Source organism: Carya illinoinensis, chromosome 1, assembly GCF_018687715.1.
Source record: "Carya illinoinensis cultivar Pawnee chromosome 1, C.illinoinensisPawnee_v1, whole genome shotgun sequence".
NCBI lineage: Eukaryota > Viridiplantae > Streptophyta > Magnoliopsida > Fagales > Juglandaceae > Carya > Carya illinoinensis.
This window is the reverse complement of record NC_056752.1, coordinates 53263550-53548521: the sequence shown is the minus strand read 5'-3', so window position 1 is coordinate 53548521 and position 284972 is coordinate 53263550. Positions and strand designations below refer to the sequence as shown.

The 284972-nt window shown below is 35.4% G+C and overlaps 29 protein-coding genes, 3 long non-coding RNA genes and 3 pseudogenes across 47 annotated transcripts in view; 16 read left to right on the top strand and 19 right to left on the bottom strand.

The window, feature by feature from the left end:
* LOC122286556 overlaps nt 1-5154 on the bottom strand; it is a 9011-nt gene extending 3857 nt beyond the window's left edge. The window contains exons 1-8 of one of the 2 annotated variants that reach the window (XM_043095426.1): nt 4563-5154; nt 4240-4406; nt 4041-4144; nt 2395-2475; nt 1899-2002; nt 1699-1785; nt 1097-1299; nt 108-309 (exon numbers count right to left, since the gene is read on the bottom strand). In XM_043095426.1, the coding sequence (XP_042951360.1) occupies nt 108-309; nt 1097-1299; nt 1699-1785; nt 1899-2002; nt 2395-2475; nt 4041-4144; nt 4240-4406; nt 4563-4841 (1227 nt within the window). In that variant the 5' untranslated portion in view covers nt 4842-5154. The remainder of the gene's footprint in view (nt 1-107; nt 310-1096; nt 1300-1698; nt 1786-1898; nt 2003-2394; nt 2476-4040; nt 4145-4239; nt 4407-4562) is intronic. The other variant, XM_043095427.1, reaches the window with a different exon arrangement.
* Nucleotides 5155-5433: 279 nt separating this feature from the next.
* LOC122286625 (peptidyl-prolyl cis-trans isomerase CYP18-1) lies at nt 5434-8342 on the bottom strand. The gene is made up of 5 exons (XM_043095430.1): nt 8133-8342; nt 7957-8031; nt 6957-7118; nt 5999-6157; nt 5434-5790 (listed from the first exon to the last, which is right to left on the bottom strand). The coding sequence occupies exons 1-5, from the start codon at nt 8133-8135 to the stop codon at nt 5707-5709; spliced, it is 483 nt and encodes a 160-aa protein (XP_042951364.1). The 5' UTR covers nt 8136-8342; the 3' UTR covers nt 5434-5706.
* Nucleotides 8343-8490: 148 nt separating this feature from the next.
* Nucleotides 8491-13679, bottom strand: LOC122286582 (ankyrin repeat and zinc finger domain-containing protein 1). 2 transcript variants are annotated; one of them, XM_043095429.1, is made up of 8 exons: nt 13205-13306; nt 13073-13110; nt 12305-12762; nt 11796-11910; nt 11004-11678; nt 10333-10410; nt 9328-9441; nt 8491-8953 (listed from the first exon to the last, which is right to left on the bottom strand). In XM_043095429.1, the coding sequence occupies exons 2-8, from the start codon at nt 13100-13102 to the stop codon at nt 8681-8683; spliced, it is 1743 nt and encodes a 580-aa protein (XP_042951363.1). In that variant the 5' UTR covers nt 13103-13110; nt 13205-13306; the 3' UTR covers nt 8491-8680. The 2 variants fall into 2 exon arrangements, with proteins under 2 accessions (XP_042951363.1, XP_042951362.1); XM_043095428.1 differs by lacking the exon at nt 13073-13110 and having other exon boundaries at nt 13205-13679.
* Nucleotides 13680-15511: 1832 nt separating this feature from the next.
* Nucleotides 15512-18024, top strand: LOC122301122 (annotated as a pseudogene).
* Nucleotides 18025-18455: 431 nt separating this feature from the next.
* LOC122286609 lies at nt 18456-20658 on the bottom strand (annotated as a pseudogene).
* A 2279-nt stretch (nt 20659-22937) lies between these two features.
* On the top strand, nt 22938-25071 carry LOC122286530 (2-methylene-furan-3-one reductase-like). 2 transcript variants are annotated; one of them, XM_043095424.1, is made up of 3 exons: nt 22938-23555; nt 23934-24420; nt 24670-25071. In XM_043095424.1, the coding sequence occupies exons 1-3, from the start codon at nt 23382-23384 to the stop codon at nt 24987-24989; spliced, it is 981 nt and encodes a 326-aa protein (XP_042951358.1). In that variant the 5' UTR covers nt 22938-23381; the 3' UTR covers nt 24990-25071. The 2 variants fall into 2 exon arrangements, with proteins under 2 accessions (XP_042951358.1, XP_042951359.1); XM_043095425.1 differs by having other exon boundaries at nt 23415-23555; nt 23923-24420.
* Nucleotides 25072-29359: 4288 nt separating this feature from the next.
* Nucleotides 29360-34522, bottom strand: LOC122286514. The gene is made up of 5 exons (XM_043095423.1): nt 34319-34522; nt 34167-34198; nt 32297-32511; nt 29783-29912; nt 29360-29686 (listed from the first exon to the last, which is right to left on the bottom strand). Exons 1-5 carry the CDS (start codon nt 34497-34499, stop codon nt 29552-29554), a joined length of 693 nt encoding a protein of 230 aa, XP_042951357.1. The 5' UTR covers nt 34500-34522; the 3' UTR covers nt 29360-29551.
* Nucleotides 34523-43376: 8854 nt separating this feature from the next.
* On the top strand, nt 43377-45221 carry LOC122286498 (cytochrome P450 76T24-like). The gene is made up of 2 exons (XM_043095422.1): nt 43377-44381; nt 44553-45221. The coding sequence occupies exons 1-2, from the start codon at nt 43470-43472 to the stop codon at nt 45162-45164; spliced, it is 1524 nt and encodes a 507-aa protein (XP_042951356.1). The 5' UTR covers nt 43377-43469; the 3' UTR covers nt 45165-45221.
* A 1735-nt stretch (nt 45222-46956) lies between these two features.
* On the bottom strand, nt 46957-48608 carry LOC122303543. 3 transcript variants are annotated; one of them, XR_006240761.1, is made up of 3 exons: nt 48557-48608; nt 48412-48450; nt 46957-48327 (listed from the first exon to the last, which is right to left on the bottom strand). It is a non-coding gene; the product is annotated as an uncharacterized LOC122303543 (long non-coding RNA). The 3 variants fall into 3 exon arrangements; XR_006240762.1 differs by lacking the exon at nt 48557-48608 and having other exon boundaries at nt 46957-47425; nt 47609-48327; nt 48412-48550; XR_006240758.1 differs by lacking the exon at nt 48557-48608 and having other exon boundaries at nt 48412-48550.
* Nucleotides 48609-59450: 10842 nt separating this feature from the next.
* Nucleotides 59451-61245, top strand: LOC122286482 (cytochrome P450 76T24-like). The gene is made up of 2 exons (XM_043095421.1): nt 59451-60388; nt 60557-61245. Exons 1-2 carry the CDS (start codon nt 59480-59482, stop codon nt 61166-61168), a joined length of 1521 nt encoding a protein of 506 aa, XP_042951355.1. The 5' UTR covers nt 59451-59479; the 3' UTR covers nt 61169-61245.
* Nucleotides 61246-79449: 18204 nt separating this feature from the next.
* Nucleotides 79450-81362, top strand: LOC122286466 (cytochrome P450 76T24-like). The gene is made up of 2 exons (XM_043095420.1): nt 79450-80375; nt 80554-81362. The coding sequence occupies exons 1-2, from the start codon at nt 79470-79472 to the stop codon at nt 81163-81165; spliced, it is 1518 nt and encodes a 505-aa protein (XP_042951354.1). The 5' UTR covers nt 79450-79469; the 3' UTR covers nt 81166-81362.
* A 3006-nt stretch (nt 81363-84368) lies between these two features.
* Nucleotides 84369-101360, top strand: LOC122286450 (calcium-dependent lipid-binding protein-like). Its single transcript, XM_043095419.1, has 12 exons — nt 84369-84706; nt 84811-84919; nt 85492-85593; nt 89508-89558; nt 90520-90640; nt 92196-92317; nt 92445-92543; nt 93103-93183; nt 93289-93374; nt 93719-93944; nt 100239-100403; nt 100655-101360. Exons 2-12 carry the CDS (start codon nt 84815-84817, stop codon nt 101036-101038), a joined length of 1542 nt encoding a protein of 513 aa, XP_042951353.1. The 5' UTR covers nt 84369-84706; nt 84811-84814; the 3' UTR covers nt 101039-101360.
* Nucleotides 101361-105222: 3862 nt separating this feature from the next.
* LOC122286434 (receptor-like serine/threonine-protein kinase At2g45590) lies at nt 105223-108633 on the top strand. Its single transcript, XM_043095418.1, has 2 exons — nt 105223-107383; nt 107556-108633. The coding sequence occupies exons 1-2, from the start codon at nt 105384-105386 to the stop codon at nt 107608-107610; spliced, it is 2055 nt and encodes a 684-aa protein (XP_042951352.1). The 5' UTR covers nt 105223-105383; the 3' UTR covers nt 107611-108633.
* Nucleotides 108634-111126: 2493 nt separating this feature from the next.
* LOC122301115 (germin-like protein 9-3) lies at nt 111127-115926 on the bottom strand. The gene is made up of 4 exons (XM_043112219.1): nt 115486-115926; nt 112984-113166; nt 111400-111464; nt 111127-111193 (listed from the first exon to the last, which is right to left on the bottom strand). Exons 1-4 carry the CDS (start codon nt 115924-115926, stop codon nt 111127-111129), a joined length of 756 nt encoding a protein of 251 aa, XP_042968153.1.
* A 5176-nt stretch (nt 115927-121102) lies between these two features.
* Nucleotides 121103-122374, top strand: LOC122286402 (probable carboxylesterase 8). The gene has a single exon (XM_043095416.1). The coding sequence runs from the start codon at nt 121289-121291 to the stop codon at nt 122279-122281; it is 993 nt and encodes a 330-aa protein (XP_042951350.1). The 5' UTR covers nt 121103-121288; the 3' UTR covers nt 122282-122374.
* A 139-nt stretch (nt 122375-122513) lies between these two features.
* LOC122286418 (probable carboxylesterase 9) lies at nt 122514-123767 on the bottom strand. The gene has a single exon (XM_043095417.1). The coding sequence runs from the start codon at nt 123551-123553 to the stop codon at nt 122588-122590; it is 966 nt and encodes a 321-aa protein (XP_042951351.1). The 5' UTR covers nt 123554-123767; the 3' UTR covers nt 122514-122587.
* Nucleotides 123768-129440: 5673 nt separating this feature from the next.
* LOC122301108 (protein FAR1-RELATED SEQUENCE 5-like) lies at nt 129441-130916 on the bottom strand. Its single transcript, XM_043112207.1, has one exon. It carries the CDS (start codon nt 130914-130916, stop codon nt 129441-129443), a length of 1476 nt encoding a protein of 491 aa, XP_042968141.1.
* On the bottom strand, nt 130913-131626 carry LOC122301102 (protein FAR1-RELATED SEQUENCE 5-like). Its single transcript, XM_043112194.1, has one exon. The coding sequence runs from the start codon at nt 131624-131626 to the stop codon at nt 130913-130915; it is 714 nt and encodes a 237-aa protein (XP_042968128.1).
* Nucleotides 131627-133324: 1698 nt separating this feature from the next.
* LOC122286376 (UTP:RNA uridylyltransferase 1) lies at nt 133325-143689 on the top strand. 2 transcript variants are annotated; one of them, XM_043095415.1, is made up of 6 exons: nt 133325-134733; nt 135082-135450; nt 138805-139028; nt 139261-139324; nt 139747-139943; nt 143279-143689. In XM_043095415.1, exons 1-6 carry the CDS (start codon nt 133447-133449, stop codon nt 143328-143330), a joined length of 2193 nt encoding a protein of 730 aa, XP_042951349.1. In that variant the 5' UTR covers nt 133325-133446; the 3' UTR covers nt 143331-143689. The 2 variants fall into 2 exon arrangements, with proteins under 2 accessions (XP_042951349.1, XP_042951348.1); XM_043095414.1 differs by lacking the exon at nt 143279-143689 and adding an exon at nt 140509-140873 and having other exon boundaries at nt 133328-134733.
* A 1456-nt stretch (nt 143690-145145) lies between these two features.
* LOC122301093 (protein FAR1-RELATED SEQUENCE 5-like) lies at nt 145146-147962 on the bottom strand. The gene is made up of 6 exons (XM_043112183.1): nt 147858-147962; nt 147703-147774; nt 147490-147601; nt 145760-147406; nt 145313-145469; nt 145146-145209 (listed from the first exon to the last, which is right to left on the bottom strand). Exons 1-6 carry the CDS (start codon nt 147960-147962, stop codon nt 145146-145148), a joined length of 2157 nt encoding a protein of 718 aa, XP_042968117.1.
* A 2839-nt stretch (nt 147963-150801) lies between these two features.
* Nucleotides 150802-152712, top strand: LOC122286360 (glyoxylate/hydroxypyruvate reductase HPR3-like). The gene is made up of 2 exons (XM_043095413.1): nt 150802-151453; nt 152038-152712. The coding sequence occupies exons 1-2, from the start codon at nt 151013-151015 to the stop codon at nt 152563-152565; spliced, it is 969 nt and encodes a 322-aa protein (XP_042951347.1). The 5' UTR covers nt 150802-151012; the 3' UTR covers nt 152566-152712.
* A 578-nt stretch (nt 152713-153290) lies between these two features.
* Nucleotides 153291-155229, top strand: LOC122286344 (glyoxylate/hydroxypyruvate reductase HPR3-like). The gene is made up of 3 exons (XM_043095412.1): nt 153291-153824; nt 154095-154638; nt 154977-155229. Exons 1-2 carry the CDS (start codon nt 153351-153353, stop codon nt 154617-154619), a joined length of 999 nt encoding a protein of 332 aa, XP_042951346.1. The 5' UTR covers nt 153291-153350; the 3' UTR covers nt 154620-154638; nt 154977-155229.
* A 5415-nt stretch (nt 155230-160644) lies between these two features.
* LOC122303537 lies at nt 160645-161904 on the bottom strand. The gene is made up of 2 exons (XR_006240756.1): nt 161725-161904; nt 160645-161640 (listed from the first exon to the last, which is right to left on the bottom strand). It is a non-coding gene; the product is annotated as an uncharacterized LOC122303537 (long non-coding RNA).
* A 3204-nt stretch (nt 161905-165108) lies between these two features.
* LOC122303531 (gibberellin 20 oxidase 1-D-like) lies at nt 165109-167216 on the bottom strand. Its single transcript, XM_043115353.1, has 3 exons — nt 166431-167216; nt 165896-166217; nt 165109-165691 (listed from the first exon to the last, which is right to left on the bottom strand). Exons 1-3 carry the CDS (start codon nt 166961-166963, stop codon nt 165380-165382), a joined length of 1167 nt encoding a protein of 388 aa, XP_042971287.1. The 5' UTR covers nt 166964-167216; the 3' UTR covers nt 165109-165379.
* A 5220-nt stretch (nt 167217-172436) lies between these two features.
* Nucleotides 172437-182674, bottom strand: LOC122286242 (polygalacturonate 4-alpha-galacturonosyltransferase-like). 5 transcript variants are annotated; one of them, XM_043095405.1, is made up of 12 exons: nt 178252-178392; nt 177878-178068; nt 177636-177788; nt 176376-176410; nt 176228-176287; nt 175981-176109; nt 175764-175827; nt 175571-175617; nt 175031-175365; nt 174564-174921; nt 173290-173877; nt 172437-173033 (listed from the first exon to the last, which is right to left on the bottom strand). In XM_043095405.1, the coding sequence occupies exons 3-12, from the start codon at nt 177775-177777 to the stop codon at nt 172758-172760; spliced, it is 2034 nt and encodes a 677-aa protein (XP_042951339.1). In that variant the 5' UTR covers nt 177778-177788; nt 177878-178068; nt 178252-178392; the 3' UTR covers nt 172437-172757. The 5 variants fall into 5 exon arrangements, with proteins under 5 accessions (XP_042951339.1, XP_042951337.1, XP_042951338.1 ...); XM_043095403.1 differs by lacking the exon at nt 178252-178392 and having other exon boundaries at nt 177878-178213; XM_043095404.1 differs by lacking the exon at nt 178252-178392 and having other exon boundaries at nt 177726-177788; nt 177878-178213.
* A 2573-nt stretch (nt 182675-185247) lies between these two features.
* LOC122286298 (histone deacetylase complex subunit SAP18-like) lies at nt 185248-189460 on the bottom strand. Of its 4 annotated transcripts, none has more exons than XM_043095411.1 (7): nt 189229-189460; nt 189025-189057; nt 188414-188524; nt 187038-187133; nt 186150-186221; nt 185994-186072; nt 185248-185466 (listed from the first exon to the last, which is right to left on the bottom strand). In XM_043095411.1, exons 1-6 carry the CDS (start codon nt 189448-189450, stop codon nt 186040-186042), a joined length of 567 nt encoding a protein of 188 aa, XP_042951345.1. In that variant the 5' UTR covers nt 189451-189460; the 3' UTR covers nt 185248-185466; nt 185994-186039. The 4 variants fall into 4 exon arrangements, with proteins under 4 accessions (XP_042951345.1, XP_042951344.1, XP_042951342.1 ...); XM_043095410.1 differs by having other exon boundaries at nt 185248-185437; XM_043095408.1 differs by lacking the exon at nt 185248-185466 and adding an exon at nt 185500-185724.
* Nucleotides 189461-195035: 5575 nt separating this feature from the next.
* LOC122286226 (agamous-like MADS-box protein MADS3) lies at nt 195036-200955 on the top strand. The gene is made up of 8 exons (XM_043095402.1): nt 195036-195565; nt 198189-198267; nt 198433-198494; nt 198684-198783; nt 199161-199202; nt 199797-199838; nt 200151-200308; nt 200614-200955. Exons 1-8 carry the CDS (start codon nt 195384-195386, stop codon nt 200729-200731), a joined length of 783 nt encoding a protein of 260 aa, XP_042951336.1. The 5' UTR covers nt 195036-195383; the 3' UTR covers nt 200732-200955.
* A 5143-nt stretch (nt 200956-206098) lies between these two features.
* LOC122286210 lies at nt 206099-210166 on the top strand. Of its 2 annotated transcripts, XR_006233555.1 has the most exons (4): nt 206099-207025; nt 207230-207469; nt 208734-209635; nt 209814-210166. It is a non-coding gene; the product is annotated as an uncharacterized LOC122286210 (long non-coding RNA). The 2 variants fall into 2 exon arrangements; XR_006233549.1 differs by having other exon boundaries at nt 207230-209635.
* An 880-nt stretch (nt 210167-211046) lies between these two features.
* On the bottom strand, nt 211047-223017 carry LOC122286184 (MADS-box protein SOC1-like). Of its 2 annotated transcripts, XM_043095401.1 has the most exons (8): nt 222803-223015; nt 221999-222188; nt 213060-213141; nt 212314-212375; nt 212090-212189; nt 211956-211997; nt 211683-211724; nt 211047-211466 (listed from the first exon to the last, which is right to left on the bottom strand). In XM_043095401.1, the coding sequence occupies exons 2-8, from the start codon at nt 222178-222180 to the stop codon at nt 211317-211319; spliced, it is 660 nt and encodes a 219-aa protein (XP_042951335.1). In that variant the 5' UTR covers nt 222181-222188; nt 222803-223015; the 3' UTR covers nt 211047-211316. The 2 variants fall into 2 exon arrangements, with proteins under 2 accessions (XP_042951335.1, XP_042951334.1); XM_043095400.1 differs by having other exon boundaries at nt 221999-223017.
* An 11300-nt stretch (nt 223018-234317) lies between these two features.
* On the bottom strand, nt 234318-234959 carry LOC122301084. The gene has a single exon (XM_043112172.1). It carries the CDS (start codon nt 234957-234959, stop codon nt 234318-234320), a length of 642 nt encoding a protein of 213 aa, XP_042968106.1.
* A 3832-nt stretch (nt 234960-238791) lies between these two features.
* LOC122286168 (lysophospholipid acyltransferase LPEAT2) lies at nt 238792-248718 on the bottom strand. Its single transcript, XM_043095398.1, is given in 15 exon segments — nt 238792-239061; nt 239063-239191; nt 239385-239432; nt 239539-239649; nt 239980-240030; nt 241069-241135; nt 241648-241718; nt 243706-243750; nt 244377-244472; nt 245996-246064; nt 246179-246242; nt 246334-246497; nt 247239-247298; nt 247438-247618; nt 247929-248718. Coding segments are annotated over 15 exon segments (1680 nt in total). The 5' UTR covers nt 248408-248718; the 3' UTR covers nt 238792-239016.
* A 3397-nt stretch (nt 248719-252115) lies between these two features.
* LOC122303523 (subtilisin-like protease SBT4.14) lies at nt 252116-257242 on the top strand. Its single transcript, XM_043115342.1, has 11 exons — nt 252116-252294; nt 252409-252503; nt 252698-252795; nt 253292-253435; nt 253708-253813; nt 254151-254661; nt 255030-255127; nt 255224-255448; nt 255725-255836; nt 255959-256172; nt 256507-257242. Exons 1-11 carry the CDS (start codon nt 252190-252192, stop codon nt 257079-257081), a joined length of 2283 nt encoding a protein of 760 aa, XP_042971276.1. The 5' UTR covers nt 252116-252189; the 3' UTR covers nt 257082-257242.
* A 3140-nt stretch (nt 257243-260382) lies between these two features.
* LOC122303514 lies at nt 260383-261503 on the top strand (annotated as a pseudogene).
* Nucleotides 261504-263674: 2171 nt separating this feature from the next.
* On the top strand, nt 263675-272894 carry LOC122286152 (phospholipase D beta 1-like). Its single transcript, XM_043095397.1, has 10 exons — nt 263675-265923; nt 266351-266467; nt 267073-267267; nt 267936-268184; nt 268328-268396; nt 268831-268978; nt 269872-270020; nt 270880-271056; nt 271278-271475; nt 272378-272894. Exons 1-10 carry the CDS (start codon nt 264268-264270, stop codon nt 272669-272671), a joined length of 3252 nt encoding a protein of 1083 aa, XP_042951331.1. The 5' UTR covers nt 263675-264267; the 3' UTR covers nt 272672-272894.
* Nucleotides 272895-275109: 2215 nt separating this feature from the next.
* Nucleotides 275110-277056, bottom strand: LOC122286136 (transcription factor TCP9-like). Its single transcript, XM_043095396.1, has one exon. It carries the CDS (start codon nt 276721-276723, stop codon nt 275686-275688), a length of 1038 nt encoding a protein of 345 aa, XP_042951330.1. The 5' UTR covers nt 276724-277056; the 3' UTR covers nt 275110-275685.
* Nucleotides 277057-284972: the final 7916 nt, after the last annotated feature.

Genomic DNA, 284972 nt, shown 5'->3' with positions numbered 1-284972 from the left:
ATATATTTTAGAATATAAACATGGATATAATTAAGCCATTCATTTAAAACAAAAACTACATATATCAAATCCCTTTCTTTTCACTTAGTAAAAAAAGGCTGTCAGACCTTGAGCTTATTAATCATTTCTTGCAGCTCTCTTTCTCGTCTTAAGGATGCATCAGACACTCGTTTGAATTCCTCCTGTGCCTCTGACTGTGCTCTCTGCACTGCTGTTTTTAAATCTGCAGCTGCCTTTTCTCGTTCTTCTCTTCTCTGGTCTCGCTCTTCAAACAATTGTGCCTCCAGTTCAGTTATAGATGCCTTCTGACTACAAGCAAGAAATCAGGCTATCAATACATTTTTTCTTAAAGATTCCCAAACAATTTACTTTCAACTGAAGAGATCAACAAACGATGCCCCAAAACGTCAAGACATGCTCAAGTAACTCAATAAAAAAGGCCCCAATGTCATATTAGATGCTGAAGTCAATACATTATTTCAACTAAAAACACGCCTCACAGTGGCTATTATAAGTTATTCCATAAGTAATTTTTAATAAGCCACTGCCTCCTATTCTAGTGCATCACATGAGGGACAACCTTATAGCTTATGCGGAAACACAATAAAGGGTAATGTGCACTTGAACAAGATCTCTGGCTGTTAGCTTGGTGCACTACATCTAGGAGGCTTGGGGGTGGCCACGGGTTGGTTAGATTGATGTATTAGGAGCAGGCTTTTTGGGTAGGCTGCTTTTGCTGGGAAAATTACATTTATTTATTTTTAAGTAAATAAAATATATTAATCAAAGAATAGGCAAAACCTGATACATTGTTTTAATAGTTGTCCTAACTAAGTAGGAGCAATAGATACAAGAAAATCATGAAAATCTACGCCATTAAAGTCCACCGCAATGGCCCAAGTACAAAGAGTTCTAATAAAGTAAGCTTTCAATTCCTTCATCGATCTCTCTTTGTCCTCCACCGCAATGGGAAAATTACATTTATGATGTTAACGTGGGAACATATATATTGTTGTGACTATAGTTACTCTAAGAAACTCACTATTTAGGGACAAAGCTCATTTCAGTCAATAAGTTACCATAAAATGTTTCTTACCTCTTCACTATTGCATTTGCTTCTGTGCATGACTGTATAGAAGCATTGAGCCTTCTGTTAAGGTCTTCCATAGCATGTTTCTGCTCAGCTGATATCCTACCGACTGACTCCAGCTCTCTCTGTTTGACCTCCAACGTATGGTGCAATCCATTTAGTTGATCAAGGTATGATCTTGCAACTGATTCTTTGATTTCTTTCATTTCCTACAGAACCAAATATAGCATAATTGTTGTTTAAAAGAAGTTCCCATAAGCTATTTTAGAGGCGATTCATTAATATGAAAAAAAAAAAAAAGGCTAAAAGTTTCTACTGTTTCAACTAGGATGAAGATAGCAAACATAACATTGCCATGCCCTCTTATAAGAAAAAGGAATGAGGAAAATTACTTTTCTTTAGCCCAAAAAAAAAAAACTTCACCTTTTTCTCATAAATTAATTTTGATTATTGAATGAAGAATTATTCAATAAAAAGTCGCATCATATGAATTATGCTTCAAAACAATATGCATCCTTTTTGGCGGAAGAAATCCATATGAGCACAACCGGAATCTTATATGCATGAGAGAGGAAGAAAGAGCGAGAAAATTTATCAGCATCACTTACATTTTCATGACGCTGAACCCATGCATGATTTTCATCACGTAATGTATTGATTGTAAGGACCTGATTTTCCAATCGCTTCCTCAGTTCCTGAAAATTTGCACATTACACATACGTAATTTATGAAACAGAGACTTTCTAGCCAACTTAATAAGAAGATTCATTTACATAATCATTCGTTAATATAACCCAAATAAAGATACCGTGTTTGACCGTTGAAGGCTGCGAAAATCATCAAGAGAAATAGGACCCTCAGGAGCACCAATGCCAATACCCTTTAGTCTCTTGTTTTCAGAAACAAATTCCTCTGTGTTACCCCCCCCCCCCCCCCCCCCCCCCCCCACAACCCAAAAAAAAACACCAAAAAAAAAAAAAGAAAAAGAAAAAAAGAAAAAAGACACAGGATACAGCATCAGCATATCAAAATCTCCAAACTGTTTAGGTTTCAAGCCATCAAAGTAAAGTACAAACAGCATCTGTACGAGCATCTTCACAAAAAATCTTATATAATTCAATGAACAAAAATATGGTAGCTCAAAAGTACAACTTTTCCATCCACAGTAATATCCACCCATCCAATCTACTGATCCTGATTCTGGAATTCAGACATGCAGATAAACTGATGCTAATGGAGCATTTACAATAGCAATGCCACAGACCATCTGGTACTTAATTCTACAAAAGCTCAAAAGAATATACCTGATTTTCTTTTTGCAGCTGCACCATCAGCCAAGGGCATGGACACAAGAACTTCTCGATATACAAATGCAAATGCAAGTTCTGTAATTAAGGGCAAAAGAGAAAAGGGTCAAAAGCACTCTATTTTTGAAACATGATGCTTGAAAACAACAAGAATATAAGCTGAGAGCCATAAAAATACCTCAATAAGTTTAACTAAGTGACATACACAATTAGAGATTGCACACTACAAATACCACCATCAACTTTAAAAAGAAATGAAAGTTTTTTTTTAATGTTTTGAGGTCGGTGATGGGTCCAAAATCAAATTTTGGCATAATGTATGGTGTGGTGATAAAACACTGAATGAAGCTTATCCAGAATTCTATGGCATAGCAAGAATGAAAGAAGCCTCAATTGCAGACCTCTTAACTTTTTCTAATGGTACTTCCCAATGGAACATTACATTCTTTAGAGACACACAAGATTGGGAAGTTATCGCTTTCTCAAAGTTCTATGATCTAGTGCACTCTACCCGTATAATGAGGGGAGCAAAAGACAAGATCTTTTGGCACCTTTCTAAGAAAGGGAAGTTCATAGTTCGCTTCTACCATCATGCCATGATCAAACATAATACAAATTCATTCCCAAGGAAGAGTATTTGAAAGACAAAAGCACCCCCGAAGGGAATTGTTTTTTTATGGGCGGCTCATTAGGGAAGATCCTCACAAAAAACAATTGACAAAAGTGCCGCATCATAGTTATGGATTGTTGTATGTGCAAAAAGAGTGGAGAATCCGTAGATCATCTATTAATTCATTGTGAGATTGCTATGACGCTAAGGAATGACTTCTTTGCTTGGGTGGGATTAGCTTGCATGATACCGAAAAGGGTAATGAACCTCCTAGCTTTTTGGCGAGGCGTCTTGGGTAACCGTATTGCAAAAGTGTGGAAGATGGTCCCAATTTGTCTATGGTGGTGTATTTGGAGGGAGAGGAGTGCAAAAAGCTTTGAAAATCGAGAGAGGCCAATGGATGCGCTTAGGAGTTTATTTTTCAATCTTTACTCCATTGGTCGATTGTAATTAATTTTAATGGAATGTCTTCTCATAACTTCCTTGTATCGCTAAACTCGCATGCATAGGCGACGCTCTTGTATATGTCCCATATACTTGGGCCTTTGTCTATTTTATGCTCAATAATTTTTTTTAATCAATCAAAAAATGTTTATACACTCCTCTAACGACACCACCCAACCAGTTTTCACTTGAGTTTTTATTTTTTATTTTTATTTTTTTATTTTTTATTTTTTATTTTTTTACTATTTTTCTGTTTAAGGTTGGTGTGGACAATCTTGGACATGCGGCATGCAGCTCGTAAGACGTGGCATGCTTTCGGTTAGCCTTTTGGATGAAATATGGATGGAGAGACCATGTTGTTAATGCATGCAAACCAGAAGATAGAATATTACTTTGTTGATTTTGAAAATCTAAGGATGTGTTTGATAACCAAGTTTTGACCCAAGGTTCTTAACCTTATTTTATCCCTTCTATATAAATGCTTCTCGTCCAAAATTAAAATAGAAGAGACATTAGTCTCCATTACTCAATGAATCGAATTCAATAATTTAGATGAAGAGCTTTGTGGGATCGAAGTACTGAATATTACCATGCTCGGGAGGAGCGGCAAATGAAATAATATTTCCATGACGGAGTTTGACTTCGGCACTATTCTTCCTCAACTTGTCCCAGTTGAGATATGTTCCATTCGTACTGCGAAACACTTAATACAATCAGACATACAGTAAAATATAAAATAAGAGCGGGAAAAAGAAAAAGGAAAGAGCGCTAAACGAACAATACAGAACCTCGTATCTTTTAAGAAGACTGTATATTCCGAATCATCAGCACCTAGCCTCCTCCTATATATCTTGCAATGATATGCACTAACCGCGATTGATTCAATCTGGAAGCGTGTATCCTCGACTAACCGACCGATGCAATGTTCATCCGCAGTCAGAAGCATATTTATGCTCTGTGAATACAATAATTTCTTCGATTTAAACACCAAAAAAAAAACATCAAATATAGTGCATACGAAGTTGGACCAGTGCCCAAACAATGTAGGTAACAAAATCTATTTCTTGGCAACGAAAAATGAATTGGAATACAATGGGTTAGGGTTCATAACCTGATGGCGTTTGCGAGCATTGGTGGAGATAGCGGTGAGGACGGCCCATACGTCGGGATCAGAATTCTGGAGAGGCTGGGAAGCGATCTTGGATGCGACAGAGAGAATGTGGTCCTTGGCGCTCGGCGACCCGTTAGTGGTGGTGGTGGCGGAGGTTTTCGTAGGAGGAGGAAGAGGAGGTTGAGAAGAGCCGGTACCTGGGACTATGGAAGCAGGGCTTTGGGGGGGCTTCGGAGTTGTAGAGGTATTCTCTGGGTTCTCATCGATTACAGCAGCCATAGTAGCGAGAAATTTTGGCGGGGAGTTTGAAACCCTAATTAACTGTTTTTCTCTTTCGCGCTAGGGAAGTGAAATAGTGGAGACCGGAGTACGGACTGGGAGTGCGCTTTTACTTTCTTAGTTGGCCCGGAAACTGGGCTTCCCTCCGGTTGGATCGGGTACAATTAGCAAATGTAGCTTGAAGCCCGTCTTTGGGTCAAGTAAATTAGTCGCGTACTCAATACAATCATACGGGATATACAAGAATATATATGTATGTATATATTAATTACTATTTATTTATTTATTTTTAATTATTTTATAATTTTATTTCGAAGTTGTTTGAATGAGATTTTTTCAATTAATTATTTTGATAAGTTCAGCATAGAAGAAATAATGGATTATATGACTCGGCAAAATAAAATCCGATTTAAAAAATTATATATATTATGAATAGAAAAAGAAAAAACTCAATTTCTTAAATTCTTTATATGAATTCTTTATACGAATTTCTTAAATTCTTTATATGAATTCTTTATACGAATTTCTTAAATTCTTTATATGAATATTATATATATTATGCCGAGACGACCAAAAATAAAATTATTCCGACTGGGTTTCAAGGATGCTGACAAACCCTTCTATAAAAATATGAACACATATTCAAAGCAACTATTAACGTTTGGCTAATAGCATGAAATCTAATCTCTCTATCATTCTGTTAGCTCAAGTCCATTGCTGCAACTGATCAGAAATGTGCTCTAATCTTCAGAAAAAACTAAATCACAAGCATAACAATGGTTTAAGGAGATCAATTCTAAAACTGATATATCACGCTGAGGACACCCCCGTTATGCAGCATAGCCAGAAATGCTTCAAGCTAAGACTAACCAGCAAGTGGGTTAGCATGCATTGTGACGCGATTGAGTCTGATCTCCGCAAGTGGTCGATCTCCAGGACCTGTTTGAGTCTGCACAAACCCAAATTCAGCTCGGTGATGTCTTATTTTTATTTTCTTTATTGGGGAGCTCAAGATGAGCAATTTTTCTACTCCAGAACAGAATTTCTAAGAAGAGAGGCCCCGCAGGGCGGGGAAGACAGACAAGTGCTAAAATTAGTAGTTTACTTCCAACCAAATAGCAAAAGAGCATTACTTGCAGCATGGCAAGATACTTTACCTTTTCCATTAGATCAAGGACTTCAAATCCATGAATCACTTTACCAAACGAAGTGTACAGTCCATTAAGATGAGGCTGCTTTGCATAAGTTATGAAGAACTGGCTTCCATTAGTATTGGGGCCACTATTTGCCATTGAGAGAATACCCCTTGCATTGTGCTAGAAAATAGAAAAGAGGAGGGGGAGGAGGAGGAGGAGGAGGGGGGTTTTGGCATTGTTAGGGTAAAGATCAGAATGAAATCCCGCCAAAACCAATATACTCCATTAAGCATCCTACCTAATAAAGTACCAATCACGGGAGAGGATAAGAGCATGTTTGTGGGCATCCACACTCAGAGTAGAAGTACACACAAGAACATAAATAGTAGATATTAGAAAGGTCAAGTTTATCTGAGTTAACATCCTGTTAAGCAGCATTTACCTTGCAGCTGGAAAAAGAAGTAAAAGGGATGCAAGATGAGCATTCCAAAAACAAGTAGGTATAATTCATGGCCACTAAGAGCAACCCCATGGCAAACTAAATGAACCTTAAGCTATGGTTTCTCGTGAACAAGACAACTAGAGGTTAGGACTCGGCTTGCAAGCCTTATATATAAGAGCATGCACATTTCTGAGTGCGCAATTGAAGCCAATCTCCCTTCCTATTAGCAAGGCATAAAAAGGGAACTGCTTTTTCTTGGATTAGTGGGCAGTGGCTACTGGTATAGAATTTGGTGACCAGGGTCCAACATTTGCAGTTCAAGATTCACAGAATATGTTGCTGTTACGTTACATAAATAAGTCAAGAGTCAGATAACTTGAAGTTCCCAGTCCAACCTGGGGAAAAAGAGGTTATGGCACTCGCAAGTCAGTAGAAGAGGAGACCAACCAAAATTTACAAATTAAATTAAAGATATTACAGCAGGCAAATGGAAAAGTCTAGTGGCCTAAGTATGGCTCATGCATTAGACTACTTTACCTTGAGAGATTCTCTTATTTCGTCGCTGAACTTCTTTCCCCATATACTGGTTCCCCCCTTGCCTGTACCCGTCGGGTCTCCGCCTTGAATCATAAAACCTTTAATATTTCGGTGAAATATGGTCCCATCATAATACCCGCTTGCACATAGAGCCAAAAAGTTCTGTGTTGAAATAAATAACAACTGTTAGCAAAAACATCAAAGGGTTTGAGACATCAATGCAGCAACGCAGACCATGGGAATTCCCATTAAACGGAACTCTAACTTGCCAATCTAAGTAGAAGGTAGCGCAAATAATGAAAAACAAATACATTGCAAGACAATGCACTCAGTGCTGCTCAGAAGTTTGAAAGTGCTCAAATTCTTCTTCTTTTGTTCTTTAGCCAGGAACTAGGAACCAAAATAACAGTTATTCTAGGAGCATCTTCTTGACTCTTTCTACCCATGGCGATATCTGGTAGATATATACCATCATGCTCGGCTGGACACACCACACAACGTTTTTTTTGTTTTTTTTATTCTTTTTAAATTAATTAAGTTATTCTTCTCATCACCTATACATTACATATTTAATAAAAGAAAAAAAATTAAAAAATTATATATAATGTGATGTGTGTAGAATTGATTAGTAGAATATTTTTTTTAATTATTCGCCCAAATTTTGCTTTGCTGAGCAGTCTGTCGATTCTAAACTGGACCTTGAGACTTCAAATCATTCTTAGAAGCCGGGGAGGATGCTTTTACAGACAGCAAAAGACATGTACATAGATATTCCTATCGTCGTAGAATTAGCATTTAAATAAAATTAAGCTAAAAGTAGCTTCATTAATTTTTTTTTTTTTAGGCAAAAGTTACTTTTTTTTTTTTCTTTTGATAGATAGGCAAAAGTTACTTTGTTTCTGAGTTTGATGGCAGAAACCCTGTCCAAACAAAAGATTATGGGAAAATCCCGGGGAAACAAACAGAGCACGGAACTACATGTAAAATTCGGGGCACTGACCTCGGTAGCCTTGGGAACCTCGTCGCAGAAGATCTCGCACTTGATATCCCCGAGATTCGTGTGCAGCGTGACTGACTGCAAAACCCAAAACAAACAAAAACATCGCAAACGCGTGAAATCATGGTTTGATTCGGGAACTGTAGGTGTTCGATCAAAGTATGCGACGAAAGACTAACCATTATGCTAGCGAGTTGCAAGCTTTGTTTTTACGGCGTCTAAACCCTTAAGAGCACCACAGCTTTGACAAGTTTATGCAATAACTGGTTGTACTCTCTATTCTCAACGAGCGAGAGTCGTGTGCACACAGTGCCAAGTCTCTAAACGACGTCGTGAGTTTGTTTACCGGGAATAACCAGTCTGATTAGAAGTAAAAAAAACTCCACCATATTATTTCCCTCAGTCATCCCATACAACACTCCTCAAATTATATTCTTGTGTTATCACGCATTTACTTACCAACAATTACCACGTGCCTGCTAGTTATTGTTCTCTTACATTAAACAGTAAATAGACTTCAACACTAACAAGTAACAATTACATGAAACTTTTCTTGTTTTCTTCCCTCAAACGTATGAATTTTACTTGTATCTCCAATTACTTTACCAAAATTAATGAGACAAGATGACAATTCAGTATAAGAAAAATAAAAACTCTAATAGAGTGTAAGTCGTCTAAAAATTACACAGTAAAATCATAAAAAATAGGACTATAAGGGGCTTTACGATTATCCATCCTCAAGGATCTCCCTGTGTACGTGCATGCAGGAGGTGCTGCAGTACTTGTAATTATATCTGTGAAAAGGAACTTTGCCGGCCAGCGAAGTATTACAACAGGAGCAGTTGATGTCACCGGCTAACCCACTTCCGGGTTGTGAAGTGATTGCTACTGTTGGGGAACTATTGCCTGGTTTATCAAGGGCTGCAGCCGCAGCCAGTCTCCCCTCAGCAGCAGCTGCTCTCTTTTCCCTCTCAGCAGCCATTGCCCTTTTCAGCTCCTCCTAAGTCAGTTACAAAAAGAAATTAGAAAAAAAAAAAAAAAAAAAAAAAAAAAAAAGACACAGTTCAATTTGTTGGAAGAACAAAGGGAAATAAAGTTATGTGATAATTGTCGTACCCCAACACAACTTCAACACAATTACGTTTAAAAAAACAAAACAAATTCAGTACTTTTAAACGGTTGATTCATGATTGTGAGATGATGTTATTGAATTAAAGTGAAAAAAAAATTAATGATAGTTTATAGTTGCCTATGAGTAGTAATTCTATTATTACCCTATAAAATGTGCAAAAGCTATTTTCAAACCAATACAATTCTAATTTATATTAAGTTCATGTTAAACAATAACAATAACATCGTTTTTATTATACTGACCTCTTTAGAGATCTGTGAACCACCGCTAGGTTGGGATCCCTTTAGAACAGAAGTTGAAGTAGCTCCTCGATTTTCTACAACTTTTAAAGCAATTTGGCTCAGGGCAGGCTGAGACTGCAAATTCACATCAGGTTAGAATTGAAATTGAATTGTGTGAAAAAAGTCGAACAAAAAAACAGAGAGAAGGAACCTTACAATTTACATGTGAGCGATGGCACACTTTAATAGTTGATTAATAAAAATTTACTTCACAAAAGGTTCCTCATAACTCCACAACTGATTACTTCTTACTTATCAAAATAATAATAATAATAATAATAATAATTCCACAATTGGCATCCATCCCCTTTCCAACTTAACACTAAGGACTAACAGATAGAACAATGATCGGAAACATTTAATTTAAGGTTACTCTGATAATTTAAAATGAGCAGTGCGCCGCTCATTGTTACCACTAGTACATTTTAAACTTTTTATTTTTTATTTTTCTTTTCACATTTTTTAATATATTTAAAAATTAAAAAAATACACTAATACACTTAAAATCACTTTCTTAATCATTAAGTAAAAATAAAAAATTAAACAATGAACTATAATGACGAGCAGTACACTTCGGGCAGCAAAGTAGTGTTTCTCATTTAAAATTGAAGGCTCGGAGGGTCATCCACCCACGCCTCAAGGTCGAAGCTCAATGCACTTACAAAATATCTGAGGTCTTACCAAAGAAGGCAACTGAGATGCTTATTCTACAATTATATGCTCTGATAATAAATTCTACATATTAATGTGACTCAAACCCTAAAATTTAGTCACTGGAAGGTTAATCCTCACTGATGCTCCCTTCTATTGGCCAAAAACAAACAAAATCACATCACTTCAAATTCTATCCTAAACATATCCATGGTAAACCTAAATTTAATTCCGGAAGGCATAAATGTTAATGGAGAAGAAATACCCCATTACCATCTTTTATAAAATATGAAAGAAAAATTGAGCACTAAGCACCTGAGCCTTCTTTTCTTTTGCCTTCCGTAATTTCTTCAATTCTTTTGCTCTGGCTTTCCTCTTTGCATCTTTTTCTGCCTGAAGAACCAAAAAAGAAGGAAAACAACCATTTTATCTTGCTCATCATAAGAATTTAATCATCAAACAATTAGATCAAGAATGCAATGGAAAACCCATCACTGTTGATAAGATAGGTTGCTTGACAAAACCATTGAAAATGTGAATAACCATGCTAGCAAGTTAACTTGTTAGCCCATGACCCGATTGCTTGAACACCAGGAACTCAATTTTTTTAATGATATTTTGACATCGCTCCTAGCTAATGTGACTTTTCATGATGTATTTTGATCTATCACAAGCAAAGATAAGATAGCTAAGTTGCCAAGTACAATAAGGGACACAATGACCAAGATTCCCAATCTCGTATTCTTTTCCTGTGTTTATATACAGATTTCTCAAACCTTGGTTAGAGAGTGTGAGGCCTTTCCTCATTGAATTATACTTTTCTTCCATATATTAAATACATAATGGTTATGTAAAAGAGACACAGCACCCCAGCCAAAGAAAAAATAACCAAGGTAATGATGTACAGAATTGAGTCATTTAACTCTCATTTTACGCACTGCACAAACATATCATATTTCTTTAATCAGACACTGACATATACCTACCTGCTTAGCAGTTTGAGATTCCTCCATCTCTTTAGTCAATGCACTAGGCACTTTGGCTGCCTGCCAATCCCACTTTTCAAGGTTTGAGGCCATGAACCTTCTAAAACTGTTTCTCACTTCCTTTTCATTTGCCACCATATATGGTGTCCGTCCTCTTTCATCCTTGCAGCAAGGATCAAGACCCTGCTCCAGGAGTTCCAGAACTTTTTGAGCATTGCCAGACTGTGCTGCTTCATGCAATGGAGTTGATCTACCCATAAGTTCAATCTCACTCTCACTTGATACAGAGAGTTCGTCAGATTTTTTGAAACTTGAACAAGCATCCACATTATCCCTATGACCTGACTCGTCACCCATGTCTTCTTTGCTGAAGCCCAGGATGCCAACATTTATTGTACTCATTCTTGAACATAAGTCCTCTTCAATGCTTAGTGGAATCTCCTTCTCATCTATTTCATACGCAACTTGAGTCAACTGGTTATAAATACGCTTGGCTTCCTTCAAAGTTGGCCTCCTAACAGTCAATGGAACATTTCGAACAACACCGTGCCGATTGCTAAAATAAGGTTTTTCCCCATTAAAGAGCAATTGATGGTTGTTTGACGGAGCATAAACGAAAATGCAAGTGGAAGCATCAAAATAAGGCTTCCAAGCAGCAAGGAGTTCCTGAACATCCTGGAAATAAACGAGACAAGAATTCATAAACCTTCGAAGAGATCCAAAAGAAATGACATAAAATCAATATAGATACAAATATGCATTCAAGCATGCATGTGACTGAGTTTTAATTACCTTCTTCAAAGCAAGTTCATTATATCGTCGAAGTGAAGCCCCAGCAGAATGCACAGTCTTGCCACCAGCATCTTTTGATGACTGTTTTTTTCCAGCCTTGGCCCTCACAACATATCTACACGACAAAGAATAGAGTTCAAGCATACTCAGAGAAATCTCAACTATGTCCCGATCATATATCTTTGTGAGAGAGAGAGAGAGAGAGAGGGAGCTTTCACTATGCCTGGGATTCCATTCTATCCAATTAGACAAAAAATGTTGAACGATAGCAAACAACTATCCCATTTTGTTACTTGGAGGGGTGATTTTTGGTAAGCTACAGCATTCATTCAAGAAGCATACGAGCCTGAGTTTAGGGCTTGTCTCAAGCTGCCACTCAGACACATCCCATTGAGTGTAGAGCAAGAACATGCTCCATACATGGTCTGATCTCAAATATTTTTTTAACATGACACAGATAGATAATCACAACTTTCAGTGGGGAAAAACTAAGAAAAAGATGCACTAACCGGTGGAATGTTTTATGAGCAACAACTAAGCTACCATCGAAGACACAGCCAGCAAAGTGCCCACCACTAGCAAGCAACACAATTCTCAAACGGGTATTATCCCTAGGCTCACGAATCAAACTTTTCACTCTCTCGATCACATCGTTCTCTTCCAAGCATGGCGCAGACGCACCATTGTCTACTGCAATATCATTCCCAATAGAAATGTTTTCAGATTCATTGATAAGTAAACTCTTCCAAAATGAAATCTGCTCTCCCGTATTAAGACGGATATATAAATGTTGCTTAGAGTTGCCAGTTGTCCCCCGATGTAAATCACGGTTGGGGCCAAATTCCTTTTCGGCTTCATCTTCCGAACCCGATATGCTTGATATATCAAAGTCTTTGAAAGAATCAGAAGTGAACTCATCAAAATCTTCCTCCCTCACAATATTTTTTCCAGCAATGTGTAGCTTGACCTATTGTCACATATAAACAAGCATATGCATAAGAGCATTCCAAAAAACTGTCTTCGAATTTTGGAAAGGCCTGTAAGGAAATAGGTTTTCCAAAAACTTAGCTGAATTTCAATTTTATTGTCATTTCGGGTGCGACGTAGTTAAAAAAAAAGGGTTTGGAAGAGTACCAAAAAAATATGCAAAAGAAATAGCATTCCCAACAAAAGAATACACAACTTTCCAGAAAACACCAAGAATACATGTCTCAAAACAAAATGGAACTTTTTGAAAACTTGAGATTGCACAACACAACAAACAATCCACAAGAAACCTGACTCGAACGATTAGTGAGAACCTCCATAAAGCTCTCTGTTACCACAAAACAAAATTCTCGCAATTCAATCACAGTGAAAAAAACCGCGATTATTGACAAGGGGTGTGAAATCCAAGGAAATTGGTTTACATTGAATCGATGAATATCGGACTTAAAATGCGAGCGCTGGTCCTGGAGGGAGTCGAACTCGCCCTTGCAGGTGTTGCAGGTCCATCTAGGCGTTGCTAAGACGACGTTTTTGGGGGCATTAGCGCCGTCTTGAGGAAAGTCTAGGGTTTCGGGGGCAGAGCTGTTAGGGTTATCGAGGTGCTCGCAGATCGGAGTTAGAGAGGAGTGAGGGGAGGAGAGAAGATGACAGGAGTCGAAGAAGTCGGGCGGGAGGTCGAAGATGGAACGGTGTCGTTTTTCTTGCTGAGGGTCGGTCCTGTTGGTTTCTCTGGTGTTGTTGATTTTGGTTGTCAAAGTAGGAGGAGGGCCTGTCGCCATGGTCGTGGATTTTTGGGTTCCCTGTCACGAATGGCGGCCCTTCACTAGAGTCGGATGATTGCACTTGAAAGGCGGCGATTCGACTTCCCAAAACGACGGCGGCTCGCTTTAGAAGTTTAGAATCTTTAGATATCGTTTGGATAACACCTGTGGCATTTTGGGTCACTGCTCTCATGCAAACAAGCTGTTTGGGCCAGCTGCTGACAATATAATTTTAATTTGGGCCAGCCCGTAAATATTTCAGATCAGAGCAATGATATACATAAATTCGGAAAAATTTATAATTATTTATTAATATGTATATTAATTTAATGTAATTAGTTAAAAAGTAAATTTTATTAAAAATAATATTAATTTAAATTTTAAATATAAAAAAATCATTATTAATATTTAGATTAATATACAATTTTATTTATATATAATAAAACTCTATAAATTCAGGATATGTAAGTTAAGTATAGGCTATTTAAAAAAAAAAATTATGATTGATTACTGTGAATATTTTTTTAAAATATTTTCTTCAAAAAAAATTTATAAAATTAAATTTATAAGATGGATTGACTGATATTATTTTATATAATATTTTAAATTATAAAATTATTTTTATTATAAAATATATATAATATATCACATTAAATTCGTGAGGTATGCGGTATTAAATTCCAATACAAAGCTCACAGTTAGGATGGGTCTCGAAGAATTTTTCGAATTCCAGGAGAATCTTGGTCCAGCCCATCTCTGTAATCTTGTCCTATACCCTCCACCCCATAAACCAAAAATAGTATACAATTTTTTTTTTTTTTCTAATCTAAAAATAGTATACAATTGTCTGTGAAAACAAACAAGAAAATAAATATGAGGACACAGACACTCCGATGCCTCTGACAAGGCCCACCTGTCACTGATCACGCACACATGGGGCCTACGAATCCACTCTGACTGGGGCCCACGAAACTGAAAAGCCTGACGATGTGTCCTCCTTCGTCTCAACCTTTTGCCAGACAACAAGCACCCTAACAAGGCGCGTGGACCCTTAATGCAAGACAAGGCTCAGGTGATGATTCAAACACCCGCTCCGCTCCACCCACTCAGTGGTGAGTGTATCTTACACCTGTTTCATCAGGCTGAGCATTAGCGTTCTCCCGTAAATTTACGTTCTTCTTGCTTTTGGATAACGATAAACTTATTACTGTTTTATTATTACTTTACTACGTATTTATTTTTTATTTTAATTTTATTAATAATCACTTTTTTAATTATTAAATAAATAAAATATTTAAAGAAATGATAAAGGAGTGTAGAACAGTGATAAGGCTATATTATTATTTTTTTAACCGAGCTGCATAGAAAAGATAAACGAGGCTGACATTGTCAGAGTTTCTGCCACACTGACACCCACTTTAATCTCGCGTTCTCTCTCACACAATCTTAGACCGGTCGTGAGAGAGAGATGACTGAGGGGATGAGGATTGTGTTTTGGGTTAGTTTTTTAAGCTTTAATGTTCATTGAATTGAATTTGCGCTTTTAAAAATGAGCACTTCGATGTCAATCCAAGTGTTAATAATCGTCGCTGCGTTCTCAGTTCTTTCAGGTTTTGCTTTTTGGCTCTTGAATTCACCTTTTATGTCATCGTCTCTACCTCTCTCTCCCCAACTGCACAATTTGGATTTGCTTTCTTCTTTATGCCCATGTGAAAATGGAAGCTCTACCGTCTCAAAGCCGAAGCGTACTTTCTTTCCATTCTGGTTATCTCTCTAGCCCTCCCTCTCCATCTCTATTTCTTTCTGTGCGTCTATTTTTATTTTTGTTTCTTCCATTTGTTATTTCTGGATAATTTGAACGAGGTACAATTGCTCTGTTTATTATATATGTGGTGAAGGGAAAGGAGGAGGAGGTGGTGGTGGACCCCAGAGGATGATTGACGAGGAGGAATTGACGATGGATGCTGAACAGGAAAGGAGGGGTCGAGGGGTCGAGGGGTCAAGGAAGCACAACCAACGTGGATCAAGCTGGGCCTGGGGATTGGTTCTGACTCCGCTGCTGCAAAAAGCCCCGTGACTGAATACGGAAAGCCTGTTGCTGTGGTGTTGACACCAGCTCAGTTGCATGAGCTTCAAGGACAGACCTTAATCTACAAGTACTTAGAGGCCGGTCTTCCTGTTCCTCTTCACCTTCTCGTTCCCATTTGGAAGAGTGTCGCTTGCATTTTTGGGCCTGCTATTTATAAGCTATACCCTAGCTGTAAGTCTTTACCTTTCTTCATTCCAAATGTTTCTTAGCGTATTTTGCCCATTAAATAAAAGATTGTCTTAGCTTATTGCGTGTGAATTTAATTGCATTTTTTCCGGCATTTTAATGAAGATAAATTTCTTCTATTGAAACTTTAAATCGTGTATGGTTTGTTTGTAAAATAAATAAATAAAAGCTCTTATTCCACTTTGTTTCGGTATTTCTAAGTGAATTACTACTGCAGTTTTGTAAATGCATGCGCGTGTGTGAAATTGGGTTTGCGATTACATTGTTCATATCAACCGTGCTTCTTTTTGTGGATTTTTATGGGTTTTAAACTCCTTTTTTTTAAATGATGTCAGTCTCGTGGCTAATCCTGAAACCCGAGTTGGGTTTTAGTGAAATCATATGATCGCTCTTTGTTTCTTTGAACTTATATAGAAAGAGGCATTAATTTTTTGACATAATGTATTTTCGTCAGTTGAAATTGGTCCATGTTATCCTTGATAGAAATTTTTAGATGTGTTTCTATTAATTGGATGAGTTTGATCTAGAAAATGCCGGTTGTAGATTATGATGTGGTTTTTTGTCTCTTTTGGTTGATTGTGTTCAGTTATAGGTTATTTATTTTAGTCCTCAAGGGTTTGACTATAAGACCATATGGATCCTGAGCCAGGAAGGTGTAGAAGAACTGATGGGAAGAAATTGAGGTACAGTAAGCATGTGGTGCCGGATCAGAAATACTGTGAGCGGCACATGCACAGAGGCTGTCAACGTTCAAGAAAGCCTGTGGAAGCTTTTGAAATCTCATCTCCTTCAAATTCAATACCACCTGACAAGTTAGGGGAGTTAAATTCGAACCGCCAATTCAGCCACTGTAGGACTTCAACACATGACCCCTTCCAGCCATAGTTTTTCCTCCCACCAGTAGCAATATTAGAAGCAAGAAATATGTCAGTTCCGATACTATCACCACCAGAACCCCCATACCTGCCATTGCAGCAACCATAACCACCATATTCGCCACTGCAGCCACGAGGGCCACCACTCTACCCACCTTCACTGCCAATTCCATCAAAAGTATCAACCATGCTTCTGAAAGAAAAGATGTAAGTGGCAACCCTCTCATTTACAGTCTTTCCATGAAAAGCAATGGGAACAAGGTTGTATCACCGGGATTGGGCTTCTCACCAAAGAATGTTCTTCAAGGTGATGTTTGTGAAATTTGAGCCCTTTTCTCCTCTGAAAATAATTATATGTAATGGTATTGCGGAGACCCTATCAAGAATTTTATTTTATTTTCCCCCATAAAGAGATGTTTTCGTGACATTATTTGGTGGCATAAAATCTAACTCATCAGCTGCTGTAAGCAACATAGGGCTAAGTTTAGATCAAATCAATTTTGATAAAATATTTAGTTCATAAGTAGAGTATATGTCCAATGTTATTGGAACTTTGTCGCTTGATTTGAATAAATGTTGTTTGCTTTTGAAGTTAAACTAGGATTAGATGCTATTCTTTTTCATAGAAAGTAAAGTATTGAAGCAGGATGTGATGAAATTCATTGCTTTTAGCCTTTTATGACAATTTTGTTTATTCAATCCCATCATGCCCCATTGAGATTTTTAGGCTGATCACAGTTTTAGTACGGAGAAATGAGGTACATTTGCTTGTTTATTGTTATTTCAGATCAAGGTTGCAATAGTTCATGCTTTTGAATCAGAAAGGCCATAGAACTTGAGCTAGAGAGGTGCAGAAGAACAGATGGGAAGAAGTGGCGGTGCAACTGGGACATTGTTCTTGATCGAAAGTATTGTGTGCAGCACATGCGTAGAGGTGCCAAAAAGCGTGTTTCGGTGACCAAAAAATATATGTTCCCACAGCTTCTTCCAGTGTTGCAATTCATAGAGCTTCACCATCTCTTTTCTATAAATGTACCCAACGAGGCAGGTCTTTCTTCTCTGAACACAGATCTTTTCAACTCAATCCAAGCTAGCTCTCAAGTCGTGCAAATTGATGAAAAAAGTACTACCAGCAGTAGCATTGACACTACCATGACGGACACCAGCATCACTGCCAATGAATATGGTTACATTTCCTCTTAAGGTGTTGTTTAGAAGACCAACCATGTAATATTTGAAGTTCTTTTGTACCATTCCAGCGGTTGATACACCAGTTTTAAGGTGTTGTCGAACTATTTGGTTAAATGGATTCGTTTCTTGTAGTTTTGATTTTTCGGATCTCTCACCCACAAAGCTCTTGATTCGGTTGTACCAATACACTCCTGAAAAGATAGAAAAATATGGGGATTTTCTTCAACAAAATGGCACAACCTAGACTTGATATAATTGTAACCCATCGGAGAAATACTACCTCTAATACTTCCACCAGATCCAAAGAGAAATTTGGGTAGAAACCATTGTTTGTAACATCACGAGAACATTGTGATTTGAGGTGTACTAAAATTAGTTGCAATTATAATCCAACTGTGCAACAACCAAAGGTGTTTGCTAACCTTTAGAAGTTGTGTAACGATCAATGTACTCTGGCATGATTAACTCGTGATTTACATTTGAAATGATAATTAAATGGTTCCACCAACACATGCAGGAAGTTGATTCAAACATCCAATTATCTAAACAATAGTTGTTACCTACACTGAACTAGAAAAAGAACATACTCTCATATACAAATGCCATGATACACGTGACTCGAGCTTTGTTTTGTAAATCAATGCTTCATAGTCATTGAGTATAGCATAGTGTGAAGGCAGATTGGAGATTACAATGATGAACTTTGGAAGTTGCTTCATTTGGCTACAAATTATGCCATTAGAAGCAGAATTCGACCGTACGAGTTTCTCAAAGCCATGGGGAATCAGATCAAAAGTTTAAACTCTAGTTACTGCAAATTCTCGTGGTATCTGCTTTCTTGACTATCCAAAGATGCTCCATGATCTTCTGAAGAGAGAGCCTTTTTGAGAAGTCCTTCACCAGAAGCTGCACATATTTTCGGATAACATATTCGGGAAGGCAACTAAATCTAATCACTGACACCATTCCTTTATAGTTTACATCCAGATATCAACATAAAATAGTAATGGACAAGCTTACCCGAAGAATGAGATCCTTGGCTTCTTCAGTAACGTGAGGAGTGGAAGGGGAAGCTCAAGTCAACCTTCATTATCCTGGTATAACCGAATACAATTATTTACCTACCATATAACACAGTTCATGATACAATTTTCATTCATACTCAACAAGGTAAAACAATAACCTCTACCTTACCTTCTAAAGGTATCGCTCTGACTTTCAGCCTCAAATGGAGGGACAACATAAAGGAACTCATAACAAAGGATGCCCAAAGTCCAGTTATCAACGGCATGGTCATGAGCTTTGTTCTCCACCATTTCTGGTGCTAAATAATCCAAAGTTCCACACATGGTGTGTCTCTTGCTTCTCGACTGTACAGACCATCCAAAATCTACAATTTTCAATTGTCCCTACGCATATATCTAAACTATGTTAAAAGAAAAAGTATACTTTCTGAGTTATAATAATTAATGGTGATGCAGGCATAGCAAAAATATGTCCATTCTTTTTCAACTGTCCATTCACAAGTTTGTATCACATAATCATTATATTAAATTAAGAAGTGCAAAATCTACCTCCGATTTACTTTTCTAAAAAAAGAAGTCCTTAGATATTTATCAACAACCGAACGCAAATTTAAGGAGGTTTAGCATACCTCGTGATCAAGCAACAGATTTTCTAGCTTGATGTCCCTATGAATCACATGCTTCTGATGACAATACGCCAACGCTTGCGTGAGGCTCAAAATGTACTAAAATTCACAGGGGACATACATCAGGATTTCTCCCAGACTGCGTAACACACAAAATGTTTGTGTACTAAATTCCACGAGGTAAAAAAATAATTAGAAGACGAAAAACCCATATAAATAAAGACGGAGTCACAGAAACATAAAAGAATACTAGTTTCTGCGCTCATGCTTAGAAATCATACTTCATATCGTTGAAGTAACTACAGTAACACCAGATTACAATTCCTTTTTCTTGCAGATAGTAGTAGATGCCGATAAGATTTCGGGTGTGTGTTTGTGAGAGAGAGAGAGAGAGAGAGAGAGAGAGAGAGAGAGAGAGAGAGAGAGAGAGAGAGAGAGAGAGAGAGAGATGCTTACGGTGGTGGCTTGGTTCTCACAAAGATGGCCGCTTTTCCTAATCTTCCCAAAAAGCTCGCCACCATGAGCATATTCGAGTATCAAGAAAATGCGTTCAGCATCGTGGAACTACCCATAGAGTCGCAGTATATTCGGGTGCCGAAGGCTGATTTGAATCTCCATCTCTCTCCTCAGCTGGTGTTGAATTCTGTACTTTTCGATTTGCTCCTTGAATATCACCTTCAAAGCCACTATATACTTTCTCTTTGACATTAAAAAGAAACAAATCAAACCAAATCTTAGAAGACAACCGTAAATCACAAAATTGAAAATAAAAACCGAAAACCTCGGCTTCTCTAGCGAGATAAACTCGGTCGAATTTTCCTTTCCCAAGGGGTGAAATCACATTGTTTATTTGGATTTGCTTCTCCCGCATGGATGTTGTGAGAATTCATTAGGTTTCACGAATGAGATCCAAATGCTAGTGAGAAATGGAAACTTTGGATGCGCGAGTTTTGAGAGGGAACGTTTTGGATTCGAAAGCTTCTTCCATAAAATAACAGACTTTTTCCACAAAAAGAAAAGAACAGACTTTCACACGAATTTGGATCTTGGCCCAAATGCAACGTGCTGGGCCATTTTGGATTTTTAAAGCTCCTTCCAGAAAAAAAAAAACACAGGCTTTGACACGAATTTGGATCCCTCATTCTTCCCCGAGCCCAAAATTCTTATTTGTTCCGTCTGGCCAAAAAAACGTATCTATGCTCCTCTAATTATCTTCCGAAATGGATATAAACCAACTCCATACATATGAGCAGAAAGAGAAATACTTTTTACAGTCGGAAAATGCAGTCGACATACAGTCGTGGAGAAAAAAGTGAATTAATACGGGATCTACATGAAAAAAAAAAATTATTTTTATAACTTTTTTTTATTCATGTAGGTCCTCCTGAATATAAAATAATTTTTTTATAATTTTTTTTTATTCATTCCGTACAACCGACTGCACGCCGACTGCATTTCCCGACTGTATCTAGCAAAGCCCGAGAAGAAATACGGCGTCCAATCGGGACGTTCCCAATATACCGAAATTATTTAAGAGGCGGTTTAAATCCCTTTGCCTGTGTTTGTGGCGTGCCTTTTATACTTCCAGCGAATTTTCATTGTGTAGTGGTGGGCCGGGCCATGATCCTGCCTTAGCTTTAAGCCCGTTGGGCCTAACTGGAATATATTTCCACAATTTATTAATTTAATTATTATTTTTATGGAAGAGATTTTAAATGAAGTGGATGTATCACGGTGATGACGACTACTCTTACCTGCTATCTCTAGTAAAGACATTAAGATTTTTAATTTTAATCATATTATATACCCGTTATATCATTTGTAATGGTCTTGACGTTATATCACGCAACCTGTTCGACCAAAATCAAGGTGCCCAAAAATAATTATTCATTGTGCAGATAAGCAGCCATTATTAACATCTCACATAGGGCTGCAACCCGCACTGAAAATATCGGGTTTGTGCCCGACCCGACCCGAATTCCACGATTCAAGGCGCCAACCCGATCCAAACCAACCCGTCAAAACATAATCGGGTCGAACCCGTATGACCCGACTTGGTCTTTATTTATTATTTCAAAAAAAAAAAAATGAAAATATTGCTCTTCTTCTTCATCGACAGACCTTGTTTGTACCCATTTTCTATAGATGAAAATTCCGAATCCAACCAAGAAAAGCAAGTTGCATCATAGATTAAGCTTATACATTTTTAGATCATTCGGCCAATAAGTTATGTTATTTCTTTAAAACCCTCATCAACCAAACACAGAGGTGACTACTGCACAAATCAGGACAACCAAGAAAAAATGTATCCAGTGACGAGTTATCGACTTCAGATTTATTGAAAGCAAAAAATACCCCAACAAATTAATCCCCAAACAACAAGATTTATGAGAAATCCCCCAACAACAAGATCTATAACAAATGAAAACCCAGAAAACAAGCAAAATCACTAGACACCATCGGGCTTGATCATGATGGAAGTCTGCTCCATATTTTTCTCCATCGAAGGCTTTTGGGTTGCAGCTCTAGAAATGGAGCTGGTTTTTCCATATGATTTTTTTTTACCTGGTTTTATTTTTTCTCTGAAGGGGATGATCACCAGTTAAGGCTAGAGGTAGCGGTTGCGATGGCAGCAGAAGATGCAGAAGAGGAGCACCTGAGAAATCCAATTCTGGAGCATGTGGCAGCAGAAGCAGTAGAAGATGTGAAGCGAAAGAGGTGTCTGAAAGGCTGCGAGCTCACCTTCAAAGCCTCCATTAAAGCCGTCCCCTAATGCTTCCTCTTTCTTTTCCCCTTACAGAGTTTATCCCCTACTCGTTCTACTATTTCTCTACCCTCACAGGTTTTAAATGGATTCAGTATTTTCAAGATGCAGAATGACATCGCCGCCCGCATGGTACTTGGAGGTTAGGGTTTGAGAGAAATGACAAGGAAGAAGAATTTATACTCAGTCGGTTTAACACTAAAAGTTAAACCCGTTGTTTTTATCGGATCGGTGACCCGATCATTAGTGACCCATCAAATTCCGGGTCGGGTCAGGTCAGGACACTCGGATCATACGGATTCTCGGATCACCTGCATGTGGTTGATAGATATCTGTTGCAAAGAGTGGCTATGGGATGGATTGGTGGTCAATTTCCAATTAATGATTCTCTTTCATATTGCACGAACTCGCAAATTATATTGAAGAGATTGGATCTTATTATATCGGATGAGGTTGACCATCCTTCATGATTGAGGATGCAAGATCTTATCTATCTATAAGATGTTTGAGTATTAAACGCTTCAGATAGGTTATCAACATCAAGAAATGTATATTTCATTCTACCTATGGCCACAAATGGACTGACTACTGACTAGCACATTCACAGTGCTTGCTGGTTACAATCTTTCTTCATTCTTCCCATACCCGTACACGAACAACGCTATAGCCGCCGCTCTTCATGGAAACCAGAAAATTTACTTTGGTCCCGCGTTGGAATCATTCCAAAGTAGAGAGGATAAACCGCTTCAGAGAGGGTATAAACATCTACAACTGTATTTTTCAGGAAGCTGGATCTTCCATCAAACTTGTACTGCCAATAGAACCTGTGGCAACAATTGGACTTTACGTGCACCATGTTAACAATTGGATTTTTCATCTCATCTCACTTTTTCAAATCCGAAAACAATTAAATTATCTCATCTCATCTCACTATCAAATTAAAGCACCATGTTAACAGTCATATACGATAAGAGATATATTCATCATCTCCAATGGCATCCACTCATTTAAACACATCAACCACTGTCCCCAAACCAGTATAACCTGGAGAGGGCAAGATAACTCTGTGTGGCAATTACGATATGCAGAAAGCTTGGTTTTACGAGGAGTATGGTCCCAAAGAAGTCCTCAAGCTGGGAGACTTCCCTATTCCTACTCCCCTGCATAACCAACTACAAGTCCAAGTTCGAGCTGCTGCTCTGAATCCTATTGATTTCAAAAGACGGCAGCGACCCATCTTTCCTTCAGACTTCCCTGTGAGTAGGAATCAAAGTGTTAGACAACTCTGTATTTGTACATAGTAGGCCTCCCCGAGGTTCTTAAACATATTATTCTCTTAGCTATTCATGTTCTGGTTTTTCCAAGTTTCTGGTTTGGAATGCTTTACACTGACTTCACAAATATGTATATTATGTTGATAACTTTGTGATAGGGAAACTGTTGAAAAGCTGTTAGAAAAGACAAAGATAAACAACAATAGAAAATTTATTCAAAAAGGAAAAAAATGCAAATTAATGCAGGCTGAAAAAATCACGTACTTGTGGTTTGCAAATAATCTCTTACTATAGAACAATATATTTCAAAACCGATCTTCCACGTAATAGTCATTAAGATATACGTTAGTGTTGGTGCAGGTGGTACCTGGCTGTGACATGGCTGGCGTAGTGATAGGAAAAGGTGGAGGCGTTACGAAATTTGATGTAGGCGATGAGGTTTATGGCAACATCCAAGATTTCAATGCAGGAGAAAAACTGAAGCAGCTTGGAACTCTGGCAGAGTTCATAGTCGTGGAAGAGAGCTTGATCGCAACAAAACCAAATAATCTTTCATTTGAGGAAGCTGCAAGCTTGCCTTTAGCAGTTCAGACTGCAATAGAAGGATTCAAAACTGCAGGTTTTAAAGAGGGGCAAACCGTTTTTATTGTTGGTGGAGCAGGAGGTGTTGGAACTTTGGTCGTTCAACTAGCCAAGCACTTGTATGGTGCTTCTCATGTTGTTGCTACCACTAGTACCCCAAAGGTGGAATTCGTCGAAAAATTGGGTGCTGATAGAGTTGTTGACTACAGAAAGACTAGATATGAAGACGTTGATGAAAAATATGATTTTCTCTATGATACAATTGGTAAGTTTCTCTATGGTTTTTTATATTTTCCTTGGAATTTCCAACCGAGAGTAGTGCTTTGCGGTAAATCTCTCTTTTATATCAGCACCTGGATATGCTGAATGGATTGGGGAATTTGTTGTTCTAATGGTTGTGCTCTGCTTGTTTGTTGGAAAGAAGGTAGAATTAACTTAAAGCATGCTTATCGGTGAGATAGTCACCATTCAACAGGTTTTGGTTTTCATATATCTTAAAACCTTTTATCTTCAGGCGATTGCAATAATTCTTTTGTGGTAGCTAAGGATGATGCCCCAATTGTTGACATAACATGGCCTCCATCTCATCCAAGAGCTATATATTCAAGCTTGACAGTGTGCGGTGATAACTTGGAGAAGCTTAGGCCATATTTGGAGAGTGGAAAGCTTAAGGCTGTGATCGATCCAACTGGCCCATATACTTTTGGAGATGTAATTCAAGCTTTTGGGTATCTAGAAACAGGAAGAGCAAGAGGAAAAGTTATCATCTCTCCCTTCCCTTCACGTCATCTTCCTTCTTCTGTTCCATCCGCCCAAGACCAATGTAACATCTGAAATGGCTCCTCAGAAATTGTCTGTTTACCGAGTTGTGGTGCAGAACTACACATATGCCAACTGATATCTCTGAATTCTATTTTGCATTGGACTCCTTATGTTTTCAATTTTCAAATTATCAATTAGTTCCTTTCGTCTATAAACTTGTTATTATCAAGAGATCTAACTATAAATTTCTCAAGTGGGGTTTACGCGACATAAAGGGCCAATCTAAGCATGACATGTGGCCATTTTAACATATTAGCATGATCTGTTGACCCAACCACTTGGGGTCATAATGGGGCTATGTTACCTGTCGATGGAGAGGAGAAAAATTAGCCGTATCGACTCTAGCAGTTCTCTGATGGTTCACAGTAGGTTCTCGATCCCCCTAGCATTGATGGTTGGCTAAGAGAGTAAAGAGAGTGTGTTGTAGAGAAGAGAGAGAGGATGAGAGAAACTGAAGTGAATTAGAGAAGAAGAAGATCCCCCTAAAGAAGACGATGTAATTTGGAAATCACGACACAGTTTGGTTCAGTGTTATTCTACTTAATTTGTTTTTAATACAAACAGCGTTATTTCAGTTGTGTTTTACACAACTACAGGCATAAAACAACGTCATTTCACTTAAACTTAAGTGGAACGATGTTGTTAATTTAAGTGGAACGGCTTCATTTTGAGTATAGTATATATAAAAAATATATATATTTTCTTCAATTGGCCGGTTTAGCAGTTTGAACCAAGTTCAAATCGAAACCGAACTAGCCGATATCGATTTTCTTTATTTGTTGTCGCATGCCGAATGGTTCTCCACCGGTTTTGGCTAGTTCCTGATTCCGGCAACCGGTCTCTATTGACGTAGGTCGGTCTAGCCGGTTCCTGTACAACCCTACCTATATGTATTTTCACATGAGAGAATAGCCCATCTTCTTCTCGGTTCATTTTCATGTACCTATCTATTCATAAATTTTTCTATTAGTATTTTTAATCCATCATTTCCATCGGCTAGATTTTGGCCAAATGTATTGCACTCTAGGAACCGATTGCCTGCACACACCCCACCAAGCAACCCCCCAACCGCCGATCTATAAGGACGAAGCAAAATTGCGACAAAAATCTAGACACGTGATCCTCACTTGTAGCCACACACTGCCATGCCAAAATGCATCCAACAGCTATACGTGTTGTACTAGTAGTCTCGCCAACTCAAGATCTTTTTAGATCTAATCCACCCCATCTCACAATAATCGGCACGTGGTTTCAACACAATGTCATAGGCAAGCGTGAAGAAATTCGATCAACTGTAGTCGAGGCCATTCGATGCTGGTCTTCTTACTATATTTCTGCTTTTCTTAACAAATGATCTTGAGGCAGGAAATACGAGTCTCTTTAGAAAGCATTCTCAGGATAACAAACTGCAGTACATCATCAAAATCCACCGCCTCCAATAGTAGTATCATAGTTTGCATAACTATATAAACTATAAAATATTAAAAAATATATATTTAAGATAGCATCCTTTTTATAGGGTCTGGGTGAGAATAAAGCTTTTGATTCTAAAATTAGATTTTTTTTTTTTTTCATTTTTGTACTATGATTGTTGTGATAATGTATTTGTTAGAGAACTCTATCTTATCTCCATGTATCTCGTTTTTCTTACGTTAATGATATATATATATATATATATGCTTGTTTAAGGGGAAAAAAATGGATTGGTTACATTTTAATACGAAGATCTCAACGACCAAGTGTGGTGTAATCTAAAAAAAAGTGGGGGTTTGATTATGACAATATGATCACACCAATTAGGATTAAGATACAGGTGGGCATTGGACAACTATCAAAATTGAAGGACAGATGAGATGGTGAACAAATTTCCAAGGAAGAGAGTGATTAAAGTCACGAGGAAATGACGACGCATCCGACAAAATTGGCACACAAATTGCTTGGATTGGTCTGTTTCTTGAAATTGATTGATGACATAACCAAACGAAATATAAAATCAGATCTCAACATTTTAGGCTACTTCGCTTTCCATTCAAAACAAGTGATGAGAAAGAGAACTGTTGGCGGAGGCCTTGAATGGTGTGTTGTGTGTAACGATGATCAGGATTTTTAATCTGTAAAGTGTCCAAGTCTTTTTGGGTTAAGTGAAAAATAAGAGAAAATATTGGTAGCAGTTACTATTTATCATTGTACACCACACATTCTATAAAAAACATCTATATATCTTATGAAAAGTATCCATACACCCTATAAAAACCTATAAGTGTGTAGTGTGCAGCATGAATAGTGGCTGATGCATAGAATTACTCGAAAAATAATAATGCGACTTTTTTTGCTGCAAGAAAGCTTCGAACATGCACCAAAGAGCCCTCTCTGCCCTAATGCTCATCGCCATCAGTACTTACCTAGCTTGAGAAAACACAAAAGAATACCTAAATGTTGACGTAGGTCAGTCCAGCCGGTTCCTGTCCAACCCTACCTATATGTATTTTCACATGAGAGAATAGCTCATCTTCTTCTTGGTTCATTTTCTTGTACATGTCTATTCATAAATTTTTCAATTAGTATTTTTAATCCTTCATTTCCATAAGCTAGATTTTGGCCAAATGTATTCCACTCTAGCGACAACACACTACACCAAGCAACCCCCCAACCGCCGATCTATAAGGACAAAGCGAAACTGCGACAAAAATCTAGACACGTGATCCTCACTCGCAGCCACACACTGCCATGCCAAAATGCATCCAACAGCTATACGTGTTGTACCAATAGTCTCGCCACCTCAAGATCTTTTAAGATCTGACCCACCCCATCTCACAATAATCGGCGCGTGGTTTCAACAAAATGTCATAGGCAAGCGTGAAGAAACTCGATCAACTGTAGTCGAGGCCATTCGATGCCGGTCTTCTTACTATATTTCTGCTTTTCCTAACAAATGATCTTGAAGTAGAAAATACGAGTCTCTTTAGAAAATATTATCAGGATAACAAATTGCAGTACATCATTAAAATCCACCGCCTCCAAAGTGGTATTATAGTTCGCATAACTATGTAAATTATAAAATATTATAAAAAAAAAAACTATTTAAGATAGTGTCCTCTTTATAGGGTCTAGGTGAGGATAAAGCTTTCGATTCTAAAATTAGATTTTTTTTTGGTTTTTCATTTTTGTATTGTGATTGTTGTAATAATGTGTTTGTTAGAGAACTCTTATCTTATCTTCATGTATCTCGATTTTCTTACGTTAATGATATATATATATATATATATATATATGCTTGTTTAAGGGAAAAAAATGGATTGGTTACAATTTAATACGAAAGATCTCGATTATGACAAAATGATCGCACCAATTAGGATTAAGGTTGTGTTTGGCTACAAGAAATTTTTATTTTAAATATAAAATTTTCATCTCATCATTACAATTTTTTTAAATTCTCATATAAAATATAATAAATAATTTAATTTTTTCTTAATTTTTTTAAATTCTAATATAATAATATTAAAATATAATATTTTAATATTTAATTTTAAAATTTAAAATCATCATCTAAAATTTATTAGTAGCCAAACAAAAAGAAACAGATGGGCATTGGACAACTATCAAAATTGAAGGACAGATGAGATGGTAAACAAATTTTCAAGGAAGAGAGTAATTAAAGTCATGATGAAATGACATAGAGTAATTAAAGTCATGATGAAATGACGACGCATCTGACAAACTTGACACACAAATTGCTTGGATTGGTCTGTTTCTTGAAATTGATTGATGACATAACCAAACGAAATATAAAATCAGATCTCAACATTTTAGGCTGCTTCGCTTCCCATTCAAAACGAGTGATGAGAAGAGAACCGTTGGCGGAGGCCTTGAATGGTGTGGTGTGTGTAACGACGATCAGGATTTTTAATCTGTAAAGTGTCCAAGTCTTTTTGAGTAAGTGGAAAATAATAATGCGACTTTTTTGGCTACAAGAAAGCTCCGAACATGCACCGAAGAGCCCTCTCTGCCCTAATGCTCACCGTCATCAGTACTTACACAGCTTGAGAAAACACAAAAGAATACCTAAAACTAATCCTCTAACCACCCTCTCAGTCTCTGATTCGCAACAAAAGCCGATGCCAGAAGTTTTGGCTTGGCTGTCTTTATATGGGGCCAATAGCCGTTACTTTAAACTCAACTATCCAGGCATTTTAGCTTTTTCCAGCAAGGGTTTCAGGATATTCCTCAATTTAATATTTCAATTTGAGTCTTGGATTACGGCTGAATGCAGTAGAACTTGTGCCTTCGGTTTGCATGGACAATGGATGCCGCCCTTGATAAAGAAAACCTACCAGCAAATGGCTGGAATCATGGCGTAGAGACCAAAAAACTCTTTTCTCAAGTGAAAAACATTTCTGAACTCTTATAATACAAGAGACAATGATCCATCAAGCCTTCTTTATACACTCATATTACAGAATTTGGAAGAGAGCAAGCCCTCTTGTCCTCAATAATACACGCAAACAGGTAGATGAGATTCCCTCTTGCAAAAATAAAAGCTATGTTCAATATTTTAAAAAATCGTCTGAAATTTACTAAAATGCTGTTGAAGTAGTTGCAGAAGGAAGTTGAATCCCTGGCCTTGAAGCCCATCCCTTGCGATTCCTATATTTCTCAATAGCCTGCAACCGAATCCTCTCTTGCGAAGCACCTTGGACATTCTTGAATGCCTTCACAATAATAGCAGTAATATAAAAAGAATTAAAATTTCTTGTCCACGGAAGATCATCAATCTGTAATGAAACATTTAAAATTAATAGTGATACCTTAGGAAGCCCAACCAACTTAGGTGGAGCTTCAACTACTTCTCCAAATTTGATCTCTTCATGTCCAGGAAAGTCTCGATCCACTCCAGTCTTTGCTTTTTTTTGTTTATTTTTCTTCACTTCCAAGTACCTGGGTAAATTTTAGATCTAATCACATATCTGCTGAGTAAACAGAGCACACCCGAGCTTCATGCAAAAGGTAATAAAACCATGGGATGCCCCATCTGTTTGCTTTTGCAACAATCACACCACATTACTCACTGCAGAAATATCATTGGCATTACATGGATTTTTTATATTCCCGAAATATATTCTTCAAACACTAAAAAAATTTCCAATGATTATTTATTTTCTTAAATTGTTGGCAACGAAAGTATGTCCAAGTTAAATACAAATTACCAGGAGGCTGGCGGGGTGGAAGAGGTTGTACTTGTCAAAAGGTGGTACGATTACTTTGATAAAGAGTACACTTTCTAATCTACCTACTTATTTCTTATCTCTGTTCCCAATACCAGCAAGTGTAGCGGTTCGCATTGAGAAGCTCCAAAGGGATTTCTTATGGGGGGGTTTGGGAGAGGAGTTCAAGTTCCACTTGGTTAAGTGGGAACATGTGTGCCGCCCTATATCTGGGGGACGCTTGGGGATTAGAAACCTAAAGAAATTTAATCGTGCGCTATTAGGTAAATGGCTGTGGAGATTCGCCCAGGAACACGACTCTCTATGGAAATAGGTGGTGGTGAAGAAGTATGGTGGTTTATGGGGGGAGTGGTGTACTAGAGAAGTAAGGGGAGCTTACGGAGTGGGGTTATGGAAACACATCAGAAGAGGATGGGGGGTTTTCAATCGTCATGTAAAGCTTTGTGTGGGTACGGGTTCAAGGATCAAATTTTGGAGAGATGTTTGGTGTGCCAGTAGGGCTTTAAAGGACTTGTATCCTTCTCTGTTCCAGTTGGCTAGAGATAAGGACGTTTCAGTGGAAGAAGTTATGGAGTTAGAGGGGGGCCAGTTTCTTTCGAACATTAATTTTAATAGGGCTGCACAAGATTGGGAATTAAGTACGTTTGCAGAATTCTACAGCCTCATATATTCCATAAGGCCAAATAGCCAGCAAGAGGATGTTTTGTGGTGGTCACTATCAGGCAAAGGTAACTTTTTAGTAAGATCTTTCTATAAGGCACTCACCCATGTGCCCCCTTCTACGTGTCCCTGGAGAAAAATCTGGAAAAATAAGGTTCCATCTAAGGTATCTTTCTTTGTTTGGACTGCATCCCAGGGGAAGATTCTCACCACAGATAATTTGAGGAAAAGGAGGATTATCATCGCAGACTGGTGTTGTATGTGCAGAAGTGGGGGAGAGTCAGTAGACCACCTCCTGTTACACTGTGATATGGTAAGGGCCCTCTGGAACGAGGTATTCTTGAGACTAGATATAGCTTGGGTGATGCCCAAAACTGTGGAGATGGCGCTGGCCAGCTGGTCTAACATAAGGGGTAGTAAACCAATTAAAGCTATTTGGAAGATGATCCCTCTATGCATCATGTGGGTTGTATGGCAGGAGCGAAATGAGAGGACCTTTGAGGACCAGGCAAGATCAGTGGAGGAGCTTAAACTATTATTTTTTAGAACCCTTTGTAACTGGGCCATTGCTGTGGATTTTAATGGTATGGCCATGCATGATTTTCTTATCTCTAACGTGCCTACCTAGTTAGGGTGTTAGTATTGTAGTTCTGGCTTTGCCATTGATCAATATATTTGTTTATTTATCACAAAAAAAAAAAATACAAATTACCAACACAAGTATTGTCAAAACTGGATCAGGAAAGTCTACAACAAGAATACCGAACTTGACCCACACATGCTAAAAAACAATTAAAGTAGAATCCTATATCATTGGCTGGAGACATGGGGTAGGCAGTTTTGTACAGACACCAGTGTTTAAACTCAGATTCCGTATGCTTGTGAAGCTCCAGATTGTTTGAGTCCCACAATGTGTGAATTATGATAAAGTAGCATGAGTAACTCGGCCCACATTGGTTCTTTACCAGATGGAATTCGTATTTACAATGATTCTAACTTGACCGGTCATTTCCTTGTACAAGTGCAGATGCTGCTAGCACTTTCCTTGTCTCTGTACAATATCACACACCCAAAAAACAAACTTCACAAGACTAAAAACTTGAAAACTGCCTTGGAGTACGCAAACATGCACACCCAAATAGTAAACAAGGAATTCAATGATAGAAACTGTACAGTTTTTGCTGATCACTGAACTCCAAATTAGATATGTCAATTGCACAATTATTACCAAGCATAAACACAGGGAATCCAGGGAACAAATGCATACCATGACTATCACTATTTTTCTTATTTTCAGTATATGTTCAAGTCAAATAATAAAATCATTCAGGATTGATGAAGATAATATGAAACATGTCAGTACCAATTATAGCCATGAGGTTTCTTACATGCCAACGACAAGTTGCTTAAAAACATAAAGTACAGTGAAATGCTTACTTTTTCTTGCGCTCCCGTCTTTTCACACGAGCATCTGAGTTCTCTAAGGTTGTTTCAAATCTAAGGTCATTAACCTTGTTCCTCTTTCTTTTTTTCTTTCTCTTCTCATTTGAGGTGTCATCACCACTGTCTGGATGTTGAGGTGTCCTCAAATGCTCATCATCACCTCCATCTGTGATCCCACTTGAGTCTAATACACCCTTTGCATGGGTTGTCTAAAAAAATACAAGATATATAAGATCTCATACACAAGTTAAGACTTATCATTAGACTGAAGGAGAAGGAATCAATTAATTTTGCAAAAATTGCTGTAATGCGATAAAAATGCATATATCAATACCCTAGTCTCCCCCCCCCCCCCCCCCCCCCCCAAAAAAAAAAGAGTAAGATTTCAAACGTGACTAAGATCCAAACAGTTGTTGGCCACTCCTAGTTTCAGCATCCAATAAAAATTGAAAACAACCGAAAATCCAAAGTAGGTTTTTTAAGCCACGATCAACTGGTACTTTTCTGTTAAGTTTCCAGCTATAAAATTCGTGTCAATAAAAGTTCTTGCTTACATATTAAAAAAGAGTTTCCAGCCATACAAGTAGTCAGCCATCGAAAACTCACTTCTCGTAGTGAGTTGCAAAATTCTAGTCAAAGCACTATAGCCGTTTCTCAAGGCTCGGAAGAGTGCCTAAATAGAACTAGGGAAGTTAGGGCTCGATAGTTAGCCATCATCAAACACAAGTATGATGGGTAACTTTTTTCTTTTTTGATTGGCACCAGGTATCCGGAAATAGAATCCCAACTAATCCCAGGGGTGCATAGGCCCCAGGTAAGGAGTTTCCCACAAGTGCACCTCAGGTAATTCAAAGGAAAAATCTCCAAGTTCAATGGCTCCTATAGATTATTTGCACCCAATGGGATTTGAACCTTAAATTTGGGGGAACATACCCCCAAGTCCGAAGCTTTAACCACTTGAGCCAATCTGCAAGGGTTAAGTATTATGGGTAACTAGATCTAACATAATAACTGGGCGAGGAAGGCATTGAAAGGATACCCTACAGGTGGGTTGCTCCTGGCTGATATATGGTCCCTGTGAACAAGGCACTGTGGTGAAGGTGACAAATTTGCTGGCGGAAACGTTTTTTACCTCGGTGATTAGTCGAGAACCAGAGCCTTATCTAGGGCATTGAAAGTTCTCGGATACCTCATCATAAAAAATAAAAATAAAAAACATAATAACTAGTAAGTAGTATGTTTGCATTCTAGAAGTACCATCCTCGTTTATTTTAAAAAATAAGATAAAATGAAAGTTTAAAATTGAATAAAATATTATTAGAATATTTTTTTTTAATATTATTTTTGTTATGGGATTTGAAAAAGTTGAATTGTTTATTTTATTTTTTGTGAAAATTTGAAAAAGTTGTAATAATCAGATAAGATGAGTTGAGAAGTTTTGTAAAATCAAATGAGGGTACACTGTATAAATGCCATTAAAAACATGAAATCATGATTAACCAACAAAACAAAGAACCTAAGGTCACCAAAATCAATGCAAACAAAACCCAACGAATGCTTAAGGAAGCGCTGGTTAGTTTCATCCTGAATAATCCGATCATCATTTGAGAAATAACCGGACTTTCAAAGTTGTCGACATGTTTTCGTGAAACTCTCAAAATTCATGAATAGCCACATTTGTGTTGGGAACAGAAACAGGCGCGTTCAAATATCAACCAACTGGCGGCAGTAAAATCAACAATCCAAAAAACATAAATCATAGATGGATTCCAACACTGCTAGTCTGTATCTTTCTTAGTAACGAATTATTATCAGGCAGAGAAGGGATCCTAATGACGAAATAAGAATAGAAGAAGAAACATACTTTACTCGCATCACCATCCTTCGCAGCAGACCCTGAAACAAACACAAAACCATTTGAGATTCAACAACCTTGTCATAAGCATGTGCATATAAGATACATATACACAGAGAGAGAGAGAGAGAGAGAGAGAGAGAGAGAGAGAGAGAGAGAACCTTGGGGTTTAGGGGAGTGAGAGGAAGTGAAGGATATGAGTTTACGGAGCTTGGAGGGGAGAGCATCGACTTGGGTAGGATTTGGCGGGGGAGGGAGGCGGCTGTAGCCTCCGTGCGCTGCTCTGTAGTTTTTCTCTCTTCTTCTCCTTCCTTTCCCTCCCATCCTCAGCACGACTCCCATCTCCACTCCTGCCGACTGCTACCTAAACCCTACCGTGTCGTGGATTTAATGTATACCGTAGGATTAATCCGACGGTTCGATTACTTTTACGTGCGAATAGTAATGAAGTAGTTATTAAATAGTAGTGACATAATATAATTATAAATTATAATATTTATATTAAAAAAATGACGCAATTAATCTTATTATTAGAGTATATAAAAATATATAAAAATGACTGTATATAAAGTTTTTAATAATATTTTATTAAATTTTAAAAAATATTAAAAAGAAATTAAATAAAAATATTATAAAATTAAAAAAACATTATTAGAATATAACTTTTTAATATCATTTTTGTTTTGTAATTTGAAATTTTGATTTTTTTTTTTTTGTGTTTTATTTGAAATTTTGAAAAAATTATAATGATTTGGTAATAATATGATGAAAAAATTGAAACTTTAAAATTGAAAACAATTTTTGTTTGTAGTGTTTGGATATTAATATGAGATGAGATAGGATGAGAGTCTCTTACTATCAAAAACAGGCCCTATTATCACTCGGGTATTATAATTTTTGTTTTTTACTTAATGTTTAAAGAAATGACTATTAATAAAATTGTAATTTTTTTCTTAATCATGAAAAATGTTAAAAAAAAATCTCAAATACACTACCCCCTAGCATTATCCATATAATAAAATGTCAAATCGTATTAACCGATTATATTCGTGTCGTATCAAAATATGTATATTATATTATATGAGTCAATTCGAACATGACTCATTTATATAACGGGTTTACAAAACACGACCCGTTAGTGAATACTCTCAAATAGACCTGATCCTACCCATTTTAACATGTTTATGTAAATGGGTTGAACAAACCCACTATTAATCCTTTTAACCTGATTAAGTTTATCACAATTTTATATAAATGTTAAAATCACAATATTTATTTAAAAAAATATAAAACTAACTACAAGTCTAAAATTACAATCCAAACAATAAAAATATCCAAATTAAAATTTCAACAGATTTACTTTTAGGTATAAAGGTATAATTGTAATTTGTTTTAACTTTCTTAACGGGTCAAAACGGGTTGACCTGTTATCAACTTGTTAAACAATTGTGTCTTAACGAGTCAATCCGTTTTGACCCGAACTCGTTAAGACTAAATTTAAACCTGTTACTATTGTGTCATATTCATGTTGAGGGAATTAGATCCACTCCTACCCATTGACATCACAAGGAAGGTATGTGTTGGGTCAAGCTGGTTCCAACTCTTACACTTCCGCATGTACTTCTATGCATCCTGGTGGAAGCGTGGCCAGTAGTATTCTACCTTCATCACTTTGCCTACCAGCACCTTCTCTCCTAAGTGGTCACCACATATTCCCTCTTGTAATTCTGCCAGCACCTATTAAGCTTCTTTGAATGAGATGCACCTCAGGAAGGGTGTGGAGTACCCCTTTCGATATAAGACATCGTCGACTATAGTGTAACGCACTTCTCTTTTCAAGATCTTCCTGGCTTCCCACCTATCATTGGGTACTTCATTGGCCTATGTATTTAATAATATCCAATACCCGCTCCAAGGCTCTCGGTTTGACTTCTACTACCTTAATCCTCATGGTAGGTATCTCGATGATCATGATCACTGTTCGCTTAGGGATGGGATAATTTTTTTGCCCAAACATTGCTCTCGCTAACTTGTTTGCTTTTTTTTTTTATTGGCCCTTGGAAGTACTTGAAGTGGGTGTTCTTGGCCTCTATCAGTGTTAAATATTTTTTTTAACTTTTCACTCTTTGCCCCAAATTCCCTTGTACTTGGCATACCACTACCTGGGAGTCAGCTTATACTTCTACTTCCTCAACACCTAAAGACTTGATGATCGTTAGGCCAAAGAATAATGTCTCGTATTCTACCTTGTTATTCGTAGTTTTGAACGTCAGCTTAATGGTGTAATTATGTTCTTCACCTTTATCCATAACAATATGCACCCTAACTCTCCCTTCGGCCCGGCAAGATGTGCCGTCAACCAAGACTTGTCAGAGCTTCATGGGAGGTGCATGTTCGACCTCCTTAGGGTTGTTGATGAATTTTGTTGCAAAATCCACCAACACTTATCCTTTGACCGAAGTCCGTGGTGCATACTTGATGTTGAATTCTCTCAACTCCATGGCCTAGTTTGTGAGGCAGCCTAAGTCATTTACTTTTTGTGGGATCTTCTTCAAGGAGTCTCGATGAGGACTTTTACTGGGTGAGCTTGAAAATACGGGCGGAGCTTCTGAGTAGTTACCACCAAGTCGAAGGCGAGCTACTCTATGCGCGGATATTTGGCCTCTTCTCCTCAATAGGCTCGGCTAGTGTAGTGCATGAATTTATGGATCCCACCTCTGTCTCTTACCAAGGCTGAGGAGGCCGTTTGTGAGGAGACCGATAAATACAAGACCATAACTTCTCCACATCTGGGCTGGCTGAGCAATGGAGGGCTGGTGAGGTACTTCTTGAGGGCATTGAACGCTTGATCGCACTTGTCATCCCATGTTTGAGCCTTTTACAGCACTTTGAAGAATGTGAGGCACTTGTCGGTGGATCTCGATACAAAATGGTTAAGGGCTACTACTCAACCTGCAAATTTTTGTACTTTGTTTATACTTCGAAGGAAGGGCATGTGGAGTATAGCTTCCACCTTCTCTAGCTTGGTCTATGATGAATGACATCTTCTCCTCATCGCTCAGGTTCATGCAAATTTGGTTGTAACTAGAGTAGGTGTCCATGAAGCTCAGCATATGATGACTTGCCTTGGAGCTAACAATCAGGTTGATACGCGAAAGTGGAAAGCTATCCTTCGGGCAAGCCTTATTCAGGTTGGTGAAGTCTACACACATACTTTATTTGACATTTTGCATTTTCATCAACACCACGTTAGACAGCCAATCCAGGTAATGGGCCTCTCATATAAATCCCACTGCAAGTAATTGGTTGACTACTGCAGCGATGAAGATGTTATTCTCGGTGCTGAAGCTTCAGTGTTTTAGTCCTAATCCCTTAGCCTCAAGGTCCACACTCAGGTGGTGTTGCATGACCTCTAGGTCTATTCCGAGCATGTCCTCGTGACTCAAGGTGAAGACATCCAAGTGCTCCATGAAGAGCTATTACATGACGCCCCTCATTTCGAGAGTCACCCCACTGTCGACCCTAACGGTGGCTTCAGGGCTGGTCGGGTCCAGAAGGACCAACTCTAGTGGATTGTTTGACTCCACCTTCCTAAGTGCTTGCTTGTCCTGGATCTCGCTATCTGCCAAGATGCACTCAGGCGGAGGTGGGAAGACATTCTGCACATTCTTCCTTTCTTTCGCTGTATCACCCCCCTCCAGCATTTCCAGAGCTTTCGCCTTCGTTGTTGCTTGGCTCTTTGTCATTTTTCAGCTCATTTGTAGTCCCTTTGAGAGCCTCATTCTCCTTCCTTACTAGATGTTCCATCGCCACGAGACTTGATTCCATATGTTTATTAACGCTGCTTCTTCTTGTCCTCGAGTTGTCTGAAAACAGGTTGTCTTAGGCATATGAAGGACACGTGAAGTCTATAGAGATTCCACAAACGGCGTCACTATCAATGTAATGTTTTGTATGTCTTTTGGCTATACTCCAATGACTTGGGTTTTTGGGCTTGGACCTACATACTCAGAGAAAAACAGAGAGGGTCGAGGGCCTTAGTGGAGGTCAGGGAATTTTTTATGCTTAAGTTTGTATCACTTTTGTATTTCATGCTAGATAGTAAAGGAATCAAAAAGAGTTCTTCATACATGGAGATTGGCTTTTATACTAGATGTTTGGGGGTGGGCCACCAATACCCTGTGTCAGGAGGATATGTACCCTTAATAGTTCATTTAGTCGGATTCTTTTAATGCGACATGACTTCTAGGGTGGCGCAATTAACATTGCACGGCTTCATGTCCCCTATCTCCTGTTGGTGCACTCCATCAGACTTCCCTTCACTTGTTGTCAGAATATCAATAGCTCCTTGCATATAGCCTGCCAGTCTACACAGGATCTCTGGGGTCAGGCATCGTAAGGGGAAGTTGGGGTGATGTGTCCTCCCCTTTCTTGCATTTTGAGACTTTTCACACGATTACAACCATAAATTGATCCTAACTTTGTGGCCGGGGACCCTTAATGGGCTGATGAGCTATCTGGCCAGCCTGAATTTCCTATATTTGGATATGTCTTCTAGACTTTCAACCCAAAGGGCAAAATCCCCTTATGCATATAAATATGTTGAACAACATTTAAATAAATTATATATATCCCATATTTATTCTCTGCTTGAAGCACTTGAAGTTCGAATATAACAACTCGAGCGGATATACTTTATCGCAATCTACCAGGTTGAAGGACCATCCTCCTTTTCATTCACACGTAAATAAACAAACATATATCATATATATATATATATATATATATATACACACCATCAAAATGGAAGTATGAGCTCGAAACCCCCTCCTCAAATATATAAAAAAAAATATTAGTATTTATAACTTGATAATAACCTATAGGAAATTATGCGTTTTCTGAGGATGCATCTATACAAAAGTTATCGATTTTGTTTATTTATATAATGATTAAAGAAGTATTTATAACATATTTAAATATTTTTAAAAAATAAAAAATATTAATGTAGTAAAACTATTTTCTTAAACATTAAGTAATTTAAAAAAATACATAAATAATTAAAATAAAAAGATAAAATCAGACTACATACTAACATTTTTAACATGAACAATACTACATAAAGTCGTAGAATTACAAATGCAGCACAATCGTTTTGAAAAAAAGTGAGGTCTACGATTAAAAAGTTAGTTTTTTTTTTTACGTAGGTCCTATATTAATTTATTTTTTTTAAAATGATTACACGCCGCTTATACAATCACGATTGTAAATATCATTTCTCTTTTCCCTTTTATCACCACCGATTCACAACGACAATACTGATGGAACACCGGTAACTTTCGGATGTATTAAAACGTGCTCGGTACTGGCCCGGTGGAGGCTGACGTGACATGGGCTGTTACTAACAAGTAGCACCACACCTTTCTTGCTATAAGTAACACCACACATTTCTCATCCTGCATTCAGAACAAGGAATGGCTCTCCTCAGAACAGAATATAAATGTCCTCAGAAAAAGTAGTATAAATAATTGGATCTGTACACACTCTGCTACTATCATACATTCCACAACTTTACGTACGATTAGTCGTTATTATAATAAGGATCCAACGACATCCTCCGATGGATGTAGCCGAAAACACACCGAATAGGCTAGGTTTTTTTTTTTTTTTTTTAAATAAAAAAATCATTCGAGACACACTTTAGACCTAAAGCATTTCTCTTATAATAACCATCACACATTTATTATTTTTGAAAATCACAATTTGTTTAGTTCCTTAAAATTAAATTATTTTATCTTATTTTATTTTATCTTATATAATTATTATAATTTTTTTTATTTTTTATATAAAATATAATTAAATTTTTAATTTTTTCTGATTTTAAAATAAAATTAATATTATAATAATAATTTGTTCAATTTTCAATCAAATATCTTATCTCATTTTATATTAACTAACTAAACAAGGACTCAAAAATAGAAATAGTATTACATTTGATCATTACTATTGTTTTAGCCCTTTATTCATGTACCTTAATAATAAGAGTAATATTACATGCATCCGTAAAATTCACTAATAAATGTTGCCTACAAGGGCAAATAGCCATTTTCTTTTTTCTTTTTAGTTTTTTATACATTTTTATGCCCTTTATTATAATTATTGCTGTCAATCATGATGGTAATATAATGGTTTCCGCATGCAGTAAGTAATGTATTTTAACATCAACTTGCGAGTGGTAATTATTTTACTTTTCATTTATCTCTCAAGACTTTAAGTGGTTGAATCTTTAAGAAAAATTTTATTCATAAGCTTCATACATCACACACTTTTTTATTATTTTTTAATTTTTTTTCTCTTACCAAATGTGTAGTATATAGATGATTAATAAAAAAATTCAATTATTTTAAGAAACTAAATAAAATTTAAAAAATAAAAAAATAAAAAATTGTGTAGTGTGTGGTGTAAGGGCTTATGAATAGGAAAACTCAAATCTTTAAGGCTGAAAAACTTTAGAATAAACTAGAATGCCTCTTTAAATTGGGGATTTCTTCTCTTAATTCAAGATATATTAAGTTCTTATTGTTATTCATATTTAAATTTTGAACAGATATATAAAGTATAATTAAAGTAATGGATTTCAAACTTTCTATATGAATGCTTTGAAAAAAGAAAAAAAAGAGAGAGTTTCATTGGGAAATTAGTATGGAGTTTGAACGATGAGATATATACAGTACTAGTACTGCACTGGCAGCCAGTTCATAAACACATTAATGCCACATATATAGCATAGAATATATGCCATTATGTTATTTTTTATGAAAGATTTATATTGTCATTAGTGTAGAGGGAGGGAGGGAGGGAGGGAGGGGGGTGTAAAACCACCAAACTGGGGTACCAAATTGACCAAGCAAGCACATACGGCGGCGACCCCTATATTCGTTAAAGAAAAATGATAGTATGCTGTTGAATTTTTCCACACATTTGATAGCTCATATATTTATTTATTTTTTATTTAATGATTAAAGAAAAGAATTTGTGTATTTGTTTATTTTATTTTTATTTTTTTTAAATATTTAAATATGTTAAAAGTATATAAAAAAATGAAAAAAATAAAAAAAAAATTAAGTTTGTGCTATGGTACACGCCCAATAATCATTACTGAGTGATAGCCTAACATTACTTAGTTAAAAAGAAATAAAATTTGTAGCTCATAATCGCAGTAGCTTGACTGTTTGTAATTTTGTAAAGAACCTTATTATTAGGGTTGGACTGGAGAAAGAATTATTAAAAGGTATGAAACGCGCTGATGATCGACATGATGAGTAAATTGATGCATTAATGTTCTTGCATTGCTGGCATGCCTTGGATCTTTTGCAAACTCTCATGCCTTTTGTCAAAGAAAATAAGAAATGCATGTATATGGTGAAAAAGGTTGTATGCGTGCGTGTGGGAGAGATCATTTTCTTGTCAACCTCTCCCACCTTGCTCCAATAATTTTTTTTGCTACTTCAAGTGGTAAGTATTTAACTAGCTAGCTAAGTGGGGCTTCCGATTATTGAGTCAGGTGTGGATCCGCTTACAAACACCACACGTTTTTTGCCTTTCGGAATTCAGAAACAGTAAATAATAAATATCATGCATCATGCTTATAATTACTCTCTAACATGTGTCCTTCGCCATATATGTTGAGATCATATATAATTGATGGATATCATTCTATTGTGTAAGGTTAATTTCAAGATTTATGGCTTGTAAACAATAAGCCCTTCTCTTTTTTGGCTAAAATCTGTTTATAAGTATATTTATTAACGCTATAAATATATCTACATATATATATATATATATATATCAGTTAACGCTATAAATATTAACGTTCATAAGAATTTTTTTAGGTACGTTTAGGGTCTAGACATGTTACCTAATTAAGTACAATACATCTCGCATGTTTGAGTCAATATAATTCGTACATGTACATAACATTGATACCAATCAACAAATACATGGAGGAAAACATCAAATCACAGCAAGACACATTTATTTTATTTCAAGTAATTAGAAGAAATAGACAGGTAGTGAATGACATCTTCGATTGAATATATATATATATATAAATAAAATTTATTTATGATATAATTAAATTACTAAGTACAGAGCTTCTCAGTTCTATATCAAACCATCGTTTTATCTGTCATGTCATTCAATTAGTGCGCATCGGTGCATGGAGACGCTTATAGAGTTTTGTTTTTGAGTTTTGTTATAGAATTTTGCTACATACAAGTACAATCGTGCATTAATCTGTATATCAATACTGATTTATTCATATTTAAAATTTAAATTAACACTATTTTTAATAAAATTTAACTTTTAACTAATCGCCTATTAATTTATTTATTAATATTGATTTATAATAGAGTTTTGTTTTTGAATTTTGTTATATATAAATATAATCTCCTATTAATTTATTTATATTTAAAATTTAAATTAATATTATTTTTAATAAAATTTAACTTTTAACTAATCACGTCATATTAAAATACATATTAATGCATCCTTACCATTATATTTTTCCTTTGTTTCCAGCGTTCTCCCGTTGCTCTTTCGTGGTCCCAACTTGGGCCATGAAGCATGGTCACGGGTCCCATCACTCCCAATTTGGAGGGACAACCATACACGTTTTAGATCCTACGATCATCTTTGTCGTCAGAAACAAGCGTCTCTTTCTGCAGTACTGCAACTCATGTAAACTGTGATCCAGCTCTTTATTATACGAGTAGTGCTACATCTCCGCGCACGAGAATCTACCGAGAATGTATTCTTTTTGATTTATTTTCATTCATTTATTTGGTATTCTTAAATAATTTTTTTTAAAAAAAAATTCACAATATTATTAAAAAAATATTTTCTTAATCACTAAATAAAAAAATATAAAAAAAATAAAAAACCACATTCGGGAGAAATGCTGGGCACTTCTCTTATTATATTTATAAGCATATAGTGCGTAGATCTTAGCCCCTAAGGTACCAAAATTTTTAAATCTCTCGAATCAGTGATGAATCTCGTGTGTGCGTGTATATATTCACACCTAGGGATCTTTACGATGTTTCTTGTTTTTATGCAGCATTTAGACTTATCAATAATTCCAAAAAATTAGGTCCTAGCATCCACCATCTTTTCGGTGCGGCAATCAGGTCCGCTTACTAACACCACACGTTTTTTTGCCCTTCGGAATTCAGAAACAGGAATGGTTCTCCTCAGAAAGCTACTATAAAATGGTGTTTCGCTTCTTCATGCAGCTTAAAACGAATTCCTTACCTAATGGATTACATAGCATTGCTGCTGTTAATTACCTTTGTGTCCGCATCCATTCATGTGCTGGCCTCCGGTCTTGGGGGCCGAAAGAAGAAGTCTGGCAATACCCCTTCATTTCCCCCTGGCCCCAAGGCTTTTCCCATTGTTGGCAACATCAGCTTGGAGCTGCGCAACAAACCCCACCAAACTCTCGCCAAGCTCTCCAAACAACATGGACCCTTAATGACTCTCAAGCTCGGCAGCACAACCACCATAGTCATTTCCTCTCCAGACACAGCCAAAGAAGCACTGCAAAAACACGACCAAGCCTTCTCCAGCCGAACTATCCCGGATGCGGCCCGAGCATTTGACCACCACAAATTCTCAATGGCGTGGCTGCCCGCATCGAGTACTGGTTGGAGGAGTCTCAGGAAAGTTGCAGCCATGGAAATGTTTGTTCCACAACGGCTGGATGCCACCGAAGCCATTCGACATAAAAAGGTTCAAGAGCTAATTGCCCATATTGGAGCAAGTTGCAACAGTGGTGAGGCGATAGATATTGGTAGAGTTGCCTTCACAACAGTCTTTAATGTCATTTCAAACACGTTATTCTCCGCTGACCTGGCCCAGTATAGTTCGAATACATCCCAGGAGTTCCAGGCTCTTATAATGGGTACCATGGAAGAAGATGGGAGGCCTAATATTGCAGACTATTTCCCAGCACTTCGTTTATTTGATCCGCAAGGTACACGCCGGAGGATGACAGCTTATACTGCAAAATTGTTTGAAATTTTGGATGGTATTATCAATGAACGCTTGCAATTAAGAGCAACGTCAAAGGCTTCTAAGGCTGGCAGCGATGTACTTGACTCCCTCCTTAGTCTCGTTGAAGACGATAATTCAAAATTGAGCTACAACGATATGAAACATTTGCTTCTGGTGATTCATTATCTTTTTTTATCTTATCTTCCTAATGCAAAATCATCTTAGCGTTAGTTAACTTAATCTTCGGCAGGGCAGAGAATTATGAATGCAGTATTGCTTTCTCTGAATAGCAGTAAACCTAGAAAAAGGTAGCTCTAAACTTAGCTCTCACATACTTCCTATCAGGATTTATATAGCGCAGGGAGCGACACAAAATCAAGCGCGGTGGAATGGGCAATGGCTGAGTTGCTACACAATCCCCCCAAAATGGCAAAAGTCCGAGAAGAGCTTGAAGAAGTCATTGGCAAGGATGGGTTTGTTCAAGAATCCGACATATCAAAATTACCTTATCTACTCGCGACAGTGAAGGAAACCTTTCGGTTGCATCCACCAGCGCCTTTACTACTCCCCCACAAAGCCGAGGCTGACGTAGAAATATGTGGCTTTACGGTGCCAAAGAATGCACAAATACTAGTCAACGTGTGGGGAATGGGACGAGATCCGAGCATATGGCCAAACCCAGACCAGTTTTCGCCTGAAAGGTTTCTAGATAATGACATTGACTATAAAGGCACGAATTTCGAGCTCATTCCCTTCGGAGCTGGAAGAAGAATATGCCCTGGATTGCCTTTGGCCAATCGGATGGTACCCCTCATGTTGGCCTCTCTTCTTCACCACTTTAATTGGAAGCTTGAAAATGAGATGAAGCCAGAAGATATGGACATGAGGGAGACAACGTTCGGAATTACCTTACATATTGCCCAGCCCCTTCGGGCTATTCCCATTAAATCAGTGTAATTTTCGGTTAATGTTTGTGTTGTTAGCCTAATAACAACGTTCGTATGTGTGTGATCAGTTGGAGCCTTTTTTCTCTGTAAGTTTTTTTTTTTTTTTCGTGTGTTTTTTATATTTATTTTGGGATGTTTGTTTGGATTGCCCAACCTCTCCTCTCCTCTTGTAGTACTACCTTCAGTTTTAATGATATATATATATATATACTAGTAAAGCAGCACGTGTGTCCAGTCGATATTTTTCTTAAGTGTAACAATTTAAAAATTTTTCAATTTAGCTATAAATAGACAGAATTTTATCTATATTTTAACAATTATTATTTTATTAATTGCTATATAATAAGTGGTGAGGTGCGTGAAGTGATGTCACTCTTGTCTGGTTCAATCTTATCCTTGATATAATTGTAGTGACAGCCAGTTGGCAACCCAACCTTATCGTATTTCCATTTTTTATTGTCCATGACCATCATCATCAGCCAGCAAATCACATTTTCTCTTTTTATTATCTTGACCTTGCACAAGGCCCCTAGGCAATCCCAAATCCCTGATTTACTTTATCTCTGTGTGAGTGAATAACCATACTTACTACAAATATAGATTTGGTAAAATTAAAAAAAGGAAGGTTGAATAAATTGGTTGATTGATGTGGCAAGTAGCAGCGAGACTGGATTTGGACTGTTTTGATTACTCATTCGTCACCATATAAAAACCTCCATCAAACTCGTTGCTATGAGACAGTGATACATGAATTATCTGTACAAACACATGGGTCCCGTTATTTGGGGCCTCCATAAATTAGTTTGTCATTTTGTAGGGCCAAAAAGGAGACAAGATGGAAATTGTCAACACCTAATAAAGCGTATTGAATTTATGTTTAGTTAAAGTCTTTGAACTTGATTATTGAAAATTTAGAATAGAGATATATATCAGTCAGATCAACTTGAACATGTCGTTTAATTAGTTTAGACATTAAAAATAGAGATGAATTTTTTTGTCAACATTTTTGTACAAACTATCACAAATCAATTACGGCTAAGAGAGATCTAGAGCATTGGTGGGATTAGTTGAGAATCGGTGAGAATGGATTGTAAAAAAATATTTCCCAACTTTGAGATGGAAACATCGATATTACAAAAAGTTTGATTAAATAGGCTTCAGTTGGATAGATCTTATTAAGTAATCATTTTATTAATAATAATAATGGAGTAGGATAGCAAAATGCAAAAAAGGAAAGAAGATGGAAATTGACAACACTTAATAAACCGTATTGAATTTATGTTTAGTTGAAGTCTTTGAACTTGATTATTGAAAATTTAGAATAGAGATATATATGTATAGAAAATTGGAAAATCAAGCAATAACTTCAAAATCATGTGTCTCATACCAACGCAAAGCAAATGTTAATGCTCGTAGGGATAAATGCTCTTAGAGTTACAATGGCCGTTAGCTTTATGGTCAATGATTATAGTGAAAAGCAAGTTCATCTACTTTCTTTGAAAGAAATATGGAAAAGGTTAATATGATGTGGACTGGACATGATATTTATGTAAGTGGAGTAGGATAAGTAATTAATTAAGATCAATATTCATATTCTTTATTTTATTATATGATCTCTCAACATATGCTGACTTTAGTAACATAAAGTATTCTTTATTTAATAAAATCAGTCTTTCCTGTGCATTGCACATGTTGAAGACTAATAAGTACATCTTATGGTTGAGACCCCATGCCTCTAAATTTAATCCACTGCCCTGCCCCATTCACATCAGTAGCAGTTTTTTCAGCCAAAACAAGTGCAATTCCAATAATCACTCGGAATTCATGTTAAATCATCATAAGCAAATTGAATTCCATATTTATGTACTATTATTTTCCACAAAAAATAAAAAATTAATCTTGGAAGAGTAACACTTTGCCCTCGTGGTCTAGTTGTGAAATGATCAAGCACATGTTGCAGTGATTGCCATAGATTCAACCATGGGACTTGTGGTAGTAATTTCATCGGTACTGATAGACTTTCTGTCCACTTTGACAAGAAAATCATTGAAGCACTGGTCCAAGGTTATGAAAGTTTCATCAGGGTAGAGAATGCTCCATGCTTTCATTCTGATCACAGCTCTACTTCTGTCACGTGCTCAACAACCAAAAAGGACAGAGATGCTGGTTCACATGCTCAACTACCAATTCACTGGAAATTCTCCTCCAAAATACCTTTACAGCAACACCCATCCACTCTCTCAACCACAATGTCAACTTGCATGCGTGGGCCTACAAAATAAAATAAAAAAAATATGATAGTGACGTAATTGAAATAAATTCTTATCACAAAACGTGTGCTTGTGCTTATCTCATCGGACAGGATGTGTTATAGCACCAAGCACCAAAGCCACCTCTGTGGACAAGGACAAAACAGTTAGTGAAGAGTGGGGTCATCTCCATGACTTTCCTCACTTTTATTTTATTTTATGTTTTTTTTTCTTTAGTTCCCAATCGTCTTCAAGAAGCCGCTGGATTTGCTGGTCTTTCACGCTGGAAACAGCATGGATGAGATGGAGGGTATCAGCGAGCCGTCGTGACCCACTCGTACGATACGTAGAGAGGGGATGCTTTGCCTGGGCTCAGAAGATAAAAACGGAGATTCCCTTCCAGTCGGCGACGATCTGGTGCATCGTGGTTACATCGTGCAAGTACATGGTCTCATAAAGGGCAAGAACCACCCTTTGATTACTGAAATCGGTTTCCTCCAGTTCGTCGAGTCCCTGTCAAGCATCAGAAAAGATTATGCAGGAAATTTAGGAGATAATAAAGAAATTAAAATCACAGAGAGTGGAGGAATCGATTTTGGTGGAGCTACTTCTCAATTCTCTCGTTAGAAACCATAGAGAGAAATTCAAATCGGAGTACATGGTCTCGTAGAGGGCGAGAACCACCATTTGATTACTGAAATCGGTTTCCTCCAGTTCGTCGAGTCCCTACCAAGCATCAGAAAAGATTATGCAGGAAATTTAGGAGATAATAAAGAAATTAAAATTACAGAGAGTGGAGGAATCGATTTTGGTGGAGCTGCTTCTCAGTTCTCTCGTTAGAAACCATCGATTTCAGCACTTCATTGCCTATTGTTTGCAGAGGGAGTGGATCTTGAGGCTTTGGCAAAGAGCTGGGTTCGTGAGCTTCAGAGAGAGAGAGAGAGAGAGGTTCAGCAAGAAAAAAGTAGAAAGAAAAAAGTAAGCAAAAAGACATGGAGTTGAAATTACCACGATCTTCAAGCCAATCGGAATGATATTTTCCTTCTTCTGCAAACAAAAATCACAGATCATCAAATTCATAAACAAAATAATAAATAAATTCAAAAACGGAGAGAGAGAGAATAGAGGATGGGTCTGAGTTTAGAGAGAGAACTTGGGAGGAATACGAAAATGAGAATGAAAGATTTGTGTGGTCTGAAATTCTTTTGAATGACACAATCCCACTAAAGACCAAAATAGAAATAAAAGCAAACTGTCCGTAATTTTGGAATAAAGTTAAGGGTAAAATTGGAAATAAAAATATTAGACGAAAACACTGTAGCTCAAGCTATTGACACTTATTAATATTAAGATATATATATATATATATATTTATTTATTTGTGTGTAAAGGAACAAAGTATACAACTATATATGATCTTTATTTTATAAATATAATTGTTATAATTAAGAGATTTCATAAATATAAATTTATAAATCAGTCTGATTTTATGTGATATGTTAAAATTACTTTATCATAAAAGTAACTTTACAATATAACATATCACATTTAATCACGAGAATTTATAAATTTACTTTTATAAAATTAAATTTGGTTAAAATATTTGTCTTTTACAAAATAAATGTTTGATATCTTTGTCCAACCCTTTTGTGAATAATTTTGAACAACTAAAAATAGAGCAATGGGTGAAGATTCAAATGAAAAGATGTTGCATATAAGGCCGGACTCGTTTGGATATCTCATAATACATGTGAATGATAGTTTTATTAGGTTTTAGAAAATTGAATAAAAATATCATAAAATTAAAAAGCTATTTGAATATAAATTTTAAATATAATTTTTGTTTTAATTTTTATAAAATTGTATTATTTTTTATGTTTTGTTTAGAAATTTAAAAAATTATAATGATTAAACAATGATTTGATAAAAAAATTAAAAAATATTTTTTATTTAAATAATATTTGAAAATAAAATATTTAAAAACGTAGATTCCCATCAAATTACAATCATTTGGAAAAGATAAAGTTGAACTGGCAACTTCCTGCAAATTGGCTTTCCTAAGATTTCGATAAGAAATTAATCTCACCTCAAATGCTAACTATTATTTTCAAATTAAACATTTTAGAATTTTTTTTTTTCTAAGCTTTATAGTTACTTATGTCTTGGCATGTGTTGAACTTCAAATCTTAAACATTATTATATAAATGATAAATCAATCAAAGTTAATAAAAAAAGCCTCACACAGGACAAAACAAGACAAAAGAAGTGCAAAAATATATCAGTTTTTTTTTTTTTTTATGATGTAATGATGTTTTATTTGTAACTTTATTATTTAATAATGATGAGAGGATAATAAAAAATAGATTTTTACTATAAATATCCTCAGAAGGTACCATAAATAATTAGATTTGTACACACTCTACTGCTATTATATATTCCACAACTTTACGTGCGATTACTCGTTATTATGATAAGGGTCCTGCTACATCCTTCGATGGATGTAGCCGATAAAACATCGAATAGCTGGATTTATTTTTTAATAAAAATTTTTTAAAATATTTTTAAAAAATAAAAAAATTTACAATATTATTAAAAAATACATACTTGATCATTAAATTAAAAAAATATATATTCCATACACACTTTTGAACCCAAAGCATTTCCCTTATAATAACCATCACATATTTATTATTTTTGAAAATCAGAATTTGTTTAGTTCCTTAAAATTAAATTATTTTATCTTATTTTATTTTATCTCATATAATTATTATAATTATTGTCCAGATGACTAACACAAGAAGGGGTGAATTGAGTTGTATTTAAAAAATAATAATTATAAATCAAATATATAATATAAAATATAAACAAAATAAGAATCAGCAATAAATATAAAGAGTAAGGATAAGAGAGAAGCAAACTCAGTATGTTAACGAGGTTCGGCCCCACTGCCTACGTCCTTACCTCAAGCTACCCATTGAGAATTTTTAAATTCACTATTCAACCTCCTTCAAATAGAAATAGAAACCTATTACACATTTTTAACAACACATCTACAAAGGATCTATGTAAAATACCATTTACACTTGCAATTACCTTATATGTGGTGATTCAACTATTTCCTGTGTAGAATCCTTTCTACACACACAAGGGTTATACACATCATTTTACTGATACAAGAGCTAATACTGGGTAGGTTATCAGAAAACACTCATCAATGAGTGAAATAAAAACAATACAGCGCAAATTATATTTCTCATAAAATGAATAAGGATTAAGGCTCAATACTTAGAAAAGAGAGAATGAAAGTTTTAAATGAATGTTGTATGCTCTTGGTGACAATTGTGATTATGAAGCTCTGAAATGATCTATTTATAAGCATGTGAGATTTTATATTTAAATTTAAAAAGATTCACATGTCAAAGATAAAATCATTCATTTTTTCAAAAAATTCAAATAAAAGGTTCTTCTTTTTCAATTGTCAAAGACAACATCATTTATTTTTCAAAAACTTCAAACCTAATATTTTATTTTTGGCATATGACAAAATGAGCACACTTTACTTTTCAAAAAATTTAAATCTAATCTTTTTACTTTTTACATATAACAAAAGAAACACACTTTACTTTTCAAAATTTTCAAATAAAAATATCTACCTTTTGCATAAGTCAAAAAAGTATCAATCACTTTTGAAAATATTCAAATAAAATATGCACATGTGAAAGATGACAATCAATCATTTTTAATATTTTCAAAGTTCAAACATTTAATCATGTAATGCACATCTAAAATATGACAATCAATCATCTTTTCAAAATTTTTAAATTTAATTTTCAAAAATATTCATGCGCATGTGAAAAATATATTTTAATGCTTTATGATAAAATATTAATTTTGAACCTTAATCCTAATTTCAAATTTTTAAGAGATTTACAACATTACTCTATGACTTTAATGTGAACTTGTTCCCTTCTTATTCATACTTGGTTCCTTGATGTGCTTGATTCTATTGTGTGGATAACTTGAACTTGAAACTCTTTTATTCTTTGAATTTATTTGTTATCATCAAAATATATGTGTAGATTTATAATTATACGAAACTTGAAACCTTAAGTTTAACAATAATTTTTATATAAAATATAATAAATATTTTAATTTTAAAATAAAATTAATATTATAATAATAATTTATTCAACTTTTAATAAAATATATTATTTTATATCATTTTAACTAACTAAATAATGACTCAGAAATAGCAATAGTACTACTACTTTTGATCATTATTAGTGTTTTGGCTCTTTTTCATGTACCTAAATAACAAGAGTAATGCTATATATACTGGTAAAATTCACTGATAAATGTTGCCCACAAGGGAAAATAGCCTTTTTTTTATCTTTTTCTTTTTTATACATTTTATGCCCTTTAATATTAAAAAAATTACAACAATATTAAAAAAACTTAAGAATTAAATAAAAAATATATATATATATATATAAAAAAATCATCGGTGGACTAAGCATTTCTCTAATATTAAACTCCTTCCCTTTCCCAATTTTACATATATTTGAGTTAATGGACTACTTGGCACTGATTTTTTTATAATTACTTAGCATTATTGCTGTCAATCATGATGGTAATATAATGGTTTCCGCATGCAGTAAGTAATGTATATTAACATCAACTTGCGAGTAGTAATTATTTTACTTTTCATTTCATCTCTCAAGACTCGAGAGATTGGATCTTTAATGTTGAAAAACTTTAGAGTAAACTAGAATGCCTCTTAAAATTGGAGATTTCTTCTCTTAATCCAAGAGATCAAATTAATGTTTATTATTATAAATATGCTAATAATGACTACTTGTACCGGTTTTTAATTAATATCGATGTACGTTTTTAACTTGAACGCGACCTATAATTACCATATTTAATATATAATATTGTACCTCAACAGTGGCAGATGTATGTGAACTTTATCTTGAACCTTTAGACGTTACAATTACAGATATATTGAGTTATTTTATTTTATTTTATTTCTAAGCAAGATACTTTCATTACAAAATCAAAACAAAGTCCAGAAATACTAAAAGTTCAAAAAAATTTACACAAAAGAAGGGAGATCATTTCCACTATGAAAACTTAATAGACATAGAGGAATTGAAAACAAGGCTATGCTTCCGTAGAGAAGATTGGAAGCTGCTCATTGCGCAATGCCATGCGCATATCAGTTTTGAGACCGATGAATTTTCACCATTTTCCAGTCTTCAAATCTGCTCAGGAGGTGCTTGATGTCTCTGATGATTGATTGCATTTTTCAGTCTGAAGATGGCTTTAAATTATTTGTCAATTGCACTACTTGCTTTGAGTCTCCTTGAATGTAAATCTTTCTCAAACCTCTGTTGTGAGCTTCTTAAATAGCTAGCAGGGCTGCTGTAACTTCTCCTATATTAGGATTGGTGTTATGCAGAAAATTTGTGTTGACAAAGATTGGGGCTCCAGTTCTAGTTTGGCAGATTGCTGTTGTGACACTACCATGGCTTCTAACTGCGACATCAAAAGATAATAGGTGGAAGCTATTGGGAAGGCGTCCATGAAGTGATAGTTCCTCTTCAAGATGGTGTTTCGAAATCCAAGCTTGACTATGATCCTTGTAAGCACGATAAACTTTTAAAACATATTGATCAATGGTTGGGTTTAGAGAATTGTGAATGACCTAATTTCTAGTGAACCAAAGGATGTCCATGTCAAGGATAGCAAAGAGCTGAAAATCACGAACTTCATTTTTAGGAAAGGCTAATTCTGTTTTTGGATTTAGGATGATTTGGATCCAATTTGTGATTGAGAGGGGTGTAATCTGGTCAATGCTTATGGGCCACTTTGAATGTCTCCAAAGGATCCTAGAAAAGGGGCAAGTAAGAAAAAGATGAGTGAGGCTTTCCTATTCAGAATTACACAGAGGGCAGAGAAGCTGCTCATCTTCAAGAGGAATGATTCTTTTAAGCAGAGATCTAGTTGGCAAGATATTGTGGTGAATTTTCCAAAGAATAAGTTTTAACCTATCTTACACTTTAAACTTCCAGAGTTTTTTCCAAATCTTGACAAAATGTGAATTAAGATCATTATGTTGAGTGTTAATCAAGGCTGCATACGATGATTTGACCGAGAACTTTCTTGAAGAGTGGTGAACCCATTTAATTTTGTCCTCCATGGTTGAGTAGTTGTACAGAGAAAGAGGAATTTTCTAAATTTCATTCACTGTTTCTGCTAAGAAAAGAGCTTGGAGAAGAATGGTGTTCCATCTTCTTAGCTCCTCTAAAATTAATTCTGAAACTCTAAGGGTGTGATCCATGTGAGGGATGATTGGGTTTGGTTGGGGTAGAAAATTCTGCAGAGACGGGATCCAAGGGTCAAGGCAAGCTCTAACAGTTGTGCCATTGTTAATCTGAAAGCAAATGCTTGATTTAATGAAATCTCTTTGCTTTAAGAGGCCTTTCCAAAACCAAGAGTTTGATGGTTTGGGGTTCACTTCAAAGAAAGTGGCATTTCTCAGATATTTGCTTGTCAAAAAATTTTCCCAGATACCACTAATGTTGTTAATGAGGTTCCAAGCGAATTTAGAGATTAGAGTCAAATATAGAGATCAGAGTTCTATTAAAGAGAGAACTACATTTAAGGCCAAGACCACCTAAAGATTTGGGCTAACAAATGAATTTCCAAGACTTGGGCGTGAAAGTTTTTTTGTTGTCGACTCCCTACCAAAATCTTCGAAAGGATGCATCCATATTTTTGGTGATAGCTTTTGAAACCCAAATAGTTGACGTGAAATAGGATGGAATGGTGCTGGCGACAATTTTAATGAGGGTAGTTCTACCGGCTTGGGACAGAACCTTTGATTTCCAACCTTGTAGCCTGTTCTGAATTTTTTTTTTTTAATATTTTCGAAAAATATTTCTTTTGAGGCTTGGATGAAAAGGGGAAGACCAAGGTAACGTAGCTTTGGGGGAGAAGATTTGAGAATGATGATTTCTCTGATATCCCTTATAATTCTATTGTGGGTGTTGTAGGTGAAATGGATGGAGGATTTCTCAAAATTAATTTTTTGACTAGACCAAGAAGAATAAGTTTCAAAACAAATTGCAAATGCTTGGCCAGTTTTTTCAGTAGCAGAACCAAAGAGAATGAGGTCATCAGCGAAGAGGAGGTGGGAGAGAGCAGGGCCCCTTCTTGAGATACTGATTCCTTTCAAGTTTTGCTTGATTTCCTCTCTGAGGATTAATCTCGAGAGAACCCCACTACCTAGAATAAACAGGAAAGGAGATAAGGGATCTCCTTGTTTAAGGCCTCTTTCAGGATGGAACAGGCTTGTGGGGGAGCCATTGACTATGATAGAATAAGAGACATTAAAGATACACTCTTTTATCCAACTGATCCAAGTTTGACTAAAGCCAAGGGAATTAAAGATAGAGAGTATAAAGGACCATTCCATATAGTCAAAGACTTTTTCCATGTCAATCTTAACAGCCATATTTTCCATTTTGCCTTTCTTTTTTTTCAACTGGTGGAAGATTTCTTGAGCAAGAATGGTATTTTCTTAAATGAGCCTACCTGGGACAAAAGTCGTTTGGTAAGGAGAAATAAGCTGGGGAGAATGGTCTTTAGCCTATTTGCCAAAAATTTTACAACGATTTTGTAACAAACATTTGAAAGGCTGATTGGTTGAAAATGGTGAACTGTTGTCGGATTGTCCATTTTGGGAACAAGAGAAATGCTTGAGTGGTTCATTTCTTTTAGAATTTTTCCATGAGTGAAAAAGCTCTTAATGGCATCTTGTAAATCGTTTTATATGATGGACCAATAGTACTTATAAAAGAGGCCTATAAAGCCGTCAGGACCAGGAGCCTTTGTGGAAGGGATTTGCTTGATTGTGGTTAGAATTTCATCTTCAATTGAAATTTTGCAAAGAAACTCATTTTCAGTTTCAATGATTTTTTTGGAAAAAAACATTTCAAAATCTTCAGGGATGTCCGGATTCGTGGAATTGTAAATTCCATGGAAGTGTCTTTGGAACTTTTCCTTGATTTCAAAGGGGTTTGAGGTCCATTGTCTATTTTTAGTTTTGAGAAAGTTGATGTTATTTTTCCTTCGCCTTATGGTCGTGAAATTGTGGAAATATTTGGTGTTGAGATCAATGGTTGTTAAACAAGTATTTCTCGATTTTTGGTGCCAAAGGGATTCCTCTCGTCTGAGAAGCTCATTGAGATTCTCTTTGATGTTTTCTTCCAAAATGATAGAATCAGGGGTTTGCAGAGCATTTTGAAGATCATTGAGTTCGAAGGTGAGATTCTTGATGGTAGTTTGAATGTGACCAAAGGAATTGTGGTTCCAATTTTTCAAGGCATGTTTTGTGACTTTGAGTTTTCTAGTAAGGATGTAGGCAGGGGTACCAACCACATGGGCAAGCCAAGCTGTCTGAACCACTTCAAAACTGGAATGATCCCTAATCCAGAAGTCTTCGAATTTGAAAGACTTTTTTCCTTGATGGCAATTTGATGTGTCCAAAAGGATTGGCGAGTGATTTGAGGAAATCCTAGGGAGAGTTTTTACATTGGCATAAGGGAAGAGATTATTCCATTGAAGATTTGTGACTCCATGGTCTAATCTTTCACTAATATTGTTTTGGCCTTGTTTGTTGTTTGTGCAAGTGTAAGTGGGTCCCTTGTGTCCTAAGTCAACTAAGCCTTAGTGTTCCATGTAAAGAGCCAGATCAGCAGGAGAAGATGAGGTTGCAAAAGGCCTACCACTAGTTTTTTCAAATTGTTTCCACTAGTTTTTTCAAATTGTTTAAGAATTGAATTGAAGTCTCCAATAGAAAGCAGAGGCCCAGGATAATTTTCAGAGAGCTCTTTTAAAATGTTCCAGAAGGTTTGTGTTTTTTCTGTGCTGGGCAGTAAACTAAAGTGAGCAACCAGGGAGTATGAGCAGGATCCGAATAAACTAACATAGCTATTACATTGCTGGAAATAAAGATAGTTTCTACATCAACACTATTATGCCACATAAATAAAAGCCCACCCCATTTCCCAGTCGGGGGGTTATAAACAAAAAGGGAAAATCTTAGTCTATTTACAGCAGCAGCGATATTTACATCATGCAAAATAGTTTCAGAAAGAAAGATAGCATATGGATTATGAGTCCTGATGTTGGCCTTTAGATTTCTAATTGCACGGGATCGACCAATACCCTGACAATTCCAAGTGAGGGTCTTTATGGTTGATCTAAGGTCAGTTTAGACCCTGCCACTTCAGTCGTTGGATTTAAAGGGAATATATTCATGACTGGAGAGTTGTAGAGATTACCCTACTGGTGCTCGTCTTCTAGCTTGTAAGGTGAAAATCCATGCTTCTTTGGGGCCCTTCTGGATATCCACCTTTGTGAGCTTATTGTGTTGCCTGATTGGAACAAGGAGGCAGTAGTGTTGTCGCCCAGTTGCTGATTTCCAGTGTTGATAAAAGATGGGCTATTGCTTTATATTTCATCTTCACTGACTGTTGGTTTGGGACTGCTGTGTTTAGGGGGAGATAAATATGCTCTGTTGCCCGATGGAGTTTCCTTCCTCTTCCTTGGTATTTTTTCCTTGTTGGAATGAATTTTGGTTGATGCTTGGTCAGAAGGGGATTATGTGTTTGGTGGTTGGGTCGCTTGTGCTTGGTTAATTTTATTGACTTCACTTGGCCATTGCTATTTGGATTGTGGGGTTGATGGATCAAAGTGGGTGGATTGGTCTATTGGTGTGGGCTGAGTTTGAGTTGAGAATGGGATTGGATCCATTTGGTGTTGGTTGAGGGTGAGGCAGGCTCGGCCCGAAGGGCTGACCATCAAAGATAATTTTGGGCTTTGGGCATTGATTGCGTGCGGGTTGAAAGCATTTTGAGGCTGAGCAATGAGTTTTTGAAAAATCGATGGTTCCCGATTTATGCTTGGACTTTGTAGGAAAGTGTTTTGATTTAGAAAGTCAATGAGATTGAATAAAGGCTGAGTTGCCTTTTATGTGTGTGCAGGTGAGTTGTCTGTATATGAAGATTCTATGTATGGAGCAGTTTGGGCCACGTGGTTGGAGAAATTTATGGATTCCTCTGGGAAAGGCAAATTGAGGTGACTAGCCTGTAAAGTGACAGATAGGCCAGTAGTTGTGGGAAACAGAGACTGCACGTGACTTTCACTGCAATCTTTAAATTCATTTGAATGTGCTGTCTGCTGGTCTAGGATGACGCCACGTGTTGAAGAGGTTTTGCATGGGTTTGCTAGATTGCTGAACTGTTGGTTCAGAGGTATGAGAAGAACAGTGCCAAACTCAAAAAATTCGCTACTATTGTCTTGAAAAGCATTTTCTGATGCAGCTTTGTGTTTCTTGTTGCTTCCCCACTTATTTCCAACGTTTGCTTGCCTTTTCCTTTTAGTGCAGGTTGATGTTGGGATTGCTTGATGATTAGTTGGTTGTTGATCGAAATGCTGATGTTGCTCATGGGTTCTTTGATTCTGAAAGATGGAAGTGGCACAGTGGGAGTTTGGAGTTCCATAAAGGGAAGCTTCATGCACTGGCTCATTAGCCCTGAGAGGTCTCTTTTGATTTTGCCCTTCTGCCCGTAGACCCGTCCCAAACTAAAGTTCTAAGTTCTTATTGTTATTCATATTAATATTTTGAACAGATATATAAAGTATAATTAAAGTAATGGATTGCAAACTTTTTATATGAATCATTTGAAAAAAGAAGAGAGAGAGAGAGAGAGAGAGAGAGAGAGAGAGAGAGAGAGAGTTTCATTGAGAAATTAGTATAGAGTTTGAACGATGAGATATATACAGTACTAGTAGTGCACTGGCCAGTTCATAAACACATTAATGCCACATATATAGCATAGAATATATGCCATTATGTTATTCTTTATGAATGATTTAAATTGTCATTAGTTTTGTTGTTTTTGGAGGGGGGGCGGGGGAACTGGGGTACCATATTGACCAAGGAAGCACATAGGGCGGCGCCCCCTATATTTGTTTAAGAAAAATGTTAGTATGCTGTTGAATTTATCCACACACTTTGATCGCTTGTATATTTATTTATTTTTTAATTTTTTTTGTTTAATGAATAAAGAAATGAATTTTAGTGTATTTCTGTATTTTTTTATTTTTTTAAAAATATTTAAATATGTTAAAAGTATATAAAAAATTGAAAAAAATAAAAAAAATAAGTTTGTACTAAGGTAAACGTCCAATAATCATTGTTGGGTAATAAATAAAATTTATTTATGATCCAAGATCATTACTACACCTGCATATGTCCATATTCCTCGCTCGTCTCAGGTTACTGAGCTTCCCCCGACCCCGAGAATCTACCGAGAAGGTAAATTATTATTATTTTTCTGATTTATTTTCATTCAACTTGATCAAATTCATATTTAAATTTAATTAATATCAACACTTCTTTACATTTATCTATTTTATCTAAATTCAATTTCTATATTAGATCAACCATTTATTTTCTATATAATAATAAAATATTATTAAATTAATATTTTTTTAAAAATTATTTTTGTCACATTTTATAATGTTATCAATTTAATATTATTAATAATTATATTATAATTAAATTAATATAAAAAAACATATTTTCAAAAGTCATTAATCATTTGTAATGAAAGTGTATAATATTTTAATTGTTAAAATAAAAATATAGAATATTTTAATATTTTAATTAGTGAAATGAAAGTGTATAAATAAAAAAGTAATATTTTAATATTTTAATCAATCACTCTAACAAAAATCTAAAATATGGACAAATGAGGATGCTGTTAGACCTATCAATAATTCCAAAAAATAATGTCCTGGCATCGACCATCTTTTCGGTGTGCCAATTGTGGAGGCTGACGCTACGTGGGGCTTCCGATTATTGAGTTGGGTGTGGGACCGCTTACCAACACCACACATTTTTTACCCTTCGGAATTCAGAAACAGGAATGGTTCTCCTCAGAAAGCTACTATAAAATGGTGTTTCGCTCATTCATGCAGCTTAGAACGAATTCCTTACCTAATGGACTACATAGCATTGCTACTGTTAATTACCTTTGTATCCGCATCCATTCATGTGCTGGCCTCCGGTCTTGGGGGCCGGAAGAAGAAGTCTGGCAATCCCACTTCATTTCCCCCTGGCCCCAAGGCTTTTCCCATTGTTGGCAACATCAGCTTGGAGCTGCGCAACAAACCCCACCAAACTCTCGCCAAGCTCTCCAAAAAATATGGACCCTTAATGACTCTCAAGCTCGGCAGCACAACCACCATAGTCATTTCCTCTCCAGACACAGCCAAAGAAGCACTGCAAAAACACGACCAAACCTTCTCCAGCCGAACTATCCCGGATGCGGCCCGAGCATTTGACCACCACAAATTCTCAATGGCGTGGCTGCCCACATCGACTGGTTGGAGGAGTCTCAGGAAAGTTGCAGCCATGGAAATGTTTGTTCCACAACGGCTGGATGCCACCGAAGCCATTCGACATAAAAAGGTTCAAGAGCTAATTGCCCATATTGGAGCAAGCTGTAACAGTGGTGAGGTCATAGATATTGGTGGAGTTGCCTTCACAACAGTCTTTAATGTCATTTCAAACACGTTATTCTCGGCTGACCTGGCCCAGTATAGTTCGAATACATCCCAGGAGTTCCAGGCTCTTATAATGGGTACCATGGAAGAAGGTGGGAGGCCTAATATTGCAGACTATTTCCCAGCACTTCGTTTGTTTGATCCGCAAGGTACACGCCGGAGGATGACAGCTTATATTGCAAAATTGTTTGAGATTTTGGATGGTATTATCAATGAACGCCTGCAATTAAGAGCAACGTCAAAGGCTTCTAAGGCTGGCAGCGATGTGCTTGACTCCCTCCTTAGTCTCGTTGAAGACGATAATTCAAAATTGAGCTACGACGACATCAAACATTTGCTTCTGGTGATTTATTATCTTTTTTTTTTATCTCATCTTCCTAATGCAAAATCATCTTAGCGTTAATTAACTTAATCTTCGGCAGGGCAGAGAATTATGAATGCAGTATTGCTTTCTGTGAATAGAATAGAAAAAGGGTAGCTCTAAACTTAGCTCTCACATACTTCCTATCAGGATTTATATAGTGCAGGGAGCGACACAAAATCAAGCGCGGTGGAATGGGCAATGGCAGAGTTGCTACACAATCCCCCCAAAATGGCAAAAGTCCGAGAAGAGCTTGAAGAAGTCATTGGCAAGGATGGGCTTGTTCAAGAATCCGACATTTCAAAATTACCTTATCTACTCGCGACAGTGAAAGAAACCTTTCGGTTGCATCCACCAGCGCCTTTACTACTCCCCCACAAAGCCGAGGCTGACGTAGAAATATGTGGCTTTACGGTGCCAAAGAATGCACAAATACTAGTCAACGTGTGGGGAATGGGGCGAGATCCGAGCATATGGCCAAACCCAGACCAGTTTTCGCCTGAAAGGTTTCTAGATAATGACATTGACTATAAAGGCAGGAATTTCGAGCTCATTCCCTTCGGAGCTGGAAGAAGAATATGCCCTGGATTGCCTTTGGCCAATCGGATGGTACCCTTCATGTTGGCCTCTCTTCTTCACCAATTTAATTGGAAGCTTGAAAATGAGATGAAGCCAGAAGATATGGACATGAGGGAGACAACGTTCGGAATTACCTTACGTATTGCCCAGCCCCTTCGGGCTATTCCCAATAAATCAGTGTAATTTTCGGTTAGTGTTTGTGTTGTTAGCCTAATAACAACGTTCGTATGTGTGTGAGTTGGAGCCTTTTTTCTCTGTTAGTTCCATTTTTTTTTTCCGTGTGTTTTTTATATTTGGTTTGGCATGTTTGTTTGGGTTCCCCAACCTCTCCTCTCCTCTTGTATTACTACCTCACTTTAATGATATATATATATATATATATATATATATATATGTATGTATATATATTTATATATATATATATATATATTTATTTGTGTGTAAAGGAACAAAGTATACAACTATATATGATCTTTATTTTATAAATATAATTGTTATAACTATAGAGAGATTTTATATACATAAATTTACAAATCAGTGTGATTTTATGTGATATGTTAAAATTACTTTATCATAAAAATAACTTTACAATATAATATATCACATTTAATCACGAGAATTTATGAATTTACTTTTATAAAATTTTATTAAAACATTTGTCTTTTACAAAATAAATGTTTGATATCTTTATCCAACCCTTTATGGGTAATTTTGAACAATTAGAAATAGAGCAACGGGTGAAGGTTCAAATTATAGGATGTTGCGTATACGGCCGGACTCGTTTGGATATCTCATAATACATGTGAATGATAGTTTTATTAAGTTTTGGAAAATGAGATAAAAAAAAAAAAATTAAATAAGAATATCATAAAATTAAAAAGCTGTTTGAATATAAATTTTAAATATAATTTTTGTTTTAATTTTTAAAAAATTGTATTATTTTTTATGTTTTGTTTAGAAATTTTAAAAAAAAAATTATAATGATTAAATAATGATTTGATAAAAAAATTAAAAATTAAAAATTAAAAAATATTTTATATTTAAATAATATTTGAAAATAAAATATTTAAAAACGTAGATTCCCATCAAATTACAATCATCGGAAAAGATACAGTTGAACTGGCAACTTCCTGCAAATTGGCTTTTTCCTAAGATTTCGATAAGAAATTAATCTCACCTAAAATGCTAACTATTATTTTCAAATTAAACATTTTAGATTTTTTTTTTCTAAGCTTTATAGTTACTTATGTCTTGGGATGTGTTGAACTTCAAATCTTAAACATTATTATATAAATGATAAATCAATCAAAGTTAATCAAAAAAGCCTCACACAGGACAAAACAAGACAAAAGAAACGCAAAAATATATCGATTCTTTTTTTTTAATGATGTAATGATGTTTTATTGTAAATTTATTATTTGATAATAATGAGAGGATAATAAAAAATAATAAAAAATAGATTTTTATTATAAATATCCTTAGAAAGTACTATAAATAATTGGATCTGTACACACTCTATTGCTATTATACATTCCACAACTTTATGTGCGATTACTCGTTATTATAATAGAACAATGCTATATACAGTCGTGGAATTACAAACGTCGCGCAATTGATTTAAAAAAGAGTGGGCTCTACGATTAAAAAGTTAGTTTTTTTTTTCATGTGGATCCCATATTAATTTATTTTTTTCAAAACGAGTGCACGCCGCTTACACAACCACAACTGCAAATATCATTTTTCATTATAATAAGAGTCCTGCTACATCCTTCAATGGATGTAGCCGATAAAACAATGAATAGCTGTTTTTTTAATAATATTTTTTTAAATATTTTTAAAAAATAAAAAAATTACAATATTATTAAAAAATACATACTTAATCATTAAATTAAAAAATATATATATTCCATGCACACTTTTGAACCCAAAGCATTTCCCTTGTAATAACCATCACACATTTATTATTTTTGAAAATCAGAATTTGTTTAGTTCCTTAAAATTAAATTATTTTATCTTATTTTATTTTATCTCATATAATTATTATAATTATTGCTCAGATGACTAATATAAGAGGGGGTAAATTGAGTTGTATTTAAAAATAATAATTATAAATCAAATATACAATATAAAATATAAACAAAATAAGAATCAGTAATAAATATAAAGAGAAAGGATAAGAGAGAAGCAAACTCAGTATGTTAATGAGGTTCAGCCTCATTGCCTACGTCTTTACCTCAAGCTACCCATTGAGAATTTTTAAATTCACTATTCAACCTCCTTCAAGTAGAAATAGAAACCTATTACACATTTTTAACAAAACCTCTACAAATGATCAATGTAGAACACCATTTACACTTGCAATTACCTTATATGTGGTGATTCAACTGTTTCCTATATAAAATATTTTCTACACACACAAGGGTTATACAAACTATTTTACTGATACAAGAGCTGATAGTGGGTAGGTTATCAGAAAACACTCATCAATGAGTGAAATAAGAACAATACAGCGCAAATTATATTTCTCACAAAATGAACAAGGATTAATGCTCAATACTTAGAAAATAGAGAATGAAAGTTTTGAATGAATGTTGTATGCTCTTGGTGACAATTGTGAATGTGAAGCTCTCAAATGATCTATTTATAAGCATATGAGACTTCATATTCAAATTTAAAAAGATTTAAATGTCAAAAATAAAACCATTCACTTTTTCAAAAAATTCAAATAAAAGATTCTTTTTTTTCAATTGTCAAAGACAACATCATTCATTTTTCAAAAAACTTCAAACCTAATATTTTATTTTTGGCATATGACAAAAGGAGCACATTTTACTTTTCAAAAAATTCAAATCTAATCTTTTTACTTTTTACATATAACAAAAGAAACACACTTTACTTTTCAAAATTTTCAAATAAAAATATCTACCTTTTGCATAAGTCAAAAAAAGTATCAATTACTTTTGAAAATATTCAAATACAACATGCATATGTAAAAGATGAAAATCAATCATTTTTAATATTTTCAAAATTCAAACATTTAATCATGTAATGCACATGTAAAATATGACAATCAATCATCTTTTCAAAATTTTTAAATTTAATTTTCAAAAATATTCATTCACATATGAAAAATATATTATAATGTTTTATGATAAAATATTAATTTTGAACCTTAATCCTAATTTTGAATTTTTAAGAGATTTACAACATTACTCTATGACTTTAATGTAAATTTGTTCCCTTCTTACTCATGCTTGGTTCCTTGATGTGCTTGATTCTATTGTGTGGAGAACTTGAACTTAAGACTCCTTTATTTTTTGAATTTATTTGTTATCATCAAAATTTATGTATAGATTTATAATTATACGAAACTTGAAATTTTAGATTTAACAATAATTTTTATATAAAATATAATAAATATTTTAATTTTAAAATAAAATTAATATTATAATAATAATTTATTCAACTTTTAATAAAATATATTATTTTATATCATTTTAACTAACTAAACAATGACTCAGAAATAGCAATAGTACTACTACTTTTGATCATTACTAGTGTTTTGGCTCTTTTTCATGTACCTTAATAAGAAGAGTAATGCTATATATACAGATAAAATTCACTGATAAATGTTGCCCACAAGGGAAAATAGCCTTTTTTTTTTTTATCTTTTTCTTTTTTATACATTTTATGCCCTTTAATATTAAAAAAATTACAACATTATTAAAAAAAACTTAAGAATTAAATAAAAAATATATATAAAAAAATCATCGGTGGACTAAGCATTTCTCTAATAATAAACTCCTTCCCTTTCCCAATTTTACATTTATTTGAGTTAATGGACTACTTGCAACTGATTTTTTTATAATTACTTAGCATTATTGCTGTCAATCATGATGGTAATATAATGGTTTCCGCATGCAGTAAGCAATGTATATTAACATCAACTTGCGAGTAGTAATTATTTTACTTTTCATTTCATCTCTCAAGACTCGAGAGATTGGATCTTTAAGGCTGAAAAACTTTAGAGTAAACTAGAATGCCTCTAAAATTGGGGATTTCTTCTCTTAATCCAAGAGATCAAATTAATGTTTATTATTATAAATATGCTAATAATGACTACTTGTACCGGTTTTTAATTAATATCGATGTACGTTTTTAACTTGAACGTGACCTATAATTACCATATTTAATATATAACTAGGTGAGAGTAACGTGCAAAGCACGTTTGTCTAATTTTATGAAATGATTATTTATAAAAAATAATATATTTTTTATAAAAATTATTGATGTCACTTAATAATTTAAGACATATTGGAGAAAATAAAAAAAATTAGTTCAAAGTATCATATAATCCAATACATGTTTATAACATCTATAATTTTAGCAAAAATGTATACGAAAAATTTAATAAAAGTCTAACATAAACGGTAGTTCAAAATATGTATTGTTTGATGTTTGTATTATAATTCATCAATTTATGTCATCCTGTAGACAATCAATAGAGACAACATTGAAATTCTTATTTTGCTGTTGGTTGAGTCGATCAGGGACAACATAAAGTTAAAACATAATCTTTTTATAAAATTTGTGGTATAATATTTTCTAGATATAGCATATATATAAATCATAAAATATATTTTGAAATTGTTGGCCGAATTTACTCTTTCTTGATTAGCTCAAGGATCACGACCTTTGTCACGTGCCTATCATAGCAAGCCCACGTATGGAATATGACTTAGCGGAAGCTACGTCCTACTACCATGGGGAAAAAAATACTTTGATTAAACGCACTTATATTATATATTATATGAGATTTTTAAATTTGGAATACTCAATAATCTGAGTTAATGAAACGTATAATACACGTATATTATACTTAGAGATTCACGTCTTATGCACCTAATACACGTGTATATGTTAAGGAGAAAGAGAAAAATATAATAACTAATCTTTAATTACTTATTATTATATAAACTATTAAGTATTATAATTATTGAGATTAATAAATCATATAACAATATTGAATGCTATCTCTCTCAATATTTATGTCTTCATTTTATGTGCCAAACCGTTAAAACAAACGGTGTTAACTTTAATGGAAAAACAAGAAAAACCGTTAAAACAAGATTTTACGTTTCATACACACTTTTTATATATAGAAGATATTGTACCTCAACAATGGCAGATGTATATGAACCTTATCTTGAACCTTTAGACGTTACAATTACAGATATATTAAGTTTTTTTTTTCTTTTTCTAAGCAAGATACTTTTATTACAAAATCAAAACAAAGTCCAGAAATACAGAAAGTTCAAAGAAATTTACACAAAAGAAGGGAGATCATTTCCACTATGAAAACTTAATAGACATAGAGGAATTGAAAACAGGGCTATGCTTCCGTAGAGAAGATTGGAAGCTGCTCATTGTGCAATGCCATGCGCGTATCAGTTTTGAGACCGATGAATTTTCACCATTTTCCAGTCTTCAAATCTGCTGAGGAGGTGCTTGATGTCTCTGATGATTGATTGCATTTTTCAGTTTGAAGTTGGCTTTAGATTATTTGTCAATTGCACTATTTGCTTTGAGTCTCCTTGAATGTAAATCTTTCTCAAGCCTCTATTGTGAGCTTCTTGAATAGCTAGCAGGGCTGCTGTAGCTTCTCCTACATTAGGATTGGTGTTATGCAGAAAATTTGTGTTGACAAAGACCGGGGCTGCAGTTCTAGTTTGGCAGATTGTTGTTGCGACACTACCATGGCTTATGACTGCGACATCAAAAGATAATAGGTGGAAACCGTTGGGAAGGCGTCCATGAAGTGATAGTTCCTATCCAAGATGGTGTTTCGAAATCCAAGCTTGACTATGATCCTTGTAACAACTATAAACTTTTAAAACATATTGATCAATGGTTGGGTTTAGGGAATTGTGAATGACCTGATTTCTGGTGAACCAAAGGATGTCCATGACAAGGATAGCAAAGAGCTAAAAATCATGAACTTCATTTTCAGGAAAGGCTAATTCTGTTTTCAGATTTAGGATGATTTGGATCCAATTTGTGATTGAAAGGGGTGTAATCTGGTCAATGCTTATGGGCCATTTTGAATGTCTCCAAAGGATCCTAGAGAAAGGGCAACTAAGAAAAAGATGAGTGAGGCCTTCCTATCCGGAATTACACAGAGGGCAGAGAAGCTGCTCATCTTCAAGAGAAATGATTCTTTTAAGCAGAGATCTAGTTGGCAAGATATTGTGGTGAATTTTCCAAAGAATAAGTTTTAACCTATCTTACACTTTAAGTTTCCAAAGTTTTTTCCAAATCTCGACAAAATGTGAATTAAGATCATTATGTTGAGTGTTAATCAAGGCTGCATAGGCTAATTTGACTGAGAACTTTCCTAAAGAGTGGTGAACCCATTTAATTTTGTCTTCCATGGTTGAGTAGTTGTATAGAGAAAGAGGAATTTTCTAGATTTCATTTATTGTTTCTGCTGGGAAAAGAGCTTGGAGAAGAATGGTGTTCCATCTTCTTGGCTCCTCCAAAATTAATTCCAAAAGTCTAAGGGTGTGATCCATGTGAGGGATGCTTGGGTTCGGTTAGGGTAGAAACTTTTGCAGAGACGGGATCCAAGGGCCAAACCAAGCTCTAATAGTTGTGCCATTGTTAATCTGAAAGTAAATGCTTGATTTAATTAAATCTCGTTGCTTTAGGAGGCCTTTCCAAAACCAAGAGTATGATGGTTTGGGGTTCACTTCAAAGAAGGTGGCATTTCTCAGATATTTGCTTGTCAAAAAATTTTCCCAGATACCACTAGTGTTGTTAACGAGGTTCCAAGCGAATTTAGAGATCATAGCTCTATTAAAGAGAAAACTACATGTAAGGCCAAGATCACCAAAAGATTTGGGCTGACAAATGGATTTCCAAGACTTGGGCGTGAAAGCTTTTTTGTTGTCGACTCCCCACCAAAATCTTCAAAAGGATGCATCCATATTTTTGGTGATAGCTTTTGGAACCCACATAGTTGACATGAAATAGGATGAAATGGTGCTGGCGATAGTTCTAATGAGGTTAATTCTATCGGCTTTGGACATAACCTTTGATTTCCAACCTTGTAGCCTGTTCTGAATTTTTTCTTGAATATTTTTGAAAAACATCTCTTTTGAGGCTTGGATGAAAAGGGGAAGGCCAAGGTAACGTAGCTTTGGGGGAGAAGATTTGAGATTGAGGATTTCTCTGATATCCCTTATAATTCTATTGTGGGTGTTGTTGCTGAAATGTATGGAGGATTTCTTAAAATTAATTTTTTGACCAGACCAAGAAGAATAAGTTTCAAGACAACTTGCAAACGCTTGGGCAGTTTTTTCAATAGCAGAACCAAAGAGAATGAGGTCGTCAGGGAAGAGGAGGTGGGAGAGAGCGGGGCCCCTTCTTGAGATACTGATTCATTTCAAGTTTTGCCTGATTTCCTCTCTGAAGATTAATCTCGAGAGAGCCTCACTACCTAGAACAAATAGGAAATGAGATAAGGAATCTCCTTATCTAAGGCCTCTTTTAGGATGGAATGGGCCTGTGGGGGAGCCATTCACTATGATAGAATAAGAGACAGTAGAGATACACTCTTTTATCCAACTGATCCAATTTTGACTAAATCCAAGGGAATTAAAGATAGAGAGTATGAAGGACCATTCCATATAGTCAAAGGCTTTTTCTATGTCAATCTTAACAGCCATATTTCCCATTTTGGCTTTCCTTTTTTCAACCGGTGAAAGATTTCTTGAGCAAGAATGGTATTTTCTTGAATGAGCTTACCAGGGATAAAAGCTGTTTTGTAAGGAGAAATCAGGCTAGGAAGAATGGTCTTTAACCTATTTGCCAAAAATTTTGCAATGATTTTGTAGCAAACATTTGAAAGGCTGATTGGTCGAAAATGGTGAAATGTTGTCGGATTGTCCATTTTGGGAACAAGAGCAATGTTTGTGTGGTTCATTTCTTTTAGAATTTTTCCATCAGTGAAAAAGCTCTTAATGGCATCTTGAAGATCGTCTTTTATGATGGACCAGTAGTGCTTATAAAAGAGACCTGTAAAGCTGTCAGGACCAGGAGCCTTTGTGGAAGGGATTTGCTTGATTGTGGTTAGAATTTCATCTTCAGTTGGAATTTTGCAAAGAAACTCATTTTTAGTTTCAATGATTATTTTGGAAAAAAACATTTCAAAATCTTCAGGGACGTCTAGATTCGTGGACTTGTAAATTCCATGGAAATGTCTTTGGAACTTTTCCTTGATTTCAAAGGGGTCTGAGGTCCATTGTCTATTTTCAGTTTTGAGAAAGTTGATGTTATTTTTCCTTCGCCTTATGGTCGTGAAGTTGTGAAAATATTTGGTGGTGAGATTAGTGGTTGTTAGCTAAGTATTTCTTGATTTTTGGCGCCAAAGGGATTCCTTTCGTCTGAATTGCTCATTGAGATTCTCCTTAATGTTTTCTTCCAAAATGATAGAATTAGGGGTTTGTAGAGCATTTTGAAGATCATTGAGTTTGAAGGTGAGATTATTGATGGTAGTTTGAATGTGACCAAAGGAATTGATGTTCCAATTTTTCAAGGCGTGTTTTGTGGCTTTGAGTTTTCTAGTAAGGATGTAGGTAGGGGTACCAACCACATGGGTAAGCCAAGCTGTCTGAACCACTTCAAAACTGGAATGGTCCCTGATCCAGAATTCTTTGAATTTGAAAGACTTTTTTCCTTGATGGCAATTTGATGTGTCCAAAAGGATTGGCGAGTGATATAAGGAAATCTTAGGGAGAGTTTTTACATTGGCATCAAGGAAGAGATTATTCCATTGAAGATTTGCGACTCCACGGTCTAATGTTTCACTAATGTTGTTTTGGCCTTGTCTGTTGTTTGTCCAAGTGTAAGTGGGTCCCTTGTGTCCTAAGTCAACTAAGCCTTGGTGTTCCACGTAAAGAGCTAGATCATTATGAGAAGATGAGATTGCAAAAGGCCTAGCACCAGTTTTTTCAAATTGTTTAAGAATTGAATTGAAGTCTCCAATAGAAAGCAGAGGCCCATGATAATTTTCAGAGAGCTCTTTGAAAATGTTCCAGAAGGTTGGTTTGTGTTTTTTCTGTGCTGGGCAGTAACTAAAGTGAGCAACCAGGAAGTATGAGCAGGATCCGAATAAACTAACATAACTATTACATTGCTGGAAATAAAGATGGTTTCTACATCAACACCATTACGCCACATAAACAAAAGCCCATCCCATTTCCCAGTTGGGGGGTTATAAACAAAAAGGCAAAATCCTAGGCTATTTACAACACCAGCGATATTTACATATTGCAAAATAGTTTCAGAAAGAAAGATAGCATCTGGATTATGAGTCCTTATGTTGGCCTTTAGATTTCTAATTGCACAGGGTCGACCAATACCCTGACAATTCCAAGTGAGGATCTTCATGGTTGATCTGAGGGCAGTTCAGACCCTGCCACTTCGGTTGTTGGATTTAAAGGGAATAGATTCATGACTGGAGAGTTGTAGAGATTACCCTGTTGGTGCTCGTCTTCTAGCTTGTAGGGTGAAAATCCATGCTTCTTTGGGGCCCTTCTGGATATCCACCTCTGTGAGCTTACTGTGTTGCCTGGTTGGAACAAGGAGGCAGTAGTGTTGTCGCCCAGTTGCTGATTTCCAGTGTTGATAAAAGATGGGCTATTGCTTTATATTTCATCTTCACTGACTGCTGGTTTGGGACTGTTGTGTTTAGGTGGAGATAAATATGGTCTGCTGCCCGATGAAGTTTCCTTCATCTTCCTTGGTATTTTTTCCTTGTTGGAATGAATTTTGGTTGGTGCTTGATCAGAAGGGGATTCTGTGTTTGGTGGTTGGGTCGCTTGTACTTGGTTAATTTTATTGACTTCACTTGACCATTGCTGACCGGATTGTGGGGTTGATGGATCAAAGTGGGTGGGTTGGTCTATTGGTGTGGGCTGAGTTTGAGTTGAGAATAGGATTGGATCCATTTGCTGTTGGTTGAGGGTGAGGCAGGCTCAGCCCGAAGGGCTGACCATCAAAGATAATTTTGGGCTTTGGGCCTTGATTGCGTGCGGGTTGGAAGCATTTTGAAGCTAAGCAATGAGTTTCTGAAAAATCGACAGTTCCCGATTTATGCTTGGACTTTGTAGGAAACTGTTTTGATTCAGAAAGTCAATGTGATTGAATAAAGGCTGAGTTGCCTTTTGTGTATGTGCTGGTGGGTTGTCTGTATATAGAGGTTCTATGTATGGAGCAGTTTGGGCCACGTAGTTGGAGAAATTTATGGATTCCTCTGGGAAAGGCAAATTGAGGTGACTAGCCTGTAAGGTGACAGATGGGCCAGTAGCCGGGGGAAACAGAGACTGCACCTGACTTTCGCTGCAATCTTTAAATTCATTTGAATGTGCTGTATGCTGGTCTAGGATGACGCCACGTGTTGAAGAGGTTTTGCTTGGGTTTGCTAGATTGTTGAACTGTTGGTTCCGAGGTAGGAGAAGAACAGTGCCAAACTCAGAAAATTCACTACTATTGCCCTTGAAAAGCATTTTCTGATGCAGCTTTGTGTTTCTTGTTGCTTCACCACTTATTTCCAATGTTTGCTTGCCTTTTGCTTTTAGTGCAAGTTGATGCTGGGATTGCTTGATGATTGGTTGGTTGTTGACCAAAATGCTAATGTTGCTCATGGGTTCTTTGATTCTGAAAGGTGGAAGTGGCACAGTGGGAGTTTGGAGTTCCATAAGGGGAAGCTTCATGCATTGGCTCATCAGCCCTGAGAGGTCTCTTTTGATCTTGACCTTCAGCCTGCAAACCCGTCCCAAACTGAAGCTCTAAGTTCTTATTGTTATTCATATTAATATTTTGAACAAATATATAAAGTATAATTAAAGTAATGGATTTCAAACTTTCTATATGAATCCTTTGAAAAAAGAAAAGAGAGAGAGAGAGTTTCATTGAGAAATTAGTATAGAGTTTGAACGATGAGATATATACAGTACTAGTACTGCACTAGCCAGTTCATAAACACATTAATGCCACATATATAACATAGTATTATAAACTATCTTGTATTGTATGACCATATTTTACCTATTATTGATCAGGTCTTAGCCGTCAATTAAGACTTTTGTACTCTTATATATATGGAGATATTTCTATATTCATGAATCAATAATACGAAGTCTCTCTCATTCTCTCTTTTGGAGGCTCTCTATTTTCAACAATTTATAACACTCTTTTCAACAATTCACAACACGTTATCAGCACGATCAGAAAGAATTTTCTGACTCTCAGCTCCCATTTCTTTCTTTCCGTGGGTTTCTCTAATCCTCATCATTAGAAACCCATAACCTAAAATACAGTTCTATTTTTTCCTTCTTTCTCAGATCTGTGTGCTCCATTTTAAATCAAAGAAGATTTCTAATCCTCTACACAAAGTGCTCTTGTACTTTGCGTGGAAATTCATAGATCGGATGGCTACCAGCCATGGAGCTCATTGAGCAACGATTTTCCGGTGTTGGCCCCATCTGCTGCCACCAAAGTCGCTCCCATGGTAGCCTTATCAGCAGCCGTCTCATCTTCTTCGACTTCGGTCTCAACTACGATCTCCGCCTTGGGTGATCTACAAACTCTAAAACTGAAAATCCATTTCTTCATGAAGGTGTGCCAAACCACGAACTGCATCTCTCTTTCACTGTACATGGCCCCGTCTAAGAACAGACAAGAGGCCTCCAGATGACTTTTCCTTGCTCCATTCCTCTCTTTCATCTACAACCTCTTTGGCCGTTTGCTGCAGGATCTCTATAATTTCAGATAAATCTGGTCTTAATGTTGGATCTTGCTGCCAACATCTCTCGAGTAGTTCAACAAGCTTTAGATGAGCGTTCTTTGGGATGGTAGGTCGTAGACCCTTTTGAACCACTCCAACAGCTGCTTACAAGGGGGTTAAATATTCGTATGGAAGCTTTCTAGTTACTGGAGGTATGCTGTTGGGTCAGCCGTGGGATCCGGTTCAAGACGAGGCCGTTTCGGTGTCGAATTTATGAACAAGAACTCAATGATAGAGAGGCAAGACAGTAAAGGTATAAACAAAATTAGATTTTGGGGGGTTGAAACTCTGACACAAATTAAAGACACTAGCTAGCATGCAGAGTCTCATTACTCATATTTTGATGTTTGAAAAGCCTTTGGAAGGGGTTGTACATTCTTGTATAAAATAAAATAAAAAGTGAAAGGTGTCAAGATAAGTTTTGCATTGGAGAGTTGGAAGAGTTGTTGTGTAAGATTGTGGGACCCCATTTTGGAATTTATTTACTATTTTCCCATCAAAGATGATGTTGGACAAGTTAAATAAGTTTATTGATTTCCTCATCAAAGATGACGCTGGACAAGTCAATCAAGTTTATTGAAATTTACTCACTATTGATTTTGAAGTTAGTGATCTTTTATTTTAAGTAAATTTTTCAATATATTATTTGCAATCCTCAATGTGAGTATTAAAGATTATATTCTTTATTATTACTTGATAAAATTCTATATTTATTCACATAGTTTACATAACAGTTATATCTATGGTGAATTAAAATTTTCATAATTTATATTTCAGTTATATCTGTAGTAAATTTTTATTCACATAGTTTATATATAAATTCTATTTACTTTTTATACTTGTTATGAATTATTGATGATAAGATTCATTTTGGAATAGAAATTGAGCATCCCTGAAAGATCGCTTTAAATCAATAATTTTATTGAATATCCCATAGTTTAAATGAGTAATACGTGTACCAAAAACTCATTATGATTAATGCACCCAAAGTTGCATAATTAAAATTATGTAGGAAAAAGTTACTAAAGAATATATATTTAAAATGAATGTCTCGAATGTGCTCCTGAAGTAACAATATCGAGTGTAAAAGTTCACAATATATTCTAAATTTATATCTGATCTTCTAGTGGCTGAGCAAAATAATGAGTTTTTGATAATAAATTATTAGTCATGTCCTAATAGTTCCAAATCATTTCCTGAAGTGAATGATATTAGATTTATATCATATTATTCCATGAAGTAAAGAGAATGATGCATTTTATTCAAAGAAACTAAGAGATTTGACGTGGTAATGAATATTTTTATAATTTCGGACCAGAAGCTCGTATTGAAAAAACTACCAATTTTTTCTTTGAGATAATATTATACAATTATTGAATCAAATATTATGATGTATTAAAAGTGATATAATTCAAAATATTTGTATGTTTTCATGATTATCTTGATAATCTAAAGTCAATTACGATAAGTCGAATAAATTTTCATATGGACGTCCATAAAAGATTCAGAAGATTCTTTTACTATAAAGCCTTACCATCAGGAGTGGAAAGAAAAATTTGTTAGAAGCAAATAAAATGAAATAATTCGATATTATTTTGATTATCATAGATGAACTGGAAGTTCAAATGATAATTAATTTATGGATATAATAAGATAAAAAGATCTCATATTTTAGCTGCTAAAATCTCAGCGATGATTGAAGTCCTCATAGGACAATTAAGAAATTTAGCAGTCTAATGAACATAAGACATGCCTAAAAGCATGTGAGACCTATTGATACAAAAAATAAAACATCTCGAAAGAGAAAAGTACAAATAATTTGGTACTCCTGAAGATGCCGTACCCGCAAAATAAGCAATAAGATACATACAAATTTTCTGTATAAAATTCTCCTATATAAACTCCTGAAGAGTATAAATCTCTTGAAGAGTGCCTCCTGAAGAGGTTTTTCATGAAATGTCTTTCCTTGAAGAGGACCAGGTACCTGAAAATAACAAGATCTCGATAAATTTTATGAATATTGGATAAATTCTGGATAGAAATAAAATCATTGTCGATAACGTATTTTCATATAAGATGACAATAGGCATTACCAGAAATAATGAAGAAAGTAAATAAAAAACCGTCGAAGAATACCGAAGTAAAAATATTGGCCAAATTTGAAAGAAACAATTCCTGCATAATTGATATCACTAGTAAAATATGATGCATAGGGACTTATAGTTCAAACACCTAAAGAGGTGATGCTTGTTGAATATCAGCGGGTATTTATATAAAGAAAATGAAAATGTGATATACAAATCACGAGTCAGGTTCTTACAGACAATTCCTGCAGAATTGATATCACTAATAAAATGTGATACATATAGACTCGTAGTCCAAACACTTAAAGAGGTGATGCTTGTTGAATATCAATAGATATTTATATAAATGATATAAAATGTTTGAAACTTCTAATCTAAAAATGTGATATATAAATCACAAGTCGGTTTCTAGCAGAAACAATATTAATATGCTTTTAAAGTGGTTGAAATTATATTGAGATTTTTATTAGCTTGAAAGTTACCGAGAGTTTGGATATGCATGATTGACTGCATATTTATATGAATCGTTGAATAATGACATATATATATATATATATGAAAATCCCTAAAAGATATAAAATGCCTGAAACTTCTAAATACATCCAAAAATATGTATTCTATTAAGTTTAAAAAATCCTTATATGATATAAAATAATCCAAATGCACGTGGAACAAGCTATTTTCAATATCTATATTAATTTTTATTGCAGTTTACATAGATGATTTAAATGTCATTGAGGTTCCAGAAGAGATCATAAAAACTGCACATATTTGAAATATAAATCTGAAACCCTTGTGACTTTAAGGGGGAGATGAATAAAATTATTAGTTCTGAAATACCATCTCTTAAATACAATTAGTATTTCAGATTCATATTACGGTTTTGTAAGAAATAGCATTTTTAAAGGAGAAATAAAATGGAGCACACAAAACATCTACCAGAAGATAGAAACACAAATATGAATATTTGTTAAATATTATTTTATTATCTCAAAATAAAATTACAGAAATTTAAGGCTCTTTGCCTCATTCTTTAAACGCTTTTGTTTTTCAAGAATCTGCATGACATCCTTATCTAAAGGAGTAGGCAATCGAAAAGAAGATTTAAACAAAGATTTTAAATTCCTACTCTCTTGCTTTATTGCTCCTATTTTCATATTGGACTCCAGAAGAAGTCGCTGAAAGATAGAAATATTCTCTTGGAGTTTGTCAACCCCACAAGTTTTGGATTATAGTCGTTGAGAAAATGCAACAATGGATTATGAGCATCAGGTACTGAGACTCACAAGCGCGTAGATAGCTTCATTATCTGACTTATTAGTCAGATCATTATTGTATTGTATTATAGCACCTACTGTAGAAGCAAAAATACTTGTGAACGAGATGCAAAATATCTCATATATTAGTTATGAGAAGATTGCTGAGCCATTACAGAATAAGAATACATAAAGAGATTGCAGAGTAAGAATGCAGACTAATTATAAAAAAGTGAAGAAGATGAGATGCGAATAAAGATGAGCTGAATATATCTTTTATAGAGAAAATTATAACCAAACATCTCTATTGGTTTACAGCATCTCTCGTGAAACATCTCTCTACAAGAGACAAGAGATGTAGCATCATAGCTCTGCGGCGCCTAATAGCTACAGAAGAGTTGAAAAATCCTGCGGTACTTGTTTGGTCTAAAAAGCTGGCCACCGTTTTTGTTGAAAAAAGAGGTTAGCGGCTTAATTTTGATGAATTTTCCACTAACTATGTTATTTACAAAAACTCCAAAAGAGCACAACTCTAAAAGAGTAGTGAATTTAATGTTAACATGATCTTGAATCAATATGATAAATTTCACAATAAAATCCTAAAGCACGTGGCGGTACACATCATGAATACTATACTCTTTTTCTTTCGCTATTGGTTTTTTCTATAGGATTTTTCTTTGGCAAGATTTTAACGAGACATATTCTTTAAATATGATCATTCAAATGGGGAGTGTTATAAACTATCTTGTATTGTATGACTATATTTAACCATCATTATTAACCAAGTCTTAGCTATCAATTAAGATTTTTGTATTCCTATATATATAGATATATTTCTAGATTCATAAATCAATAATACGAAGTCTTTCTCATTCTCTCTTTTGGAAGCTCTCTCTTTTCAATAATTTATAACATTCTTTTTAATAATTCACAACACAGAATATATACCAGAATATATGCCATTATGTTATTCTTTATGAATGATTAGGGTACCAAATTGACCAAGCAAGCACATAGGGCGGCGCCCCTAATATTTGTTAGGGGGGTGGAAAAATCGTCAAACTGGGATACCAAATTGACCAAGCAAGCACATAGGCCGGCGGCTTTAAGAAAAATGTTAGTATGCTGTCGAATTTATCCACACACTTTGATCGCTTGTATATTTATTTATTTTTTAATTTTTTTTAATAAAGAAATGAATTTTAGTGTATTTCTGTATTTTTTTTTATTTTTTTAAAAATATTTAAATATGTTAAAAGTATATAAAAAATTGAAAAAAAAAATAAAATAAATAAGTTTGTACTATAAGGTAAACGTCCAATAATCATTGTTGGATATATAATAACCTAGCATTAATCTTCGTTAAAAAGGAATAAAATTTGTAGCTCATAATCGCAGTAGCTTGACTGTTTGTAAGTCTTTAAAGAACCTTAGTATTAGGGTTGGACTGGAGAAAGAATTATTAAAAGGATTGAAACGGGCTGATGATCATCATAATGAGTAAATTGATGCATTAACGTTCTTGCATTGCTGGCATGCCTTTTGATCTTTTGCAAACTCTCATGCCTTTTGTCAAAGAAATGCATGTATATGGTGAAAAGGGTTGTATGTGTACGTGTGCACGTGTGAAAACGCTATGATCTCTTGCTGACACAATCCTTTCGTGCAAACCTGATCTCCCCCACCTTGCATACTTCAAGTGGTTAGTTTGCTCAATAATAAGCCAAAATTTTTTTGGTACGTACGTCTAGAGTCTTCATGGAGGAAAACATCAATTCACATCAAGGCACGTTTATTTTATTTTATTTCAAGTAATTAGAAGAACTAGACAGGTAGTGAATGACATCTGAAGATATATAAATAAAATTTATTTATGATCCAAGATCATTACTACACCTGCATATGTCCATATTCCCCGCTCGTCTCAGGTTATTGAGCTTCTCAGTTCTATGCATAACACATCGTTTTATCTATTATGTCATTCAATTAGTGCGCGTCGGTCATCGGTCCCACCACTCTCAGTTTGGAGGCACGACCGTACACGTTTTAGATCCTATGATCATCTTTGCCGTCAGAAACAAGCGCCTATTTCTACCGTGCAACTTGTGTAAAATGTGATCAAGCTTTTTATTATATGAGTAAGTGCTACATCCCCGACCCCGAGAATCTACCGAGAAGGTAATTTTTTTTTATTTATTTATTTTTATTCATATTTTTGGTATTCTTAAATATTAAAATTGTTTATAATATTATTAAAATATAATTTTTTAATCATTAAATAAAAAAATAAAAATATACATTCGAAAGAAATGCTTGAGATCCTAATAAAAAATGATCGGACCTATTATCGAGATCCAAGCCTTTCTCTTATTATATTTATAAGCATATAGTGTGTAGTTGTTAGCCTTTTAAGATGCCAAAATTTTTAAATCTCTCGAATCAATGTTGAATCTCGTGTATGAGTGTGTATATATATATTACACCTAGGGATCTTTACGATGTTTCTTGTTTTTATACAGTATTTAGAGCATTCTCGTTAATTTGATCAAATTCATCTTTAAATTTAATCAATATCAATATTTTTTTATATTTATCTATTTCGTCTAAATTCAATTTCTATATTGAATTAGTCATTTATTTTCTATATAATGATAAAATATTATTAAATTAATATTTTTTAAAAAAATTATTTTTGTCACATTTTATAATGCTACCAATTTAATATTATTAATAATTATATTATATTTAAATTAAAGTCATTTAATCATTTGAAATGAAAGTGTATAATATTTTAATTGTTAGAATAAAAGTGTAGAATATTTTAATATTTTAATTAGTGAAATGAAAGTATAGAATATTTTAATGTTTTAATTAGTGAAATGAAAATATATGAGTAAGAAAGTAATATTTTAATTTTTAGTAAATGAAAATGATCTTTTATTTTTAGCCAATCATTATAACAAAAATTTAAAATATTTTAAATTTATTCAATTTAATGTGAGTCTATTTTACATAAATCATTCAAATTTTGGACAAATGAGATGCTCTTAGACTTATCAATAATTCCTTAAAAATAATGTCGTAGTATCGACCATGTTTTGGGTGTAGCAATTGTCGAGGCTGACGCTACGTGGGGCTTCCGATTATTGAGTTGGGTGTGGCCCGTGTGGGTCCGCTTACTAACACCACACATTTTTTACCCTTCGTAATTCAGAAACAGGAATGGTTCTCCTCAGAAAGCTACTATAAAATGGTGTTTCGCTCATTCATGCAGCTTAAAACGAATTCCTTACCTAATGGACTACATAGCATTGCTGCTGTTAATTACCTTTGTGTCCGCATCCATTCATGTGCTGGCCTCCGGTCTTGGGGGCCGGAAGAAGTCTGGCAATCCCACTTCATTTCCCCCTGGCCCCAAGGCTTTTCCCATTGTTGGCAACATCAGCTTGGAGCTGCGCAACAAACCCCACCAAACTCTCGCCAAGCTCTCCAAACAATATGGACCCTTAATGACTCTCAAGCTCGGCAGCACAACCACCATAGTCATTTCCTCTCCAGACATAGCCAAAGAAGCACTGCAAAAACACGACCAAACCTTCTCCAGCCGAACTATCCCGGATGCGGCCCGAGCATTTGACCACCACAAATTCTCAATGGCGTGGCTGCCCACATCGACTGGTTGGAGGAGTCTCAGGAAAGTTGCAGCCATGGAAATGTTTGTTCCACAACGGCTGGATGCCACTGAAGCCATTCGACATAAAAAGGTTCAAGAGCTAATTGCCCATATTGGAGCAAGCTGTAACAGTGGTGAGGCGATAGATATTGGGGGAGTTGCCTTCACAACAGTCTTTAATGTCATTTCAAACACGTTATTCTCCACTGACCTGGCCCAGTATAGTTCGAATACATCCCAGGAGTTCCAGGCTCTTATAATGGGTACCATGGAAGAAGGTGGGAGGCCTAATATTGCAGACTATTTCCCAGCACTTCGTTTATTTGATCCGCAAGGTACACGCCGGAGGATGACAGCTTATATTGCAAAATTGTTTGAGATTTTGGATGGTATTATCAATGAACGCCTGCAATTAAGAGCAACGTCTAAGGCTTCGAAGGCTGGCAGCGATGTGCTTGACTCCCTCCTTAGTCTCGTTGAAGACGATAATTCAGAATTGAGCTACGACGATATCAAACATTTGCTTCTGGTGATTCATTATCTTTTATTTTATTTTTTTTTTTAATCTCATCTTCCTAATGCAAAATCATCTTAGCGTTAATAACTTAATCTTCAACAGAGCAGAGAATTATGAATGCAGTATTGCTTTCTTTGAATAGCAGTAAACCTAGAACCTCTGAACTTAGCTCTCACATACTTCCTATCAGGATTTATATAGTGCAGGGAGCGACACAAAATCAAGCGTGGTGGAATGGGCAATGGCAGAGTTACTACATAATCCCCCAAAAATGGCAAAAGTCCGAGAAGAGCTTGAAGAAGTCATTGGCAAGGATGGGCTTGTTCAAGAATCCGACATATCAAAATTACCTTATCTACTCGCGACAGTGAAAGAAACCTTTCGGTTGCATCCACCAGTGCCTTTACTACTCCCCCACAAAGCCGAGGCTGACGTAGAAATATGTAGCTTTAAGGTGCCAAAGAATGCACAAATACTAGTCAACGTGTGGGGAATGGGACGAGATCCGAGCATATGGCCAAACCCAGACCAGTTTTCGCCTGAAAGGTTTCTAGATAATGATATTGACTATAAAGGCAGGAATTTCGAGCTCATTCCCTTCGGAGCTGGAAGAAGAATATGCCCTGGATTGCCTTTGGCCAATCGGATGGTACCCCTCATGTTGGCCTCTCTTCTTCACCACTTTAATTGGAAGCTTGAAAATGAGATGAAGCCAGAAGACATGGACATGAGGGAGACAACGTTTGGAATTACCTTACGTATTGCCCAGCCACTTCGGGCTATTCCCATTAAATCAGTGTAATTTTCGGTTAATGTTTGTGTTGTTAGCCTAATAACAACGTTCGTATGTGTGTGAGTTGAAGCCTTTTTTCTCTGTTAGTTTCAGTTTTTTTTTTTCCGTGTGTTTTTTATATTTGTTTTGGGACGTTTGTTTGGGTTCTCAACCTCTCCTCTCCTCTTGTATTACTACCTCAGTTATAATATATATATATATATATATATATATATATATATATATATATATATTTGTGTGTAAAGGAACAAAGTATACAACTATATATGATCTTTATTTTATAAATATAATTGTTATAACTAAAGAGAGATTTCACAAATATAAATTTATAAATTAATGTGATTTTATGTGATATATTAAATTTATTTTATCATAAAAGTAATTTTATAATATAACATATCACATTCAATCACGAGAATTTATAAATTTATTTTTATAAAATTTGGTTAAAATTTTTTTCTTTTACAAAATAAATGTTTGATATCTTTCTCCAACCCTTTTATGGATAATTTTGAACAATTAGAAATAGAGCGATGGGTGAAGATTCAAATTATAAGATGTTGCATATAAGGCCGGACTCGTTTGGATATCTCATAATACATGTGATTTGATAACAAAAATTAAAAATCAAAATTAAAAAATATTTTATATTTAAAAATAAAATATTTAAAAAACGTAGATTCCCATCAAATTACAATCATAAAATTTGGTTGGAAAAGATAAAGTTAAACTGGCAACTTCCTGCAAATTGGCTTTCCTAGTTGTCGATAAGAAATTAATCTCGCCTCAAATGTTAACCATTATTTTCAAATTAAACATTGTAGATTTTTTTTCTAAGCTTTATAATTTCTTATGTCTTGGGATGCGTTGAACTTCAAATCTGAAACATTATTATATAAATGATAAATCAATCAAAATTAATTAAAAAAGCCTCACACAGGACAAAACAAGACAAAAGAAACGCAAAAATATATGAAAACTAGATATTATTATTTGTAACAATGAGTAGATAAAATACATATGATATGATATTAAGGAAAAATTGAAAATCGTCGGGGGTGCCACGTGCATACTGTAAATATGCTGCATAATTTTTTTTTTTTAAATTGAATAAATATGAAATTTTTTGTTAAAAAAATTATTTTTTAAAAAAATAAAAACTATAAAAAAAATGATTAGTTACGCATTCCACAATTAACAAAAGGAGATGAAAATTTAAAAGAACTCCGATCACCCATTTATAAGGTTTGGAGCTTTAAAAGTCGGTTTAGATGATAAGTTGAGTTGAGTTGAAAGTTAAATAAAATATTATTTGAATCTTATTTTTTAATATTATTATTTCAGGATTTGAAGAAGTTGAATTGTTTATTATATTTTGTATTGTAAGTTTGAAAAGTTATAATAATTAGATAAAATGAGTTGAGTTGAATTGAATTGAATTGGACTAGGCTTGATAACCAAACATAGCCTTAAAGCAGGGAAGGTGAGATGTGGCCAGACAGAGACCGTGGCTCCAAGAGAGGCATTAGAACTTAGCAATACTGTTCGAAGGTGTTTAATGGAGGATGACCGAGGAAGATCTTCAGTGGTCAAAGATCGAGAGTACTGTTCTACTTCTACGTCCTAACTATAATTTTCAAAGAGAAGTTTGAATTCACTGTTTTTGCCCTCGAATCACAATTTGCACTAGACAGGATGACATTGTTCATTGTTTTGTCGTCCTTATTTGGCAAAGGAAAATGCCTGTTGCAAACACCTGATACAAATGACACTCAACCGACGCCATTTAATAATTCTCTCTCTCTCTCTCTCTCTCTCTCTCTCTCTCTCTATCGTCCTTTCTTTATCAATTTTCTCAATTGTCTCATTTCTCTTTTCTAATAAGTTCTAAGTGTTTATTTTGTTATAAACTCTTCAATAGACTGTGCTTCACGTTAGCCAGAAAAAAATATGATTCTTTAGCGAAGGAGACGACTTTCGAGATCAACGATGAGTTGCACAAATTGAAAAAAGCGATATTTTCACTGCAAATAAAATTCAAAGACAACCCAGTCACGAAACCTCCCAATTTCGTGCTCTACGAAGTACTGAGATATACACGAGATTAATTTATTCAATTAAGAAGAAAAAAAATTCTCAATTTAAATTTAAGAAATAAACGTGAATGGTGGCATGAAAAGAACAAAACAAGAATTTGGAATCTAGATTGAGAGTCTTGGAATATTTTGCATAGTAGTTCTACCAAAATTTACAGATAGAAAGTAAAAGACAGAGAGAGAGTTTTGCATTTGGTTGAAGGGTTATTAGCATTTGGGTAGACACACTTGCGTGTTAAGAGTCTGAGAAAAATGAGTAAATGAACAAAGTGGAGGATTATGGAAGGGGATGCATATTACATACTTATTTTTTAACAATGGTTGGAGTTTGGAGTTTCGACTCTTAATTTTCATTTCAAAACTGCTAGTCATCTAGGACATAAAGATGAGAAAAAGATTAGAAAAAAATAATAATAATAAAGAAAAAAAAAAAAAAGGTATTTTTGTCTTATCTTTTTTATTTTTATTTTATTCTTCTCGTATATCCTACTACATGCCGATTATATATTCCCACTGTACCTAGTACTTCTGTTCGGTAAAAATTTGGAGATCTATAGACTAGACGTGAGTGGAGCCAAGTATTTTTGTTTTTCAGATGGCGACAACGAAAAGTCAGGATGCCTTTTGAATTTTGATAACCGCTAAACGATAATTTGTAAAGAAAAAACGTCTTTAATTGAAAATCAAATATCAAATTCGGAACTGTTTCAAGTCAACACAACGCGAGAACGATGAATTTGAGTAAATAAAGAAATAGTTGTTGTTTTAAACGTGTTGCCATATTGGTATTATTGGATCAAAACGACGAGTAACAACAGAAAATGGCGAATCTTGGAAAGAGATTTGCAATCCCACTACAGAAAATAAATAAAGATCAAGCAGAAACAAGTCTGATTATACCGTCCGTGGATATATGCTGCCAGATCTTCTTCGATATCATCAATTTTTTTTTTAATTTTTTTATGATGTAATCATGTTTTATTTGTAAATTTTTTATTTGATATTAATGAAAGGATGATAAAAAATAATAATAAATATATTTTTACTTTTCTTTAATATTATTTATACGGAACACGTGAAAGGACTGGACCAAATGGCTATGGATGGAGGTCTGAACGGGCGAACAAAACCAAAAGGGTAGAAAGCGGCCTCTTTCTTGCTTATGCCCTACCAGTGCCAGCTCATTGAATTCAATGCTTCCTTGGCTCCGATAATATAAAATCTGGGCGAGAATGCCGACAGTTCCTGATTCCCAACAGTTATTAGAGCCAGCAAGTAACTGCAAACAAAAGTAACCGACACTTTCCAGACACGCAGATTTAACTTCTACAGCGATCGAGCAAGCAAGTTGGGGGTGTCGCTCCCAATTATTCAAGTCTTCCCATTTGTCTCTCTCTCTCTCTCTCTCTCTCTATCTCTTCCTGATCCACTCGCTGTCTTTCCTTCGTTACTCTGTAGGTCTCTCTCTGGTTTTTTTTTTTTTTTTTTTTTTGGGAAAATTCGGTTTTGTGATTTAATTGCTTCTTGGGGAATTGTTCATTTGCAACCTGGATTAAAGGAAAATGGGGTTAATTTCGGGGGTTTTCATGGGGATGGTATTCGGGATTGCATTGATGGCGGGATGGAAACAAATGATGCGGTACCGAAGCACCAAGCGAATTGCTAAGGTATTACCCAAATTTGGATGCATCCAAAGTTTATTTCTGTTTATATTTATTCTCGAATTGTCTCAAGTTGTTGTTTTCTTGTTTTCTTTTTTCATGTTTAAATTGGAGATTTGCGTTGAATGATTGGTTCGGTGGGTTAGGGATTTTAAGTTTACACGAAAACTGGTGGAGAAAAGTTGCAAATATATATCTTTCGATTTTTTTTTTTTTTTTTTTTTTTGTGATGCTTAAACTAGAACAAACTATGGGGCGATCCTTGCTACTTCTGGTTTGAGATGCAATTTTTTGTGTATGTATCTTATTTTTCATTTTCATACTCACTTGGACAATCTCCCTTATGAGCACCTTCGTAATATGATTGTAAAAAGAATCAAAACTGAAGTCAGTGTTCCTAATTATAAATAGTCACACGAAGCAAACTTTTTGTTGATTTTCTTTTGAGTCTCATTTCAGAGAACCAGTTAGATAAGCAGCTTTAGCTGAGCTAACATTCTTCATAGATGTGATTTCAGATATAGGTTTTATCGTTTTACTTGGTTAATAATATTAGGAATGATTCTATTCTTTTGCAGGCTGTTGATATAAAACTCCTTGGATCCCTTAATCGGGATGATTTGAAGAAAATTTGCGGTGATAATTTTCCTGAATGGATATCTTTCCCCGTCTTTGAACAGGTTGATTATTTTTTGTTTATTTATTTTTTATTATCATTATGCTTATTCGTTTACGTACTGAGTGGAATATTTCCCCTCAGCTTTTCTAACATTTGATATAATGAACAGAGAGGACTCAAAAGATCATATGGTTTGCTTTGTTTTGGCACGTATCTTAGTTGAATTTTAGAAACATGATCAGTCATAAGATTAGCGACATAAAGAACTCCCTAGTGTTGCCCTAGTTCTCATCCTTACATTGTGCTATTTTATTTTAATGCCTTCACAATATGCCCCGAATGGTGATTGAACTGTCATGTGGATTGTCAATATTCGTGAAATTTAAAAAGAGTTTCATTTTCATGATTGGTTTGAGTAGATATAAACATTTACTAGGGATAAGGGGCCTAGATTCAATAAATTGTCCGTCGCCAACTTTAATCACTAAATTACTTTTATCTCTACTAGCTGAACTGCTGTTGGTAATTTCTTAGTGCATGTTTGGGATTGTGGTGGAAAATATAGCTTATAACTTAAGTAATAAGTTCTACTATTAAAAATTTATTTACCGTTTGGTAATCGTATGCTTAAAGCACTTTTAAACGTGTTACATTTATTTGGAAACAAATTAAAAAATTGATTTCTGAGGTAGAAATGACGATTATTTGAATATTTAAATATTATGACCATATTCTTAAAAGTTTGAAAGTTGTAATTATCTTAAAATTGTTTGGGTATTTTCATCCATTAACAGTCTTTTTAAAATTGCATTATTCGGAAAAGCACATTTGAGAAAAAGCATGAAAATGATGATTGCCCTCAAATGTACTTTTTAGCTTGTTTGAGATTAAGGCACTGTTTGGATGTTGAGTTGAGATAAGTTGAGTTTTTTATGAATAGTAGTGAGTTGAGATGGTGGAGTGAGTTTTGTGGATCCCATCTAAGATAAGTTTAGATGTATTTATGAGAATTTGAAAAAGGTTGTGGTCCTGCTTGTAAAGAGGTATTGAGTTGAATAATGTTGTGGGTCTTATATGTAAAGAGGTTTTGAGTTGAGATGAGTTTAGTGATTTGAGAGTTGAGTGTTTGGATATTAAACTCAACTTAAAATTAGTAGGGTGTCAAATTGTGTTAAAATGTTGTATTCGTGTTGTGTCAAAGCATGTATATTATACTATATAGCTTAATTCGAATATGACCCGTTAAATTTATCGTGTCAAAATTTCAAACCTTAACACGATCCATTAACATAACGGGTTGACCTGACTCTTCCCGACAGTGAATCCTACCAAATAGATTAACAAGACATGAGACGACCCGTTTCAACCCGTTTGGAGACGAACACGACCCGTTAACCTGTTTGACCTGATTAGTTTTATATGAATATTAAAATCACAATATCTAAAAAAAATATATAAAACTAACTACAAGTCTAAAATTACAATTCAAACAAGAAATATACCGAAACTAAAATCCCAACAATACCAAATATGATAAACACACATTGTAATAATATTAATGTTACAATCCCAAATATGATAATACACACACAAATCTAAACAAATTTAGAACTTGAAGAAGTGTAGTGTCATCCTTGCTTTGGTTGTTCTCCAACTCTGTTACATCTTTAGTTAACTCTTCCACTTATAAAAAAAAAAACATCTTTAGTTAACTCTTCCAATTTCATATCTTGTGTTCCTATTAAAAAAATGGTATCAGTAAAATAATTAAGATAGTATTTACCCGACAATCTAGAATTAAGATAGGCTTTGCTATGGCAAATCAAGAGAACAAGGAAACCAATTGGGCAGTATAAAAAAAAAACAACTTTTAGCTTAATTTCTTAGCCCCATTTTGTGCTTCAACAATCTTCAAATCTTTCGCACAAGGGAAACTGAGATCATTTAATTTTTGAGCATAATGTTACCCATTAGAGCAGCAAAAATCTGTTCTCCAGGTTTATTCAACTTCACCCACTGATCCACAATGTTCTTCCACTTCCTGACCAAAAGAAAAGAAAACCAAAGCAATAAATGTTGAACAGCCTTCTCCAACACTTAACACTACCATGTGCTAAAACATTAAGACGATTAGAAAGAAAATATAAAACATTTGACACACTTTCCAAAATTTTTGGTACAGATCTTATCAGCATCACTCAAGAACACAAGTATAAGCTACAAACTGCAAAATTACAAAATGAAACGTTAAGGGAAAACAAGCTCAACATCCTTGTAAATCCACGTATAAGAAGTTTCAAGAATTTTAGAACCCTCTAATTACAAACAACAACAATATTAAATTAGAACAAAGAAAAAAAAAGAGATCTAACACAATCTGAATTAAATTCAATGAGGCATTTGAATTACAACACGTTGATTAATAAGCACATTAGAATATTTCTGAAGTATTTGCAATATTGAAAAAAGACTAGGTAGAATCCAACATGGAAATCAAGCTTCTCGGATTTAATGATACATTACATTCTGTGAATGGTGGAGTCGAAGTGAAACCTGTTAGATAGAGAGAGAAATAGAGAGGAACAGAACGAGACAGAGATAGAGCGGACAGAGACAGGGCAAGCAAGAGTAAGCTTTCCAGCCCGGCGGTTTGTTCATTGCAACGAAATACTTATCAGTTTTTTTAGAACCTGTAAGCATAAAATCGAAGGCATAAAATTGAGCCAAAAAACTCATGAAGAACATTGAAGTCATAACATGAATCAAAGAGCACAAATCTGAGAAGATTTTGACAAAAACCAAGGTGGGCTTCACCAAAAACCACAAGACTTTTGACGTTTAGAATCCCTAACCTTTGGACATCGACAAACAAAAACCATAAATTGGAGAAAATCAAATCCCTAAGCTGTTGAAGAGACTCATTGACAAAGTTGGGGTTGATGTGGATGATGAAAAAGGGTATCTCCTTTGTTAGTCAATTTATCTATTGCCCGTTGCAGAGCGTTCTTGCTGCTCTTTGAGACTTGAGAGACACGATTGAGAGTCAAGACCAAGGGTGAGAGTCTGAGATGGGACACCGACGACTGAGGGCTGAGCGGCGACGCTATGACATTTGAGGGAGGTGGGTGGCTTAGGTGGGTACCATACTACCGTGGGTCACTGGGTTAGGGTATTTTGGAACTGAGAATCGAGGGGAGGGGGCGGCGTGAGTGATGTCTGGAGTGAAGATTAGAGTGTGTGCACGGTGCGGGTTAGGAAATTAGAGTTTTTTTTTAGTTTTTATTTATACCTAGGTATAAGGGTAAAAATGCAAAGTTATCTTTTTTAACAGGTTGACCCGTTAAGCAATCGTGTCTTAACGGGTCATCCTGTTTTGATCCGAACCCGTTAAGGTTAAACCTAAACTCGCTTTTATCGTGTCGTATTCGTGTCGGCTTAACGGGTTGTGTCACATATAGCCACTCCTAAAAATTAGACTAAACTCGATTCAGATTAAGTTCCAAACGGGGGCCTAAAAGTGCTTTAATATGTAACATCTAAACAACATAATTTTTCTATTAAAGAGCTTTTAAGGCTATTTAAGCACTTTTTAAGACTCATACTGCAACCCCAAACAGGCCTTAGTGTAGGCTCTCCAAAATCCATTCCATCCCAAAGAAAAATATTGCCCACTCAAAAAAAAAAAAAAAAAAAAAAAAAATCCTTCCTATCTTTGTCTTGCTTACAATTTTAAGTTTCTGAGAACTCCTTAAATCTTATCAATATAAACAATTGTGTATGATCGATAAGTTCATTCAATCTTGCATTCAATCTTGAGCAAGTTAATTTCATTTCCGAAACTTGTAGCTGCCACTTCATACATTTGATATTGAGCTGCACAGTTTGGAGGCTAACCATGCTAGGCAGTGTTAAAAAAAGCTTGTTCGTTTGTGAATTTCTTGGCCTACTTATGATACATTTTGGTGGAATTTTCAGGTAAAGTGGCTAAACAAGCAACTGAGCAAATTGTGGCCTTACATTGCAGATGTAAGCCTCCGAACTTGCTATCCTTCTTGATATGCCCCTTTATTATATGCCAAATTCTCCTTGAATTCTTTTCTGGTCAGAATCACACAATTATCAAGTTTGGCACCCCTGCTGGACTTCAGCCCCTTCAATGTACTGATAATCATGACAGCAATGAATTTTCTTTTAGTTATTGAAGAACATAATCTCTCTGTCTCCACTTGTCTTGACTGAAATTTTCTTGGAAGGAATTAATTTCAGTTGGATTAAGTTACATATTTCAAGAGTGAATTATGGCATATGACTTTTCTTATACTAATTATAATGAGCTTTTATCCGTAAGCTTTGTGGTACATATCCCTTGGAAATGGGGACTTAAGCCATGTTTGGATGTTAAAAATCCTCCAACTTATAAGATGTTTCCTCATTTGAGACAATCTCGGTCCTAAATACCCATGCAAAAACTTTTGTATCAGATGGATTTCCAAAAGCACTTGAAAAAAAACCACCAATTTTTTTTTTTTTTTAAAAGAAAGATGAACACTCCCCCTCCTCCTTGAGCAAGGAGGGGGCTGAGCGGGTGAGGCGGAGGGGGAGATCGCACCCCCTCATCCTTGGCAAGGCACTGACCCACCTTATTGGTGCCTCTCACCCTTGGCTAACCGAGCCACCGAGGTGGCCAATCTCTGGCCACCCTAGATGTGGCTTACCTCTTGGTGGCCAGATCTTATGTGGGGCAAAAACTAAGTTTGGGTATCCTAAACACTACTGATGTTAGGAATTAGTCTGAGAGTTTTAACGTGTGCACAAGTGTTTGTTGTAGGAATGAATAAAATTGATTCACAGGGGAGGCCATTGTGAAGGGGGAGGAAGGGAGATATTATGTTCTAGAGAGGAAAAGAGAATACAGAAAATCAAGCAACTGCCCTGGAGGAATATACCTATTCTTTTTCTGAATTATTTTGGATTTGATTATTGTCAGGCAGGAGAAATGGTAATAAAAGAATCTGTTGAACCACTTCTAGAAGAATACAGACCAACTGGAATTACTTCGCTTAAGTTCAGCAAATTGTCTCTTGGTAATGTGGCACCCAAAATTGAAGGTACGAGTCATTATTTAATTTTTAAATTCTGTGTGCACCCCCGCATCACTATTTGTCTAACTAGCAGTAATGTTATGTCGTGGAGATACTGTAGACATTTATGTCATGGAGATACCTTAGACATTTCTTACTGACTGTCATTACAATTATTATAAGAATGTAATCCATACGATAAGTTCTTAGAATATGTATGGAAGTACTACAAGTCCTTTCTAAGTCCTCCACTGTTTTCGAAGTATGGTTAAAGCTAACATTGCCTCCTCCTTAAGTAATATGCTTGCTTGCCCCTCTTTCAGTTGAATGAAAATTTCTTCTTCATTAGCTAATCAGCCTTTAAGCTGGGTGTTTGTCATTTCATTCAATGCATAAAACTGAGTTTCCTGTTAATCTTTTGCTCCCCACCTCTCTTGTTGTCCATCCCTTTTTTCATCTGTTTCCCGCTTGCTTTAAACTCGTTTACTTTGATTTTTGAACTAAGCTCTAATGTGAAGAAAAGAAAGGCTCAAGATTTACATGTCCTTGTCTACATCTCAACAGTGGTGAAAAACAAGGAATAAAAAAAAAAAGATCTCCAGCTGTCTCTCAAAATTTTAAAGATAATGATAAGTGAGGGTTTTTTTATGGGAAATCTTGGATTTGTGTTATGGTAATTAAACTAGTTCATCAAAATTTGAAATTATTGCAAGCTTTGTTAGAGTGTGACCTCTTTGTTTGGTGGATATGGGGATACTCTCTTCCTGTGAAAGATTGCAATCTTGTAAAAAATAGTGAAAGTTTCCAATAAGGAGAATTGTTAACCAAACAATCTTGATTATTACTGGCGGAAACTGAGATAGGTCATAATAACAACTCCGATCACAAGGCAAAGGTGGCTTTAAAGTGTGGGGAATCAAATTTGTACTCGAATCGAATCAAGAAAAGGAAGTTTTCCAATCATCCAACTTCCTACTTAGTTCCTACGGACGTTGGAAGTGTTTCAGATCAATTAACATCTGAGAGGATCCATGGATCCCAAATATGGACTCTCACAAATTATTTGCTGGACGAGGCCATAAGAAGGAAGATAATTATGTTTTGCACGAAGGCGAAATGCTTTTCTGATTAAACTGCACAATTTTTAACAAGCAAAAGCTATTATTTTGCTTAACAGCTATGATTTTTAAGAATGCTGTATTTTATGAGGTCCATCTTAATATCCTGCAAGTTAATATTTACTCAAGGGTCTGTAGCCCCTGAAATATATTGTTGCTAAGACACACTTCCGGCTTATGGAATCATCATGGAGTGCTTGTTTTTCCTTTCTTATGATCAATAGCAGGGCCTTTTTTTCACTCCTCCTGAAGTTATTTTCTTCTATTATTAAATACTCATTTTCAAGTTGTATGGTACTTTTTGCCTATATGTTTCCTGTTTTCACTTAGTTATGGGATATAATTGTAATGGTTTTCTTGCCAATATAACCATAAAAAATCAGCCCTTTGCACATTGTTTTTAAGCATATAATCATATATCAGTTACTCATAGTTTTCCTGTATAATTACTTAATTTGATGCAGGTATCCGTGTTCAGAGCCTTAAGAAAGGTCAGATTACCATGGATATTGACTTCCGGTGGGGTGGTGATCCAAGCATCATATTAGGAGCTGAAGCTGCTCTTGTTGCTTCAATACCCATTCAGGTTGGTGCATCAACAACTTTGAGCAGTATTACTTGAATTGTTTTTTTTTTTTAATGTTAATAGCAAATCAAGTTATGGTATATGAGAGTATTGATTTAAGTTACTTCTGTGGTACCACCTGTCACAGCTGAAGGATCTTCAAGTTTTCACTGTCATTCGTGTTATCTTCCAACTTGCTGAAGATATACCTTGTATTTCTGCTGTTGTTGTTGCCCTCCTTTCCGAGGTACTTGGGTGAAGATTTTTTAATTGCTGGCAAATATATGAAGTTTTGTTAAATTGATTTCTACTTATTGAATATCTATTTAAGTTGGTTAAAATGGTACTGGTGTTGAACCGATCCAGTTACCTATACTTTTATCTGACAAGAAGTATTGTTAATGTATATTAAGAATAATAAATTAATGGCGTCCATTGATTATAAGGGTGATAACTGTGAGGTGCTCTTCTCAAAGTATTAATAGAACATGGGGGCAATGGTTTTATGTGTTTATTTTCATTGAACCTTTTTAAGCATGATATGCATGGATTTAATCTAACCTTTTGAAGTACATAACTTTCGCGTCAAGGGTTTTTTCTTCCCCACCCTTTTCTGCCTAAGCGATTAAGCATCAATTTACCATGTCTGATGCAATATGACTTCAAATTGCAAGATCGAAAAGTTACTTTTTTTTTTCTTTAATTCAGTTACAGTTGATTTGGAATCGACTCTCTTTTTCTTTTTTGGATAAGTAATTATTCTTTATTAATAATGGAACTGACAAATTCTCAACTACTTCAATCAGCCCAAGCCTAGAATCGATTATACTCTGAAGGCTGTTGGTGGAAGCTTAACTGCTATCCCTGGACTTTCAGATATGATTGATGTAAGTTGTGGTTTCACATCTTATTATTTCATTCCTTCTGATTGATGTTGTGTTTTTACTTGCTCATTATGCTGCTTACACTATCTATTTTTTCTTTTTTGGTAGGATACTGTGAATACAATTGTCACAGACATGCTCCAGTGGCCCCATAGGATTGTTGTTCCAATTGGTGGTATACCTGTTGATATAAGGTAATAATAATATTATTATTATCATCATCATCATCTTCTGAAATAAATTGAGAAGGAAAGGAGTTTAGGCACTAATAGTTTTTTTCTTTCCTCATAATTTCTTTTTATGATATATCAAATTACAGCAAAACTATTTCAAATTCGAGAGAGAGATCAAAATTGGTTCAAAATTGGTCAACAAAGTTTTCCTGTAGATATATTTTTCATTTTCACTCGTTTATGCTCAAAGATATGCAGTGCCTGTAAAATAGTTTGGATAATTTCTTCAGTACTTCAGTCCATCTCAAGAAGGTCCTTATTTTTTTTCTGGTTAAGTGTGACATTTCGTCTTGGTTTTTATCCAGTGAATTAGAGCTTAAACCACAGGGAAAGATTGTCTTGACAGTTGTGAAGGCAAATGATTTGAAGAACATGGAAATGATTGGAAAATCTGATCCTTATGTTGTTGTGTATATTCGGCCACTCTTCAAGGTCAAAACAAATGTTGTTGAAAACAACCTCAATCCTGTTTGGAATCAAACATTTGAGTTGATTGCAGAAGACAAGGAGACACAGACCCTTATACTCGAGGTTTTAGTCTGCTGACACTTTTTATTATTATTATTTGTCATTTCTGCTCTTCTGCCAGTTTTCTCTAGCTTTTTATATTTGCAGCTCTTGACACTCTACATCGTACCTTGCTCCTCCTCCCACATCCAATATATAAGCCAAGTTATGTGTAACACCCCGTTCCCGTATGATAGAGACGTTACTAACAAACATGATAAAAGGCCCGGTAAAGAGACTCATTACTCTGAAATACCTCATTTATTGAAAGAAACTTAACTGAAAGGATATAAATAGTCTTGAAACTTGAAACTAATTAACGCAAAACATGAGCTAATCTTAAACAAGACTAGTTATTGAAATGACATAAAAGAAACTAAATTCTTGTGTAAATGACACTTATTCGTTTCTAAGTCCTTATACTAAATCTACTCCTGGCCATCCAGCTCTGCATCATCATAATCACCATCTGTGGCAATCAACATAGAAGAAAACAAAAAGACAAACAACAAAAATGAGTCGAATACTCAGTAAATAATTCATCATACCGTAAAATACTATCTAGCTTAGCATAAATTTGATTTTTAAAGCCTTATCATAACTTTCATATAACATTCATGGATTAACATGAGCGGAAACATTCATAATCATGGCAAACATGAAGCGTGAATGCATGAGTAACTTGTTTATCTTGAATTGTACTTATTTCATGGTGAACCACGCTTGAGTCCATGGCACCACATAACTTGTCATGTAGTGAAACACGCTTGAGTCCGTATTTCACTTAACTTGCATAACATGAAGTGAAATACGCTTGAGTCCGTATTTCACTTATCCTGCTTGACATGGAGTGAAACACGCTTGAGTCCGTATTTCACTTATCCTGCTTGACATGGAGTGAAACACGCTTGATTCCGTGTTTCACTTATCTTGCTTGACATGGAGTGAAACACGCTTGGGTCTGTGTTTCACTCATCTTGCTTGACATGAAGTGAAACATGCTTGGGTCCATGTTCACTTAACTTGCATGACATGGAGTGAAACACGCTTGAGTCCGTGTTTCACTTAACTTGTGGTAACCACGCTTGAGTCCGTGGTACCGTCTTAGCATAACTGTGGTAAACACGCTTGGGTCCGTGTTACCTTAAAATGTTTATCTTTCTTGATGCATGATAATTTTCTTGGACTTTTTAGACTTTTCTAGCATGGCATATTCTTGTACATGGCATGGCATAACATGATATATTCTTGTACATGGTATAGTATAGCATGACATGGCCTAACATGATTTAATCATTTTATGACATTTCATGGCATGCATGATCTGAGAACTAATGAACATGTCATACATGATCTGGCTATTTATTACATGGCATGCTTGACTTAAGTTATTGCATGAACAATACATGGCATATATGGTCTAAGTACTACATGAATGAAGCATGCATGATCTGGCTATTTTAATTCATAGAATACCTATCTTAAATTATTATATGATCATATCATGACTTCCATGTGATTTTAGTAACATTCAATCCATTAATCAACAATCCATAAAAGCATAACATATATATAGGCTTACTTTCATGTAAATCATCGTAATTCATAGAAATTCGTGAAAGCGATCTAACCTTGACTTGGCTCTTAGCGCAACGTAGATAACCATCAAAACCATATCATATTATCATACCCAATTATAATATTTACATTACGCGTACATTTATATGATCATACTATTTACCTCTTAGCGGTGCTTCCGAAATCTCACGTCGTAGCTCGTGACCTATACGAGGCACTAGACGTTACTAATCTTTCTAGAAAACGTGTCGTAGCAATCTAATTACTTAAAATCTTACCATAGAGATAATTTAATAAATAAGTAATTAATAAAAAGAATAAATATAATCAGAACATAACTAAATAATTTCTAACTGAATTAACCTAAATTATAGGTTCGTATGTTACAATATGACAATGTATGCTCTTCTTAATCAAATTGAAACATACTCATAGATTAAAATTACAGTATTTTAATTTTTTTTTAAAGATTTTGGACAACCAAATTTGTTAGAAAATGCAAGTTCATTTCAAATTCGTAAATGAAGCAATCTATCATATAATTCAGCATGGTTAGTTCTATTCAAGTTTTACTGTGGCAATAAGTGCCTTCTACCAATGACAATATTTTTCTTCTTTTTAGATGTAGGGATATAGGATTCAGTCTATAATGTGCATATATCCACAGGATAAAGTTAAAGCCCCCCTAAAAAAAAAACTCCACGATACCTGGGAGGTGATGCATGTAGGAATAGAAATAAAAAGAACAAGGTTGGTTGATAAATCTAACCCTTTGAGCTCTTTAAATTTAGTGTTTTCAAATGAAGTTCGGGCATAGATTGTGGATATTGTATATTTGAATAAGAACCAGAGAAGCACGAGATGGTTAATTTTCAAGATATGTTGGAAGAGACGTGAAGGACATACAAATTGAGTACACTATAAAGTAGGATCTTTTGAGCTCGTGGTTGTATTTTTTCATCTGAAACGAAAGTTTTGTTTTTGTGCACTTTAATTTGTTTTTGTGCACATGCATACACATATGCTTAGTTCTACTATTTTTGGGACGTGCATCATCCCTGACAATTTATAGATACAGTTTTAGAAATAAAAAGAATGTGGGATCGGCTGGCGGTGGAGAAGGTGGAGGATTTTGTTGGGCAGTACACGGTAGTATGCTCGTTTAAATGTGTCGCCGATAACTTTTGGTGGGCTTTTGCAGGTGTCTATGGTCCTAACTTAGATACAGATAAAAGTTTGCTGTGGGAAGAACTAGTTGGGGTCCATAACTGGTGGGAACTCCCATGGTGTATTGAGGGAGACTTTAATGTTGTAAGATTCCCAAGTGAAGTTTCTGGTAGTAGAAGATTGCGGACAGCTATGGAGGAGTTCTTGGAGTGTATCTTTGACCTAAACTTAATGGATTTGCCATTAGTTGGGGGTACTGCTACTTGGTCTAATTACCAGTCATGGTCTCGATTGGATTGGTTCTTAATTTCATCAGAATGGGAAAGCCATTTCCCAGATGTATGGCAAAAGCGTATGCCCCGTATTGGCTCAGATCATTATTTTGCTTGATTGTGGAGGAGTGCGTAATGGTTGTTGGCCTTTTAAATTTGAAAATATGTGGTTAAAATCAGAAGGTTTTGTAGATAGGGTCAAACAATGGTGGTCTTCCTATCAGTTCCAAGGTACTCCTAGTTTCATTTTTGCAGGTAACTTGAAACCACTTAAAAGAGACCTAAAGTGTGGAACCTAAAAGTGTGGAACTTGGAGTCATTCAGTAATGTTGGGGAAAACAAAAAAATAAAGTTGTTGGAAATTCAGGAGATAAAAAGGCTTCAAGAGGTACAACCACTTACCCAGGAAGAACAAGATCGGAAGGTTGAGTTGGTTGCAGATGTTGAGAGGAGTTATTATTAGAAGAGATGTCTTGGCGCCAAAAGTCCAAAGCTTTGTGGCTGCGGGAAGGAGACCAAAGTACGAGTTTCTTCTATAGAATTGCAAACTCTCATAGGAGAAATAATAATATTGAGATGCTGAAAATCGAAGGGGCGGAACGTAGGGATGAGCAGGTAATCCACAATCATGTAGTTGACTTCTATGAGAACTTACTAACGGAGCAAGTGGGATGGCAGCGCCCACTGAATGGGATGGTCTTTGATACCATCGGATCGAGCGAGGCGTCACGCTTGGAAATGAATCTTGAGGAAATAGAGGTTTTTGAAGTAGTAAGGAAAATGGCCAGGGACAAGGCTCCAGGATCGGATGGATTTTCTATGGGATTCTTCCAAGACTGTTGGGAAGTGCTAAAAGAGGATCTCATGAAGGTGTTTCAAGAGTTTTTTGTGACTGGAAAATTTGAAAAATGTCTTAACACCACTTTTCTTGCATTAATACCTAAGAAGGTGGGGGCTAGAGAGATTAAGGAGTTTCGGCCTATTAGTCTAGTGAATGGGGTGTATAAGATAATCTCTAAAGTATTTGCAAACAGATTGAGTGAGGTAATGGGGAAGATTGTCACGAAACCTCAAAACTCTTTTGTAAAAAGTAGACAGATTTTGGATGCGGTGCTAATTGCCAATGAATGCCTTGATAGTAGTCTGAAAGCCAGGAACACAGGGATCATGTGCAAACTTGATATGGAAAAAGCTTATGACCATATTAATTGGGATTTCCTTCTTCATTTGCTTAGGAGATGTGGTTTTGGGGAGCGATGGAGTGCGTGAATCCAATGGTGCATATCTACAACAAATTTCTCTGTGTTGGTGAATGGATGTTCAATGGGTTTTTTTCATAGTTCTCGTGGTTTGAGACAAGGGGTCCCGTTGTCACCCTTGTTGTTCGTCATAGTTATGGAGGCTCTAAGAAAGATGCTCTCGGCTATGGTTGCAAATGGTTTTCTAGACGGAGTCCCGATTGGTACCCCGGATAGAGGTACTATTAATATTTCTCATTTATTGTTTGCAAATGACACTCTTATTATGTGCAAAGCGAAGCAAAATCAGATGCAAGTTCTGAAGGCTCTACTCTTTTGCTTTGAGGCAGTTTTTGGTTTGAAGGTGAACTTAGAGAAATCAGAAATGGTGCCAATTGGGGAAGTTTCAAACATACGCCAGTTGGTTAGGATGTTGGGGTGCAAGATTACCGCCTTTCCTATGACTTATCTGGGATTTTCATTGGGGAGTGCATTGAGGGCGCCTTTGATATGGGATACAGTGATGGAGAAAATAGAGCGAAGACTAGCGGGGTGGAAGAGAATGTACTTGTCGAAAGGTAGAAGGATTACCTTGATAAAGAGTACTCTTTCTAACTTTCCTACTTATTTTTTATCTCTTTTCTCAATACCTGCAAGTGTGGCGACCCGTATTGAAAAGATCCAGCGTGATTTTTTGCGGGGAGGTACGAGGGAGGAGTTCATGTTTCACTTGGTTAACTGGGGGCAGGTGCGGCTTCTTATCTTGGGTGGAGGTTTGGGGATTAGAAATTTAAGGGTGTTCAATCGAGCATTATTAGGTAAGTGGCTATGGAGATTTGCTAGGGAACTAGATACTATGGAAATTGGTGATTGAGAAGAAATATGGTGGTTTATGGGGGGATTGGTGTACTAGAGAAGGGGGGCCTATGGAGTTGGGTTGTGGAAACATATAAGAAGAGGGTCGGGGATTTTTAACTGTTATGTTAAGTTTCAGTTGGGTGTGGGATCAAGGATCAAATTCTGGAGAGATGTTTGGTGTGGCAACGGGGCTTTACAAGACATGTATCCTTCTCTTTTCCAGATTGCAAGTGCTAAGGATGTTTCAGTGGCGAAGATCATGGAGATATTGAGGGGATAGATACTTTGGAACATTAATTTTAGTAGGGCTACACAGGATTGAGAAATAAGCAGCTTTGCAGATTTCTATGGCCTCTTATACTCTATAAGACCAAACAGACAACAAGAGGATGTTATGTGGTGGACTCTAGCAGGCAAAGGTACTTTTTCCGTTCGTTCTTTCTATAAGGTCCTGACTCAAGAGTCCAATACTTAGTACCCTTGGAGGAAGATCTAGAGACACAAGGCACCTCCCAAAGCTTCTTTCTTTGTATGGACTGCTTCTTTGGGCAAGGTTCTCACCACTGATAACTTGAGGAAAATGAGGATTATCATTGCAGATTGGTGTTGCATGTGCAGAGGAGGGGGAGAGTCGGTTGAGCATCTCCTTTTGCATTGTGATACGGCTAGGATTCTATGGAATGAGGTTTTTGCTCGAATGGATATGGCCTAGGTTTTGCCGAAGACCGTGGAGGTAGTTCTGGCTAGTTGGTCAAACATGAGAGGCAGGCAACCAATTAAAGACATTTGGAAGATGATCCCTCTATGCATTATGTGGTGCTTGTGGCAGAAGCACAATGAGCGGACTTTTGAAGACCAAGAGCGATCGTTGGAGGAGCTTAAAGTTTTATTTTTTAGAACTCTTTGTAGTTGGGCTATTGCTGTGGATTTTAATGGCATGGCCCTTCATGATTTTCTTGTCTCTAATGTGCCTACCTAGTTAGGGAATTAGAGTTGTGTACTGACTTTGCCATTCTTTGATCAATATAATATATTTATTTATTAAAAAAAAGATGTGCCTAATTGTCACTGAGTCTTCCCTTTTCTTCTTTTTTTTTTTTTTTTTTTTTCCAACTGTTATCGGACCCAAAATGTTCTGTCATTAGTCTGAAATCTTATATATCTGTTACAAGTAACGTATGAATGTTCATGAGCTCTTCAAACAGGTCTTTGATAAGGACATTGGGCAAGACAAGAGATTGGGAATAGTAAAGCTACCCTTGATTGAGCTTGAAGCTGACATCCTTAAAGAGTTTGACTTGAGACTGCTACCATCACTTGACATGCTGAAAATAAAAGATAAGAAGGATAGAGGAACAATTACAATCAAGGTAAACATTTACTTAGAAATGTTAATCTATTATCTGCACGACCTTGTCACTTGCTAAAACTTCTCTTTCAGTATCTCTGTGTTTGGAGAGGCCCTGCTATAGAATTATATCTATTCCCTTCTCTCTCTCTCTCTTTTTTTTTTTTTTTTTTTTTCTTCTGATTGATTTATATTTATTCAGTTCCCTTGTTTTGTGATGTGTTCTGTTCGGTTAATTCTTATTCAAGCCTATTGTTTATGTATGACTTTCAGGTCTTGTATCATGAATTTAACAAGGAAGAGCAGTTGATCGCCCTAGAAGAAGAGAAGAGGATCCTAGAAGAAAGAAAGCAACTGAAACAAGCGGGAGTCATAGGCAGTACAATGGATGCAGTTGACGGAGCAGCATCATTGGTTGGGTCTGGGGTTGGACTTGTGGGAACTGGCATTGGTGCTGGTGTGGGGCTTGTGGGAAGTGGCGTTGGTGCTGGAGTTGGGATTGTTGGGAGTGGCTTTGGAGCTGTTGGCAGTGGACTGACCAAAGCCGGAAAGTTCATGGGCAGAACCATTACAGGGCAATCGAGCCACACCAGGAAGAGTGGCTCGACAACTCCAGTGAATAGTGTCCAAGAAAATGGTGGTGCCAAGCCACTGTAGCTCCTTACAGAGTTGCTGCCAAAGTATGTGAACTGACCTTGTTTGAACGCTTTAATGACTGGAGCTATCTATTGCTTGTTTTTTTTAGCCATTGTATCTTCTCCAATCCTCTCATCTGCTGGCATGGGAAACAATGCACGGTGTTTATCCATTTTCTTGGTTTCAGCTGTATCATCCTGTAGTCCTTTTCACGTTCTTCCTTGCTTAGCTGCATTTGTCAAACACTAATGTAGTTCTCTATACTTACCTACTTTTGACTTCCACCTCACTTCACCTAAGTGAATTGGTTGTAAATAAATTATTTACGAATTAGTTCTCTATACTTATCGACAACCAATTTATGAATTATTTCTTATTTTGCTACTTAATCCAAATAATTAAAGAATGGGAGTAAATAAATATCTTACGTTGAAACTTCTCAGCTTAATCTCCACGGTTATCAGTTAGTCCTGTACTATTGAGGATTGTGCAGGTTCTACTATGTTGCCCGGATGGCTTAAGCCTATATCGGATACTGAGCTAGGTTCTATGCCTTTTTTCAAGTCTGCAAGGTTATTAAGATTGATTGTAATCAGATGATTCTTTCGCATTTTGGGTTATATATGAAGAGCAACGATATTATGGTTTCCATGAAAGCACTGCAACAGTAGGAAGAGGATTCTTACCCCTCCTAAGTCCTAACACCGGCCTGCCCCAACCCCCACCCCCCCTTCTTTTTTTTTATTTTATTTTTGGGAATATGCTTGTGCTTATGATTTGCTAGTTCCTCTGCTGAATTTGTTAAGCAAGCTTAAAATAAGTTCAGCTGGCCTGATTTGTCTTTCAGTACTTGGCCAGCAAAGAAAAGGGAAAAAAAAAAAGGCCACAGTTTTTTCATATAAGAGAGGCAACCAACGTTGATTTTACGTGGCTTATATTCAATGGGTTATTTGTTATAGATCAATGTGGGAATCAGCGAAAAAAATAATGGCAATAAGAGTGTGATATTGTGACTGGGCTGTACAAAAAACCCGTTAGTCCCACCCGCCTGACTTTCCGACCCGAGAAAACCCGACCTGCTTAGATGAAACGAAAGCGGTTATTAACCGAAACACGTTTGCTTGTCAATTGGGTAATACCCGATACCCGTTTTAAGCCGAATTTGACGATGGTTTTGAACTTCTGGGTTGTCGTCAGTAATGGCCACAGATCTGATAACTACTAAAGGATCTCCAAGAAATCTTATGCCTTTATCGGCGAGTCTTTATCAAGATAGTGGCCGTAAATCCGACATTGAAGGAAAGTGTGGTGAGAAGCAAAGGAAAACGCGAAGGTTATCCAAAGAAAACGTGTCGCTTACCCTCTTCATTTCGGTGCGTTTGTGAGGACTTGATGATCAATAGAGAAATGGACTAGCTTTTAAGTTCCGGTACGTCATAGAACATTTTCTGTTGGGTAAATGGCTGGCTTTGCCGTGAGGTTAGTGATGGTGAGTGGCGATTCAGGAAGGAGACCTGTATTTGCATGGGGGTTCGGGATGGAGTATTTGCAGGAGAATATATAAATTGTCAAATAAATATATGTGTATTGGTGAGTGGGGAATATATATATTGCCCAATAAATATAGGTGAGTGGGGATTCGGGAATGATCATTTGCACGAGAATATGTATTTGCAGGAGAAAATGTGGGTTGGGATTCGGGAAAGTCAAGGTGTATTTGCATTTTGCAGGAGAGCATTTAACAAATAAAAATACAATTGGAAAACCCGAAAACAAAACGGCTTGGGCATTACGTTTCGGTAGCACATGGAATCAAGTCGGATCGGAACTTTGTCGTGTCGGGTCGGGTCTGCGGATATGCCTAGATATCAAGGGTGTTGCAGATTTTACAGGATGGATGAACGGCATGCATGTGACTTCACACACTTTACTGAATGGATGAACTTGATGCACGGGGGGCTACACAAAACCCTACTGTCAAACTAATTTGTGACTTTTCTACGTTAAAATTTATGAAATTCATAATGTTAATGCCATTAAAATTGTTGTGTAGGCATTATTTTTCAATGGCATGAGAGGAATATTACATGTCCTGAACAAAAATTAATAATTTTTTGTGGGATGAGAATTGTATTGTCCTAGAAACATTAAAAGCACTGCTGAATTCAAGATCCGAGGCTCGAAGAGCTACACGGTCTCGTGACCCAGTCCAGTCCAAGAGGTTGAAGTGGAGGACGGAAAAGCCAGGGGGGCTGTAGTTGTGGTTGTCCCCGCAGCTCAGCCATTGCCACCAAGCAAACTGCAAAGCCTTTCAAAGATAAACAAAGAGTGGACCAAATGTGTTGTGCATGTGATGTATCATGTGAGAACTGAGAGAGAGGATGGAGATAAAGCCACCCAAGCCATTATTTTCTATAAATAAATCAATGAAAATAATGACCCTTTCTTGTTTTAGAGATAATGATGACTAACGGCCCTGTGAGAAATATCCAAGGCAGTCAGTCTCCGACAAGAGTGGTGGGTTCGACTTTATCGTTTTCGCAATGCTTCTTGCAATAACGTGGGACTCACATGATCTCACTTCCTCCCTTTCATCTTCTCTCTCTTCCTCTCTGTTTTATTCTGTGTCTGATCTCTACCTCTTGAAATGCTTGCATTGCCACCTTCTCCTCCTTTTGGCTTCTTTCTTTACAACTTGTTTTCATAAATTCCTTCTACGAGGTTACTAAAGTAGCCCTTTCTTTTTTTGGGTTATTTTTTAATCTTCTATTTTTCTTTTGCATTAATATTATATATAATTTTTGAATATGCAAGTATTTTCGCTTAAAAAAGAGTAATTTATAAAAAATTTAAGATACAATTACAATTTAAAGTCTGGAAACTCGACAAAAAATAACATTTAATCATTTTTTTAATTGAATTGTTATGTCTAGATTTCTAATTTCGGTTGACCTCATAGAATATCTTATTTTTTATAAAAAAAAAAAAGAAATTATTTATTTTGAAGGCATCAATAGTTATTTAATCGAAGTACATTTTCTCAAACAATGTGACATTGACTAACTTTTGTGTTTGAAGTTAATTGATTGGGCAAGGGACCAGTCCTTTTCCAGACACTATAAAAGTCAGCCCTAATGTTGTATTCTTTGAATTCTGCTGACATAAATTCTTTTTTTATATATTTAATCAATACTTTTTTTTTGTATAAATAATTTAATAATATAAAAAATACAAGGCTCGAGAATTCCCAGTGGTAGTTTGGTACATTCAAAATATGAAAGGTTTCTGAGAAAAAGGCGTTTTCAATCTACAATGCAAAAACAAACAGTTCTTTTACAGGTCAAACTTCATGGGGGCCTAACCTGACCGGGCTGACCCCTTAGCTTAGGCTAACGTGTGCCCTGCGAATAATAATACTAATAAAAACTAACACCCGAAATCCCACGCGACCTAGAAAAAGCGCGTTCGGAGTACTGTTTTAGATCTAAGTTCCTGGACCCCACAAACGTGGCCCAACTACATGTTCCAGAAAAAAAAAAAAAAACAATAAAAAAAAGCTTGAATCGACGTGATGGCTCACGTACGTGGGCGCGTGGCATTGCGTTTCCCAACCTCATACGACCTACCGTTCCCCTTCTACACTTATATATCGGCCACAACGACACAGTTTTGGTTTAGGTGATGGGGAAATGAAATGAGAGGAGGTTAATCATCATCTCACATTATATATTTTAAAAAATAAATATAAGATACAATAATCAATTCTCCTCATCTTATAAAAAAAAAAAAATCAAATGAGACCTGAGACTAAATTTAGATACCGAAAATCTCATATGATTTATAAATAATAAAAAATATTAATAAAAAGATAATTAATAGTAATGATCAAACTATTTCACTTTCCGAATAGCCTAAATCCAAATTCAGAAGAACTCAATTTTAATATTTAAAATTCGTAAATGAAAAATAGAAATAAAAATATAAAGATTCTTTTCCTTTTTTATAATTTTTTATTTGAAATGTTTTTTTTTTTTTTTATGATTTCGAAAGAGATAAACAGAAGATATGAAGCTCATCTATTGTGAGTGAATAATTTAAATTTTGAATTAATAACAATTATTTATCCAATTTATAAAGAAAAAATGTTTGGATAAAATTATAAATCCTCATGATTAGGGACTTGCGTAGGGAGAAAGAGAGGGAGCTGTCACAATAGGCTCACTGATCTGTTTCTTTACCCTTCAAGCACTCACATCTCTCTCTCTCTCTCTCTCTCTCTCTCTCTCTCATCTCTACACAGAGGAACACTATGAAAGTCTAACAAGTAACACCACACTATGAAAGTCTAACAAGTAACACCCCCTCCATGTCGGACGCAATTACAATCATGCCATCCCGTCCCTCCCCACCGCCTCACAACCACCACCGTCATCACCATCATAGTTTTCTCCTCCCTCTGCTCCTCCCCATAATCCTCACGCTCCTTCTCATCCTCCTCTTAACCCTCCTACTCCTCCTATATCGCAAGCTCTCCCTCAACCGTACCACTCCATCCGACAACCACCAGCGCCGCTTCTCCTATTCCCTTCTCCGCCGCTCTACTTCCTCCTTCTCCTCCTCCACCCTCCTTGGCCATGGCGGCTTCGGCTCCGTCTACAAAGCCACCCTTCCTTCCGGCCAGTTCCTTGCCCTCAAGCTCATGGACTCCCCCGGCTCCCTCCAAGGCCAGCGCGAGTTCCACAATGAGCTCTCCATCGCCTCAGCTTTTCACTCCCCTCACATCCTTTCTCTTCTTGGCTTCTCCTCAGACCGCCGCCGCCACAAGCTCATCCTCGTTTACGAGTACATGCCCAACCGTAGCTTACAGGACGCGCTGCTCGACAAGAAGTGCCCTGAGCTCATGGAATGGAAGAAGAGATTCGACATTGTTTCTGATATTGCCAAGGGTCTGGCTTACCTCCACCATTCCTGCGAGCCACCAGTAATCCACGGAGATATTAAGCCCAGTAATATTCTTCTGGATGCTGACTTTAATGCCAAGATCGGGGATTTCGGTCTGGCGAGGTTGAAGACCGAGGATCTGGTAGAGAAGAGGGAAGGTGGAGGGGTCGAGGCTGGAGAGGATAACGGATCGATTTTGGAGGAGACAGAGAGCGTGACGACTGGGTTCGATGAGGCTGGTGGGTTGCCCGTTGATCGATCTCCGGAGAGTTGCGTAATTAGGATCTTGGATTCGGAGGCGTCGCCGGAGAATGCGGCGGTTTCACCGGAAGCCGGGATCGACAAGGCTAGCGCATCTGAAGGGTGCTTCGATAAGCTCAGCGTTGATAGTGGCAAAGACTTGACCGGTAATGGTAGAAAGAATGGGGGTTCGAAGAGGGATTGGTGGTGGAAGCAGGACAATGGGGGTGGGTCCGAGTCTGGGAGAGTGAAGGATTACGTGATGGAGTGGATTGGGAGTGAGATTAAGAAGGAGAGGCCTAAGAGTGAATGGATTGCTTCCCCGAGCTCGGCGGAGAATGATGGGTTGGGCTTAAAGACTGAGCAGAAGCAGAAGAAGAAGCAGAGGAAGAGATTGGAGTGGTGGGCCTCACTGGATGAGGAAAGGATGACGAGAAGGAAAGAGAAGAATCGGAAGCCGAGGGAGTGGTGGAAGGAGGAGTTTTGCGAGGAGCTCTCGAAGAAGACGAAGAAGAAGAAACGAGCGCTTGGATCGAGTAGCGGTAGGGAATTGTGGTGGCAGAAGGATGATGATGACGATGATGTTGTTGAGGATGTGGTGCAGCAAGAGAGGAAGAAGAGGAAGAGCAGTCGAGGTAGCATCGATTGGTGGTTGGACGGATTGAGCGGCGAGCTCCGAAGTGGGCGCAGACATAGCCAGGATTGGGGTAATGGAGCAGATATACCCAAGAGCGGCGGTATTAGTAGCACACCCAGTATGAGAGGAACTGTCTGTTACATTGCTCCTGAATATGGTGGTGGGGGGATGCTCTCCGAGAAATGTGACGTTTACAGCTTTGGAGTTCTGCTTTTGGTTATTGTTTCGGGGCGGAGGCCACTCCAAGTGACGGCCTCGCCAATGTCCGAATTCGAGAGGGCCAATCTGATTTCTTGGTCTCGTCAACTTGCCCGAAACGGGAAGCTTTTGGACCTTATTGATTTGTCTATTCATTCATTGGATAAGGAACAGGCATTGCTTTGCATTACAATCGCACTCCTGTGTCTGCAAAAATCGCCGGTGAAGCGACCCACAATGAAAGATATTGTTTTGATGCTAACTGGTGAGGCTGAGCCACCCCACCTCCCATTTGAGTTTTCACCGTCTCCGCCTTCGAATTTCCGGTTCAAGACCCACAAGAAGGCCCGGTGAGTTCATCGGATGTTTATTTTCATTTTCATTAACTGTAGAGATTAGAGAATGTACTGTTCTGTTGTAGGGGGTTCTAATTTTTCATGTTTTGTAGAAATAAATTCTAAAAAAAAAAAAAAAAAATAGGAAGGGGAAAAAAAAGGATTGTTTATATTTGATGAATTTCAGGCCTTTTTCTGCGTGGATTATCTTCTCTGGCCTACGAATTCCTTTTTCATTCTAAACTTTCGGAGAGCTATCATGATTCGTGGGACTCACGAGGCGCAACCAACCCACTCTTGTCCTTAGCTCTCAGAAGTTGATGAATTTGAGGAATCCCATGTTTATTATTAGTGAAAGCTAAAAGGAGTTATGGGGACAACTTTTACTTTTGGAAATGGTGAGGCCAGCCCACTTTGGCAGATCTCGTTAGTGCCTTTGAGACCCGAATGAGCAGCTTTGCCTGTATGACTTTTAAGGACCTATGGGGGCCCCGGGGGAAGATGTACCCTTTTTTCTGCTCTGCGACCTTTTGAAAGTTGGCTGATTTTTGTGCCACATTAGTACCAGTTACAGTAGAAGGGAACAAATCTTTGGTCCCAGTCATTTCTTTTCAAAAGCAAGTGGAAGATCCATTGGCCTAGTAAATGGGAGAACAAAAATGTTATTGAGTGGTAGGAACACTTGGGTTCTCTTCTTGGGTTAATTTTGGCATCTCCCAACCCTTAAGAATACATGGTGGAGGGTGAGATCCAAACAGAAAAGATTTATTAAAAAGGTCAGCGTCAATTTCATGGGTAAAACAGAAACGCCATGCATTCAGGAGTTATTACCAAAAGCTCAGTATGCCGTTTCCTGATCATAAATTCCTGTATCAGTAGTTTATGAGGATGTGCATAGATTCAAAAACAAGATTGCATATATTCTTCTTTGCAACAGTTGAGAAGGAAGCAGGAGACTAGTTTCAGGTGACTTCATTGACTTTAGAATCTATTCATAATGTTTATATTCCAGATCATATGCTTTGTGGAGGTTTAAAATGCTTGTCACGTTCATTGAATTGAATGTGATTCTGGGCTGACAGCTCTGGTGGGAAGAAGAATATTCTTTGGTGCCAACCTTTTGTGATTGTCACCAAGCTTACCCTACATGGCTGAAATAAGGTTTATCAACTTTGGAGTTTATGAACTCAATTAGGCTTTGGTTAGGTGAAGAATAAACTCTAGCTTGATCAATATTCTTAACGTAATAATTTTGTTCTTGATTAGGTTTAAGTTTATTCAATTGAGAAACTGGTATTGGATTAGTAGTTGATCTAGGCTTTCAACTAATTGGAAATGCGCAATTTATGTTTTGTTTAAGATAATGTTTTTGTAATCAAAATAAAAATGCGAAAACTAAATGAGTATATCAGCATAGGAAAATGCTAGGTTGTCCCCTCAACTTGTCCTGGTGAATTTGTATTATTTTTTTAACATTTACGAAAAACAAAATAAACTAGCGATAACAAATGAACGGTACGGTAGCACGACCCATCAGCATACCCGTCTTTTTCATAATATCTGCATTTCAACATCGATATTAAAAGGCATAATTATGCATTTAGGCAAAAGTTGTTGTGAGTTGAACCATATTTGGCCCATCGATTGAACCCAGCAAACAGTGTAGAAAAATGAATGATTTTATTCATCTTTAATGATAGATTGGAGAAACCAAAGCTAATGCTGACAAATGTGACAACACATACCGTCGCAAGGTAAATTATTCAATGGCTTAGAAAAAATAATCATAATTGGGGAAAGAAAAATAGCACAAAACACCAAACAACAATGAAATGTCCTAAAGTCACTACTAATGTAAAGCGTGCCATCCTCAAGGCTTGGGAGTAAGACTTAGGCTTGTTCATCCGGGTTCTGACTTGGAAATTCGGGTAAACCCAAACCGGAACCCGGATTTCAAATCCGGCCCGGGTTGGTCCGGGTCATAAACGGGCCGAAACCCAGATGAATCTGAATTTTTCAAAACTCGGATTTCGGGTTCCTGGATTAAACCCGGTTTTTTTTTTTTAACCCCATATAAAAGCTTAAATGTATCCAATATTTTCACATATAATTCTGATTTTTTTATAAAAAAATAAATAAATTTGATTGTGCACTTTAGAGGTTGAAAAATATCACTCCTGTTGCCCAGATGACTAACACAAGAGGGGGGTGAATTGAGTTGTATTAAAAAAAATAACAATTATAAATCAAATATATAATATAAAATATAAACAAAATATGAAATAACAATAAATATAAAGAGTAAGGGTAAGAGAGAAGCAAACTCAGTATGTTAACGAGGTTCGGCCCCACTGCCTACGTCCTCGCCTCAAGCTACCCCTTGAGGATTCTCAAATTCACTATTCAACCTCCTTCAGGTGGAGATAGAAACCTATTACACCTTTGAACAACACTGCTACAAAGGATCCGTGTAGAACACCCTCTACACTTGCAATCACCTTACACGTGGTGATTCAACTATTCCCCGTGTAGAATACTTTCTACACACACAAGGGTTATACACACCCTTTTCTGATACAAAAGCTGATAGTGGGTAGGTTATCAGAAAACACTCCCCAACGAGTGAAATAAGAACAATACAGCGCAAACTATATCTCTCAAAATGAATAAGGATTAAGGCTCAATGTTTAGAGAAGAGAGAATGAAAGCTTTGAATGAATGTTGTATGCTCTTGGTGTTGTAAATGTGAAGCTCTCAAATGATCTATTTATAGGCATATGAGACTTCATATTCAAATTTAAAAAGATTCACATGTCAAAGACAACATCATTCACTTTTTCAAAAAATTCAAATAAAAGGTTATTCTTTTTCAATTGTCAAAGACAACATCATTCACTTTTTCAAAGAATTCAAATAAAAGGTTCTTCTTTTTCAATTGTCAAAGACAACATCATTCACTTTTTCAAAAAAATCAAACCTAATCTTTTACTTTTGGCATATGACAAAATGAGCACACTTTCATTTTCAAAAAATTCAAACCTAATCTTTTACTTTTTGTATAAGTCTAAAAAAGTATCAATCACTTTTGAAAAAATTCAAATAAAACATGCACATGTGAAAGATGATAATCAATCATCTTTAATATTTTCAAAGTTCAACCCTTTAATCAAGGCATGCACATGCAAAAGATGACAATCAATCATCTTTAATATTTTCAAAGTTCAACCCTTTAATCAAGGCATGCACATGCAAAAGATGACAATCAATCATCTTTCAAAATTTTCAAATTTAATTTTCAAAAATATTCATGCACATGTGGAAAATGTATTTTAATGCTTTATGATAAAATATTAATTTTGAGCATTAATCCTAATTTTGAATTTTGAAGAGATTTACAACATTACTCTATAATTTTAATGTGAACTTGTTCCCTTCTTGCTCATGCTTGTTTCCTTGATGTGCTTGACTCCATTGTGTAGACAACTTGAGTTTGAGACTTCTTTATTCTTTGAATTCATTTGTTATCATCAAAATCCATGTGTAAATATATAATTACACAAAATTTGAAATCTTGGGTTCAACAACTCCTATATAAAAATTCCACTTAATTTGCCTCCCAATAAAAATGCATGTCAAACCAAAAAAAATTCCAATATTCATCTATGCAAGTATGCATGCATTACAATACAATCCACTACATATTATATTATTTGTTATTTATACATTACATAACGAAATACTAAATTACAATATATGAATTACAAAATCATTGATTTAATTTCCACAACAAACAGCAACTTCAAAGAGATTGGCCTCAAAGTGATCCTGCAAAAAATAAAATAGAATGAAAATGGCATTTTAGTCTTCCCAGTTTGTAACTACTCAAACATTCTCATCAAAACAATAAAACAGAGAGTTTCTAATAAGCAGCTGTAAATACACTTGAGCTTTTATTCAGTATCCATCTAACACTAACAATACAATAGTACCTTGAACACATAAAATTTACAGATTGATCAATACAATAGTACCTTGAACGCATAAAATTCTCTATATTTACATCATGGTCCAATTTCTTGAAGGTTTTCTTTAGAACCTATATTGCCAAACAGAACATCGACATGAATAAAGGAATAAATATTGAGGGATAAATGTTGTTTGTGATATTGATTTGTGAAAGGAAAACAAAATGACCAATATGATGCTTTTCTTTTTTGTTTTTGGTCTCATGGATCATGACTCACATCTGCAGGTAGCATCCTCAATCTCGCTACAAATCAATGTGTCTACAACAAGAAACAAATGATATTTTTTCAACAGTTGAGCGATATTAAGGATGTCTAGAGAATAACATGTAGGGTTCATTATGCACAACTTATTATTGTCAGCAAAATTAGCAACAGCAAAGATCTTCCAACCTTTTGAAATTGTTACACTGTAGAAAACCAACCAACTTATCTACCAGACAAAGTGATTTCATTCTAAAAGAAGTACTAATAATGATGAAGTGTCAACACTTTTCTCAAGCTGCGGTAGCTTGAAGATATATACAAGTTACTACAGCCTATATTTTCTTGAATTTCTTTTTCTTCTACTTAAATAAAATAATATTCTTGATATTGAACTTACTCTAAAAACGTTAAGATTTATCAAATATGATTTTCAAAACCCCCCATAGACCACTCTGATATTATACTTTCAACAAAATACTCCCATTACTTCTATACTAACAAAACAATCCAGTTCAACAAAGAATCATATGATATTCAGCATGTTTCGTAGGTTCAAGGGCATTACCCTCAATATTACAGCAAATAAGCATCATTCAATGAAGACCCAAGTAATAGAAGATCCTAAGGCATCTACCAACAAGAGGATCAACACAAAAAAATATTGACTAACAAAAAATACGTATGCTAGCACAGATCTGACCCACAAAGAATAAAATTGATAAGCAGAAGAGAACATAAAGAATAAAATAGCGTAGCCATAGCTCAAACCCATCTATATGTTTGACAGAAATCGGGTGCTCCAAACGGCCCTCCTTTTCCTATAAATCCACAAAAATATTCTCTAAGATTCTAGAAATCCAGATATAACATTTAGATCTCCATTTAGAGGTGGAGATTGAACAACACTTGAAGTAAACAAAAAAAAAATCAAGCGTAGGTTTGATAACTCACAACCCTCGAGCTTAAGCCGTAGGACCACCCTCGAGCTTAAGCCGTCATCAACTGAGACGAAACCCACAACCAATCGAACAACAGAGAGAGAGAGAGAGAGAGAGAGAGAGAGAGAGAGAGAAACTGGGGGGGGAGGCGAAGCACTTCGCAGAGTAGAGGGGAGAGAGAGAGAGAGAGAGAGAGAGAGAGAGAGAGAGAGAGAGAGAGAGAGAGAGAGGGATCGATCTGAAATGGGTCTCGGGGGGGGGGGGGGGGGCGGGTAGAATTAGGGTTTTTTTAGTTTATAAAATCCGGGTACCGAGTTTTAAACCCGGGTTCGGATTTAAAATCCGGTACCCGAACCGGATTAATCCGGTATTTTAAATCCGGGTTCCGGCCCGGATTTGACCAGGGCCGAAAACCGGAATTGGAATTTATCCGGCCCGGATGAACAGCCCTAGTAAGACCAGCCTTAAGAGCTTGAATGGTGGCAACGTTGGTTTTGAAAGATTTAGCCAAGATTGTGTCGTCAATGCCAGTGGTGAACAAAGTATTGGGAATTGAAATAGTTCCAGCATTTGCACTCCCAAAAGCTGAAATAGCTAGAGCAGAGTTGTTTGCATCAGCATTGTATTGTAAGTGTTGGAAATTTGGATCTCCTAAATTTACAGCCCTAGGATCTACCATTTGTAGGAATAACAAAAAAATAAAAAAATAATAACAATACAAGATATTTACGTGAAAACTCTAAAATAGGAGAAAAAATCACCAAACTTAGAGAAGAAAATCTACTTTGTGAAAAATTATTACAATCACACAATTTTTCTCCTCACCCAAAACATACCCACAAAGCTTTCCTCACTAGTAAAACTTTAACTCACACCTCTTCCCATTTTACAAAAATAGACAACAGAAAAATTTAACTAGAGTCAAAAGTTACTAACTAAGTACTTGACTAGTGCATTTAAACTAAGAGGCTAACCCTCTTATTTATAACACATGGCCTGTGCCATTTTCATTAATCTCACCAATGTGGGACTAATTCAAGGAGTATAAGTCAATAATCTTCACCTTGCGACTTTGATTTTCATTAATCTCACAAATGTGGGACTAATTCAATGAGTATAAGTCAATAATCTTCACCTTGCGACTTTGACTGATCCCACAGCCAAGTTTCACCTCAATGAAGATTTTCATAGTTTCCGCTATCATGCTTCACCATAAAAGCATACCCACTCAAAATAAACAAATTCCAAACATTTCACTTCAGCCCATGTCGAAAATAACGTTACTGAAAATTATGGTGTAACTTTCACGTTTGGCTCTCCTGGAAGTTCATCAGTCATCGACATGAATTTTCACTACACACCCTGCATCAATGCCAAACCAATACCTATGTGCAAACTTGTGGACCCGCTAACATTAACGCATCATCTATCATGACAATTTTGAGAATTAGCAGCATGCCATGAGGATGTATATGTCTCTTTTAAAGATCAAAATCTTCTATGGAGAGAGACACAACATTAATATTATTTCCAGTATCTCCATTTACTGACTTGGAGCCACTTGCCGAATCTACTCCAGCTCTTAGATAATTTTTCTTAACATGCCCAGATTGTCCACACTTCTAGCAAACTACTTTCTTCTTCATGGAGTTCTTCATCTTCCCATTTCCAGCTGCTACAATTACTAAGTTTTCAAGTGGAACATTACTTCCACTATTTAGTTTTCTCTCTTCATAAAAGATTTTACTGGGAACCTATGAAAAAATTATTTTCTCATTCCCACGTATCAAAATAGGTTTCATGTGCTCATAGGAAGGTGAAAGAGACCAGATGAGTCTCAAGGCTTGATCCTCATCATCAATTTTAACTCCAATAGCTTCTAGCTTAACGATAATGCCATTGAGAATGCTTAAATGATCTAAAATAGTTGTACATTCACTCATCCGCAGTGTATGAAACTGCTCCTTCAGGTACACACAATTTGAGACGCCATTCGTCTGATACAACTCTTCAAGTTTTTTCCAGAATTTCTTTGCCGTAGATATTCCATGCATATTTGCAAGAACATTTTTGACCAGGCACAGACGTATCGCATTTGCTGTTCTCAAATCCAGATCCTCCCAATCTTTATCGGTCATTTTAAATCTGTTCATTTCACCAGTCACACTGGTACTAGTATTGACTTCAGATGTTGATCTGCCCTTCAATGTCTTGTGTAATCCTGATTGAATCAAGACATCCCTGACTTATACTTGCCACAAGCCAAATTGATTCTCCTATCAAATTTCTCCACCTCAAATTTGACAAGATTTGAAGGCCTATTTTCTGACATTGCTTTGATAAATTTTATTGTAGAAATGAATAGTACCCCATTAAGCCAGTTCCCAGGAAAGATCGGAAGGTCACAATGGATACACTTAAAATTTCCAATCTTCTCGACAGAACCTCCTTAGACTGTATGTATCCACACTACCACATCAGAACTCCACCCCACAAAAAGAACCTAGTGGCTCTGATACTAATTGTTGAGAATTTAGACCTCCCAAATTCACGCCCCTACGATCTACCATTTGCAGGAATAATAAGAAAATAAAAAAATAATAACAACATAAGATATTTACGTAGAAACTCCAAAACAAGAGAAAAAACCACCAAATCCAGAAAAGAAAATCCACTATGTGAAAAATTATTACAATCACACAATTTTTCTCCTCACCCCAAACACACCCAAAAAGTTTTCTCCACTAGTAAAACTTTAACTCATACTTCTTTTCATTTTACAAAAATGGACAACAAAAGAATTTAACTAGAGTAAAAAATTACTAATTAAGTATTTGACTGGTGTATTTAAACTAAAAGGCTAAGTCTCTTATTTATAACATATGGCCTGTGCCATTTTCATTAATCTCACCGATGTGGGACTAATTCAAGGAGCATAAGTCAACAGGAAGTGCACAAGTCCCTTGTGAAACACGAATATATCACCCGTTTGTAGTGTTTGATTGAAGAGCTTATTGGTTGTGTCAACAAACCCCACCTGTAGAGTACCATCAACTAAGAAAAGAAGCTCCGCGGAGCGAGGATGGATGTGAGGTGGATTAGTAGTGCCAGCCGGGAATTGAAGTACAGCATAGGAAACACTGTGTCCATTGAGAGCCGGGAATTCAACCAAACTTGCTTTTGAAGCCTTGAAGGTTGGTGGAGGGTTTGACCCAACAATGGATCGCAGGCCAATAAACGTGAAGAAATTTCCATCAACCGTGGTAACGTTTTGAGGAATTATAAAGTCTGAAGGAATGTCTGCATCTCCAGCTGTTGCCATTTGGATGATGGCAAATGAGGAAATCAGTAGTGAGAAGAATATCATGTTGAAAATTTTGGAAGCCATGAAGGAGAACTAGAGAAATGGGATATGGTATTTCTATGATAGCAAGTGTGGTTAGCGCGGTGCTTAGAGTTGCAACAAGGGTCCCATTTATAGGTGTTATCAGAATTCAGGATTGCATTTTCGAGGAAAGACGCGAGACTGTTTTTGTAACTTTGTAATCCTTCTGCAGGCCATTCGAATGACAACTAGAGATGGAAACTACAAAGTCATACTTTGTCGTAGCTGCGATTGTTTGGTTGTCAATGGCTGGAACTCGACACCAAGAAAGTACAAGGTTTTGCTTATCTTATGATATGCAATACCGAAAATCTTGTGCTGCATTATTCATTTGATTTTGGGGTGCATTATATCCTTAAATTGGAGTAAGAATGGTTTATATCTCTTTCAGCCCATATTTGAATTTCTAATGAATATTATACTATGAATAATTTTATCTGAATGTGTTTAATTGAAAAATAAATTATCTTAAGTGGATGGCATATGGTATAAAGGCTTTGAAATAAAATACTTTTTGATACTGCATTGGAGCTCCCCTCTTATCTAATTTGTAGCAGTCCAAGGCATATTCTATATATATACCCTCTTTGGCGTAACAAAGATGGCCCTAAAAAATGGAATTTGCCACCATGGCCGTGAACGATTCAATATATAGAAGGAAATATATATGGGACCATTGGGACGGCACCAGCCTTCCTGTTTTCTATGTTGTTAAGTCAGCTGTACGTGTTCTTTCCTGCAGTCCAAGTACCCTCGTCTACGCTGAAAATAACAAGTTATTATTATTATTATTTTATTTTTTTAACACCAACAAAGATACCATTATAATATTGGGAGCCGTTAGAGATACAAAATAATCCTATATATTGGTCTGGAACACCAAAAAGTATCTTTTTTTTTTCTTTTTTCTCCTATCTCCCGCTTTCTCCCCCTCTCCGCTCTCTTCCCTCCTCCCCTTCCCTCCATAGTACTGTCGTACGCCATCCCCACACCATCGGACCACCACCAATGGGCTCCCATTCTTTCGGTGACCAATCTATGCTTTTCCAGTCACCGTCGAAGCCACCCTGCTCTTCATGGCCTACACGAGAGATAGGGCAGGGGGGAGGGAGAGAAAAAAAATTAGGGGGGAGACGAAAGATAGAGGAAAACAAATAAGGGAAATGTGGCACACTCCAACGTCAATGTGTGAGATTTATTCGTGGGATATTTTTTGTATCTAAAGTATTTTCCTATAATAAAAAGCATTCCTTTAATTGTACATAGAAATTCATCTCTTAATAATCAACCGTTTGCCCTCAAGCTTGCTAACAAATTATGTTTGTTCAATTCAGGCTGTGTTTCCCACTTTTTGGGTTGCAAAAGCACGTTGTCTAAATTATTACTTTTAGATAAATATTTTAGTCATAAATAAATCTTAAATTTGTAAATAGAAATAATTTGACGTTGTATGTTAAATTATAAAATTACCTTTAAAATATATCTAATATATCATATGAAGTCATACTAATTTATAAATTTACTTTTGTAAAATTTATTTATAGCGATTACATTCTTACTTTTTATACTTTACAAACATAAACATTCATAACAACTTTTTCATTTTCAGTGGAGTGTGTGAGATATTTATCATATTAAATAAGGTTAATTCGAATTACTCTATTGATTAGAATTCCTATAAGATTAGAATTTTGCTCATCTTAGAGTCCATGTCATTTTATTGTTTGCACTTCTATGTTATTTAGAAGGTTATTAAAGTCTTCTAGAAAATTTAACTCTTTAAGATTAAGAAATCTAGATGGTTTTTTTTAAAAATTATAAAGAAATAAGAATTTTTCTCTTTTAATGTAGATTTATTCTATACATAATTTAATATACTTAGATTCTTATTTAAATAGTTTTTACATGAAAAGTTAATTAAGTTTTCTTAAATAATGGCAGTGGTAGAGAAGTTAATAACTTCTCATCCATGTGGAGTGTTTACCCACTACCAACATACCCAAACACTACTAAACTTTCAAGGAGTGCAGTAATCAACTATTTTCATCTCTACCAACGTTTTTGCCACCGACATTGATCATATCCTTGTCCCGGATTTCAAAGCCGACATTACCTTGCTGCCTTCAAGACGATCGAGACTGGTCTCGTGACCGATGCTTAATCCTTAAAAAAGGGGCCTTCAATATACTTTGAGATGTGATTTAGGATCTGTTTAGACGGTAAGATGAGATGGTTTATGAATAATAGTAAAATAATTTATGAATAATAAAGAAATAGTTTGAGTTAAGATATTTAATAGAATTTAAAAAAAAAAGAATATAAATATTAAAAAGTTAAAATATTATTAAAATATAATTTTTATTTTGAGATTTGAAATAGTTAAATTAATTTTTATATTTTTTTTTAAGTTTGAAAAAATTGTATTGATTAAGTAATAATTAGATAAAAAAATTAAAAAATTAAAAATTAAAAAATATTTATATTTTTAATATTTGAATATTAAAATAATATAAGATGAGAGTATTTTTGAATTCAAATGGGCCGTAGGATTTAGCAGTAGTTGGGTTATTAATAAGTCGATCAGAACAAGTCGATTTGATTTGTTAAATAGACGGTCTACATATCTTCAACAATTAGAAGCATTTCGGGATTATCCAATTGAATTGAATCATTGATCCCTACTTAAAAGGGTGTTTGGTTGGCTTGAATCAATGACCAACTTGGAGTGGATCGAATTGGTTAATGGTTGACATTAAATGGTATTATTATTGAGTAGCTTTACAGACACATAGCGATCCCAATTGGGACCCGTCAGTTTTTTTTCATATATTTTTTAAATAAAAAATTTTATAATATTATTTTTTAATCATTAAATAAAAAAAATTTTAAAAAAATTTATCAGAATTTCCATCCAGATCCTTCGTCTGTAGGAGTAGTATTTCTCTTATTAGTTATTATTATTGCCCATAACCTCGTTTCACGATCTTTCTCTGACCCGCTTTACAGAAATGCGCTATTGAAGTCTCGTGGGCTCAATAATAAAATATGGATACCTCTATCTATGGCGTAATAATAATATTGAAATAATTTATAAATAGTAATAAAATAATTTAAGTTAATATGTTTTTTTAAGTTATTTTAAAAAGAGAAAAAATTAAATAAAAATTTTATTTTTATTTTAAAATTTAAAAAAAAATTATATTTTTTATAATTAAATAAAAAGATTTAAAAATTAAAAATTTGAGAATTGAAAATATTTATGTTTAAATAATTTTAAGATATTAAAAAAAGATAAAATAAAATAAAATGATTTAAATCAGATGCGAAACCAAATGAGACAAGAGTTTTTGACATTTTGTGTGTATATCTTCTATATATAAAAAGTGTGTATGAAACGGAAAATCTTATTTTAACGGTTTTTCTTGTTTTTCCGTTAAAGTTAACACCGTTTGTTTTAACGGTTTGATATATAAAATGAAGACATAAATATTGAGAGAGATAGTATTCAATGTTGTTATATGATTTATTAATCACAATAATAATAATACTTAATAGTTTATATAATAATAAGTAATTAAAGATTAGTTATTATATTTTTCTCATTTTCCTTAACATATACACGTGTATTAGGTGCATAAGACGTAAATCTCTAAGTATAATATACGTGTATTATACATTTCATTAACTCAGATTATTGAATATTTCAAATTTAAAAATCTCATATAATATATAATACAAGTGTGTTTAATCAAAGTGTTTTTTCTTTTCCCATGGTAGTAGGACGTAACTTCCGCTAAGTCATATTCCACACGTAGGCTTGCTATGATGGTTACATGACAAAGGCCGTGATCCTTGAGCTAATCAAGAAAGAGTAAATTCGGCCAACAACTTCAAAATATATTTTAGGATTTATATATATGCTATATATAGAAAATATTATACCACAAATTTTATAAAAAGATTATGTTTTAACTTTATGTTGTCCCTGATCGACTCAACCAACAGCAAAATAAGAATTTTAATGTTGTCTCTATTGATCGTCTACAGGATGACATAAATTGATGAATAATAATACAAACATCAAACGACACATATTTTGAACTACCGTTTATGTTAGAATTTTATTAAATTTTTCGTATACATCTTTGCTAAAATTATAGATGTTATAAACATGTATTAGATTATATGATATTTTGAACTAATTTTTTTATTTTCTCTAATATGCCTTAAATTATTAAGTGACATCAATAATTTTTATAAAATATATATTATTTTTTACAAATAATCATTTTATAAAATTAGATAAACGTACTTTGCACGTTGCTGCCACCTAGTATGTATATATATATATATATATATATATATATATAACAGACTATAGAGGCTATAGAGACCTGATGGTGGGCGGTAACGCTGCTAGCTCTACAGCCTCTACTTGAAGCAATTAATCCTACGGCCCACCCATTTAGATTTTAGCTGATATTTCTGGTTGAGCTTTAAAGGCAACATAAAGTGAAACGGGCGAATGTACATTTTTTCAGTTGGATCCTTTAATTCCTCGTCCATATAAATAAAGGAAAATAAAAATGACAATATAACCTTTAAATATATTTATTAAACATGTTTATTTATATATTTTAAATTTGTATTTTTTTTTTGTAATGGTTAAAGAAATAATTATTAGTGAATTTATATATATATTTTATTTTTTAATAGTTAAAAAATTTAAAAATTCTTAAAAAATATTTTTTTTTACTCTAGTCTACATTTAGATACATATTTAGCATTGCCATAAATAAAAGCAGTTTGATTTTCTTATTCACTTCTTTTTCCTTTGTGATTTCCGTTTTCTCATATATTATTAATTATGCATATTCCTTTATCCAATAGTTTTTAAGTGAAAGAAAGCTATTCTTGCGCCACGTGGTCATCAACCAAACACTTCCTAGGCTATGTAAAATTTTAAGTGCAGTCATTTTTACGGATTCCTTTATGCACTCTAGTGATATGATTAGTTGTGTATTAAAAAAAATTAATTCAACCAATCATATTAATGAAATACATAAAAAATACATAAAATTAACTGTATACCATTACTCTCTACCTATTCCTTCGAGATTGAGAAATTGGGTGCATACTCCAATTTACAAAAGTCAACGCATACATAAAATCAGAGAGCTTGATATCATCACTTACACCTACTTCTCCTCTCCTACCTCACCGGCTTTAATTTCCTGTTAGTATAAGGATCCCTTCTTCTTCTCTGATATATACGAGTCCACGATCACTCCACGATCACTCTCGGTCTCTCCTTCCCTCCATCCCTCCCTCTATTTTCTCTCGCACGCATAGTCGCAACAGAGACATGGCAAACCATACATCCTCCATTGATCCCTACGAATTCCTCAAAATTAGCCCCAACCCAGATGGCTCTCTCACCCGCCTCAATCCATTTCCAATTGCACTCCCAACCGAGCCCAGAAGTTCCACCACCACTGATTCTAACACACCTGCCCCACTCGCCCTCTCCAAGGACATCCCTCTCAACCCCACCACCAAGACCTTCCTTCGTCTCTTTCTCCCCCACCCTCCCCCTTCAAACCAAAAACTCCCTCTCATAGTATACTTCCATGGCGGAGGCTTCGTTCTCTTCAGCGCCACTTCACAGCCGTTCCATGATTCATGCAGCGCAATGGCGGCGAAAATCTCAGCTCTGGTCTTGTCGGTCGAATACCGTCTCGCACCCGAGCACCGTCTCCCGGCGGCTTATGACGACGCTGTGGAGGCCATCACGTGGATCCGGAACCAGGCGGGGGACATCAACGGCTGTGATGCATGGTTGAGGGATTACGTAGATTTTTCACGCTGCTTTTTAATGGGAAGCAGTGCTGGGGGCAATATCGTGTACCATGCCGCTTTACGTGTGCTTGATGTTGATCTCAACCCCGTGGAGATCAGAGGGTTAATTTTTAACCAGCCGTTCTTTGGTGGTGTCCAAAGGAGCGGATCCGAGATGAGACTGATTAACGATCGGATTCTACCGTTGGCTGCAAATGACTTAATGTGGGCCCTGGCATTACCAAAGGATGCTGATCGTGATCACGAGTATAGTAATCCAACGGTGGGTGGTTCCCATGAAGGGAAGATCAGACGGCTACCGAGGAGTTTAGTAAGGGGGTACGGTGGGGACCCATTGCTAGACAGGCAGCAGGAGTTCATGAAGATGTTGGAGAAAAGTGGGGTGGACGTGGTGGCCAAGTTTCATGATGACGGTTTCCATGGTGTGGAGCTCTTCGACCCCAGAAAGGCCCACGTTTTGTACGCGGATATCAAGGATTTTATCGCGAGCAGTGCATGATTGTGTGTGAAGAGTAATGGCATTGCATCTGATTATATCTACAATGTGAGACTCTGTTTTATTTATATCTATGAACTCTGATCCCCTTTTTTATATATTGTTCAACTGCCAAAAATTAGATTAATTTGTGTGAGGTCCTGTTGATGTTTAAAAGTATATATATCTGGGTCGATGCCTAAGGCTAGGAAGGAAGCTTTATTTTTATGTAGTTATAAAAATGTAAATTCAATCGTGTGAAATCCATTGGTTAATAAACGTCGTCGTCGCTCAAGAAGAACTGGAAGTAAGACGTTAAAGGAAAACTAGCTAACATCCAATAATGAATTCTTGAAGTATGCTTAAAAGAAGGGTGGCACGCCGAGAGTCCCATAGATGAGCATTATGGGACCCAACATCATCGAACCATGTCTTCACATGGGCTCCACACGTTGCCAACATCGTCACGAACTCCTGCTGCCGGTCAATCGTTGGGTCTCCGAAGGATCCCATTACCAAACACTTCTGTAGCCTACAGATCATACCCTTTTGTGGGCCCATTACCATCATCGGATTGCAATACCAATGGTTCCGATCCACCCCTTTTGGCAAAGCGAGATCCCACATGAGGTCCAGCACAGGCAATGGCAAGATTTCGTCTGCAGCATGATTCAGCTCCGATTTGGTTCTCTCTTCACCCCCAAACAAGGGTTGGTTCATTATCATTCCAGCAATATTCATTGGCTCCAATTGCGACGCACAAGCCTTTATACCCACGAAGAACACCATGTTTCCGCCATTTCCACAACCGTAAAGATAGCACCTGGAGAAGTCTCCGTAATCTCTTAGCCACTGCTCACCTTTTGGGTTTGTTGCCTGATTTTTCACCCAACAGATGGCGTCCATGGCGTCGTGGTACTGAGCTGGGAGTCGGTTCTCCGGCGCGAGGCGGTAGTTAACTGATATGACAATGGCTGGTATGTTACTGGCGATTCGCGAGCATTCTTTGTGAGTGTAGGAGTCGTCGGCGCCGAAGAGAAACCAACCTCCATGGTGGAAGTAGACGATGATAGGAAGTCGGGCGACAATGTTGTCATTGGAAGGCAATTTTGTTGGCAAAAAGACGCGGACCCATGTTTTAGTCTCGACATTGATAGTGAGGTCCTTGGAGACCGTGGGGTCGCCGGGATCAACATTAAGGTTTGCCTTGATCGTCGGGAATTTGAGTCGGCGAGTGACAATGTCGTCAGGACCGATGGCTATGTCGAGGTGAGCGTAGGGGTCAAACTTTGACATTACCGTTCTGGTATTGGCACTTTTGGGCAAACGAGTTTTGAGGAACTTTAGCCTCAAGAAAGCCTCGGATCGATCGATATGCGTTGGCTTTGGAGTTGGGAAATTTGGGTTGCTTTGTGGTGTACTTTTTTAGGGTCGGAAATGTCCATATATCCATACTCCGTTGCTAAAGATGGGTGGTGTGGTCTGTGGTGTACGAATTTTTGCAATTCAATGGAATGCTTTACTTGGAGTTGCCCCCCATGAAGCCCTCCCAATCAGTCACTCCCAATTGCCCATTTTGTTATCATGGGAAAAAGATTATCTATTCATACCAAGATGATAGAATTGATTCGTATACTTGCACCACCAAATAATCCAAGATGGTGGATTCAACTTTTAGTGATAGATGGTCTTATTATTTTATACAACAACTATCTCTAAACTATCGTTGATTGGGATAGAATTGCATCGTAGCTCTAGCATCGGTTTAGGTAAAATTTGGGTTTTTTTTTTTTTTTTGTTTTTTTTTGCTAATATGTCACCTTTTGCATTTTAACTACCTCACTTAAAACTTAATTTATTGTTAGATTAGCCATTTAACTTCCTATTACAAAAAGATATTATTTTTTTAATAGTCATATTTTGTAGATCTAACTATCATATTTTTTTTTATTTAATTATCATTATTTTATCTCAAGCATGTATTAATACATGGCTATAAAAAGGATGTCTATCAATGTCTTTTAATGGATGATAATTTTAATATATTAGTGAAATGTGTAAAAAATATATAAAAGTGACTGTATATAAAGTTTTTGATTTTTTTTATTCTTTACGTTTGTATTAAGATATAAAAGCAAATGAAAATAAAAAGTAGAGAAATATAAAACAAATAAAATAAGATTTGGCTAGAGCTAGAGTTTCTTAAATATATGTTGAACTATTGTAGCAAAAATGCATTTTGGTTTAACTATGGCTAAGTCAATATAGACCATTTTTTACATAAACTTGCCATTATTTACGTTGCAATGACATTTGGTTAAACCAATGCTTTGGAATGAATGATTGGTTAGCTCCTGTCATTGCTACCAAGTGAACCATAAAGTAGCGAACCTCGCTGATCATCTTGAATTTGTTATTTTTAATTAAGTTGGTTAGTTGATTAATATGACATATGTTAGATAATTTTTATAAGGCTTTGCTAGATACAGTCGGGAAATGCAGTCGGCGTGCAGTCGGCGTGCAGTCGGCTATACGGAATAAATAAAAAAAAAATTATAAAAAAATTATTTTATATTCAGGAGGACCTACATGAATAAAAAAAAGTTATAAAAATAATTTTTTTTTTATGTAGGTCCCGTATTAATTCACTTTTTTCTCCACGACTGCACGCCGACTGCATTTCCCAACTGTAAAAAGTATTTCTCATTTTTATATTAATCATGTAAGAGGGATAAATATTAAGAATTGGGCTATATTTATCTAAAAAAAATTATACTCATCTTCACGCTATATATAAATTTTTAATTTTTAATTTTTTTCTCTTATCGAATGTCTAACGTATGGATGATGAGTAGAATAAATTAATTAATTTATAAAGAATAAAACTGAAAAAATAAATATAATATATAATATAGGAAAATGATGAGTAACAAATATCTTATTTACAATAAAAAAAAATGTAGAGCTTTTTGTTTTTATTATTTACAGAAAATTCTATATATCATATTATTATCTTATTTATATTTCATTAAGGAAGATGTTGTATATTTACCATCGTTACATGATTATTTATTATATTTTTTTATCATTAAATAATAAATACATCATATTATATATAATAAGATACAAATAAAATAGTAACGTCGCGCATAATATTACTCTTTTAAATTCGTAAAAAACCCAAACCAAGACGATATGACATACAACGGTGCCCACCAAAGAAAGAAAGAAAAAGTGCCAGCCAAGAGTCTAATGTGTTGAATAATCTGGGGTATATACCATAGGGTCGCGCTACAGTGCCGCCTGCTGGTGAGTGCCGCCTGCTGGTGACCGCAGGCGGTGACCGCTTGACGTGGCACGCCACGTGGCAAATTAATTTAAAAAAAAAAAAAAGAAAAAAAAAAGATTGAAAATGGGAAACGGAATCGACTGAACCCATTCGACTGACCCCATTTGTTCCGAAACCCTTTCACCCTCCAGCCGTCGTCCTTTCACCTTGCAGTCGTGGTGGCTTCCCTCGCCGTCCCCTTCGCCGTCCAATCGCAGAACGCCGTCAGGAGTGGTTCCATCGCCGAGCAGCAGTTCCCTCCTCCACGAGATCGGGCCCGCAGCACCGTTTTTCGCTACCCTCGTCCCCAAGATCGTTCCGGCGGCAGAGCTACCCTCCTCCACGAGTGCGTTCCGTCCCGTCGCCGAACACCTGCTCCCTCTTGATTTTTGGGTTGTTTATGGTAACATCCACCAATTTCTCCCTTTCGATGCTACAGATCTACAGATAGAGGATGCTTTCGGTTTGTTGAAAATATTTGAGACTAGAAATTAGCTTGTGACTGTTAGTTGAAGTATTTTTGTTGAGATTTCTACGTTTTTCTCTTACTTAGGTCTTCAATTGCATCCATAGGGTTAGGGTTTCTGATAGGAAATATGCGTCCATTACCATTGTAACCTAGGGCACGATTTCTGAGTTACCCATGATTATTCACCTCCGAATGGGCATGTTTATTGTTATTCTTGTGGGAATTTGTTAGCTTAAACAATCTGGGTTATAATTGTGAGTTTGGTATGATTAAGCTTATTTGCTGAAGTTCATCAATTGGAGTCGTCCGGGTCATTGGTTCTGTAGCATTATCATTGTGAGTTTAGCTAGTTATTGGTACCAAATGTGCCATTGTATTTCTGTAAGTAATTTCTGATATCAAATGAGAATTAAAAAAACAGAGTCTTTGTGAATAATTATAGGTTTTGGGGTTTGAAAGAACCTAAATTAATGTCTTTTTAGTGACTTAGATATTCCTTAGAATTATTTTTTGTTATGTTTCTTAGATTGTAGTGATTGGCTTGATTTGAAGCTTGGTTTGCTTGTTTAATAGAGTCAAGCTCTACCCAGCTACAGCATGATAAATTTTAGTTGATCTGAGCTCATGCCAACATATAGTTTGAGCATTGCAATCATACATAGGGATTTAGAGAGGGAATGGGAGAATCTGGGTGGAGAATCCGGGTGGAGTTATATGTATTATATATTATTATTGGAGAATCTGGATTGAGTTTTCTTGGGTTACATGGTGAAGACCTTTTTAATCCAGGTCGACTTCATTTACCAACATTCTGTTTTAATTTTGTTTCCGAGAACCCAGATTATTATACCTATTTACAAAAACCGAATGTATTTGTATATGAACAGCAATGTCTGTGTCTGAGTCACACAGTGGAAATAGTGATCTGTCCAAAGGAAAGTCAATAATTGAGTACCCAATTTGTTACTGTGGAATGAAAGCTTGTCAAAGAACTGCGCATACGGAGGAAAATGATGGGCGGCGGTTTTTTGGATGTCAAAACTATATGGTGAAATATTTTCTTCTCGCCCTCGTATCTCATTGTTGTGTTGATAGTCATGTTTATTGTTATAATTTAACTGGGAATTGGTTCTTGCAGTTTGGAAAGTCTTGTGGATACTTCTGCTGGGATGACCTTGAAATTCCAGCATATTGCCAAAAGACGATCAAACGATTACAACACAATGTTGATAAATTAAAAGTTGAAGTTGAAAAGATCCAAGCATCAAGGGATATCCAATCCTTGAATCATCGACTAGAAATAGAGGCTGAGAGGCGCAAGAGGCAACTGGAGAAGGCTACCTACGTGCTAACAATTTCATTGTCGTGGTTATTCTTTCTTGGGATACTTATATCCAATTGTGGTTGGTTGAAAGGAAAATGTTTCACCTAGTTTTAGAAGTTAGCAACTAGGAAAGTCTTTGTAGCTTTGTGAAAGCTGTTTGTGGCAGCTGTTTGTAGATGGTAGCAGCTGTTTGTATTTTGGAGAATCTGTTTGTATTTTGTAGCAGCTGTTTCTATTTTGTGGCAGCTGTTTGTACTTTGTGAAAACTAAATAGTATTTGGTGTAACTCTTTGTACTCGGTTTGAGACCTTGAACTTACCCAATGTACATGTCAAATTTCTCTCTTTCCAAGAATAATACAAGCTGGAAAATGCAATGTTTCTTGCAACTGAAATAGTATCAGAAAATTACAATATACATCTCTGGAAATTGTACATAGGTCAGACAAATGCATGCTGAAAAATTCCAGTCTTGCCTGAATTACACAACCCGATCAAAATACACTAAACTCATGCTGAAAAGTTTCAGGTACTTTCGAAATACAAGCTGGAAAATGTAAGAAACTTACAAAATACATGCTGAAAAATTGTTCTAGCTGTGAATTACACAAGCCGATCAAAATACACTAAAATCCAACTGATCAATTACAGTTTGAGCTCAAAATACAAGCTGGAAAATGTAAGAAACATACAAAATACATGCTGAAAAATTCCAGTAGCTGTGAATTACACAAGCCGATCAAAATACACTAAAAAAAAATCACTCAAAAATTACAGTTTGAGCTCAAAATGCAAGCTGGAAAATGTTAGAAACTTACAAAATACATGCTGGAAAATTCCAGTAGCTGTGAATTACACAAGCCGATCAAAATACACTAAAAAAAAATCACTCAAAAATTACAGTTTGAGCTCAAAATGCAAGCTGGAAAATGTTAGAAACTTACAAAATACATGCTGGAAAATTCCAGTAGCTGTGAATTAAAGAAGCCGATCAAAATACACAGACAAATCCAACTGAAAAATTACAGTTTGAGCTCAAAATGCAAGCTGGAAAATGTTTGTATCTTACAAAATACATGCTGAAAAATTCCAGTAGTTGTGAATTAAAGAAGCCGATCAAAATACACTAAAATCCAACTGAAAAATTACAGTTTCAGTTCAAAATACAAGCTGGAAAATTCCAGTTTCAGTTCAACAAGCTGAAAATATCAATAGTATTAGATTCTATACAACCTGATCAAAATACACAAAATACAAGCTGGAAAAGTTTCTGTTCTTGTCAAAAAAGAAGCTGTGGAATTCCAGCTGTGTAGATTCTATACAACCTGATCAAAATACACTAAATACAAGCTGGAAATTGCCACTTTCATACAAAAAACAAGCATTTGGAATTCCAGTTTCTCTCTTTCTATACAACCTGATCAAAATACACAAAATACAACCTGAAAAGTTCCAGGGTCAGCTATTCTATACAACCTGAACATAATACCAGCAATTCTTAGCTTCTATACACTTATATCCAACTGAAAGAGATCACCATCATGGCTGCCACCATCTAGGCTCGTATAGATCATCTTGATCCGATAGATTCAATCGCCTAGGTTGCGCTTCTACTGGAGGTGGAGGAGCGGTCGAGGGAGTACAAAAAAATTCCGGCGCATGTGTCCAAACCTGGCTTCCTTGATCGTATAAACAGGATACCTTCAAAATTTACAAAATATCAATTTGCTTGATAAAGGAAAGAAAAGAAAACACATAAAAATAAAGAACACTTGAGTAACTTAGTATACCTGGGTTTGAGGCACTTCATCTTGTTGGTATGATACACTGTACATAGATCTATCTTCTATACATAATTGGCGACTCCTCTATGCATACCAACATAAATCCATAATAATCTATTAATATGGTCAGTAGAACACAAAAATTCTTAATGTATCTTACAAACAACCACTTCAGACTTATAAAATGGAAATTCTTACATGACTCACACAACATACACCTATATGGTTGGAGTTTGAGAAAAATAGTAATATTTTCTTGCAAAGTTAATGTACATATGTTCAGAAAATTATGGAACAATATACAACCTCTGTTGTGGGCAATCTCCTTCTAGTGCTCGGTTTCTTGAGACTCTTCTCAACTGGATGCGTTTTTCTCTTACTTGGTGGTCTCCCTTTACTCCGAACCACCAATGGACTAAGAACTTTGCCTCTCGTGCCATCCATGGGCATAGCTTGTCCAGGTGTGGTGGTACCTTCGTAGGAGTTCCCCTCCGGGTACTCTTGCTTTAATTGTTCTAGCTGAGCAATCAATTTCACACAGTTCCCCTCTGTCTTTGCGGCATTTGAACACAATGAGTGGAAGCAACTTTGGATCCGATCAAACCTTTTTCTCACAGGGTTGCTTGTCGCCTCATAACTGCTTTTTACATTCAAATAATCTCTCTTTATATCCTTCCTCCAACGAGCCAAAATGTATTTCTGTGGTACTTCAGTCTTGCCTAACTGTGCCAGAATACGAAGAGCATGTCTGCATAATATTCCCCTAAACTCAAACAACTTGCAACTGCATGTAATATTTAGGGGATCTACTTCCTCTACACTTACATTGTAGTTTACACGTTTAATGAATCCATCACTCACTTCAATCTCATCCGCGACAACGTACTCATATTTTGCACCATCGCCCCCTAAATACGAGTGACTCAAATATAAAAACCCTCGAAATTCTTCTTGGACTTCCTTAAACTTGGCAATTGTGTATGTTTTTTGAAATTGCTTCTCGATAGGATAGCGGGAGATGCAAGGAATCTCAGCGTTAAATGAACTGAAGTCAGCAATTCGTTCATTCTCTGCCTTCCTCATAAGGGCTGAATCATACTGCTCAACAAATTGTTTCAGTTCGGTCCTAGAGTGAACGTAGTCATCAAAAAATGCATTCATGCCTTCACTACGTTGTGTAGTTGACATTCCAGCCCAAAACGTGCATTTAACGTACGCCAGCACCCAAAACCGCCTATCAACATAAAGAGATCCCAACCATCCATTATCGCGTAGATCATACGTGTCAAGCATCTCGCACCATCCTTCTTCAAACTCATTCTCACTTAACGAGTCATACACACATTTGTGTAGACTACTCTTGATCTCGTTATATTGAGAATGTGACCCGAATTTCTCTGGAAGCTTCTTCAAGATATGCCACAAACAAAAGCGATGCCTCGACGATGGGAACACCCTGGCAATTGCAAGTTGCATCGCCTTGTCTTGGTCGGTAATGATTGCATTTGGTGGTTGGTCATTCATACATTTCAACCATGACTCAAACAACCACTCAAAAGTATGCGCATCCTCATTGGATATCAATCCACACCCAAATAAGATTGACTGACCATGATGGTTGACACCAACAAATGGTGCAAACGGCATTTTATACGCATTGGTAAGGTATGTTGTATCAAAAGTGATCACATCCCCGAATGATTGATATGCAGCTCTACTTCGGGCATCTGCCCAAAATACATTCTTTAACCTCATGTCAGCACCCACATCGATCGCATAATAAAAGTCAGCATTTTTTTTTTTTGCATATCCTGGAAGTAGTTCATTAGAGCTTCAACGCCTCCAACTCCGAGGCGAAGTTGACGTGCTTTCTCAATATAGTTTCGACATTCTTTCTCCCCAAATGACACATTCTCATAACCCCCCGCTTCAACAACTACACTCTTGAAAGTCTTTGACGTACGTATTCCGGCCTCATCATTTATTTCAAGCCTTTTTTTAACCCTCTCATCTACCTTCTTGAAACATCTAAAGTGTCTGGATTTCCCCGGACTACAATAATGTGTGTGATCCAATATGACATTGGACAAGGTGTATCCGCCGTCCTCATTCAAAACTGAATTAACTCTTGCTTTGCACCCTACCCTCTCCGTTTGTCTTGGCCTGAGGACATTGGAAGCCCGACTCTTTGTTATGCCTTGCCGCGCACATACTAATGTAAACCATCTAACCTTCCCGTCCTCACTTTGTCTAGAATTCCTTCTTCGCACCCCGAACCCTTTCTGCTTAGCATACTTCATATAGTAAGATCGAACTTCTTCCTCACTAGAAAAGGTCATTCCAACCTTCGGTTCTTCGACACCATCATCAACCTCGGGTGCTTCGCCACCTTCATCATTAATAGGACTATCATCAACCACTACTTCATCATATTCATTATCCGATAACTCTACTAAGGAAGCCATATCAACTCAACCTTGGCAAACCTACAAGTAACAACCTGATCAAATTGAATTAGAATATAATTTTATTTTATATTACAAGATACAACAATGGGAAAGCATGTGATAAATTTTCAGTCAAAATGATTGTTAAATTACCAAATCCAACACACTAGCTGAAATGAAAATAAATAATATATGTATCTATTTCTTGGTAAGTGACTGAAACTTAAGTATGTAATTATAAGCTGTTCCTAACTAAATCAAAATCAAAATACACTTAGTCCTAACATACATAATAATCTATTCAGTCGTATGCTATAATATAATCTGTCTGTTAGCATGTATTACCCATTAGATTAAGGCAAGAAAAATGTAAATGATGAAGGAGATGGATGATCTGATAAATGTAAATGCTAAGAAATAAAAAACACAGATCCGAAATCATCTTTACCTTTAGCCAGCGTGGGGGTCGAGCTTGTGGCCTCAGCCAGCGTGGGGGTCGAGCTTGTGGCGTCAATCGGTGGACCCAGAAGTCGCCGGAGATGGGGCTGATCAAAATGGTGGTCGTTGTCGTGATGGTAGGTGCAGGGGCAGGTGGTTCGATGGGTTTCTCGGCTCACATGGCGCCGTAGATGGTGAAATCCGGATCTGTCGTGACGCCGTAGATGGGGGGCCCAGTACGGTGGTGGTCGCCGTTCTTTATGGTGGTGGTCGGAGTCGTTACGGCGGTGGGGGCAGGTGGGGCAGAACGGAGGCAGATGGCCTCATTCTTTGATGCACGAAAATAGGAAATGATAGTACGGGATCTTCGGATCCTTCCGTCGCCAGAGTCGTTACGGTGGTCGGAGTTCGTTATTGTGGTGGTCGGAGTCGTTATGGTGGTGGTCGGAGTTGTTACGGTGGGCCAGGTGGGGGAGATGGATGCCACGGATGGATGCCACGGATGGGTTCTCCTTACGCGGGAAAGGAATACGTTTTGTCCGTCCACATCACGTTCCACATCACGTTACACGCGTAGTGCCACCTCATGCGGTCATCCAAAGCGGGCAAATAGAAGCGGCACAGCAGCATTATTCATATACCATATAGGTTATATTGAATAGTGACGTAATGTCAAATATTCTATAAAGAGTAATGTTTTATATAATTGTGAAATTATAAATACTATGCAATAGTTTTAAAAAAAAGTAAGGTCTACGATTAAAAAATTAGTTTTTTTTATGTAGGTCTCATATTAATTCATTTTTTTTAAAACGATTGCATGCCACTCGCACAACCACGACTGTAAATATTATTTCTCTTTTATAAATAATAAAAATTAATACAAAATCGTTGTTTTTAAAAAAAGTAATATAAAAAAGTAAAAAATAATAAAAAAATATTTTACTTCCTCACTCAAATCAACCCTTAGCCCTTATTTGTTATCAAGATATTTTTTATTATTTTAAATTTTGATATAAATATAATAATTAATATAATTTTTTAAATTAAAATATAAAAATAATTTTAAAAATTATATTATAATAATATTTTATTTAATTTTTAATTTCATTTATGCAATGAAAGGACTCTCTATGCTTTTTAAAATCCGTTCCCACGGGAAAAAAGAAAAAACTTAAGAAAAAGTAGATGAGAGGGGGAGAAGCCTTGCGGGTTAAGTTAAGTTAAAAAGCATTAAAAAAAAAAAAAGAAAAAAAAAAAGAAAAAGAAGAAGAAGAAGAAGAAGCAGTGAAGTTAAAAAGCATTCTCACAACTCTCTGGCTTCGGTGGAGGGCATAGCCTCACTGATAGGCCATGTAAAAGAACCCTTAGATTGTAAAACTCACCCAAGCCCACGCGCTATGGCAGGCGGCGTAGGTGAACAGCCCAACCCTCCTGCTGCAAACGCCGGCGATTTCCTACTCTCTCTCCTCCAAAACCAGCACCACCTCCAACAACAACAACAACAACATCAGACTCATCCACAACAGCAACATCAACAGCAACAGCAGCAGCTGCAGCATTCTCTGACCGTCGATCCTGCCGTCGCGGCTGTGGGCCCCTCCCTCCCCTTCGCTCCGCTTCCATGGCCGTCCATCTCTAATGGCCCTGATCTGCCCTATCCTCTTTTTCCTTGGTCTCACTCTGTCTCCCCTCCCTCGGGTTTTCCTCCGAACTTCCTAGGGTTTCCGCAAAACCCTTTCCCCCCTCCTCGGAATCAGTTTCCTGGAAACCATTTCCCTGGGAATCAAATTGCGGCCAATCACATTCTCCTCGGTGAGGACTCGAGAACATTAGCGTTTCCGGGTAATGACGCTAGAGGCAGTCATAGAATCGATAAATTTATTGGGCAGCAGAAACATCAAGAGCCTGAGCTGAAGTTCGGCTCCTTTCCTAGCGAAATCCGGAGCACTGAGGGTTTATTAAAGGAGAATTCTGAGGGCTCTTTGGATAGTTCACAGTTCACTATTTTAAAGGAGCGAGAAACAGGTTCAGGGAGCAGGAGCTACAATGGGCTGGATAGGAATATGGCCAATCCTCGGGCGAATTCTGAGTCAAATCAAAATTCTGACGCTCTTCGGCGTGGGAATTATATTTCTCGGGAGCAAGAGCGACGAGGGGGCGAATTAGGGAAGCAGTACCACAGTGGGAACTATAAGTCTACGCCGCCACCCCCACCGGGGTTTCCAAGCCAGCCTAGGGGAAAAGGGAATTGGGATTCTGGGAATGGGAGAGGGTTGGAGCACAATGTGGATAAGGAAATGGCGAATTATCTTGAATTTGGTAACAGCAACGTTTTCTGGGAAGCTGAGGACTTCATGATGAGGAGATTATCAATGAAAGACGGTAAAACTCGCGGTGAAAAGCTAGGTCAATTGGCCCTTAGTGGACAGCTTGATCACCCAGGACCACCAACGGGGAGTAACCTTCATTCCGTGTCGGCTCCGGATATGGAAAAGTCCATATCGAAGTTGCATAGTGAAATTGATCAATATGAGAATGGCAATAATTACCGAAGTCGAGACAAGTTGAAGGAGGAAAGTCACGAACTGGATGATTTTAGCGAGCAGCTTGTGGATTCATTGTTGCTCGATGATGAGTCTGCTGGCAAGCATAGCTCAAGCCAACGTCGTATTTCTCGAGAGAAGGTGAACCTTCTTTTACTATGCTTATGTTTCCTTCTATCCTTATATGATGCTTAAATAGGATTTAGAAATTTGGGAATTAATAGTTTAAATGGATAAGACATAGAAAGGACTTGCGAATACTCGAGTTTTGGAATTGTAACTTCTATAAACTTCCGGACGCAAGTTTGCGCAGTTATTAGAGATACACCACAATGACCGCATTGTATTTTCTTATCAGACCTCTACTTAAATGAAAAATAATTTAAAGTTCTTAGTGTTGGAAAATTAAATTTTGCATGTTAAGTTAATAAACGAAAAAAAAAAAAAAAAGGTTTAAACTGGGGACTCACTTGTATTTTTGATTATCAGGATGCCAGGAAGGATAACAGAGGGAAACAGCTACTTAGCCAAAGGATGAGAATAATGAAAAGGCAGATGCAATTACGAAGTGACATAGGCATATTTAATGAACCTTTTCTTGCAATTTATGAGTCCCTAATACCTGCCGAGGAAGAGAAGGCAAAACAGAAGCAATTGTTAGAATTATTGGAGAGACTGGTTTGCAAAGAATGGCCTAATGCTCGGATTTATCTTTATGGATCATGTGCAAACTCGTTCGGAGTTTCTAAAAGTGATATTGATGTTTGTCTTGCAATTGAATACAGAGATACTGATAAGTCTGAGATCTTACTGAGGTTGGCCGACATTTTACAGTCAGATAATCTCCAGAATGTGCAGGTATAACAGATTGCTTTGTTGTTCTGATTATCAAAGAGTAGGCACCTAGTTTACTAAACTGAAACTGTTTGCGGGCGTGTTATCATGTATTTGGTGTCGCATTTGCTGAACAGTTTAGATAACGTAGATAAAAAGAAAAGGCTGCTATATATATTGGCCTTGATTTTAGAATTTAGATTTTTTTTTTTTAATTAGAGAATTTATTAAATGACATAATTAGGCATAGCCCAAAGTACACGGGGAGTATATAAGAGAAAACACCTAATTACAAGCTAGGAGCTGGAAAGAGCAGCGTAGAAACATGAAAACTAATCCCATCTAATTCAATAGCAGATGCCCAAAGTAACAATGTATGGTAAAAAATCTCTAATCCCTCTAAACGAATGTGCTCTATTTTCAAAACAAATCCTGTTCCTCTCATTCCATATACACCACATAAGACATAATGGCACCATTTTTCCAAACAGCTGCTAGATGGTCCACTGAGTCACCATTCCTTTTGCACATAAAGCACCAATCCATTAAACTTAGATGATGGAAAATGACTGTCATGCTTGATAGAAAAATCTGAATTAAATATCACCTTGTGAGTATAAATAATTCATGCCATATTTTGTGGTTCATCTTGTAGCTGAGGGAAACATGAGTGAAAGTTATGACTTATTTTCTTATACTAGGATTGTATTTGGCTCAGAAATTCAGTCTTATTGCTGTTTTGGGTTTACCACCATGAATTTGCTTGGAAAAAAACTTCATAATGGAGTGGATAAAAGCAAGTGGTGTGAATTAGACAAAGCCATTTTGTAGAGTTTATTTGCCATGTGAGCTGCAATTCGTCTGATACATTTTCTCACTGTGGTTTTTATTGAATGCCTATCATTTCAATTGACCAACTTAATTTTTAAATTAATGGCAAATTGAAAAAATCTCCCTAAATAATGACCTTATTATAAAACACATCCCCAAATATGACGTGACAATCTACTCCTTAAATCGAAATTTCTATCACAATTTGCCCCCAGTTCAGATTAGGAAGTTAAATTGGATGGATGATATCACCCTAATTTATTACATAAATAACATAATTTACCTCCGCTTTTTTAAGTTCCACAGCCAAGCCACCTGTTTTTATTATTATTTTAATTTATTTTTAAATTTTTATTTTATTTTATTTTAAATATTATTATTATTATTAAAGCTCGCATCTATTATTTTTATTGCAAAAAGAGGGTAATATCATCCACTATAACTTCCCAATCGAAGCCCGGGGCAACTCATAATAAAAAAATTGATTTTTGTGGTGATTTTTCACAAATTGTAGTTCAAAAGTTTATTGGAGAATGAGGTTGGAGTTTGGAGGTTTTTTGTTGTTATTTACCCTTAAATCAATTCCTCTGCAGGTGCGCGTGCACACACTCCCCCAGACATGCATACATACATATCTATACACATTCGTATTTATGTGAGCAGCTTTTTTTAATAATATATATTAGCATTCATTAAAAAAATATTAGCCAAGCCATTGAAGACTCAAGATGTATTTTTTTTTTTTTTATTGTAACGTCCCAATGGGAGGCCCAAGCTGCATGGGCTATATTCCAAAAGGACTAGTTAATAATACAATTGGAGTCCCATTGGAAATATTATAAAGAACAAGAACTCCTTTCCAAGTAATGTGAGATCCTATATACCACCTACCCTTATCCTTATCGTATGGGGTATCATAAACCTTCAAAACACAATAAAAAAAATTATATATAAGAAAGGTTGACTTACTTTATGGTTGGTAGTAAGTGATTGGTGGTGAAAAGGATGATTAACAAAAAAAAGTATTGATGGTTAATTGTGACCGAAAAGCTTAAGAGGGGTAGTTGGCCATTGATGGTTTACTTGATTGGCGGGCGTTGACTGCCAAAATTGTCAGTAGGAATCTTGAGATTGTTGCTGTGGATGGCAAGGTGATGATGCAATTTTAAGACAAACTGACAGAAATTCATAATATCACTGTCGGTGGTATTATGAATCCACTTCTATTGTCTTGTCTTGTAACTTATAAAAAGAATCCAAAGGGGTTGTTATAACTTATATCCTATCCAAATGGTCATGCCAAATATTGTCTATGAATAGCTTAGTCTAATCCAGTCTCTATATGCGTTGCACCAAATGCAGCCTATATGTATTGAGAAAATTTCTATATTCCTAGAATAACTCTGTACTCTGTATTACCCATTTTATTTTACTTTACTTAAAACTCTTTATTACCAAGGCCAACTGTGGAAATGTCAGTAAGGCTTATAGATTTTTTTGTCATGTCCTGATGACCACAGTTTCCTAATGTGGGAGCTTATTAGTTATAGTAATGCACTAGTTGAAGATTAAACTCTTTTTTTTTTCCCAGAGAAGCAGTTGATGAGTGAACTCTGAATGAATATATTACCAATTTCTTTTTTGTAAGTGGAACGAATATATTACCATAAGGTGTTTACGGCATGAATTTTTGTGAAACGTGAAGGTGCTGCTTTTATAAATCTGGAATCTGTTCCGTACTGAGGGTGTTGATAAATCCCCCATTCTGAGGGCTTTTGAGCTAGGTTGCAACAATTGAGTTGTCTTCATTTGGGAGTTTTTGGATGAACCCATTAGGCCTTGACACCTTCTCATTATGTGTATATGCAGAGTGCATTGGAATATATGGGCTTTATCTCACCAATAAAGTGACTCCTTAGTGCCCTGTGTCAGTCATTATCTGAATTTTCTTTTTTATTTTGAAAAATGATTTATTCTTGGGTTCAAGCTGATGTGCTGTTGCTTTTCCTAAATAAGATTTGTGCTCCTACTTGCTTTTCAAGCCGATGTCCTGTTGCTTTTCTAAAGTGATTTCAGATTGCATGTCCTTATATTGGGCAGTGATAAGTTGTGTGTAATGTTTTATGCTATTATCCCAAAGACTCTTCTTCATTGATGATAATGTACTGAATCTGTTTTAGTCTTTTTCTTGCTTCTAGAGTGTAGTAGGTAATTTCCTTTGTATACTTCCTGTGTGTTTGGGCTGTGCCTATTCTTGGTAATAAAATCTCTTATTAATTAAAAAAAAAAAAAAAACTCTTCTTCATCGTGACCCTTTCCATCTCAATTTGATTCTAAAGGCCTTTACTCTAATTTGGATGATACCTTTCAGTAAAGTTAGCAAGTAAAAAATGCTCTAGAAAAGCATACCATAAGAATGTCGGCCCAAGCATACTCTAGCTTGGATGATACCTCATTTGTAGGTGCATGCGTAGCACAACGTTATTTCATTTGCTTTGAATTGAAGAGAATTTCCTTGTGGGTCCTTGATTCAAGTTTTGTTTACAGGCGCTGACACGTGCTAGGGTCCCCATAGTAAAGCTTATGGATCCAATGACTGGACTTTCCTGTGACATATGCATTAACAATGTTTTGGCTGTCATAAATACTAAGCTTCTACGAGATTATGCTCAAATAGATGCGAGATTACGGCAGTTGGCTTTTATTGTAAAACATTGGGCCAAGTCAAGAGGAGTCAATGAAACTTACCAAGGAACTCTGTCTAGCTATGCGTAAGTTAGCTTTTTAGGATTTACATGTATTCTGAAACTTGCAGTTGAAAAATTGAGCAACCTTTGCTAGTGATGTTGATCATGAGGTGGCTTGACCCTTCCAAATATGAAATAAAAAAGCATAAGAACTTACCTAATAGGTGGGATATACATTATTAGGTTATGATGGCAATAACCTAATAGTGTGCCCTTTATTGTAATTTTTTAACTACTGTTACTGCTTTCTTTTCAGGTATGTCATAATGTGCATACATTTCTTACAACAGCGCAGGCCTGCTATCCTTCCCTGCTTACAGGTGTGTATTTATAACGAACGCTAACCTGTCGGGACTATGTTGTAGTAAAACTAAACTTTTTGCTATGTATGAGCTTTTACTTTTCAGATTTGATTATTAAATGTTTTTGTAGAGTAGCACCGTTGTTTTTTGCAAACCTTAGTTGCCACATCATTTTGTACAAAAATTTTGTATATTGTATGTGTTTTTTGTTTTAAATATTATATTTTAGGCTTTTATGTGATAGGCAGTGGTTTTGGAGTATTTTTTTTTTTTTTGTTTTCCTTAGTTATATAGCTTTCTACTGCCTTGAATTCCAGTTCATAGACTAGGTAGTAGACATCAGCATGTTTACTCTTCCTTTGTTTGACTTAATATCTCTGCCATGGACTTAGCCATCGATTCTCTAATTTAATGTTATATTTTTTGGTTTATTCACTCAGGAAATGGAGACTACATACTTGGTGACCGTAGATGATATTGAATGTGCTTTCTTTGATCAAGTTGAAAAACTACACAATTTTGGATCACGTAACAAAGAAACTATTGCTCAGCTGGTGTGGGCGTTTTTCAACTATTGGGCATATCGTCATGATTATGCAAATTCTGTCATATCTGTTCGTACAGGAAGCATAATCAGGTTAGATACAAGATACGGTAGCTTTATTAGAATTCTGATGCACTCAAATATGCAGATATACTTATCAGATATAAAGAAGTAAAGTGATTATGGAAACTCTATCAAATCTATATGCTGGTAATTATTATTAAATTTTTAGATCTTATTGTGGCTTCAGGGCTTATAAACAAGAGTCCTAATTATATTCACTCATCTTTTTTGCAAAAGCTCTCGATGGTTTGTTGCCCTTAATTTAACCCCTTCCTTTGAGGTCTTTCATGCATGTTGAAGATGTGGTTCATGCATCTGCTATGGTGGTTTATCTATAGCATATATCATTGCTTGCTTTCTGTTAATGTTTGCACAATTAGTTAATATATCAAGTTTTAGTTTTTTGCATTAATTTCATTTTGTTGATGGGGTGATCTGTATAGAAGATAATTGATTAGAGGCTGAAGTTTTTTAAATGGCTTGTTAAATACTTGCATTTGAATCTTAAAGATGTCCAATTTCATGAAAAATTGAAACATTAGCTGGGATTGATCCTGTTAGTGACCAAGTGTTCTCAATGCATTGACATGTTTAGCAAGCAAGAAAAAGACTGGACACGTAGGATTGGGAATGATCGTCATTTGATATGCATAGAGGATCCATTTGAGGTATCTCACGACCTTGGCCGAGTGGTGGACAAGCACAGCATAAAAGTTCTGAGGGAGGAGTTCGAACGTGCAGCCGACATCATGCAGCATGATCCAAATCCTTGTGTGAAGCTCTTTGAACCCTACCTTCATAGTTGACTTGTCTTTTACTTGTAGATGTAATCATGTTAAAGTAAACAGTGTGTAAAGTCCCGAATCTTCCTTAATTTGGTCTTCACATTATGTCCATAGATGTATCTAGTCGGTTAGGCTTTTATTTAAATGTCTAAAGCTGTAGAGAACTTTGGGTTTATAGACCTCTGATCTCGATCTTTCATTTCAAGATGAGAGGTGATTGAGTGAACCACTTTACCTTGTTTTCCTCCTTTCGGGGGTGAGTTGAGTGTATTCAACTCAATTCTCTGTGCTTGCAGCAGCATCTGCTGCGTGGAGTTTTGGGGTTTTTTTTTGGGGGGGGGTTGGATTGCAACTGTTAAGTATATACCCGTTTTAAACTTTTATTAATCACTGCACATCGTGGTGCAAATTGATGTGAAATTTGTTATTCTTTTTGGAATACCTAGACTACTTGTTTGGTGAATTGGCTCTTCTGCATTTGAAGTTACACAGGAAATGGTACTTGCCGAATGCTGCCCCTTGATTTATTTCTAATTTCTTATTTAGTTTCCCAAATTTATATCGCAGAATGTGCAAAAACACTTACAAGTTTGGGGAGTAAGAAGCGAATTTTTTATTTTAGATGAAAGACTAAAGTATTATTTTTTAATGTTATTATTGTTTTGAGATTTGAAAAGTTGAATTAGTATTTGAAAATGTTGAATTGTTTATTATATTTTGCATAAAAAATTGAAAAAGTTATAATGATTAGTTGAAATAAATTGAGATGAGTTGAGATGTAATGACCAATGAATAATTATTCGGATCAGCCCCTGTTTGGGAGCAGCCGACGCACACCACACGTGGCATGGGCGAAATGATCGTGCTGACCCCATAGGACGTTCCCTCCCTCAGTTGAAGCAAACATTTCATTTTGAGAAATGTAGCTCGAGCTCCGTACTGACGTTCCCTCCCTTGTTCCGTGATGTTCTTCAACCCAATGTAGCCGGAGCTCCGTTCCCTCCCTCGTTCCGTGATTCTGAAACCCAGACTCTCCCCGTCGTCCTCTTCGAGCTCAGACCTCGACCTCCGGCCTCCCCACCACGACATCCCGAGGAGATTAGTCCAAGCCCTGGGTCCATAACGAGACCAACGCGAAGCCCCTCTGTGACACGATCTGGGTATGAGCATGCTTACTTTTTGCTTTCCTTGTGTCACTCCCTTGGATTTCGGCTGTAGTGTTTCTGTGAAGGAAAAGTTGGTCGGGTTGGGTTGGAATTTGTTCGCACTCTGGGTCGGTGCGTTTGGGTCGGACCTGTTCAGAAGTTATGGAGTCTGGGTTTTAGAGCAACTCAGTAGAAAGTATTTTGAGGTGTTTTGGTAAGTTGGGTCGTCTCAGTGTAAGCTTAGCTTTTGGCTTGTAGGTTTAGTTTTCGAGTAGTTGATGAAATTGTTTGCTTCTGGGTGTTCTGCGTTTTGTGGACTTTGAGAAAACCCTCATTAAAATTCCGGCTCAGCCAAGGTTTTGGTTTTGGTTTGTCTCTCACAACTGGCTTTTGTGTAATTGAAGTTGTGACACTCTGAAGTTGTAAGTTGTTGGTCTCGAACGTCCCATTTTGTGGGGCTTTGGCTTGTGGCTTTTGAGTATTTTGTGTTCCTTCCAGTTCAGGCTAGGTTTATCGGTTCATGTCAAACAGAATAAAGGAAGATTTTAAGCTTAGCTATCCAGGTTATAAGTTGAAGCTCCTTCATGACACAACCAATTTAACTTATCAAAAAAATAAGTTAAATGGTCCTTCATCACATAGTTAAAAATTATTACGTCATAACTAAAATACCCGCCCATATGGCACTTGATATGTGTAATTCTCATATATCATAATGTGTCATTTATGGTAACTAGTTTCTAACTGTTATTTTAGAATTCATGTTAGACCTCTATCATGGTAGCTGTATGTGCTAATTTTTTGAAGGATATTAGTTTGCACATTCTCGTGGACAAAAACAGGAAAAAATTTAGCTCATTCCCATTGATTACTTCTTTGTTGTACTTGATTTGATTTTAAGAATATAACAAATGCATATTTGGCATACTTCTGTAAACTCAATTTAGAAAATTTGGTTTTGGCTTAAGCCAAGAGTTGAACTCAAAATTCAACTTGGATCTTACACTTGCCCCGAATAGTTTGGCAGTATGCTAGCCCTTTTCTCCATAAATTTTCTAAACTTCAAATTCGATTAGCTATTGCCATTCTTGCTAAAAGCAGATGCAATTTTTTTTTTACCTTGCACATACTATTAACCCATTAATAAAAATATGTGATAATAATGTTCAGTTTTTTATTTTTCAGAATCAATCATGTCAGCATCATCATCTGTACTTAATGATAATGTCTTGGAATCTCCAACTTGTTGGTGTGGTTTGAAAACACCACTAAAGACATCTCACACGTCGAAAAATCTCGGAAGGAGATTTTTCGCTTGCCCAAACTATAAAACAGTAAAAGCAATTTGTCAAAGTCTGCTTTGTTTTGTTTTGCGTAATGGTTTGCTGGTTGGGTGTATTTTATCATATTAATTGTGAATTAATATTGTGTGTAGGGAGAAGCAAGGTGTGAATTTTTTGTATGGGCCGATATACTTCATTTGCTAGAGGAAAATTTTCGTGCCCGTGAGAATAAGGCGACAAGTATTTCGTGGAATGAAGTATTACAGCACGAGTATGCCGTTCGGAAACGAGAAGATAAAGTGAGAGAAATGGCAAAGAATCTGAAAAAGAAAAAGCGAAAACTTTTGATTTTCTACTGGATTCTGACATTTGTAATAGTGTTTATTTGGTTTGGATAAATACTATGTAAAGTAGTTGGGCGAACTCTTTTGGGTTTTGCATGGTTCTTTTGAGGTGCACATGGTTTGTGGATCAAGACCATGTATGTAAATTGTATGGTGTTAACCTATTAGACTGTGACGAACTTTTGTGCAATTAAATTAATTTTGGTAGACTTTAGCAAAGTGTCATTTAGTGAGATTGCTCAAAACAGGGATGTTGGAGCATTTAAATTTAGTTGTTATGCACTTCAAGAATTGTTTTTGGCATTCACTGATCCTCATCTGATTTGAAGGATAGTTTGGATTGATGTTATTGGAGAAGGTGGAATTATCCCAAGTATATACCCGGAATGAATCTTATCAATTTTTACTCATTTGAGGGACTATATTGCCCCCTGCATTTATCAAGTTTAGATTACAAAACTGTTATCATTCGTATCTAGCATCCTGATGGCACTTCAAATACTCATTTATGAGGGGTTGATATCTGGTCCCACATTCTATTTGTGGATATGGTAGAATCCAATTTATCCGATGTAGATAAACAATCAACTTTAAAATGGTAAGTCATTCATCACGTTTGGAATGTACAATAACAGCCATCAAGTAGCTATTGCCATTTTCCTGCAACACAAGTTAAGCTTTTAATACATATCCATTGGTCTGTACAACATATGAACCAAACTTTCAGTCTTAAAATGAAATATATACATTTTAGATCTTTGCAAAATATTACTTTATGCAATACAAACAATCAGTCTTTGCAAAATCAGTAAGATCTTGATTTTGGTTGCAGCCTCCTCGAACTGAGATCTATATAGTGGCTTCGAGATAGTGCATTCCGACTGACAAACTCTGCACTGTACTGCAAGAAAACAGGACTTTATTATTAAACTCAGGTTTCCTCAGATAGACATCTTCAATTTTTATGCAACACAATATTAACAACAACATAACTACAGATAAAAAATAAGTTGTCCTTTGCTAGAAATGGCAGCTAGCTCGTGCTTGCAATAACTGCCTCACCTAAATGGCACCTACCTTTCAACTGTATGACCAGTTTATTAACTTCAACCCCTCAGGCAAATCACAAGATAATACTTGCACCCTAAAAACCCTAATACTAATAATCTTTCTATAAATAGTATGGCAGGTTATTTGTGGAAATATCCATGAGGATATTTAGCAACAACAATATCACTGTCTGCATGCCATCCCACATGATTATTTTGACTGAGATGATAAAGACAATGTTTAATCTAAAAGTAGGAAAAAAATACGTACCCATCAATATTTGGCATGGAAAACAAATTTTTTTACTCATACCAGAAACATCCTATCCGCATGCCATCCCATGACAAACTCCAAAAATTTCCTCAGCAGCTTGTACATGTTACAGTCAAAATAAGATTTTCTTTTATATCTCCCCATATATCTATCTCTTTCAGCCATTAATTACCAAAATATTCCAAAAACTCCTTTGTTTAATGCCTTCCAAGTTTCCAACCGTCCCAAATAAAACTCCAATGAAAAATGAATGGGAATTTTTTGAGGATATGCCCTGCACCCTATTTTTTTCCCTCTATTTTTGGAGATTTACCGAGAAGCTAAGAGTCATTACCTGAGCCCTCCACCAAATTCAACTTGGATTGGGTTGTGATCTTGGGCTCTCACCCTGTTCACTTTCATCCACCAACAGTTTCCTGGAAGTCTAAGTTCCATATCAAATAAAAAAAAAAATATTCAAATTAGAATTTGAACTACTAAAATTCAAGTAACAAAATAAGCCGTTGTCTAGTATAATACCTGTTTTTTTCGCTTTGTTGCCAATTTGGGACCTTCCTCTTATTTGGAGGTCTCCCTTTCCCTCGAACGACGTTAGGGCTTAAAATCTTTTTACCCTTATCCAATACCACCATTGGGTTGGCCATATTTGATTGGATAGTCGACTGACATGTGGAACCTTCACAGGATTTATCAAAGTCATCAACATAGTGCAGGAATGCATGGACTTTATCGTTGTTTGAGGATATTTTGGCGGCTAATTTCGAACATCTTTGGATCATAAGTTCGTAATTACGCGTGTCTGATCTACCCCGCAAGTCATCATAACTACTTCTGATTAACGTGTAATGCCTCTTTAAGTCCTTTCTCCATCGATCTAGGAAATAAACTTTCGACAGCACATTAATGTTCTTCCCTGACAAACTCTAAGTGCATGCCTACAAATAATCCCCCTCATCTCAAACAAACCACAAGTGCATTTCACCTCGCACTCATCTTCGTTATAGTAAACTGAGTAATGAACTCTTTTGGTTTGCTCATCAAATGATATTTCATCCAACACATCAAATGTTAAAATGCACCCCTGTGTGCTAACCAACCAACAATTACAACCCATTAGTCCCATAAACTCTCTTTGGACCTCCTTAAACTTTGCATTTGTATAGACTTTTTGAAACTGCTTCTCAATGTTGAAAGGGGAGATGCAGGGGATAGTTTGGTTGGTAGAATTGAAATCAGCCGTTGTCTCGACCTCCACTTTCTTTCTAAGAGCATTGTCGAATTGGTCGACGAATTCCTTCAATGTCGTCCCAGCATAGACATACCCATCAAAAAATGCATTCATACTTTCAGACCTTTGTGTTGTGCTCATATCAGCCCAAAATACACTCTTGAGGAAAACAGGAACCCAAAAGGACCTTTCCTCATATAAGGTCTGAAGCCAATTGTTGCCGATAAGATCATACTTTTCAAGTAGTCCACCCCAGCTCTCCTCAAATTCTGTGGTGGTTTGTGAATCATATAATGCCGAATGGATATCAGTCTTCAACCCAAGGTTGAATTTGGCGTGCGATCCTAACTTCTCAGGAAGTTTGCGCATGATATGCCATAAACAATATCTATGGCGAGTTTCAGGGAATACAGTAGCAATCGCATTCTTCATCGCTCTATCTTGGTCGGTTATGATAGACTTCGGCGCCCTACCCTTCATGCAATCCAACCACATCCGGAACAACCAAACAAAACTATGTGTGTCCTCGCTTGATAGCAATCCAGCCCCGAATAGTATGGACTGCCCATGATGGTTAACACCCACGAATGGAGCAAAAGGCATACCATACCTATTTGTTAGATACGTTGTATCGAATGATACAACGTCTCCAAAATACTCGTAGGCGGCTCGACTACGTGCATCAGCCCAAAACACATTCCGTAGCTTTCCCTCATCATCCACGTCCATATTAGAAACAAAGCCATCATTCTGATCTCTCATTCTCTTGAAATACTCATTAAGTGCATCACTACCTCCTTTGCCCAACCTTAAATATCTAGCTTTGTCAATGTAATTCCTACAATCTTGCTCTTGAAAAGCTAGATTCTCATAACCCCCTGCGTCAACAACAAGAGAATAAAAGTTCTTACTCATTCGTATACCGGCTCTATCATTCAGGTCCAAGATCCTTTGACTGTATTGATCTAGGTGTTTGTGGGATCGCAATAGTCTACTTTTCTTGGGGCTCACAGTAATATGGTTGTGAGAATTCTCAGTAGTGGTGAAAACCCATTTTCCATTTTTGTTCAGCGCTGCATTTACTTTCGCCTTACAACCTGTTTTGGTGGTTGCCCGTGGCTTCGAGATATTACTGTTCGGCTTAGGATGGTACTTTCCACCACGAGCACAACCAATGGTCAGATACACCGGCTTCCCATCATCATCTCTTTTAGTCCTCTGTGTCTTTACACCAAAACCCTCTTGCTTGGCATACTTCTTATAGTACGCCACAACCTCTTTCTCACTGTCAAACTCCAACCCGGATCTTGGTGGTTCAACTTGTACCTCATCATCCCTGACAACAGTGGTACCCTCCAAATCTTCATTTATGTCAAAGAACATTTCTATAAATGGAAACATAAGGATGAATTAGCAATAATTCAATATTAGAGTCATTATTTAAGGCAAGCATATAAAACGGTAATACCATCAGCATCATGACAACTTCCAACATTTTCTTCAAATTCATCACTATTTGGTGTAACTGACGCGGGGGGCGTTTCTTGCCTCAAGTACTCTGGATTACTCGAGGATTGGTACTGAGTATAATAGCAGCATGGCACTAGAACAAATCAGCTATCCTCAAACAAACAAATTAACATGTAAATTTTAGGAATTTGGGTAACAAACAGAAATATACCCGGAATGAATCGTCAACTCTAATAAAATCCTCCAGATCACTCGCCAGAGGGTAGGACATATGGTGAGGATGCTGCAAGTTTTATGCAATTAGTTAGATGCATGCGCACGTCAAATGATGTATGTAAAAATTCTATCATCAGCCTGCCTACTCACATGGTCTAAGTTTGGACATCCTAAGCCATCATTTTGATGCGTGTAAACTGGCTGTGAAGTCGATGTTGAAGGCCTGGGTGCCATTCTATCTTCCTCTTCCCCCATTACACTAAAATCAAGATGACTTACAAAATTATTTAAAGTCGATATATATATTTTTTTTAAATGTAAGCACAATAAATCAATAATTAAAAATTTGGTAAATACTCAGATAGTGTGCAAAACTACAAAGGTCTCAACAATTTTTTTAAGATCACTACACAATAAATCAATATAGACTAGTTTTAAAAATAACTAGATAGTGTGCAAAACTACAGATTCAAGAACTTTTATTTTTTTATTTGGTGTATTTTAAATTTGTTGTATTAAATACAGATTCAAGAACTTTTATTTAAATATTTTAAATAAAGCCTCATTTATTTTATTACAATTATAATGATTCACTTAAATTTTACCTTAACTCTCAATTTATATTAATTAAGCTGTCCTAGATGCAACCTAAGCCACTAGCTCGCTTTGAGGGTAGCAAGGTTGCTTTGAGGGTGGCAAGGTTGCCTGAAAACTCCTTGGTCCGATCTTCAATTTTTACTAAATTGAAGAGTTTGATTTTAAATTTTGGAGTTTGATTTTAGATCTTAATTATAAGTTGGAGCTAACTTGACTTATCTTTGTAAACAAAACCAAACAAAGAATAAAAATAGAAAGAAAAACGATTAACAAAAAAAATTGTTGTGAATATCCCAATTATCATAACATATAATAAAGATTAGTGTTTTTTTCTTTTTTCTTTTTAAAACAAGCCAAACTGAGCATTTTATTACCACCATCAATCAATACAGAGTTAATCTAGTGATACATTATTACAAATTTCTCTTGGATAGTCTTCCATCCATACATATTTAGTAGCAAGACGTACAAATTAACGTGGGAGGAGCAGTAGAGATGTAGAACCACACGAAATGGAAATTGGGTAACATAACATGATCGAAACCAAATCCCTCCGGCTTCCCTCCCACACCACAAATACAACTTATATATATTACTTTTTAGCTTTCTGTCTACACTAAACAGAGAGCACCTTTATTTTCTAACCACCATGCATTTCCCTTACAATGCGTGCAAAAGATTAGAAAAATTAGTCCGAATGCATGCGAAAATAATTAGTCCGAATGCGTGCATAAGATGAAAACACTGATTCTCAATACAGAGGAAAATAAAAAATAAAAAAACAAAGGACCGAGCTGCTTGAAAGCAGAGGACCAAACCAGACGTCAAAAGCCATGCAACACAGTTACGTTTAACCATGCCCTAATCCACAATATCTACCTCACAAAACCCAAAACTCATCTCTGTGTACACAAGATAAACGTAACTGTTTTGCAGTTCATTGTTCTGAAAATTTTTTACCTTCGTATGAGCAGCGGTGGCGCCGGCGAGGGAGGGGGGTCTTCGCAGATTCAAAATACCCACCGGTTGCTCTGTTATTTGGTTTACCAAGGACCGGCAGCTCTTTACAGACTAAGTACTGTGCTCGACGTTCCTGGGCGGAGAGACGGCGTCGCCGGTGGTGCTGGGCGGAGGAACCTGTCACGCGGGCGACGAACGGGGGCTTTCGCGGGAGGGATTTCGAAATGGAAACAATCACGTACTGACCCCATCAAAAAACGCACGTTTTGACTTTTTCCAAAAAAAAAAAAAAAAAAAAAAAAAAATTATTGGATGCCACGTATGGTGTGCAGGTGTGCTCCTGCTACAGTTGTGGATCCATAGTGTTACTCATGACCAATTTGGTTCCTTAATCCATCGCAACTCATTTCAACTAATCATTACAATTTTTTAAAATTTCAACACAAAATATAATAAACAATTTAATTTTTTTAAAATTTAAAATAATAATAATATTAAAAAATAATATTATAATAATATTTTGTCTAATTTTTAACTTTTATCTTAATTCAACTCAATATCTAAACATAGTCTTTCAACGGGATTCCTCATACTGCTAGTCTGGCTATATTCTTCATTTTAAATCTCTTAACTTTCACGTTCAAATGGATTCTATATTTAAAAAAACCTTCCAAAATCTACTTAAAAGTATTCAGAATAGCTTCTTAAATAATGACGTGGATTTATAATTTTATGATACCAGTATGAATTTAACAATAATATAGTGAGATAGTTGACCTGGTGGTTTCATAAAAGTAGAGTTTTGTGCCTTCAAAATTTTATGGAATGTAAAGATTAGCCCAAGAATTAAGAAAATTTACTAAAATTATTATTTATTTATTTATTTATTTATTTTAAAAAGGTTACTCTGCAACTAAGTTAGCATGCCGATAGACACTATCTAGAAAATAGAACAACCTCTTAAAAAAAAAAAAAAATGTGAGCATCAGTGTTTTGAGTAAGGAGAGAAACCAGGAGCTTACTTATATAAGTTTATCAATTTTTCTTTAAGAAAAATAAAAGATAATTTAAAAATGATAAAAGTGTTATATTTTATATAATAGAATAAAAAAAATAAGATGAGAGTATCCTATATAATATAACTTCAATAAAAACCAATTATTCAATTAAAACAGTAGTTTTTGTTGGCACAGAGGTATGGCTCTCTTAGGTAATATGAGTCACATATTTTATTCATTTTTTTAAAATATACAATTCATAATTACAAATATATTTTCTCTATTATACAAGGATTTGTTAGATTGAAGACAGAACAAACAAAAGCATCATATTTTGTTGGAAAATGCTTTGGCTTTAAAGTGATCGATTTTGTCTTTTTAAAGTAATTTTTTAATGAATTTGTAATTTTTTTTTAAGTCAGTAAAATGTTTAAATAAATTTAAAAAATGTTGAAAAAAAACGGTGCATTTTGTTCTATCAATACAATGGAGAGGCAAATTTTGTCGGCGAGCCTGACATTGCCATATTATGTTTGTCCATATTGAACTTTTATCGAGACGAATGAGTGGGACATAGCTTTCGGCTTGAGAAGAGGTAACCCATAGATCTGACATTAAACTCTCAAACAAGTGTGAAGATCGTGATTTTCTCCTCCCAGAAATCTCTTAGGACTTGATCATCTTCCTTTGGATTTCAGTTGTAAACCCAAGGACCATCAATGGCAGCTCATGATAATCGTCAAGTAAATCATGAAGAGCTCCCACGCACACATCCTAGTCCTTGAACCACCACCAATCATGATTATCTGTGGGGACCAGTTCTTGAAAAACTTCAGATTGTTGAAAGCATGGGAGTCACAACTTCCTCTAGACCAATTCTTGACCATCCATGCACAGTCGGTTCAAGCCCTCCTCTCCTCCGGACGCTATTCGCTCACCGCCGACATCCTCCAGCTGCTCCCCTCCCTGCGGCTTGTGGTTACCACCAGCGCTGGCCTTAATCACATCGACTTGCCAGAGTGCCGGAGGCGTGGAATTTCCATAGCCAATGCCAAGGATACGTACTCAGAAGATGTTGCTGATATGGCTGTTGGACTATTGATTGATGTGTTCAGGAAGATTTCTTCTGCTGACTCATTTGTGAGGAAAGGGCTTTGGCCTACTAAAGGAGACTTTCCTCTTGGCTCAAAGGTAATCGTTTCCATGATCATCTTCACATGTCTTGATACTTCTCCTTTGTTTGTTTAGAGGGAAAGTAGTACTCTAGTCTCGGAGCTAAAACTTCAAGAGATTGCCAGTAGTTTATCTTAATTACTTGTAAATTGAACCTTGTTGGTGATATTTCGGTGAATTTAAGCATATCAGTGGAGCCACAATAAAGTAGTTAAATTATCTGTGGGGATGAGGAACCCGATTCCATTGCTTAGAGACACAGATGCAACGACAAATCCGTTGCATATACATATACCACGTGACCTGCACTAGAAGATGCTTTGTGCCGGAGGGAGTGATTTGATTCCATGTTGGGTAAAATAATTAACTACAATAACATCATGCAATTAATGTAAATGAGGAGTTGAGAACATGGTTCCGAGGACAATGATCATATATATGTTTCTATTATGTTTCCTTTTAACCTGAAAACATTTGTCACCATTACTACTTGGCAATGTTAAAAATGCAGATTGTTGTCAGCAATCACCATGGCTGCAACTGGTTACAATGTTTATTTTTCCGAACTCTGATTAAGGTTTGTTAGTGATTCGTAATTCCAGTTGGGAGGCAAGCGAGTTGGCATAGTTGGTTTAGGAAGCATTGGCCAAGAAGTGGCAAAAAGGCTCCAGGCCTTTGGCTGCAGAATATCATACTGCTCAAGGAACAAGAAGCCATACGTTTCATACCCTTTTTATTCCAGTGTTATTCAACTTGCCACAGATTGCGATGTGCTAATTGTCTGTTGTGGGCTAACCCAACAGACACACCACATGATCAATAAGGATGTCATGTTAGCATTGGGAAAGGAGGGCGTCGTCGTTAATGTAGGACGTGGGGCGATAATCAAGGAGGAGGAACTGGTGCAGTGCTTGGTGCAAGGGGAGCTAGGAGGAGCTGGTTTGGATGTGTTCGAAAATGAGCCTAAAGTTCCCGGAGAGCTTTTCGCTTTGGATAAGGTTGTGTTATCACCACATACGGCTGTTCGCACTGCAGAGACTTTGATAGCAATGTGTGAACTTGTGAAAGGGAATTTTGAAGCTTTCTTCTCAAATAAGCCCTTACTATCTCCTGTTGTTTTGAATAATTGAACTTAATCATCCTATTTTCTCTGCAAGTGATTCCCCATATTGGTGTGTGATGTAATGAAATGTTACTTACAAAATGATCAGATGTTTTTCATTGCAGATCCTATTGATCAGCAATATGAGTAATAATAGAGATACAATTTTAATTTACCGTTCTTTGTATAATTATGTTTAAAATGAAGCGTTTTTTATGAGGAGGAAGTACAAGTATATACTTACAAATCATCTTCTAAAACGAGTTGTCGCACGATCAAGATCATTTGGATCAGATGACATAAGACCTGGTCTTCAAATGGAAGAATTAGATTCAAAACCCTCACTTTTATATAAAAAAAGCAAAATTCTAGAATCAGTGTTTCATTTAAAAGGTAATAACGTGATTAAAAGATATAAAGCGGGGGGAGAGGGATTGTGACAACCATTCTACTACAGAAATGGCTCCAAATAAATTGGGTGCGTGAAATGTTTTGACTCGAAATTAAAGAGTACTAATCATCGGAACAGCTTTAGGATAATCAAATGATAAGAGGGAATCGAGACTATTACCGTTGAAATACTGTATACTATTAAGTTCCTCTCGTATTTTGTTTTGCACATGAAAAGTGTGGATTTAAATTAAAATAAAAAAACACAAGAAATAATAAAATAAGCTATAAATTATATAAAAAATTCTATTCACTGTACTCCGTCCTACTGTACGTTCATATATAGCATCAATTTGTTATTATTATTTTTACGCCTTTTATTTTCCTTCAGTTTGGCGTCTCGTACTCCCCAAAACCCCAACAATGGCTGCAACTCCCCCACCTGTTCAAAATCGATCCCAACATCTCCCGCAAGTCATAGTCCTGAAACCACCACCTAGTTTCAAATTTTTCGGGGACACTTTCTCGAAAAAGTTTGAGCTTCTCAAAGCATGGGAGTCCACGCTCCCTCTCGATCAATTCTTGGCTGCCCGTGCACAGTCAGTCCAGGCCATGCTATGCTCCGGCACCGGCCCTCGCATAGCCCCCGAAATCTTACGGCTTCTGCCTTCGCTCAGGCTCGTCGTTACCACCAGCGCCGGCCTCAACCACATCGATCTGAGCGAGTGCCGGCGCCTTGGAATCGCTGTAGCCAATGCTGGAGAAGTGTTCTCTGAGGATGTTGCGGACATGGCGGTGGGGCTGTTGATTGATTTACTGAGAAAGGTTTCGGCCGCTGATCGGTATGTGAGACAAGGGCTCTGGGTATCTAAGGGAGATTACCCACTTGGGTCTAAGGTATTATTCTCTAACTTTATTCTATACGCTTTCTTCACTTTTCTCTTCTAATTATCATGTTCAATGTGATGCTTACCATGTTCAATCTATCAGCCTGCAATTGAATGTCTTTATTTACGTTTCTGATTCTGTCTAATGCTCTCCTAAAAAAACAGTGCTTTTTTTTTTTTTTTTTTTTTTTTTTTTTTTTTCCATATATACTCTTTTATCCTGTGCTCTTGGTAAGGTATAAATGACATCCTATGCTCCGTTGATGAGTGCTAATTACAGTTAGGAGGCAAGCAAATTGGGATTGTTGGATTGGGAAGCATTGGCTTCCTCGTAGCCAAAAGGCTTGAGGCCTTTGGTTGCAGCATCTTATACAACTCGAGGAAGAAGAAGGACTTTGTGTCGTACCCTTTCTATACAAATATCTGTGAACTTGCGGCTAAAAGCGATGTTTTAATTATATGTTGTGGATTGAATGAACAAACTCAGCACATGATCAATAGGGAAGTTTTACTGGCATTGGGGAAGGAAGGAGTCATCATCAATATCGGACGAGGGGCTATTATCGATGAGAAGGAACTGGTACAGTGTTTGGTGCAAGGAGAGATTGGAGGCGCTGGTTTGGATGTGTTCGAGAATGAGCCTAGTGTTCCCAAAGAGCTCTTTGATTTGGATAATGTCGTGTTGTCGCCGCATTTGGCTGTATTTACACCCGAATCTTTCAAGGCTTTGTGTGACTTGTTGATCGGGAATTTGGAAGCTTTCTTTTCAGACAAACCCTTGCTCTCTCCAGTCATGTTTGAATGAGTTATGGTTTTATTTGCAGGTGAGTTTTTCCCATCTTTTTCTGAGTTAGTGATCTTGTGGATTGCAAGTGCATTATTTTATTTTTCTCGTGCATTCTACCAACTCTGAGCATTAATCATCTTCCCTGGCAACCTTAAATTTTCTAATTTTCCATTTTCACGCAACATGACATATTTGGTGCAGAGCTTTTTCTTACAAACTTAATTGTTCTGTTTTTTGGTCATCAAATCAGTTGCTGCAGTTCATATAATGTTTGATCTTGTCTTTCTTCTGCATCCTGATTAAGGCAGTGACATGTCCCAAATTGAAGTAAGTTTGATTCGTTTTTGTGATCGCTACTTTTCTCATTGGATGCAGAATATAAGGATTGGTGTAGTCAAGAAGTCAATGTTATGAAGATGATGAGCTACTTTGCTCCTAGCCTCCTATGATTATGAGAATGGGGCACTACTTCTGGCCATGTATAATATATACGGGCAGTTATCGTTCTATGGACCGCTAATTGATTCGATGTTATAAATTTATAAGATTGATTGTTTCAAACGAGGCATTAATAGCTTGACGCGATCGCGATTTGTGGCAGATAATTGAAACACCGAATTACTGATCATTATGCTTTAGTTATTTTATGTTTAATTAATTCTTGTCATGGGATAAATTCTGAGAACTTTTGCCAATTTTCTTGCTCCATACAATTTTCTGCAATTATTATTAACGTGATTAACACCTGGTTTGGAAAGAGAGGTTTTTATTACATCTTATCTCATCTAATTTAATCTCATTTTAATATCTAAACGTCATAAAATATAAACATTTTTCAATTTAAGGTTTCAAATTTTTTTCTAATTATTATCTCATTATTACAAATTTTTTAAATAAAACACAAAAAACAATGAGTTGTGCTATACCTACCGTGACAAATTCTCTCGAGAATGCTAAATGCCTTTTTTTCATACTTTTTTTTAATATTTTTAAATATTTAAAATAATATATTTTGCAACATTATTAAAAAACATTTACTTAATCATTAAGTAAAAAAAAATGTTATTAGACACTACCCAATCTTGGTAGCCCAAGCATTTTTAAAAAATAATTCAAAATTTTCAATTTTCAAAATAAAAACAATATTTTAATTTTATAATATTTGTATTTAATTTTCTCTCTACTTTCTTAAATCCCCATAAAATATTTTCTTTTTATTCCTTTGTACTGGCGTGGAACTATTAATAACTCTTGGATCACCCTTATTTTTTTAAAGAAAAGACTTGAAAATTAATGGATAATGATAAGTCAATACCGTAGGATGTAAGTGTAAATGGAGTGTAGAATAAATAATATTAAAAAAATAAAAAATAAAAATAAAAATGGTCGAGTGACAAATTCTAGGTCATGTTTTAAACTGGACTTGTTTTACCTAAAAAAGAACCGGGCCTTTTCTGGTCGGCGTATAGGGCTGAAACTGAGATGTGTGGAAAGCCATTTTGATGGTTCGCGTATTTGTGTCCGTGGGCCCAGCGAATAGCGCTGTTGGGTTTCAAGCTCATATCTAAAAACCACACGTTCGTTGCATTATCTGTCCGCCAACTATTGGAATTTGGATCACAAATTCTACTTCTTATTTTCTTCACAATTACTATATCTTATTCTTCTTTCCCGCCCCCACCCAGCGCTGTACGTTTATTAATCCCCAACGATCGTATTAATTACAGAGTTTTGCAACATTAGGGGATTAAAGTCAAGTTTATTATTATTGTTGTTGTTGCTAAATTCACATTATTTCATTATGATTCTTGGCATTTAACTATAGTTGGTCTTGAAATTCCTTGAAAATTGTTTAGAAATTTTATCATTATCATTTAATTTTTAAATTATATTTGATAAATTTTATCGAGTGACTCATAAATCATTACAATTTGATCCCGATCGTCTTCATAGCCCAATTTCAAAACTACTAATTGCTAACTCAACCACATGTTATGCACGTATGTATGTATATTAATGCATATATATATATATAGCTAGCCCAATAATTTTGGCACTGTTACTGAATTTACTAAAAGAAATATAGATGGTGGGAGGACCTATTCGGTTGTATGTGGAGACTGGTCTGGGAGCAAAAAATCAAAAAACCCGTGAGTTTGCTCGACTGTCATTCGACAGTAAGCTTGAGCAAAGGTCAACCCATGAGTTCGCTTGAGATGAGCTCGACAATTAACTCAAGCAAAACTCAACCCGTGAGTTCACTCGAGTCTCACTTGACACACTGCTCGAGCCAATATTTATTGACTGCTTGCTTGACATACCACTCGAGCAAATGACTTCTTTTCTGGCTAACTAGGATTTCCAGTGCCATTTGTTATAAATATGTTATATTTTGACTTGTTATATACATTTTTCAAGATATTTTGATAGAAAACAATAGTCGAGTGAATGCATATTGTGTGAGAGAGTAAAAAGCTTTAGAGAGTATGAGTTGAGATTGAGTGATTGTAATCTATTCTAAATTAATAAAAATTTTATAGTTCTGAGAACGTAGATAATTTGCCGAATCACGTATATCATATGTTGTGTGCTTGATCATGCTTGCTTTTACAATTTGTTTGCCTTCGTTGATGTGCGTTTTGCACAACAGGACCTACAACCATGCTCGATAGATCCTCGATCTGCTTCCTGCAAGAGGTTTCTAAATTCAAATACGTGGATGGCTTATTAATTATGTGGAGTCAATAAGGGGAATTAATTGGCATGGAAATAATAATCTAAATTAATCACTCATGATCTGTTTTGCTGTTTCTGTCATTCGATCTCTGGTAATCAACCTTGGGGATGAAGAAAAGCCAAGTGTAGTACTTAAACACGCAATTAATTAGCTAGCTAGGCTGTATCGTGCATGTAAATGTGCTGAAACTGCATGCTTTTCATATAATATTATTGAAATTAGTGCATGCAGAATGCCGCCGGTGTTTAAATATGATTAAAACTTTTATCAACCATGCAGCGGCATTGAACTATATATATATATATGTGTGTGTGTTTGATCTGTCTTCGATAGCGATTAGAGTGTTATCCTACGCTGTTAGAGAAAAAGAAATTAAAGACTTTGTGAAGATCGCTAGCTAGCTACTTAATTTTAATATTTATATATATTATCTCGTGTCTCTTTCGTGTACATGTAAATGTATATCCTGCACAACGGCCAAACTTAATTTGAGTTATTTGCTTAATTAATTTATTAATATAAGCCGTTCCTCATGATCAATGCTGCATGCACGCATGCTTAATTAATATATGTGCCCCATATCAATATCATCATCAAGGCATGCATGCAGCAAGAAATTATATAGTACTCAAACTACTCTTAGCATCTAATTTGATCACTTACGTGCTTAATTACATATAATTTTAAAAGCTAGCGGCATGCATGCAGCATGGTCAGCTTGATCATCATCATCAAGCTAGGCGATCAGAGAAGCATGCTAAAATATATATCTAGTCATATTATATATACTATATATAGGTGAGTTATATGCATGCGCTTGCTGCAATGAATTAAACATATATCTTAAAGCAATTAATTGATTAGGAATGCAGGAGTACTTAATTAATTTAATTACTCATATACGATCAGGAGTAATTAATTAGTTCATGTTTGGCCAAGTAGTAGTAGTACTGGTGCAATATTATACCTAACTAACTATACTACAAGAAAAATAGATTTTTGTATCATCTAAATTTATTGTAAAAAATAAAAAAAAAAATTTAGGTGACGTAAAAAGTCATTTTTCATATAAAGCTCCCTCCTGAGTCCTGGTAGTGGTAGGTAAAATGAATTGATCATCTTAAAGTTTAATATATATATATAGATATATAAATAATTATTGATGTATGTTAATTACTATTATATTTATAATTATTTAATTAAGCTAGCTAGCTTTCGGTCATAATCAGACAGAACCGGCGAAACTGGCTCTTATTATAGAAGAAATTGATCCATCTCTCTCTCACCAAATAAAACAATGTTGGCCAAGTCGTATGAAAAAGACACCTCGACGTCCCTGCAGCATGATATTGGCTCTTGTACGTGGACTGCGCGAGCTGCTATCTTGTGATTAATTAGCCAATGCTTATATATATATATATATATATACTAGTAAAGCAGCACGTGCGATGCACGTGTGCCCAGTCGATATTTTTCTTAAGTGGTGAGATGTGTGAAGTGATGACACTCTTGTCTGGTTCAATCTTATCCTTCATGATATAATTGTAGCGACAGCCAGTTGGCAACCCCACCTTATCGTATTTCCATTTTTTATTGTCCATGACCATCATCATCAGCCAGCAAATCACATTTTCTCTTTTTATCATCTTGACCTTGCATAAGGCTGCTAGGCAATCCCAAATCCCTGATTTACTTTATCTCTGTGTGAGTGAATAACCATACTTACTACAAATATAGATTTGGTAAAATTAAAAAAATGAAGGTTGAATAAATTGGTTGATTGATGTGGCAAGTAGCAGCGAGACTGGATTTGGACTGTTTTGATTACTCATTCGTCACCATATGAAAACCTCCATCAAAGTCGTTGCTATGAGACGGTAATACATGAATTATCTGTACAAACACATGGGTCCCGTTATTTGGGGCCTCCATAAATTAGTTTGTCATTTTGTAGGGCCACAAAGGAGACAAGATGGAAATTTTCAACACCTAATAAAGCGTATTGAATTTATGTTTAGTTGAAGTCTTTGAACTTGATTATTGAAAATTTGGAATAGAGATATATATCAGTCAGATCAACTTGAGCATGTCGTTTAATTAGTTTAGACATTAAAAATAGAGATGAATTTTTTTGTCAACATTTTTGTACAAACTATCACAAATCAATTACGGCTAAGAGAGATCTAGAGCATTGGTGGGATTAGTTGAGAATCGGTGAGAGTGGATTGTAAAAAAATATTTCCCAACTTTGAGATGGAAACATCGATATTACAAAAAGTTTGATTAAATAGGATTCAGTTGGATAGATCTTATTAAGTAATCATTTTATTAATAATAATAATGGAGTAGGATAGCAAAATGCAAAAAAGGAGAGAAGATGGAAATTGACAACACTTAATAAACCCGTATTGAATTTATGTTTAGTTGAAGTCTTTGAACTTGATTATTGAAAATTTAGAATAGAGATATATATGTATATAAAATTGGAAAATCAAACAATAACTTCAAAATCATGTGTCTCATACTAACGCAAAGCAAATGTTAATGCTCGTAGGGATAAATGCTCTTAGTGTTACAATGGCCGTTAGCTTTATGGTCAATGATTATACTGAAAAGCAAGTTCATCTACTTTCTTTGAAAGAAATATGGAAAAGGTTAATATGATGTGGACTGGACATGATATTTATGTAAGAGGAGTAGGATAATTAATTAATTAAGATCAATATTCATATTCTTTATTTTATTATATAATCTCTCAGCATATGCTGACTTTAGTAACATAAAGTATTCTTTATTTAATAAAATCAATCTTTCCTGTGCATTGCACATGTTGAAGACTAATGAGTACATCTTATGGTTGAGACCCCATGCCTCTAAATTTAATCCATTGCCCTGTCCCATTCACATTAGTAGCAGTTTTTTCAGTCAAAACAAGTGCAATTCCAATAATCACTCGGAATTCATGTTAAATCATCGTAAGCAAATTGAATTCCATATTTATGTACTATTATTTTCCACAAAAAATAAACAATTAATCTTGGAAGAGTAACACTTTGCCCTCGTGGTCTAGTTGTGAAATGATCAAGCACACGTTGCAGTGATTGCCATAGATTCAGCCATGGGACTTGTGGTAGTAATTTCATCGGTACTGATAGACTTTATGTCCACTTTGACAAGAAAATCATTGAAGCACTGGTCCAAAGTTATGAAAGTTTCATCAGGGTAGAGAATGCTCCATGCTTTCATTCTGATCACAGCTCTACTTCTGTCATGTGCTCAACAACCAAAAAGGACAGAGATTGTTGGTTCACATGCTCAACTACCAATTCACTGGAAATTCTCCTCCAAAATACCTTTACAGCAACACCCATCCACACTCGCAACCACAATGTCAACTTGCATGCGTGGGCCTACAAAATAAAATAAAAAAATATGATAGTGACGTAATTGAAATAAATTCTTATTACAAAACGTGTGCTTGTGCTTATCTCATTGGACAGGATGTGTTATAGCACCAAGCACCAAAGCCACTTCCGTGGACAAGGACAAAACAGTTAGTGAAGAGTGGGGTCATCTCCATGACTTTCCTCACTTTTATTTTATTTTATGTTTTTTTTTTTCTTTAGTTCCCAGTCGTCTTCACGAAGCCGCTGGATTTGCTGGTCTTTCACGCTAGAAACAGCATGGATGAGATGGAGGGTATCAGCGAGTCGTCGTGACCCACTCGTACAATACGTAGAGAGGGGATGCTTTGCCTGGGCTCAGAAGACAGAAACGGAGATTCCCTTCAAGTCGGCAACGATCTGGTGCATCGTGGTTATGTCGTGCAAGTACATGGTCTCATAGAGGGCGAGAACCACCCTTTGATTACTGAAATCGGTTTCCTCCAGTTCGTCGAGTCCCTGTCAAGCATCAGAAAAAATTATGCAGGAAATTTAGGAGATAATAAAGAAATTAAAATCATAGAGTGGAGGAATCGATTTTGGTGGAGTTGCTTCTCAGTTCTCTCGTTAGAAACCATAGAAAGAAATTAAAATCGGAGTACATGGTCTCATAGAGGGCGAGAACCACCCTTTAATTACTAAAATCGGTTTCCTCCAGTCCCTGCCAAGCATAAGAAAAGATTATGCAGGAAATTTAGGAGATAATAAAGAAATTAAAATCACAGAGAGTGGAGGAATTGATTTTGGTGGAGCTGCTTCTCAGTTCTCTCGTTAGAAACCATCGATTTCGGCACTTCATTGCCTGTTGTTTGCAGAGGGAGTGGATCTTGAGGCTTTGGCAGAGAGCTGGGTTCGTGAGCTTCAGAGAGAGAGAGAGAGAGAGGTTCAGCAAGAAAAAAGTAGAAAGAAAAAAGTAAGCAAAAAGACATGGAGTTGAAATTACCACGATCCTCAAGCCAATCGGAGTGATATTTTCCTTCTTCTGTAAACAAAAATCACAGATCATCAAATTCATAAACAAAATAATAAATAAATTCAAAAACGGAGAGAGTGAATAGAGGATGGGTCTGAGTTTAGAGAGAGAACTTGGGGAGGAATACAAAGACGAGAATGAAAGATTTGTGTGGTCTAAAATTCTTTTGAATGACACAATCTCACTAAAGACTAAAACAGAAATAAAAGCAAACTATCCGTAATTTTGGAATAAAGTTAAGGGTAAAATTGAAAATAAAAATATTAGACGAAAATACTGTAGCTTAAGTTATTGACACTTATTAATATAAGATATATATATATATATATATATGCTAATCGAATTCTATATAACATGAGTATTCTTATCCAATTAATACATATTAAATATTTTAATTAATTAAGTAATTATATATATATATATATATGCCAAGTGATGGCCGGGCAGTACCCCCATTTGGCATTTTGAGGCCTGGCCTCCAAAAAGTTTGATAGAAAAAATAAAATTAAAACAAATTATTTATTTGTTAAAACCAGATAGATCATAGCTTCTCATCCAATTAATTAAGCATCATATGAATGGTTAATAATTAATTAATAAGGCTAATTAAGTGGTGTCAACGGCCTATATATCTTTGTCTTAATTAAACATCATGAAACACATTATGATATATATATATATATAGTAATTTGCTATGTATGATCTTAGAATTGTACGTACGTTTTCCTAAAGCAGAATAGTTTCCTGTCCTATCCAATTGATTAAGATTATTAATGCAAAATGTTAATTCATTAGGCAATTTGATCACACCATTAATATATTAATAAGGATGCGAATCACTTTAAATAAATCAAAAAAATTAACTTTTCTTCCACATGCAGGATATTTATAGTCATCTTCTTTGCTTTTCTGTCGACAGTGACTACATCTATTATAATATTTAGGATAAATTGGAGGCCAGGCGATCACTTGAAGGTAAATCGAAGATGATTCTGTATAGATATGAGCACCCACGACAATGACATATTCTCGTAATTATTTAGTCTAAAGGCCACAAAGTTTATTGCAAATTAATTAATTAAGATCATGACTAGTCATGATTAATATTTAAACAATAATATTAAGTCGACATTTCGTATGAAGACTCTTCCATTAACATTAAACAATTAGTTTCGTACTAGCTAGGCATTAATCAAAGGGCATGTTAGACTGCGTATTAGTTCAGCAACGACACACTGCCCGAACAACCCCACCTCACATGCATCTAATTGGCAACAGAAGCAACCAAAGTACGTAGTTACTGCATGCGCATGTATGCTCAAAAAGTAATATATTCTTAGATAAAGTTATAAATTGTGCAAGTGTCTCTTACTCTCATGTTAAAAATATATATATATATATATTAAAAATAAAAAATTTTATTTGTAATTTTTAAATATAAACTGCATGTGCATGCCTTTTATTAAAAGAGAAAAAATATAATTTTAAAAAAGATATTTTAATAATTTTAAAAATTTTTAAAGATGAAATTGTCTATATTTAGATTGTAATCTCTAAATATAGACTGTACGTAATATTATTCATTAAAAATTGAATCAAAAGATCATGTGTGATTATAAATATGAACATACATCACAGTATATATATATAATCTAGCTAGGGAATTAACTAATTTTTTGTTCGACCATTATAAATTATTAAGAGCGATTACACAACTTTAATTTGCTGTCGATATGTCCTACTAACTGTCGAATATGTCCACTAGGTTGTTATTGATGAATTCTTAATTAGCTTCGATCTGCATGACAAATGATTGATCATAACTAGTAGCTAGTATTAGTAGTAGAGAGTACAATTAATTTTAAAAACAATAATAATTTCACGTAATTAAAGTACTACTCAAGTATATATGGAGTTGATCATTTCATTTTAGTCACACATATATAGTGGCAGTGATTTCTAACCTTTTGCATAGAAGATCGGTAAATAACAGTACTCAAGTTGATGGAATGATCAAAATCATTATCAACCCTACTTTCTGATATTTTCATATATCATGTATAGAATCGAAGTAGCTCATGGTAACGTGGTTTATTTTTGTTTTTATTTTTAGTTTTAGATAGATGTTGATTGACGTGGAACATTTACCTTTTGAGCAAGTATTTAGTTTTATCCAGGTAGAAAAGTCATAATATTGCCTTCTACCATAAGCGTCTGATATTCTCATGACTCGAAATGAGTACCAGTACTGTTATTTGAATATTTTTATATCACGCATCATCTTTATCATCGATCTAATTTAATTTAATAAAATTTAAAATTTATCTTTTAAATCAAATATTTATATCATATAGATAATATGTATTATAAAAATTTTCAAATAAAATGGTTTCATGAGAATTAATGGGCATATTTTCTTATTATATTATATATATATTGTGTGTGTGTGTGTGTAGGGTTTAATTTACTGCGGTTGTTTCATCATCAATCTCCAAATCAATATCGCAATATAATTAAGTAGGGTCGGAGTTTGATCATGTCGTCAAGATTACAATTTTAATTAAGTTTTCCTGATCAGATATTAATCAAAGAAGAATCTAGCTGGCTAATTATTCTCATTGTGGGATTGATATGATGGAGATTCTCCTAGCTAGTCACTCGTGAAAATTAATAGGAGAAGTTAATCGTAATCATGAGTTGGAAGAAGACGGAATGTTAATATTAAAGAAATAATATTTATAATAATGAGTGAATAAGTGTCACGTAATTATTTTTATTTTTAAAAAAATAAATAAATATGAAATTGATAAGAAAAAAAATTAAATTTTTAATAATATATTTCTTTCTTTTTCAAAATAACAGGATATCTACACATAATTCATAATTGTACAATAGCTGCATTATTCTGTTAATAATTAAATTATTTCTGTTGATTCTAGAAGGAACCACCTTAAATTATTTCATTTATTCTAGACTTTGATTTCTTTCGAACGGAACGCCTTTTTTTTTTTTTTGGTTGTGGGGGGGTGGGTTTTCCATAGATCATGCGCGCATGCGAATGAAAGTGCATGCATGCTTAACGTTTCTTTTGCTTGAAGGGTACGTGATAATTTGTTCCTAAAATAAAAAATAAAAAAGAGAGAGAGAAATGATTATTATAATTGTGAATGTATAAATATTGTATAATTATTTAAAAAAAGAATAAATATATAATTTATATATATATATATAAAATAATTTGTTAATAATAAATTTTATTCTTTTGAAATATATATGGGTACATTATGTTAGATTTCATACGAAACAAAAAGTAAATAAATCCATCTAAAATTGGAATTCGCATTGCAAGCTATGTACTGAATATATATTAATTATTATATAAGCAAAAGGGCCGGAAATTTTACATGCTGCATGTGGAGCCCATTAACCTCTTTATTCCTCCAAGTTGTTTCCTTCACTTACATGATTCTCTCCATCACTGACGCTCTAACAGCAAATTACAAAGCGGGGAGGGGGGCTCCCTTTTGGTGTTTCTGTCACCTTTTTCCTCACAGAACCACCAACTGAGCACCAACTCCCTTACCTAAAATATCATCTCACTCTCTCTCCTCGCCTTCATGCCAACCTAACGGGTGACGGACAGTTCAAAATCATTGTTTTTGTTTTCTTGGATACCCTTGTGATTCGGTTGATGCCAGTTAGAGAAGGCATCGAGGGTTTTCATGTCGGCCCGGTAATGTTTCTGCGTGAATTCGAGCAAAGTCGGCCATATGAAATCTGGGTATGTCCTTGGATGCTCAGCGTTAATCAAACTTCTTGGTGGAGTGATCACCTTGTCTCTACTTGGGCATAAAAAGAACGCCAATGATTTCCTCACAGCTCGGTTATTCACCACTGCTCTATGCAAGCAACTCTTGTAAATTCCGTTCGATAGAGCCTGAAATAATATTCTATATATATAAGATCATCAACAGTACCGATCTCATGTACTTTTGTCCATGAAAATGAGAATATGGCTCATTTACATATATAGCACGCTTTCAAACCCATCATCTTGAACGGAGCATGGGTACTCCATTCGTAACGATTGATTTGTATGCATGCAGAAAACAATCATAACAACATAAGTTGATAATCTCACCATAAATGTGTCACCAATATTGACAACCAAAGCATCCAGGTTGGGACTAATAGAGTGCCATTTTTCGTCTACATACACTTGAAGGCCACCAACTTGATCTTGGTGAAGGATTGTTAAGGATGTGGGATCGCAATGTGGCCCCGTTCCTAGAGTTTCATTCGGTTTTTGGCACGGGGGGTAGTAGTTCAATCTCATTATTGAATCGTTTTCCTCAAAGAAGTCTCTGAAGTACTTCGGGCCAACTCCTATGCTCATTCCCAGAAGCTCCATGATACATAGGGAGAGAGTGCTCATGGCTTCACAGTATTCTTGGTACACTCTCCTATATATAAGAAAACAAAGTGACAGTGTAAGATAAATTAAAGCATCATAATTACGTACCTAATTGGAGTAGTGATCTGAATAAAAAGAACAAAATTAACAGTAATAAACTGATCGTAGAGGATAGTCTGAATGAAAACGTGACAAGCGCGCAGAAATGAAAACATTTTCGACAACGAAACAAGTTTTTGCATGTATTGTGTGATATTCTCACCCGAATGGTCTAAAATCTTCTCCCATCACATTCACGACGTAGCCCTCGACAATTTTTGGAGAGTGCAGACTCGCACAATATCGGAAAGAAAGTGTCTCCTTCCATGGAAGCTTGGAGGAGAACCTACCAGTGAAGCTACTAGCATATCCACAGTGATCACCAATCTTTCTCTGAGCCTGTTGCTTTTCCGAGAGCTGCATGCCAAAAAAGTCGTCCATGTATTCGTGTGCTTTGGCTATAAGTCTTGAATCGACGCCATGATTTGTAACTAGAAAGAAGCCGTGCTTCTTGCATGCCTCATTAACTAGTCGACAAGCAGTGGAGACTGCAAGTGGGTCTCCAGAGAAGATGCCCTTCAAGTCAATAGGGGGAACTTGGAATTCCGGCAACTCAGCGCTTGGTCGTTCATGGTCGGGCCATATGAATTGTGAAGGTATGTTGGACTCGTGCTGAAGAATCGATCCATCAAAAACCAGGGTTTTGGGTTCATTTTCTTTCTTTGTTTGGTTTACCGTTGGAGGATACATTGGCATGTTTGACGTGCAACAAAATACAATTAGCACAACCGTATAGCTAGGAACTTAGAAGTATTTTCTGGTATATATATCAGATCAACTGGAAGATGAAGAGAATTTTGGTTAAGAGGGAGAGAGAGAGAGGGCGAGTGAGGTTAATTGGGGGTCGTTATATTGAGAGGTAAAGAGGATAAGAGAGTTTAATAATGAAGTTTGGGGAAGGAGAGAAAAGCCAAGTTTCTAGCTATTCTATTGGGAGAACGACCTACAAACATATATAGTTTTATATATAGATATATAGATCAATATTCTTCCCTGTAGCTTCAATTCGTATTACGTACGACACAAATTCAGAGAGAGAGAGAGAGAGATTAGTAAGTGGAGACAAAAGGGAGGACGGGAAAAAAAGAAAGAAAGGGGGAAGTACTGGAAAAGTGGAGTTGGGTGAGTGGGGTCGAATTTGCATGGTTAAAAATACTGCTGATGCGTTGTATACGTATACGTATATATATATATATTATATTCAAGATTTTTTGTTTAACAGTTTCCTGTAAAAATGATGATTTTTTTTTTTGTGACGAGAACTGTTTTTGAAAAGTTTGAGGGAAAAGAAAAATGGTGACGTACAGATAAATAATTTAAGGATCGGGCTACTATATATTCAGTGGTAATGCTGGGCGTGCCGCCAGGTATTTTTTTTCTCTTTTCATATTTTTTAAATGTATTTAATTGTTTTTAAAAAATAAAAAAATACATTATAAATATATTTAAAATTACTTTTTAAAAATAAAAAATAAAATTTGACCAACGGTCAATTAGGGCAGTCAAACCCAGCCAGGCGGCAGCATAGAAGTTTTTCCCTAAAATTAATGTGGTTCGGGTTTAATACATATAATAATTAAATGCTACGTATGTACAATATTATTTTGGAGATCATATATCCTAATTATCATAATTTAATGATTTTTATAGTTTTTTTTAATATATATAGATATAGTACTCATATTGTTATAATATTATAATCGAGAGAATATTTGTCATAGTTTTTACGTCCTGTAAAAGATCGAAGTTATCACATCGACATGTTTTTTGGAAATGAATCGAAGATATTATATGTTAACTCCAGGTGTTTCCCATTTTCTCTAAAATATTAGTTCTTGATACGTTTGTGTATGTTTACGTACGTACGAGTTAGTTTTATGTCTTGTCGCCTATAGGGCTTGAAAAAATATGGTATATTTGCAAGCTGTAGCAGTACAGGATTAGGGGATTTAAATAAGTGAGTGACCTATGAGGAAAAAGGTTCTGTTCCCGGATTCCAATTAGTGCCTCCACCAAACAGATCATGATCATTCTGGTCATGATCAGATAATAAACATATATAATATTATAAATATATATATATACACACATATATTCACACACACACCATGCATGCATAGAGTTTAATTTCTTTTTCTTTGGATGTATTTGATATTTATAAATGATTATATATATATATATATATATATCATATGTTCGCGATCTGAACGATGCAATAATGTACATATTTGCAAATGGGAATTAGAGATTATAAATAATAACAAAAATTTGTTCATTAATTCCAAAACAGATCGAGTATAATTAAGTTGATCAGCACGTAAAGTAGTTTCTTGACAGAAAGTGAAACTGCATCTGATATATAATATGGCTTCAGCTCATGGGGAAACACCATTAGTAAAACAATGATGGCAAACAAAACATGCACGATCAAGCGCATGCATTCTCGTATCCTCAGGAACATGAAAGAGATACAGTTCTAGCTGCACACTAATGCTTGAGACTGTAACATGCATGGCAAACGATTGCGCTTACTTTGTACCTTTTGTAGCCAACTTTTTTCTTTTTGAGGGGTGGGGGGGAGGTTTTAATGGATTCTTCAAGGTAGGGCCATTATCAAAGATATGGACATGACGGAGGGCCCACATATGGTCGCCAATATCATTGCATGCCACTCGATCGGAGCGAAGGCCGGGAAAGTGAAGTTGGTCAATTTTGGTTCGAGTAGGAACTGGAATGCCCATAGCTAGGCCAAGATCTTAGTACGAGGTTGACCTCATGATATTCAGACGCTTGATGAGTTCATTTTGGCACCTTTAATTTGTTTTGATTTCACACTACTGTCGTGCTTGTTCTAGTTAAAAAATCTTTTGACGGAAATTTTATTTATATATATATATATACCAGAATAGAATTGATCTTCATGTACATTTATAGGAGTGAAGTATTCATGATGATCGATCGGCCTTATTTATCATGATTTTTGTGGAGATTCTGATCTCCCTCGATCGTTACCATATCTGGGTTAAAAAAAAAAACCCGTTTGGCAGTACCGGCCACTACATATAAGTGGGAAGCTTTCGATGAAACATGTTTATTTGTTTAACTAATCAATAAAAGAAATTATATATATTTTTTCGGCATCATCGTGATATTCATACGCTACCTAGCTAGCTGTCCCGTATATATAATATATATGTCAGGGTACGCAGAGTAGTGCTCGAAGACTACTTTGAAATTTGCATGCATCACCTGGCCTGATCAAAGTAGCTAGTAGTACTCATCGATATATTCATTTTAAATCACCTATATAGTTAATAACACGTATGGGGACAAATCATATGAATAAAGATATATAAAATTTTAAATATACAAGCCTTTAAGCATTTAAGTATATAAAAAAAATGGATTTCATTGTGAAAAAGTGTGAAAAACTCACTTTTCTTAATAGGTACCAATTTATTACAAAAAAACCTGTGCAAATCTTATTCATTTGTAACTTGTTCCTAACATTACTTTGGATCCGGCCATACTGTATATAAGGCTCAGGACAGACTACTAAAATGCAATGAAAGAAATTCTCTTAATGAGGAGCAAGGACGTTAAATACTTTAATTTGCACATATCGTAACAATTTAGACGACCAGCATTTACTAGGGTTTTGTCGACCATAAATATAATATCTTGATTAGGTACGTATTGAGCCTATTCGCCATCTTAGTTAGCATCCCAAAATGTGGGTCGACCCCATCTTCAGATGGTATCAATTCAAGACCTTTCCCCTCCTGGATGATCGATATCCTAATTAGAATATATCACGGGTTATATAGAATGATATTATACACTGAACATAACAACAAACATTTAGGCCTAGTTTGTTTTCAGAGATGAGATGAATTGAGATAAGTTAAATAAAATATTATTAAAATATATTATTTTTGTATTGAAATTTGAAAAAGTTGTATTGAGATTTGAAAAAGTTGTATTGGGATTTTAAAAAGTTGTATTGGAATTTTATTTTGTATGGAGATTTGAAAAAGTTGTAATGATTAAGATGAGATGAGATGATATGAAAGTTTTTTTAAAACAAACTAGGCCTTAATACAGTAGGGTTCTTTTATTTGCATATATATATATATATATATATATATTATACTCAACATAACCTCGTGGAAGTAGATCGACCATATCATATGGAATTAACCCCTTTTAAAAAGTTAATTTAATCATGATCCTCATCAAATCAAAACTTGTTTTGTGATCCGTAATATTATATATAATAAAGTTAATCAATCTTGTTCTATATGTTTGCCGAACGCATCCATTTGCTAGCTGCTCCATCGATTAATTATTAGATGAATGTATACATGGCGCATCTTCAAAGAGGGATCAACCGAACTACACCAGAACAACATCTTCTTCCTCGAACACGGTTCATCCACGTATATAGTCATCAACTTAGTGCCTTTCGTGTTGGATGCGAAAGGTTTTTTTTTTTTTTTTTTCCTTCTTTCATTTTGAATAGTGATGGATGTGAAAGATGGGTCAAACGCTAATAAAAATCCATGAAAAGATATATAGCACTCTTCATGATGGCTAAAAATAGTAATGGGAACAGCTAGCGAGAGTTCTGATCTCATGTTGTGAAATCAGTCAATATTTCAACATGACATGCAATACAGGTAGTTGTGGTTGTAGAGGAGGAGGGTTTATAGCCAGGGAACTGGTCATAAAGCCCTTACGATAATGGGGGCAGGGAAGATCGTGAAATCCTGAAATGATCTTGGATTGGAAGGTATATATGTATAAGGAAATTAAAAGGTGGAGATTTTGTAGAAAAGTGGGATAAAGAATGAGAGGCTAGCTGACCTGAATTAGTGCCAAGGGGAATGCTAGCGAATTAGAATAATGGAGACAACAAAATCACATCACCTCCAATCGAAGAAAAGCATATATATATATATATATATATAAGCTTAATTGGGAGTTGTAAAAGTAGCAGTGTTACTTTTTGGAGATCATGAGCTGCAAGTTGGAAGAACAAACTTTAACTTTTAATGCATGCACGTGTGGGTAGTTTATATCATATTGTGGATACTGCATATTGTTTTGGTTGCACTGTGTCCATCACTTAAAGTGAGAGTGGTTTGCTAAGTCAATCCCACAATAGGAAGGAGAGATGCTTTAATTTGTCTACTACTGACTGACGACTCTGTCACTGTACTAATTCTGATCAGAAGAATTGATCATCTGGGTGCTTTGTTTGACTCCCTTCTTGTCTTCCACAACATCGGGGATCCTTTAATTTGGCTACCCGAGAAAATCCAAATTCAAATACTCTTAAGTACCGTACTCGAACCTTTTAATTATCTGTCTGGTATATATCGAATTATATCAACAGCCATCGATTGACTATTTCTTGACCCATAGAAATATTATTACCAACCTCCCTCCAATAGCAATCCTTTTGACCCGTATCTAGAGTCATGTTCTCGGAGAAGAATATATATATAAAAATAAAAAAAAAAAACAAAAAAAAACATAGATTTACCGGGAAAAATGTTAAAGACAAACTGAATATAATCAAGAATTAAAATAAAATCGAGATTCAAAAAAATTGTGGCGGCATATATACAAGACATTCACTAAAATTGGCCCAAGTACAAAATACTATTAATTTAAATTAACTCGGATTCGAACATAGCAAAAGAATCATAACATATATATATATATATCATCAACTGTTTGAAATAGTTGTATACATGTATGCGTTTATACTTGAGGTTATATAACATAGTAGTGAAAGTTCGAAATGACGGTCAAGTTATTTTAATGAAATTTGCGGCGGGCTTTGGATTTGTGGAAGGCCCATACACAGGACCAGGTCTGGACTCATCCGTTTCCTTATATCTCAACTTGTTGGGACAAGATGAAAACAAGAACGGGTTCGACGCTATAGAGCGCATTATTCGCGCCAAGCTTTGATATTGCGCCCCTTGCATGGCTTCATACATTCAGACCAGTGAGACTCAGTTCTGTCTGTATCATTAATCAAACCATCCCAAGAGAGTTCCGGTCCCTAGTAGTGTCAACAGAACGCTAAATTGCAGTCACTCCAGGAAATTGTGTCTACCAGCACATTCAATGCAAGTTTATTTGCGTGGAAACTAGATTGCTACTTAATGGTCTTGAGTAGATAGGATATGAATATCATAATCCACGAACATCTTTTAGTTCAAACCTAAAAAGTGTTCATAGAATACATCAAATGACACCCAATTCCCTATTCCGGTCCAACTCGGACTTGGCTCCAAAGTAAGATACAATTACGACTTTTTACAGGTTAACAAGGCATGAAATTACCCCAGAAAGAGGTGGGGGAGAGGCTATAGAATTAGTTACATCTTCTAAAGGATGAGTGGAATGAAATGAATAAATTACACAGAGAGAGAGAGAGAGAGAGATCACCGTATGAAGGGAATCCAGTTCTAGTTCATTCGCTTAGTTTGCAGGTTCGAAGGTAGGGATGATCATGCTTAATGTACTTAATCCAGTATGACCGATACCTTGTCATTGCCAACTCCAGCCACGGTTTCATGTTTCCATTGTAGTGTATGACCGCAGCATTCTCAATCTCTGAACGGCCAACGGTAGGATTGTAACCCAAACCAAGCACATGCCATGACTTCTCAAGAGGATGTGTCAGCCCATAGAATGTAATTAGTCCCGGAGGTAATGTCCCAAGCTTCCAAAGTACCCTATCTTCATTCTAAAGCCACCAAATTAAAAATTAAAAAAAAAAAAACATAGGCTAAATGATTAATGATTATGACATGAAGTTTTTCTATACCAAAAAATCTAATGCTTTTTTTTTGGTGAAATAGATCGTTAGAAATAAGCGACCAGTTCTCAAACGCAAAGTAGCTGATTTAATAACTGGCATTTTTGCACAATTAATTCAAATGCATAAACTGTGTTTGCACATGGAACAATGAATGAAACAGAGACCCAAACAGAAGCCTCACCATGTTCTGCCACTTGTGATATATGCCAGTAATATCCCTCCTTTTCCACTCCTTAAGATCAAAAATGTTCATCCCATAAGCCCACCCGCATGCATTTGGATCAAAGTTTCTTGCAATATGAGGATTTGTAAAGTTAAGGTACTTGTCGAAACGGTGAAAGCTCTCACCACAGGTTTCCACTGCGCCATTAACCTTTCCATGGAGATCCACAGACCACAGTCCAGTCAAGTCTTTCTGAACAACAATGTCATCATCAAGAAACAGAATTTTATTCAACTTTGGATAAACCTGTGGCAGATAGAACCTTAGATGGTTAAGCATTGACAGATACTTCGGATTCCTGTACTTCAGATTAGAGGCACTAGATGAAAGTTTGGTTGGATGACCGGCCTTGAAATAATACTCTTTCATCGTAGCAGACTCTAGTTGACGTAGAACAGGGCAGTAGGATGAATTGAGCCACTGAAATTCATCAACATTTTCAACTTGGATTGTAGCTTTCCCAGGAGGATTCAACAGAAACCACATATTCATGGCTCCAAAGTTGAGTTTATCAGTGACAAGATGAAATACATGCTTTGAAGAGTCCTGCAATCAAGCCAGAAAGCAAATTTAGCCAAGAACAAGAAGCAGAGATGCTTGCATATAAGCTTCGGTTCAGTAGAGCAAGTTTTCCATTACGTGGCATATCTCCAAAGATGTTGGGTCCACCAAAAGAGAGTCCCTATTTACAAGAATTTCAATATAAGATCAAACAGCTTCAAGTGCCTGTTTAATGTTGCATTTCAACATCCCAAACACACATGGAGAGCCTTATATCAGTTTTAGAGGTGTTTGCCTTCTTTTAGAATCACATTTATAAGGGACAACCTTTCCTCATGGCTCATTCCGCATTTCCGGCCAAATAATGCTAACACCAGGAAATCATGGAAAACTGATTATACAAAGTTCACCTACCAAGAAAAAAAAAGGATTATGCAAAGCTCGCAGCAACATCAAACTGCCCTGAATCATCAGATTTCCTTCACATTTTTAAGAAAAACTTCATAATTCAAAAATCACCTAAAGAACCTAACTGCTGGTTAACGCATACATCCCAAGTGCACTTGGCAAGGAAAATAAGACGCCACCAGAAATGGCAATCCCAAAAAAGTTGGACAGGGACAAAAAAGTTTGAACAACAGACAAAGGGCGTTCAAAATTCTGGAAGCACACCCACCCAGACATCACACAAACACACTTACACTAGCGGAATAGAATAAGACAGTAATGACCTTGGAATTGGCAACAGCTGAGTTCACAACCACTGATGCAGCCAAAACATTGTCTGAGAAGAGGGCATAATGATAAAGATTTGGATCTTCCAGATTCTCACTTCTGGGGAACTTCCGCTTCTCTGGAGGAAGGAGGTAGTATTCTATAGTTAAGCGCATGGAAAAACAGTGGATTGCATTTGGAATGGTCTTGGCAGCTAACTGACTCAAGAATGTGCTCTGTTTTTTCAAGCTCCTAACGTGTTCACTGGCTGACTGAAGCATTGCTCTCAGCTTCCCAGTCACCAACTTGCAGTCATACAATTGCTCTCTTGCTTTTGACAAAACTTGGCCAATTGATTCGACTCTCGCAGGTGCACTAGAAACAAATTGAACATGCAATAAGCAAAAAGTGCCAAAATCATCAATACACGAAAAAATAAAAAGGAAAATCATTCTCAATGAAATTACATGCCCAATACCCTTACCTGTGATGTAGATTGGAATCAGCAGTGGCCTCTCCAAGGGCCTGCTGGCTCTCTTTAAGCCGAACTTGTAGTTGTTGGTACAAATCAACCTTGTTCTTCATCTTTGCAATACTTAAATATACCCTTGCCATTATAATTTGATCCCGCATTAAGCGTACTGTGGAATCAGAGTTCTCATTCTCGTTTTCTCTCCTCCATATGCTGTATCTTCCCATAACAGCAGAGTCAACAGATTTGGAGTGTTCAATGGCAGCATTTTCAAGTTTTACAATTGCTTCTTTGTCCTGATGTACCAATTCAGATGCTCGCTTTTCACGTCTTTTCTCTCGCAATTGCTGCAGAAGAGCTTAAAACATATATATCAAATCCCAAGAAGTAATGAGGTTAACATGATGGGAAACCCATGAAGAGCAAAATTTCATGATAAGTTTGTTTCCTTCATAAATAAGTTGATAATATAAAATTATTCAGGTCAAAAAAATTGAGGTGAAGGAACAACAATGTGTATAAAACATGCACACATCCAAGGATGATGATTACCCTCCGGGCGAGGTCTGCAGGTTTAACAATAAATTGAGCATGATCATCTGCAGATGACACAAAATCAAGAGGCAAATATATGAATATCATCGATATGGAGATGCCACTATGAAAAACATCAAAGCTTCAACATTGAAATGCAAAGTAAAGAGTATCAGCCATATGCAGATGCTACAACAAAATATATTATCACCTGAAGAATTCTTCTTTTTGCCCTTAGGTATATCTTGTCCAACAACTGTAGCTACTTGGTTTGGCTTTGAACACAATTACAAACCAAAGCACATCAGTAAATTAGCAATTGATTGAAAAGCTTTCTGCAGCATAAGGGAGGGAAAAAAAAAAAAAAAAGGAGAAAAGAAGTGAAGAGGCTAATAATGGATTCGAGCAGAAGCATAAGTCATCCTAACCTCAGAAGTGTCAACAACTGAAGTCTCTGTCCCAATGAATTTCCATGAAGCAGACAAATTCTTTTTCTTAAAAATATCAAGACTCAAGGGCCCCATATCACTTGTGCTGGTTGCGATAACATCAATGACCTAAAACCAGATATGATTGGCTTCTCAGCTACTAAGGAAAACTGACTTTAAAAAACTATCACTACTTGTATTAGACATCTGTATAATTCAGTTAAATGTTCATCAACTTGCACTTGACCTCTTTTGTGAAAAGAGATTTGAAATGTTGCAAAGCCAGTCTTTCTCTCCAATCCACATTCTGCACCATTCAATCAAAGCAAAGAGAAGCCATTATAGATAAATAATATAATCGGCAGTAGACATAGACAAATGTTTGAGAAGGCTACCTTTTTACTAGGACCAGTTGAAAGATCACCTCGATCTGCACAATTATTGACAACAACATTAATTATATGCAGAGAAACAGAAATCCAAATTCAAGCAAAATTTAGTATAGGATAACATATTAAGCCACTCATGATATTAGCAAACTACATAGACAGGTGAAGACACACAATTCATCCCAACTGATCCCCAAGGTGGGGTGATAGAGCAGTAGTAAATTGCAATAACTGTGCTGGCGAGTGTAATGATCTGCATGCACAAATCACTTCATTGCAGATTGATATTAATCTAGTATTGGACTTCACATGACTGTCACCGTAGAATGATAGTACTGTCAGTTCATCATATTTGGGTTCAATACAAGACTCATTACCTCCATTTTCACTGCAACCACTCAGCTGGGTTGGATACAGGGGGATCAAAACTTGTCAACAAACACCATTCCCATGACATCTAATAGCAACCAGAAAACATGCAACATTGATGTTCCAAAAGGTCCCCCACAACAAAATTGTCAAAACGCTATAATCAAAATCAATTTCTCACCAGCCGAAAAAATCTCCAACTGCAAGAGAGAGGCAAATGGCTAGGAATGATATTGTCCAAAGAACTCCGACCCAGTCAAGAATAAAGTACTGGTCCTACTACTGGAGGAAGCCAAGCTACACCACAAGCAGCATTGCACAGAGCAGAGCATACTAATTTTCTAAACCTAGCATTCTATTGGAAGCATTTCCTGTCTATTCAAAGGAAAGCCGCCAAACTGAAACTCTTGAAAAGCAATAAAAAGTTTTTCCCAATCAAAGGATTGCCCCCAATCAACTAAACACTAGCCATTCACTCATTCAAAGCAATTTTCACACATATCCAGCAGTAAATTCCCATCAATAAACATTCTAGGACATTAGGATTCACAAAAAAATACTTTGTATCCAAAGCTTCAAGCATGGAATCCAGTATATGTACTTCAATATAGAGCATTCTTTTATACTCAAACAGCCAGAGTATCAAGTCACTAACACGTCGGAAGCAATTTTCTACATATTGAGTTTGTACTTTGGAAGTAATTATCCAGATTCCAGAAGCGATGAAATAAATAAAAATGCACTTAAAAAGTACGTCCAGAACGGAAACACAGTTAGTACCAAAATCTTAATATAGTACCTAGTATGCAGTCGAGTTAAATTAAGTGAGGTGTAGCAATTAAGGTTCTGCATTAGGAATTGAGTAGTGAGAAATATAGAAATGGTTTTAGAGTTGACCAGCGGTGTGGAGTCCTCCGCCGAAGAAGAAAAGGGACGGCACGAGCAACGAAAGGAGAATGAGAATGGATAGAGGGAATCGAGACCCACCGCCACTGTTCTTGTGGATGCTCGCACGGGATAGTCCCCGCTTCACCGCCATTTGATCAAAACCTAAAATTGAGAGAAAAGAGTTACTCAAGAGTGGGCGAAATAATAATAAGAAGAAGAAGCACTAGCGAGAGTGAGTGCGGATGTATTACGAGTGGAATTGCGAGGAGATCTTGGAGAATTGGGAGGCTTTTGGTGTTCATTGCCAGTGAAAGTCCATGAGATGACGAGAGAGTGTATGTGGTGGAGAGGAAACAGCAGAGAGTAGAGAGTGATTCTAAGGCAAAATGTCAAGAAAACTACTAGTAGCGACACAGAGGCATCCCAGCACACAGAAGCGTACCTGCAAATTGACATCTCCTAGTAAAAACTTTTTTTCTAATGCAAATCTTTCTAGATAAGCACCAGTAATTCTAAAACAACGTAAACTCGATAAAAGTTTCCACTTTAGAAAGGTTCATATGCTGAAGTTTCCAAAGACGAATAACCCACAAACCGTAGGGGAGAGAGAGAGAGATTAACTAACTGCTTAAAAATGAGTGTAATTCGTCGTAATATGCTCCATAGTCTATACTGGGAGATGGTAACGTTCCTTGGTGTTCTAACGGTTTTTCAGTCCAAACTTAGAAGGAGAACGCAAATAAAATAGATTCAAATTATTCCTACCATCACTAATAGACAAGTTTTACGTAGACTTTTATAAAAAAAATAAAAAATAAAAAAATAGATTTCACCATAAGTTTTCTTATTTTTTTAGTAAAGACTACAATCTGAGTCTGTTATGAGTGGTTCTCTCTCTCTCTCCTGCCAATAAATTATTAATTTTGGTATTTGCACAAATATATTTAAGACGAGGTGGTTGTCACGTTAGCCGTAGGTGGATAAGGACGCTCATCCTTGACATTTTTATTCTTTTCTTTTCGGTCACCAGTAGCATGTGGGGTTTGCGTTGCCTTTTACTAATTTATTTACTGGTGATGCTAAAAAAGTAAGTTCTTTAACGTAGAATCCACTATTCGTATTTATTTTTTATTTTTTATTTTTAAATGAACGAAATTTGTACAGAACTGTGCAAATCATTTCCTTTTATTTATACCAACTTACCACTGTTGAAAATCAATGAAAATAAAAAGAGAATTTCAAGAGATTGAGAGAGAGCGAGAGAGGAAATTCTTATTGATCTATATATCAAACTTATATCTTTCTTAAAGAATTTAACGATATATATAGGCGTACAAAGGGAGACTATGCTAGCTCACTATGCTAGCACTATGCATTTGACGACTAGATAAATGTGGTCATACAATTCAACATGGTTTACAACACTTCCCCTTTGGATGACCATATTTAAAGAATCTGCCTCGTTAAAACCTTGCCAAGGAAAAACCCTGTGGGAAAAAAAACCAATGGCGAAGGAAAAAGAGTACAGTATTCATGTGTATCGCCGAGTGCTTTAGGATTGCCTCATTAAAACCTTGCAAAGGAAAACCCAGTGGGATAAAACCTTAGCGAAGGAAAAAGAGTACAATCAGCACAAGTCTTCAAGACATTACTTCCCCTGAAAAGTGCATGATAACAGGTCTTCAAACCTCCGCATTCCAATGTTCTGCATAATCTTCTTAAATGTTGCAGTTGGTAATGCTTTAGTGAATAAATCTATCAGATTTTTACTTGACCGTACCTTCTTGATATCAATTTCAACTTTCTTCTCATGAATTTCAATGATCTTCTTGTGTGTATCTGAAAGATAACTCGCATCTGTACATCCAACTAACTGTGGACTTGATCCATGTTGGTAAATTAATCACAACTGGATCTTTCTGCTCATCACTACTCTTCTGGAGTTGTACTCTTCTGGAGTTCTTGTAAATAATACAGTTAGTGGAGAATTCATCAACATTAAACCACTAACCTCATAAAAATGGTGGCCAGCCTTTTTAGATCAGACAAGCATCGCAGGCTTTTTCAACTCTTCTGTAGGTGTCAGGCGTGTTGTCAGGGGCCGCAGCTGTCAGACGTGCTATCAGGCGTGCTGTCAGGTGCCTCAGCTGTCAGGCGCCGCAGAGCTATGAAGCTATATTTCGTCTCTTTTCTCTTGCTTCACGAGAGATAATTTTCTCTATAAAAGAGATATTCAGCTCATCTTCATTCGCATCTCATTTTCTTCACTTTTCTGTAATCATACTGCATTTTACTCTGCAATTTCTTTCTGCATTTTTATTCTGCAATGGCTCAGCGATCTTCTCGTGGCCAATATATGAGGTACTCTGCACCTAGTTCATCAGCTGTACCTGCTACTACCACAGGTGCTATCATGCAATGTAATGATCTGACTCATAGGGCAGATAATGAAGCTATCTATGAGCTTGTGAGTCTCGGTACCCGATACTCATCATCCATTGTTGCATTTTCTCAGCGACTGCAATCCAGAACTTGTGGAGTTGATTATCTCCACGAGAATATTGCTATACTTCAGCGACTTCTTCTGGAGTCCAACATGAAGATAGAATCAATAAAGAAAGAGAATAGGAATTTAAAATCTTTGCTTAAATCTTCTTTTCGATTGCCCACCGCTTTAGATAGGGATGACATGCAGATTCTTGAAGAACAAGAGCATTTGAAGAATGAGGCAAAGTGTCTTAAATTTCTGTAATTCTTGCTTCAAGATAATAAAATAATATTTCACAAATATTCATATTTGTGTTTCTATCTTCTGGTAGATTTCTGTGTGCTCATTTTTTATTTCTTCTTTAATAATGCACACTTCATATTAAACCCATAATATGAATCTGAAATACTAATTGTATTAAAAGATGGTATTTCATGACTAATAACATCATCCATCTTCCCCTTGAAGCCGCAAGGGTTTCAGATTTATATTTCAAATATGTGCAGTTTTCATGAGCTCTTCTGGAGCCTTAATGACATTTAAAACATAAACTGCAATAATAGCTTGTTTCCATTTGCGTTTGGATTGCTTTAGATCATATAAGGATCTTTGAAACTTGATAGAATACATATTTCTTGATGCATTCAGATTAGAAGTTTCAGGCATTTTCTATCCTTTAGGGATTTTCATATATATATCATGATCCAATGATCCATATAAATATGCAGTTAATCATGCATATCCAAACTCTCGATAACTTTCAAGCTAATAAAAATCTTAATATGATTTCAACCACTTTAAAATCATATTAATATTGTTTCTTCGAGAAACTAACTTGTGATTTCTATATCACATTTTCATATTAAAAGCTTCAGGCTTTTTATATCATGTATATAAATATCCACTGATATTTAACAAAAATCACCTCTTTAGGTGTTTGGACTTCAAGTCCATATTTATCACATTTCACTTAGTGATATCAATTCTGCAGGAATTGAGAAACTGACTCGTGATTTATATATCACATTTTTATTTCTTTTATATAAATACCCACTGATATTCAACAAGCATCACCTCTTTTAGGTGTTTGGACTATAAGTCCCGATGCATCATATTTTACTAGTGAATCAATTCTGCAGGAATTGTTTCTTTCAAATTTGGCCAATATTTTACGTCGTATTCTTCGACGATTCTTGATTTACTTTCATCATTACTTCTGGTAATGTCAATTGCCATCTCATATGGAAATACGTTGTCGACAACGATTTTATTTATATCCATAATTTCTCCATTACTCATGAAATGTAACGAGATCTCGTTATTTTCAGGTACCTGTCCCTCTTTAAGGGAAGACATTTTCATGAAAAACCTCTTCAGGAAGCACTCTTCAAGAGTTTATATAGGAGAATTTTATACAGAGAATTTGGATGGACTTTATTGCTTGTTTTGTGGGTATGGCCTCTTCAGGAGCACCAAATTATTTGTGTCTTTCTCTTTTGAGATGTTCTATCTTTTGTATCAATACGTCTCACATGCCTTTAGACATGTCTTTAGACTGCTGAATTTCTTAATTGTCCTACAGGGACTTCAATCCTCGCTGGGATTTTAGCAGCTAGAATATGCGACATTTTTATCTTATTGCATCCAAAATTTAATTATCATCTGAACTTCTGGTTCACATATGATAATCAAGATAACGTCGAATTATTTCATCTTATTTGCTTCTGGCAAATTTTTCTTTCCACTTCTGGTGGTAAGACTTTATAGTAAAAGAATCTTCTGGTTCTTTCATGGACGTCCATATGAAAATCATTCGACTTATCGTAATTGATTTTGGATGATCAAGATAACCATGAAAAGATACAAATATTTTGAATCATATCACTTTTTGATGCATCATAATATTTGATTCAATAATTGTATAATATCATCTCAAAGAGAAAGTTTATAGCTTTTCCAATACGAGCTTCTGGCCCGAAAAGATATTCATTATCACGTACAATCTCTCAGTTTCTTTAAATGAAACGCATCATTATTTTCACTTCAGGAAATAGAATGATATAAATTCATTATCATTCACTTCAAGGAATGATATAGATCTAGTAAGACGTGACTAATGATTTTTATCAAAAGCTCATTATTTTGCTTAGTCACTGAAAAACCAGATATAAATTTAGAATATATTGTGAACGTTTGCATTTCATATTGCTACTTCAAGAGCACATTCGAGACGTTCATTCAAATATATATTCTTTCCACAATTTCAATTATGCAACTTCAAGTGCATAAATCATAATGAGCTTTTGGTACAAGTATCAATCATTTAAACTATGAGATACTCAAAAGCTATTATTTTAGGGCGATCCTTCAGGGATGCTCCATTTCTATTCTCAGATAAATCATAACATCAATAAATAAAACTTGTATCTAAACTATGTAAATAAACATAGAATTTATCAAGTAATAATAATGAATATAATCATAAATATTCATCTCAACAATAATATATTAAAAACTTACTTAAGTTCAGAATCATTAGAACCATACACACGCAGCGTACTGAATGATTCCTCACAGCCCCTTTTCCTTGTTGATCAGTCTGTCTCCATGCTTTCTATCTTAATACAAAATTTTATTTATAAACAAATAATCAAATAAGATAAAGAAAGCATATAGCAGGCTGCGGGAGTGTAGGCGGGCAGCAACCATCATAGGGCCCAAAAATCCACCCACCAACCTATTATATTTATTTTATTTTATTATAAAGATAGTTAGTCAGTTGCATGCTTTGAATTTGATCATAGTTCTATTTTTGTCATGTGCTCAGCAACCAAAAAAAATGAGAGAGATGTTGGTTCACATGCTCAAATTGCATGCATGGACCTACAAAATAAAATATAAAATGTGATAGTAAGATAATTGAAATAAAATCTTATCATAAAATGTGGACTTATCTCGTCGGGTAGGATGTGCTATAGTACCAAGCACTAGCACCAAAGCCACTTCCCTGGACAATGACAAAATGGTTGGTGAAGTGGGGTCATCTCCAGCAACCAGCATGCAACTCTTCTCCATTCCTTTTCTTTTCGGACCCGCAGTCTGTGGTCATGCAAGAGAACTTCCTATATTTTAAGATAATGTCTTCGATAATAAAAATAGTTGGACAGCTTGCATCAATCTAGAACAACAACTTGCCACTCCCATGGGACCTACTTGTCCTCTTCATCAATCTTTCTTTTTACAAAAACCAAACGCTTTCCCAACTTTGAATTTTATTTTATTTTATTTATTTATTTATTTTTATTATTATTATTATTATATTTTTTTTTTTAAATAACAAGGGGTCCTGTCCCTTGCTCTCTCTTTCATTATTTTATTTTTTTCTTTGTTCATATGTTGCCGACATGCCCATGCCTTTTGACCTTTTTTCTCCTGTAGGAAAAACTGATAGAAATTATTAGTTAAATATAATATGCCAACTACTCTCGAAAGCTACTGGAATTTGTTAGTCAATTATGGCATGCTAAATCATTAAAAAAAAATTTCCTGTCTTTGCTAGCTGGAGGCTTGAGCTAATAATGAAAGCACCGGTTCCTGGAAACCAGCTCTCCGATTCTTCTCTGCAGTGTTGTGCTCGTCGATGAACTTCACCAAATCCAGGAACTCCTTAGACTGACCGAACCCATCTTGAGAACCCATGGTGAGGTCGCTGCTAATTGACGTGCATGGTATAGAGAGATTGAGCTCGGCGTTTGGCTCTGGTGGAGGGTAATAACCACCAAATAATTCTGAAACTTTAATTTCTGAGTAGGCGTAGCTTTTGATCTGCCCATGGCTTCTCAAATCCTCATGATCTGAATGACTTGCAATCTTGCAAAGGGTAGTGGGTATTTGATTTCTGAAGAAGACGGAATGGCAAGCAGCGTGCTAGTGGCTTGAGCTCGTGCGGATTGATTTCTGCAGAGCTAGAACAACAAGATCAGCATGAGCATCAGAAGGCCACAGCTTGGAAGTAATGAAAAGCTCGTCCCGAGAGCCAACAAGGTCGAGTTTAAGAGCTTCTGCAATAGCTTCTCCAAGAGCCTGCTCCGATCCATACATGGAAGCCGTGTCAAAGTGCCTATAACTGAGCTTGATCGCCTCCAGGACGGCCGATATCAAGGCATCGTTGGATTCTGCCGCAGTGCCAAAGCCAATCACGGGCATGGCCTTACGGCTGGTGGAGGAGTTCAGCACCACCTTCGGGATTCCAGTTGCTGGATTTGCTGTGGCAGTGTCCATAATTGCTTTTCTTACCGGCCCAGGTGTCGCGCTGTGGGCTCGATCTGCGTGGTCGTGGTCTGTACCGATTGTTTGGAGATTCCTCGACGCAATTCTGGAAGCTTCGTTCCATGATGAGGACTGTGTATTAGCCATCTCTCTTTCTCTCAGTTTGGGAAAATCAGAGGCATGGCTCCCGCATAGCAAACGAAGCTCCTATGGGGACTTTGTGAGGATTATAGTGGGTTTTGATACTAGCTGCTTCTCAAATCTCTCATTAGAAACCCATATCCAATTTTGATGAGGATTAGAGAAACCCAGAGAGACGAGAAAGAAGAGAGTAGAGACTATTCGTGCTGATAACGTGTTGAAAATCAATGAAAATAAAAAGAGAATTTCAAGAGATTGAGAGAGAGCGAGAGAGGAAATTCTTATTGATCTATATATCAAACTTATATCTTTCTTAAAGAATTTAACGATATATATAGGCGTACAAAGGGAGACTATGCTAGCTCACTATGCTAGCACTATGCATTTGACGACTAGATAAATGTGGTCATACAATTCAACATGGTTTACAACAACCACGACATTTTTGTCACTTTTTGTTTTCTTTATAGCGTTGCTCTACACTCACACATGGGATCCACACATGGAGGATCCCAACTGGAATTCCAGGGAAAAAAGCCATGCGTAGCTTTAGCATTTCTCTTCTTTATACGTCCCCTAAATTAAATCCATATATACGTAGAAACATTACATGTATTCCTGCTAAATTCATCTTATTTGGTGATTTTTCTTTTTGTAATTGAATGTTTAAGGAGCCCTATCCCCCATTCGTTGTAATTTTTATATCATTCATTAAGCACTGACTCAGAGCATCAACGTTTTTTTCACACTCCAACAAGAAATGATAATACGTCTACACGGAGATAGCTTAATGTACTTAAAACGATTTTATAATAAAAGAAACATTATAATCTGATATATCATACGTATGCTCTTCCGATATCTTGATTCCGGTATGGGCTGTATGGCCTTGCGAAGTTATTGCGAACATTGTCTGAAAACGAGCAGATTTCATAAAAAGTTCTGCAAGAATTCAGCACTCAGGCTAACAAGATAGAAAACTAGAAATAATAATTTAGCCATTATCTATCCTATATTCTCCCGAATCCTCGAGAAGTTTCAACTGAGAGCCGGTAAAACCGAGAATTGAGATTCACATCTTGCTAACAACTAGACAGCAGCTATAGGAGATAAGAAGCTTGATGTCGCTCGACAAGAACAGGGAGCTCAACTGGATCCCAAGGGAGAACACCGTACAAGCACATGAACTTGCAAGGTGGGCTGAAAAATTAAAGTGGTTTAGGGTCATAAATGTAAAAGTAATACCCAAACACCTCATCAAGTGGGAGGTCTCTAACCCCACCATGATATGTATGTTGTTATGTTCCGATGTTATATGAAAGTTTATTTAGCAAAAAAACCTAGACAGCTGCTACATATCTACGTCCACATTATGCTAATTAGACACTAGCTAACTTGTCTATGCACGAGGAGACATGAACTCAGGTAAAAAATCACGTAAACAATGTTAAAAGACCTCCCAAGACAACCTGACTACAAGCACCCGGAAAAATGCATCCAAAGGGGAGAGCTTCTCTACAGAATAGCCACATCCAAGTAATCTCCAATCTGCATTGATCAACATAAGTTGGTAACAACTTGGAAATATAACAACTATCCATGGACCCAAAAGAGTATTGTTTTACCTGAAAGTGAAGTCCAGTCAATGTCTTGCTGTCATCCAGTCTTCCGTTTCCAAATGAATAGGCCATCCCCACCTTCATGAATCAATTTTATATTCCACAGTCAGAACCTCATTATAGGTATCTTGTAGGTGTCAACCAATAAAACATTTTTGTTATATATATAAGTAAGAAGATATTTTATTGATATTTGAATAGGTATAGCCCAAGTACACAGGAAGTATACATGTGATTACACCTAGTTAGGAACTAGACGTTGTCAACCAATAAAATATACTCGCAATTACAAATCTATGACGTCAATCCACACAAACAATTAACATATTAGTGCTATTTTAATAAGTAAACACGACTAATTAACATATTAGAGCTGTTTTAATAGGTAACATTTCAGATCCATGATAACATATCATAACCATTTTGGCTGTCACATCAACCACAGGTATAATTATATGTCAGTGCAATGTTAAATATAACAAGGTTGCGTACACCATATTGGAAATAAAAGCGTGATCCGTGCAGCAATTTCTCCAATTCCTTGAATTATTTGTCAAATTGGTTCCAATCTTTTCATCATAAAACACTAAACAAAATATATGATGGACATGATTATGGGAGAAATGATAGGAAATTATGCATCAGAAAACATGTGGTCACATTTTTTTTTTATAGTTAATCAAGAAGTTTTATTTATAATATAATAGGCATAGACGTGGCCACATATGTTCATAATGTACAATACCAATTTAGTCTATCCATTCATTAATGCAAGCATACATTCAAGAGTTCCAAAACTGACTCATAAAAATGATTATACATCAGCAGACAGAGACAGAACTATGGTTGTTTTATTAACACAAACACACAAGAGAATGAAAGAGAGTGAGTAACCTCCTTCACTTTAAAACGACCATTTTTATCAGGATATACAAAAGCAAATGATAGTTTTGCATTTTTTCTCCTTGCAGCTGGAGCTACCTCTTTGACCTGTAGAAGAAACAAAATAAATGATGGCACTGAAAGAAAATAATAATGAAAAATAAATTATTTCTACAAACAAATAAGTAAAAAAATATGAAATATAATTTCAAACAATATATGGCAAGAAAGGCACTCATCTTAAGTAGTGTTCATTATATCGGTTACCATTCAAAAGCACAACGTAACTCAAACATTGTGCACCGAAACATAAACCATGTTTTTTTTTTAAGTAAACATAAACCATACTACCACTATTTATACCTTCCAATGGCAGCATGATGGCACATAGTCGTTCAATCCTTTTAGGATCACACCAAATCTTTTTTTAATTCTTTACTTTTTTTTTATAGGTAGCAAGATCACAACAAATTCATTAATCAGTAAAAGATGCAATCTAACAAAAACCTGTAAGTTTTTGCCAAAAACAAAATCCATAGCTCATAACAAGTTTATCCCAATGATCCATTTATGCCCACTTCTTAATGATTACCAAAGGCCTAACCAATTTTTAGTACAATACCCCACTTTCCCCGTTTGCAACCTCATCCCCTGTCATCTAGTTTAAACCAGACCTTAAAAGTCCATTGGCTGTGCCTGCTACCAAGTCCACAGACTCCAATTGATAACCCAAGAATTTATCAAATTCGAGTATGGCACAATTATTTGAGCATTATTTTTCGATAGGTAATCAAGAAATTTTATTCATAAAAGAAGGCATAGCCCAAGTACACAAGAAGTATACATGAGAAGTACCTAACTAGGGTTTACGACCGAAAGCAGAAAATCATGAACATTTAGTTCATTAAAATAAATGAGCCCCACCCATAAGAACAAGGTTTTAAAGAAGAGAACTTTAAGCTCATCCATTTTCATCTCGTGATCCTTGAAGCTTCTATCATCTCTCCCACCAAATGCACCAACACATACATATAGGAGCCATTCTCCAGATAGCTTCCACTTGTGGATTACCTTGGAGGCCTCTCCAGCTGCCATGTGACCATTATAAAACTGTGTGCCTTTTTTATTGGAAATTACACTCTTATAAGCCATCATATTAGTTGACCAGGGCCAGAGTAGCAGCTAGTGCTGTCAACTGTAGATTAGGCCCAAAGGTTCTCAGGTATCAACACTAAAAGAATTAGAACTACTACATTGTTCGGTAGTATATAGATATAAATGCATGCATATCCAACGTATGGGGCATGTGTAAATGAGCACACAAATACCAAACCATTGAACCAAAAACAAAAATGAAGTGCGCGCGCACACACACACAGATGGCATACCAGATCGGTTAACTCACGAAGAGTAGCATCCTTCCAGGTATAAATTTGAACCTCATCCTTGGGCACCTTGCCTCTCACAGCAAATTCTTCATCATTATGATGACCCCCAATCTACAAAGAATTCAACAAGTTGTAACTACGATTTCCACATAGAACATCAAGTTTCAAAGTCTAAGACAACAGTAGAGACTAGCTCTTCAACGGGCATCATGGTCTTGAACTTAGAAACTTCACAATTCATAAACAAAGGGTTAAATTTTTGTTCTGTATCAGGTGGTGAATCACAGGTCTTAAACTTAGAAACTTCACAATTCAAAAACAGTTATTTACTACCGCCTGTTATTTTCAATCCAATACAGATTTATTTAACGATTACATCTTGATAATGATGATTACTTACAAGAAAAAATAATAATAATAAGTTCCCAGATGTTTAGTTGAGACTCAATTAAGCTGATTCAAGTGGCATGCAGAATTTGAATTATGTTGACTTTGAAGGCTAAGAATACAAACTTCATTATTTAAAAGTTTCGCACAATCAAGAAAAAAAATGATTTCGTACTCTTGGAATAGGAAGAAAAGGTATTATGGAGCTTTGATAACAGACGTACCTTGGTGAAAACTCGAAGCAACAACGGGCAAGTCTGCAAGCAATTCAAGAACGATATCAAGAAACAGAATTTTGAGACAATAAAACTTTAGGGCGATTAAACATAGCACAAGATAGTAAAGAAATACCAAAACTAAGAATTCAAAATCGGCAGTCCTAAAAAAGCTACAACAGAGAGAGAGAGAGAGAGAGAGAGAGAGAGCACCTTTTCGCGATCGACGGGCTCGAAACGAGGGCGAAGAAAAGCGGGATGGCCTCTTGGAGGTGGACCCAGGGGTCTCCCTCCTTGTCTCCTTTGCGCTTCTGCTGCTCCTGCGAGTGCCATCTCTCTCGCACACCCACACAGCTGCTGCTTGCTCCAGTCGACTCTTCCCCCTTCCTCAAAGATTGAAGAAACCCCTGGGCCCTGTTTCTCTGTTCTCTGCATCTTAGCAAGGCCGAGGTGGTTTTGTTGGTATTCATGGGCCGAAACTATAGTTATTTGAGCCCGCCCCAAAGATTAAAAAAGGCATAACAGACGACCCCGAGCACACAACCAGGCCCACTAGCCCATGCAACCATACCCTCCACAACAGTTAAACTTATTACTTAAGGTCGTTTGAGTACTTATAATATCTCATAATATCTGGGAAGAACTTTGTTATACATGAGTCCATATATTATATACTATATTTAAAAAAAAAAAATTAGATTTATTCTTCTACTCATTACCTATATACCAAATATTTAGTAAAATAAATAAATAAATAAAGTGTGATGTATAGGCTTATATTTAGAATTTTTCATCTGTGAATAGTAATGAAATAGTTTATAAATAGTTATGAAATAATTTGAGTTCAGATTTTTTATTGAGTTTTGAAAAATGAGAAATAAAAAATTGAATAAAAATATTATAAAGTTAAAAAATTGATTTAATATAATTTTTTAATATTATTTTTTTAAAAAAATTTGAAAAAATTGTATTTCTTTTTATATCTTGTTTGAGAGTTTGAAAATGTTGTAATGATTATATGAAAAATTTAAAAATTAAAAATTAAAAAGTATTATGTATTTAAATGATATTTGAAAAAAAAAATATATTTAAGAATAGCTGATGAGAATAATTGTGTTTCCAAATTAACTCTTAATATGGACCAAATGAGAGACCCACACATGTATGTTTCATCAATATTACTCTTAATGGTTTTAATTGGAAAAGTATCTGTTTCCCAACGAAATTTTACATAAATAAATTTATGAATTAATATATTTTTTATTGTAAATAAGATTTAACGTATGAAATCTAATCATGATAGTTTGCGTACTTTAACACTTCTCAAATGAAAATATATCCATTGTTTTGTTTGTCTTCACACTTATATATTTGTCGAATTTGGTAAACGAAGATGCCATTCAGATTTAGGTTTATAAATGCATGTTTAGAATGAGGAATGCTACACATCATCTCATATCAGACACTTTATATATTAAAATATTATTTTTTATTTTTTTATTTTTTATTTCATTTTATTCTTATTAAACTAATTGAATTATTCTATTTATCATCTACACACTATATATTTATTATAAAAAAATGAAAAAAAAATTAAAATAAATACGGTGTGTAAAGTGTGAGGATGACAAGAATAATTTTCCATTTAGAATACATGGTTTGCTAAAATAAAACAAAAGTGAAAAGACTAATAATATGATCTCATTTCCACGAATTACCTGATTTATCTAATTAATATGTGATTTGTCATTTTTATCATTCTATTTTATTACTTAAATATATTTATAAAAAAATAATGCTTAAATATATATATGTATTTTAATAAAACGTAAAAAATAATAAATCACATATTAGTTTAGTGTAAATATGTGATATAAGACTTATTCGTAGGGTCTGTCTATGGATATTTATATATATTTCTATTGAGGTGAATTGGGAAAAATATAATTATCCCAAAAATTAATCATCCTGGCCAGTTAATTAGCTAGGTGTAGATACCGATCGTGAAAGACACAAACTCACGAATCTGCGGTTGTTACAAGAGAATCCACAAAATCTTTTAACGCGCCCATGTATGATGATGTGAATGTTCATCCCCGACAAGAGCTGCAGTGCCATTGAAAGCATCTTCTTTTAAGGAGTGAGAAGCTGCCATGCATGCATATTACATTGCCATTATCCTCACCTAAATCTACGTACGACCACCTTAGTGTAATTAAGCTATAATTAAGGAAAACTAGATCAGATCATGATCAAATTAATTTATTATTATATATTCAAAATGACCCAAAAAAAAAAACATATAATTCTATGATTACATTACACCCACCCGTCCGACTGACTAGGCATTGATCTTTTGTTTCCTCTTCTTTACACGGAAACAATTAAGCACCCGGTCAGAATGGTTAATGGTGGTGCTTGAAAGCTCTACTGACAGTGAAGGCTATGCAAAATATGGAAAGTTTGCATTGAAAAACTATGACACTGTTATCAAAGCTTTCCTACAATGGAATGCCCTAACCATCCCCACCAGCCTCTTAGATTAGACCCCAGAGATGGGTTGTCACTTGTCACTCTTCAATGCTGATGGACACCACTTTGGAAAACAGCTTTCTTGCTACAGCCTGTAGGATTACTCTCATTTTCTTTATTTATTTTTTTTTTTTTCTCTTTTCCACCTCTTTTCATATTTCCAGCTCTTTGTAGTAAATTCTCCTTGATATGGGATGGCTGCATGTTTTGTTCTATGGGTTGTCAAGGGTGGCAAAGGGTTAATGTTACAAAGTATCGTGTACATTACATGAATATAATGGTACGATCGAGCATTAGGATCGAACATAGGCTCCTGAAAATCATGCAATATTAACTATCTCATGAATATGCACAATTACTAGTCCAAGTACTGGCCGCTTAAACTTAGAACAGTACTTTGGCATTGGGGTCACGGCCGAAATTGATATTAAATATATGATCTGCATGGCTCGTAATTTTACATTTTTTATATATAAATAATAAGCAAGTCAGAGTTTGAACAATGAGCTGAGTGGGTGAGAATCATTCAAACCGTATTCCAAATAAGGGGCAATGAAGACGACACTCGGACAAGCAACCTGCAGATCCAGGCTGTGTCAATAGACAATAAGCTACATAAGGCAAAATATGGGCATGGGCAATGACATTATTGAAAAACTGGGGCAGATAGATAAATAAAATAACATGAGTACCACCCAAAAAAAAAACAACTTGGACATGCATGCATAGATCATGACATGCATTGTAACCATGCATTGCCACGTATGAGTTAGTAACCTTGTTTTGTCCGAAAGGACATGTTAATGATATGACATTTGAAAGGTGCTGGAATATTGCCCCCACATGCATGATGGAGTTTTTCTCATGAAAACTCTTTTTGGGGATTTAATTTGTTTCTCCAATTTGCAATAATTCCGTCGGCAAGACATGAATGATCTCTCCTCGACGGCCTTCACTCTTATAGTCTTGAAGATTTGAAGAATTACTGTACCGCTCGTTATATTAATTGCTCTGAATTTCAACAAACCACCTTATAACCCATTTCAACTTCCAGCTCATATATACGACTTAATTATAAATTTAATTATGTGTATCTAAGCTTTTATACATCGACCTTCCTTTGCAAGTATCTGGTTTTAATTAAAGATGGTGATCAATGAGTTGTACGTGCGTCTAATATAGCTGGTCGGGACAATCTAAAGGTTGCATTAAAATGATATTACAAAACCTTTATATGCAATCACTTTTATGAACTTATTTACGCACTTCACTAATATGATTAGTTGCGTTATTTTTTTTAAAGAACTGTTTTGACTAATCAGATCAGTAGAATGCACAAGACGTATGCAAAAGTGACTATATGTAACAGAATTCATGATATTATATATGGGCATAATGCTAAGTCGTCATTAAATATTCATCATATATCAAGTTAGTGATGATTGCAGATTGTATGTAAGTAACATGATACGATCCAAATATCTCACGTTACTTGGTGCAAATTAACGTACGTAATCTGCATCATGTGTACGTATATATATATGAGCAGCTTTAATTAAGTTATATGATATTTGCATCGCATATATATATAATTACATTACTTAGGCGAAATATTGGTATCATGTATATATAATATTACATACATTAATAATTTCGGATGTCACCTTTCATATATATATATAACTACCGATCATGGGATTCGTATAACGTACGTATTGTATATATTTCAACAATTGCGTTGATTGATTTGATTCCTTGAAAATTCGTGAATTGATTTGATCCACAAAATTTAAACTCACACGCGAGAGGATTGCAGTTTAACCACGATATTGACCAAATTGTTTTGGGTCCTTTTATGGAATGCAGCTGGTCACGAAAACGATATATATCCAAAGAAACATACGAATTTTCGAATTTCTTTTGATCAGATTAATATTGACAGTACGCTTCTTTGGAAATTTCCCTGACCTTTAGATCAGTTATACACGATTTCCGAATAATACCATGAAAATTTAATTAGCTCCTAAGTGGAAAAAAAAAATTGAAAATTACTTTTTATATTCCATCAAAATGAATTTCAATTTCTCTCAACATGTCTTGTAGATCATAGTAACATTAATAATTTATCATTTTAAGTATTAGCCAATTTTATCAACAGTCCAATCAAAAAGTTTATTAATCCGTTCTCTAGTGATCACATATAACAATTTAAGGCCACCCGGCCCTGCCCCCAACATTAATAAATTCATCCAAAGTGTATTTATTTGTCGTGGCCGGTTTTGGTCACTTAATAATTAATAATTAGGAGACTTAATTCCACATGATCGCTGTAATTGAATTCTTCTTAATTTGACTGTGTCGAGAAATTACATATAATACAAGTCCAGATCACTTCCGCCCATTGCATGCATGCCCTTAGTTCCTCTAATGCACCATGCATGTACGTAGATGAATAAAAAAAAAAAAAAAATTTAAAAAAAAATATAATAATAAAAATAAAAAACCGAAAAAGTGTCGGTTTTCTAATTTATAATTGATTCATGGAAATTAGGTACGTGTTGTCATTTCAGTGGAAAAGTTATTTGAATTGCATGATCTTCTCGATATATCGATCTGCAATATTGAAAATATGAATTTCACTTGTGTACGTACGTCTGGCCTGGACGTTATATATATGTTAATTATATATTAATTACTATGGCCTAGCTAAGCTGACTCGAAAAAATTCGGCATTGCATGCATATATAAATATATATATATATATATATATATTCATCAAGACAATAGAATGATACAAAATGCTAAATTTTGGGTAGTTTTGAATAAATTATATGGCTAGTACGTACTACATGCATGCCTTAATTGGTCACTAATTAATGATACTCGTTTCTACAAATTTATGAGTATTGCCCCCCAAGGAGTAAAGGAATTAATAATATTAATGTACATGAAAGTTCATAACATCAAACATTATTTTTTGAGAAGTTTCTTTCAATTCGCTTCCAACCATATTAATACAATTAAATATATATATATATATATATACGTACATCACTATCTGTAACCGGCCTAGCTAGCTATAATTTGTTATCATGTACGAGTCTTAGAATGGGAACTTCAAAGGCTCAAATCCTGTACGCGTGATATCTTTAATTGTAACCATATTAATTAATATATATATTTATATATATCCTTAATTTACTTTAAAAAGATGGAGAAGTAGTAATAGTACTACTTGATTTAAATTGTTCTTAACTGCAACTGAATGTTCATGAATTCTATAAAAATTACTTAATATGATCAAAGATTGGGTGTAAATTACCAATTAGTGGCTGCACATGATACACTCGGATCGTGAAGTTAACGCTTGAAAGCAAGGCGCGTGGGATGAATATTTATTACCTTAGAACCGATCGAAGGCAACTCTGAACTCACAGTGAGAGATCAGAAAGAGAGAGAGAGAGGGAGAGATGAATGCAGCATTTGCTACAATTAAAATGGAAAAGAGAATGAGAAGGAAGAATTACTGGGTTTCCATTTTGTTGTAAAAGATATTTAGAGTCCCAGTCCTCCTATCGATATTCATTTCTAAGTTCTAACATAGCCCCCGCAAACTCCCACTTCTCTCAGGAAAACCCTTGTCGCCCATACCTACTCCATGTAATATTTATATTCCACACCTCGATCCATTTTTGTACAACCTCATACCACTGCATGATATAATTCCAACCCTGTTTCAGAGAGAGAGAGAGAGAGACTGAACACCCGAGACTTACACTTGCACATAGGTTATACTATTTGTAGGTTCTAATATTGTCCAGAAAGAGAAAGAGAGGATGGGGAGGGGGAAAGTCGAGCTGAAGAGGATTGAGAACAAGATCAACCGCCAAGTTACTTTCTCAAAGAGGAGAAATGGTTTGCTCAAGAAAGCTTATGAGCTTTCTGTTCTTTGTGATGCTGAGGTTGCTGTCATCATTTTCTCTAGTCGTGGCAAGCTTTATGAGTTCGGAAGCGCGGGGTAAACCCCAATATCCCATTCTCTCGAACACTACCGAGCTCTTTCTTTGCATTTTTCTCAATCTTTTATGTATTTAGCTGTTGTTTTTTCTTTTCTGTTTTTTGGGCTTAGATCGACGTTTAGTGGTCTAAATTCCGATGCATTCACCTAAGTTTTGTAATCTAGATTTAAAACTCTTCTTAAAATTTTTTGTCCTCGGTAATTCTCTCCTGTTCTCTCTCTCTCTCTCTCTCTCTCTCTCTCTCTCTAGATTACCTAGTTTTCGTTTCCGAAGCTTTCTTTCCGTCTTTTAGATTTCTGTGTTCCTCTTCCGTGCTACATAAAACATATGTTGAAACTGCACAAGATGCTTTCTTGATCTACACACCTCTCTCTCTCTCTCTCTCTCTCTCTCTCTCTCTCTCTCTCTCTCTCTCTCTCTCTCTCTCTCCCCCCTTATATATCCTTCTTTTCTCGTTTTTCGGCTGTTAGGCTTCTGGGGTTACCTGTTTTTGGATCGACGAAGGCGGGGTTCATGAATTGCAGAGAGTATCAGCTTTTTACCAATCACAGATCGACACGTCACATGGTCCTTTCAGATCCTCACTTTCTGTTTGAGCTTGTCTCTCAACTCTGGCTTTCTTCGTCTGGGTTAGATTTTCATGGAGTTGTGATGGAACAGTACAAGCTTTTTCTTTCTTATACATGAAAGAGCCTCATATTATTCAACTGAAGTCCTATCATTGGTAAGGAAGCTCTCTCTCTCTCAGACCTCTGGGTAAGATCTAGGGTTTTGTATCTCGCCAGGAAAACGTTAAAATTTTTACGCTGGCCTACCAAATCCAGTGGAATTCTCACAATCCTTGGAATGTAAACTTGTCTTCATCTCTTTTGGTCCTTTTATCCTGTGGGTTTATCACCGTTCCTGCTCCATCTTCATCTCTTTCATTGCTGGACTCTGGCTGGGGTGGCAAATCAAACACACCCATGATTCTCAACTCTTTTGGTGGTCTCTCTCTCTCTCTCTCTCTCAAAAATGACAACAGTGGGTCGAGTGTGGTAGAGAAATTAAGCACATCCTAGCTTGTGTGATTTCTTCTGTTTTAGGGTTTTTAAAATTTTACTCAATTCCATATTTTTTCGGAAAAGCTAGGAAGCAAATCAACAACTCATATTTTTAGTTTCACCACGGGTTCGCTGCCCCTGATCTCTCACCTACGCACATGACTAAGATGCAGTAATTGTTCTGATCATGATCCAATATTCTTTAAAATTAGAAACTTAATTTAGGGTAACGGAGATCACCTGGTGAAGTCGTCGGGGCCCGGATACATTAGGAGATATGAGAGATTTTAATAGTCCCCACACTCAAATGCCACAAAAACACAGTACTACATGTTAGCTAGAAGCAGTGAAGTTCAGGTAAAATTAGAAAAAAATCGGTGCCGCTATACATTTTTTGTCAGATCATGAGGGTCTGAGATCGATAGTACTGTACGTATCTAAGTCCAGTTTTCAAGTCGTATGTTCCATTGAATGTTGTTGCTACAATATATGACATGTCAATTCATGTGGATGTTGATCTAGCATATTAAAGTACTACAATCACAGCTGATCCAAGTACGTTCCCTTTCTTTTCTTTTCTTGTTTCTCTATTTTGGTGAAAAAAGAGCTATCTTTCTCTTACTCATGTCTCAAGATTAACCTTTCGGTAGTACAGGAGATGAGACATGCTGCTGCATGTTTCTGTATGAGCGGATGTAACATATATATAGAACCGAAAATTAGGATTTGTAATTTTTAATAGCATCCTTCTCCTATATATAACATACTTGTTACTTATCAAAAAAAAATATATAACATACTTGTTCTGGACAGATATATATATATATATATATATGTTGTAGCGTGTTTGCTTTTCGTTTCCGACAAATTAAAGAAAATAGACCGAATAAAGAAGTTATATAAACTACCCAGATTTGATTCTAAATTGCTGAATTAGCGTTTGTGTTTTTTTCAACACATGTTTTTCTATTACTTTTCCTTTCTTATTTTGGTTCGAGCGAACCTTAATAAATTTGCTTGAGTAATGGCTCAAGTATTAATTTATTATATATAATGGAAAGTGAAGAACCTTATATATTAATTAATTTTCACGTAATTAAGCATGTACTTAGAGTTAAAAGTATATTCATGTCTAGCTATGAGTACTCCAGCTAATTGAGAACTGGACCTGTGGGATTTGCTGTCTGCTGATCATGAATATATAGTCCTTTGGATATGATCCAAGTCATGGATGTTTACTACTCATGTAAGCTGTCAAAAGACTAGATAGATAATACAAGAGAACGATCAGCTTTTATATGAGTAATTTTGACGAGATTATCGATATTCCACGACGAGACAGACTTTCCGCAGGCATATCACACGATATAACACTGTGATTTGAAATATTTTATATGGATAAAGGTAATCTACACTTTCTATAGTATTCTAGTAACTGTATTATATAGAGTACTATGTATGCTGATATTATATATAGCATTTTGCATGCTGTTCTTATTCTATTAACTGTTTATAGGGTTAGGCTAAAGCTCATGTGGTAATTAATTGCTTTTTAACCACCGGTAATTGATTTTTGCAGAATAGCCAAAACACTAGAGCGATACCAGCAGTATTGCTTCACTCCTCTGCAGGACAACGGTGTTGAACGTGAAACACAGGTTTGTGATCGTTTTTCCAAAATTCTTCCTTAGGCGCTTAAACTGCTGATGATATTAATTCATCCGTATCAGCTTCGATCTGATCTAGACACTAGAAAGTATTCATTATTCTGAATTCGAATTCTATCTTATCTGAATGTTGGTTTCGTTTGTCACTGCATGCAGAGCTGGTACCAGGAGGTAGCAAAATTAAAGGCTAAATATGAATCTCTTCAGCAGACTCAAAGGTCTTTCCATTCCCAAAGTGATCTAGAGCCACATATAATTATGCATGTTGTCCAATTGCAGTTGTTAGTCTGATTTGTGTGGATTCGATTTGGATGCCCAACAAATCCATTGACAGGCCTGATAATTAGCAGCACCATACCTTATGCTTGCTAACATTTATATAACTGGTTATTTTCTTGCTTTAAAAGGCATTTGCTTGGAGAAGATCTTGGACCATTGAGCGTGAAAGAACTGCAAAACCTTGAGAAGCAGCTTGAAGGAGCTTTGCAACTAGCTAGGCAAAGGAAGGTATCGCATATCTTTAGTATAAAAGTCCTCATCTCAGCAGTGATATAGTTTTCTATTATGATCCATGCCTGGCCTCTCTCTCTCTCTCTCTCTAAACATGAATTTTCCAACAACATATATTAAGGCATGCATGCAAAGGTATTTCGTGGTGTATATATATATATATATATGTACACACAGAAGGAATAATATTTCAAATTTTGCTCAGCAAATTATTTACTACCAAGGGCGCATAGCCTCGTACCTGTTTGTCACTATATATATATATATAATTTCCTTTCTAGTTAATCGGGATCGGATGTCATTTAGTCATGTACAATTAAAGAATTTCTGAATTTGAATTAAGTATACTTGTGATCTTTCGTTCTTAATTGCAGACACAAATTATGATAGAACAGATGGAAGAACTTCGCAAAAGGGTAAGTAATCATCATATTTATATATATAGTTTTCTTCAAATTATGGTTTCTAAGAATATATGGGTCTTATTTGATTCACACACCATCACGCATGCATGGATATTAATTAGGATTTACCAATAGTCTTGCCTCTAATTGACGGGTTTGGTACAAAGACACAGCGCCAAGCGATTGTTTAAAGCTAGACTTGATGGAAGAACAAATAGTACTAATGCTTACGAGTACTGTTTTTTTTTTTAAGGCAAATGCTACTAGTGATTAGTATATCTTTTTGTCCGACTATGCTAGCTAGCTACATTATAAAGCAGTGTGATGATCAATTGCCTAGCTAGCTAGCTACGTACTATATTGTCACACTGATCTACATGATACTATTTCTTTTTCTTTTTTACATATGTAATTATATATATATATATATATATATATAGAAATTAACAGAAGCAATTAAAGTATTTAATTTATCACTAAATTAATTCATGCATTCTTGTAAATTATACAAGATGATGTTTGTTCTTTAAATATGAGGACGTACTACTTGCACTAACATGTAATATTAATAATTTATTACTGTGGCCTTCTGATTCAATTTGGCAGGAGCGCAGCCTTGGAGACCTCAATCAGCAGCTTAAGCTTAAGGTACTCGTATATACTACATACTATGAACTATGATTTGCATGCATATACAATTTATATGTAATGCTATTTGAAGGCTTTTACACTGCATACTATCCACATGACATAATTTGATTTATAAGATTAATTAAAATTTGAAAATTTGTCTTCCAAATTAAATTATGCCAATGATATGTGGTGTAAAGACTTTCAAGTAGAATTTTTCATAATAACATATATAAGACATGATATCTAATATATATTTGTTGCCTTCTGTTAGTGAAGCTGATTCACTTCTTTCCAATGTCTATATATATATATATATATATGGTTCAGCTTGAGGCGGAAGGATACACCCTTAAGGCTATTCAGAACTTTTGGAACAGTACTGATACTACTGCCACTTCAGCAGCTGAAAATAGCCACTTTCATCATGTGCATCATTCACAAACCAATCCCATGGAGTGCCAACCCGAGCCTGTCTTACAAATAGGGTATGCTACTAATTAATTAATTACTCTCTTCTCGTTAACTTGAGTTCTTCCTGACCGGCCTTTTGATGTACTCCTAAACTACAGCTTCTATCTAGGTTATTCTCTTGCATATATGCATGCAGTAGTAGTACGTACTAGATAATTAATACTTGAAGATCGAAGATGATCATAACATAGAAAGAGCTAGTTTTTGAGAGAAATCATGCTTAAATATTTGCTAACACTTGTTAATTGGATGAAGTACTACTTAATTCTTAAGTAGAAGTAAGTTAATTTTCTAATGATTTAGTCACTTTTTGGAACAGCTACCATCATTATGATCCAATATCTCATGAGGGATCGTCTGCTCCGAAGAGCATGGCTGGTGGTCATGAGGCTAACTTCATCTCGGGATGGGCTCTTTCAACTCCGTTTAAGTTCTAAAGAGTTTCATGCATTTGACCAAATGATTGTCTAATTATACAAACATATATATATATATATATGGCTTGTGTATTGGTATTTGCACTATCATGATCTCCAACCTACCTATTTACTTATAAGTTACTTGATATATATGTGTGCGTACGAGAGATGTTTAAATATTACACATGATTTATCTATCTAGCTGATGCTAGCAACAGTATAGTACTCATTTACTCTGATCATCATGAGGAGATATTGCCATATAAATAATTATCTTTCAATGTCGATCGGATAAGTAGCATACATACAACTTACAAGTATCATGCAGTTCATTTCTTTGAAATGTTGGGCCTAGACTTACTTCATGCAGAAATGAATAGCACAAATATGAAGGAGCCCGACGTTATTGCTACATGAAAAATGATAAACACACTACAACAAATATTGGTTTTTCTCATGAAGTAATTTGGTCGAAATAAGTGGGAACTATGTGAGAAAAAATATTTTTCCACCAATTTTGTTTGTGGCACGTTGGTGGCATATAATTCATGAGCAATAAACTTTATCCAGGAAAAAGTTATTTCGTGGAAAAAAATTAACTTTTGTCACGATTAAAAGTTGTGGCAAAACTTGTTTTCATTCGTGGCAAATGAAGACAGAAACCTAACCCTTTGTGGTGCCAGTAACATCAATTGTCACCAGAGTGGAGACCGAAAAAGTGTATTAGCCACGTATGATTTTGTCACACATTTAGTGGTATAAAGTTTTTGGCCACTCCCTAAGTCGTGACTATTATTAGTATTGGGATGACACCGTCTGGTGATATATATGTTTTAGTCACCTTTATATTTGTCGAAAGAACATTATTCACTTGTTATACTATTGGAAACAAGTATTCCCCGTGAAACAATATCGTAGCTAAAGTCTTTTTTCCACCAAATTTCTTGGTGAGAGGCTCGTGGCATATAATTCATGAGCAATAATAATTTATCCACCATTTCTATACTCATTGGACAAATACTAGTTTAATTAAGGAGTAAATATTAAATCTGTCCATTACAATCTGAAATTACTCTCAAAACCCATGAACATACTAATAATAAATCCATAGTCCACTTAAACTCAAGCCAAAACATAAGGCTACATACAATCAACCCATGAACATACTATTAATAAATCCATAGTCCACTTAAACTCAAGCCAAAACATAAGGCTACATACAATCAAAACAGAACATACTATTAATAAATCCATACTCCACTTAAACTATGGATTTAAGTGGTGTTGAACAAAGAAAGGAACTGTTGCACGGCACTCACAAACTGCAGCATGTAGATGAGTCAAAGCTAGGGGGTAGATTCCCACCATAGATGGGCTCCCTCTGCAAAATTAAAATTAAAAGGAAAAATGAACAAAATAAAACCTAGCAGTTCCAAGATAATGTCCTAGATAAAATTAAACAAAGATGCCAAAGAAAACATAAGCACCTAACAGAATCTGCATTATTAGCATTTGCTGATACTCATTATTAGAATCTGCATTAACATTATAAAACTTTTAACCTTGGCAAGGGACCAAAGTTCTCTGTATTTTTCGATCAGGGCAATAAAATGAAATGTCAGAACTTGAAAGTGACCTGTGTTAATGCAGAATATACTAGAATTATGGTTTGATAATTTAAGGACAAGAGCATGTAGCTCGATGGCCACCCCCCACACACATATGTCAGTAATCTGAATACATAATACATGGGCAATTCTACTAATTAATGCGGTTTCTCATTTACTTGGAATGATATGATAGATTCAACTCAAGACTCTCACTACACCACCCTCGTCCCTCCTTTCCTCCAAATAAGAATAAATTCAATCCTTCTACATACCCAACAAAAATAACCCCAATATTAACTCAAACTCATCAAGTGCAAGTCTGCAACATCCATCCTATTTTAATTACTCATGCGGGTTCAAGATTAACATACACATCAATATTTTCCCATAGAAATTTAAGCACAGATCAAATATAAATTCAGTTTAGACAAAATTTTCAAAGACAAGCTTGCATTAACTATATATAAACGAATTTCAAGAGAAAGTTTAAAATCCTGTTTTACCTTCAGGTTCTCCACAGCGCTAGAAAGGTCGTTCTTGCCCTAAACTCCATTAGTCCTACAGAAAGGAAAACAAAAACAATTACATTTATTTACAAAAAAATTGTAAAACAATAAAACTCAATGTATTAAAATCATGATTCTAAGCATTCCAACCAATAAAGCAAATATTTACATGATGGCTAATCATAGGTCCAACCATTTTAACATAAAACATGATGGAGTAAAAGATTAACATACACATGCACGAAGGCGCAAATATATCAAGAAACCCACATCAAGTTCTACCAACTTCAAGTTCTACAAAAAAAAAAAATTAGCAATAAATATAAACTAAGCAATAAACTAAATTAAGCAATAAATATAAACTAAGCAAAAATTAAGCAATAAACTAAGCAATAAACCGGAGGTGGCGGAGGTGGCGGGTGGGGCTTCAAAGGTGGCGGATCGGGGCTGGGGAAGGGTGGTTTGGGTTGCTAAAGGGCCGGTAATGAAATGGTGAGAAGATGGTGGCCAATGGTGGTGCGACGGCGGCGTGGGGAGGATTTTGGGCCGCGGCTTGCAGCCGTTCGTGGAGGAGTTTGGCGGCGCGAGAGGGGCTGAAAATAAAGGGGTGAGGTCGCCAGCTGATGGGGAAGAGAATGGGAGCAACGGCGACAGAAATGGGCGGCGAACGGCGGCGCAACAACCCACAACCCGAATGGGTTTCGCACGGCCATCGGGGAGGAGAGAGAGAGCGTGGGGAAGGGAAGTTGGGGTGGGGGAGGTCGCCGGCGTGTGGGGGAGCTGGTGGGCTGGGCGGTGTCGCCGGACGGAGGCGGACGGCGTGGCTGGGTGGAGGACGGCAGATCGGGGGGAATGGGTCGCGCAGGGCTGGAGGAGAAATAAGGAGAAAAAGAAGAAGAAAGAAGAAAGAAGAAAGAAGAAAGAAAAAGGAAAAAAGAAAAAAGAAAAGGAGGGAAAAAAATTGAAGGGAAAAAAATAATGTGTAGAATTTTTAATCTGGGTCTTAAAATAGATCTAACGGGTATGATTTTATAATGATAAATTTAAATAATATAATTTAAATGTAGTGATTTAGTAAAATAAAATAATAAAATCTATCAACTAGAAAATAATAATTAATAACAAGAAAGCACATCAAAATAATTTTTACAACTAAAAAAATCAAAAAATAAATTCAGTGAGAAATTCGATAAATTTAAAACAAAATAATTAATATTTTAAATATCTGAAATAAATTTCTAAAAAAATTAAAAAAAGATAATCGACGTCAGGTGTGAGTGTGGGGTATACAATAGGCTAATGTATAATATTCATCTATTTAAAAATATGTAGAGATTTTTGTGGGGAGTAATATTTGTGGGAATTACTTATTTAGTAGCGGGAAAAAACAATAAGCCACGATGATGAAGGTATAAATCAAATAATTTTTTGCGACTACTTTAATCTGTGGTAAAACGTTAATTTAACTCGTCACAATAATTATTTTTCCACTAAAATTCTATATGTTGCTCATATTTATTATCCACGAAACAAGTTGATCACAAAAACTACAGACGTGGTAGAGAAAAATCTTTTGCCATCAAACATTATCCACTAAGACAATTTCATGGGAAAATGCGTATGTTTATTCTCTCCAATCAATTTAGTGGCAAAAGGTCACTTTTTTCCACGACAGATATCCGCAAAAAAAGAATTCGTGGCAAAAGCCACAAAATGTTGTAGTGACACTAATCACTTTTCACAATATTTTATTTAATAATATTTTTTAAAAAATATTTTTATAAAATATATTATAAAACTAACATCATCTTATAAAAATATTCTTATTTTATAACATATATTGTGAAATATGTTATCTGTCATTACTGCTAATTGGTAGATTGTTGCGTTGGACTCTCCAGTGTTGGGTACTAGCTAGGGTCATAAAGCTGCCAGTAACTAAGCATGTTAACGGATTAGTCATATTAAACAATAAAGTAACTTTTTAACTGTTAGAAATAAAATTAGCTTGCAACGGATTAGCCAATAGCAGATTCTTTTAAGTTTTAGTTATAGTAAATGTAAAAATAATATCAAATTTAGTTGTTACTGTGCCGAGAGTAAATCTTTATTTTATTATTTTTATGTAACTCTCCTTATCTAATGTAACATATTTTAAGATTTTATTAGCTAAAAAACTTGTTGAATTTGCATTTACATCATGATACGATAAGAGTGCTCTAAGGGTGAATAATATCCATGAATGGACTCTATACTGATTACTTTTTATCAATTACATCATATTAATATACAGATGAGTGTACATTTATACTTACAACTATATTTTTCTTAAATATATACTTCCAACCATAAACTGCATATCTTGTTATCTTCCCTTTATAAACATGATAATACTTAAAAATAAAAGAAAAATATAATTATAAATATAATTATGTATTAATTTATGCACTAATGTGATGTGATTAGTCAAAAAATAAATTTTATTAAAAATAAAATTAATTTAAATTTTAAGTATAAATAAATCAGTATTAATATACAGATTAGTGCGCGACTATACTTGTATATAGCAAAACTCAAAAACAAAAACAAAAAAGTGTACGTACGGATGTGATTTGATAAGATTATTATATATCTGCTTTATGGATGAAAGATTTTGAGATCCATTGATATACTAAACCCGTACTGATCATCTGTGTGGTCCTCGTATAACAAGTACAAAGTTAAGTTTCTGAAGTTAAAAGAAAAAAAAAAAAAATCGCTCATATTTCTGTCTTTTGCTTGCTATCGAAATTCGAATGATCGACGCTTGTGAATTCTAAAATTCAATCGTTTGATAATCAGGATCATCATCCAATCAGTCTAATGGCAAAGGCTGGAGTTACCAAAAGGTAGGAACAAAATCAGTCTCAGCGTCTGGACCCGCTCAATGGTGCGTCTCATCTGACATGCCAATATCCGAGCACGCTACATTGTCGAGAACAGGAATGCGATCCCCAAGAACATAGAGAACGAGTAGGAAGTGGAATGTGGATCGGTGTTTGTGCTGGAGGCTGGAGTTAAACATAAGAAAAAGATAAAAGAGTTGAGATTTCCTTGGTATATTGCAACGAGGTGCTAGTACTTCGTTTGGCACTTGGTATTGTGGTTCTGTGGACATTGATGGGCCCTCCAAAGTTGTGCTAGAAGATGTCAAGTTGCAGCTTTCATTAGAACGTCAAAAAGTCACGTAAAGGCCGGTAGCTTGTCTAGGAGTTCCCCTTCTGGTATCTTACTTTTTCTTTTGATTTTTCATTAATTCTCGTTTCGAGACTTCAACTAATTGATGCGTTCTTTCAAAATAAAAATAAAAAAAACTAATTGATGCGTTAATGGTGGACATTCTTAAGTTTTAATCACTTTTAGCTCGCTAGTCTATATGGCACATTTTTCCTGAGTTTTACCCTTGCCCATTTTTTTTTATTCTTTTGTCAAGTGGGTAATCTTGTTAGACTTTCTTGATTTCGATCGGTGTTTGTTCTCTGTTGTTTTTTCGTGTTTTTATTGAGTTTCATTGTATCCGTTTGATTTGTGAACTAAACGATGTCATTTTGACGGACTCACCAGGTTTGAATTAGTTTTAGACCTCAATTATCAAATGCTTTTTCTTTTTCTTTTTCTTTTTTCTTTTCTTCGGTTATACCCGAACTGATACTTGAGGCAAATGATATAATTTTGATGGATCTAGTTGGGAGTTTTGTTCGTACCCTTTTATTAGATTGGGATCTTGTCTGCAATTATTATCTCTGTTATGGGGTTTTTGAGATCAGATTATTATTCTCATTGAGATTTTTAAGCATAATCTTCTCGAGTTGAGAGAGCTATACGTATCATTTAGATTGGGCGAACTAGTGTCTGGGCCAATGCCATTTGATCCCGGTATAAGCCCTCCATTTGATGCATTTTCTTTTCGAGTTTCACCCATGGCCATTTGATCTCTGGGTAATTGGGGACTTGATGAGAACTAGTGGAGCTCTCAATTCGATGCATTTTTGTTTTCGAGTTTCGTCCACGGCCATTTGATTCTCTGGGTGATAATAGTTGTAATAATAGTTGTGTCCTTGATGAGAATTATTGGATCATAACTTGATTCAGGTTACAAGTTGATACAAAGAATTGTCCTTTGCAGCCAAGTGGTATCTCCGTCGACCGTTTAGAAGGTAAAGGTGTTGGGCTGAAACCATGAAAGGGAAGAGATTGGGATTTAAAGGAGTACCACGTTCTGTAGTTACAGCGCTATATGTTATCTCGCTCATTTCAGTTTGCAATATCATATTAATAATAGTATTGATGATCATTTTGTTCTTGATAGGTATCATTTTGTATACATTTCTTTTTTATCTATGGCAATTGATCTCATGTAGGTACATCTAAAGCTTCTCCCGAGGTTTGATTTCAAGTGCCTTCCGTTGATAAAAATGGAGGGGCCCTGGAGAAAAGCAGATGATTGTTTGCTTTGGGGGATGTTGATTTATTTTGTGCACTGTTGGTGGAGTTTCGCTAGCAGAAGCACCTGCTTTTATAAGAAGTCTGCTGGTGGAGCGCCTGCTAAAATTGCTGTTGGGATAGCAAGACGAGGAGGCTCAGCAGCTTTCATTGGCAAGGTGCTTTTCTAACTTTCCAGGGGCATCTTTCTGAGCCTACTGTCTCGTTACAAAAATTCTATATATGTACAGTCACTTTTACGTACTCTTTTGTGCACTTTACTAATGTGATTGATTGTGTTAAAAAAAATTAATGCAGCCAATCACATTAGTGGAGTGTGCAGAAAGTATTCAAAAGTGACTGTATATAGCATTACTCATCTCGTTAATAGCTTTATGTTAATCATACCAAGATCTTGTCGCATGGGCTATTTCATTTTTCCCCTAATCGTTATGAGAGACAGCAGGTGTTAAATATTTCCTTTTGGTAGTGGGGGAAAATGCATTATATTGATTTATATTGGATGAATTCACATGATTTTTTCAATTTATTCATTTTATAAATATCACGTCTCCATTCATTACATATATATATACTCGTGCACTCAATTTTGAGGTCCATGGTTCAAATGTTTGATGAATGCCTAACCGTGCTGAATTTATGTCTTCAATACAAACAAGTATATATATCTGCTAACCTATGTTGGCACCCACTGCACACCCTGTTTTCCCCTCATCCATGCCTAATATTATATTGATGTATTATATAGCTCTGTACTCGTCATCATGAAAATGAGTTTGCCGGCCGGGGTGGCAAATAGAATTGAAAGGATTTTTCAGAATTTCTTATGAGAAGGTAAATTGGGGAAGAAAGAAAGTTTCACTTAGTAAGTTGGAATAAGGTTGGTCAACTGATTTCTTGTATAAATAGAGGTGCTTTCCTCCTTTAAAATTAAATTAAAAAAATAAAAATAAAATAAAATAAAATAATGATTTCTTGTGGAGGTTTGGGAGTGCAAAATTTGAGGCTTTTTAATAAAGCTATTCTTGGGAAAAAGTTTTGGAGATATCATATTGAGAGAGATGCATTATGGAAAAATGTTGTTGACGTTAAATATGGGAGGATGTGGGGGAGTTGGTGTTCTAATGAAGTAAGAGGAGTTTATGGGGTGGGTTTGTGGAAGTCCATTCAGATGGGTTGGGGAGTTCGTCAATCATGTAAAATTCAAGGTGGGGGACGGGGCAATGATTCATTTTTGGCATGATATTTGGTATGGAGATTCACCTCTCAAACCCTTTCCTTTTTGGGATTGCTAGGGATTAAGATGCTGCAGTGGCTGATTCCTTGTCTTTTGTGAATAATAATCTTCAATGGAGTGTTGATTTTGTCAGAAATGTTCATGACAGCTGGGAAGTAAAAGTAGTCTATGATTTTTTTTGGCAGATTATGTGATTTGAAGATTGTTCAGGGAAGGGAGGATGGTTTGCTGTGGATTCATGTAGGAAATTCCAGATTTTCAGTTAGTTCCTTTTATAAGATACTAACCTGTCATTATGTCTATGATTACCCTAGAAATGCATTTGGAGAGTTATTTTCAGTTTTTTCTTTAGTCATTTTCAGTTTCTAGGGTGTAAGTAGGTTTTTCCTTTTGTATACTTTCTGTGTACTTGTGTTATGCCTACTCTTGGTAATAAAATATCTTATTAATTATCAAAACAAAAATATGAGTTTGGTTACACGTTGGCTGACATTCTTAAACGTAATCATGTTGATAATTCTGGCGTGTGTTTTGAGTCTTGACCTGCGTGTAAGGATTGCATTAGCATTTGTTACGCTGAGAAGTAATGACGAGTGTGAATTCATGTTTTATCGCAATCCAAGTGTCGATGCTTCTTCAAGAAATTGAAATCAATGCAAACTTAATTAAGAAGGTCTAACACTAACATTCTAGTTATAAAAAGTATGTGAAATGGAAATGAATCCCATTGTTGTCACACCTCTTGGTTGTTGAATTCAACTGATTGTGATTGCTATATGGCGTACTGACATCAATGAATTGGGAAGCTAGGTGTTTGATTCACCTCAAACTATCAATTAAGAACAGGTATAGTTGATTTCATGAGCTATATTTTCTTGTTTCAACTTATAAAAGTATGTCTGGATGAAAAAATTTAAATTGAGGAATGAAAAAAGTGCGGCTTTCATGGAATAGTTTGTGTTCAACTTGAAAAAATTACCTGTTTGCTAATTTTCAAAAGCAAGTTCAAGTTGCTTATTCCAAGTAACGTCAAATGGATGGGCCGAGGAAGAATTTCGGATGGAAAATGTCTCTGACTACCTGGCCGGTAAGGTTCATTTTCGTCAGAAGTTGCTTAATTAAACTCCAGCTGTCATAATTATCTTGTATGTGGAACATTTTTTTTTTTGTATATATATAATTTAATCTAAAAAATGGAATTGAAATTCCTGCTTATAGCTTGTAGTGATATGTAAATTCTTTCTTTCCGACAATCATTGATGTAGGCAAGCATTTTTCATTATGGATCAAGTAGTTTGGTTGAGAAGCGTTGGAGGAGGTATGCTCATCTTGCTGCCATGGACGTTGCCAAGAATTCTGGTTGTGTTCTACCTTAGGACCCGAGGCTGCCTCTCTAGCTATCTGCAGAGGCTGCTCAAAAAGGGATTGTGGGCATATGGAACCAATCTGACATTACTAGGGTATGCTTTTGTAGGCGGAATCCTGAACATTTTGGCTTCACTTCAGAGCCAAATCTGTATAAAGTACCATTCAATATTTCTTTCACTTTTGAACAGGAAAAATGTTTTAGTCACAAAATACTCTCACAAAAATAAATTTATAAACTAATATGGGTTGATACGTTAGTGTAAAACTACTTTTATGTTAAAAGTAAATCTCATACGTTAGAGTGTAAAACTATTTTTATGTTAAAAAGTAAATCTCATGTATTATACGAATCATGTTCGTTAGTTTATAAATTTATTTTTGTAAGATTTATATGCGATTGTATCACTTAATATCAACCTCCAAACAACACAATATAATATGGGCCCACAAATAGTTAGGGTTTGTTGGTCTTGTGCGTTTTGTCATCATTTCCAATTTTTGATTGTAAGATATATGGTGAAGGAAGGTGCTAGCAGGCCACTCAGCGTTTACCACTAGTTGAACTTTAGTCTTTTTTTAATTCATTTTTTTAATATATTTTAACAGTCATAGTTATTAAGAATTTTTTTTGTAAAAAAATACAACTTCACTAATCTCTGAGTCAAAAAATTTAAAAAAAAAAAATTAAAATACTCGAACGATAACACCGAGCAAGCTCAATAGCATTTTATTACAGATGAAGGCTGCGGAACCCTAACATTCTTGTACTTTCCGTCAGGCAGGATGAAAAGTGGTTGATGTCATGAGGAGGTCTCCTGTTTGCAAATGCCTACAGAGACCGTAAACAGAAAGATAAGGTTGATCTGATGGATAGGGTATATTATTATTGTCTGGGATCCCACATAACATCATGATTTAATGTTTAGCTTTTATGGTTACAATAATAAATCAAATTCTAAAATCTTCATGCCAAGTCCTTGGCGAATGGGCTATATATATATTGACAGTAGCATGCAGTCTCATGCTACATGATATTGAATTTGTGGCACACATGCTACCTACTTGGAGAGTTTGCTAATGCTCGGTAGATGGGGATTCAAAATACATTTTAGGTGTCAATGCAATCAAAGTAGACAAAATGAGAGAACCTGAATTATAAATTGATGAGATATACACCAATTAAGAAACAATATGGGTGATAGTGTCTCACAACAATAGCAACTCTAGCTTTCAGTAAACAATAATATGTCAAGCTCTTACTTACAATCACTGATACAATTGCCTGAGGAAGTGCAAGCAATATTTTAGTCGTACTTGATTCAGATTATTAGAAATTGTCTGACTAATAATGTATTATTTTATATTTGCAAGTTGAGACTTGGCACAGTCAAAGACCATGATCAATTCTGTGGGGGTAAGCGCTTTGCTCTCCTTTCCGGCAGTCCAATGAACAATTCAGTCTCCACATCTGAACTTGGAGTACTTTCTTCGTAAGCAGAAATATCTCTATTATGCTCATTATTTATTGCTGTCTGTGGTTGAATACCACACTGCATTGAGAGGTTCAAGTTAATCATACAGAAAACAAGAACAACAACACTGTAATTATTTATTGCTGTCTGTGGTTGAATACCATTAAAGAGATCGTTCGTTTGCCAACTTCTTACATTTGTGGTGCAGGATATATATGCATGTGTTTTAAAAAAGTCTGAGAAGTTAGATTGATGAACAAGAATCATAAAGAAGAACAATAGCTAAAGTCTTACCTTCTCGGATAGCCTTAAGTTTTCCTCTGCTAGAGCTTTCTCCTGAATTTTTGTTAGAAAATAAAGCACATATAAATTGGGAAAATCTTCTAGTAACTAGACGAAAATAACCACAAAAATTTCTTGGAGTCACTTAAAAATTCCCCCAACACTCCGATGTAAGATTTTTTTTTCTTTTTTTTTTTTCATTTCTTATCTTACAATTTCTCGACATTGAAACAAGAATAAAATCAAATTAATGGGTCCATCTAGCAATCAATTTTTCAGTTTTACCTTCTCTTTTAGTTGCTCGATTTGTTCCTTGAAAACCTGAGTCTGAAAGGAAAGATCAAGATCCGAGCACGTTAACAATTTTTTCAGTTCAAGAAGTTTGTCTAAGGCCAATTTTGATAGTTTTTGAAATTCACCTTTCTTGCTCTAACTTTGTTTACGCTCCTCTCTAACTGATGTTCTATCTGTTGTAGCTCTTCAATAGAGCATGATCCCAAGCTTTCTCCCAGGAGTCTCCTGAGGCAATGCTAAATATTTAAGGTTCATTAAAAGCTTTCGAATCCAAACAATGCATAATATTAAAATGGATTCTAACAAACAATTAATATAGGGTAAGAAAAAAGCTAGCTAGGTCTGGAACCGTTTCGAAACTTCAAGAAGCTCAATCTTCTTCATCATGTTTGATGCTTCAATCCTCAAGTGCTGCCATTGCAAATCAAATATTAGTCGAAAGATCCTAAAAAATGGAAGCGTGACGAGCACCAAGAGCAGTACTGAGACAGCACTAAAAATCTTCTTTAAATTTCAAATGGAATATTATATCATGTTACATTTAAGAACTTAACGTTTAATTATGTATTGTGTAGTTTTCATTTGGAGGCATTTGGGAGTGGATGATATGGCTAAAATATAGGAGCAAAACTTCTTTATTCAATGGAAAATTCTATCCACCATACTACCATCTCACTCTCATCTTACTATATAAAATGTAGCACATTTATCACAATTAGATAATTCTTTATTAGATAATTTTTTTATCATTCAATCATAATATATATACCACATCTTACATAGTGAGATGAAAATATAATAAGAGTATGAATATAGTATTACTCGACAAAAGAGATGGTAAGTGTTGGACTTATACCTTCAACATTCCAAATTGCATTATATTTACTTATCAGCATGAACTTTCAACTTAAATTATTAAATCTTTGGTCATTTAACACAAGAATGAATGGATGATATGACTCAAAACATCGAGGCCCTTGCTTCAAGAGTTATATATGTTACTGTAGATAACAAATTTGCTATTCTAATTTCTAAACGTTTCTTCCTCAAACAAATGAAGAAAATTATGACAATCCAAGGTAAATGAACCACAACCTGCATGTTTTGTTCAATAGATTTATTGTTAGTTTGAATCTCTTTTGAGTGCCTCCGGTAGCGATCTATTGTCCCCTGCATGCTGAAAATTAAACGAAATTATATGACTGCAATCAGTGTAGCGCATACGTACTGATCATCTTTTTCCAAATACTTAAGAGCAATTATCTGACAATTGCTTCTATAGAATGCATCGTAAAAAGGTTAGGATACATTTAGAAATTGTTTTGGCTGACATTCACACATGAGAAAAAAGGGTACTTTCACCATCACAAGAGATCCCCAATAATTGATCGATATTACTTATCATTAATGTATATGATGTGAGTGCGATACACATTTATCAAGTTTCTAGAAGAGTAAGCATAACTCACCAAGCCAACCATTACAAGTTTACATTCTAACAGTCTACTTCATAATATTCTCATGCAATCATGTAAAAACAATCTGAATGATATATTTTAATAAAAAAGTTCAAAAAAAATGAGGGAAGAAAATACATTTTGCATCACTAAATTAATAAGTTTTGATAGCCATGACCTTCGGAGATATATGGTTCTGTAATTAATTGAGGAAAGCAATTACCATATTTGCGTTATTTTCTGGGAAGAAACAAAAAAACCTAGTCAAAGTTACTATTAGATTTGCATGGAATCAGTTATAAAACTTAATTTCACTTCATATTTAAATTAATGTAGAACAAAGCACCCACACAGCTAGCACACTCACAATCCACCAATCCAATGTGGGAAAGAAGTTTGGGGTATCCCTAACATCCCTGTCAAGATCCCCATTGCACTACTAATAGAAGGCTAGCCACATCTGTGTTTTATGGTGGATGTAATTCATGACATAATTCATTTGGACGAACAATATGGAATCATTAGTACTGAGAATAGCACATATTCAAAGAAATGACCTGCAATAGAGAATCTTCCACGTGTTAGATATTAGGTGGAGTCAGGTTATCTCTAGTATCATTTGTCATGAGTCGGGTAAACTACAAACTGCACCTCATGTGCCATGCCTTAAAAAGGTAGTAAAAGTTGCAATTAAAAATTTCTCAAATTAAAGCCATGCTCTACCTAGAATAGTAATGAATAGTAGTACAAAATAGTAAAAAGTATGTGAAAAGTAATAATAAAATAATAAATAGTAGTGGAGTATTCTCGGAACGCTCCACCACCCAAACTAGCCCTTAATCAAAGTTACTATAGGAGTCTTTCTAAATTGCTTATAAAAACTAGTATCATCTAATATATATGTTGGTAGTGGATACGCCATTAACCATGTTGTGTTCACATGGGTGGAGAAGTTATTAATTTATTAACTCCCCACCACTACCACTTAACCTTAGGGAAGTTAATTATCCTTCTATGAGAAAACTGTTAAATAAGAGTTTTACGTACGTTAAAATAAGGTGTGTGAAAAAAGTGTAGGTACAAAAGAAAAGCTATCATCTCTCTCTATAATTTTCTAAAGAAACTATCTAGATTTCTTGATTTTAAAGTGCGAAATTTTCTGACTCTAATAACCTCCTAAGCGCTTAGATGTGCAAACAACAAAGTGATATGAGATGTAAGACGAGAGTAAATATCCGATCTTGTGGAAATTTCACTCGTTGAGATAATTCGAATTAACCTTATTTAACAGTATAAAAAATGTGAGACTTAGCACCCACAAAACAATTTTATATTAATCCCCTATAAAATGTAATACATAACAAAAATCCAAGGTATTACAACTTTGAGTCATGATTTATAGCCCAAATATATGAGGTTGCTTTTTAAAATAAATGTAATTTGTTAGGTTTCTTTTCGGTTATTTATATCAATAACAGATCTATGGATGAGTCCTAACATCTCGACCGGATTAATCGGTCTGGTTGTGAACCTATGATCGACTTCAGCACTTCCAGTTCACAACAGACTGGATCTTTTCTTGAACCACAACCTTGCTGAACCAATGGTTAAGAAAGAGCACTTTGGTCCAAGCCAAGGATTGATATTTCAACCCCATAACTTCATCAAGAACATTCTTTTTTTGTTTTTTTAAGTAACTTCGTCAAGAACATTCTCAACAGGTGTAGCATTGATCCAACAAAGCAGCAGCTGGTAAATTTGATCCCAGGTGATAAAACCAGTATAAATCTAAATCTTTGAGCATCTTTTTCTCAAAAGCTTAGTCACATTTCTTATTTCATTATATCGAGGAAGAGATGACAGATTGAGAAATGCCAAGATATGTGCCATGCATAATGGTATTTTATACGGTCTTGTGATAAAAGACAGGAATCATATGACCATGCCGTAGCACGTAGATTTCTAGTTTGCAATGCACCTATTAGAGTTTAAATGCATTAATCCTCTAACAAGCATTTCACGAATGCTCGTGTGAATTAGCGTGGACAGTGTATAAAGAATATATGGCAGTTTTGCATGCCACTTTGAATGTGAAATGCAAGCCTTATTACTATTGATCAATATGAAGATGGCCTTGGAACCGCATGTCTTAAGATTGACTCTCGAAGCTAATGAGATGTGTGTGGCTTACAGTGATTACCTGTATAGAACAAACTCAAGTGAACACTCTGAGTAAAATATTCCCTTGAGCTCTCAAGGAAAGACTCTTCCTCATTCTCTGAAGGTTCTGACTTAGTCATTGAAAAAAAAATTCCCAAAAATTCCTCTAAGGTCATGTATACCCTACATTGTACCCCATTATACGACAATAAACATCAATATTCTTGATCGTGCTTGAAGCAATGATGAGTTGAGTTTCCACTTCCCATATTAATTATTTTTAGTATTTGAGGAAAGTTAATAATTGCAAGCGTTGAGAACATTATAAACCTTAACATTATATGTATTCCTGATCCTTCATGATTTCCTTGTCTCTCTTGCACCCGCTTAACTAGGGCTGTTTCTTGTATATATTGGGCTAGGCCTATTCTTTGAGTAATAAAGTTTTATTTGCCTATAAAAAAAAAAAACATCGTATGTATTCCTTCCTTAAACTTACTATTATCTAAAGAGAGGATATGGACATCTTATTTACAATTTATTATATAACTTCACAATACATTCAAAGTTACAGATTGGATGGTAGATTCAAAGCATGGTAGTGCATGAAAAGGTTGGAGCTTGTACGAGGTGGGGCTTTGGAAGCATATCAGAAGATTATTAGTTATACCCACTTTGAGCTGAGTGATAGGTCCAGAATTAAATTCTTGCATAACATATAGTGTGGCGAGAAGGCACCCAAAAATGCTTATCTAGAGTTTTATAGGACAGTGAGCATGAAGGAAGCCTCGGTTGCAGACCTCCTACATCTATTTAATAGCACTCCCTAATAGAATGCCACATTTTTTAGAGCCCCACAAGATTAGGAGGTCGACTTCTTCTCCGAGTTCTATAACCTAGTATACTCTATTACAATGAAGGGGAGTTGAAGATAAGCTTTTTTGGCATCCCTTTGTGAAAAGGAAGTGCATCATTTGCTTCTTCTACCAATCCATGAATTCCCAAGATGCAAGTACATTCCCTTAAAAGAGTATTTAGGAGATAGATGTTATTAAAGGCAACCTTATTTGTAAGAACGACTTTCTTAGGGAAGATCTTTATATTAGAAAACTTAAGAAAACGCCAAATCATAGTCTGAATTAGTGTTGTTTGTGCCAAAAGAGTTGGTAGTCTGTTCATCATCTACTAATTCGTTGTGAGATTGCCATGACCTTTGAATTTTGTCCTAGGATGGGTTTAGCTTGGGCGATGTCAAGAAGGGTGATCTATCTCCTAACTTCGTGGAGAGACCTTCAAGGCACTTCACAAATTACCAGAATTTGAAAAATGTTCCAATTTGCCTATGGTGGTGTCTTAGGAGGGCGAGGAACGAGAAAAACTTTGAAGACCCATCAATGGCTAAGTTTGGAACTTTCTTTTTTAACACTTTGTTCCGATTTCATTGATATTAATGGCATGAACTTCTTGAATTACTAGAACATCAAGAATAGGAATTGCTCTTATGCATGTCCCATATACTTGCACTCTTACTTATTCTTATAATCAATAAAATCTTGTTTACTGGTTAAAAATAAATAAAGTTACAGATTGCCCTTTCAAGGTGTATATCAATTTATGGCCATCTCATTTTTTAGGCTGAGACAATTCATTGTAAATTAATGAACACAATTATTCACAAATAAAGTATATGGTATACATGAGGCCCAAAAAACTGGAAGGTACCACTACATAGTCATCCTGTTGCTAGTTTGTGGCAATGTCTTCCTAAGATTCTACTGTATAAAGGCACTAACATACATGCATAATCTCGGGCGTGTCAAATTTGGCTGAATGACCCCTTTGAGGTGCTTCCTTCTCATTATATAAAAATAATTACAAAGATAAGATTGAGAATTCAAATTTGAATCTCAACAAACTATATCTTTATCTCTATCTAATCTCAACAAACTACATCTTTATCTCTATCTAAACTAACCTGATTTTATCCTATCTAAATATGTACAAGTTTAATTTAAATACAAGATAAGATTAGAAAATAAATCCTTGCATCCCAATAAAATAGGAGATTAGCTGCCATGTAACCCTAACCGCAACTTAGTAAAGAAAACCCTAGTTTTCCTTTGATACCCTCCCTCAAATTGATGCTAGAAACTGACTAGCAGCAATTTGCTAACTAGGTATTGATGTTGTTGTCGAGTCAAAGCTTTGATGAAGATATCAGCTACTTGGTGTTCAGTGGCCACATGAAGGAGAATGATAACTTTAAACTCATAGGCATCTCAGAGTAGGAGAGAGTAGGAGAAACTAAAACATTTCGAATGACAGATGACATATCACCCATGGCAGAAATTGGTAGTGAACTACCATTTGCTGTGTGGATTTTGAGAGGACCATCATAGGACTGAAGATTGTGTAATAATTTGGAATTATTAGTCATATGATTTGAGGCACCAGAATCTATTAACCCAGAATTATAGGATGACTTTGGTTTACCTAAGATGCCTAAAGCGGAAAAGGCAGAAATTATCATTTGTTGTACCATATCAAGGGTAAGAGTAGTAGAATTGGAACAGGAAAGCCTTGAAGCATGAGTGGCAGCAGTAGGAGCTGGAGAAGAGGATGCACTCGAGACTACAACAGAGGTGGAATAGGCACTCTCTTGCTTCCAAGGAGGTCGGATTGGGCAATCCTTGATAATATGTCCAGATTTTTTGCAATAGTTACAAAATTTCTTTGGATAGTGAGTGGAAATGTGACCAAATCCCTTGCAACTATAGCATCATGTAGTGCTATAGTCTTGGCCCATGGATTTTCCTTGTGCTGTAAATGCCACCTGAACAGGAGATGCAAGCTGCTATTCCATTGTACCCTGAGTAAGTAAACTTTGCTCCTCCCGAAGCAAATCTCCCAAACAATCATCAAGAGAAGGAATTGGATCTCTATTCATTAACTAAGAACGAACATATTCGAAATCTGGACGTAGTTTCATAAGAAACTAATCCCTCCTACTAATTTCATGCACACTTTGCACATGAGGGAGACCAATGTAGAGACAAAAGAATACACGATGTCAGTGTATTCAGCCCATAGATTTGAAAAACCAGAATAGAAGGCCTCCACTGATAAGCCACCTTGAGAAAAATTAGCAATCTCAAATTCCAACTGAAACCTTCCAACGGAATTATTTTGAGTCTAGATTCAAATACTCCCACATGGCCTTGGAGGTTTTGTAGGGTCATAGATTGAGGATGATGTAAGGCTCAATAGAACCTAGGATCCAAGACATGATCTTGGCATCCTTACTCTCCCATATAGATAGTTCCTTTGCACTTTCAGGGGCTGGAATAGTCCCATCAACATGACTCAAGAGTTCCTTACCCTTGACAAGAAGCTGAAAGTGAAATGCCCAAGCAGAATAATTTTTACCATTAAACCGAATGCACAAGGAATCAGATTTTTCATATGCCATGAAAACAGACCAAGCACAAAACAAGAGAAAGAAAGCAAGAAGAGAGAGCTGCTGCCGTGAACGGAGGACCCCAGAAAAATCAAGAAACTAGAAGCAGCCTATGGAAAAACCAGAAAACATAAACCCTAAAGATTTTAGGGTTGGCCGAGTAAGTGCAAAAAAATACTAGGAAATCAAAGTGGCTCTTGATAACATGTCAGATTTGGCTGAATGACCCCTTTGAGGTGCTTCCTTCTCATTATATAGAAATAATTACAAAGATAAGATTGAGAATTCAAATTTGAATCTCAACAAACTACATCTTTATCTCTATCTAAACTAACCTGATTTTATCCTATCTAAATATGTACAAGGTTAATTTAAATACAAGATAAGATTAGAAGATAAATCCTAATCTATTTGAATTTCAGTTCTGCTGCATCCCAATAAAGTAGGAGATGAGCTACCATGTAACCCTAGCCGCAACTTAGTAAAGAAAACCATAGTTTTCCTTTGATAGGGTGCTGGGGAACAGTTATTGGGAAGAGATAGAAGTGAGTCAAAATATAAGATTACATAGAGCCAAAAAACTACTAAGAGATCGGCAGCCCTCAGACTTTTGTGTATACAATATACATGACAGTTTGAGCATGCTTGCAACCAACGTAAACTAAAACTACAAGTAATGAACAAATGTGTCATACATATATAAAAGAACCCGTTACTAAGACTAAAATACCAGGATGGATCGAGATATACTCGACTAGGAGAATTCCAAGTTCAAAAGAAAACTCTAACAATATGGGGGAAACACGGATCTCAAGATTCTATGTTCTTTATTCCAATAGTGCCAGATTATAAACCCTGAGGAGTAGCTCAATTGGTCAGGTTTTGGATTTACTCCCTAATAGTCACTAATTCGAGTCCCCTCAGGGCCATTGGAGGTTTACATAACCGTTAACTTCAAAGCCCCACGGGATTAATCGAGGTGCGCGCAAGCTAGTCCAAACACCCAAAGATATCAATATATATATATTGCCAGATTATAGGGCTTAACTAGTAGAATCTCGCAATTTGGGGAGTACCAAATAAAATACATAGGAAAGACACAATATTTTCAATATCTCAAATAAGAGAATACATTGGCCTGAATAAACTGAAGGTACACTTTTTAGAAGTCAAGAGAAGCAAAGAGTGATGCCGGGTGAACTACAAACTTTCCTTTTATAGATCAGTTGCAAATTGCTGTGATGATACCCCAAACGACGTGACTTGTGGTAAATACCGGTTGCATGTTACAGGCACCACATTAACGTACGAGAGTGTGAGAATGTGTTATAGATACTTTGACTGCTCAACAGCCCCATAGTTTGTAACCAATTAATCTAGGCTAATATTATAAGCAGGTTGGAGAAGCTCTAATGGAAATTGATCATCAGGTACTCAAGAAGCATTTCTTAAATATAAATAATGTGTCTTCATATCAAGTTAAATGGTTTCAGAGTTAAGTTAATAATTCCATGCACCGCAGCATGTGTTCCCTTAACAAGAACGGCATGAGAGGTGCAAATTAACATATATAGTTTTGGTTAAGTGGGATCCTTAAGACCCTAAAAATATATAGGTCTCAAACGAGCTTTCATCCTTACAAAGTTAATCGAGAGTACACTTAGGCCTTGTTTAGATAATGAGTTAATCTCAATTCATCTCATCTCATCTAATCATTAGAAATTTTCAACACTTTCAAATAAAATATAATAAACAATTCAACTTTTTCAAATTTTAAAACAAAAATTATATTAAAAAATTATATTCTAATAATATTTTATTTAACTTTCAATTATCATTTTATCTTTATCTCAATTTAATTCACTATTCAAACTTTACCGTAAACTTACAATAGAACATTATTAGCAGTAGTATTGTAGTAGTATTATTGTTATTATACACGTAAGCTCATCTAAATCAAAACGAAAAAAGTAAAAGGATAATAAAAGCATTGACGAGATGACTGCATGCCATTCCTCGTCCTGTATGCCGATAATTAATCTGTCACTCTCTCTCTCTCAAGAAACAAGTCAGACATTACACCTAGTACACTCCGACCCACTGTACAAGCATCATCTTATGTACTACGCTCCACCGATCAACCATAGAAAGCACAATCTATTTTAGCTGCTTTATTACTGATCGGTCTAAGATACTTCTTGTTAATACAACAATGGAGGTTAGGCCTCATTATTTATTCATCATCATAAAGCTGAGGAAACAACCGTCGGACTTGTTAATTCAACTTAACCATTTTGTAAATTGTGGTTTTTTGAATCAATTCGTGCCGACTTGCACATAGTTTATGTAAAGAAGTAGATATTAAACTTCTTATTAGGACGGATACGAGTGCTCTGATCCAAACCCCACTTACGATGTTGTTGGCCGGTGAAATCATAAACAGCACTTCAAGTAAGAAGCTAATAAAGAATTGTTCATATAAAGTCCAGGCTTAATTTACTGAGTAACAGCAATAATTTAGTTTCTATTTGGGTCTGGGTTTTTTTTTTTTTTTTTTTTTTTTTTTTTTTATCTCCCACCTTCTCCTTCTTCTCTTTCTCCATGCATATAAACAAGTAATTACTGGAAACCCACTTTGCGATAAAGGGAGAGAGGAGAAAAAATAGATTGGATTAGGGAAAGAGATTCATGAGTTTATTTAAAAAAGGAAAAGGGGCTAGGATATGTGTGTATGACACCACAGAGTTTTCAAGGATTCCATCCTAGTATAGAAAGAGAGTTTACTTCGGATCATACAACCCTAAAACGCAAAAACCCATATTAACATGTGCATGAAATTTCAATTAATTAAATGATGACAGTGAGACAATTCGTTTATTCCCCTATACTAGAGATATTAAAATTTATATATGAAGGCATGAGTTTCACAAATACTTCCTAAAAATATAAAATACTCATACCTGGAACTTGCAAATTCATAGAGCTTGCCCCTGGGAGAGAAAATTATGAGTGCAACCTCGGCATCACAGAGAACTGATAGCTCAAACGCTTTCTTTAGCAGCCCATTTCGCCTCTTGGAGAAGGTCACTTGCCTGCTTGTGGCGTTCTCTATGCGCCTCATCTGAGTCTTTCCTCTCACCATCTCTACACCTTTGAGAAGAAAAGGAGACACACTATGACAGCAAACACACATAAATCCCTAATGTATATAGGAGTAGACTTTTATAATGCCACTATAAAAAGCCCCCCATTTAAAGAATAAATGAAAATTCTAGCAAAATGGGCCAAAACGCAGAAACTCTTTGACCAGAAACAAGGAAGAAGATTCCAAAACAGAAGGAAAAAAACAGTATCTTTATGTTTCTGAGCACATTCAAGCAGACAGTATAAAAAATTAAAGAGGTCACAAATGAACAGATCTTCTTCAACTCAGATTAATAGCTCTCAAAAAGCCAAAAAAAAAAAAAATGTTTTAAGGGTGAAGAAGTTTGCTGTTTGAAAAGATATAATTGTCTTGCACCGATGAAAAACCAGAAAGCTTATGATAGAATTGTCCAAGAAAGGAAAAAGTATATAGGAAACCAATATGAGATTTCTGATCAAAGAAGTAAAAGATCCAGAAAGATGTGATATTTGAGGTGGGAGTTCGTTATTGATTGATTAAAATACCCCAAAGACGACCCAAAGCTAGAGAAAGAAGAGGCCAAGACACTGTTCTGAAAAGGAAAAAATGGTTAAAAAGATTTGGAATAAGGAAATCTTACCAAATAGGCAAAAAAACCCAGGAAGCTTAGAGAAAGAAGAGACCACCAAAAAAAGAAAAAGAGAGATAAGAAAATCTGAGAACTGCTGGACTCTCTCTCTACTGGCCCTTTCTTCCTAGTAGGCCACAAACACCCACAAACACCCACCCACCTTTCCTTATTCATCTCTCTCTCTCTCTCTCTCTCTCTCAAACCCCACTTTGAATTTATGTAATAGTAGTCACTACAAGCTTCATGGGATGGCAAACGGAAAACCTCATTCTTTGCTTGTTTTGGTAAAACCCAAATATAGCTCCTAAAAAAAGCCAAAAAAATAAAATAAGAAGGATAAAAAGATAAGCAAAAACTTGGCGGAATAGTCATGTGAGAGAGAGAGAGAGAGTATTACGATCTAACGATGGGGTACGGTTCTGTTCTTTATTATTGGTGTGGTATAATATTAAATAGAAATGATATTTGTAATTATGATTATGCAAATAATATGTAGTCATTTAAAAAAAAATTAACATAAAATTTATATAAAAAAAATTAATTTTTTAATTATAAATTTTATTTTTTTTTAAATAATTATAAAATATTTACAATTTTACGACTGTATTTAATATTGGTGAACACTAAACTTGTATGTGTGAACGGAAAAAGTATATTTCCAAAAGCGAAGAAAAAAAAAGACGTAAAAAACACAGAGGAGAGAGAAAGAGGCAGCGTTAAAAAGGGCGAAACATGGTACAATTTTAGATAGACGTCAACATCTTCCGTACTATTTCGTACGTACTCGACCAATCAGAAGTCGAAAACGCATAGCTTGTGCGATCATTGCAGGTTTTTCGTTTTTATTTTATTTTTATTAATACTAAACTTTATTTAAAAAACAATTAAGAAAATGAAATTGGGGGGCGTGTGGGGGACAGTTTTGGCAATGGCATTAGGGCGGACCAGTTCCCACATTCAGCTGTAAGCCTGTGACCTTGTACCTTTGTGTGGCGCGTCAGATATTCTCCCTTCTTTTTCAACCTTTTTACTTCTTTTTTTCTGATTTTTTGTTCTTTTTAAGGAACTATACACTGTTTTCTGCATTTATGGGGTAAACTATTAAGACAGCGTTTGTTTATCAAATCTAACCTAATTCAATTTAATTTATCTTATTTAATTATTATAATTTTTTTAATTTTTAATATAAAATATAATAAATAATTAAAATTTTTTAACTTTCAATTCAATTTTTTAAAATTTTAAAATAATAAAAATATTAAAAAATAATATTTTAAAATTTCATCTTAAATTATTCTATTTTCGAATGAATGTTGTTATTAATTCTAAAATTATTATTTTTAATCATATTTATTAGTATATTATACTTAATATAATTATCTAATAAACATATTAAATCATTTATATAAAACCATTTGAAAAACATATTTTTCACTAAATATGACGAGGAAAGAGAATGGCTAAGTCTGCGTTTGGATGTTGAGTTGAACTAATTTGAATTAATTTTTTATAAATAGTAGTGAGTTGAGAAAGTAGAATAAGTTTACTAGCACAACATTCATATCACTTAAATAATAATATATGATTTGTGAGATTTAGATTTTAAATATATTGACTTACAAATCAAATTATACTACGTAAATAGTATGTTGTGTAAAGACATAAAAATGGCAATACTCTCATTTTAAACTCGTAGGTCTCGTTTGATAGCTATTTCAGCTCATCTCATCTACTTTTCAAATATCATTTAAATACAAACACTTTTTAATTTCAAAATTTTAAGTTTTTCATATAATCATTACATAATCATCACAATTTTTTCAAACTTATGAATAAAGCATAAAAAATAATTTAACTTTTTCAAATATCAAAATAAAAATTATATTCTAATAATATTTTAACGTTATAATATTTTTATTCAAATTTTTCTTTCTCGTCTTCTAAAATCAAATAAAATATTTTAATTCAAATTATTTCACTATTATTTACAAACTACTTTATGAATATTTATAGATTTAATGTCTAATAATATCAATTTCCACTTAGCATTTAGGAGATGTTTGGAAAAAGTTTCTATCTCATATCATTTTATCTAATTTCATTTTCTTCTCAAATATCATTCTAACACAAACACTTTCAAACTAATCACTACAATTTTTCCAAACTAATCATTATAAATTTTTCAAAATTTCAAATTAAAAAACAAAAAATAATTCAACTTTTTTAAATTATAAAACAAAAATAATTTTAAAAAATTACATTCTAATAATATTTTTATTCAACTTTTTTCACTCTTATTTTTTAAAATCTAATAAATATTTAACTCAAACTATCTCATTATTATTTATAAAGAAAAAATTTATTTATCATATATTTTATCATCATCCTCTTATCAGTCTATGATATAATATTAAATAATATATTTATAAATAAAATATAATTAATAATCTATAATTATCTAATAATATACCATAAAATGATAAAAAAAATTAAAATTTCAAATAATAAATAATATTACTAATTTATAAATCATCTTATTATTATTTGCAAATATTTTATATTTTTTCGTTCCCCCAAAGATTTCGTACACGTGACCACATCGATGTTGTCGATGTCTCTGATGTAACAACGTGTGTGGTGCCGACACCCGTCTGTAACTGCGCGTGGGTTTGATGCTCACTCGCCCTCTCACGTTAGTCTTGAGTTTTGGGTGCGCCCCCGGGGGGGACCACTTTTGGCGTGCACTCTCAATTTTTTCCCTCTCTTTTAAATTATATTTCACTTCATGGAGATTATCTCGTCCTACGGGCCAGATTAGATCTCGGCACATGTTGTTCAGGCCTAATTTAGGTTTGAAAAATATTTAATTTTATATGATTATTATAATTTTTTTAAATTTTTATATAAAATATAATTAATTAATTAATTTTTTAAAATTTTAAAATAAAATAAATATTAAAATTAATATTTTATTTATTTTTTATAATTTATTTAAAATCATTTCATTTCATCTAAAAGGATTCAAGTGGTGAAGGCCTTGGTCTTGGGGTCTCATTTCCTTCAAAGTCCAAGGTTCAACACCTCATGGATGCAAACAATCCTTTGGGATCACACCCCCCGATAAAAAGCTAGCGATTTAACTAATTTTGTATAGAAAAACTTTCGAAGATACGGTGCACGGAACCGAGATTTATTTTACAGGAATGGGTCCAAAGGACCCTAACTTGAAGAGGTTCCCGACATAAAAAATATATATATATATTATAATTACAACTTACAAGTTCACAGCTCTGATTTATGTATTTTTTTTCAAACTCTGTTACCATCAATTTTTCTTTTGAGTCATGCTACAAGTACGGAATAATTTATCCGAAAAGTATCTCCAGCAGTATATTTCTTTTTTTTAATACAGTTTTTAAATCATTATAAATATTTTTAAAAAATCATAATATTATTTAAAAATACTTTTTAATCACTAAATATTAAAAAAGATAATTCGGGACACTCATTCAGGACAAATGGCATTTCTCTTTTCTTTTAGGCCATGGTTATCTCAACTCAAAATTGTTTGGTAAATTTAAAAAAAAAAAAACAGTTTAGTAATTATTTTCTCAAATAATCTTACAATATAAAATATTTTTTTAATTTTTAATTTTTATATAATCATTATATTTTTTAAAAAAATTTTACACAAAATATAAAACCAATATAACCTTTTCAATTTTTAAAATAAAAATTATATTAAGACAAATTTTTAATTTTATAATATTTGTATTCAATTTTTTAAAATTTTTTAATAAAAAAATATATTCATTATCAATTTTCTCATTATCCGATAATATGACATTAAATGATAGGTTTATAAATAAAATATAATAAATAGTTTACAATCATATAATACCATATCATAAAATAATAAGAAAATAATGAGAATTTAGATAATAAATAGCATTACTCTTCACAATATCCAATAAAAAAATTTAACTCAAATTATTTAATTACTATTTACATAATTCTTATCTTATTTCATTATACAAGCAGTCGAACATAATTTCTTCTTAATTCATTATTATTTTATCTATTTTTTTCCTTCTATTTTCATGAATTTCGAGGTCTATTCTATTTTTATAGTCACTTTTTTTAAAAGTAAAAATTAAAAATATATCAAATCAGTAACTTTGAGAGGAACAATCATGTAACCAAGCATCATTATTTTTAAACAAAGTAGTTACTATGTGTCATTACGAATCCTTATTCCGGTCAATAATTGCAAAAATTACTTGATATACTCTCTCTCTCTCTCTCTCTCACAATCAATTTTGACAATTTGTTTGTACTGCATTCTTTATTTTGCAATTTATGGTTCTGGTTAGAGCGTTCTCCTAATAAATATGGCACGTGCCCGCAATTATAACATGGTAGATGACATTAAATAATAAAAGGTACGATTTACTGAAACAGTTAACAAGGATCCATTAATATCAAAAAAAAAAAAGGATCCATTGATTAGGTTTTGACACGTACGGCTCTGGTCTGATCACCAATTTTTTTTGTTTTCTTTTTGACTCGAGGATAGCAACAAAAAACGAAAGATCTAACAAATTATATATTTTTATTTTTTTAATAACTCTTCTTCGATTTTCTTGCCCTGTATTGAAGACTCATAATTGCTATATAATATCTTAAAGTTGTTGTTTGTATAAAAAAAATATTCTCACATATTTTCTTCTTAAACACTAATACTTTTTAATTTTTATATATAATCATTATCTAATTAATTAATACCCAAATACAAAATCATATACAATTTTCATAAACTTACAAATAAAATATAAAACTATAACATAATTTTTTTAAATTTAAAAACAAAAATTATATTCAAACAATATTTTAACTTAATAATATTTTTATTCAACTTTTTATCTCTCTATTTTCAAAATTCAATAAAACATTTTAATTGAAATTATTTGTGAATAATATTAAATTATTTCACTATTTTTGACAAATAATTTTATTACTATTCATATATATGTTCAAATAATTTTTTTTATATAAATTTTATATTTTATTTATTTTTATTAAATGATTACGTGTGGTTATACAATTATATGAGAGTGGTTGTTGGGGGTCTGTTGATGTTGGTGTCGGCGAGTACTTCAGCATGCATGCATGCAAAGGAGAAAAACAGGCAAACTCGTACAAATAGAAGAAAAATGATCGATCGGGAACTAATTTGTTTGAATTGTGAGAGGGAAGTTGCACGAGTCTGTGTTGAATTTAATTACATTAAACACGAACTAACTAAATCGACATAGAAAATTAGGTAGTTCAGTTCTAATTAGAATTACATTAATTACGTGTGACACGACTACCTCAACTATTTATGTATAATTTATCGTATAACTAAATTAAATTAGATTTTCAACAAACTCTTTTAATTACGTCACTCCTTTTGTTTTTTCTTTATGAAAAAGTAGTTCAAAGTAAGTAATAATGCCTTATCTCCCTATCACTATAACAAAAATAGGCTTTTACGATCAATTGTTAATTTTTTTTTGTAGTGCATCCAAATTCAGGTGGACGATAGTGGATACAACTATATATCATGCATGTATAGTTGGTAATGATGACTCAACTGTCAATTATTAGGTATTGTTTAGATAATGAGATAATAAATTTGTAAATAATAATAAAATAATTTGTAAATAGTAGTAAAATAATTTAAATTGAGATGTTTTATGAGATTTAAAAAAAAGATAGAAAAATTGAATAAAAATATTATAAAATTAAAATCTTTTTTTAATATAATTTTTATTGTAAAATTTGAAAAAGTGAGTTATTTTTTTATTTTATTTAAAATTTTAAAAAAATTATAATAATTAGATAAAAATTAAGAATTTTAAATTAAAAAATGTGCATTCGAATGACATTTAGATATTAAAATAAGATAAAATAAAAATATTTCAACATCTAAAATGAGCTTAATTAATTATTTATATTTTATTTCTCTCAACTCTAATATATATATATATATATATATGAAAGTTAATGGCACGGCACGTGGGAAAGTGATTTAATAATATAGGACGGGACATCATCAAATCGGCGATACAGCACCGAATGAGCGTAAATGTAAGTTTTTATTATTTTTAAAATTTTTTAAATACAAAAAACATAAATTTATTAATACTTACTTTGTTAACTATCGAAAAAAAAAAAAAAGAAGATCCGGGGGTCATGAACCAGTCGTTGGGCTTTCGTTGGTTCACATCGTTCGTCAATTTCAATACCAGCCAATAAAATATCTCAAGTAGCCTAGCCTATTAACTATTTAGTGGACATGACTTCAAGTAAATTAACTAATTTCAAATAAATGTCTACAGAGCATTCTCGATGAATTATTAAAGTTAAAAGACATATTTGATGAATATAAGTTAAATTTAATTTTTAACTATTTTATACACATAAGTCTCCATGTTGAATTATCTTTTTAATTTTTATATAATAAAAAATAATATTAATTTAATATATTTTTTAAGATATTTATTTTTATCATATTTTACTATTCTATTAATTATACGTTAATTAGTAATCATATTCTAATTAATTATTAGTTAAAAAATTATATTTTTAATAGTCATTTACTATTAATAACAACAAATGTCTAATTAAACTTATATAAAACTCAATATAAATGCCAACAAATAAATTCAATATAATGTTAATAACCATTGTTGGCATTGATTGATATAGTAAAAGCCAAAAAAAGGGACAGTTTTTTGAGTCATTGACGAAGGGAAGAGAGAGTGTTACTAAAAAATAAATAAACTAAATATTTAGTCATTGAATAGTTTATACTAAATTTGACTTTACTTTTATAAATATTATAGTTAAAAGTTAAACTTTTTGACTTTGCATAATCTATTGTAGCTAACTTTTGGTCCATAATTATTAAATGAGACTCCTTTTTCGCATATGCATATTTAGTTAAGAGTGCAAGTAACTCTTAATGCACGTACCTGCCATTCTCTTTTTTATTTATAATGTGATTATTAATTAATATATAAGAAATATGATGGTAAAATATAATAAAATTAATACTTAAATAAATTAAATATATTTTTAATTATTAATTATTCATTATGTAATAATGAATAAATAGATAATCTAATGTAAAAATTTAATGTGAATGGTTAAAGTTAAATTCATTTTATATTATTTTATTGTTATATAAAAAAATAGTTATTTCAATGCGAGGATTTATATGAATAGAATAACCAAAAGTCAAAATCATCTCACATTTATTAAAAATGTCATTTAACTTTGGTTAATCCGTTGAGGATGTTCTTACACGACCAAATTATCTTATTTTATTTCATCCTATATAATCATTATAATTTTTTAAAGTTAATAAAAAAATATAATAAATAATTCAATTTTTTTAAGTTTTAAAATTAAATTAATATTAAAAAATTATATAATAATAAGATTTTATTTAATTTTTAATAAAAATTCTCATCTTGTCTTGTATAAACTGCGTAAGCAAAAGAAAAGTATTTATAAAGTTGAAGGATGTTTACATTTGAATGAGTATGGAACTGGTCACATGACTCTATTGTATCAAAGAATAACCTAACAAGATGTCATGAAGATATAGGGAACTGGCTATTCAAAGATCCAGCCTGCCATCTAGCTACCTATAATTACTTGGGTGGGATCGAACAAGTACTACATTCGTTCAAGTGGGGCATAATAGTATAAATATATAATAAATATAAAGGACGCATCTCAGACGGTGATCAGAATACCCTAACAAATGAAAACACTGAGTTCACGTATAATTTGAACCGAAATCATCTATCGACGTGTTTTTTTATTTTTATTTTTATTTATTTATAGTTAGTGATTAAGTAAGGTTTCGTTTGGATATACAGTTTAGATGAGATGAAATATTTTAAATAATAATAAAATTTTTAAATTAAGATAAAATGAAATAGTTTATAAAAAAAATGTGTATAGATAGTGAGAACATCTACATTGACTTTTTTAAATTATTTTTCATCTTTAAATTTAACTCATTTTATCAAAAGTTGGCCTACATTGAATTAGCCAATTATTTTTCATCCCAAATATAAGTTACAGTAATTTCATCTTTTTCTTCAAATATGAAAAGTCTTATAGCAAGTCTATATCAATTGTTTATTAATTTCATCTTTTTTCTCTTATATTATTTTGTTACATTTTGATATTATTATACTATAGAATATAGATGTGGGATTTTTATAGATTATAAATATGAAGTTTTTATAGATTGTACATATTGAATTTTTATTTGCGTATGACATTTTATCATCTATATATATGTGAGATTATTATATTATAGTGGGAGATTTTTATGGATTGTACATATGAAATTTTTATTTACATATGAGATTTTATCATCTATGTATATATGAGATTATTATATTATATATTGTTAGATTTTGAAAATGAAAATGAATATGGTTGTTGGAGGTTGTTGAAGATTAGGAAAATAAAATAAAAAAGTAATTAAAAAATAAAAATTTATTAAAGAAATATAAATAATAAAAAATAATAATATTTTATTATTATAAAGAATGTGATGGCTAATCCAATGTAGATTATAAGTGTTGAGTGATTAGTTAAAAGTTAAAAAGTTACATATTCTTCAAATTTTAAAGATTGAGATAGTCAATCTAATACCAATGCTCTGAGACGAGGTGTAATAATTTTTAATTTTTAGGATTTACAAAAGGTATGGGTTCCACTATTTTATTTTTTAGCCAAATTGTGCACTATTCACTATTTATGTATTGTTTATTGTCAGATTTTCCTGTTTACATATTGTTTATTTAAGTAGATGTTTTTAAAATTTAGAGATAAAATATAGTGTGTTTGAATAGAAAAAACTAGTATATAGTACAGATGAGATGAAAACATCTCATATGTACTGTGTATCTAAACCAAGCCTTGGACCTCGTTTGAATATACAGTTAAGATGAGATGAGATAACATGAAATAATTTGTAAAAAAAAAAATATATTTGGATAATAAGATGAAATGAGATGGCTTTTAATTTTTAAAATTTGAAGAAAGGTGTGCCTCCCACTCTTTAAAGTTAGCCAAATTGTCTACTGTTCATGCTAGATTTTCATCGTTTATATAATGTTCACGTATTTTTCTTTAAACAGTTCATTACTGTTTATTTTAAGTAGATGTTTTTAAAATTTAAAGATAAAATATAGTATATTTGGATAGAAAAGATTACTATATAGTACAAATAAAATGAAAACATCTCATATATATACTATGTATTCAAACCAGGCCTTAATTTAAATTCACATTTGAGGCTGTCTAGCTCATTCGTGTCGTCACGTCAACCAAACATGATCTTAATTAGCAGTTGAGAACAATGCCCTTGATATTACACCCTAATTTTGTTAGAGGGACGTTGCTACGTCACATAGGATTCTCACGGGGAATCCTCACTGATCGCTTGAAATTCTTCTTCTTTTTTAACTATTTCTTTCAACATTTTTTAAAACTATTTAGCTATTTAAAAAAAAATCACATATTCATTTAAAATACAAATATATCGATTCATATAATTCACCTAATTAAGAAATTATTAAGAAAAAAATTGAGAAATGCTAAATACGAGTTTAAATTGTCCAAATTTTGTATAGATCATTTGTAACAAAAATTAGATCTTATTTAAAAAAAGATAATTCTTTTTATAATTTCTCATGATGAAATTCACTATTTTACAAAAAACTGTCTAAAATTTTTATATTTGAGATTTTTATAATTCATTACTTAAAAAAAGCAGAAAAATTAAATTACATTTCTAAATATTTCTAATAGCTAAGATATATAAATATAGAGTAATACTACATACAGTCATGAAATTGTAAACGCCGCGCAATCGCTTTAAAAAAAAGTGGGATCCACGATTACAAAGTTAGTTTTTTTTTTCATGTGGGTCCCATATTAATTTATTTTTTTCAAAATGACTGCACGTCGTTTGCACAACCATGACTGCAAATATCATTTCTCATAAATATATGTGTGTGTGTATATATCTATATAAGTTGATTAATTTGCACGTTTCAAAATTTCCCCAAACATGAAATTAAGATCAAGATCAAGCCAAAAGACACAAGACTTTTGACTCGCTTAACCATACTCTTAGCTATTTGAATAATTAGAATGTCTCATAATATATTTTATGTGAATAATAGTAAAATAGTTTGACTTAAGATATTTTATTAAGTTTTTAAAAATAAGAAAAAAATTTAGAGTAAAAATATCATAAATTTAAAAAATTATTTGAATATAATTTTTATTTTGATATTTGAAAAAATTATATTATTTTTTGTGCTTTGTTTAAGAGTTTGAAAAAGTTATAATAATTAAGTAATGATTAGATGAAAAAAATTAGATATTTAAAATTAAAAAATATTTTATATTTAAGAATAAATATCTAAAAATATTCAAAAATATTGGAAAGCAGTTATATTGCCAAGCGAAATCGATCGAAGAAGAAAACAATAATCTAATGGGATTGATGTTCTCAAACTGCCCGGCCTGAGTACTACTACAGCTATAGATATTTTGATTATGATAACGTCATTATAACATATATGATCAGAAGAAATATAATTAAATACCATTTGACTTTCTTTTATTTAAATTATTATATATTGCATATATGATTCGACTACAAGACAGCTGCTTATTTGATCGATGATTAATAGTAATGAATAGTAGTGTGAAATGTTAAAAAATATTGAAATATATTATGAATAGTAATAAAAAAAATAGATAAAAAATAATAATAAAATATTGAATAGTAGTAAAAAGTAAATATAAAGTAATGAATAGTAATAGAGTATGCTAAGAAGTGTTGAAGTATTCTCAACACCCAAACACAATATTTTCTTTAAACTCCATACAAAATGTTTCCATTCATAGACTTCAATATTCATGCATGCATATCACGATCACGATCACGATCTAGGAGAACATGACACTCATATTTATTCAATACAATAGACCAAAGGTAGATGAAAAGATCGATATATATAAATAATGCACGTGGGGTATGCATATTGTACGTACGTGGTTAGAATTCAATGATCTCTTGAGTTCTCTTGCCCACGCATGCACACCTAGAGAGATGCCATACCGTCGACACACGTACTACTCATAAGAAAGAAAGAAATGGCCACTCGTGAAGTTGAAAACGAGGGTACGTAACCGCAGCATGTTGCACGTTTTTAGCATTCTGTATCTGTATGGGTTAGCCTGAAAAGACACGTGTGGAATGGTTTTCACTAGGATTATTAATTATTATATATGTCACACGACATTCACGTTTTGATCATTCTATGCAGTACTTATTATCTAGTCTTTTTCTTTTTTTAGAGGAAGACTATTATTTTATTAATGATAATGGTGGCAATCAGCCATTACAAGATTTGAAATAACATGATTAACACAATCAATATTCTAGTCTTTCTTCATTTAAAAATAGTGCTTCCTTAGCAAGCTTATGTGCAACTTGGTTAGCTGCCCTTTTCACATGTTGCAGACTCCAATTTGTTCCATGCATCAGTTGTTTAATGTCAGCAATAATAGGATTGTGGATAAACTCCTCGGAGCCTTGAGTGTTAATAGCTTGCACAACATGTAGAGAGTCACCTTCAAACATGCAGTTTGTAAAGCCAAGCTTAGAACATAACTTCACAACTTCAAATAATCCCCGAGCTTCAGCATAAGCAGCATTAGAACATAAAACTAGAGGCTTCATTAAACTCAACAACACCTCCCCTCCACAATCCCTAAGGACAATGCCAATACCAATCCTGTTTGTTGTTTGTTGGACTGTAATATCCCAATTGAATTTAATGAAATCAGCAGGTGGTAATTCCCATCGAACTACAAGAGAGGCAACTGGATTCGGTTTATGAACCAGGGCCTGTATAGCCTGCTGATATAAATGACACTCTGTGACAGCCTTTTCAAAGAGCTTGGTAGGATGTGCAAAGTGCCTTTCATATAGGAAGGCGTTCCTTCTATGCCAGAGAGATCGTGCAACATAAGCAAAACGAGCTAACTCCTTGGTAGTTAGGCTGGAAATCATCTATTAAAGATTTAGATACGCGACAAGAAAATATATATCTTGTGCCATGTGAACGTCAATAACTCTGATGCCTACGTGACTCCTGCAATATTATGTGGATTTATGCATGCGATCGTGTAGCATAAAAGGATGAATTTTGTTTGCATTTACACTAGAAATTTAACTGATCAATCATACAACGTTTGACTTCAATTTAGGAGGAAAAAAGGGAAAAAGTTTCTCGTCACGATCTTTATATATATAAAACAAAAATTATATCTGTAATTACTTTTACACTTTTTTATGCATTCTACTTGTGTGATTGGTTGCGTATTAAAAAAAAGATAGATATTACAGCCAATCACATCAGTAGAGTGCGTAAAAAATATGTAAAAATGACTATATGTAGTATTATTCTTCCAAATTTTTTGGGCTCAAAGCATTGAGTTGTGTTTGGATGTCATTTTAGAAGTGTTGATCAACTATTAACATTTTGGTTCAATAATTATTTCTAAAAATTTTATGTATATTCATTTTTATGTATTTTATACGCGTTTCACTAATATAATTAGCTATATTATTTTTTAATATAAAATAACTATTTTGATCATTACATCAGTAGAGTGCGTAAAAAATATGTAAACATAACTATATGCATTAGAACTCAATTATTTGTTTTAGAAACTAGCATGAGAAACAAACTTTTGGGGTCACTTTTGCTGGTGCCCAAAATTCAAGTACTGTACTGTAAATGGAAAGCATCATATCATTGAACTAAATTATTTCAATGCATATTAATGGGTAAGGCCTAATTTTTTATGATCATTAACATTTTCGAAAGCATATACATATCACTGAATTTTCGAGGGAAAAAATCATGTACAAAGGAGGCAACAAAGCAAGATGGTAGTTGAATGCATAATTTGCATGAACTAGGCGATATAGATGAAAAAAATATATGTTGACATGATCAAATATAGTGTACTCGCCCTGCCGCCCTAGTATTGCTATATATTAACGTTCAAATCTTAATTGATAGTTCAAATTATTATTAAAATCTGACAGTCTAAGTTGTTGATTACTAGTTTTAGTAGCACTTGATGGTGTAACTTCTTAAAAAGACAAAAAAAAAAAAAAGGAATACATTAAGAGTACTGTATAATACAAACTAGCTTACCAAAACTTGGAAGCAAAAGGTCATTCATACATATCTCCTTTAAAAATCATTAAAAGGTGATTGATGGATCGAACAAAAAAGTACTGACAAGAGCTTTACTATTTATCATCTCCACACATTATAATTATTTTTATTTTTCTTAGATAAATTAAATTATTCTACTTATCATCTAGACGTTATACATTTGGAAAGGGAAAAAAGTTTATAGTTAAAAAAATTATGTTTAGTGTATGATGTAAAAATGATGAATAGAATTTTTTCCTTGCGTGTATATAATTTATTCATCATTCAGCAGATCATAGGTAACTGGAATCTGCTACCTTATATTTGTTCCACGTTGGAGCATAATTAGCCATGCCTGGCAATGATAAAGAGGTATATATGCTGTCTTTCACCAATTTCACGACCATATTATGATGATGTAACCCTTGTTTCTTACATATGACTTTTTCAAAAAAAAATCAATGCTAAAAGGTAATGGTCCACACCACAACACAGCTGTAACAGTGAGACCTAATATGTTTTCCCCCAACCACCCGTGCCTTTGGAATTTCTCCAACAAAATATAAAGGCCTACTTACTCAAACCTAAATGGGCCATATTATATGGTTTGGTTTGGCCATCACAAAATTCTTATTTTAAATATAAAATTTTCATTTTACCATTATAAATTTTTCAAGTTTTTATATAAAATATAATAAATAATTCAATTTTTTTTAAATCTCAAAACAATAATAATATTAAAATATAATATTTTAAACTTTCATCTAAAATTAAAAATTCTCATCTCATTTTCCAAACCATAACAAAGGACAGCGATAATAATTGATTTGGCCTACCATCCAGGGTATGAGGTGATATTCATATTTGTGACTCCCGTTTAGATATTGAGTTAAGTTAATACGAGTTAAGTTTTTTATAAATACTAATGAATTGAGATGGTGAAATGAGTTTTGTGAAACTCACCTAAAATAAGTTTAGATCACGTGTTTAGATATTAAAATGAACTTAGATGTATTTATACAAGGTTGAAAAAATTATAGATCTTACATATAAAGATGTTTCGAGTCATAAAGAGAGAGAGAGAGAACAGATTGTCTACTTTGAAGCCAAGGATGGACATGGGCCGAAGTAGTCAACCCAAAGTAAGGATGGACATGGGCCGAAGTAGTCAGCCCAAAGTAAATGATTCCTCCTTCCAGCTCTTTCTTTCCAATTGTGTAGCATCCCTCTCTCTCGTGCCCACAAACACCTTCCAGCATTATAGTAAATATAAATATACATTTCATAATTTCCGGCTGTTTTTTCTTCGTAATTAGATAATCGCAATGGAGTACAAGGCAATCTCGGAGGAGTCGAGCCACGTCTATATGTTGTAATAAAAACTTAAACCATAAAAATATATAATTAATAATTAATGTAGAGCCAGGAACACAAATTTAGATTGTTTTAAAAAACAGCTCTGGGACAGTTGCGAGATGCAACCGAGGGGCAGTGGTCTAAGCCATGTCAGTCGAGTTATTATTAAAAAATAAAAAAAAGAAAGAGAAATGCAGAGGTTGTCTTCTTCGTTGGTGGGTGTCTCCGGATCAACTCCAGGTGCTTCCCTTCCTCTGAGCATAAAAAACACCAACAATAACAGTAAAGGTAAACAAAGATGATGAGCATCGCCTAAACGAAGACGACTATGTGAAAATATTTTTTTTATTTCTGTTTATTTTTGTCTTATTGGATGTAAATCTGGGTGTTTAATTTGTGTTGTTGTTCTATTTGGTAAAAATGTTTGCAAAGCTAAGGCTTTTTTATTTCCTGGATTTAGATCTGCTTCTCGACTTGTGTTCGTCGAAATCTATTTTTTGCTGTTGGGTTTCTCAGCTAGATATATTTCTCTGCAATTTCTATTGTTGGATTTGTTAATGAAGAAGATTGTAATCTTCTTCAGTCTCCTGTTTTTGGAATATTTTTTCCTCATGCAAGGAAGATGACGGTTGTGTGGGGGAACTTTTTATTTTTTTATTTTTCCCAACTATTTCTTCAATTTCATTTGGAATCTACTGTGTAGAAGGGAATGGGAACATCAAAGAGAGGGGAAAGGGAAAAGGAGGCTGAAGATGGAAAAGAAGATATAAATTGAAATAATAAAATGGTGCGTTTACAAATTTGTATGAAACGAACCGTTTCATTTATAACACGTTGGCATCAACTATGCGGCGACTCCCCAAGCCGTTTGCCCACATCATTTTTAAAAAAAAAGACCATAAAAACTTCCCTCTTAATTAATAATTATTGTAAAAAAAAAAAAACAGATAAATACGTAAACCAACTGGATTGAAACTATGTTTTTAACATTTTTAAGGGCAAAGTTGAAAATATCCCAAGTGCCTCCAGTTTGAATTTCCTAGTCTCCTTATGAGAGAGTTCAAGGGCTGAAATTGAGATGTTAGATACATAAAAGTAATTGCAATGCTACATCCACCGAAGATGTAGCATGAGCTCGATCTCGAGAAGAATAATGTTTTTTAATTTATTTTTTGTGATTTTTTCATTCATTTTTTTATATTCTTAAATCCTTTTTTTGAAAAAAAAAACCTCACAACATCACTAAAATAATACTTCTTTAATTACTAAGAAAGAAAAAATTATTTTTTTCGGGACTCACAATTGGGACATAAAGCATTTCTCAAAAGTAAGATCTATAATATTTATTGATACCCGATAACATCAAATACTTAATAATAAATGCAATAACACTATTTATCTGTGTATTTGTATCTCACTCTGAGCTTTAGAAGGAGATTTTGGTCCCATGTCCCCTTCCCCTCTCTATTCCCCACCCAAAACAAGAGCCAACAATTACGGCGGTAAAAGATCTAAAATATAAGAGCATGTAAAACTCATTCATCACAGTATCTCATCCGGCAGCAGCCTATCACCAGCTTCTGAAATAGCCCTTGTGCAGCAAAGAAGGTAAGAAAAGTGCTATCAACAGTGGGTTCTTTTTTAGGCAGGAATCAAAATCATCCTTACTGATCTTCCCATCATTATCCAAATCAAATAAATTGTACAGCCCATGGATCTGCAAGTTAACCAGCATTAATTACCAAGTTCAGGTCATGTTACGAATGACAACTGAAGCTATTTTATGCAGACAATGGAAGCATATTTCACGTCAATATATTTAATAGACATGATATTGTAAAAGAAGAAAAGGAAGCAAACCAAAGAAAATATAGGGTAATTATAACATGGATAGATGGTATATTATTCACCTCATCTGCATTCAAGTCTGGAATTGCAGGTCTAAGAGAATCTCCCAACTGATCCAAACACCAATTAGAAACCGAGAACATACAAGCCAGATGCCAATTAAACATAGGTAGGGAAGGTAAAATAAGAAAGAAATAAAAGGAAAGAGCAACATACTTCATGTTCTAATATGTAATCATGTCCTCCAGCCTTGCATTCAGCAAAGGCTAACTCGCAAGCTTGCCTGAACAATGGCTGCTTCATGACATGTGCTGATCCAAATAAGAACTGCACGGAATAGATAATAGAATCACAACTACTCAAATAGCGTGACAATAAGCATAAATTTGCAATGCTAGATGTTTCAACACAGACGAAGAGCAAAAGATACTACTCACTTTTAGGGCCTCTGGGAATTATTAAATACGCACTAGTGGCATAGAGAAACAACTTAAGAACAGCTTAGGGAAAAAAGTTCAGAAGAACCTAGACCCAAAAACATGGTTGCCACGTTGATATGCATGTCTGAACCTAGCTCTGCTTGCATAGGACACCAAACAAGAAACAAGTGATGGGTTGAGAGAGAGAGAGAGAGAGAGAGAGATGGCGGAGAATTACCTGCTTGAATGTGATCGTTCCATTCTTCTCCACATCAACAAATGCAAATATCTATAATCCAAAATTAATTCAGTTTACAAGAAAAATGGAAACAGGTAAACCAGTTTTTATCAAGGAAGAGGAAATTTGTGGAAAAGGGTTCTTCTAGCTGACCCCAATTACTTGTGATTAAGGCTTGTGTTAAGTCAAGTCATATAAACCATTCTTTTTTATTATTGGCACCAGGTGTCTGGAATAAAGTCCCGACTAATTTCAAGGGTGCACAAGCACTCGACAAAGAGTTTCTTTCAAGTGTATCTTGGGTAATACAAGGGATGGCCCTTAGAAATTGTCTGCACCCAAGGGTTCGAACTTAGACTTGGAAGGAGCATACAAAGACCAAACCTCTTACCACTTGAGCCAACCCCTAGGGGTTCTATCCTTGCCAGAAACTGGCATCTGCTTCTGCATATTTCATTATGCTTATTTCTATCTTACCACAGAGCATATTGGTTTGAGCTAAAGAAAAAAATCCTAACAATGCTATACTACAATAACATCAACCGGGAAAAGATTGATCCTTAAGTTATGTAGTCAAGAGAGAAGAGTGTGGGGGGAAACCCTAAGCAGTCACCAATGGAAGAACAATTGGGAATCTACTGACCACCACCTACGCAAGTTGTGGCTGGTATTAGAAGCCATAGCAGAAGATAATCATTCTAAAGAAAATAATTTTGTAGAACAATGTGGCATGTAGAAGCATCAATCTATGAAATCTGCCAATCCATTTTCACATGTAAGAATTTTACTTTGAACATCATTCCGGAGTTCCAACTACAAGAAATTGAAATAATCATGGATCGATATGATCTAGTCTAAACATTTCCTTGTTACTATTGAAAGAGTTATTTGGGCACCATCCTTTGGGGCCACACCCCCTGATGAAAAGCCAGCAATTTAACCCGTTCCATGTAGGGAAACTTCCGAGAGTGCGGTGCACGGAACCAAGATTTACTTTGCAGGGGTGGGTACGAAGGGCCCTGCCTTGGAGAGGTTTCCCGACATAAAAAGGAAAAAAAGAAAAAAAAAAGGATTTATTTGGGCACTAACCTCTTCAGAAAGGGTACAAGCCTTTAGTCTTAGAACACTCAAGAAGTCGTGGAATTGAACACGACCACTGCAAAAATGATTAAATTGTGAGAAAGTAATGGGTTATCTGAAAATATAAAATTAAATTATTTTCTTGCATTTGAAATACTTTGAGTGGCACTTAAAATACAGTATTTAGTTGCATTTTATGAGTCAATTTATGACAGTTAACATAAAGATATTGCCGGTTTATTAATTATGTGCATATTACCTAGCAAAAAAACTAATTTATGTGCATATTAAAGAATTGATACAAAGGAAAGAAAAGGCTTTAGAAAAGGAAAAGTTTAAAAACTATCATAAGCAATATGATTCTGCACTTCCTAAGGCTAAGGCATACACTAGTCTAGTTAATGTTCTGTGCACGTTGATAATGTGTAATGATATAAACACTCAAATTTTCAAATTGACACTAGAATACAAAAGATGACATCAAAGTCAACAAATTCAACCCATGCAAACTATTCACCATGATAGCTTAAAAAAGAAACAACTTGAAACAACTTTCCGTCTATTTGTAAGAAAATGCGTCAACTATACCCTGGGTTTGGATTCATCGACAGAAATTTATCCAGAAAATCTACAGCTTCCAAGCTGCTTATACGAAACAACTGCAAAGCAAGAGAACGACATTATTTATTTTTGCTTCCAATCAGGCAAGTGCTTTGAAAAAAACTATAAACAATCAACTCGACGGTTATATATGGGATAAGCAATAAAGCAAGTAATCACAGTGATAAATAGTTTCTTTTGTTGATAAGTAATACAAAAATCATTAGAGGTGCAATCCAAGTACACAAGTTGTCTACAAGAAAGATGTATGCCGGGAAAGAGAGAGATACAAGATAATCATGAAAATTAAGCTAATTGAAGTCTGTAGAAGCTATCCAAAGGAGGAAATTACTGAAAAGGAAAGTCCCAAGTTCCTCCATCATTTGTTTTTGGTCTTGAAAAAGTAACTATCAGAAATTTTTTTTTTTTTATTATCTTTTATTTATTTATTTATTTATTTTATAAGTAAAAATATTTATATATCAAAAGGGGTAACCTAGTACACTGAACTTATACAAGAAAACACCTAACCCATAATAAAGCGCCCCTAATGACCCAAAAACAACCCACAATACACTAATCCCAAAACTACCCAAAATTTACACTGAACCTCAACCCCTTGTTTCCCGTATAACTAATACCCAAGCCAAACCCCAACCCCTTGTGGTTCTTGTCTTCACATTGCTCTCCCTTTAGACTTCCCTCTAACTGAGCTACCTCTCTCGGTGTCGTAGTTAATTGCCCCAGAAAAACGCTGTAACTCCCGGTTTTTCTTGAAACTTTTGGTTTCAGGGGTGTGGCTTGCCTCGATCGCGGTGATTAGTTCATTGAATTGGTCTTCGCATCCTCTATGTGAAATCCCCACGAAAGGCAGAATTTCGTTAACTTTAGGCAAAATCCAATCCGCTATCAGAGGAAAAGAGACCAGGGGAGCAACATTATCCTTAGACACATTAACCAATTGCATTCCCAATTCTGGACTTTCTTCCACGCAAGGCACCAATGACAAGTCCCGTACCTCCTCATCAACTCCATTGTTTCTTTCCGTCCCCATTAGAGCTTATGGGATGACAGCAAGTCCCTTCACCTCAGGCGACCCTAAACGAGCAACTTCAGCAGAACCTGCATCTCCTTCATCATTTTTGGGCAAGGGTGTAACACCGCCTAACGGTTTATCCTGTGTTACTTGAGACGAATGACATTCCATTACTACATTCTTTACACCAACATCCGACGTAGACCCCACTTCAAATAACCTAGATTTTCTTTTGACTCGCCACGCTGTCCTGGATCTAGTTATTGGGACAGGACCGAATCCGATCTTCCATTTTCCTTTATCTGAATTTAAAGGAATCAAGCCTATCTTAGTCTTAACAGCCCTGTTGCCTCCAGCTGAAAGCGTGTCTATTTTTGTTGACAAGAAAGCTATTGCTGTCTTCCGATAAAGGTATCTTCTACCATTCATTTCCCCCCAAATACACCATATGAGGCAACTAGGCAAGTAGGAACCTTTTCTCACACTTTTTTTTTTATCGGTAGGAACCTTTTCTCACACTTAAGCAATACTAATTAATATTTTTATAAAAGGCGTGTTTGGAATGCACCTTTCCATGAAATTCTTATCACTTATTAAAAGAATAATCTTATAAAAGACTGGCCTTCTGTGAGTTCTAGCATAGGCAGCAACTAGAAGTAACTAATCATGGTGTACTTGTACACTAAATGCACATTATATAACAAAAGACTGATAAGCAGGTCTTGTGTCATGAAGAAAGGGATCTAAGAAGGTACTGTTTCAGGTAAACTCACTCAATATGAATAGTGGTATAAGGGAACAGACGAATCAGAGGAGTATGTATTATCAGCCACAATTTTGAGAGCGCACACAAACAAAAAAGTTGTCTTCATGAGACCAATTATGGGGGAGAAATAAAGAAGGAAAACATACTTTGACCAAGTAAACAAAGGGAAACCTTTATAAAGAATCCTAAACTTATAATGTACAATAAAGGATTTGCAGGGAGGCGTTTGGGTGTAAGGACTCACCGATTCCACCCTAGCCATTTCAACCATATAACTCGAAGGATATTCCTGCAAATAGTATGATACCGACATGAGTACCAAACACTACAATTGTTGAGTTTCACTAATTACATGTGAAGCTTTAAAATTCGATCAGAAATATTATGAAACCCATTAAAATATTAACATGCAGTGCATGTTAGCAAACAATATTGTTGAGTTTCACTAATTACATGTGAAGCTTTAAAATTCGATCAGAAATATTATGAAACCCATTAAAATATTAACATGCAGTGCATGTTAGCAAACAAGTGTCATTAATGTACAGTGGTGAGGCCAACATTAATGTCACAGCAGCGAACAACATAATTGTCAATGATTCAGAAGATATAACCGGTGGAGCAGGGTGAAAGAATGATTTGGGCAGTCAAATCCCAGGGAGTGGGGATGAGGCTTTTGTTTAGTCGTATGCCAATATGATGGAAAACATTTCATGATTTCTCGTTGCCTAGCCAAATAATTTCAGATTTGAAGTGCAGTTCAAATTTAAAGTTCATTTACGATCATAGGTATGATATTTAGCCCATATCAACAGATTCCCAATTGTTGGGCAAAGAACAAATATTAAGATCATAAAGGCACCTATATGCTAGATAGATTGTAATGGATGTAAATATTAGGCAAGAAATGCAAACCTGTTTTGACTCCAAAGCTTTCGTTAGAAGCATTAAGTCCCCGTAGGAATGAGACGTTTGTGCAACATTAAGTGCAGTTGCAATGGCATGGCTAGTCTGCATACATCCATATGGTTGATTGTTACTGATAATTTACAGGTAATGGGAAAATGGGGGGGAAAAAAAACACATATAGGAGAACTTTCCTACAAACCCACAAAAATTCATAACTGGCATTTACACATTCATTTCCATGCTTCAATTTAAGATCCTAAATACTCTACATACATCCATGCTTATGCCTACAATTAATGGTTTAGAGCTAAAAAAATATAGATATCTAGTTAATGTATTTTCAATTCAAATGTGAAAGCACTAAGCACAAAAAATCAGTGCATGAAAATATCCTTCTAATAAGGGCTTGTTTGGGATTGCGGTGGGAGGTATAAAAAGTGCAGTAGAACTATCTAAAGTGCTTAAATGATAAAATTTGTCCGTTTGGTAGTTTTACATCAAATTACTTATAAACCAAGAAAAAATAGAAAGCTACATTTCAACAAAAGCATCAAAGTGATGTTTTTTATCAGAAGCACTTCAGAAAAAGTAATCCATATTTTACCGTTCTATTTACATTACAAAATGAGTCTCATCATTTTAACACAATGATAACTTTGTCCATCTATATTTTTCATTATTCTCGTATAATCTACTCATGACTTTGCCTATCAATATTTTTCATTCTTCTCCTATCACTTATGCATCGTTGAACAGATTTTCTTTTTCATTATAATTACTGAAAAATCTATTAGACTATTTTTGTTATTATTTTATTATAATATTTGATTTTTATCAAGTATATGCCCTTTTATTACATTTCTATCTCAAAAAGTGCTTTTTTAAATTTGTTTTCAAACAAATCTAATATGTTTAAAAGTGTTTTAGTCATACAGATCCCAAATAATAAATAACTTTTTAATAGTAGAACTTATTACGTTAAGCTCTAAGTTATAAGCCTTAAGTTAAAAGTAATATTTTCCACCACAATCCCAAACATGCACTAATAAATTTACAAGTGATAAATCTGAGAATGAGTTTGTTCAGTTAAGGTAAAGGAACAAATAAGAACAAATTTGGCTAAAACCTTAATAAATATTAAAGAAAAAATAATAGAAATCAAACATGCTTTGAGAACTTGAAAGCCCTTCACTCAAACAGCCATGAATATCAGGGGCCGGTTTGGATAGTGGGTTGAGTTGAGATGAAAGTTTAAAATATTATTTTTTAATATTATTATTATTTTGGGATTTGAAATAGTTGAATTGGGATTTGAAAAAGTTTGAATTATTTATTATATTTTGTGTTGGAAGTTGGAAAAGTTGCAATGATTAGATGAGATGAGATGAGTTGGCTAACCAAACACAACCTTAGTATCAAAACTAATAGAAGTCAACTGAAAGGACCCACTACTGTAGAAGTTCAAAACATTTACAAATTCTAGTAAGGCAAATATATTTGATAAGCCAAAAAATAAAAATGTAAGCAATACTATTGTGCTGCCTTACTAGAATTGTTAGACTACCAAATATATTTGACAGTTCAAAATTAACGCCTAAATAAACTAATTACAAGTTGCAGCTCACCTTCTGAGCCAAGTGAATAGCGCTTTCTTTTTCATTAGTGCCGGGTGGAACTATAGGAAGGTATTCCACCTGTTCATGTAAAAATAAATATCTCAATAGTCTTTTTATAAGCAAAGATCCATATAGAGTTTTCAAAACAAGGAAATGTAGAAACCAAACTTCAATTCCAGCAGAACAGCATACCTCCATAAAATTGTGAAACTGCGTGAACATTCTAAACATAAGCCTTGCCAAAGAGATATTCCCCCTACATTGAAATGGCATACCATATTATGCAAAGCTAGTAAGATTCCATTTGTGACAGCACCAAAATGAAATTCCACATAAGATAAGCGCACCATGATTGGTCAAAGTGTATGTGAGGATAGCGGACAACCACGGGTTGGATTGGGTATCCTGGGATGAATGCACCAAGTTGGAACGAGATAAGGACCCTTCCATTAGTTGTGGTACCCTCGGGGAATAATAGTAATCGAGGAAATCCATTGCAAGAAGCCTTTCTCTGTATTCAGATCCTTGAAAGCACATTTCTGTATCAAATAGCTTATAAATTGATAAAATCATTTGCATGTTATTCCTAAAGCAACCTTAAAAAGATTATTAACTCAGGTTTGGTGTGCATTATACCTTGTGCTAAGCTTATAGGGCTTCTGAAAACATTTCAGAGCAAAGCAATATTGATAATAAAAATGGCCCATAAGTTTCACTAGGAAGGCATACATCAAATGGTCAAATGCAATACAATCTACAACATAGACAGAAAACTACAGTGCATCGACTCGGGAATCTCACTCGGGTATGAGATTCACATTCAATACATACTAAAAGTAAGTTCTTAGGGCGGCCAAGGCATTACCTAATTCATTTATAATATAAAGCAACAGCAATGAGTGAAACTGAGGACCAAGGCATTACCTTTATTTATTCATTTTTAATAAAAAGCATCAGCGACGAGTGAAACCGTAGTATACCAGAGAAATCAACCAGAAAAATAAAATAAAAGAAACCATAAGAAAACAGAAAAACATACTAAAATCCGAGAGTTCCAAGAAGCTGAGTCAAAGTACAGAATCAAAAACAATCAATTCCATCATACGGAAAGTGATTTCAATAACAGAAGCTTCAACTTAGACACTGATTAAGCAATGAACTTTATGATGTGCTGAACTAACTATGAGTTTTATTCACAAGATTATAGAAAATGGATAGCAGGAAGAACATAAAAATTCCAGAAGCTTTCTACCTTTATTTCATTAATGGCACGCTTCCTTGATGACGGTGAGAATCTATTGACATATATCACCTGAGAACGTATAAGAATAAGAGAAATCGCAACTATTAATTTCCAACTCATTGGAACTAAATTGATCATACTTTCTGTTTATTTGGTTAACAACTCAAGTGTAAAACGCTTAGGTTCACTGATTTTGGAAATGAATTACCTGCATCGATCTGATAATGGTTCCAACCAATGGTATGGAATCATGGGACTCGGCTGCTACAATGGTTGGGAATAATTCATAGAAATAGAAGATAGGTTCAATGTATGACACATGATTAGATACAACTATTGGAGCAATCTCCCTCGGAGCAGGTTTTCCTTTCCGTCTTATCCAATGATAGCTGCAGGCGACGGGAAAAAAAAAAATCACACAGATAGAAAAGAATTCTACCACGCAAGAACCCAAACAAAACAATAATCACTTCAATAAGACAAACAGAAGAAATTCACTACGAATGTAATCTTGACGAAACAGAGCCTGTTAAAAATCTCAACTTGTTTGATTTTGAATTTGAGTTTTCCACCCGATAGAAATTCAAAGTCTATATTTCAGTCTTTTCCTCCATTTGCTCATCAACCAAACGAGACCAGGATTAATCATAACCCTACATCACAAGTATTCAAAACCAGACGAAAAGGAAAGCAACTTACCCAAAAGAGAAGAGAATACACCTGGCACAAATCCTAGTGACCCACATGATCCTAGACCTCCACCTCGGCAGGGGATTATGCTCGTCCTTCCAACCCTCCAGCGCCACCTTCGTAGCCAGAAACCCCAGCAGCAAGCAAACTCCGAACAGAACGAGCCTCACCGCCGCAATCGGCAAGCAAACCACGATCTTCACCCACTCGTACAGACCGACGATCCTCAGAGTTTCGTTGCGGAACGGGTCCAACGTGGTAGGTCCGGGTACTTCCAGCCCCTTGGACCCTATAACGTCAAACGGTTTTCTGTTGTTGTTGTGAGAGTGAGAACTCCAACCACCTTTATTATTACCAATGTCGTCATTGGTGGTGATTTTGTTGTTAGAATTACTGGCGAAGTCGGAGTCGTTGACGATGAGTGTCAGGTGCTGGGAATGGGAAGCCTGGGAAGGGAGGAGAGGGGAGGAAAGATCATGGCCCGCCATTGTTGGCGGATCTTCAAGGGTCGAAAGTTCAGAATTCAGAGTAAGCTGGAGTGAGTAACGAGAGGGGGGTCGAAAGTTCAGAATTCAGAGTAAGCTGGAGTGAGTAACGAGAGGGGACAAGTACCAACGAAATCGTTAGGTAGGATGTATTTGGGTTTCGTGCTTTTTCTTCCGGGGTGATTTACGGGAGTCGTCTGTATGGTGGGATTTTATTTGTTTGGTTAGCGAGAAAATCATCATTTTATGTTTATATGGTTGCCACGTGACTTTGAGCGGAGCTCGTTTCCTCTCACTCTCATTTTCGGAGATCTTTAGAGAGTAGCGTTGGTTTGTTTATTTACGTTACATATGATTTAAATTTTTTAAATTAAATTATACTATATAACTAATAAATAGTGTAAATTTTTTTATATAAAATTATTATTTTTTAAAATCAAACCTCATCCATTCGATCACCTTATCTTAAAATCTTTGGTCGAGTTTTGAGATGCAATTTAGATAGATATATCTTTGAGATTTATTAAAAAATTTAAATATTATTATGTCTTAAAATTAATATATATTAATTTCTCTTCTATTTAAATGAAAAATTGGAATACAATAAAATTATATGAAAATTTGAAAATGAGAATTGTTGCTTATTCTAAAAATACAATATAACACATTTTATAGGAATAAACCATGGAGGAAAAACGCAAAAAATATGAATAAATCATCCACATAAATCAATACTACTCAAATAGTATATTTGATTTTGATTAGAAGTTATAATATCACATCTCTTATAAATCAAGATCTATTACATAAGTGACATAAAAAATATGCTAACATTTACTTTGAAATTAAAATTAAAAAAAAATTAAAATAGAGAGAGTATTATGGGCTTTACTATGAAATAGGCATGGGATTATGGGCTCAAGTATGATTTTTTTTTTAATTTCTTATTATTCTTTGGGCCATAATTTACTTGAGTGGACGAGTGGTGCTAGCATTTTCCAATTCAAATTACTTACATTGAAGTCGGCCAGGTGGGAGTGGCCAGTTGGGACTCTCGTGTAATGAATTGCTGTCAGGCAGGTGGAAGATCCACTTGGCTCAATTTCTGGCCACAGGTTGGTGATGGCACGGATTAATTTATTGGAAAAAAATCTACACAACTTCCTAATATCCCACTATCCCATTTTTTTTTAATTTTTTAATATTTTTTTTGAATTTATCCTTTTTTAATTAATTTAATTATTTTATTCATTATTTATATATTAAATATTTGATAAAAAATAAAATAATAAAAATTAAGAAAATATAGACTGTTACCATATTTAGAGATTGTGTAGCAAAATCCAATTTATTGGTACTCTTTCTGGCCCCCGCCGAAGAAAAAAGTGGTTGGTGGTAACGTATTACGAAGCACCACGGTCAAGGGAATTTTACCCAAACCACATAATAATTGGTGATGGCGTCTTTCTGCTGGGTTGTGATTTCCTAACTTTGGGCTAGCTTTCAGAGGGTTTGTGCCAATTCGTGTTTGAGAGGGTTTGACATTTTCATTCAAGAATACCAGTCAACCGGACTGATTCTTTGAAGGTGTTTATTAATTTATTCATCGCGATTAATGGTTTAGAAAATGATGGAATGTTAATGGAAATACTTGAAGGCCCATGTCGCTGGGAAACTCACACAGAAATGAAAAAAATGTAATGAAAAGTATCATTGAGGCCGATCGTTGGAGCTCACCCAGAGAAATGAGAAGTCCCATTTACGTTTTTGTTCCTTTCTCTTACTTATTTTTTTTTTAAAAAAATTATATAATAACACGTGAAATGCCACGCCAAGCAGGAGGAAGGAGCGATTACTGTAGAAATACTCTAAAACATATAGATTGAGCTCTCGGGTGAGAGCACCATTTTCTAGAATGCAGCGTATGGGAGGTTCAGGGAAGAGGCGAGAAAGAGAGGGGGAAAACATGTTTTTGTTTGTCCCATTAGCCTTACAGGGTAAATGGAAGGAAAGTCCAAGTACCCTACATTGCTTTAGAATTTGTCTAAAATGCCATTGCCATAATATATATATATATATATATGTATGGTGTATAGAATACACAACACTTGACACTACCAATCCTACTTGCATGACAATCTAAAAGGGCTTAGACTTGGAGGACCCAGTGGTTTCTATTAATTCTAGTGATTGAGCTTTTGGGCTATAGCTAATGCACGAGAGGCCGCCATCGTACTCTGGTCTCTATGCCTCCGGCCTGCCTAGTTTACACTTTTCGGCCATTTCACTCTAGTCTCGATTACAAGGGCGAAAAAGGGTAGTAGCAAAATAAAAACCTACCTCATAAGAAAAAAGCGATGTTACTCTCCCGCCCATTGTTAGTACATTTTTTAATTTTTTTTTTTATGTCTTTTCATATATTTAAATATCTTAAAAAAATAAAAAATATATACCAATATATTTAAAATCACTTCCTCAATCATTAATAAAAAAAAAAAAAAAAATTGACAAATAGTCAACTAGAGCCGTAACAATAGGGTGGCATAGTAGATTTATCCTAAGAAAAAAAGGGGTTGCGATTTTTGGATCATACTTACTACCCTGATAAATTTGTTTTGAAACTTGCCCTGATAAAAAAATAAAATAAAATGTTTCAGCTTGGGTTCAGATGAGAGACACTTGTTCTCGCCCCTTATCTGGTGCATGAATAATAAGAATTGGACTAAGAATTGGCTCCATATATAAGCGAAGTTATTTCCACCAGACTAATCTTTGTTGCTCTAGGATATATAAGGATAGGATGGCATGTTGCCATGTGCTTGAACTGCAATTCAAGAAAAATGAGGTTCCCGATGTTATGGGGTTATTTCTTTGTTCTCAAGCAAATCTTTCTTTAAATTAAGCTTAAACTGATCTTTCATGGGTGTAAAAAAATGCTTAGATCTAGGAAACTTTGTAATTTTAATTATATTAAGCCACAACAGAAGAAACCTGAGCTTATTTAAAGTTTCTCATTTACTTCTACCTGTCGGCACCACCATATATAATACCATTGCCACTCATCTCATAGATATTTTAGTGCACTAATTGGTATGTTGAAAGTGATGAGCCAAATTTCCAAATTTAGAGCTTTGCAAGACATTATGATCAGAGAAAGATGGTGCAATTATATTGATGTGTATTTCTGGGAGCGGATGCTCTGTTTTTGGGTTGGTTTCTGTACCTAAAGAAATAGAATATGTCAAGGCGAGAAGTCGATGTATGGGCCACCAATTGAATTTAGAAGACTAAATCCTACCTTGGGTTTATTATTTTTTATTTGAAAAATACTTTAACCACAAAATAATTATATAAAATAAACCTACAAACTGATGTGTCTTGATATGATACGTCATATTGTAAAGTTATTTTTATTACAAAACAAATCTAATGTATTTCAAGAAACCACATAGTTTATAGATTTATTTTGTATAATTTTTTTTTTTTTTTGTCTATTTAGGAAATAGAAAAAAAACAGATGGCACGCTCAGCCAAGTTTCTCCAAAGAAAGCAAGCCTATATAGACAGTGACAAAATCATGTGAGGAACATAATTTCTGTTTGACTTCCTTTTAAGGTTTCCAACTAAAAGTACCCTGAGCCACCGAATAAGCTGAAGTTCAGTTCAAGATTGCTCTTTATCCTTAAGCTGCTCGATCTTGTCATTTTTCTAGTTTCTTGGGAAAATATGTGATCTATATATAGGGTGTAATGCTGTAGGTAGAAACAGGGTCTATACTCAATAGGATGTCGAGAAGGAGACTTATCCATACTCTTCCTTACTTTTGGCTTTTTCTTCCCTTTCTCCTGGTCTTGATAAGTCTTGTTGGAGCAATTGGAGATGAGGAAAAGGTGTGTATTTTTATCGGAAAATTGCTAATTTAATTATATTGTTCTGTAATTATTGTTTTTCTTATTTATTTTCATGCAATATATAATCCTGATCATCGGAATCTGCACGTACAGAGATTTTACATCGCTTACTTGGGAGATCATCCTTCAGGGAATACAAACTCTGCAGATCAAATGCACATTCATCTCCTCACGTCTTTGAAAGGATGGTAGGTTTTTGTCTCCTCTTCTAATCTGATCTTTCACACGCAAATGCATATAAATGACGTACAATTATGTATTTGTAGACTAGCCAACTAGCTAGTCTACAAACACATTTTCCTTCTTATAGGACAATAAAATTAACATAAAATATAAGGTTTTTGTGACCCTGATGATCATGAAATTTATATGTATGGATCAGCCACGATGATGCGAAGGAGTCGCTGGTCTACAGCTATACAAAGAGCTTCAATGCATTTGCTGCAAAGCTAACTGCAGATGAAGCTGAAAAGTTGTCGAGTATGTGAAGCTCGATCATTTTAAGAGATCAATTGCTTTCATTTATTGAGATTTTATAAAAATAAATTCATAATTGATGTAACTCGATATAATAATGATCAGATTGTAAAATTATTTTTTTCGTAAAGTAGATTTGACGATCATATGAAACTATATTAATTTGTAAATTAATTTATGTAAAATTCTTTTGTGAATCTAGTAGTACTTTTCTCTTCAAGAAATTTTCCTCACTTTTATTTATTTGATTAATATTACATATAATCACTTTTGCGTATTCTCTACGCATTCTACTAATGTAATTAGCTATATTAATTTTTTTTAATACTCAACTAATCGCATCAATGAAATGCGCAAAAGAATATATAAAAGTGAATGCATATAGAGTTTTTATTATTTATTTACACTCAAACATATATATGGGTTTATATTAATTAATTAACTGAATACTTGTAAAAAAAAAAATTAACTGATGAATTAATATTGTTGTGAATTATAGGAATGGAAGAGGTGTTATCGGTGATCCCGAATCGGTATCACAAGCTACATACAACAAAATCATGGGACTTTATTGGGTTACCTCTAACCGCAAGGAGAAAATTGAGAAGGGAGAGTAATATAATTGTGGGTCTATTTGATACAGGTTGACATTCCTTTTTTAAATTTTAAATTGAGAAATGATATTATTTACAGTCATGAATGCATAATTGTCATGTAATCACTTTAAAAATAAATGAATAAATATAAGATTCACACGGAAAAAGATAATTTTTTTTTAATAATAAATTCTATTTTTTTAAAGCGAGTGCACGACACTTGCATATTTTATAATTGTATATAATATTACTTTTTTAAAATATTTTGGTGGAGTTATTTGCAGTAACAAAAGTAAAGTGATGCCATTTCATGTGCTAGGGATTACTCCACAGTCTGAAAGCTTCAAGGATGATGGGTTTGGTCCCCCACCGGCAAAATGGAAAGGAACTTGTGGCCAATTTGCCAACTTCTCAGGATGCAACAAGTAAAATCGTCTCCGTACTATTGTGACGCACCTAGAAGTTCAATCTTTTTACTTTCTCCAATATTACTCATAATTATAATAGCAAATTCTATATTCTTTTGATTCATAAATATTTATCATGATTCATGATGACTAACTCCTTTCCAAGTTAATGAATTCAATGGTTAAGTAAAAGTTGTGTTTCTTAAAATGGAAGGAAAACAGCATTTTCATTTTTTGTTTGCCATATTTATATGTTTCTAAAATATTCGTTGAAATCTCTTTTAACGTAGGATCGGTTGCATGGGCTAACCTCATGTGTTCTCTCTTGTTTGTCACCCCTTTTGGGTACTCGAAGCAAGATCATAGGTGCCAGGTACTTCAAGTCCGATGCCAAACCTGATCCGGCCGACATTTTGTCTCCGGTTGATGTTGAAGGACATGGAACGCACACATCGTCAACATTGGCTGGTAACCTAGTTACAAATGCAAGCCTCTTTGGGCTTGCCAATGGTACCGCCCGTGGTGCAGTTCCCTCGGCTAGGGTGGCCATGTACAAGGTCTGTTGGGTCAGCTCTGGTTGCGCCGATATGGATATACTTGCTGCTTTTGATGCTGCGATACACGACGGCGTGGACGTTATCTCGATCTCTATTGGTGGAGGGTCTCCAGATTACACGTCTGACTCTATATCAGTCGGTGCATTTCATGCCATGCAGAAGGGAATCCTCACCGTCGCCTCCGCTGGAAATGAAGGAATTCTCGGTAGTGTTGTGAATCATGCACCTTGGCTTCTGACCGTGGCAGCTAGCGGCATTGATAGGGAGTTTAGAAGCAAAGTTCATTTGGGAAATGGAAAGAACATCTTGGTAAGTTACAGATTTTCGCATGAACGCTGTTCTATTAAGACTTTTACTTTATGACATGATGTTAATTACGGGTATTGCGAAAAGTATTGAAAAGGCAACATTACTCATCATGTACGACGTTGTTAGTAATAATATCTGTTCACAAATGACCACGATCGATCATGATTTGAAAACTCTACTTAATCAGTGGACTATGCTTTTAAAATCTATACTTGCAAGCATTGTGGTTTCGAATTTGTTCATTACATAAAAAGCTCTTAAATATGTAAGATCAGACAGACAGGATTTCATGATCTGGTATATATAGCTAAGTTTGTACGTGGTACATAAATTAATTAGTGGTATGCGAAACTTGCATGTTCACGCAGGGGCTTGGCGTGAGCACATTCAATCCAAAGCAGGAATTATACCCTCTTATTAGTGGGGCCGATGCGGCCCGAGACTCTGCAAGCAAGGAGGACGCGAGGTACGTTTGTTTTTGGGTTCATGGAGCAGCAGTGAGTGGAAAATCTCGCAAAAAATAATGATTACAATATATAACCTTCTCGTATTAATGTGACAGGTTCTGTGTTGAAGGCACATTGGACCCAATCAAAGTAAAGAATAGGCTTGTTTATTGCAAATTAGGAACATGGGGTACCGACTCTGTTGTCAGAGGAATTGGTGGGGTTGGTACTATAGTTGAAGCTGATCGATTTCTTGATGCTGCCCAAATTTTCATGGCGCCGGCAACCATGGTAAATGGAACCATAGGAGAATTCATCGACGATTACATACATTCCACGAGGTGATATTTTAAAACCCCTTGGCTATTTTAGAGAAGTTTTTACTACATATACTATGCTGATAGCAAATTCGACATTAATTGGAGGAAAAGAATTATTAAGAGTATCGTTGCACTCCAACCTTGCCTGCATTATATATCTCCTATATCACTGACCAAGTCTTAGGCCCGTTCGACCAGCCATTCACGAGTTTTACGAAAAACACCAGATGGATAATCAGTGATGATATTCACGGATAAGAGGAAGTAAATTAATGACTTATTTTGTGTTCAATGCAGATCGCCATCAGCCGTGATATACAAGACCCATGAAAGAAAAAAAGAGCCTGCTCCATTTGTCGCTTCATTTTCATCTCGGGGTCCATGTCCGGGATCGCAACGCCTCCTCAAGGTCTACATTTTACTGTTTCATCAAGAATAGTTATAACGCTTTTACTTTCAACTTGGCTGTTACATGCATGTAAAATTAAACCGGCCAGCACTTAAAAAAAAGTGGGCATGTTTTCTTCACAGCCAGATATTGCAGCACCCGGTGTTGACATCTTGGCAGCTTACACGCTGATGAAGTCGCTCACCGGGTTGAAAGGTGACACCCAATTTTCAGAATTTTCCATCATGTCTGGAACTTCCATGGCATGTCCTCACGCTGCCGGAGTAGCTGCCTATGTAAAGTCATTCCACCCAAATTGGACTCCAGCTGCAATCAAATCTGCCATCTTGACCACAGGTAACAAGAGGATACTGTTGGAGTATAGCATCCAAGATTGAACAAATGGAATTGAAGTCTAAAGCAGCACGTGTTAAAATGAAAGTAGAAGAGAGTTCCATTTGTTCAATCTTGGATGCTATACTCCAACAGGTACCGTTTGCCTTTTTTGGTTTTAACCTTTAAGCACATGACTCCAAGCTGGGCGCTATCGATCTTTGTGTGCTTCAAAATCCACTTCTATAGGAAGATTGGCTTTTCTCCATCCCTTCTAGCTAGAATTATCTTTAACGCTTAAATACCTCCTTCACGTGGGTTGACACTAATTCCATGGAATCTTTTGTCACTTGTCAAGCTAAACCAATGAGCCGTAGGGTGAACAACGAAGCAGAATTTGCCTTTGGTTCCGGCCAAGTGAGCCCAACTCGGGCTGTGAGCCCCGGCTTAGTTTATGACATGGATGGACTGACTTACATCCAATTCTTATGCCGCGAGGGGTATAGTGCATCCGCTGTGGCAACCCTAGCCGGTTCAAAATCCGTCAACTGCCCCAAACTGCTTCCTGGAATTGGCTATGATGCTCTCAACTATCCCACCATGCAGCTTAGCTTAAAAAAAAACCAACAACAAACGACAGGTGTTTTCTGGAGAAGAGTCACCAACGTCGGTCCTGCTCTGGCCATCTATAATGCCACCATTAAAGCTCCCAAGGGAGTTCAAATCACAGTCAAGCCCGAGAGTCTCTCCTTCTCTCGCGTCTTGCAGATTCGGAGCTTCAAGGTTGTCGTGAAGGCAAAACCAATGTCGAGTGGGCAAATGGTTTCAGGTTCACTTGTTTGGAAAAGCTCCCGTCACATTGTAAGAAGCCCTATTGCCATTTACAGTCCACAAAAGATTCGTATTCAAAACCAACAGGCGAAGATGCAGTAGTGTCATTATGCACGTATATATACATGCCTGTGTGCTTCTTTTTTAATAGAGAAATGCTTTGTACGTACTGTTTTAATATTTGCTTGATTAGATTTTGAAAAACATATATGTCACGTATTAATATCATTATGCAAATGAATAGAAAAATATTAAGACCCAAATTTGGAGTACTTGTATATGTAGATCATTTATTTAATCATCAGAATTTGTAGAAGAGTTCTTCCACTCAGTAGCCCTACATCACTTATCTTTTGAGAGAAAATAAAAATAAATAGGTATATAATGTACGTAGAGCTGTTTCTTTATAGAAATGAGGTAGTACTCCAAAATTAGTCGTGACTGAGTGAAACATCTATTAGCTAGCGGAACAGGTCTCCGTTTGGATCTCGTTCTCTCTTGTCTCCATTTCTCTCTACTTGTTCTCGTTCTCCCTCGCCAACTATAAGAGCGTCCCTGGCCTGGGGGGGGGGGGGGGGGAGCTAGAGCTTCGTCTTCACCCCCTTAGCTTGTCCAGCTGCTATTCTAGGGTTTTTTACGTTTCCTCTTTACAGTGCGCATGGGCCTCAAGCGTTGCTGCACCTATGGGAGTTTCTTGCCACCTCGAGCGGCACTGTTGAGGCCAGTGACTTCGAATCTTTTAAGATTTGCATGCTCCTTTGTTCCTTAATGTGGCAAATGTCCCACACGCGCCACCACCGTCGGTGGTGGTCCTTCACCAGTGTATCGGATCATCTTCGGGTTGCTATTCTTCTATGTTCTTACTTTTCCTAACTTGCGATCAAGATGACGTGATCATAATAGTCTTCTACAATCAGACCAGATCAGCAAAATGCAGCGCATGCCTCTCAACTGCAACTTTTAGTCGTAGGCTTATAGTCTGTTTATCAGGCTATGTTATAACCACTTTTAAGTTGCTTCCCCATGTGGGAATAGGTTGGAGCCAATCTTTTGGCAAAACAACCATCTTTGTTATTCTTATTTTTAGTGCTACTTTTACTTGTTTTAGGATAACTATTAGAGACTCCCACCTCACTAAATCTTATATTACTGTAATGGCTTAATTTATTTATAAAATACTTTATTTGCCTAGAAATAAAAAAGTAATATCTATCAGCTTTATGCACTAATTAGGTTTTCACACACAAAAGGGCTACTTCATTTATATTTGGGGAGTAATGATAGAGTGACAACCCTTTTATATTTTATTTACAACTTATTAATGAAATTGTATTTTATTTTATTTTTAAATTCAAACAAATCAAATCAAAATCAAAATTAAAATAATTATTTTAAAAAATATTATTTTATTCGAAGATTATAGAAAAATTGTAAAGAAGTTGAAACTCTTATCATTTCTCATATTTGGGTTTCAAATGGGATTGGCCCGTTGAGGTTACAATCGAGTGTCAGCCTAGCCTAGCCTAGCCTAGGACACCCTTATTCTTTTGGACCCACGGGGCCACGAGCACGACCAGTACGTACGTACCTTTGCTTAAAGAGAAAGCATCCATACTTCCGGCCTCCACGAGGGCCCATGACATTAAAGAACAGTTGAAAGGAAAGAAATAATAAACAGTGAAGGATGAAAAATTAATTATATAGCTTCATATCAACTTTCAAAACCTAGTGGGTGCATGACTTTCGGAAATGATTGGTCCATCTTATTCCGGAGAAAGAGATGGAGGAAAATGGATGAAGATAAGGTTCATAGCTATTCATGTCTAGTGGGGTCGTTTACATTAATTGTGTTTAAATGCCAACCGTCATAGTTCAAACTTTTTGGCATATATTCTTACACTTTATACATTTGGTAACCTTAAAATGATAAATCAAGAGAGATGAGATCTGCAAAGGAAAAGAAAGAGAAACGTTTTTTTTTTTTTCATTGCCTTTTGCTTTCTAATAAGATGTTCAAATTTAATTTGTATGAAAACAACAAATTTACCCGAAAAACTACCAACAAAAATTAATTATTTCCGATAAAATATTGAGAGGGCCAGAGACGGCAATGTCGTTGCCGGTGGTGTTGATGATAGAGGAGCATATGTATGTACGGTTATGACTCAAAAGCTCTATTAATTATTATATGGTTCGCCTAAATTAAAGGAGCACTAATATTAATTAATTCGGGGGTTTGGCTTGGAATGAAAGCATCTGCAGACTGCATGGAGACGGGCATGCGTTAAACCGAGATCGCCATCGACAGAGGCTCCATCACACCATTTTCGCTAAGCCCACGCATTGAATCATCGTGTCATTGTCTCCCAAAAAGGAAGCGGCAGTTGATGTTGGGGCGGCCTGGCCATTCTATCCACCCTGGCATACTCGTTTCAACGTATTACTTATCATCTTTATATGTTACATACCACGTTTATTTTTAATTTTTTAAAAAAAGAATTTAAAGTTTTTTTAGTTTTATTCTTCTTAAACTAATTAAATTTTTCTACTCATCATCTATGCATCACACATGTGTATTTTTTCTAGATAAAAACATCATTTTTCTAAAGGATCAATCGTCATCCTTCTTGTCCAGTACTACCTTGTTCACTTTGGTTTGGCAAGCAAAGGAAAGAGGTATAGATGTCAACTCTCTCTCCCTTTGCTCTTTACGTGCATTGTTCTTTTAATGTTCCTATTTCTTATTATGAATTTATTTTTTGGGCAATGGGGTTTGTGACTAATTGGTGTCACCTTTTCAATTAAAGACATTGTAATGTAAACCTTTACAGAGTCTCTCTTCTTTACAATTGGCTCAAAGCACCAAAATCTTTCATGTGAATATCCAACAGTATTGCTAAAACCAACATGAACACAATGACATTTTTTGTTGACATTCGACTCCTGTTGAAAAATGAATCTGTGGAATTAGGGATATTTATAACATGATAGAAGAGACATCTGTCCCAATTGAGACTAAACCTAGATTGTATCGTTTTTCTTTAGGCCGCATTTAGCTATTAAATTTCTTTTATGTGCTAATACACTCTTTGTTGGGTCTTGATGCCCGTCGAGCATAGGCTGTTAATGGGTGTCATTGTGAACAGAGCATTCAGCCCTATCCTCTCCCAGCCTAATCTTCTTTGGGCATGCATTTACTCTTTGCTTAGGCTTTCCAGTTGCAAGAGCAGGGTCCTCTTCTTGCCTGTTCAATTATTTGGACTTTGAAGCTTGATTGGCCTTAACCGGAAGTTTTTATTTAGATTATTAAAGTTTGGTTTCCAAACTCATCTCAACTCATCTCATCCAATTATTTAATTTTAACTTTCATTTCAATTCAGCTCAATATTCAAACGCATATGAAATGCTAAACCTCAACACCACGTGCACCCCTCAGTTTCTTGGCTTACGTCCTGGAAAAGGACTTTGGAATGCATCTGACTTGGCTTCAGACGTGATAATAGGCATTGTGGACATAGGAATCTGGCCAGAGCATGCTACTTTCAAGGATCCACACTTGTCCAAAGTTCCATCTCGTTAGAAAGGCACTTAAGAGAAAGGCACAAAGTTCTCGCATTCAAGATGTAATAAGTAGCTAATCGGTGATGGGGCCTTTTACAAAGGGTACGAGGCCACTTTTCGAAGAATCAACGAGACAGAAGATTATTGATCCCCTCGGGATTCCAAAGGCCATGGACACATTGCTTCAACTGTTGCTGGAAATCTTATGCAGAATGCTAACCTTTCAAAGCATGCTAGTCATCAGATTGTGCTAATTCTGATATCTTGGCAGCCATGGACAGTGCGGTTGCTGATGGGGTCGATGTGCTGTCACTCTCGGTAGGAGGAGGCGTCTCCAAGCCATATTATAATGACACTGTCACAACAGCCTCGTTTGTTGTTGTCCATAATGGGGTCTTTGTTTCCTGCCGCCGGCAATTCAGGCCCTTCCAGTTCAACTGTTAGCAATGCCGCACCTTGGATCATGACTGTCGCTGCAAGCTACATAGACCGAAGCTTTCCAACGATAGTGAAGCTTGGAAATAGACAAACTTTTGAAGGATCGTCATTATATTCTGGCAACTGGACCAAGCAACTGCCACTTGTATATGCAAGAACAGCGGGGAATAATCCAGGTGCCCAGTTTTGTATGGCTGGTTCCCTAGCACCAAAGCTTGTGAAAAAAAAAAAAGTTTGTTCTTTGAAGGTGGAGAATAAATTACGAGATGAAGGAAAAGGGAGAGGAAGTTAAAAAGGCAGGGGGGCTGCAATGGTGTACTGTTTAATGGTGAAGATGATGGTTAGGATCTTCTTGCTAATCCTTAACTTTGCGTGCAACTCTTTTAGGAGCTTCTGCGAGTAAAGCCATCGAGTCCTGTGCTCTCGGCGAAAAATCCCAACAGCTTTGATTGTACCACACTACACTAATTTATGGCCACACTGTACTAGTACTGGCGGCATTTTCATCTAGAGGGCCTGACGTGACTGCACCACATGTGAATATAATTGCTGCTAGGCCTCCAAAAGCTGGCCCGTCCAAGCTCAAAAGCGATCAAAATGAGTGTCATCCTCAGATTCAGGGGCCTCAATGTCTTGTCCTCACGTTAGTGGTTTGGCTGCGCTTCTGAAATCTGTACACAAAGATGGGTCACATGCAGCTATCAAATCCTGCGCTAATGACCACAGCTTACATGCTAGATCAAGATGGCAGAATGTCTCCAATAGCAGATGCTACTTCTAATACCTCTGAAGCAGCCACCAAGAACTTCTGATCTAGGGCTAATATACGATATCACAGACAAGGACTACCTATTTGTACAGCATGAACTATATAAGAGAAAAATACACTGCAGAAGTTTGAAATAATTGTTTTTCTTTTATTGATATGAAAGAAAATTGAATTATATATACAACGTCTAGAGTTTTATTTTACAAATTATATACACAATTGAGCCTAAAATATGAAACGGTTACAATTGACAAATATGAGAATAATATGCAGCTATTATAGAAAATGTACACCACGATTTCAGCCTAGAACTTGATTCATGCAATCTTCCTTTATATGCCCCCGCAAGATTGAGTTGCCATCAACAAAACCAATCTTGTTGCGTAGTAATTCAGTTCGCTGTTGAAACAGTGGCTTGGTCAATAAATCAGCCAGTTGATCTTGAGTGTGAACATGGCGAACTTGAAGATATCCTTATTGAACTAAGTCCCTTACAAAATGAAGATCTATTTGAATGTGCTTCATATAGAAATGATTGACTAGATTGAAGCTGAGATGTGTAGCATCAAGATTATCATAGAGAAGTTGAAGTGCTGTTTTGAGTGGAAATCCAAGTTCTTTGAGGAGATTTTGAAGCCACATCGTTTCGGAAGCGGCATTTGCAAATGCTCGGTATTTAGCTTCTGTTGAAAACCTTGCAACAACTCTTTGCTTCTTTGAACTCTAAGAAATTAGAGGAGATCTTAGAAAGTCGATGTATGCAGAAGTGGAGTTGTGGTTATTGATATTTCCAGCCTAATATGCATCTGAAAAGATTGTGAAAACAGACAAACCAGATTTAGAAATTTATGATTCTTTATACCATGAAAAATGGTCTGTTTTAAATAACAGAGAAGCCTTTTTGTTGCTGTTTAATGAGTTTTTGTGGGCTTGTACATGAATTGCAAGAGCTTGTGCAATGAGAAGCTGTTTTGTTGTGAACTTGATTCATGCAACTTTCCTTTATAAACTATACCTCTTTTCAGGTATCTTTAGTGTCAAGGGGGGACTTTCCCTTTTCCTGAAAATTCAGTTCATGGTTCTGGATAAAAAAGCAGCCCCCGACATCCATGTTACGTACAAGAGGACAGTGACGAATGTTGGTACCCCGAGGAGTACTTATGTGGTGCCTTTAAGCTGGAGGTACTTGAAGAAGAGATCAGCGGCGAAATTTAGCAAAAGCTTTTATGCATGCAAGAAAACTGAAAGCCATATGATATGTGCTTAGTGCAGATTATATATATATATATATATATATACACGTACAGCTTTGCTACGTACAGTCGTCACATGCAGTCGGCATGCAATCGGCTGTACGGAATGAATAAAAAAAAATTATAAATTTTTTTTTTTATATTCAATGGGACTTACATGAATTATAAAAAGTTATAAAAATAATTTTTTTTTTCATGTAGGTCCCGTATTAATTTTTTTTTTATAGCTGACTGCACGCCGACTACATCTCCCGACTGCAAAAAGTATTCCTCATATATGTATAGAAATCCTTATTGAACTTGGAAATGTTCAAATCACAGAAAGGTTTGAAATACCAAATCACTTCTTGCAACTAATAAATGCATTTTTTATGAAACAGGGAAGAAAGTTGTTGACTCGTGAATATTAAAATTGAGGGTTGAAAATCTAGAAGGGACGGAAAAAAATTACGAAGTAATTATTCTACGAATAGAGGAGATCTTCAACACGGGACCCGTAATGTCTTCAACATTCTTTTTCGTGCTCGACTGGGAATCGAAATAAACGGCCGAAGAAGAATATTTATCCAAACGTACCTCAGCTCCAGTGAAATCCTTCCACGTGGGATTGAAATCAATGGCAACCGCATGAACTGGTACTTTTATTTGTCGAAAAGAGAACTAAGAGGAATGGATGTTGCAACCTGGAAATACCGGTTGTCGGTGTCGCCTTTGCACGGGGTTGTTAACACGAGGAAAATTTCCGGGTGGCAAGTTCCAAATTCCAATCTGCCTTCTTGTTCTTTATTTTTCGAAGATTCCAAACGTCAATTTTGTGTTTTCATTCATCTTTGTCGACGATCAAACCTTGAAAGGTACCCCCACTCGTTATCTTTCCCTCTACTTCTCTGATCAAAATTCCCTTTTGAGCTTTTTCTTGTTGATCTTTGTCACTAAGAATCGAATTTTTTTTTTTTTTTCTGAGCTATCAGATTCCAACATCATTTGTCCCTCTCTGCATCTTTTGCTCTGTTCGTTAAATATACCATCTTTTGTGCCTGTATCCGATCAGCCAAAAATTATTCCAGTCTCTTTCTATCTGCTTCTGTTATTGCTTTGTTTTCTATATACATCTTAGCTTGTTGGATATATATTAATTCAAAGTCGGACATCAAAATTTTCCTTGGATCAGATGCATCTGACATGTCCTGTAATAGTATTTAATTACTGTTCATGAGCGATTATTCATTCAATTATCATCACAAAGAACCAAATTAGTGGTTTGTTAATGGATAATTACGGTTCATCATCTTCATACCCAAACCACAATCCCTATGCATACCCTCCTCCATACCCACCACCAAATCCAGATCCACATCATCCCCCTCCTTATCCCTACCCATATGATTCCGCACATTCTTACACTTATGCATACCCGCCGCCGGATTCGACCTCCCATTCTGGCCCTTTAGACCATCATCACCATCCTCCTCCTCCTCCTCCCCCCCATCCATACCCATATCCACATGCTCCAATTCCCGAGAGTGCTCCTCATCCAACCCTTCAAGACCATAGTAGCTTTCAGTATGGCTCTTCTCATTACCATTATCAACAACCCGGTCCATACCCATCCCCCGAAATCCCACTTCCAGTCCCTTCTCGTGCCGATAGCTTCTCCAATTATCACCGGCAGGATAGTTCAAGTTCTATAGGAATTGGATCATCCGTTAATGTGGATGGTGTTAATTATTCCACTGTTTCTCACACTTCTGCTTACGCACCTTTGGACCATCTTTTGAGCAATGTGCATTTGTATGATAATCACCCTACAGCCACGGCTTCACCCCCTGCTCCATCAGTGCCACCATTGACGAGTGCCCCTTCTAGCACGAGGTACGATAGACCTGGGGACTTTTATGGCTATCCTGGTCACTCGTTTTCGAGTACTTCGGACGTTTCTTATTCAAGTCAGACGGATTCATCTGGATATTCTGCTTATGGCCACTCGAGCTCTTTCGATGGGTCGCAGCATAGTCAGTCCTTGCAGATTGTGCCACAGCAGAATAAAGGATCTTTGAAGGTGTTGCTCTTACACGGGAATTTAGATATTTGGGTTTACCATGCGGAAAATCTTCCGAATATGGACATGTTCCATAGAACTTTGGGGGATGTTTTTACGAAATTTCCGGGGAATGCGAGCAATGAAGTTGAAGTCCACGCGGATAATAAGATCACCAGTGATCCTTATGTTTCAATATCAGTATCAAATGCTGTAATTGGCAGGACTTTTGTGATTAGTAATAGCGAAAATCCTGTTTGGAAGCAACATTTCTATGTTCCTGTGGCACATTACGCCGCTGAAGTGCATTTTGCGGTTAAAGATAGCGATGTGGTGGGGTCACAGCTTATGGGAGTCGTGGCAATTCGCGTGGAACAGATATATTCGGGGGTAAAGGTTGAAGGAACCTTCCCAATCTTGAATGGTAGCGGTAAGCCTTGTAAACCCGGAGCTGTCTTGAAGCTTTCGATTCAGTACACTCCAGTTGAAAAATTGAGCATTTATCATCAAGGAGTGGGGGCAGGCCCTGATTATCATGGAGTTCCTGGAACATACTTTCCTCTCCGGAAAAGTGGAACGGTAACGCTTTATCAAGATGCCCATGTTCCAGATGGATCCCTTCCAAACCTGAAGCTCGATGGAGGGATGCAGTATGTGCATGGAAAGTGCTGGCATGACATTTTTTATGCAATACGCCAGGCCCGTCGTTTGATTTACATTACAGGTTGGTCTGTGTGGCACAAAGTTAGGCTGATTCGGGATGCTGATCAAGCTTCAGATTTCACGCTGGGAGATCTTCTGAGGTCCAAGTCCCAGGAAGGAGTAAGAGTGTTGCTTCTTATCTGGGATGATCCGTCATCGAGGAGCATTTTGGGTTATAAAACAGTGAGTAACTTCCCTTGAGAAATATATTATGGCATCTCATTGTAGCATGTGCCCTAGTTTCTGGATCATTCTTATCAAAATATATAATTTAGTTGTAATCTAACAGATTTGAGCGTAAACCAATTATTAAAATGCAATCTAGTTCTTGGCCTAACTTGGAGTTTGAATTTTATATTCTACAAAAATGCGCTACATAGCAATATGGCATGCTTTTCGCATATGTTGATGCTTGTATTCACCCGTAATTTTTATATGTGCTTTATTTTTAAGGTAGATCTTGATGGCATGAGTCCTAATCCATGATTTCCAGGTTTCGATTCGACGGCACCTTAAAATATTCTCGAAATATTTATATCTTGCCTGCCCTTTTTGTTTCTAATAATAGGTTTTTGTTAGATGCATTCTTAGTAAGCCTCACTATATGCAGGAAGGAATCATGCAAACCCATGACGAGGAAACTCGTCGTTTTTTCAAGAACTCTTCTGTGCGAGTGCTACTTTGTCCCCGCATTGCTGGAAAGCGACATAGTTGGATGAAGCAAAGGGTAAGATGTAAATGCCCTTTTTTTTTGTTGGGGGGGGGGGGGGGGGGGGGGGGGGATTCTCTTTTGTACACGATATAATTCTCGGCAATTTTCTACATCATTTTTAATTTCTTTGATATCATTTCTTAGAACTCCTAGACCGTCGGAATCATGGCCAAAATTAATGCCACATCCTACACTATCTCCATGAGGGGGGGAAAGCTTGTCCAACATTCATGTTAGTTAATGATTGCTATATTTGGCATTGACCATATATTCACTGACCCTAGCCCAGGTTTGGTGCCTGAAATGAACATTACTATGAGGTGTTTGATTTGGTGACTTTAAAAACTAAGATTTTAGCATGAAAATTTACTGCTTAAAGTAGACATTGAATCCAGTGGCATTGCCAGTACTTACCGTTCACACTGTCAATAATTTTGTCTAGTAATGCAGGGGATGACCAATTTTTAAAACATAACCTTTCCCGGCTTATAGTTGAGAGCCCATAAAAAAATGTTTTAAACACACACACACACACACACACAGCCTTATCCACAACTGAATTTTGTTGATTGCGAGCTGTTGTGGAAATTTGAAATTCTTCTTCCATCTTGTATTATCAGGAAGTCGAAACAATCTATACACACCATCAAAAAACTGTAATTGTTGATGCCGATGCTGGCAACAATAGAAGGAAGATAATAGCTTTTGTTGGAGGACTTGATTTATGCGATGGCCGATATGATACTCCACAGCATCCAATATTTCGAACTCTCCAAACAGTGCATAAGGAAGACTATCACAACCCTACTTACACGGTAATCTCTTAGCCCACAACCACAGCATCCTATGTTGTTGAACAGCTGTTAATAGCTTTAACAATGCAGCAGTACCATATTGCTTTTTTGGTACAACTCCTACCCCCCTCCTCCCCTACGCTCCCTGACATTATGTAAGGAAAGGTGATTTCTACAAAACTTTTATGGAAGGATCATTTGAGTCCTGACTATAGCAAAAACCCAATTTGATATTACTTCAAATCAAAATATATTGTTATTAATACATGGAACTTCACAAAAGCTTGAGATTTAATGTGTGTTTATTTTATAAGGGCTATTAATACTGTCCATATCTGTTAGTTCTTGAGGAGACGTTATGAGGTACACAAAGTCTCAAAAAGTGTATGCAGATCCTATGGTTTCTTCTTGAGCTTATTTTACAGGAGATATAGATACAAAAGTATAATTCTTAGTGCAGTTGATTACCCAGTCTCTCGTGCTTCTTATCCTCCCCCTCAGCTCTCCTCCCAACAATAAAAGAAAAAACTAGAACGAATGACTTGAAAATGAAGCCGTAGATGCAGTTGGATTCAAGGAGCAAACTCAAATAATCTCAGATAAAAGGCCAAGGAACTGTTATGTTGATGTATAATTGCCTTCGAGGTAATCATCACTGTTCTTATATTTCATATCGTTTATGTTGACAGGGTAATGTTGATGGTTGTCCACGAGAGCCATGGCATGATTTGCACTCTAGAATTGATGGTCCAGCGGCATATGACGTTCTGACCAACTTCGAGGAACGCTGGTTAAAGGCTGCAAAACCTCAGGGGATTAAAAAATTCAAAAGTTCATATGATGATGCCTTGCTCAGGTTAGAAAGAATTCCAGATATTGTTGGACTGTCCAATGTTCCTTGCACTAGTGAGAATGATCCAGAAGCTTGGCATGTTCAGGTTAGATGGTCTTAACTATTTGTTGTAATTGCTCCGAGGGCCTTGGTTTGGGAGGAAAAGAAGCATTGATTTTTCAATTTGTTCTGGTAATTTGTTTATTGTTATTGATGAAATTATCTTATTCATTTTCTGTGCAAATTCAGATTTTTCGTTCCATTGATTCAAATTCTGTTAGTAGCTTCCCAAAGGATCCGAAAGAAGCCCCAGCCAAGGTATGGTGAAATAAGAAGGATGCTTGGGGAATGAGATGAGATGGGAATTTTGTGAATGGTAGTAAGATAGTTTGTGAATAGTATTGAGATAGTTTGAGTTAAGTATTTATTAGGTTTTGGGAAAGGAGAGAGAAAATTTTGAATAAAAAACATTATAAAGTTAAAATATTGTTAGAATATAATTTTTGTTTCGGGATTTGAAAAAGTTGAATTGTTTTTTATTTTTTGTTTCGGATTTTGGGAAAGTTGTAATGTTAGTTTGAAAGTGTTTGTGTTTGAATGATGTTTGGGAAGGAAATGAGATGGGATGGGATGAGATGGGTTGGAAATTGTTTCCAAACATCCCTTAGTGGTTAGTTTATCTTTTTGCCGATTTCAATCTAATAACCCTCTGGGGAGTGCCTGGAATTTATTTAATCACTTTATTCTATCAGAACCTGGTGTGTGGGAAGAATGTGCTGATTGACATGAGCATACACACGGCATATGTTAAGGCCATTCGTGCTGCTCAGCATTTCATTTATATAGAGAATCAGTATTTCATTGGATCTTCGTACAATTGGAGTTCAAATAAAGATGTAGGTGAGGAAATTATAAATTTAACAAGAGATCATGTTGATCTCTATGATATTTAGAGTATAAATTGTTTTATATGTTGCTGGAATTTGTTGCTGTAAGGACCTAACCTGAAACTTCATTATTTCCACATTCAACATGAACAGACATGAGCTTTGCAGTTTTCTGGGGCTAAAATAAATAATATCAGTTATATTATCATGGAATATTGGATTTTCAGGTGCGTCTAAAAATTGGCTGTGCTTATGTGAGATTCAAATAAAAAGTAACCTATATTCCATTTATTTATTATTATAAAGAGGTCAAAGCCCTAATTTTATTGGAAAACTTTCACTTGTGGAGGAGCAAAATCACAAGACATGTTACCTACTTGAAAAACTGCCAACACATCAAATGAAAGAAACCTATACTCATATGTACCTACATCTTCATTGTGGCATCAGGTTTCACTTATGCATCTATTTTACAGATACCCCTTATAAGGGCGCTTAATCTGTTAAAAAAATCAAAGGATTTTCAGTTTATTAGATGGACTAGACGTTGAACCTAAGCACCATCAGAATGGGAAAACTTCTGCTGATCATGGTAGTACTAGAAGGAATGTCAAGGAAAGATGAAGCATAAAGAACAGTGATATAGTCAAGAATGCACTTTAATTGAAGTCATTATGGTCTTGACATGTAGTGTATCAAATGCCAGTGACGGGCTTCAATTGTCAAAATGATTGGAACCATAAAGTACTTTTAGATATTAGAATTTGATGTTATGTTAAACCACTGCACCACCATACACATCTGCACATTCGTGTTATTGTCTTCTCAGGAAACACTTGGCGAGTTAGTGTGGCAATAAAAAGGTGTCTTATAATTTCATTGTCTTGTTTGGTTTGTTTAATGCAGGTGCTAACAATTTGATCCCAATGGAAATTGCCCTCAAGATTGCCAATAAAATTAGAGCAAACGAGAGATTTGCCGTATATATAGTTATCCCAATGTGGCCAGAAGGTGTTCCTACTGGTGCTGCTACTCAAAGAATTCTATTTTGGCAGGTAAGCTCCAATTAGGAATTTTGAAACTGAAACCATGTTCAGTCAGTAAATGCTCTGCCATGCTATTGTGCTTCAAAGCTCCGCATGACACAGAAGCCTACTGATAAGTATTTTTGCAGTTTTTTCTGTTTCTCTTTTATTATCTCATGCTTTGCAGTGGAAAGCTTTTTGGGAATATCCTGCTTTGTAGCAATTCAGCTTAAACTGATTTCAGTGCCTTTTAGGGTGATTTGCAGTTCTTGTTCTTTCCCAGCAATATGAAACTTTTGTATGTTTGTATGAGGAAGCTTACAATTTGGTCATTTAAGATTATTTTCTTTGGAGGAACAGGGTAGCTGGGCTTGGGCGTTCAATGAGATTATCTGAAACTTCCAATATGAGCACACTGAGAGAAATTTGGGTTTCTGCAAAAGTCTTCTATAGTGTCTCCTTTTTCTCTTTATCTTTTTCTGCCTAAAATGTGGCTCTGGTGTTTTTAATGTATATAACTGCCAGAGGTTCTAAAGAGTACAAGTTCCACTCTAGAGCATCAAATTTATTATTCCCATTGAATTATATGTCTCAATCTTGAAAAAGTGAGACTAAAGCACGGGCTCAATTGGAATTGAGTTGTTTGTATGTAGCATTTCGATGTAAAAGCTTGATTATTTTATGGCAAAAGCTTTACTTGGCAAAAGGTTTACAGAAGCCATTTCTCCTCATCTTTTACAATGGAGAACTCATTTTTTATGTTATAGAAACGTATATAACATCACATGGACCCTTCAATAATTGGCCCAATAATCTGCTAAAATCTGTTGAGTTTATAGTGATTGACTAGTGCATTTTGTTGATCTGGAGTTGTTATAAATTGTTACAGAACAAAACAATGCAAATGATGTATGAGACTATCTACAAGGCTTTGGAAGAGGCTGGGCTTGAGGGCGCATTTTCACCACAAGACTATCTGAACTTCTTTTGTCTTGGCAAACGTGAGGCCATAGACGGTTATGACACCACTTCCTCTAGGGGTCAGACTGCAGCTAGCACTCCTCAGGTGTCTTCTCTTTACTTCTGGAAGTGATTAGTTCTTTAGCCTGATTCTGCGTGATGCTTTGCGCGCACGCGCTTTTGTTCCTTAAACTTTTGACAGGATTAGGTTTCAAACTATAGATACTCTTCTGAACTTTCAAGGGTTCCTTATTGTAGTTCCTCTGATTGCTCAGAAGCAATTTTTATGCAATAAATGTACTTATATGTGCTGTATCTTGTTCCCAGGCACTGAGCAAAAAAAGTCGACGATTTATGATTTATGTTCATTCAAAGGGCATGATAGTCGATGATGAATATGTAATATTGGGTTCTGCAAACATCAACCAGCGCTCCATGGAGGGCACGAGGGACACTGAGATTGCAATGGGAGCATATCAACCTCATCATACCTGGGCCAGAAAAGTTTCTAATCCGCGCGGACAGGTAACTCTAGTTAATTAAGGATCTATCTGATCACACGAAGGATCGCCAGTGGTAGTTTATTCACATACTAGGGTAGATTAGGAAACAAAACTAAAGAGGTTGAGAATTTAAAATTTAAGTAATATCCCTCCTTCTTTCTTATAAAATAAAATATATTGATATCCCTCCCCACCAAACCCCACACAAGAAAAATTATCTTGAAGAATCACATGCATCTCTCCTCATTACCGTGTAAAGCTTATGCATCCTCGGCCCCATGAGTTAGGTTTACCTTTTACTTGTCATTTGCAGCTGCATGGAACTGAAAATTTTCTGGAAACAAACCGGGAATGGCTTAACTTTTTTCAATTTCTTGTGTCCAAAATATAAATACCAACCTCTTAAAGTTCAATAATTATTACTTATTTAAGTCACGTGATCACATGGTCATAAGATATAGACAAGAAGGCTACATCCAAAAACCCAACCGAGCAAGCTTCAATCTTTAGACAGGTTAATCTGATTTCCTAAAAAGGTGCATAATGCATCGGTGTAATTAACTACAAGACGCTTCTGAAATTATCCTTGTTATGACAACCTTCACCAGTACACATTGAAAAAGTTTAAGTGGTGAAAATGATTAGTGAATACACGTCCTACAATAAACACGTACCTTTTTCTGGATTTTTACTCACAAAAAAAAAAAAAAAAAAACAAAAAAAAAAAACAAAAAAGAAAGTACTTCTAAAGTTTCTTTGATTGGACTGAATGCAACCAAGAAAGATGGTACTGCCACAAAAATAATGAAAACGGTAAAGATCATTCCAGAACTCTCTTAAGGGATCTGAAGAATTTTCACGCATGGATGCATGATGCCAATTAAAACTGACTTGCTATTTCACGTGTGAATATGTACTTTGCAGATTTATGGATACAGGATGTCTTTATGGGCAGAGCATACTGGAGGTATTGAGGACTGCTTCACGCAACCAGAGTCTCTGGAATGTGTGAGAAAAGTTAGATCACTGGGAGAGATGAACTGGAAACAATTTGCCGCTGATGAGGTTACGGAGATGAGGTACCACCTATTGAAGTACCCGGTTGAAGTTGATCACAAGGGCAAGGTGAGGCCCCTTCCCGGATGTGCAACTTTCCCAGATGTTGGAGGAAGTATTGTGGGTTCCTTTCTTGCCATTCAGGAGAATTTAACCATCTGAGCAGATTGCATCCTCCTCCTCCTACTTGCTACAAAATATCGATGAGAATAAGAGTAGGAGCAAGTAGAATCTTGACATGTATTTGTCCTCTGTTTGAAACCCATGATGATTTGTGGTATTTTTTTTCTTGCATCTCGCCTCTTCCTTTGTTAGTATACTGTTCAGAGCACCTTGACGGTGTGTTTCCAAAGAAGAAGAAGAAGAAACTCGTGTTTTAATGGTATCTATAGATAACATCTTTTACATATTTTTGAAGTTCTGGACCAAAAGAAAAAGATGAGAAAGAGAACAAGTAAATATATAACAAATGGTTTGACGGAATCAATTGGAAAAGAAAGATGCAAATGCAAATGTAATGTCGCCCACAGCCTATTCAACCTATTACAAAGTTCTCACCGACTTTTAAGTGGAAAACTCACCCCACCCAAAAAATAAAAAATAAAAAAAAAACAACAACAACAACCAAATCGAGTTGGGTCCCAACCTCACTGAATGGGCCAAATAGCTACAGGCCCCACGAGGTCCCACCCAAATGTTAAAGCTGAAAAGGCGGCCACAGTAAATGGCGGTCAGCATCTCCACACACTATGGGTCACTCACTCCTCTCATCGAACGAACTTTTTAAGAAAAAAATAAATAAATACATATTATATTTTTTTAATTGATCCAACTTTTCTCAGCTGCCAAAGTACATTTTTAGATGACTTGTATGGTTATTTGTCCCCCCCCCCCCCAATATTGTAAACTTCATTAAACTTAAAAGAAGAGTTACAGATTGTAAATAATCTATATTAACAATCAGATCAATTATACCTTCATAAAGTGATAGTGCTGCTTGTGCAATGTTGTGAGCAAAAGCATTACCATCTCTTTTTACAAATTATCACTAAGGATTATACTCACTCGATCCCATATGAGTTGATGTTGCATTAGTTAATTGAATGAGAATCTCCCTCTAATATGACTAACCCGTATACTAATTTTATGGTCAACTTTACAGCGTAGAGAGCTCCTTGAGCTTATGCAAGCAAGGGGTCAAAAAAGCTTGATTTTGAAAAATTTTTGTGTGTCAAAATTTTGCCTAAGACTCAAGAGCCACTATACCAAAACCTGCCCTTCCTTTAGTTGCACTTAGACCTGCATCCCAATTTATCTTGACACCCCCAGTTGAGGAGGATTTCATATGCCTATGCCTTCTTTTATCACTCAGAAGATACCTAAGACTTTTGTTGAACAGTTTTGAATTCTTGGAGCAAATTATTTGCTATCTAAGCTAGAATAAATGGATGAGTAAATGAGTTTTCAAAAATGAATTGATTTCTCCTCTGCCAAATGCCTCTAGCTATAATAACAAATAATTCTAAAGTCTCTAGATCACAACTTGAGATAAAAGCCTCAACTAAGTCACTAAACTTTTCTGGTCTAATAAAGCATTTATGCAAATCAAAAAGGCCTTGACTCTACACATCCATGGCAGAGGGACAATTCCACAATATATGGGTCACAATTTCATCCTCACACAAACAAACAAGGCACTTATGAGAGTCACAAATCCATTTTTTTAGCCAGTATTTAGTCTCGTGGGCAATGACTAGATAAGCTCTCCACATAAAATATATAATATATAATCGCCCTTATTAAGGGACAATATCGATAACGTACTTCTAAGCCTCAAATTGAAGTAATATAATATGCCAATTAGTTTCAATGATAAAAGAGTTTTACTACTCATCATCCTCACACACATTTTTTTTATTTGTTTAAATTTATTTTATATTTCATCTTCTTAAATTAATTAAATTATTTTACTCATTATCTATATACTAAATATTTGATTAAAAAAATATAATATGTAATGTATAGAAATGATAAATAAAATTTTTCATAATAAAATCCAGCATTAAAATGAAAACTTGGGCAAAATTATTGAAATTTGTAAAAAGAATTTCATTGGCCTTGTTCCCCCACCAAAACGTTAGGTTCAGAGCATAATAGGCGCCCAACGATTGTCGTGGGAGTATTAATCAAAAGTCTTGGAAGAGGGAAGATATTAACAAAAGGCCACAAAAAGGTGAAAAGGTTGGGTATTGCGTAATAAAATTATGCAGATGGGGTGGGGGGCACTGGGCCCACCATCACATTCAAAACATGAACCAACCCACGATATGTACCGCACACGTGGACCACCAATAGTATTATGGACCAGACTATGTAACACAGCCAGAATGGACCTGACCCGCTTCTTTTAGCTCGGGATACTCGAGACGAGGCATCTCCAAGTCCAACTCATCGTGCACACCAACCATGATGTTATATCATATATGGCCTCCTCCTCCTCCTCCTAACTATTTCACCTATCCCACCATTCCCCCACTCTGATTTTATTTTATTTTATTTTTATATCAACTTCTTTTTAAAGCAAAGGAAAAACCATTCTCTCAGTCTGATACAAATATGTGCATTTAAAAAAGTAAAATGATAATTAAAGCCAAAGGAGTGGGAGATTCTTAGCTTAGCCGCCGACTCCACCGTTACAACATTTGCAATTGCAATTTACACTACTTTTCCGAATGGAAACCTAACATCATCACCATCTCCAAGCTTCTCATCTGCAACCTACCCACGTCACTTTGCTTGGGGCGGTCCCTCGGCCGTAAGGGACTGCACGTGTTGCAGAGATAAAGCAACTCTGCCCCCACCATTCTCGATCGGACCACAAAACCCTAAACAGTAGGTGTAGGGACCGCCTTGCTTGCATCGGAAAAAGTGCGGAGACTCTCCCCCTGCATTTGCCCCCGCCCCCCACTACTTCACATGAATGAAAGTGGCCCCCCTCCTCCCAAAAACTCGTACCTCCTTATCCCGTTGCACGGTCCACGGAGCAGCACCACTTCGCTTAAAGTCTTCAGTTGACCCCACTGCTACATGTGGTCCCCACTTCAAACATGGTCCCCACCTTTAGGCAGTCCCTCACGTGTGCATGTGAGGCTCCATGAACCAAAAAAAAGGGTTTCTCAGCGTTTGGAATGGCGAGGCATGAGCGGGAGCTCCTGTTTGTCGTAAATCTCGAGAGAGAAGTCTCTCAGCATCTGAGTGGTTGAAGTTATAGTTTTACTGCTCGTCATAGAAGTAGCCGAGCTTGGACAAGAAGTGGTTGAGTTGGGTTGGATTTCAACGTTCGCGGGTGTATTGGCCATGGAGGAGACGAAGGACGATATCGGCCTCGCCGAGACGTTGATTAGAGGCGTCGCCGTGGCTGGGAATGTGAATATGTGAGGCTGGTTTGAAGGTCCGGCGATTGAGGCCATGGGCGGAACCATGATCAACGTCCCGGGCACGACGGCGTTTGAGGGTATAGCCCACACGGGAACGACCGCTTGTACTTGTCGTTGAGGGACGGTAGTTATGGGGGCGAGACCCGACGAGACCGAAACGCCGTCGCTTACGTCTACGTATTCACTGTTAGCAGGTCGTTTGCGTTTCTTCTTAATGGGTGGGTCGCTGTTGGGAGCGGATGTGGTGGGGATTTTGAGGGTCCCGTTAACGGACAGGGCAATTGCGGGGACCGTTCCGGTGCCAGTGGCGGCGATGATGGCCGGTTCGGCATGTTCTAAGAGCCACCGGATGGTCTCGCCGTCTGACTTATGTTCCAGTTCTCGGGTCAACTGAAAGATCCGGGCGGCGCAGGCGGCAGGCATTCGGATCCTCCGCCCGCGACCCTCCACTTTCGTGTGACGATCCTTCGTCGAGGCTCTCTTCTCTGCCCCTTGTTGCGTTCTGCTCCCGACCGCTTTCAAATCCATCTGCCTCTGTATACCCGCGGGCACGTGCGCGGCTACGGGCATCACCTGTATCGCCTCCGTTTCTGGCTCTTCTTTCGGCGCAGCTATCTCTGCCGACGTTGGCTGAGGCGGTGTGGATATGGTGGTGTTGGTGGGTCCCTCTTTCCTGTGGTGGTTCCGTAGTTCCGCCTTTTCCCCGCCGTTTATTTCCAAACCAACATTTCTTGTTGCTTGGCCCTTTCCGCGCTCCTGTTCCCGAATCGCAGCCATCTTTGGAATTTGGAGAGAACTAACTGCTCGGACTAAAATCCAGTAAAGAAAAAGCAAGAGAACCCAGAGAGGGAAAAAAAAAACTTACAGAGTCTAAGAAATTAAAAACAGAAAAAGAAAAAAGAGAATGTTTTATAGGAAACAATTTGCAAGCTCTCTCGCAAAAGTAGAAAGAATACGTATAGTTCTACGTCCGTTTCTCTTCTCGCTTACAAATTAGAGCGAGAAACGAAGGAAACACCAACACAGAAAAAGGAGAGAGGAGAGGTGAGAGAGATAGAAACGAATCCAATTTTTCGTAGCTAGTAGATAACACGTAGGAAACGATGGAGAACCCACCGTATATATAACGTGGAAATGGGAATAGATGGATATACTACCAGATGGGAGGTGGGGGCAATTTAAGGATCGTATAGCTACTTGGACCCATTTGATGGCGACACGTGGTGGCTCCCTCGTCAAGAGGCTCGTCTGTTCGGTTTGAGTCAAAGGTCGTGATGACGCCCATCAGCCGAATGATAAAAAGATAATAATAATAATAATAAATAATAAATCTCTTATTTTATTTTCCAAATTTATTTTGAGCTCGAGTTTGTACATAGTTACTTGCTTTAGGGACGGATAGACCTCCGTCCAGTGTAAAGACATGATGCTCATATATTTGAGTTTAGAAAATCGGGAATTCGATTCGAAACGAGATTATACGACTGATTCAATGAACCTTTGTCCCACTATTCTAATCGCTGTTATAGAGACACATATGTAAGGCACTTCCACTGTAATGTCAAGATGATGATCAACATAACTATGGACTCAAAAGGTTTGAGGACACATTATGCCCATACAACGCTTCCCGTATTATTAGAGAATTAACAATGATGATAAAAAAATATATAAATTTTTTTTACATATAATCACTTTTACGTATTCTTTTATACATTTCATTAATGTCATTGATTGCGTAACTTTTTTTAATATGAAATAATTATCTTAATAAATCACATTAGTAGAATGTACAAAAAATATGTTGCCCAGATGACTAATACAAGAGGGGGGTAAATTGAGTTATATAAAAAAAATAACAATTATAAATCAAATATATAATATAAAATATAAACAAAATATAAAATAACAATAAATATAAAGAGTAAGGGTAAGAGAGAAGCAAACTCAGTATGTTAACGAGGTTCGGCCCCATTGCCTACGTCCTCGCCTCAAGCTACCCCTTGAGGATTCCCAAATTCACTATTCAACCTCCTTCAGGTGGAGATAGAAACCTATTACACCTTTGAGCAATACCGCTACAAAGGATCCGTGTAGAACACCCTCTACACTTGCAATCACCTTACACGTGGTGATTCAACTATTCCCCGTGTAGAATACTTTCTACACACACAAGGGTTATACACACCCTTTTTCTGATATAAGAGCTGATAGTGGGTAGGTTATCAGAAAACACTCCTCAATGAGTGAAATAAGAACAATACAGCGCAAACTATATCTCTCAAAATGAACAAGGATTAAGGCTCAATGCTTAGAGAAGAGAGAATGAAAGCTTTGAATGAATGTTGTATGCTCTTGGTGTTGTGAATGTGAAGCTCTCAATTGATTTATTTATAGACATATGAGAATTCATATTCAAATTTAAAAAGATTCACATGTCAAAAACAACATCATTCACTTTTTCAAAAAATTCAAATAAAAGGTTCTTCTTTTTCAATTGTCAAAGACAACATCATTCACTTTTTCAAAGAATTCAAATAAAAGGTTCTTCTTTTTCAATTGTCAAAGACAACATCATTCACTTTTTCAAAAAAATCAAACCTAATCTTTTACTTTTGGCATATGACAAAATGAGCACACTTTCATTTTCAAAAAATTCAAACCTAATCTTTTACTTTTTGTATAAGTCTAAAAAAGCATCAATCACTTTTGAAAATATTCAAATAAAACATGCACATGTGAAAGATGACAATCAATCATCTTTAATATTTTCAAAGTTCAACCCTTTAATCAAGGCATGCACATGCAAAAGATGACAATCAATCATCTTTCAAAATTTTCAAATTTAATTTTCAAAAATATTCATGCACATGTGGAAAATGTATTTTAATGCTTTATGATAAAATATTAATTTTGAGCATTAATCCTAATTTCGAATTTTGAAGAGATTTACAACATTACTCTATAATTTTAATGTGAACTTGTTCCCTTCTTGCTCATGCTTATTTCCTTGATGTGCTTGACTCCATTGTGTAGACAACTTGAGCTTGAGACTTCTTTATTCTTTGAATTCATTTGTTATCATCAAAATCCATGTGTAGATTTATAATCACATGAAACTTGAAACCTTGAGTTCAACAATCTCCCCCTTTTTGATGATGACAAATATTTGATAGAACTTGAAACCTGTATTAATACTTAAGCTCCCCCTGAAAATATGCGTTAGTTTTTCAAGTAAAAGTATAAATATAATTCCAAGCATATATAACAAGTTTAGCAATTTAAACAATGTTAATGTTCTAGTCTAAAACTTCTCCCCCTTTTGGCATCATTAAAAAGGATCGGCAGCAAATAAATGGACTAAAGAAAACGATGCGTTTAATAGTCACTGTAGATAGTTGAAAAATGGAGCCGTCCGTGACCCGACAAGTGCTGCAAAGTCTCGAGGCCTAACTCTATGAATTTAATACGGCTGAAGATTTAAACAATCGCCTGATGTTGTTGACAAACGGGATTGAAGGTTCCGAGTTTCTATAAAAAAATGATCATTTTCATCTATTGGATGTCAAAAAAATAATCGCTTCTTGACCTGAGTTCTGTTTTTCCACAACGATAGAATGGCTGAGTAATTCTCTTCCACTAATGTTCCAGACTTGAATCAGGAACCCTTGACGCATCAATCATCAATCTTCTCTCCTGAGGCAGTCAATACCATGATAGGAGCAGTGAACCGTTTTTCTAGTAAGGCTGATTCTGAGATTATTGCAGAATCAAGAATGCTCAGTAGTCAATATGCTGCCTCTGTTACGATCTTGTCTCGAAGGTTAATGACCAGGGTGAGTGAGATTGATCATCTTAACATGCAAATATCTGAGTTACGACAAAAGCTTGCTAATAAGGATAGTGAGAATAAAAGGCTAAAGCAAGAAAACCAAGAGTTGAAAAAATTTGCAGATTGGTATGCTCATAATCTGCAACCACGAATAGAGGAGCTGGAACGAGAAAAGGTTCAGATACAAGGTTAACATCGGCAGATAACAGCAGAGGTTCACCGTTTACTAGAAAAATAGGGACAATCTACTGTTAATCTCGCTGAGTTAGTAAGAAAACTTTTGACAATGTGTGTCCAGCATATCTTGTATTTCTTTTGACTAAATAAGATTTGAAGAGAAAATAATTTGTCTTATTCTTTATGCTATCTCTATAAAATCAGTCCTGAAGTTCATCCAATCCGCATCAAGTTTTCATCTCATCTCTATAACTCATCTGCATTCCTTCAGCATTCTCGTTTTAAGCCTTCTATTTTTTTTCTCAATGGCTCATTCTTCTAACATTTCTCTAGATCCATCCATGAGGCATTATGCATCTCAACCTCCTGTCCTTTCTGCAGCTGTCATTGGTGCCATGTTGCAGCAAGAAAATAATAATCTGACTAATAAGTCAGATTCTGATGCTATTTATGACTTGGTGAGTCTTGGGACTCGCTACTCTTCCTCTATTGTTGCTTTTTCTCAGCGGCTACAAGCCAAAAATCATGAAGTTGAAAGGCTCAAAGAACAAATTGTTGTACTTCAACGAATTGTTCAAGAGTCTCATACAAGGGAAGGAATCATTCGGCAAAAGAATAAACAGTTAAAATCTTTATTAGATTTTTCATTCCGCTTGCCGGTTCCCATGAATAAGAATGACATGATATTGTATGAAGAGAATGAGCGTCTCAAACATGAGGCTAAGAATCTCAAGTTTATGTAAAAGTATTTAAAAAATCTATCTCTATTTTTATTGACTCTGGTCTATCTTTTAAGAGATATTCATAACATGCATCATACATATTTCTCTTCTGATCATACATAATCTATCTTCTGGTAAAGGTTTTGTGAAAATATCTGCTAACTGATCGTGTGTGTTTGTGAACTCTAATATTATATCGCCTTTTTGCACATGATCTCGAAGAAAATGATACCTTATTTCAATATGCTTAGTTCTAGAATGTTGTATTGGGTTCTTTGAAAGATTTATAGCACTTGTATTATCACATTTGATTGGAATGTGATTATACTTGAATTTAAAATCTTCAAGTTGCTTCATGTAGAGAACTTGAGCACAACAACTACCCGCAGCAACATATTCTGCCTCAGCAGTAGATAGTGCAACAGAATTTTATTTTTTACTAAATCAGGAAACTAATGCATGACCTAAGAAATGGCATGCTCCACTAGTGCTTTTTCGATCTATTTTACAGCTAGCATAATCTGCATCTGTGTAGCTGATTAGATCGAAAGATGTGTGCTTAGGGTACCATAACCCTAGGTTAATTGTACCACTAAGATATCTAAGAATGCGCTTAACTGCAATTAAATGTGATTTTTTTGGAGATGATTGAAAACGTGCACATAAGCACACACTAAACATAATATCTGGTCTACTGGCTGTTAAATATAATAAGCTACCAATCATACCTCGATATATCTTCGAGTCAACTGGCTTACCGGATTCATCTTTATCAAGTTTAGTTGATGGGCTCATTGGTGTTCCAATTTCCTTAGCATTTTCCATCCCAAACTTCTTCAGTAATTCCTTAATATATTTTGATTGATTGATGAATGTCCCACTTTTTGCTTGCTTAATTTGCAATCCGAGAAAGAATGTAAGTTCACCCATCATGCTCATCTCAAATTCTTCCTGCATAGTCTTAGCAAAAACTTGACACATATTTTCATTAGTAGCACCGAATATTATATCATCAACATAAATCTGAATCAAAAGAATATCATCATTTTCATATTTAATGAAAAGAGTTGTGTCGATTTTTCCTCTTGAAAAACCTTTTTCAATCAAGAAACCACTGAGTCTCTCGTACCAAGCTCTAGGAGCTTGTTTAAGTCCATATAGTGCTTTTGTGAGTTTGAAAACATGATTTGGCGAAATATGATTTTCAAAACCTGGAGGTTGCTCAACATATACCTCTTCATTTATAAAACCATTTAAGAAAGCACTTTTAACATCCATTTGAAAAAGTTTGAAATCTTTATAACAAGCATATGCAAGTAGCATTCGAATAGCTTCTAATCTTGCGACAGGTGCATATGTCTCATCATAATCGATTCATTCTTCTTGATTAAAACCTTGGGCTACAAGTCGAGCCATATTTCTAGTAATGACTCCAGACTCATCTTTCTTGTTTCTAAAAACCCATTTTGTTCCAATAATAGTATGATTTTTGGGTCTAGGAACAAGTGTCCAAACATCATTTCTTTCAAATTGATTCAACTCTTCTTGCATAGCTAGAATCCAAGATTCATCAAGAAGTGCGTCATCAATATTTTTGGGTTCAATTTAAGATAGAAAAGCAGTATGATTACAAATATTTCTAAGAGATGATCGAGTACTTACACCTTGTGAAGGTTCTCCCAAAATTTGTTTCACTGGATGATCTTTCACAAATTTCCACTGTTTGGTTGCATCTTGTATTAAATTTTGATGATTTTTCCTGATGGCTCCATGTTGAACTTCCTCTATTGCTTTCTCTTTGTTGAGATTGAGACTTTCTGTGTTATTTATACCTTCTGTTTTTTCATCAATAGATTTCTTGGAGAGTGGAGAATTAGATTCATCAAATACTACATGTATAGATTCTTGTACAGTCAAAGTCTTTTTGTTGAATACTCTATAAGCTTTACTATTTGTAGAATACCCGAGAAAGATACCTTCATCAGATTTTGTATCAAACTTGCCTAAATTATCTCTGTCATTCAAAATAAAACATTTGCATCCAAATACATGAAAGTAACCAATGTTGGGCTTTTTCTCATTCCAAAGCTTATAGGGGATTTTATCTAACTTAGACCTTAACATAACTCTATTTATAACATAACATGCAGTACTTACCGCTTCGGCCCAAAAATAACTAGGCAAGTTATTCTCATTGAGCATTGTTCTTGCCATTTCTTGAAGAGATCTATTTTTCCTCTCTACTACCCCATTTTGTTGAGGAGTTCGAGGAGCAGAAAAATTATGTACAAAACTGTTTTCATCACAAAATGTTTCAATATTTTTATTAACAAACTCTTTTCCCCTATCACTTCGGATACTTGAAATAGTATAGCCCATTTTCATTTTGAATTCTCTTGCATAACTTGGTAAAGGCATTATGTGCCTCATCTTTATGAGCAAGAAAGATGACCCAAGTATATCTAGAGAAATCATCAACAATAACAAATGCATAATATTTTCCTCCTAGACTTGCAACTCTATTTGGTCCAAAAAGATCCATGTGTATCAGTTGCAATGGTCTAGTAGTGGAAATATGTTTCTTAGTTTTAAAAGAAGTTTTTGTTTGTTTATCAAATTGACATGCATCACAAATTTTGTCTTTAAGAAAATATGTTTTTGGTAAACCTCTCACAAGATCATTTTTTGAAAGTTTGGAAATAAGTTCCATGTTGGCATGACCTAATCTTCTATGCCATAACCAACTAGTTTCATTTTGAGCTGACAGGCAAATAGCATTTTGTGAGGTAATTTCTTCAAAATCAATTGTATAAACATTATTACTTCTAAAAACAATAAAACAAATATTACAATCATGATCATTCAAAATAATGCATTTATCCATTTTAAAAGTAACTGTAAATCCTTTATCACATAATTGACTTATGCTCAAAAGATTATATTTTAAACCTTCAACAAGTAGAACATCTTCAATTATGAGAGAAGATTCATTACCAATTTTACCTATTCCCACGATCTTCCCTTTCGAGTTGTCTCCAAATGTCACGTGTCCTTCTTCTTTAGATCTAAGATCAAATAACTTAGTCTTGTCTCCCGTCATGTGTCTTGAACATCCACTATCTAAAAACCACTTATGTTTGCTTGTGGATGACTTCATGCATACCTATAAAAACAATTAAAATGATTTTTCTTGGTACCCAAGTTCTTTGGGTCCTTTATTTATTAGTATTAGAAGAAACAAGATTTTTAGGTACCCATATGGCCCTAATAGTCATTGTATGATTTCTTCTAATAGGATAAGTATGATAATTATGACCATTTCTATTACAAAAATTACAAATAGCACGTGACATATATGAAAAACTTGAATGATTATAATAATATCCTTTTTTGACAAAATTATTTTTATGAAAAGAATTTTGAATATTAGTCTTTGAGGTAGAATGATTATCAAAGAAATTTTATAAGGTTTGTATTTTTGTTTTGGCATATATCCCAAACCTGCTTTGTCAAAAACACATCTTTGACTACCAAGAAGTTTTTCAAAATTTCTTTTTCCATTCGTAAAGTTTTCAACAATATTTTCTAAATCGGTTTTCTTCTTATTCAATTCAAGATTTTCATCTTTCAAAATGATACTTTTTTTTCTTAAAATTTCAATTTCGTTTGTTAAAGAAGAATTTTTCTTTTTCAAAGCAGTATACTTGATACCCAATTTTTCAAATTCCTCATAAATCTCTTCTAAACATTTTGCAATTCTTCATATGAAGGATTTTCAATATTATCAAGATTTGTTACCTCAATGTCATCTTTAGCCATAAGATAAAGATTTGCTGATTCTTCATTGCTTGCTTCACTATCTGAGCTACTTGAATCATCATCCCATGTAGCTTTCATTGCTTTCTTGCCCTTGTTTCGATCTTTCTTTAGCAGAGGACAATCTGGCTTGATATGACCAGATTTATTGCATTTATAACAAATTAAAGTATCGTTTTTACCTGAATCTTTCTTGGAAAACTTTTTGAAAGATTTCCTCGGAGGAGTTCTATTTTTTTTCAAGAACCTCTGAATTCTTCTTGTTATTATTGCAACTTCTTCATCTTTATCGTCATTTTTCTCATCTTCATCACTTTCACTTTCATGAGGAACAACTTTAAGTGCTAAGCTCTTCTTTGGCTTTCCTTCTTCTTCTCCTCTTTTCAATGTGTACTCATGGGTGATAAGTGACCCGATGAGTTTATTGACTTCGAGCTTCTTGAGGTCTCTAACTTCAAGAATCGCTGTAACTTTTGATT

What these genes read in the sequence shown, in the direction of transcription:
- LOC122286625 (XM_043095430.1), bottom strand. An exon ending in AAATAAGAGAATCTCTCAAG is followed by an intron (nt 6,158 to 6,956) that starts GTAAAGTAGTCT and finishes TCTATTTTCTAG; the next exon opens with CACAATGCAAGGGGTATTCT. An exon ending in TCCTTGATCTAATGGAAAAG is followed by an intron (nt 5,791 to 5,998) that starts GTAAAGTATCTT and finishes GGGTTTGTGCAG; the next exon opens with ACTCAAACAGGTCCTGGAGA.
- LOC122286582 (XM_043095428.1), bottom strand. Translation starts at nt 13,561, where the DNA reads ATGGCGACAGGCCCTCCTCCTACTTTGACAACCAAAATCAACAACACC. An exon ending in CCGATATTCATCGATTCAAT is followed by an intron (nt 12,763 to 13,204) that starts GTAAACCAATTT and finishes ATGTGACAATAG; the next exon opens with GTCAAGCTACACATTGCTGG. An exon ending in ATGAACTTGCTTTGAAGAAG is followed by an intron (nt 11,679 to 11,795) that starts GTAATTAAAACT and finishes GTTTATTTCCAG; the next exon opens with GATGTTCAGGAACTCCTTGC.
- LOC122286530 (XM_043095424.1), top strand. Translation starts at nt 23,382, where the DNA reads ATGCAGAAAGCTTGGTTTTACGAGGAGTATGGTCCCAAAGAAGTCCTC. An exon ending in TCTTTCCTTCAGACTTCCCT is followed by an intron (nt 23,556 to 23,933) that starts GTGAGTAGGAAT and finishes GTGTTGGTGCAG; the next exon opens with GTGGTACCTGGCTGTGACAT. An exon ending in TTTTCTCTATGATACAATTG is followed by an intron (nt 24,421 to 24,669) that starts GTAAGTTTCTCT and finishes TTTTATCTTCAG; the next exon opens with GCGATTGCAATAATTCTTTT.
- LOC122286514 (XM_043095423.1), bottom strand. Translation starts at nt 34,499, where the DNA reads ATGGGAGTCGTGCTGAGGATGGGAGGGAAAGGAAGGAGAAGAAGAGAG. An exon ending in TCACTCCCCTAAACCCCAAG is followed by an intron (nt 34,199 to 34,318) that starts GTTCTCTCTCTC and finishes TGTTTGTTTCAG; the next exon opens with GGTCTGCTGCGAAGGATGGT. An exon ending in AGTTGGTTGGGCTTCCTAAG is followed by an intron (nt 29,687 to 29,782) that starts GTATCACTATTA and finishes ATTATTGTGAAG; the next exon opens with GCATTCAAGAATGTCCAAGG.
- LOC122286498 (XM_043095422.1), top strand. Translation starts at nt 43,470, where the DNA reads ATGGATTACATAGCATTGCTGCTGTTAATTACCTTTGTGTCCGCATCC. An exon ending in ATATGAAACATTTGCTTCTG is followed by an intron (nt 44,382 to 44,552) that starts GTGATTCATTAT and finishes ACTTCCTATCAG; the next exon opens with GATTTATATAGCGCAGGGAG.
- LOC122286482 (XM_043095421.1), top strand. Translation starts at nt 59,480, where the DNA reads ATGGACTACATAGCATTGCTACTGTTAATTACCTTTGTATCCGCATCC. An exon ending in ACATCAAACATTTGCTTCTG is followed by an intron (nt 60,389 to 60,556) that starts GTGATTTATTAT and finishes ACTTCCTATCAG; the next exon opens with GATTTATATAGTGCAGGGAG.
- LOC122286466 (XM_043095420.1), top strand. Translation starts at nt 79,470, where the DNA reads ATGGACTACATAGCATTGCTGCTGTTAATTACCTTTGTGTCCGCATCC. An exon ending in ATATCAAACATTTGCTTCTG is followed by an intron (nt 80,376 to 80,553) that starts GTGATTCATTAT and finishes ACTTCCTATCAG; the next exon opens with GATTTATATAGTGCAGGGAG.
- LOC122286450 (XM_043095419.1), top strand. Translation starts at nt 84,815, where the DNA reads ATGGGGTTAATTTCGGGGGTTTTCATGGGGATGGTATTCGGGATTGCA. An exon ending in CTTTCCCCGTCTTTGAACAG is followed by an intron (nt 85,594 to 89,507) that starts GTTGATTATTTT and finishes TGGAATTTTCAG; the next exon opens with GTAAAGTGGCTAAACAAGCA. An exon ending in TTGTTGCCCTCCTTTCCGAG is followed by an intron (nt 92,544 to 93,102) that starts GTACTTGGGTGA and finishes TACTTCAATCAG; the next exon opens with CCCAAGCCTAGAATCGATTA.
- LOC122286434 (XM_043095418.1), top strand. Translation starts at nt 105,384, where the DNA reads ATGTCGGACGCAATTACAATCATGCCATCCCGTCCCTCCCCACCGCCT. An exon ending in AAGACCCACAAGAAGGCCCG is followed by an intron (nt 107,384 to 107,555) that starts GTGAGTTCATCG and finishes GATGAATTTCAG; the next exon opens with GCCTTTTTCTGCGTGGATTA.
- LOC122301115 (XM_043112219.1), bottom strand. Translation starts at nt 115,926, where the DNA reads ATGGCTTCCAAAATTTTCAACATGATATTCTTCTCACTACTGATTTCC. An exon ending in AGGCTGGTCTTACTAGGGCT is followed by an intron (nt 111,465 to 112,983) that starts GTTCATCCGGGC and finishes TTGGCAATATAG; the next exon opens with GTTCTAAAGAAAACCTTCAA. An exon ending in GAGAATTTTATGCGTTCAAG is followed by an intron (nt 111,194 to 111,399) that starts GTACTATTGTAT and finishes TATTTTTTGCAG; the next exon opens with GATCACTTTGAGGCCAATCT.
- LOC122286402 (XM_043095416.1), top strand. Translation starts at nt 121,289, where the DNA reads ATGGCAAACCATACATCCTCCATTGATCCCTACGAATTCCTCAAAATT.
- LOC122286418 (XM_043095417.1), bottom strand. Translation starts at nt 123,553, where the DNA reads ATGTCAAAGTTTGACCCCTACGCTCACCTCGACATAGCCATCGGTCCT.
- LOC122301108 (XM_043112207.1), bottom strand. Translation starts at nt 130,916, where the DNA reads ATGAGGTTAAAGAATGTATTTTGGGCAGATGCCCGAAGTAGAGCTGCA.
- LOC122301102 (XM_043112194.1), bottom strand. Translation starts at nt 131,626, where the DNA reads ATGGCTTCCTTAGTAGAGTTATCGGATAATGAATATGATGAAGTAGTG.
- LOC122286376 (XM_043095414.1), top strand. Translation starts at nt 133,447, where the DNA reads ATGGCAGGCGGCGTAGGTGAACAGCCCAACCCTCCTGCTGCAAACGCC. An exon ending in GTCGTATTTCTCGAGAGAAG is followed by an intron (nt 134,734 to 135,081) that starts GTGAACCTTCTT and finishes TTTGATTATCAG; the next exon opens with GATGCCAGGAAGGATAACAG. An exon ending in ATAATCTCCAGAATGTGCAG is followed by an intron (nt 135,451 to 138,804) that starts GTATAACAGATT and finishes TTTTGTTTACAG; the next exon opens with GCGCTGACACGTGCTAGGGT.
- LOC122301093 (XM_043112183.1), bottom strand. Translation starts at nt 147,962, where the DNA reads ATGGGGGAAGAGGAAGATAGAATGGCACCCAGGCCTTCAACATCGACT. An exon ending in CGAGGTGAAATGCACTTGTG is followed by an intron (nt 145,470 to 145,759) that starts GTTTGTTTGAGA and finishes AATCCTGTGAAG; the next exon opens with GTTCCACATGTCAGTCGACT. An exon ending in CAACAAAGCGAAAAAAACAG is followed by an intron (nt 145,210 to 145,312) that starts GTATTATACTAG and finishes TTAGACTTCCAG; the next exon opens with GAAACTGTTGGTGGATGAAA.
- LOC122286360 (XM_043095413.1), top strand. Translation starts at nt 151,013, where the DNA reads ATGAAGAGCTCCCACGCACACATCCTAGTCCTTGAACCACCACCAATC. An exon ending in ACTTTCCTCTTGGCTCAAAG is followed by an intron (nt 151,454 to 152,037) that starts GTAATCGTTTCC and finishes TCGTAATTCCAG; the next exon opens with TTGGGAGGCAAGCGAGTTGG.
- LOC122286344 (XM_043095412.1), top strand. Translation starts at nt 153,351, where the DNA reads ATGGCTGCAACTCCCCCACCTGTTCAAAATCGATCCCAACATCTCCCG. An exon ending in ATTACCCACTTGGGTCTAAG is followed by an intron (nt 153,825 to 154,094) that starts GTATTATTCTCT and finishes TGCTAATTACAG; the next exon opens with TTAGGAGGCAAGCAAATTGG.
- LOC122303531 (XM_043115353.1), bottom strand. Translation starts at nt 166,963, where the DNA reads ATGCCAATGTATCCTCCAACGGTAAACCAAACAAAGAAAGAAAATGAA. An exon ending in GAAGATTTTAGACCATTCGG is followed by an intron (nt 166,218 to 166,430) that starts GTGAGAATATCA and finishes TCTTATATATAG; the next exon opens with GAGAGTGTACCAAGAATACT. An exon ending in ATATTGGTGACACATTTATG is followed by an intron (nt 165,692 to 165,895) that starts GTGAGATTATCA and finishes ATATTATTTCAG; the next exon opens with GCTCTATCGAACGGAATTTA.
- LOC122286242 (XM_043095403.1), bottom strand. Translation starts at nt 178,082, where the DNA reads ATGTCAATTTGCAGGTACGCTTCTGTGTGCTGGGATGCCTCTGTGTCG. An exon ending in CGGAGGACTCCACACCGCTG is followed by an intron (nt 176,411 to 177,635) that starts GTCAACTCTAAA and finishes ATAATTGTGCAG; the next exon opens with ATCGAGGTGATCTTTCAACT. An exon ending in GATTCCAATCTACATCACAG is followed by an intron (nt 174,922 to 175,030) that starts GTAAGGGTATTG and finishes ATTTGTTTCTAG; the next exon opens with TGCACCTGCGAGAGTCGAAT.
- LOC122286298 (XM_043095411.1), bottom strand. Translation starts at nt 189,450, where the DNA reads ATGCAGAGAACAGAGAAACAGGGCCCAGGGGTTTCTTCAATCTTTGAG. An exon ending in AGCCCGTCGATCGCGAAAAG is followed by an intron (nt 189,058 to 189,228) that starts GTGCTCTCTCTC and finishes AATTGCTTGCAG; the next exon opens with ACTTGCCCGTTGTTGCTTCG. An exon ending in TTCGTGAGTTAACCGATCTG is followed by an intron (nt 187,134 to 188,413) that starts GTATGCCATCTG and finishes TTTCTTCTACAG; the next exon opens with GTCAAAGAGGTAGCTCCAGC.
- LOC122286226 (XM_043095402.1), top strand. Translation starts at nt 195,384, where the DNA reads ATGGGGAGGGGGAAAGTCGAGCTGAAGAGGATTGAGAACAAGATCAAC. An exon ending in TATGAGTTCGGAAGCGCGGG is followed by an intron (nt 195,566 to 198,188) that starts GTAAACCCCAAT and finishes TGATTTTTGCAG; the next exon opens with AATAGCCAAAACACTAGAGC. An exon ending in AACTAGCTAGGCAAAGGAAG is followed by an intron (nt 198,784 to 199,160) that starts GTATCGCATATC and finishes TCTTAATTGCAG; the next exon opens with ACACAAATTATGATAGAACA.
- LOC122286184 (XM_043095400.1), bottom strand. Translation starts at nt 222,231, where the DNA reads ATGTGTGTTTGCTGTCATAGTGTGTCTCCTTTTCTTCTCAAAGGTGTA. An exon ending in TCGAGCAACTAAAAGAGAAG is followed by an intron (nt 211,725 to 211,955) that starts GTAAAACTGAAA and finishes ACAAAAATTCAG; the next exon opens with GAGAAAGCTCTAGCAGAGGA. An exon ending in ACTTAAGGCTATCCGAGAAG is followed by an intron (nt 211,467 to 211,682) that starts GTAAGACTTTAG and finishes CTCTCAATGCAG; the next exon opens with TGTGGTATTCAACCACAGAC.
- LOC122301084 (XM_043112172.1), bottom strand. Translation starts at nt 234,959, where the DNA reads ATGATTTCCAGCCTAACTACCAAGGAGTTAGCTCGTTTTGCTTATGTT.
- LOC122303523 (XM_043115342.1), top strand. Translation starts at nt 252,190, where the DNA reads ATGTCGAGAAGGAGACTTATCCATACTCTTCCTTACTTTTGGCTTTTT. An exon ending in TGTGGGTCTATTTGATACAG is followed by an intron (nt 253,436 to 253,707) that starts GTTGACATTCCT and finishes TTCATGTGCTAG; the next exon opens with GGATTACTCCACAGTCTGAA. An exon ending in GATCGCAACGCCTCCTCAAG is followed by an intron (nt 255,837 to 255,958) that starts GTCTACATTTTA and finishes TTTTCTTCACAG; the next exon opens with CCAGATATTGCAGCACCCGG.
- LOC122286152 (XM_043095397.1), top strand. Translation starts at nt 264,268, where the DNA reads ATGGATAATTACGGTTCATCATCTTCATACCCAAACCACAATCCCTAT. An exon ending in CTGCAGCTAGCACTCCTCAG is followed by an intron (nt 271,057 to 271,277) that starts GTGTCTTCTCTT and finishes TCTTGTTCCCAG; the next exon opens with GCACTGAGCAAAAAAAGTCG. An exon ending in TTTCTAATCCGCGCGGACAG is followed by an intron (nt 271,476 to 272,377) that starts GTAACTCTAGTT and finishes TGTACTTTGCAG; the next exon opens with ATTTATGGATACAGGATGTC.
- LOC122286136 (XM_043095396.1), bottom strand. Translation starts at nt 276,723, where the DNA reads ATGGCTGCGATTCGGGAACAGGAGCGCGGAAAGGGCCAAGCAACAAGA.